We start from the raw sequence: 288,358 nt of genomic DNA, 5'->3' as shown, positions 1-288,358 counted from the left end.
AAATTTCTGTCCCTCTGCTCCCTCCAGAGGAGGATTAAAGGGGAGATAAATGATAATGTGCTTAATTTTTCTTCTGGCAATTTCAGCTTCCATTAAATTTCACTTTTCGAGTTCTTTTAGCTTTCTGAGATTCTTACTGTTAACAGAAACAATAATTGCCATTATGATGATGATGGTAATATAGCAGCTGCACTTTTATACTTCCACCTGGAGAACATCAAAACTTAACGCATTATTATCATTTTAGGTAAGAGAACACATCTGTAGACTAACTCCTCTGGTAACAGTCAGGGTGTGTACCTCTGGGGCCAGTACTTTCAACCACTCAATCCTGCATGCCAATGGGTAGCCCTCAACCACATTAATAATACAGTGGCAGGCAACTTAGAAGCTACTGGGTTACCTGGGTAGCTCAGTCAGTTAAGCATCAAACTCGGGCTCAGGTGATGATCTCGTGGTTTGTGAGTTCAAGCCCCACCTCAGGCTCTGTGCTGACAGCTCAGAGCCTGAAGCCTGCTTTGGATTCTGTGTCTCCCTCTCTCTGCCCCTCCCCTGTTCGCACACACACTCTCTCTCTCAAAAAGAAGTGACAGAAAGAAAGAAAGAGAAAAAGAAGCTACTAAAGAAGAAAATACAGCTTGAAGCAAATTTACAACTTTTTCAATAAGAGATTAAGTCATGCCCATACTGCGTATATTCACGGCAAACCAACACTTTGGCCAGCAATAAGCAGGACACTCTTCTACACATTTCTCACTTTTTTCCAGTTTCCCGTGTCCATCCTGAGGATGGTTTTCTAGACCCAGAGTCTACTTCTTTCCATTCCATCAGGTTCACAAAGAGAAGTTTCTCAATTCCTGTTATTCCTCTTCACTACACCCTTCCTGTGCCTCGTGGTCTTCTAGGGCAAAAATCTTGGCCAATTTTAGTAATGTACTTCACAGAGTCAGCCGCTGGATTTAAAAAAAGAAGGAGAAGAAAAGAAAAAAAGTTTTGGAGGACCAAGCAAAATGAGCTCTTGGTCCAAAATGACTGGTCCAAGTCTAGATGAGGGCAGTCCTTGACAAGAAAAAGATGGGAGGTGAGGCTTAAGTGTAAAGGAACCAAAGGCTATTGACCTTTTCCAACAGCCATATTTCAAGTTCATTCTCATAAGCTTTTACTGAATCCATGCTCCTCGAAGCCTCCTCATCTCTGAGCTCCTCTTATCTCCTGAGAGGCCACTCACTTATGGCTAGCAGATACTTGGGTATCCCTTTTAAAATAATGAAGGTCATTATTTGAAACATGGAATTAAACAGCCACACAAGGGATCCTTCCTCCATCATACTATTTGATCAAAGGTCACATGTCAAAGCCCACTGAAGACAAAATCTATAATCAATGAGTTAAGATAGTACTCTTATAATGAATCAGGTAGGTCCAATAGTCTTCATCATAAATTATTGAAAGTGCATGGAAAAGTATAGAGAAATTGAGTATAAAAATAACTAACTATATTAAATATTTAGAGAATGCTTACTACATATATGCTTGACTCTAAGGATAAAGGTCCCCATCCCTAAGGGACCAGTGGTCTTCCAGGGGGACAGATACACCAACAGTTTACAAAGCATCCACACATAAATAACTGTGTAATAATTTATGTGGGGTCACAATGATAGATTATCCCTGGGAGAGACAGAAGAGAGTTCACAGCAGAAGTACAATATGGAAGGGGGCTTAAAGAATCAGTAGGAGTTGGTTAGGTTTAGCAAAACCAATGGCATTTGAGGACAGAAATGTAGCAACATATCATTTTTTGCTCAGCAATACTTTTCTGGGCAAGTTTTTCATCTTAGTTTCATTTCCCCATCCATAGCACATGGCACCTACCACACACCATCAGGTAATTTTGTTAATAGGTTTAAAATGAAGGTTCCATATTCAGTTAAATGACATGAGATGGGAAGAAAAATGTGCTACACAGGAAAGTCAAATATAGATAGCTTTATTAGATTGCATATAATTGAATAAAATCATTTGATGTGGAAAGGTTCGCCGTCTTTCCCTGATACCTTTTGCCTGATGATTTATTTCTTCTTTCCCTTTTCCTCAAGGAGAAAAAAGATGAAATTTCTGCTAGATGTAGCTTCTTGGGAAGATCACACAGAAGGAAGCACTATAGTCCCTGAGACCTGACTGCACCCAAGTGTCAGGAATATGTCATGGGGCCATAGAGGCATAGATAAGATTTGGTCTTAGAACAAAGATCCAAGCAGGGCCTGGATAGCATGGATGACAAAGTTCTTTGAGGTAGAACAATAAGAGACCTCCAGTTTGGGGGTAAAGGAGAATAGAAGCAAATAGGAGAATTTAAAATAGTTGCCATGAGGGGCACCTGGGTGGCTCAGTTGGTTAAGTGTCCGACTTCAGCTCAGGTCATGATCTCACAGTTGGTGAGTTCAAGCCCCATGTTGGGCTCTGTGCTGACAACATAGAGCCTGGAGCCCACTTCTAGTTCTGTGTCTCTCCCTCTCTCTGCCCCTCCCCTGACCCTGCTCTCTCCCTCTCTCTCTCAAAAATAAACATTAAAAAAAAATAATAAAATAAAATAGTTGCCATGAAATATGTATTTTTATCCTTCTTATTGAGAGAAAAGGACAAGTAAACATTAGAATTTCTGTTGGGGTTTGGCTTGTGTCGATATGACCATGCTCTGACGTTGACCTACATGGGGAATAGCTCCAAAAGTATTTCATATATAAGATATATAATTCTTTAGAGTTAATTATGCTTAGCAATATGGGAAGGAGACCAGGATGGGAATTTACATTTATTAAACACCTGTCATATTTACCATATTTTAAGCATTTTGTTATACATCTTACATATGTCTACATGTTCTACTCATATTGGGTTCCTTCACCTTACTTTCAGAGCTTCCCACTAGTGGGAGCCTCTAGCTGCTAGTAGCTGTTCCTGCTGCACCAGGTTTGTATACTGAGACTCCCAGTGCCAGACTTCCCCTCCACTCAACAATTTTGGGCTACAAGACATATCCGATATTTTTTAAAATCTCTATAAAAATGTACCTACGTGTCAGTTCTCAGTTGGAGAACTGATGTACAATTTACATACTGTTTTCCCACAAGCCACTCCCCACACAGATGTAATATTTGTAAATGTGATTGTACATTAGATTCACCCTACCCATGCAGTGGTTATTTGAGCTTGGTCCCTCCCTACTAACAAATGAGATGTTTTCAAAGACTGAGAAAGTCCACCTCTATGTAGCCAGATGCAGTGGCTTCATGGGGACTTGCCACTGTCTCAGACAGCTTTACAGAGTGCTCTGCCTTTGTTTTAGTTTCCAAGAGCTCCTGTAACAGATTACTACAAACTCGGTGGTTTAAAATAAAACCCAGAGTTTACTTCCTCCTTGTTCTAGAGCCAGAAATCTGAAATCAGAAGTGTGAGGGGAGCCTGGGTGGCTTAGTTTGTTGAGTGTCTGACTCTTGATTTCAGCTCAGGTCATGATCGCATGGTTCATGAGATCAAGTCCCACAATGGGCTCTGTGCTGATAGCGTGGAACCTGCTTGGGATTCTCTCTAAATAAATAAATAAACATTTTTCCAAAATTAGAAAAAAAGGGGGGGGGTGCCTGGGTGACTCAGTCAGTTAAGTATCCAACTTCGGCTCAGGTCATGATCTCATGGTTCGTGGGTTCAAGCCCCACATCAGGCTCTGTGCTGACAGCTCGAACCTGGAGTCTGCTTTGCATTCTGTGTCTCCCTCTCTCTTTCTGACACACACACTCTCTCTCTCTCTCTCTCTCTCAGAAATAAGTAAACATTAAGAAATTTTTTTAATTAAAAAAAAAGAAGTGTGAGCAGGGCCATGCTTGCTCTGAAGTCTCTAGGGAAGGATCCTTGCCTCTTCCAGCTTCTGATGGCTCCTGGCATTCCTTGGTATGCGGATCATAACTCTAATTTCTGTCCGTGTTTTCACATGTCTGGTAAAGGACACCAGCCATTGGATTTAGGGCTCACCTTAAATTCAGGATGCTTTCATCTTGAAATCCTTAACTAATTATGTCTGCCAAGACCATGTTTCTAAATAAGGTCATATTCTGAGGTTCTAGTTAGACGTCAATTTGCAGGGGACCCTATTCAACACTTTAACATCATCAAACCAAGGGGAGAAAACAAACGTCCCCCTGAACCCTCTCAAGACATGGCTCCATGTTTTTCTATCTACCTATCTCATGAGATGGCTTTGCATCAAGGCAGTTGCATCTTGCCCATTTGTTACCCCCTGATGGTCTGCAAAGAAGCTGCCTCCTAATATGCAGCTCAAACATTTTGTCTCCTTATTGCCTTTCATCATCTGTTTCCATGAGTCAATTTTGAAATGTCCATACAACTCAGTATACTCATGGATATTTTAAATTACTTTTCAACCTGTGCCTTCTGCAGGATGACTGATTTGTGAGTTTCTCACATATTGAGAATTGCTCTCTACAATGATTTTCCTCTAGTCCAATCTGCATTTTAATAAACTGGATTCTAGATGTGGCTCAGGTACTACCTGTTGTGTCCATTTTAAACACATTCTTGTATTCTTTGAGCCACTTTTCACTTTATGACAGTTTTCCCACTTCAGCCAATTTGAACTAAGCTTTCCAGGTGAGCATTGGAAAATTGGTAAAATCTATACCACTCTTGCTGCCTGAGTATAAAGTCCATGTTTTTTGAACATGAAGCCAAGACATATGGTCTAAGCTGGATTAATGCACTCACTGGAACTACATATGTGAAATCCAAATTTCTCTGGACAGTCAACTTGTCACAGGAGCCATCAACAAACACGAAGCCACATTTTGTGAAAAACAGCCAACTATAGTGCCCTTGTTTTCTGCAAAGACAAAAATACTTCCATGAAAAGAATATTCTCTCATCTCAGATCTCAAAATTGTCCACCAGATTTAGAATCAAAACTAAGACAGGAAATAGAAAAGGCACCGCAGTTCCAGAATAATTTGTTAGTAAAGCATGATTTGCCTTAATATGTACATACTTAATATTTGTTTTAATGTGTGTAAACATAGCATTATCCCAAGATTTAATATAGGTAACTCTAAAATCAATTGTCTTACCAATGAAGGCTTATACAGATACTTAAGCTTTAATCCATAAAGTGGCAAGGATATTCTAGACAATCAATTTAGTAATGCAATATATGCACATTAACGAACAAAGTAGACAGAAGGTTTCTGACTCATTGCAAAATGCAATATCTTTGCTTTTGTTTTTTAAAGGCATTTTTATAACTTTTCAACTCATAATTTATTTAAACATGTTCACTTTATTTTCTTAGTTAACAAGATATTATTAAATAAGGTAATTAGGCTATCTATTCAAAATATTTAATTTCCTTCTTATAAAAAGAATTTTTTAAAAAATCTGTTTGCCTTCCCTTCATCATTTTACAGTTATCTGAAAATAGCTTCTCATCTCTTTAGCTGCTTTTGGCTGAAAAAAGAAAAACATATTTATCTTTATTCATACTCTATTTCAGGTCAGGGTCCTCCTTCCTGAGTCTGCTAACAGCTCAAATGAAGTCCAGCCATTATCCTTGGGGCACAGTATAAGTAAATAAACACGATTCAAATAAAACAGAATTACCTGCAGGAAATAACCATTCTTTTTTTTTTTTTTTTTAATGTTTATTCATTTTTGAAAGACACAGAGAGACAGATCACAAGCAGGGGTGGGGCAGAGAGAGGGGGACGACACAGAATCTGAAGCAGACTTCAGGCTCTGAGCTGTCAGCACAGAGCCCAATGCGGGACTTGAACCCATGAACCGTAAGATCATAACCTGAGCCAAAGTCGGACACTTAACCGACTGAGCCACCCAGGCGCCCGAGGAAATAACCATTCTAATGCCAGCAATAAACAGCTCATTCTCAAGTTTGTCCAGTCCTCCAATGCTTATATTTGATGTTTCATTCTTAACAAATCTCTATAAATGGATATACGGTTAAGATCTGGCCTCTCTGGGAAAAATCCACATTACTCTTCCCCTATACTCCCTTGTTCTGAACTCAGGCACATATTCAGATGGACACACTCCTGCCTTGCTCTGTTCCTGCTCTCCCATATTCATTCCTCATGACTCCACAGTGCCTCTCATCCATGCCATCCCAGCTCACTCCTGGACAATCCCAGCTGCAAGAGTTGCAAATACAAGTTGAGGGTCTCCTTAAGTCACACCATTGTCTCTGAGGCCTCACTTATGCCAAGCACCTACCTGGTAACAGGCCCCTCTCTAGTCACAGTGCTGGGCACAGTGCTCAGACCCAGGCAGCCATAGTGCTTTGCCCTATGATGACTGCTCTAGTTTGGGCACATGAAATGATCAGCTAAAAATGATCAGAGCATCAGGTAAAAATGAAAACTCTTTTTCCTTCTCTGTTTCCTACTAAAAGGATAGAAGTCCTGAATTCTGTGGCTTTGTTTCCTGACACATTTATAGCAAAAGGGAATGAGAGAAGCAGATGCTAGAGATCAGGAGATAATGCCATGGATCACTCCCATGATCCAGTTGCCCTAGAGGATGCTCTCATTCTCTAGTTGGATACAAAAAACAATACATTCTCTCTTTTAGATTAAATGAGACTTAGTTGGATGTGTGTCTCTTACAATTGAAATAACCCTGTTTTAAAAAGGGTAGGAATCTGGAAACAAAGTTGAGAATAAGCCTTAAGCACACTGTCACCTGGGACCAACCGGAGATTTAACCTTTTTAGGGGAGGTGAAGGTGGTGGTAATAACTGGAGAGGGAAATAGAGCACAAGAATGAGAGAGGTGAAGTCCAAATGGATCCCCAAACTAAGCACATTATTTTAAGTAGAGGTGGGTCAAGTAATCTCCAGAGTTCTATATCTCAGAGAAACCACAAGGTCTGAGATAAATAAGAGATATGCGGCAGCAGATAGCACAGATTTGGTCTTTGGGAGACTGAGATTTTTATCATAAAAAGTACCTGTTTAAAGGACTGAGATACCAGGCAATGACTTGGTACTGGAAAATGAGCCATGAGTAATTAGGAGTTGGTACACCAGAATCCTACTAGGCCAAAACAAAAGACCAGCTTATATAAATTCCTTTAGCCGTTATATGCACTCCACCTAGGGGTTTGATTGACCCCATAATCTGGGATGGAATGAAATAAGTTACAAGGACAGGTCTTTGGAGCCCCAGCTACTGCAGGGAGAACATGGCACTGAGAAAATCCCTTCCCTACCTTGCATCTCTAACAGCCAGTGAAAAGGAAGCACTGGATGTTCTGGTTATCTACTGCTGTATAACAAACCACCCCTAAATCATTTTCCTATATCTCATGATCTTGGGGGTCAAGAATATGGGCAAGTCTCTGCTGAGCAATTCTTCCTCTCACTTGGAGTTTACTGGGATCACTTGTGCCTGGTAGCCTGTTTCTTAAGTCCCAGAAGACTCCAACAGCTTCACTCACATGCCCAAAACCTTAACAAGAATAACGGCAAGCCTGGGCTCAGCTGGGTCCCTCTCTCTCTTCATGCAGTCTCAGAGCCTCTCCCTGTGGTCCCTTCACTAGAGTAGCTGAACTTCTTACGTGGCATCTTAGAATTCCATGAGAGTATCGTAAAAGATACCTGTCTTCTCAAATGCCAGGTCCCAACTGGCACAGCATCATTTCTATCATATTCTATTGGTCAAATTGACAGTGGCCAGCCCAGATTCAAAGGGAGGGGAAATAAACTTTTGCCTTTCCATGCGAAAAGAGTCAAAGAATTTTTAGCCATTTTTAATCTACCGCAGAGTTCCTCCAGGACTCTTAAAAAGGCCACACACTTGTAATGGCTACAACTTTGGGGTGTTGCCTTGTTTTTATGTTCAACCTCTCCCTTCAAACCTCTTATCTATAAATTTCTTCAGGTGAGTTCAATAAACCCTCATTTATTCACTACTCACTAGAAGAGAATAATGTTCCAGAAATAGGGCTAGGCTCTGGGAATATAATGATAAGCAAGGCAGATGGATCATGTCTGCCTTTATGCAGATTACATTCTAATAGAGAGTATAAGAAAGGAAAAGCAATCACTATACTCTCCCGATAAGTTCCATGATGGGGTGTTTGGAGCATGGACCATGCTCCAGAAGAGGTGAAATATAAAGGGTGACCTACAAATGAATAGCGGCTAGCCAGACAAAGAGGGCAAGAGCATCTGAGGCAGAGACAGCAGTGTGCAAAGGTCTGAAGTTTTTATAGACAGCTCATGTCAATATGCTTCTAGAATAAAGTGGAAAAGGCCTGAGGGGTACATAAAGGACAAAGGAGTTGAAAGAGGAGGCTGGAGAAGTAATCAGAAGCCAGATCAAAAAGAGCTTTATAATCATTTTAAGAAACGAGGACTTTATTCTTAATGTGGAAATCCAAGAACACTGGAGAACTGAAGGATTTAATCAGAGAAAAAGGCATGGTTAGACTTGTGTTTTTAGAAGCTCTGCCTGGCTGCACTAGCAGGAATGCTTTGGATGGTGGCAAAGGTAAAAGCAAGAAGAGTGGCTTGTTGTGCAATAATGTAGGTGAAAGATCATGGTAGCCTGAATAGGGTAGTGCAGTCAGTGTAGGAAAAAAAGTGGGTAGTAGTTTTGAAAGCTATTTAGGACACATCAATTGGATTTGGTGACTGGACGCAGACACTGAGGGAGATGAAAAAGGAAAGGCTGCCACCAAGCTTGTGTTTTAAGTTTTTGGGAAGATGATGGTGCTATTCACTGAGGCAGGGAACACAGGAGAAGCCTCGGGTTTAGAGATGAGAGTCTGTATTTTGGAGGCACTGAATTTGAGGTACCAGTGAGATATCCATTGAGATGTCCTGTAAGTAGTGAGAAGAAACCCTTCAAAGGAGGTTTTTAAAAGGCATGGCCAAGGGAGTTAAAGAATAACAGAAAAAGTTAATGCCACAGAAACCAAAGGGAATTGTTGTTCAAGAGTGAATACAGTGATCAGCAGTTTCAAATGCACTCCCTATTCCCGAGGCACTGAGCTAGAAAATGGGGCCCCAAAATTACTAAGACATTCTTCCTGCTCTGGGAAAACTATTGTGCTATTTCCTGTGTCTGCTCCCTAACTTCACTCCTTTGGTGCAGAGATTTTTATCTTTCTCCCCAGAATTCTCCTGCAATCTGGAGTCCTGGCCCAGATTCCAGTCTTTATGGCATGGTACCCATCATGCGAACTCTTACTGCTTCTTACAAAACATCATTGCTGTGGTGCTTGACTTCTCACTGCTAAAAATTGTCTACATTCCTTCTACTTGATTGGGGTCTGTTGCTTCCAGACATCTGTTAGGATCTGGTAAATTTTGTTTCTAATTGAGTGCAAAGACTAACTATTCCTTCCACTGCCCCTACCTGACGTGAGCCACTTGTTCTTATATACAGAATAATTCCAAATGAGATGTTCATAAAATGGAGAACCTGTATTCTTAAGGATAAAAGTTCAAGAGGAGTCTCAAGACTTGTTTTCAGCCAAGAGTTTTCTCCTTGCTCTAATTCTGGCAGCTCTTTTGGATGTCCCTTTAAGTAAGGTACTGTGAAATTTCTTACTTCTTCCAGAGGACATTTATCAGCAGGGTATTGACCCTGCAGTATCTTTGGTCAGGCAGGTTTCATTCAGTACAAGAGTTCTCAGCCATTCCTCCTGTTATATGTTATATATTAGATTCTTTGTGGGATAAGAAAATCAGGGCAGACCATGGAATCATCTGTTCCTTGATACTGCAATATCACCTGGCAGATGGAACCTTATGGCTGGGCTTAGGAGGAAGGCATTCTTTCCTGCCATTGGCAGGAATGTAGGGCAGTTTCTTTCTGGCTCATAAAGTTGTCCTTTGTAAACACTATAATTTTGGCTGTCTAGTCCTTTCTCGATTTTCCATGCTAAAAGAAGCTGAGCCTTGGCATAGATAACGTACAATATACTACTTGGATAATAATTGGGGAACATATTATACTGGATGATTTTTTTTGGTAATAGATGCGATTTTTTTCCATCTATGCTTTGCCTAGACTGGTATTAAATGGGCACACAGCCACTGACAGCAGTTTTATGGAAAGAGGGGAGGGTATTGAATAAAAGCCAGTGTACAATGTTTCAAATTTCTGTTAAAAAATTTACATACAGTTTATGAAGTGCTGATGGTGCTTTTAATGCAACAACACATAAGGGAATTTAATTAAGGTGCAATTCGGCACGTATCAACTATTTCAAAAGAGCGGAGTCACATCATACTGGAAGGTGACCTTCAAAAGGGTATCCCATAAACCCAAATTTGCATATAATCAGAGTTATTTTTAAATGTTATTAAATTTGTACAGTAAATTCTGTCTTTCTGATTAGGGTTTACTTTTATATAAGTAAATGGAATAGATATTGCCTGTTCAGAACAGGCACATTTTCTTTACAGTTAATATAGATCGCTACTCCTCTGGTATTCCAGATCCTCCTCCATACTCAAATTCTCACAGTTGCCTTGTATTTCCAGGTATTGAACAAAAACAGAAGCCTTTTAAGTCTTGGAATAAAGTTAGCCAGGCAACAAACTTGTACAACTTCAGATACACATAAGTTAGCAATCAGTGGAAGAGCAAGAGGACCCAACTATGCCTCATTTCCAGGAGATTCACATGGTCCTTTCTTGTACCTTCTGGATCTCACCAAGCCCTATCTCAGAGCTCCTCACTGGATGGAGGAAAATCATACTTATGCTTATTTGCTTCCAGCTGGCTTGCTGGTCAAGGGATGGCCTGCATGAAGGAATTAGCACAGAAGTCCCAGTTCAATGTTGTGGTAGTACATAGCTGGAAACAACTGGCAGTTAAGTTTACCCCACTCGAACTGAAACATAGCCTATATAATACACAATTCTGTGAAATGATGGCATGGCAAACACAGGGGAACTAAATATGTTATGCATGGTAAAATAAGATACAACATGATTATAGAAGGAGCCAATCTGGATGTTATTCACAACATGAGTGAATTTTAGTTTATCTCTTTACACATCAAAAGGAGCTTGCATCAAATTGATTCCAGGAACAGCCTCAGAAAAATATCTCTAGCATATCTCTGTTGTGCTAGAACACTGAAAACAAAAATATGACACATTTCAAAGAAACTCCTCCTTACTCCAAATCCGCCACTCATCCCAGGGACTACATTTTTATAGGACTGTCTGTCCTTAGTTTATACAATAGTCTTCAAATCTCAGTCCAAAATGCTTCATCTTCAGCTATCTCATTTTCAAATTGAACCTCAGTAGTATTTTCAATCTTTTCACAGATGGAGCCAAATAACGTCCTAGAAGAATTTAATCCATATTTTCGTTTTGTTGTTGTTGCTAGAGGCAGAAAAGCATAGTGGGGAATCGTGGACTTTAATGCAGACAAGTGCAGATGTGAAACCTTGTGCTTTCACTTACTATATATGTGACTGCACAATCCTCTCTGTGACTCTAAGCTCCAGTATTTCCATTTATAAAATGGGGCTAATAAGATCTATTGCATAAGGTTGTTGTGAAGATTATATATATTTTTTTTTTTCAACGTTTATTTATTTTGGGGACAGAGAGAGACACAGCATGAACGGGGGAGGGGCAGAGAGAGAGGGAGACACAGAATCGGAAACAGGCTCCAGGCTCTGAGCCATCAGCCCAGAGCCCGACGCGGGGCTCGAACTCACGGACCGCGAGATCGTGACCCGGCTGAAGTCGGACGCTTAACCGACTGCGCCACCCAGGCGCCCCTGAAGATTATATATTTTAAGTTGCTGATATCAACCAAGCCACTGGTCCTCAAACTTAATTTGCATAAGAATCACTTTAGGACCTTGATGAAAATAGCAGTGCATTCAGAGGCTCTGATTCAAAAGGTCTGGGGAGGAGCCTGAGAATCCCCATCTATTAACAAACACCTCAGATAATTCTGTTTCCAGTGTTCCAAAGAGCTTTTCATGACGAACTCTTAATGGATGTTAATTCCTTTCCTTTCCCTTCCAGTAAGCTATTCCTAGCCAACTACAGGAATTGGATTTTGGAGTCAGACACTGTCCCCAACCAGCCGTTATTTCAGAACTTCTCTAAGGATCTCAAAGCCCAACTCTATTCCACTGTCAATATCTGACCTCTTGCTGCTAATACTCAAAGAAAATAGAAGTCATCAGATGGGAACTGTGCCATTCCTAGAGACTGACCCTTTTTTCATTCATCCAGTTGATGAATATTCATTAAATGCCTGACATATACCAGGCACAATTCCAAGGCAACTGTCAGCAAACTATGGTCCATGAGCCAAATCCTGTCTGCTGCCTATATTTGTAAATAAAGTTTTATTGGCACAGAGCCTTGTTTATTTATTTACACATTGTCAATAGCTGCTTTTGTGATACAAGGCAGAGTTCAAGAGTTTTGATCAAGACTGTACAGCCCTCAAAGTCTAAATTATTTACTGTCTGGCCTTTTCAGAAAATATTTGCAGACTTCTGTTCTAGAGATGGATTTGGGGACATAATTTCCCTTTTTAGTCTGTATTTCTTATTTGATATCCCTAAATGTTTAGCACTCCTCTTCACTTCAAAAAGTCCCATCACTGCAACCTTGCAACTTCCTTTTCTACTTCAGAGTCAACAAAAAGAATATCCTCAAACATAGTGCTTTGAGGGAAAATTACGAAGTTCAACATTTATTTCATTAGGTCATGACTTAAGTAAATATGGAGTCATATCAGTTTAGACCCTTTACACCAAAAACTAACTTTGGCTAATGTAAACACAACCTGGATTTTGTTGGAGGTGTATTTAGTAACTAATATTCTGAATAAGCCAGAATTCCAGAACCAATTCAGGAATAAGGGCAAACCCAAAGCCTTAAGCCCAAAGCCTTAAGGAACTACTTAACCATGGAGTTTAGGTATCAAGGTAATGAATGACTGGATTGGTAAATCCCGTTCACATATCTTTCCGTCAAACTTCAAAGTCCTAGAGGAAAGTGTCTGATTAGCCTGTGTTAGATCCATGTCCATCCCCCAGAGGCGGACAGGGCACCTTGACTTCCTCCCCACCAAGAGTACCTACAATGGCAAGGAGGAAATTCCCCCCAGGAGAGAAAGAAGGGTGCTAGTAGGAAAGAGTCATAATTTTAGTAGATGAGAAAACATCCAATGCCCATTAGCAACCCTTTGAGAAAGAAGACGTGGAAGTTTACATTCTATTTCCAAAATCTATTTCAGGCTTAGATTGAAAAAGTAATAAGATATCTGAAAGGAGGTGTTTTACAGAAAGCTTACCTTTACATCAAAATCACCCCAGATTTCATTTAAAACTTGATTGTTTCATTTTTACCTTTCCAGAACTCCTTCTCACCTACTCCTCACACTCTGCAGTCTATGTAGTGACTCTTAGAGCAGTGCTCTTTACCATGAACCTGTCTCAATGTTCATAATGCTATCTCTCCCTCTCATCCCGCTTGAGTCCTAGAAGACATGGTGATTGCTAATTATTAATGATGTATTTTGCCAAGTGAAATAAGTCAGAGAAAGCCCAATATCAGATGATTTCACTCACACGTGGTATTTAGGAAATGAAACAGATGAACATAGGGGGGAAAAAGAGAGAGGCAAACCACAAAACAGACTCTTAACTACTGAGAACAAACTGAGGGTTGCTGGAGGGAAGGTGGGTGGAGGAACAGGTTAAATGGGTGATGAGTATTAAGGAGGGCACTTGTGATGAGCACTGTGTGTTATATATAGGTGATGAATCACTAAATTCTACTCCCGAAACTAACATTGCACTAGATGTTCCATATAGCAAAGTTGCAGTCCTTCTAATTATCAGTATCTACCTATGCCTAGATGTTAACTAACTGGAATTTAAATAAAAACCTGAAATTAAAAAAGTTAGTAGAGAAGTGGCATAATAAATAAAACATCTACAAAACCAATAACAAAGAAAGAAAGAAAGAAAGAATATATACTGCCTACATTTCTCCTAAGTCCCCTTTTGATCAAGATACAAGATCACTAACTAGGGATATTAATGGAGTCAATAGCTAAGTTTGCTTTTCATTTACTTAACAAACACTTAATTCTTTAATGTGTGTCAAATATTGTCCTAAGCCCTTTACAAATATTAATTCATTAACAACATTGAGAGGTAGGTACTATGGTTAACCCATTTTGTACATGACCAAACTGAGTAAAAGAAATGTTAAGTAACAACATCTACCCTGGGGTCACACGGCTAGTTAAGTGACAGAATCAGTGTTTCAATACAGGTAGTCTGGCTCCAAAATTTTTCTCCCCAAACCATGCCATCACCTGCACATTGCAAAGCTAACTGAACCACAAACAGATTGAAGACATGACGTCGACCCCACTATCAAATAAAGATCATGAACAGTTTAATTCTCTGGAGGTCAGCTTTGTGGAGTTCCATATAGCAAAGTTGCAGTCCTTCTAATTATCAGTATCTACCTATGCCTGACTCAGTTAAGTGATTCTGCACCTTAGTGTTCTTTATTTTTTCATTTATTTACTTATACAACAAGTATATACAGACAGTTCTGTATCCAGGCAGCCCTCAAGGTGTTGGGAATACAAAGAGGCATAAATTTGCGATACTGGAAGACGGGTATCTAATCCAGCCCTGAAGAGGTCAAGGGAATGTTCTTAGAGGAGAGACCCATAAACTTCATGGAAGCTGACCATGTAGGGAAGACAGGATGATTAGGGGAGAACAGACTCCTGGAATGGGGAACTCGTGCCTAGACCCTTAGGCAGGGAACTACAGATTGAGTACAACCATGATTCAGGAAGTGTCTCACACTAGAGTCTAGACCTGAATTGTTTGATTTGGTACCCACTTGTCACAGGTGGCTATTTAAATTAATTCATTTAAATTAATTACAATTAAAATTTAATTTCTCAGTTGCACTAGCCATATTTCAAGTGCTCAATAGTTCCATGTGACTAATGGCTACCATATTGGACAGTACAGATAAGGGAAAATTCCATTTTCACAGGAAGTTATGTTTAGACAGCCCTGGTCTAGACTGTCAGCATGTGATACTGTTTAGAAATGTTAATTTTCAGGGCACCTGGGTGGCTCAGTCGGTTAAGTGTCTGACAACGGCTCAGATCATGATCTTACAGTTAGTGAGTTTGAACCCCACATCGGGCTCTGTGCTGACAGCTCAAAGCCTGGAGCCTGCTTCAGGTTCTGTCTTCCTCTGTCTCTGCCCCTCCCCCACTCATGCTCTGTGTCTCTCTCTCAAAAATGAATAAACATTGAAAAAAATTAAAAATAAAGGAACAAACTTAAAAAAAAAAAGAAATGTTAATTTTCAAGTCAAACCTTGTAACTAATAAAACAAAATACCTGGGGATGGGTCCTGAGAATCTGAATTTTTAACATGTCCCCAGGTAATTCTGACTGGGAGCCAGATGTATAAACTGTAGAAGAGATCCAACAATTGATGGAAGTGGTCAGGGAGGCAGAGTCAGTCTGTTAAAAGCCTTTGAACACTAAACTAAGGGACCAGGATTTAAACCTGAAAACTCAGGGATTGTGTGAGAGGAGAGAAGGCAGAGATACAATTAGATAGCACCCTCCAAATTTTTCTCAGCTCTGCAGCCAGAATGGTCTTCGCAAAACTCAGATCTCCTCTTATCAACAAACTTCATCTGGCCAGCCTTTCTATAGCTTTCAGCTAATAACTAAAAGCTCTAACATGACCTGCAGCCATCGGTCTCTTAAGGTTCTTTTAGATCCTGCCCCTTCCCTCCTCCCAACCACACCATGACCCCCGGGGTGCTGGCACCCTTCTCACACTTGGTCTTCAAAACCCTATTCATTGTTTGCAGCTGTCCATTAAGGACATTCCCCTTGAAGGCAGAGGCCATGTATGGTTAGCGGATCAATGTCTGACCAGCACCCAGTAGAGTGCCTAGCTCATGGGAGGTGTTTCACAAATATTTGTGTGATGAATGGATGAATATTTGAGAAAGCTCATTGGCAGCAGAGTGAAAGATGAATTGGGGTCAGGCTGAGAGTGGCAAGGCATGAAGCAGTAAAGCCAAGCTGGGAGAGTGTTGCAATAGTCCAGGTGAATGGTAACTGTGATCCAAACAGGGGCAGTGGCAATGAGTATGGAGAGATGGGGACAAATTTAAGAAAGAATAAAAAGTTAGAATCAGCAAGAACTGTAGAATCTGCCTCAAGGTGAATCTGCATCGACTATCATTTTCTCTCTTTAATCTTATACTCCCTTAACCCCACCCTTTCTAGATGTCCATGGTTCCTTTGCTTTGATCCACTACCTTTCAGTTATTCTTATTTCCAATAGGCTGTTTTGTCCTCTACTACTTTGGAATAAATGTGTTTCCTCAAATGCTCAGGGCCATTAACCATAGGGATCTGCAGTGAAGTTTTCTCACTGGCTCTCTCAATCTATAAGCCAGAGTTTGATTTTTCTGCCAAAAAGAAGGAGAACAAAACTCAACAGGAAGCTCGTTCGTCCAAAAGCAGAACATCTGACAAACTCTGGGCTTGCTTTTTCTGAAAATGTCAGATCTCTGAAGACAGAGAACTATTGAAAAGGTTGTCCAAATAGCTATCTGCTTTCACCCACTCCTCATTCTGCTACAGCCCAACAGCCTATAAGGAGGTAATGTGACTTATACTATGAACGGCTTTAAGTTCCAAATCCTGTTTTATCTCTATTTTGCCCTGCTTTATCACTCAGGATTTGCATAATCAGTCAACCACATCAGTCACACTCTTCTCTACAATCCTACAGCCAGCACAGAGGAACCATACAATGGTACATTTTGTTACACTACCCTCTGTCACTCTTGGACTACTCCGTGTGTGTGTCTGACCTTCCCACTTAATCAGGGTCTGGAAGTGCCTGCCTCTGTTGTCTCCCCTCCCTCACTCCAAGTAAGTAAGTAAGCAACCTCTCAGTAAATCATTCCCTGATGTTAACAAATTGAATTGCTTTTGTTTTCTCCAGAACACTTCAAAATTTCCTAATCTCTCTGCAAAACAGAATAACCATTCTCTGAAATAGCTGCCATGTTCACTCATTTTGATTTACTCTTTAATTTGAATACACAGCCTCTTTACCATCTCCAAAAATTTCTACATCTTTTCCCATTTTGATGTGCACAAATATATTTCATTCACTCATCCCTACTCACCTAGTTTGGACTCTTCTTTTAGGATGGAGCTTCTTGGAATTCTCATTGCATTTGGTGATGTAGGAGGACCCTAGGCTCACCTTTCCCCACAGACAAATGGAACCTGCAGCAAAATATGAAACAACTTCCTCTGAAAAGAACCTAAAAACTATGTGATCATACCTAATTGGACAAAGGACAGAAGGCCCACATCAAAGCTGGTAGGAGAGGCTGGGACACAGTCTCACCATAGGCCCTACCCCCAGGTGGCTACCACAGTCAGGGGGGGGGATCTCAGAACCTGGAGCTTCTCTCCCTGAGAAGAAAAGGGTTTGAACCCCACATTGGGAAGCCCCAACTTTTAAGACCTGTACCTGAGAGGCAAGCCCTCAAAACATCCAGCTTTAAAAGCCACTGGGGCCCATATCCACCAGGCCCACAAGACTATAGCTCTCTGACAAATAGCTCTTATAGGGGTCACCCGCTGGGATTCACTCTCCCCACAGCTTGGCAAAGAAGCAGCAGATCTAGATGCCCAGACGTTATGTGAAAGAGGCTCATTTGTTAACCTCAAAGTGATGGCCTGAGGAGCAGGCATCTAATTTAGCACTCATCTAGAGGCCTGCCGGCTGGTGGGCAATATCTTCAAGCTCTCCCCTGGCCTCACTCTAGCTAGCAGGCACCCTCTTTATTATTCTATTCCATTCTATTCTATTCTATTCCATTCCATTTAAAATATTTCTTGTTTTTATCCCTGGGCTTCGGCCCCCCCCCCTCCTACTTCCCCCCCCCCCCCCCCCCCAGGAAACATCTATATACTCTCACTCTGCCTCATTTCAGCTGGTGGACTCCAACTTCATGCTTTCCTTCTGCCACACTCCAGAACACTAATATCCTCTGAGGGGAGCTTTTAGACACACCTGGTGCCCTGGTTTTTAACGGCTGCCTCCCAGGGGTCACTAAATGACTGCCTGGCTCTGGGTCCTGTGGGACTATAATCATCGGAGAGTTCTCGGCGGACCCCCAGGGCACTGCGCAATGTATTGAAACACACCCCCTGTCTTATTGTGAAAAAAGCTTACTTGCTTGCTCTGGAGCCTAAGGCTGAGGGGCCAGCTTCCGGTTTGGCACAACTAGAGGCCTACAGGAGCCCGTGCAGGGAACAGAAGGTCAGCCTTCTGTACCTCACTGTAAGTAGGTACAGCTTTTTTAGGTGGGGAGGATTTGATGAGATTTTGAGACAGTTAAAACCTCCACTGGGTCTAGGGCAATCCTCTGGAGAGTTCTCCTAGGGCAACGCCCAAAGCAGCTGGGGGGAGAGGTTCACCACCATTGAGGGAGTTCTGGGTGGAGCAGCTACGACTTCCGCTGTGGCTTAAATTCTCAGTGGGGCAGTGTTCCCTCAAGGGGGTAAATCAGTTCTTGCAGGGTGTGGGAAGGGGAAACCTTCGGCATTACAATGGTTTGTGTCTCTCCAGCCACACTATATAGACAGATGTATAGTAAGTATACCTATGGTATGAAAATTTTATGGGAAGAGAACAATTAGGAAAAAGTGTCTGAAAGGGGCACTTTCAAGGGGCAGACATATAATGAGAAATAAATATGTTGAGAAACACTGCAGTACAGAGTATAAATTATTTGTTCTCTAAAGTCCTATCCACTGATTGCTACATAATTAGTTATACATGTGTTCATATTTATTTTTCTATTCCCTTCAGAGCATACAACAGGAGCATATAATAAATAGCTCTTGTTCCCTATTAGTGGAATTTAAACAGCGATGCAGTCCCAGCAGCTGCCCCAGGTTGTGAGGAAATTCCCACCTGGGTCTTTTTAGCTCCTCCTTGATTAGAAGGTAAGGTTTTCCCCCACATGCCTTTATCTCCAACCAAAGTGTTTAAGTTCAAAACCTTCAGTTCAAGGGCTAAAAATATCCAGTGATAGTAAGGAATCCACCAACTTCATTCATTCTACTCTACTTCCTGGTCTTGAAAGAAGTCTTTCTTCCCCACTTCCTCTGCTTCTTTCTGAGTTTCATTAAGACTTCCTCTTTACCCCCTTTCTACCAGCTTCCAGTGTTGACTAATCTTTCAAATCTGAAAAAAAAAAAAAAAATGGCTCTGCAAACTTGGGCCTACATCTCTCAGCTCCAAACCCATCTTTCCACACTCTGCTTTGCGATGCTGCAGCCAGGACTCTGGACCGTGTCTCACCTGTGCTTGATGGCTCCCAGTCTGGTTCTGGCATAATCAGATGTACTAACTAAGGGGATGCTAGTGACAGGCAGAAGGAGAAGGGACATGCTCCTTCCTGAATGTTTGCTGTTGCTATCAGTGTCATTTCAGCGACATCTTGTCACCTAGGCAGTGGCAGGTGATTCTGGTTTCCAATATTTTCCAGACTCATAACTAACCTCAGTGTACCCTTAAGATACCAGCAGATGGCCCAACACCATCTCCACAGTGGTTTTGGTCTCAGCTCTGTGAGCCCCTTTTCCAAGCACAAGTTCCAACCATTCCCCTTTGATCTTCCCGCAGCTACTACCTCTGTGTCACCTCACTGCTGCTTTTTTGCCTTTCCCATCTTCCGATTCCTTATATTAAATTCTCTCTATTAAAACTACTGGTGTGATTTATGTTTTCCTGACTAGACTCTGGTGTCTGAATATTAATCCATTGCTTTTGGTCCATGAGTTCTATGAGTTCTTCTGATTCCTTGTTTTTGTTTTGTAAAAACTCAGAGAAGATGGGTTATTGGCCTTCAGAGTACCCGAGAAAGAAAGCTGATGAGAAGGGAAATGCACAAAAAAAGAACAGAATCATGCTTTGAGACACTGACCACAGAATTATGCGTAAGTCCCCACCCCTAGCAACTGCGAATGTGATATCATTTAGGAATAGGGTCTTTTTCAGATGTCATCAAGGTCATACTGGATTAGGACAGGCTATAAGCTAATGACAAGTCCTTATAACAAGAAGGAAATTGGGACACAGAGAGAGACATGTGCAGAAATGGCCATAACAGAGACTGGAATGATGCATTTGCAAGCCAAGGAATGTCAAAGATTGCTGATAACCACCGTAAGCTGAGAGAGAGGCAGGAAGAATTCTTGCTTAAAGCCTTCAGAGACAGCATAGCCTTGCTGACCTCTTGATTTCAGACTTTCAGCCTCCAGAACGGAGACAGAATATATTTGTTATTTTCTTTCTTTCTTTCTTTTTCTTTCTTTCTTTTTCTTTTTCTCTTTCTTTCTTTCTTTCTTTCTTTCTTTCTCTTTCTTTCTTTCTCTTTCTTTCTTCTGTCTTTCTTCTGTCTTTCTTTCTTCTTTCCTCTTTTTTTCTTTTTCTTTGTTTTTTGAGAGAGAGAGCACATGCATGAGAGCAAGCGGGGCAGAGGGCAGAAGGAGAGAGAGAATCTCAAGCAGGCTCCACACTCAGTGTGGAGCCTGATGTGGGGCTCGATACCATGACCCTGAAATCAGGACCTGAGCAGAAACCAAGGGTCAGATGCTTAACCAACTGAGCCATCCAAGTGCCCCTATTTCTGTTGTTTTAAGTTACCAGGTCTGTAGTAATTTGTTATCAGCTCTAGGAAATTAATAATTTTTTTTTTTTTTACAAAAAAGCATTTGTTTCTTATGTGTGTGATTCAACATATCTATGCAAATAAGCTCTTTAATTTAGGAAACAATTTTCACTTTCACAAAAATGACAATGAAACTAATATTAATTCCTGCTTGTATCCTGGTTCTGAACGAGCGATTCCTAATCATAACACTTAAAATAGACCTTTTTGGCCTAAACATTATACCTCCTGGCAGCAGGCTTTTATGTAATTCCTTAAGCATCAATACTAAACATGCACTTAACTATTTCTTTATTCACAACCTACAAGGACAATGCAACGTTTTACTTTTACAGGCAGGCAGACACAAATTAGCCATTTTTAGATTTTGCCAATTACTTCTTTTTAAATGAGTTATTAGAAAATTATAATTAATTAGCCAAAGACATCCTGTTAACTTTGTTATTCTCCCCTAACAGGCCCTTTTGGCAACAAAAAGGCAAGAAGGATTTTGACCTTGAAAGAGAGAAACGTGTTCCCAAAGTAGTTTTGCATTGTTAATGAATGGCAAAACTTTGGGAATTTTCTTCCATTTCGATCAAACCAAACTTGAAATAACTAACAGCCAGTAACTGTAATCAGATCCTCAATTATACCAGGATGAAAATATACTTCACTCAGGATACTGAGGCCATTAGGATGTCAGACTCCCAAACCACTTCTTTCCGACTGTAAATCCACGGACTCTGGTTTCCAGCCCATTTTATGAGTTAAATTGCTGAAGCATCATTTCCTTTGTTCTTCTTCTAGCCCCACCGATAATTCTGCCACAATGGTAGAAGACATGAAGACCATGGCAAGTTCTCTTTGTCCTGGGAAATAGCCTAGGAATCATTTTCTTTTAAATAGCTATATTTCTTCCCATATTCTCTTTTCCACTTTCATTGAGGTCTGGCTTTAAGCCATCAAAACATTCAAGTAGAAGTCAAAGCTGACTTGACTCTTTGTCACGCTAGTCCTCCTCTGTCTACACCTTGGGTGTTCTCCAAGCCCCCTAGAAAGGAAGGCAGTTCATCTTTCTTTACATTTCTTCGGGTCACTCCTTTGTTTTATTCTTTCCCGTGTGTGTGTGTGTGTGTGTGTGTGGTGGGGAAGCACCTTAGTGCAGTAGCCAAGCACATAAGCACATAGGCTTTGAAGTAAAAGAAGAGACTTGGGTTCAAATTCTGACTCTGCCAGTTATTAGTTGTGTGTCTTCAAGCAAACCATTTAAATTTCTATGAAACCTATTGTCCTCGCCTATAAAGCAGGACTATCTAAAAAGTAACAGTAGGGGCGCCTGGGTGGCTCAGTCGGTTAAGCGGCAGACTTCAGCTCAGGTCACGATCTCGCAGTCCGTGAGTTCGAGCCCCACGTCAGGCTCTGGGCTGATGGCTCAGAGCCTGGAGCCTGCTTCCGATTCTGTGTCTCCCTCTCTCTCTGCCCCTCCCCCGTTCATGCTCTGTCTCTGTCTCAAAAATAAATAAAACGTTAAAAAAATTTTTTGTTTTTTAATAAAAAAAAAAGTAACAGTAGTCGTAGTACTAAAGTAACAGTACTATCCACTTAGGGTTGTTTTTGAGGATCAGTGAAAAATAGACCTAAAGTGCTTAGCCCTCTTAATATAATAAGTAACCAAAAATAAATAAATAAATAAATTTGGCTCCTGTACTCCTTCGCTTGATATTTAGCCAGAGTCCCAATCAGATTAGACACAAGTAAACTCTTACACATCCTATATTCCAGTGGCACCTAACTACTAAATCTCAGGGCAAATGAAAACTCCAATTTTGTTCCATTGATCATAGCGTATCCATACAAAAGCACTGTCGGTACATGGAAAATGAATGATCATCGACTGCGTGGAACAGTGAATAATTATAGTAGGTTGAATACCAGCTTTTAAAATACACTGTATCTATACAAAAGACACGTGGGAGGGAAAATTAAAAATAAATATATTCAGTGAGATCCATAGCCATTTTCTGTTTATGTGAGTTGTCAGTGTGTTTTGCTTTTGGTGTGTTTTTCCTGTAGAACAGTGAAGCTGTTGAATTTTGCTCTGGAAATTGAACCGAGAGGCAGAATGTGTTCTTTTTCCTCTGAGAAATATTGCAGATTATTGGGTTCCATGAATAGTATAATTATTTCCACAATAACAGAAGACTGAACAGTCACAGGTGTTGGGTTTCGCAGGGCACACTGTGGGTGAGACCATCATCAGAAGCTTTGTTCTCAGTGTCACCAAAAACAGACATTGCTGTGTGCCTCACCGTTGGCAACACTTGAGTGTGTTCAGAGTCAGACTCTCCAAAACATTGTGAAACAACTCCTCCTGGAGGAGGCTACTCATTTAGAATATAACTTTCATCATGGCTTTGTCTCCCTGATCCGCACACCTGATGAAAGCAGCAGATGTCTAAAACTACAGGACTCTTCTTAGAATTCTACTCCTGAAGCCAATATGGCACTGTTTGGTTAAAAAAAAAAAAAAAAAAAAAGTCACACCCAGCCCTGAGTTTTCACTGTCAAACGTCTCCTTGGAACACATACTCTCTGAGGCTTCCTGTGAATTTCCTAAGATGAGATTGGCTCCTTCTCCATCTGTGTATGTCTTCCATCTTCCTCCCCCACGTTAGACATCACGTCCCCTTCGCGATGACCAGAGAGAAGCATAACTGCAATGGTTTTGATCTAGGCAAATGAAGGATGAAATTAGCACTGACTTAGTGAGGAAGAAAGCCTAAGCAGCAGGTTTCAGGAGGAAGGGGAATGAGGGCAGTCAGAGTAGGAGTTTCATTTTTACCATGTTAATGCTTGAAACATCTCTTAGGCATCCACGTGGAAACGTTTCTGGGAGAGGTCAAAGCCATATGTGCATATTAGTCGTCAGTCAGCATGTAGGTGGTATTTGAAGCCATGGGACCAGAGGCAATGACCAAGGGAGTTAGGATAGATGGAAAAGAAAGAAGGGCAAAGAACAATAAGATGGAGAAGGGATAAGCAATTAGTACGTTTTTATTAAATGCATTTGCTTCTCTACGTTAAATTTTCCTGGGCTCTCTAATGCTTTATTGAGACATGTTCGCTCAATCCCAGTACCCTGTTTTAATTTCCTTATGAGAAGTAAATGGAATACAGCAAGCCCTGGAATGAACTGTACAGTCGAAAGAGGGACCAGCAAGTCCCATAATTCAAACCCCAGATTTTTATTATTGCAAGCCATGTTTCATTGTTTTCTTTAAAAAGCAAGTCACTTAAATCCCCTCTTTTCATATCTGAATCTCCACATCATTATTGGCTGAATAGACTTGCTTGCCAGTAAAATGTTTGAAGCAGTCATAAGCGACAGATGAACTTTGTTTAAAATATCAGAAATTTTAGTTACTCTATGGGAGGCTTATTACTTGTTTCTTAATATTAATATTTCTGTTATTCAAGTACCACATGAACAATGTCATTTTTAAATGTAATTAAAACTTTGTTCCTATCTTTACTGAGGTATAATTGACAAATAAAAATTGTATATATTCAAGGTAACATTTTGATATACATACAAATTGTGAAATTTCTTTACAAAGATTATAATCAGGATAATTAACATACCCATTATCTCACATAATTACCATTTGTATATGTATGTGATGAGAACACATAAGATCTACTCTTTTAGCAAATGACTACTATTAACTATAGCTCTCCGGAACTTATTCATCCTACAAAACTGAAACTTTGTGTGTTTTTGAGCAAAACCTCCTCATTTGCCCCGCCCTCCACCCCTGACAACCATTTTCTACCCTCTGTTTTCCTGAGTTCAGTTTTTTTTAGATTCCATATATAAGTGAGATCATATACCTTTATTCCTATGGAAAAAAACATATCCTCTTAAAAGAAAAATGTGATGACACTTAAGATCTACTCTCAGAAACTTTCAAGTAAACAATACTGCATTTTAACTGTAGTACTCTGTAGACATTAGATCCTCAGTGCTTATGCTTAAAACTGTAAGTTTGTACCCTTTGACCTACCTACATCTCTCCATTTCCCACTCCTCCACAATCCCTGGCAACCACCTTTCTATTCTCGTTTCTATGAAATTGCATTTTTTTTTAAGATTTCATATATAAGTGATAACTGTACAGTGTCTGTCTTTCTCGGTTTAGCTTATTTAGCTTAGCATAATGCCCTCTCCGTTCATCCCTGTTGTTGCAAATCAAAGGTATATATACAAAAGAACTGAAATCACGAGATGTCTGCACTCCCATGTTATTGCAGTATTTTTTCATTCTTTTAAGCCATTTGAAATCTTGATTTATTTTTCTCATTAAATGGTCAGTACTAAACAGGATTACAAAAATCCTTTTATTTTTTTTTTTTTCAAGTTTTTAAATTCCAGTTAGTTAACATACAGTGTAATATTAATTTCAGGTACAGAATTTGGTGATTCATCACTTACATACACACCCAGTGCTCATCACAAGTGCCCTCCTTAATACCCATCACCCATTTAACACATCTCCCCACCCGCCTCCCCTCCAGTAACCCTCAGTTTGTTCTCTATAGATAGTTAAGAGTCTGTTTTCTGGTTTGCCTCTATTTTTTTCCCTATGTTCATCTGTTTTGTTTCTTAAAAATTCTTTTAAAGAAGGAAATATCGTACTGATAATTTAAACAACTCTAATCAGATGAATTTAATAGTCTGTAGTTTAATAACTACTAAGACCTCTTCAATTTATAGTGAAAAAGTCACTAAATTATATCAAACAGAAATTGGGGCCTCTTTGAAAAGAAATACTTAAAGGAATGTCTAATATTTTGTAATGTTACCATTATAAAGATTAGGCAATTATTTTCACACACTGTTTATACTGAATTATCTTCAAAATTTTCTTTCATAAGCTGTTGATATCCTCATATAAATTATGGAATAATGTTCCATTAATGCTCTAGTGTCCAGAAAGCACTACCCATATACTCTTAGGTATATGAAGAGAGAAGGAGCACGTGTGTGTCCATCTCTGTTTCTAACAAAATTACTTTGAGATAACTTTCTAATCTTCAGGTAAAAGTCCCTAGTTTCCTATCCCCTTTCCCATGGGTGGTTGCCGTGGCAATCAAAAGCATGAAAAGTTCTCAGTCTTCACAAGTGAGATGTTCTGGGAAAATTCTCCCTAATTCAAGTATTTTGGTAAAGACAATCACATACATTCTCATCGTCCAAATGACACTGAGATGAGTCTTTTATTCAAGTGATGATTTTTTTTTTTTTAATGAAAGGGTAGATATATTTCCCAGACTGCTTCGACACTGGAGGGAAATCAGGTGCCTAAGTGCAGTTACAGGACAGTAATTCTTCTCCCCACAGTTGTGCCAAAGTAACACACTGTCTATTTATGAAGATTCTGTGTGGTTTCTGTACTTTTGATTGTCGGATTCTTACAATCACATATTGAACCTCCCATTTTTCTCTTCTTACTTCTGACCCAGACTCCAGATGTTCGCGTGAGAACTTTCCACCAACTGGCGCCATGCCACCTTTGGATGCTGAAGGTTCAGAAATGAATCCTGCCGAAGCACAGCCTCAGTCCGCTGAAGTCACCAATGCTACTGAGACATCACTGATGTCCTCTGAAGGGTGAGCCTTGTCCTGCTTCTTCACTCCAGGTGGAGGTTGTTTCAATCACTAGTCCAAGCTACTGTGTCCATTCTATATTTGATTATTCAACAGTAGTATTTCCTAATAAAGGATGTCCTCTTCTCCCATCTGAGCTAAAATTTCACATAAGCTATAAAACAAGACTACCTTCAGGTGACGACCTCTTCACAACTAACTGAGATCATTACAAAATAGCTTTTTATTTTCAGGAAATTGTTAATAATTTTTATTTTAAAAATTACTTTTAAATATCTGTTACCATAGTAAAAAATGAAGTTTTTCTTTTACAGTGATAATTCACAACTGAAAATTTTCATAGCCTTTTCATAAGCTGACATATTTTTAAGTGTTTCTTAAAATGGAGTCCAGAATTTTTTTCATTTTTTAGAAGTTTTTATTTAAATTCCAGTTAGTTAACATACAGTGTAATATTTGTTTCAGGTACACAATGTAGTGATTCAACACTTTGTATAACACCCAGTGTTCATCCCAAGTGCCCTCCTTAATCCTCATTACCTATTTAACCCATCCCTCCATCTACCTCCCCTCTGGTAACCATCAGTGTGTTCTCTGTAATCTGTTTCTTGGTTTGGTTTGCCTCTCTCTCTCTCTCTCTCTTTTCCCCTTTGTTCATTTGTTTTGTTTCTTAAATTCCACATATGAGTGAAATCATATGGTATTTGTCTTTCTCTGACTGACTTGTTTCACTTAGTATAATACTGTCTAGCTCCATCCATGTCATTGCAAATGGCAAGATTTCATTCTTTTTGATGGCTGAGTAATATCCCATTATTATATAGTACAATGGAATATTATGCAGCCATAAAAAGAATATTATATACATATCACTTCTTTATCCATTCATCAGTTGATGGACACTTGGGCTCTTTTGATAATTTGGCTATTGTAGATAATGCTGCCATGAACACTGAGGTGCATGTTTCCCATTGAATTAGTATTTTTGTATTCTTTGGGTAAATACATAGCTTTTTAAAAAAATCTCAAAGTCACATTTACTCTAAGACTGAGATCCAAATCTTTGGCAAGGAAGATTTTTGTACCATTTTTAGGTAGGGATGCAATTTTCATGACAGATTCGATATTGTACTCAAATCACTCTTTCCCCTCTAATTCAGAGTACTGTTCTTTTTATGATCTTTTGAGTCTCTGACAGTTTCCTTGAGATGTATGCTGTCCTAGGGGACCCCAGCATCATCTATGCAAGTGGACACCTGGCAAGCCCATTCCTACAGAACTCTGGATGAGGTCAGACATGCTTAAGACCCAAAGAGAACACTAATAAAGCTCCAGGTGGGGCCTCTGGTATCTAAGAAATTATCTTCTAACTTATTTGTTTAAACAACACAAGATATTTACTTTCCCAATGATATGCATCTAGGTGTGTACATATATTTCTGTTGAATTTCACCAACTAAAGTAGGTACACGGTGTGTGTGTTAGAATAATTTCTATATTTATTAAATGTTAAAGGATTGGATTTTAAAATATTACTTAATTAGCTGGGTTTTGCATTTCATATAGCACATTACAGCTTCTTTCTTTCCCTGAATCATGTTTTTATTTATTTTTTATTTTTTTTAACATTTATTTATTTTTGAGACAGAGAGAGACAGAGTATGAATGGGGGAGGGTCAGAGAGAGAGGGAGACACAGAATCCAAAGCAGGCTCCAGGCTCTGAGCTGTCAGCACAGAGCCCGACGCGGGGCTCGAACTCACGGACCGTGAGATCATGACCTGAGCTGGAGTCAGACGCTTAACTGACTGAGCCACCCAGGTGCCCCTGAACCATATTTTTAAATGCAAGAAATAACCTTGAGCTTTCAGCTGAAAGTGTCTTGTTGCTCACAAAGGATAAGTCAGGATGGTTTAATCATGCTGAGACATACTCAGAATTTTCTAGAATTCTGTGTGACTCCATTGACAGTGACAAATGAAGGTGGTCTCCACATACCAGTGGATGGTGCACCATCCTAGCTGGGGCACATTTAGTACTAAGAAAGTAAGGAAGTAACGTGTCCCCATGTTTCTATATTAGGAAGATTTTGGGGTGTTTTTTGTTTTTATTTTTTAAGCTACAAATGATAACAAAGTAGAAGAAAAAAGAGCACATAACCAAGCGCAAATTCTCCAGATTTGAGTGCCATTTGTTCTTTGCGATTTCTTTCCCCTAAAATTGAGTTTTATGCTAATATTAAAGAAAGTTAGACATTGCGGCTCAGAGGGAGTTTCAGGTTATTGGGGAAAATTGTTTCATGGAAGAAAACTGATACCCAAATGGTATTTATGCAGTATTCTGAAATTATTGTGACATTTGAGCAAAGCAGTTAAACATGACCTTCCCCAGGAATCATAAGATTATACTATTTTCAAAAGAAATAAAAGGACATTAATTATATCAAGCCCTCTTTTGGACTGCATTTTCAAATTTTATCTACTGACTAACATTTCAATTTATGAGACAGTTGGACTTTATACTATGAAATGTTGGTCATTTTTCTGTCCAGGTACAGAAATTGTTACAGTGATTCCTTCTACAGACACGAAAATGATAGAATATGACATCCCAAGGAAATGAAAAGCTATTTATGTGATGCATAGCAAGACCATAGGTGAACTAGTATGTACAATTCTACTTTTCTCCTAAGTGACTTGTGGAATCTATAATATGAGACTAACTAAAACTAAATGTGTCTCCTAATTAGGTCCTTCTGGTATTTCAGGAGCTAAACACTCAAGATAAAATCAGATGCAGGGAACACAATGAGGTGGGTAATAGTATAATAGTTCTTAATATTCCTTGCAATGAAAACTTGGTTTCTTCAAAATTACTTTAGGAAATAAAGTTATCCCTCACCTTGTGACATGGAGTACTTAGCACTTTATTTCAGAAACCATTTATAACCTGATGAAACTGTGCATCCAGTGGGAAAAGGCAGCAAGAGGAACAATTTAAGAAACATGGCAACACGGAAAAAATGCTTAGATTAATATGTCTAGTTTATGTCATATTTTAAAACCCAAGTTCAGGACATAATGTTCTAGTCCATTACTTCTGGTATTCTCAAACCCAAATTGCTCTTTTTGACTAAGGCCATTTGCCCCTTAACTATCTGGGTATGTTCCCAAGGACTAAAGAGGAGCTGAGCAATCTAAGCATGTCTAGGGGTCACCAGAGACCATAATCTTAGAGAGAATCAATGTTCTCCCCATCTTGATCAGATTCTGTTTTCTTTTCTCCCTGCCATCGGAGCCAGATTCTGAGAATGTAAATTTCTTGAGCCAGAATGGCAAAAAGGCCACCTGAAAGGATGAAATCACATGATCTGGAGTGAAGAGAGCATCTAGAAAATGGGAGAGCCTCAGCATCACTGTAGACAAGACTCCAACCTCTAGGTACCAAACTCTTCAGTTGCAAGTGACAGAAAACATATCAAATTACCTGAGCACATAACGACCATAGACTCACATAATCAAAAATCAGGAATGGCTTATATGGAAGCAGCTCAAGTGTCCATCAGTAGGTGAATAGATAGAGAAGATACAGTATATATACAATGGAATATTACTAAACCATAAAAAAGAATGAAATCTTTCCATTTGCAACAACATGGATAGGTCTAGAGGGTGTAATGCTAAGCAAAATAAGTCAGTCAGGGAAAGACAAATACCATATGATTTCATTAATATGTGGATTTTAAGAAACAAAATAAACAAAGGAAAAAAGAGACAAACAAAAAAACAGACTCTTTTAAATATAGAGAACAAACTGGTGGTTGCCAGAGGGAAGGCAGGTAGGGGGATGGGTGAAATAGGTGAAGGGGATTAAGAGGGCACTTACCATGATAAGCACTGAGTAAAGAATTCCTGAATGCCTGTTGTGTACACTGAAACAAAAATAACACTATATACGAATTATACTGGAATTAAAATAAAAATCAGCAATAGCTTAATCTTGCAAATATTGTCACCAGGACTGATCTCTGTTTCCATGTTGCCTCTGCTTTTCTCTGTGTTGCTCCCTTTTCAGAGAGGCTTTCTTCATGTTGACAAAATGCCTGTCAGCAACTCCCTGCTTCTATCTTTCCAGGTCTAAGCCCACAGTCAAGAGAATGAGTCAGTAAGTAAAGCAAAAGTTCTGGAATTTTCTCTGATTGGAAAAAAAAAATCACCTTGGCTCAGGTCTTGTGCCATTCATAAACCAATCTCTATAGAAAGGGAGATGTGATTCTCATATCAACCAGTCTTGGATAACCTGCTGTCTCTGGAGCCATGGTAGCATCCATTATGCTAAAAGCACATAGACCAAGGGTAGGTTAGGGGTGGTGTCCTGGGGTAAAGTCACATCACCATCACCAGAAGAAGGAACCATGGATATAAGCAAGCAAAAGTAATAACTGTCCACTAAGCATTATTCCAGTGATTTTCAATCTTGGCACATAAAGCCCACATGGGCTTTATCCCTCAAAAATTCTGAAACATTTGTTCCAGGGTAGGAAATGGATGTACGTGTTGTGAAAAAGCTCTGTAGAGGTTTCAGTAATCAGCCAGGTCTACATCACTAAGTGTTCCCAATTAATTCATTTTTTAGGTGAGTGTGGTAAAAGAATTTAGCAATTCTCAAACTTTCCAGCTGTGAGCCACTTTAACGGTGCTAAGAACATTAGAGCTCACCTACTTACTCACCCACTCATACTTGACTAGCACCAAACACACCTCCCTCATTGATGTTGTTCCGATAGGATACCACTTAAGAAATCTTCTTTTTAAAAAATTCTAAACAGGACTCTAAGCTCTGCCCTACTTACAATAATATGCTTGTCAAGGTTACCAGGTTTCCTTAGGAAAAAAAAATTAAGCATGTGGTTAATGGAAAAATTCAGCTTAAACTAAATATTAGAATATAATAATATGTCCAATTTGACAAACACTTAGCCTCTCCCTTACTTGACCTTCTCACCTAGTCACTCTCTCCCATATTTACACCATAGACCGTGGTATTGAATGAAGTTACACTACCTTTAAAATAATAAAATCACACCCCCCACCCTTAACCATAATCTCCTTTCCTTCTCGTTAGTTTGACCGTTCATTGTCCTCATGGAGCCTCAAGTCTCTATCCATTGGCCTCTACCTGTCTTTATATCCTTCCTTACCCAAATTAGATGCTAGATTCCTCCAGGATCTTCCAAGTGAGTGCATGAATGGCTAACAGCAGACACCCATGGTGCTTCTCCCATCCCCAAGGCCCCAGGCTTTGCCGAGATGCTCGAGGAGGGAGCGAAGCATGTTTCAAGCTGTGGATAGAGACATACCAGCTCACAGGGAGCTTACCCAAGTTAGATTCTACAGTCAGCAAGTTCAATAATGCTATGCTTAATACCTCTTGGTCTCTGTACTTGCCAGCCCAGCTGCAGGACTTCCTCCAAGTTTGCACTCAGGCAGCTGCATGTTGCTGGAGAAAAATCCCAACATGGAACATGCAAGACCTATCACATGCTCCACTCAGAACCCTCCAGTGGCTTCTCATCTCACTCTGATTGAAAGCCAAATTCTTTTCCATATTCTAGAACACTCTGTGATTTGGCCCACACTTTCTATTCTGGCCTTATCTCCTCTTCACAGCACTCCAGCTACTCTGATCTCATTGCTGATATTCCTCCTGCCTCAGGGCATTTGCATTTATCTTTACCTTTATGAGGTCTTCCTTGTCTAAAATTTCTGAGTCCAGATATCTACAAGTCTCACTCCTTTACTTCATTCAGGTCTCTGCTGAAATGTCTCCTTCCCTGACTACCACGTACAACAGATATCCTTCCATAACTATGATTTTTCTGGATAGCATCTGTCACCACCTACCATAACACATATGAGGCACTCCTTTATATAATCTGTGCCTATTTTCCTCTGTGGAAACATAGGTCTCTAATGACATAGAACGGACTTGTTTTGTTTGCCACTATATCCTTAGCACCTAGAATAGTGTTAACACTCAGTAAGTATTCATTTACTTTATTTTAACAATAAACATTCATTATTGAGTAAGTAAATGAAGGAAATATATTTGTACCATTGTAAGTTCATGGTCACCTCAACGGCGGGTCTCAACACCACCTGGTAGTTCCCTGGTTCATCTAGTCAGCTCAGTCTCCTACTCTCCATAATGATTATTTCAAAACTCTTCCACTCTCTTAAAAACTCTGGCCCTTTCTCCAGCGTACCTCATCAACACACACCTACACATACACCCACCATACACACACACATTCACTCATGTATATACCGCCCACAGCCCACAGCTACCCTCACAGCGGGCAATCTCCCTTGCTACTTTACAGAGAAATAGGTGCTCACAGATAAACTCCTGTGTGCCGTTACAAACCTACATACCTTGCCATATGTATACTCATACATTTCTAATTCCTTTTGTTATAAAAGAAAGGATGTACTCATTCCTGTCTGAATCAGTCCCTCCTCTTTTTGGTGGATCCTGTTTTCTCCTACCTTCTCAGGAACTACTCCTTTCTGAATTTTCAAATAGCCTCAAGTCTATCCCATCCTAAAACACAAAATCAAAATACTCCTGTGAAGAGTCGCATGACGCTCCACAACCACTGTAAATCTCACCTCCCCTTCACTGATGAACGTTTTAAAGTAATTTTGTTCCCAAGTGCTTTCTCCTCACTTCCCACCCACTCCTCAGTCCACCCTAATCTGATTATACACCCACCCCTTCACCAGAATGGCTTTTACTAAGGTTACCATTGACTACTTTCACATTGCTAAAAGGCATGGGTATTTTTCAGTCCTCAGGTGAATTGTCAGCAAAATTTTGCCCAATCAACAGCTACTTCTTTAAAAACTCCACCATGGGGCGCCTGGGTGGCGCAGTCGGTTAAGCGTCCGACTTCAGCCAGGTCACGATCTCGCGGTCCGTGGGTTCGAGCCCCGCGTCAGGCTCTGGGCTGATGGCTCGGAGCCTGGAGCCTGTTTCCGATTTTGTGTCTCCCTCTCTCTCTGCCCCTCCCCCGTTCATGCTCTGTCTCTCTCTGTCCCAAAAATAAATAAACGTTGAAAAAAAAATTAAAAAAAATAAAATAAAAATAAAAACTCCACCATGCCTTCTTTAAACAATGTTGCTATCAGACCCTCCCAACTTTCTCCTTACATTTTAGCCAGTCCTCCTCGGCTTCCTTTGTGAGTTTAGCCTCCTCTGGAGGACTCTACGCATTAGCATTCCTCAAAACTCAGCTCCAGCCTCTTCTTACTCCATGCTTTCTTCTCTGGAAATGTCACTACCACCCAAGGCTTTAATGACTACTCACAAACCAGCGACGTTCGGATTTGTACCTATAGCCCTAACCTCTCCTCTGAGCTCCTAGCTTGCCTCCTTAACTTCTGTTATGTATTTTTCCCACTTGAACACCTTAAAGACACCTTAGAATCAACCTATCCCAAACTGAATCCATCTGTTTTCTCTCCAACCTGGTCTTTCACCCCTGTGTCCAGTCTGAAGGAACACAGCATCCTGTATCCAGAAACAAAAGTCAGAAAATGGGGAGTTGTCATGGATGCCACTCTCCTCAATTCTCTCCTACAATCCATCACCAAATTCGACCAGTTCTACTTCTTAAATAATTAATCTGTCCTCTTCTTCTCTGACCTTTCGTCCCAGTCTAAGTTACTACCATCTGTCAACTTTTATTCTACTTGGTCTCCCCATTCTCTCCTTGCCGACTCCAATCTATTCTCCACATGGCAAACAAGGTGAATTTTTTCAAACACATCTCTGCCTAAAATTCTTTATGATTTCCCAGTACACTTAAGATAAAATCTTTGGGGGGGGCGCCTGGGTGGCGCAGTCGGTTGAGTGTCCGACTTCAGCCAGGTCACAATCTCGCGGTCCGTGGGTTCGAGCCCTGCGTCGGGCTCTGGGCTGATGGCTCAGAGCCTGGAGCCTGTTTCCGATTCTGTGTCTCCCTCTCTCTCTGCCCCTCCCCTGTTCATGCTCTGTCTCTCTCTGTCTCAAAAATAAATAAACGTTAAAAAAAAAAAAAAAAAAAAAAAAAAGATAAAATCTTTGGGGCGCCTGGGTGGCGTAGTCGGTTGAGCATCCAGCTCTTGATTTTGGCTCGTCTAACAGAGGTGGCCCCTGCCTCCCTCTACAGGTGTCTGTTACTGAAGAAAGCTCAGTGATGTACTCTGTAAGCATAAGCACAAAATCTCAAGGGGTTGATGCACTAAAAACACAGGCAGAAATAGAATTGAAAGGTATCTTTACTGTGATGACAAAGCCATGAAAAGGCTGAAGTTCAAGTTTGCAATAGGTTCGAAATATCAACAGTTAACACTGATTAAACCACTGAGATTGAGGCCTGGAGAAAAACTTCCGGAGAACCCATTTTTGAGCTGGGAATTACTAGTACTAATGCTCCTTTCACATCACCCCTTGAAAAACAAAGCCCTGCCTTTATGTGGTAAACTAGCACCTCAAAGGGGTCTATAAGTAGGCAACAGAAAGTGAAGCTGTCTGCTGGGAAGATTTGCATTAGAGTCCTTCACCTTTCAAAACATACAATTAAGCGATAGTTGTCCTCTCCAGACTCAACTCCAAACAAATGGAGTTCAGGGACTACTAGGCACTTTTGTCTTTGAGAAAGCACAGATTACTGGATTGCAGCAGTGTTTTATATATTTTTTTAATTTCATTTCATTAAATATTTGTAATTTTTATACCTTATGAGAACCAATTGAACTGTGACTTGTTTCAGAATTTGCCTTACTCATTTTTTTTTTTTTTTCTGGCATTTTTGACAGTCCTATTTACAAACTTTTTCCTCTGGAAGTTGGAGAACATGCCTCCTTCCATATTTCTGCTCTCCTTCACCCAGTCTCTCATGGGTAAACCATCTCTCCAGGGTTGGGGGAGAAAAGCTCTGACTTACAGTGTTTGCCAGTTTTCATGGTATAAATATTCCCACAGTGGCTGATTTCAAGCTTTAACTACTGGCTTGCAAATTCCTGCGTATTTAAAATCAGCTCTTGTGAACCAGTTCCATTCAACTCTCAAATTGCTGCTGGGACTGCATCTTCACTGTATTGTGCTCTCTATCCTATGGCACTTCATCAGGCAGTCTATTGGTTAGGGGAGGAAAAAAAAAAAAAAAATATATATATATATATATATATATATATATATATATATATAAAGTTTGCAACGTAAATGGATATACATAGCATCACTTTGCTGTTCAGTTAGATTCAATTTACTGGGATGGTTGTGTTTGGTGTTGAATCAGGATAGAGGATCCAAATGAGAAGGCTTCTCATATCTGAAGGCATTTATGGCTGTCTGCTCCAACGAGAGAAAGAACAACAAGGAAATATTAGTGGAGCAGTGCTGGTTACACCTGATTGACAAGCCAGCTTTAGTCTGTGAAAGCCTAGATGGGTGCAAGCCTACTTAGGGTTCCTGAAGGTATACGACAGCCATCAAGATCTAAAGAAAGAATATTAGAAATAGAATACAGAAGCACTCTACAGAATTGTTGCATAACTCAAGAAAAGAGATTGATCTCATGGGGCAGAGAAACAGCCCAGAGCTAGCTGTGAGCCATTCAAAAACTGCTGATATCTGAGGATATGACGGGTAAAGACCAGTCCATGGATGGTAAAAAATCAATGCCATGGCAGTTTCTGAAATAAAGTGTCCTGGATGCAGAAGACTCCACCCCAATTAGGGTCCCAGTAATGTTGCAATAACGTTGTTTATCCCTAAAGTTTATATTCACCAAGTGGATCTGATTCACCAACCAGATCTGAGACTTAAACTGGTCATCCATTGGGACAGGAGGATAGAAAACAGGCAAAGGGTCCAAGGGCCATGTGCAACATCTCCCTAGAACCATCTGGCTTTGATTATTTTTGCCACATCTACTGAGAGCTCTTCAGGCCACAAAATACAGGGCAAAATAATTATTCCCTAACTTCCGCAGCTGCTAAGATAGTTCCATCTGGCACCTCTATACCTGCAGCTATCACCCAGAGACTTCTGAATTTCCTTGCATGTTAACAGATGGTGTTAGCTAAGGGATGAAAGGTCTAAAGGCATTTTAGACAGTTCTATACCTCAGCACTTGTTCCTTTGAGCCCCTGTCAGTGTTTTGTTCCTCTTCTGTCTCTAATTATTTATGTCATAGATTTAAAGGATTAGGCTGGACTATTCCCAGAGTCACTAAAAGTTGGTAGAAGGCTTGCTACCTTTTATCTGCTTTCCTGTCCTCTGCACAAGACATGAAGAATGAGGCATAGATCATTTGTCAAATGCTAGTGGGTCAATATATAGCAATAATCATTATCTTACTTTGCAAAAGTTATAGGGGGAGTGGCGATGATAAAAACCCTGTTAGCAGAAACGTTAGAATCAGAAATCCTATGAAACTTAATAACAATTATACAATATGGAAACCCTAAAGCAAGAATGAAATTCAGTTAAGATAGATTTGGTGATTTTTTTCCTCAGCTTGAAGGCAGGCCCACTTAGTCTGCTCCTCTTTTCCAGTTTAGCCTAGCTCACTTCCTATCCTCCCCATCTCCTGCAACTTCTTGACTCCCTCCCTTCTTTTTAATTTCCTTTTCCATTCTCTCCCAAATGCAATCTTCTAGCTTCAGCTCAGAATTTCCTTTGGAGCAAGTCACTTCAAAGCCACTTGGTAACTATGGTTACCACTCCTCAGGATTCCCATGAACAGGGGCAACGTGAAGACTAGATGCCCACAATCTACTCAGGATGTACACCCTGAAGATGTTCCATCCAAAGAGCCCAGTTCTCCCAGGTATCAAGTAAAAATAGCCCCTATTGAAACCAAGTCCTGAGGACAAAATCACAGCCAAAGAAATCTTTTGAAAAAGTTGACCCCAGAGGAAAGCATGGGTAGAACTTACCCCCATAAGCTACTGGTCTATAGTTCCTTAAAGCATAAAGTGAGCAAGTGTTTTTCTAACCCTAAGACTGGCTCTGGATAAAATTTTAAAACAAATCCTGCTCACGTTTTTATTAGTTTCTATTTTTATCAAAGTAGCATGCACAGAATTCACAAATCAAATAACAGAAGCAGTATAGCTTTGTGGGTAACAGCACAGACTTTGAACTAGGCTGCCTTGTTCAAATTATGGTTGAGCCATTTCTAGCTTTGATCATGGGAAAGTTACTTGACTGCTTCATGCCTCCACAGGTAAAATAGGAATAATAATTGCACATATTTCACGGGGTTTTGTAAGACTTCATATAGGCACTAGATTATGTCCCCCCAAAATTCACATGTTCAAGTCCTCACTCTCAGTACCTCAGTACAGAATGTGACTGTATTTGGAGACAGCATTTTTAAAAAGGGTAATTAAGGTAAAATTAGGTCAAATGGGTGAGCCTGAATCTAATATGACTGGTGTCTTTATAAGAAGAGATTAGGACACACACATAGAGGGAGGGCCATGTGAAGACCAGAAGGCCTGAAGGAGATGGCTATCTACAAGCCAACGAGAAAGACCCTCCGAAGAATCCAACCTTGCCAAGCCCTTGATCTTGGACTTCTGGCCTCCATAACTGTGAAAAAATACATTTATGTTGTTTAAACCACCCATTCTGTGGCATTTGTTATAGAAATTAATATAGAGCCACAGCTAGTGTGCAGTAAGTACTCAGTAAGGAGTATTAATATTATAGATATTCTATTATTATTTATTAATATTATATTGATTAAATTAGCAATATTATTAACAGAGCACCAGGTTCAACAGGGCAAGGCTTCAGTCCTTAACTGTCCCCCATGCCCCCCACCTGCTTCAGAAACCAGTCAGAAGCCCAGATTGTCACCTGGGCTTCTGACCTACCGGCTATAGATTGGGAGTTCCAACAACCTCTGCCTTGGACTTTAGATGCCAGTTGATTGCCATTATGTCCACCTGCCCATAAATGAGAATACCCGTCACCCCTTCCTTGGTCCAATTAATTTTCTAGGGTGGCTCACAGGACTCAGAGACACATTTACTTATGAGATCACTGATTTATTGTACATTATATATTATATATAAGATATTGATAAGTTATTATATATAACTCATGGACAGCCAGAGAAGGACAGGGCAAGACATGGGGAAAAGGCTCAGAGTTTCATGCCTTCCCTAGATGCTCTTAGCACTCTCCTAACACTTCCACCTGTTCACCAACCTGGAATCTCCCTGGAATCTCTCTGAACCCAATCCTTCTGGGTTTTTATGAAGGCTTCATTACATAGGCACAACTGATTAAATTAATGGCTGCTGGCCATTGGTTCAACCTGCAGAGGGGCTGAACCTCCCCAGAGGGGGATAGGGAGGATAAGACATAAAGTTCCAACTCTCTAATCACAGGATTGGTTCTCCTGGCCATCAGCTCATTCTTAGGTGGGGTCCAAAAGTCACCAAATTAACATAAGAAGACACCTTTATTCATCCTATCAATTAGGAAATTCCAAGGTTTTAGGAACTCTGTGCCAGAAAGGGGATGAAGAGCAAATACATATTTCTCATTATACATCATAATACCATAGCCTTACCCCCATTAAGATGGCTACTAACAAAACAAAAACCAAAACAAAACAAAACAACAACAAAAACAGAAAATAGCAAGAAATGGCAAGGATCTAGAGAAAAGGGAGCACTTGTACACCGTTGACAGGAATATAAATTGGTGCAGCTACTATGGGAAAACAGGATGGAGGTTCCTCAAAAAAAATAAAAATAGGACTACCATATGATCCAGTAGTTTCACTTCTGGGTAAATATCCAAAAAAAAATGAAAGCAGGATCTCAAAGAGATATTTGCACACCCATGCTCACAGAAAACACTATTTACGGTAGCCAAAAGGTAGAAGCAACCCAAATGTCCATTGATGGATGAGTAAATAAACAAAATGTGGTATACACATACGATGGAACAGTATTCAGCCATAAAAAGGAAGGAAATTCTGTAACATGGTACAACATGGGTGAAGTTTGAGGACATTATTCCAAGTATAATAAGCCAGTTAAAAAAGATAAATACAAATGAGTCCACTTACATGAGATACCTAAAGTCCTCAAATTCACAGAAGCAGAAAGTACAATGGTAGTTACCAGGGGCTTGGAAAAAAGGGGAATTGTTTAATGGATATACAGTTTCAGATTTGCAAGATGAAAATGCTCTGGAGATATGTTTCACAACTACATGGACCCTAGTGAACGCTACACTTAAAAATGGTTAAGATGATAAATTTTGTTATGTGGGGTTTTTAAACAAACAAATAAATAAATAAGACACGTACTCACTTAAAAGAACAACAACAACAACAACAACAAAAACAAATGGAAGGCTCCCTGTAAACAACATGAGCACCAATGAGCCACACAGAAGCACCCTATGCCTGAAAAGTTTAGGAAGGGTGACAAAGGAGGCCTGGAAAGGCCCCTAAATGATTTGTTGTTTGTGGGTGCTGAAGAAACTTTACTCATTTCATGGTTTTGTCTCAAACCAACCCTAAGCCTGGTTTTGCTGCTCTGGTCAGAAGTCAGTACTCTGAGTGGGCACATTCATACATTCTCAGTTCATTCATCCACTGAGCAAACAGTTCCTGAGGCTTGACTACATATCAGGCACTGTGCGGGCCCAAAGAATGCAAAAGGAAGACAAGGTCCAGATTTGAAGAAGCCCTTAGATCAAAGGCTGAACAACATTCCCAGCTAAGAAATGAGGTTGGTCTGCTACGCAATTGATGGACAAAATAAAAATGGTGCTATAATCCAAAAGTGATAAAAATCCAGAAATCTGTTAATTCAGTCCTTCTCTGCTTGCTGCCTTCCCTACTTCTCCAACCCTAAAACAAAATGAACAAGAGTTGCTACATCTATAAACTTTTCAAGAAGCATAAAAGTTCAGAAGCAGCCATTTACAATTGGAATAGAGATACACAGAAAATGGCCCCGGAATTGTGCACAGTTGCTGCACTAAACAAATTCTTGGAAAGTCTCTACAACTGAGGAAACGGGACTTTCTGAAAGCTGTTGCCATGGAGGTTGGTCTTTGCCTACATCCTGGTATTTTCTTTGCAGCTGGTCTGTGCAGGGATGCCCACACCCACCCACACAAGCCACTTTTCCATCAGCACTTCCATACTATAAATGTGACCAAAAGCTATAACTGGGAGATGGAGAAGACCAGCTCTATGAGGCAAATGTATCAGAAACCACTGTTTGAAAAGCAGTGTGGAGTCAACTTTGCTACTGACTAGGTAATCTACAAATCACTGAAAATTTCTGGGTCACATTTATTTGCCTCTTTTGAAAAAATAATTAAAACTTTTGTTCATTGATCTCTGTTGTTCTTAGATTCTATGGTCCTAGAGAAATGATCCATGAGGTTCACTTGGTTAAAACAGTGATGTCAAAGCTCTGTCTCCTTCTAAAGCAGCAGTTCTCAAAATGTGGTCCATAGGTTGGCAGCAGCTGCATGACCTAGGAGCTTGCTAGAAATACACTTCCCCCTGCCCCGAGACTTATGAATCAGAGTTGCTGGAGATGGAGGCCAAGGAATTCATGATTCAACAAGCCCTGCAAGTGATTCTCTGCACACTGAAGTCTGAATAGCCTAGCTCTAAAGCTTCTAAAGTAAAGTAGCATACTTTAAAAACCTTTTTGGGTTTTACACCTCATGGATTGCTGCTTACAAAACATCTTCTCTTGAAAGCCGACCCCAGGTAGAATTAATCACTTTCTCCATTTTACTTACTACACTACTCCTTGTACATGCAACTGTCAGAGAATCTGCTTCATTTTGGAGAATTTATTAATTAATATACCTGTCTCCAGTAGACTGTAAGGACTTTGAGGGCAAGAAATAAGTCATTTTCAGCTTTGGAGCTCTAGGAACTAGGAGAGTGTCTGGAATATAATAAATGCTATGTTGAGAATGGATGGATGGATGCATGGATGGATGGATAGATGGATGGATGAATGGATGGATGGATGGAGTGAGTACATGCATGTATGGAGTGGGTACATGCATGTATAAATACATGCATATAAATTATGTAAAGTCTTATTTGAGTAAAAGGAAGAGTTAATATTGGGCAGCAAGAAATAATGTATTTGCATTTCAGTAATACAGTTCCACTATTCTTGTTCTTGGTCCCAGATCATTTTTTTTTTCCAGCTAATAATTGTGCTGATGAAAGTATTAATTCTGGGTAAACAACTGAGATGTGCTCCTAAGTCATTTAACCATCCTCAGAACAGCCTGGCGGTCACACATTGACTTCCAGTTCTCACATGAACAAGGCAGATAACACCACCTGCCCCATGCCTGTCTCACAGGGACACTGAGAATGCTAATAATGACTATAAATTGCTTTTGAGGTTCTGGGGGATGGCTGCTATGTAGGCATAGAAGATATTAATAAAAAGATCAAACATTTGGCAATATCTAAAATAAACCTCACCAACTTTGCCAAAGTCAGGCAGGAAGCAGAAGGGCTGTATTTCTTCCCCTTACATGGGAATCAAGAATAAGCTGCATTCTGTGTCTGCTTCTTTCATAACACACTTCATGTGTGGGACTCATTATAAATCTTTCCTTTAAAATATGAATGGAAACATAACACTGAGAACCTGAGAGGAATAAGAGAAAAGAAATTAAAACATACAATTAAATTATCAAAATGGAATCTTTCTCTGGCATGATGTGGTAGGAAGAAAAAATAAAATCAAGTGTCCCTCCCCTAGACTTATGACCACTTTTGAAAATAACAAACATAAAACCGGGGCGCCTGGGTGGCTCAGTCGGTTAAGTGTCCCGACTTCGGCTCAGGTCATGATCTCACGGTCTGTGAGTCCTAGCCCCGCGTTGGGCTCTGTGCTGACAGCTCGGAGCCTGGAGCCTGCTTCAGATTCTGTGTTTCCTTCTCTCTCTGCCCCTCCCCCACTCACAGTCTCTCTGTCTCTGTCTCTCTGTCTCTCTCTCAAAAATAAATAAACATTTAAAAAATTCGTTTTCAATTAACATAAAGTTGAACTATACTTAACTATAATTCAGCTTCCTTACCTTACCAGTTTTAAAACTGGCAAAATGAAACACACCTCCTGGGGATGTTGGGATGATAACATGCTATGGCGGCAGGGAGGCTCTTTATCAAACAACACCTCTGGTTTGTATGTTTCACTTGTTGATACTTCTCTGTGATGGAAAACTGTCCTCAGTATGATACTAATAGCCCCTTGGATAGGTAAAACATATTACCGTTTCCTGAAAGCTCTTACAAACATATTCTTGATTAATCTACTCAATAATGCTTTCCAGTGGATACTAGCATTCTCATTTTATATATTAAACAAGTGTCAGAGAAGTTTAATAAGTAGCTCAAGGTCATGATTGTTAAGTGAGAGTTGAGACTTCTGCCCAGAACTTTTGACTGACCTTCAAAGTCAGCTGTTCTTTCTCCACAACGTGGGATGAAGGATAGTACCGACAGAGCGAGCATTTCCTAACACCTCATGAACCTACATTTACCTAGAACCATATTGTCAGGTCTCAGGTTGCGCTCTTCTAAATCTGGGATATTTGGGATATCATTTAAATCCTCATATTCTCACTTTGATATTATTCAGGAAAAACTATGAAAAATAATATTATCTTATTAACTGGGCAGCCCTACGTAAAATCTCATGGAAGATTTCAGAATCCTGGCGTTCTTAAAGCCAGAAGTGATTTGATAATCAGCACGTCCAATTCCCTCATTTTGCAAATGCAGAAAATGAGATTAAATGATGTCAAATGCTTTGCCTAAGGACCTTGTCCATTAAGGGCAGAGTAGGCCTAACATCAAATCTGTGAGTTTTCAGTCTTTTCTTCAATCTATTTTCCTACAGTACCTCTCTCAACCTGTATGCTGGTGGTTTATGAGAGGAAAGAGGATTCGATGATCCAGGAAGTTTATAAAAAGACAGTTACAAATTGTCAAATTACCAAAGCATTAGTATCAAAATCATCAGGTTGGACTGTGTTCCTCTGTACTGGGGAGGAATTACCCCTAATCACATCTGTGTTCTGCATGCTAGGAGTGGGGCTGGAACATGAAAGAGATTTCATCAGAAGAACCCCTTTCCATATTTGAATTTTTGACTTCCAAGAGGGCTGCCATCCTCCAGTACTGGGGGGGCGGGGGGGCAGGACCCACATCACATTTAGAGAATGTGGTGCCTTTGGGTAAAAAAAAAAAAAAAAAAAAAAAGGTATCCCTTCCTTAAGACTCTTTCCTGCCATCTTCTGGAAAACTGTCAAAATAAATATAAAGTCTATGTGCACGATGGGAAAGGCACTCCCTAGATATGCATAATGCCCAGTTTGCACAACCACACACAGTGTCCCCGTGTCCAGGACAGTACTTCTTCCTTAAAGATCAATGATTCTCCTTAGGCTCATCCTATTCAGGAGCTCTTAGCCCTCCTAGTAATCCTAACCTACTCCGTCTAAGAGGTAAATACTTTTTTCATTATGAGGGTGATCTGTGACCTCTCTTCTGGCTCAATCTTACCCACAAGGCCATTGCATCAACGTTTCATCAAAAACATACAGAATTGCATGAAAAGGCTACCATTATTATCAGACAATTCCGGATAGTAAAGAAGCCAAGAGAGTCCAAGCGAGTTAAGTATCGGGTTAAGTTAGGCTTAGTCTTGAGTTTTTTCTCCTCTTTGTAAATTCTCACTGCCTAGGGGATCCCATTTGGTTCCATGGCTTTATTTTTCTTAAGGTATATTTGTTTATTTTGAGAGAGAGAGGGGGAAGGAGGTGCAGAGAGACAGGGAGACAGAGAATCCCAAGCAGCCTCTGGGTTGCCACCACGGAGCCCAATACAGCCCAACACCCACAAACCGGGAGATCATGACCTGAGCCAAAACCAAGAGTCAGACTCTTAACCAACTGAGCCACCCAGGTGCTCCTGGTTCCATGGCTTTAAATACGCACACACAGGCCACCTCCACACTTGTGGGTTCTGGACCAAACACTACACTAAAGCTAGTGTCCTATATATAAGTACCAATTCAAAGTTTCCATATGCATGCACAAAAAGCAACTTAAATTTCTTATGTCCAAAACTAAATGCTCTATTTCCCTCCTGCAAACCTCTTCCTCATACAATCTTTCATTTCTCAGTAAATAAAATTTCAACCTTCTAGTATTTAAGCCAAACAACTAAAGGTCATCTCTGACCCCTCTATTGATTTCCTGCCACATATGCAATTCCTCAGCAAATCCTATCTACTCTGTTTCAAAATATATCTAGAATGTGACCACTTCATGACACTTTTGCCCCTAATACCCCCAGGAGCCAGCCTGTCTCCTCCAGGTTATTACAAGGACTCTCCATCGGTCTTTCTCCATCCACCTTGCTCTCCCCAGTTTATTCTTCACACAGCAGCAAGAGCAATGTTCTTAAAAATGCAAGTCAGATCATGTCACCCCTCTGCTCACCACGTAAACTAGCTCTGCATTTAATCAGAATAGATTCCAAGCCGTTCCCATGGCCTACAAAGGGCTCACCTCTTCGGGCTCCAACACCTCTTTGACATTGTCTTTATCACTCTCCCGTCACTTGAGTTTACTCCATTCATACTGGCCTCCTTGCTGATCCTTGGGGACATCAAAAATGCCCCCTGATCAGGGGTTCTGTATTTAAAGTTCCTTCTGCCAGAATTTCTTTTCTTCTATACAAACACTGGTCTTGCTCCCTTATTTTGACAGGATTTGGCTCCAGTGCACCTTTTCAGGGAGGCCTTCGCTGAACATTTACATAAAAAGGCACCACACCTTCATCTCAGCTCTCCTTCCAACCTCTTACCACGATTTATCTTCCTTCATAGTATTTACAACCACTAGACAATTCTTGCCTATCTGCTTATTGTCTGTTTTCATCCTCCACATTGGCACTATCCAATATTTAAGCCGCTGGCCACATGGCTACATAAATTTATATATAAATTAATTAAAATTAAATAAAATTTAAAAACCAGTCCCTTAGTCATACTACCCCTAGTTTTACTGCTGAATAGCCACAGCAAGCCTTGAGACAGCTTCAACCTTCTCAAACTTTATTTTTTTTTTAAGTTTATTTTTATTTATTTCGAGAGAAAGAAAGCACACTCACAAGTAGGGGAGGGGTGGAGGGAGAAGAAGTTTCCCCATTATCAGTGCAGAGCCCAATATGGGGCTCAATCTCATGAATTGTGAGATCATGACCTGAGCTGAGACAAAGAGTTGGATGCTCCACTGACTGAGCCACCCAGGTGCCCCCTGAGCTACCCAGGCGCCCTAAGCTTCCCAAATTTTGTATGTAGAGTCTCCATGACAGAGGAAAAATAAGAAGTGACAAAAAAGAAACAATGAAAGAATATTTTTATATTCAATTCCAATTAAATGTGCAAGTCCAAAATGTTCAATGAACCCGACGTACAAGAAACATAAAGAAAACTAGACCAAGGCATATCTTAATCAAATTGCTTAAAAACAGTGATAAAAAAGAAATCTTAAAAAGCAGCCAGAGGAAAACAAATACATATTATACACATAGGAATAAAAATGAGAATTACTCCAGATTTTCCATAAGAAAAGCCAGAAAAGGGGTGTCTCGATGACTCCGTTGGTTAAGTGTCCAATTTCAGCTTAGGTCATGATCTCATGGTTTGTGGGTTTGAGCCCCACATCAGGCTCTGTGCTGAATGCTTGCTAGGAGCCTGGAGCCTACTTTAGATTCTGTGTCTCCTTTTGTGTCTGCCCCTCCTCTGCTTGCACTCTGTCTCACTCTGTCTCTCAAAAATAAATAAAGGTAAAACAAAAAACAAAAAACAAAACAAAACAAAACAAAAAACAGAAACCAGTAGAGCAACATCCTAAAGCACAGAAAGAAACAAAACAAAAGCTATCAACCTTGAGCTCAAAAACAAAGGTGAAGGGGCGCCTGGGTGGCTCAGTCAGTTAAGCATCCTACTCTTGATAGTGGCTCAGGTGGTGATCTCAAGGTCCTAAGATTGAGCCCTGAGTTGAGCTCCATGCTTAGCTCAGGCTCCCTCTATCTCTGCCCCTCCCCAGTTCTCTCTCTCTCTCTCCCGTTCAAAATAAATAAATTTAAAAAACAAATAAAGGCAAAAAGAAGAGTTTTTCAGATCCAAAAGCTGAAAGAATTTATCGCCAAAAGGTGTGTATTACAAGAAATGTTAAAGGAAGTCATTCAAAAAGAAAAAAGATGGTTCCAGATGTAAATCTGATCTATGAAATGAATGAAGAACACTGGAAATGGAAACTCCATTGAAAAAGAGAAAAAGATGTTTTTCTATTATTTAAATCTCTTTGAAAAATAATTGTCCATTTATTTTTTTTTTTTTAATTTTTTTTTTTCAACGTTTATTTATTTTTGGGACAGAGAGAGACAGAGCATGAACGGGGGAGGGGCAGAGAGAGAGGGAGACACAGAATCGGAAACAGGCTCCAGGCTCTGAGCCATCAGCCCAGAGCCCGACGCGGGGCTCGAACTCACAGACCGCGAGATCGTGACCTGGCTGAAGTCGGACGCTTAACCGACTGCGCCACCCAGGCGCCCCATAATTGTCCATTTAAAGCATAAATAATAACAATGTGTTGTGGAGCTTATGACATATATGTAAGTGAAATGCCTGCTAACAACAGGAAAACACCTATAAGTAGGGAATGGAAGTATTCTGTTGTAATATCCTCATACTAAATGTAAAATATCACATAAAGGTAAACTGTGATAAGTTGAAGATCTATACTACAAACTGAAACAAAACTAAAATACCCAATACAAAGAGTTACAGTTAATGTACCAATAAAGAAGATAAAGTAGAATCATTACAATTTCTCAGTTAATCAAACAGAAAGCATAGAGAAAAAAATAAAGATGAGATAATAGAAAAGAAATAACAAGATAGTATATTTAAATCCAACCATATCAATAATCACATTAAATGTAAATGAAACTAATTTCCTTCAAGAAAATAAATGCGGAGATTCCTTTTTGCAGGGTTTCTTTGGCTATTCAGGGTCTTTTGTGGTTCCATACAAATTTTATGATTGTTCTAGCTTTGCAAAAATGCCTGGTATTTTGATATGTGTGGATTGCTTTGGGTAGTATAGACATTTTAACAATGTTTTTCTTCCAATCCATGAGCATGGAATGTTTTCCTATTTCTTTGTGTCCTCTTCAATTTCTTTCTTAAGTTTTCTATAATTTTCAGAGTACAGATCTTTTACCTCTTTAGTCAGGTTTATTCCTAGGTATCTGATTGTTTTTGGTGCGATTGCAAATGGGATCGATATTTTTATTTCTTTTTCTGCTTTGTAATTGCACTATTAGGTATTTACCCAAAGGATACAAAAATACAGATTTGAAGGTGTACACGCACCCCAATGTTTATAGCAGCATTATCAACGATAGCCAAACTATGGAGAGAGCCCAAATGTCCATCGACTGATGAATGGATAAAGAAGATGTGGTATATATACACAGTGGAATATTACTTAGCCATCAAAAAGAATGAAATTTTGCCATTTGCAATGATGTAGATGGAACTAGAATTCACTTATTATGTTAAGTGAAATGAGTCAGTCAGAGAAAGATAAATACCATATGATTTCAGTCATATGTGGAAATTAAGAAACAAAACAAGTGAGGGATAACTGGGTGGCTCAAGCAGTTAAGCATCTGACTTTGGTTCAGGTCATAATCTTACGGTTCATGGGTTTGAGCCCCACATCAGGCTCTGCACAGACAGCCCAGAGCCTGAAGCTGGCTTTGGATTGTGTGTGTGTGTCTCTCTCTCTCTGCCCCTCCCCAGCTTGTATTCTCACTCTCTCTCTCTCTCCCCCCCCAAAAATAAACTTAAAAAAATAAATAATAAAAAAATAAAATATACTGAAAAAAATAAATAAAACAGGTAAACATATGGGAAGAGGGGAAAAGAAGAGAGAGGGAAGCAAACCACAAGAGATTCTTAATGATATAGAACAAACTGACAGTTGATGGAGGGAGGCCAGTGAGGATGGGCTAGATGGGTGATGGGTATTAAGGAGGGCACTGTTATGGTGAGCACTGGGTATTGTATGTAAGTAATGAATCACTGAAGTCTACTCCTGAAACCAATATTGCACTGTATGTTGGCTAACTAAAATTTAAATTTAAAAAATTCTTAACAGGGGCACCTGGTTGGCTCAGTTGGACTTCAGCTCAGGTCGTGATCTTGCAGTTGGTGAGTTCAAGCCCTGTGTCAGGCTCTGTGCTGACAGCTTGGAGCCTGGAGCCTGCTTCAGATTTTGTGTCTCCCTCTTTCTTTCTGTTCCCCCACTGCTTGCTCTCTCTCTCTCTCTCTCAAAAATAAAGATTAAAAAAAATTTTTTTTAATAAAAAAATTTTTCTTAAAATGTTATCAACAAAAATCCAATAACATATCAAAAAGATAATATCATGATCAAGTGAAATTTACCCTAGGGATGCAAGTTTGTTTTAACAAATGGAAAATCGGTATAATTTAAAATATTATTAATATATTTTTAAAAATCAAACATATCATTCTAAGAGATGCAGAAAAGTATTTGACAAAAATCTAACATCAATTACTGATAAAAATTCCCAGCATACTAGCAATAAAAGCAAACTTCCTCAACCTGATAAAAGACATTTACAAAGAAATCTACATCCAATATTGTGCTTAATTGTGAAAGACCAAATGCTTTCTCTCTGTAATATTAGGAACAAATTGAGGATGTTTACTGTCACCACTTCTATTCGACAATTTCTATTCCTTTAACCTAGCCAATTCAATGAGGCAATAAAAATAAATAGCTACTCAGATTATAAAAGAAGTAATACTGTTCTTATTTACAGACAACATGATCACCTGTGTAGAAAAGCTTATGAAATCTCAACAAATCTACTAGAGTTCATCAGCAAGTTTGGGGAGGTTCGCAATACACAAAAGCCAACATTATTTCTATGCATTAGCATCAAACAACTTAAAATTGAAAATAAAAAACAATATGGCTTAGTCGGTTAAGTGTTTGACTCCAGCTCAGGTCATGATCTCAGTCTGTGAGTTCAAGCCCCGCATTGGGCTTGGTGCTAACAGCTCAGAGGTAGGAGCCTGCTTCGGATTCTGTGTCTGCCTCTCTCTCTCTGAGCTTCCCCCCGCTCAAGCTCTGTCTCCCTCTTTGTCTCTCAAAAATAAATAAGCATTAAAAAATTTAAAGAAAAGAAAATAAAAACAATATGATTTATAATAGCATCAAAAATACAAAAGACTTAGGGATACATTTGACAAAAGATGTGCAAGTCCTTCAAACTAGAAACTAAGAAATATTGTTAAGAGAAATGTCTTTACAACTTAAAAGATAGAGATATAGCATATTCGTGGATCATAAGACAATATTGTTAAAATGTCAGTCCTCCTTGGGGCGCCTGGGTGGCGCAGTCGGTTAAGCGTCCGACTTCAGCCAGGTCACGATCTCGCGGTCCGGGAGTTCGAGCCCCGCGTCAGGCTCTGGGCTGATGGCTCAGAGCCTGGAGCCTGTTTCCGATTCTGTGTCTCCCTCTCTCTCTCTGCCCCTCCCCCGTTCATGCTCTGTCTCTCTCTGTCCCAAAAATAAATAAACGTTGAAAAAAAAAATTAAAAAAAAAAATGTCAGTTCTCCTTAAGGTGGTCTGTAAATACCATGCAAATACAATTGAAATTTTAAAAGGCCTTTTGTAGAAATTGACAAGCTGATTCTAAAACTTGAATGGAAATGCAAAGAATCTATGAAAGCCGAAACTTAAAAAAAAGAAAGAAAAGGAAAAAGTAAAAGAAAGGAAATTTTAAGGACTTATACAGTCTGATTCCAAGACTTATTATAAAACCACAGCAATAAAGACAATGTGGTATTGGTATCAAAATGGATACACACACAAGTGGAAGAGAATAGAGTGTCCAGAAATAGGCCCTTACATTTATGGTCAATTGATTTTTTTTAATGTGCAAAGATAACTGGAGAAAAAATATTCTTTTTGACAAATGGTATTGACACAACTGGGTATAGAGAGGCAAGTAAAGAAAAAGAACTTGAATCCATATTCATAGCACATACAAAAAATAACTCAAAAAAGATCATAGACCTAAATGAAAAATCTGAACTTGTAAAACTTCTAGAAAATAGGAGGAAATCATTGTAATTTTGAGCTATACAAATATAGCTTAGATACAACACCAAAAGTATGAGTTTGATAAATCAAACTTCACCAAAATTAAGAGTGAAGTTTGCTCACTAAAAGGCATGTCACATATTGGAGAAAATGTATCCAAGGACCTTATATACAGAATATATAAAGAGTTTCTTCTTACAATAATAAGAAAACACATGCATGACTTAATTTTTTAAAGGGAGCAAAAGTTTTAAACAGGCATGTTTCCAAAGAATATATTTAAATGACAAATAAATTCATGAAAAGTTGTTCAAACTCATTATTTATTAGGAAAGTGCAACTTTAAGCCCCAATGAGATACTGCTACCTATCTATTAAAATATCTAAAATTCAAAAAGACTGATAATATCAAGATTTGTTGAGGATGTGTAGCAATTGGAATTCTCACATACTGTCAATGGGAGTGTAAAATGGTACTTACTATTTCGGAAAAACTTTGGAAGTTTCTTAAAAGCTAAATATATCTCCCATGTGATGCAATGATTCCACTTCTAGGTATGTAGTCGTAGTGAAATAAAATGATATGTTTATACAAAGACTTGCTCACAAATGTTCATAGCCACTTCATTATGATCGTCAAAAACTGAAGACAAATGTCCATCGACAGGTGAATGGATAAACTGTGATATATCAGTGGACTATCGTTAAGCAACAAAAGGGAAATGAACTATTGATACAAGTGAATGATTGATACAATATGGATGGATCTCAAAAATATCCTGAGTTAGGGGCACGTGAGTGGCTTAGTCAGTTAAGCATCCGACTTTGACTCAGGTCATGATCTCATGGTTCATGACTTTGAGCCCCACTCAGGCTCTGCGCTGACAGCTCAGAACCTTCATCCTGCCTCAGATTCTATGTCTGCCTCTCTCTCTGCCCCTCCCCTGCTTATGCTCTCTCTTTCTCTCTCTCAGAAATAAATAACCATTTAAAAATATACATCCTGAGTTAAAGAAGCCAGACAAAACTGAGTACATCCTACGCAATTCCTTTATATTAAATTCTAGAAAATATAAAAGTAATCAATACTAACAAGTAGATTCATGGTTGTCTAGGGATGTCAAAGGGCTAGGGGTGGGAGGAAGCAATTACAAAGGGGTGATAGACATGTTTATTATCTTGATTTTGATTATGGATTCATGCGTGTGAAAACTTATCAACTTGCACAATTTAAATATATGAATATTACTGTATACCAACTGTACCTCAAAAAGCTATTACAAAATAAATACAGAGACCATACACAGTATGCAACTATGCCATTGATAGTCTTATCAGACAGTTTTAAGGCAGAGCAATAGAACTATATATAATCACTTCAGGTCACTTCCAATTTCTTGTCTAGATGATCTGTTCCCCTAAGTATTTTGGTGGACAAAAGTGGGTGATTTTCAGGGCTGATGAGATTAGCTGATGAATGCTGTTGAAAGAAGCTTATATATTATTTAAAGTAGGAAATAGCTGAGTCTATGAATAAATGGCAGGATGAAAACCTTCAGTGTACTCATTCGAGATCCTATACCTTATCCTCCATCATGCAAGAGTCAGCCACTGGGCAATGGAATGACCATGGGGTTTTCAATCAGGTCTAGACTAAAATCCCAGTCTGCTACCTACCATCTCTGTGACTTTGGTCAAGTTACCTAAACTCAAATTGTTTACATCCATAAAATGAGGATAATAATAATGTTTACCCGGTAGGATTTTGATAATTAAATAAGATACCAGACATAAAGACTTAGCTCAGTGCTTAACACTCAACGTGTCATTTCCCTTCCTCCTTCCCCACCCACTCCAGCAAGATCCATTTCCTTCCTGTTCTCCAGACAAGCCACACTCATCTCTGTCTCGTTTGTTTATGACCTGATCATAGCTATTCAAACAGGCACATTGTATCTGATTTTAACAGAATACAGGGTACAGATGACCAAATGTATACTTCTGCTAAATTAGGGATGGCTATTCATGTGACAAATTGGTGCTCACTTTACCAAGAAATTGCTTACAAGTTTCCTCAAGATATCCCAAATCCTCAGAGTACTTAAAATGCCACTTGATTAACAAACTTTTATTTATATGGGAAATTAAATCTAATCAATATCTAATTTTCCAGGAATCTCTTCATTTCTTAATCAGAATAATATTTTTAAAAAGCAAAATTTGCCCTATGATATGTTGGAGCAACTAATAATTTGATATTTATAGTGCCCTGAAGATAAACTCCATCATGGGACTCATTTACACTTTGAATGCAGAAAATCTGATCCAATAGGAAAAAATAGTTTTCTCTCTCACTGAATTAAAATAGGAGAGAAAGGGGCGCCTGGGTGGCTCAGTCAGTTGAATGTCTGACTCTTGATTTCAGCTCAGATCATGATCCCAGGGTTATGGGATCAAGCCCCATGTCAGGCTCAGTGCTGAGGGTGGAGCCTGCTTGAGATTCTCTCTCTCTCTCTCTCTCTCTCTCTCTCTTTCTCTCTCTGTGCCCTTCTCCCCAGCTTGCACCCTCTCTCTCTCAAATAAATAAATAAATAAATAAATAAATAAATATTTTTTAAAAAAAATAAGAGAGAAAGATATAGAGACAGGGGCACAGAAGACAGAGACAAACCTCTTAGGTTGGAGAAAAAAGTCCTACGAATTCCATTTAAATCTTAACTATTATCAAATATATTTTATTCTGTAGAATTTTAATAACAGAGAGGTAAACATGATAAAATTTTCTTTTTTCTTTAAAATTTTGCTTAAATACAGTCTTTGTTGCAATGAAAGTTCTGGTTTAAAGTTCACTTTGTGAAGCAATGTTTAGATACATATTTTTACATCTTAAAAATTCATCCAACATAGTGATAAGATAGTGGCAAGATTTTCTGACACTTTGCATTTAGTTTGTTTTTGTTTCATTTTTTAAAATTCTAAAATGGAAAAAATAAAGTACATAAAAGCAATGAAGCTGAAAATGAATTCAGATATTATACAATCACTGATAACTCCTTAAATTCGAGCAGCAAAAGCTAAAACTTTTCTCACGGAATACAGGCTGAGGACTCCTGCATCATAATTTTCTTGGTTCTTATTTAAAATGCTCATTTCTAGACTTACTTCAGATTTCTTGAAGGTAGGTTCTGAGAACCCAGATAGTTACCAAACACCCAATGTGATTCTTCGCACTGGAAATTCTGAGAACTCTTGTTGGACTTCAAATTGGAATGAAGGCCAAGATGTAAGCAGGAAGGAGAAAGAAAAGAATTAAGAGAAAATTTCCTGTCACTAGACAAAAGAAAAATTAGATGAAGTCACATAAAGGACCCTTTTCCACAACTCAGGAGATGCTATACTGAGCCGATTTTAAAGGAGCTATCGCGGGGCGCCTGGGTGGCGCAGTCGGTTAAGCGTCCGACTTCAGCCAGGTCACGATCTCGCGGTCCGGGAGTTCGAGCCCCGCGTCGGGCTCTGGGCTGATGGCTCAGAGCCTGGAGCCTGTTTCCGATTCTGTGTCTCCCTCTCTCTCTGCCCCTCCCCGTTCATGCTCTGTCTCTCTCTGTCCCAAAAATAAATAAACGTTGAAAAAAAAATTTAAAAAAAAAAAAAAAAAAAAAAAGGAGCTATCGAGTTGGCTTTGAAAAAATGTTCCAGCCTGCTGAAAAACAGCCCTCGAACACTATTGTCATTGGATTACTGTCTCTGCCCAGTTGGGTTTATGGTGTTTACTACTGTCCTACAGAAGCAGGATGTCTGAAAGAGCTGCCTCAGTTTCTGGGAGGGATGAGCAGCCTCACAGGGTAAGCCCAGGGTACCTCTGTGTTCACTGCACCCTGAATGGGATGGAGACGAACAGAGGTGGTACAGTGCTACTAGGAACCAATGGAAAGCCATGCAAGGATTACTCTGGATAGAGAAGTGCTAGTAAAGACCTTAGCCAATGGGATAGCCAGATTCTTGGGCCCTAAACTGGCCCTTTTCAGCTAAGTCTAGACCACTTCTTACTCATTCTTGGTTTGGGAACACTAAAAATATTTTCCGTATAAATTAATAGTAATTGCTTCTTTGCTTTACAACATTTTGGCTTACAAAAGATGCCATAGGAATGTTCTAGTTTTGGATAGTGGGGGAAACTTTCTCTCTATTATTTACCTATAATATATAGAGAGTTTCTTTATTTTAAGAAATTGACTCATGTAATTACAAAAACCAACAGGTCCCCAGATCTGCAGGGTAAGTCAGCAAGTTGGAGACCCAGAAGAATCAATGGTATAGTTCCAGCCTGAAGACTGGCTCAGGAAGAGCTAATGTTTCAGTTAAGTCTGAATGCAGGAAAAACCAATGTCCTAGTTCAAAGGCTATCTGGCAGGAAGAATTTCTTTTACTCAGTGGAGAGTCACCCTTTTTGTCCTATGCAGTCCTTCAGCTGATTGGATGAGGTTCACCCACATTAGAAAAGGTAATCTGCTTTACTCAATCTACCACTTTAAATGTTAATCTCATCCAGAAACACCCTCAGAGACACACCCAGAATGTTTCCCCAAATGTCTGGTCACCCCATTCCCCAATTTGACCATAAAGTTAACCGTCACAAGTTTCCACCAGCTTAGGAATTAAAGTGCATTAGTAAGGATCACAACAACCTCACTCTTTAACAGTATGAAATCCTATATCAGGAGGATCTCTGTTCACTGGAATTGTAAGAAAAATAGTTGCCTGACACACCACTGATCCAGAGGTCATAGCCAGGGTGACATTCTTTTAGGAGAATGGATTATTGGTTAAATGGTAAAAGCTTTCCAACTATCATTTAAATGGGAAGATGCACCAATTTCCTTCCTAGAGGTATGTGGAATTGAGGAGTTTTCCTATTAGAATATCTTTCTAACACCAGAGAACTGAGCAGCCTCCAAGGGTAAAGAATGGAGTGATAGGCCCATCTGTCCGTGTAATTCTTACATTCCATGTCTCCTAATTGATTATATTAAACTGGGAGTGTACCTCAGTTCAGGGTTATGGTAGTCCCATAGATGGTTTTGTAGGTGAAAGTCCTCCGGACTTTCCCGTAATGGTCCTCTAGAGGGAATATTGATCTCCATGGGAACACTGTTTGCATCCCGATACATGCTGAATTTATGGCTTTTATTTTTATCAGTATCCCCAGATCCCAAGCCAATCAACCTTCACTATGCAAACAAGACAAATACACTTAAGCTCTTTGACCAATAGCTTTTCCATATCAATCTTGGAGAAAACCCGTCTGGCCTTTATGCAAACTTTCAAAAAAATAGGATCTACTTTCAATGACTAAAAAGTATACACACATGGATCTCAAGTTCCAGGGAAAATGAACAGAGGGAGCCACTCAAGTGCTCCTTGGACCTAGAAAGGTCTAGGTCACTTGGATGACTTTGCCTGCATGTATATCAAGGATGCCAGTACGCTGGGGAGAAAGAGGAATCCCAGGCAGTGATGGCAGTGAAATTGTTTAAAGCCAGCTCTGAGAGCTAAGCTTAAGCTCAAGGAATACTGGAAGGCCTGGATTCTATTGCAGTTGCATAATAAAATGGCAAATTGATTTATTTAAACATTACCTCACCAGTAATAAATACTCTAATATTAAAAACATTATCCTGAAGAATGGCAATAAATTCCCTTCAGAGGGACATGTTGTGGCCTCTTTGTATCCTCAGTAACCATGCCTTTGCTGCTTAATGTAATAACACACACCCAGCCCCCATACACTTCTCCAGCCCCCATACACTTCCCCAGCCCCCATACACTTAAACTGCTTTTGGAGGATCTGAGGAGCTTATCTTCAGAACACTCAGTCGATAAGATTCCACTTTGAGAATCATCAGCATCCAAAAGAGCAGCTCACCCCTATTGATTCAAGTTTTAGATATTTATAGAACAAGACAAAGATTCATTGCTTAGGTAGAGAGCTGTTTTTGGTTAGTTTTTTACCTTTTCCTTTTTACTCATTTAAATGACAAGTAGCCATCCTTTGACAATATACAATTTTGTTTTAATATAACTTAAAAAATAAAGAATTAAGAAGCCACGATGTTTCTCAAGGACATGGAGAAAAGGGAAACTTGTGGACTATTGGTGGGAATGTAAATTGGTACAGCCACTATGGAAAACAAGTTTTCCATATTTTCCTCAAAATATTAAAAATAGAACTACCATATGATCCAGTAATCTCACGTCTGGGAATATATCCAAAGGAAATGAAAACAGTATCTTGAAGAGATATTTGCACCCTATCCAAAGGAAATAAAATCAGTGTCTTGAAGAGGTATCTTCACTCCCATGCTCAGTGCAGCATTATTCACAATAACCAAGGTATGGAAACAACTGAAGTGTCTGTTCTTAGATGAGTGGATAAATAAAATAGATTAATATATATATTAATCTATCTATATATATTATCATGTATATACATATACATATTATATGATAATATACACATTTATATGATAATATACATATTTATATGATATTATATGATAATATACATATATATGAAATATTTTTGTTTGTAAAAAGAAGGAAATCCTGCCATTTGTAACAACATAGATGAACCTAGAGGATATTAGGCTAAGTAAAATACGTTAGAGAAAGATAAATATGTAAATAAGTATAAATATGTAAATAAGTATGATCTTACTCATACGTAGAACAAAAAGAGTAGACCCCATCAAAATGGAAAGCAGAATAGTGGTTGCCAGGGACAGGGTTTGTGGGAAAAGGGAGAATTTTGGTCAAAGAGTACAAACTTTCAGCTATAAGAGAAGTAAATTCTAGGGATTTAATGTATAGCATGGTGACTATAGTTGATAATACTGTATTGGATACTGGGAATTTGCTAAGAGAGTTAATCTTAAATGTTCTCACCACATACACACAAATGTAACTATGTGAGAGGATGGATGTGTTAATTTACCTGATTGTGGTAATCATTGCACAATGTATATGTATATCAAATCATTGCATTATACACCTTAAATATATATAATTTTGTTGATTATATCTCAATAAAGCTAGAGAAAAGGAAACCAAGATGTTTTTAATACTGTTTTGTTATTGGGCATCAGACAAGAAAAAGGAAAACACAGAAGTCTGCAGAATAATGCAGAGAGCTGCATGTGCAGTGAAGATGTGTAGTAAAAGTGTGGGTGTGGAAAGAGGGAGCACAGCAAATGAATTGGCTAGAATATGTCTATGGTGTGGTAGAGAAAGGCAGGGACAGAGCAAAGGTTATAGGGAGGAGAAGGAAGAATTATCTGGAAAAATGAAGTAAAACAACAACAACCAAGAACTCTAGGAAACACACACGCAGTGGTTGCGAAGTAGGGGAAAAAACAAGATTCAGAATGATAAATTAAAGTGATAGTTACTCCTGGAACACCTCTGTTAATAAACATTTACTCAAACACTTAAGTCAAGGTATCTAGTATTTGATCAAATCCATCCAAATATGAAACTGGCTCTAGTTTTTTGTCAAAAACAAATGTAATTTAGAAAAAAAAAAATCTGTCTTTCAGGGATAGTACTCTCCTAGCAATGTTGATCCCCTAAAATTAAAAAAAAAAAATCATCAATAAAACCCAAATTGAAAATGTCATTGGCAATGAAGTCAGTTCAAAAAACATGGGTTGAAAACCACTTAATATTTCTGTTTTAAGAAGGGCTCCTGGGTGGCTTAGTTAGTTAAGCACCAACTTGGGGTCACAATCTCGCAGTTCACGAGTTCGAGTCCGGCTTCAGGCTCTGTGCTGACAGCTCAGAGCCTGAAGCCTGATTTGGGTCCTATGTCTCTTCTCTCTCTGCCCTTCCCCTGCTCACGCTCTCTCTCAAAAATAAACATTAAAAAAATTTTTTTAATAAAAATATTTCTGTTTTAAGAATGTATGCTATACTTAGACATGTTTGGAAAATAAAACCTAAACATGGCTGAGATTTTATATCTCATGTAAACATGAAACAGAAACATATTTCCTCAGCTAGAAGGATTTTTATGTAAATTAAATGTAAACCCCAGGAAGGAGATGAGATGCTCTGAGACGTAGCAAAGACATCCTGAGATCCTCTAGCAATGAAAGACCATCTCCATAATTATTTACCAAGCCCTAATTCTTCTAAAAATTTACACACTTCACTGGGTATGTAATATTTATTTAGTTTAGGTTAACTGTTTTAATGAAGGATTTAATATTTTTTTGGTTGAGACTTCTCATGTTCTACTCATCAATGTAACTCTAATGCAGTATATTATCTGGTGGCCACATACCTAAATCATAGGTTCTGTATTTTGCAGAAATGAGTACATTCATTCCACAAACTGAAGTCATTAAAACAAGTAATAGTAAAGCATGCAAATATCCTAAAAATAAATGTTTGCATAACTGGTCTCATTGTAATGAAGATTTTCTTCTCTGTTTTTTTTTAAAGTTTTATTTTTATTTATTTTGAGACGTGCAAGAGGGGCAGAGAGAAAAGGAGAGTGACAGAATCCCAAGCAGGCCCCATGCAGTCAGCTCAGACCTCGATGCAGGGCTCAACCTCACGAACCGTGAGATCATGACCTGAGCCCAACTCAAGAGACGGACACTTAACTGACTGAGCCACCCAGGAGCCCCAATTTTCTTTTTTCTTTTAATTTGTTTTTAGCTTTATGGTTATATAATTATCAAATACAATGGTAAGATATCTAAAGTGTACAATTTGATGATTTGATATGCACATACATTTGAAAAATTCCCCCTATGGAGTTAATTAACACATCTACCCCCTCACATGTTTACCTTTGTGTGTGTGTGTGTGTGTGTGTGTGTGTGTGCGCGCGCGCGCGTGTATGTGCGTGTGAGAGAGAAAATATTAACTTCTACTTCCTCTTAGCTAATTTTAATTATACAATACAATGTTATTAACTATAGTCACCATGTTATGCATTAGATCCTCAGACCTTATTCATCTTATAACTGAAAGTTTGTACCCTTTTTGCCAACCCCCAACCTCCTAGCAGCCACTTCTCTCCTCTCTGTTTCTATGAGTTCAACTGTTTGTTTCTATTCCACATGTAAGTGATACTGTGCAGTATTTGTCTTTCTCAGTCTGGCTTAGGTCACTTAGCGTGATGCCCTCCAAGTTGTAAGTTTGTGATCCCCTAATCGTAAAAGCATTTTTTTTGTGCTAATGGTTGGATCTCATAACCTTTCAGAAGTTGAGGTTTAACCAAGGATTGAATAAGCAATGCTTTTTACCACTCTGTCCTGATTCATATTGATCCACCAAAAATATAGAGATATTTGTCAACCTGTCTTATAAAACCCATTTCAGTATTATCTTCAAGGCCTCCGGCATCAGCTGAGGTCTATAGCCTGCTGGTTCAAAAGCCATCTAGTTCCTAAATTCCCCTGATTAGAATCATTCCTCTGATACGAAGTATTGGCCACTAAAAGAAAGAGACATGATTCCAATTATTAGACTGAAGACCATTATTATAAGGCACAGATCGGTTTATCACACAAATACAATAGGAAGAGTTGTTAGACTTAAAGCCAAACACCAGACTTTGGATTCTTGCTCTACCGTGCCCTGTGTGACTGGAAGAAAGCCATTTAACTTCATCAGACTTCTGATTCTTCTTCTGTGAAATACATGTAACTACCATCAGAATGCTATACGGATTAAATGAGATGGTATGTTTTAAAGCTTTTATAACAGATTTTATGATGCATTTTAGGGACCAAATTAGTTGTTTTAAGAACAGAGTATTGAGCATTCAGATTTAATGAAGTGTGTGGCAGGTTCTCCTATTTGCTTAACCAATAGTTATTTTCCTCCTTTTTTTTTTTAATTGATCCAATTAAGGAATGACAACAGACCCAGATTAAAATAATCTTATCAGCCATGAGCTACCTTGCTCTGGATGTGAGAAAATAAACCCAGACTCGACCAAGCTAATGCAGTGGAGTTTTCTATTACCTGCAATCAAATGTAGTCCTGACTGAAAGAGAAACAGGAAGCCAAAGGAAGCATCTGGAGTATAAGTTGTTGACTAGAGCATATAGGGTGATTAAGATAGGGTGCAAAAGGGCTAGGAAAAATGTAAAAGGGAAAAGGGAAAAGTTTATTACAAAAAAAGAAAAGTCTTGACTGGGTCCACACTTGTCCCAGACCCAGCCCAACCCTTAGAAGGCCTGATGGCCACTGATCACAATCGGGATTGAAGACAGGCTTGCATAGCAAGGACACTCTGAGCTGCCTTGCCCTGTAGGATAGATTCCTTATTTCTCTACATAAAAGTGTTCCGTGTTGCCATGTTTCTATTTTATTAGGTGCTAACTCATTTAATAACTCTTAAATTAATTTTGAACCATGTATTATATTTATATTTCAGAAGAGCTTTTTTATTGCCAAGCAAGCAGAGGATAATAAAAATGACTGGATTAATTTCAATTCAAGAGCAATGGATTCCTTTTCTTTTTTTTTTTTCTTTTAATACTAAATCGACCCATGCCTGGGTCATAGAACATGAATGGGCTTGGTGTCCATTTTTAAAGAAATTCAATTGATTTTAACTAAATTTCATATATATAAATGTCCTTGATGAGATGGCCAATGCTTAATAGAAACCAAAGCCACAGATCGTTGATTACCATCTTACCATCTCATCTAGGTATATTGGCAGTAAGTTTCTGTCCCGTACCACCTAGAGATACTATTCCCTAAATTCTATGAGCACCCACTGAAGAAACATCAGTTTAGGCTGCTACTGTTTAAATCATATTTTACGACAAAGGGTCAAAACATGAAACCAAGGTAATGCAAGTGAGGCACTCAGCTCAGGCAAAAAATTTAAGGGTGTCAATAAAACTCAGCACTTAGGATAATTTTAAATAATTTCTTGGGGGCGCCTGGGTGGCTCAGTCAGTTAAGTGTCTTACTCTTGATTTTGGCTCAGGACATGATCCCACAGTTCGTAAGATCAAGCCCCACGTCAGGCTTTGTGCTGTCAGCACAGAGCCCGCTTGGGATTCTCTCTCTCCCTCTCTCTCTGCCCCTCTCTCTCTCAAAAAGAAATAATATTTGAAAAGGTCATTAAAGATAATATAAATACATAAATAAATATTTGTATGCAATGCTTTTTAGGAAAGCATTCCCCCAAAATTCCCCCAAATGCATGACAAATAAAATCTAAAACTTTACATAAAAACAAAGTCTGAGTCTGCACTTGCATGATTCACCTTACTTGCTTCATTTTAACCCCAGCCCCAATGTCATGTTACATTGGAAAGTCTTCTTTGGATCAGATCTGATCCTGCCCTGATCCTGTGGGACTGGGCAGTTGCAAAATAGAAGCACAGAGAAAGATGACAACAGCCATTGGGGTAAGACCTTGGGAGGACAATGACTGCTCATGGAGGCTCTGAGGCCCTTCCTGGATCTTGTTAATGAGCTTCCCCAGACAACCAGTGTCTTCCACTCCCATGGCCACATCTCTAGAGCCATGATGATGGCCACTTGGCCCCTGTGTGTTCAAGTATAGCCTGGGAGATTTTCACAATACTGTGCATTCCCTTTGGATGGGGGCATTTGCTCCACTGGAATTGATGTGTCCACATGGATTCTGGCTGGGACTGAATGACACCAAGTGTTCTCTGAGCCAGACTTTGGTCACATCCCATCATGCCTTGTGCTCAAGCCCTCCTGGTTCTGACAGAGTATGGTGAAAAAAACTATCAAGTCAGTAAACAAAAATAAGTTGATATGTTTCTATTTTTCTCTATTTGAAAAAAGTTAAAGTTAACACTAAGTTTTTCCTTTCTATAACCAAGAGTAACAAAGTAATATGACCTTCTGTTAATAGATTCTCCATTCCTCCCTTAGGCGTGGCTAGAACCACCCAGGCTATATTGGTCTTCATTGTGAAGCCCTCATTAGTGCAAATGGCACAGTAAGTAAAAATGGATCTCCACACCCAGGCCTCATTTTAAATATCATTGCCATATGTGCTCATGAGTCATGCATTATGTTTTTAGGCAATTCTGCCAGTAACAATACTTGATTCAGGAAGGTGTCTGACCTGAGGCATTAACTAGAGAAAATAATTTATTCCTTCAATTCTGTCCCAGCAGAGTACTACATTTTGGAAATGGAAACAACTCATGTGGATCACACAGAACAGCATGCATTGCTACAGAAGCAAATGTTTCCAAAAATCTCTCAGACCACATTGGAGATGGTCTTCATTATCTCCTGATAATGGTTCTGAATGACACTATTTGATTGACACTAATGCCATTTGATGCCATTTGATGTAGGCAAAACTAATCCTCCTAGCCCAGGAGAGCCAAAAATATTTGTGAAGTTCCTTTTTTTGGAAGTGAGATGCCATGATTTTACATCAATTCAAGTTGAAATGGACCCTTAATTTGTTGTTTTCCTCCTGTGTCTTTTTATATGAGGTTTCTTGGTGTCAATTATTGAACCATATGCCATATTTATAAGGACTTTGAGCACTTGTTTTGTAGCAGGAAGGGTTTCAGTGTTGGTTTCCTTAATTTTTTATGACACAGTGTCTATTTACTCTTCTCATATTTCAATCATCTTCTTGCCTCTGAAAAATTAGACCAACAGAGATGGATAGGTTCACCTAATCTAGCCCATTCCTCCCTTTTTTCCTTATTCTGCACCAGTCTTGTCTTCTATTAAAGTACTTCAAAGACAGGCTGGCTCTGTGTATACTGTGGACATCAGATGGACAGTGACTCTGTGTATACTGTAATGGTCATTTATTAGCATTGGAGGAGAAGAAAGCAGGCTTTGAGGCTCACTGAGGCATAGGCGCTTTGCTTTTCCATCGAGCACTCCTAGGAACCTGACTGCCCTCAGTGATAGTGTTCCAAGGGCTAGAGGTAGCAAGATCAATCTTGAGTGTGTCTTTGTGGATGAGGGCAAAATCTTTCCTGAAGGAAATTTTGTTGTCTGAGGTCAAGGATACAAAGGAAAGAAGAGTCTTTTGTTTTGCATGGGACCTTGTTCTAATATTTGTTTTTGCCCCAGGTATGCAAGCCACTCAGAAATCTGCCTCATTTTCCATCCCTCCTTCTCCCTCTGTGCCATTTTACTCTTCGTTTCTTCATCTCTCCCCATCTTTATTTCTTCTCTTTATTCTCTCAGTCAATATGGATGGTAGGAGAAAAGGCCAGTACTCTCAGGATCTAAGTGAGATGAGGTGCTGAGGATAAAGCTGGGGTGGGGTTGAAGCAATGCTACAGTTTTCAGCCACTGAATCAGGTTCTGGGATTTGTTGTATGGTGCACTTCTCTGTAACATTTTCAGCAGGAAGCTTGAATACAGAACTTGAACAAACCTCCTGCTTCAGAAAGCAGATCTGGCATCATGATTGTCTGAAACTCTCAGCTCCCTGAGTATGCTCACTGAAGATACACAGGCAGTCATTCAAGGTTTAGCTAAGGTAAACGCCTGCGTTCCACCGCAGTCAGCCTGGCAGAGGCTGATCTCCTCAGCTGGCATGAAACTATCCTCACAGGCGGTGTCTGCTCTCACCATGACCCAACTCTGCGATCCAATATTCCCCTGAAGCCAGCTTCTCATTCTATTCTCTCATTCAACCCTAGGATCCCCACTGATATCAAAGGGTATTCCCACAGGGCACGGTGAAAAAGGCCAGGCTGGCCCCTCTAATTGAGCTAGCAGGACCGCAGGAGTGTGGAAGTTAAGATTCCTTTGAAATGTGTTTGGAACATGAGAGAGAGCAGGGGAGGCAGGAGTCCCAGCAACACAGTCATTTGTGCCTTACCTTTGCCAGTTTCATTCCAGAATTTCGGCTCCAGAGAAGAGATATATAAATAAATTTATTTCATCAGAGTTCGAATAAGGAAGGGCACATAACATCTTTTTAATTTGGTATATCATAGAGTTGTAGGCATTTCCTGGTTTTCTCTCCCCCTTTAATGAAAGCAGCTTATCAATCTAGTCATTTCACATGATTGTCTTGATTAGACAGATCCTGATGCTAATCAGGTCAAAGACTTCATGCCAGAAGGACCAGTTAGTTTCACCTCATTTCAAGGCTTCATTACTCATGAATCCCAAACAGCTTGGAAATGTCTGCCATTGTCACACGAGGGACAAGAAGATGAATAGTTGCACACTTATCTCTCATGGGATCCATACTATCACCTTCACATCTAAGGGACAATGTTGATTTGCTGTTGTTAATGTTGTTGTCATACTGCAGCATTACATGACACTCTACAATGGCCAAGAGAGCCAGCAGCCAGAAGTAGAAAGTATGGCAGACCCAGAAGTCCTCAGTCCATTTTTTCTTCTGCCAATACCTTATTGTGTAACTTTGGATAAGTCACTTTCCCTCAATTTCTTCATCTGTAAAATAAGGATGATACAACTAATTCCTATACTACCTTCCACACAGGACCATTTTGAAGTTCACAATAGATCAAACATTTGAAAGTGCTTTAAACACTAATGTCTTTTAAAAATTACTCAGTAGTTATTTCTGTTCAGCATTCTGAGCTACAATCCCTCCATCAATCATTGGTAAAAGCCAGCTGGGCACATTCTGAGGTACTACACAATAATTTAACTTCACTACTAGGACAATGCCGTCACTGACTTGGAGTGAGGAGAAGGTGGTCTCTCTTATTACTGAGAATCACATGGAGACTAGATTCCAAGAGCCTACTCCCTCCCAAAGCAGGTGAAGCAGATAAAGAAAAAGAAACGGGCTCTCATCAGTGGTGTCAGAGCTAGGAAAAGAACTGATATAAAGAGAAGCATTATTACCAGTAAAGTCTTGGACCTAAGATGAAGGAGTACCCACTGAATTTGTGGCACAGAGAAAAGAAAGAAATACTGACCTGGGACAGACAGGAGTTGAGTAGGATGTTTGTGAGTGGAAAAACTTTTTTCCATCAGCAAACCTTTGTCACAGTACTCCAGAGGCTTTCTTGACTTCTTAGAGGAGCTCAAGCTGTCATCAATAACTTTCATTCTTGCATCACTACAGATACATATCACACTGGACAGGCAGAAGGATTCATGAAAGAGGTGTGAAATGACTGAGACCCTGGGACTCTGAAAAGCTTGTGCTAAAGCGATGATAGGTGAGACAGTGCCTATGCCCCACCAGCACCTCATAGCCTCCGCCATGAGCTGTGAATAGAGCAAATTCAAAACAACGTGTTCAACAGACAACATGGGTCAGTCCCAGGAGTGAATTTGGGGAAGCACAGGTAAATGAGGAACACTGAGAACTTCGGACTTTAGCTTAGAATATTTTTATGTTGTAGGTTTTTGGTCCATAGTGCTAATTCAGTGTGTCTGGAGGGGATACTCAATTTGCCATGCTTCATTAAGTATCTACTTACAACCTTACAAATAATAATTTTCAAATCTTTTACTAAGATATTTGAAAAACAAAACAATTAATCCACTTCTCTCTGGGTAATTTCAAAGCACTTATCTCCATAGTATCCAAGAAGCCAGACAAATACAAATCTAATAACAAGGCAGGAGAAAATATCCTTGGTGTCTCCTACAGAGAAACCAGGTGAATCTGAAACAATGCATGCAGCATTCGAGTACCCTTCTGTTTCCCAAATACAATACTAATACGGTAAGCCAAACACTAGGATATTAAGGTTCTCTATCCCTGGTTTTGGTTGTTTAAATACAATTCTTCTACTGAAAACATTTGCTAACTGAGTTATTTGAATCTGTCGTTAATTAGACTGTCTGAAGTTCACACAGATTGTGGAGTATTTATCTTCCCCACAGCTTACCAAATGGAGGTAACCAGTCAGGTGCAAACATTTTGTATATAGGATAGAGACCTTTTCGTTATTTTCTTTTTTTTTTTTTTTTTTTTTTTTTTTTTGCCTTCCTGTCCCCAACACCAAATCCAGCCATTAATATTAAATTTTATTGAGGCAGTTTTACCTTATGAGTATTTCAGTATGTCTATGACATCAAGATTGTATTAGCTGTACTCTTCAACTCTTAACCAGGTAACGCACCTCACTTATTTGACATTATCACAATGTCAAATGGTGTTTCACATAAATGAATTTCCCAGCTAGCCATAACTTATCCATTAGAGCCTTTGAATATGTTTTATTTAAGCTATTTTATTTGAAAATACTTCTAACATATATTGAATGCTTATCTGCCTCATAAACAGAGGTTGCCTGTCATGATTTTGTCTCTTTATTTTGCTTGACAATTCAGGGTCAACACCATGAACATCCTTTTATCCTGCAGGGTTGTACCACGGAAAGGCTTTCCATCATGAGCGGAGAGGGCCACGTTTCTGTACAAAATGGCTCTGGGCTACTGTGATGTTAGTTTATTTGAAATTCTTGAAACTGCCTTTTCTCATTTCTCTGCATCCTCCATCACAATATGGCCATCATCATGACTTCTTGCTCATTCTAATGAGTTTTCCCTTCTGATATATTGTTTCTAATATATTATGAACTGGGAAACCATACTCCTAAGCTTGTTAAAATTGTGCACGCAGCAAGAGCATACAGAGAACAAAGTGAAGATCAGAGGGACTATATAAATAAACTATATAAATTTAATATATGGGTATTGAGAAATCCATTTTGTTGCTTATAGGCCTTCAAAAGTATTACTTTCTGGCTATTTAATATCAGATAGAATAAGTGACCAATGAGAAAGGGAATGTTGCAGCATTTAGATGTGTGAGATGGCTTTGGGTCATGTTTGTTCATGGCATATTTTTTGTAAAAACATAGTTCACCAACCAACCTGTAATTGTGAGGTTGAGGCAGATGTTGTAAGGGACTTCTGTATTAGAAAAGGTCTCTTAAAGTATGCTAAGTATGCTAAGCATATGCTAAGTATGCTAAGTCTCTAAGTATGCTAAGTCTTTTTTTTTTTAATTTTTATTTATTTTGAGAGACACAGAGAGAGAGAGTTAGTACCCGTGCACACGCACATGCGTGAGATGGGGAGGGGCAGAGAGAGAGGGAGAGAATCCCAAGCAGGCTCCATGCTGTCAGTGTAGGGCCTGACATGGCGCTCGATCTCACAAACTGTAAGATCATGACCTGAGCTGCAATCAGGAGTCAGATGCTTAACCAACTGAGCCACCCAGGTGCCCCTAAGTCTTGGTTTTTATCATTTGACCATTGACAATATTAACTTGGCCATATTTAGCTCCTAGAAGATCATTCCTGATTAGGGAAGGATTACAGTTCAACAAATGTCCAAAGAAGAAAGTGGTTTTGACCATGCCAAGCTTTCTCGTCTCCATGATCTAGATGGAATGACCATGAATGGCCACATGCTCTGCGAAGACAGTATGGGGAGAGGAACTGGAACCCTGAGTCTCTGAGCAGGATTGTCACCAGCAGTCACCTTGAAAAGATGGAAATTTGCCCTGAAATAGGTCAGAAGCAGCTAATTTCAAAGCCGCTAAAGTGCGGGTTTCTGAACTATTAGATAAATATCTCTAAAAACATTATCTTGCCTTTTCTCTTAAACATCTGATACCACAGGAAGCTGGAAATGGGGGAAACTGAGTATAGTCAAAGGACTCTCACAGAGAAACCCAACAGAAAAGGAAGAAATGTCCTTGGCTTAGCTCCCCACCTTCTCTTACTAAATAATTAAGGGGCTCAGACCCCAAAGAGGACATTGTTTTACCTCCAGAACCTGGAAAGGATCCTAGTGAAAATGTTTGCAGTTTAGTCCATTGTATTTGTATTTTTAAGCAGGAACTAAAAACTTTAATAATTATAATTTTTAAAAATGTTCTTCTCAGTCTGTGATAAGTTGACAGGTTGCAAAAGTTTGAAGGGATATCTGAACCACACCCCAGCTCTCCTTTAGCTATTTTGTGGCCATCAGTTCCACAAAAGTCCATTTTGTCATCTGACCATGAGCTTCCATCCTCTCATATTTCTATAAATCAGAAAGAAATTAAAGCTGTAAAGAAGTCCAGGACAGGCCACAGCCCAAGGCATATTTTTGAAACATGGCCTCAGAGACCACAACACATTTCTTTTGATTATAAATAGTTCTTACTTCAGGCCTAAAAAGAGATGTAGTCTTTAAACTATGTCACTGCTCTAGCAAGAAAGGGCTCTCTCATTGGGGGGAGGAGCAGGGGGCAGGGTAGATAACCATTCATCCATTTAGTCAATCAACAAACATTTATTGAGTATCTAATGCCTACTAAGACTGTGCCAGGATTTAGGACCATAATGGGAAGCAAAATAAATCCAAACTAGGGACTTAAAGAGCTTGCATTCCAGTGAGGCAGACAAGCATTAACAAAATATTATACAAATTAGTAATTTAAATATCACTGTGAAAAGGGCCCTGAAGGAGAAGTTCAGGTAATTCTATAACTGGGACCATTTCAAAGGCTGGCAGCCAATACAGGCTTCCTGAGGATGAGACATTTAAGTGGAGTCCTGAGGCTAAGTGGCTGTTGACAGTAACCATGTGCAGAGGGGGAGAATATGCCAGCCACAGAGAAGGACAAATATGGAGCCCTGAGAGGAGCTCTGTTTGTTCACACCAAGCATGTGAATCATAAGTAGACATGTTTAGAATCTGCATGGTCTTTAAGTCCTCTTGAATCTACAGCCTCTGCCTCCTCCCCAATCCCCCCGAGTCCTGGGAGTCTTATCCAATGACCACAGCTCCTTAGATGACTTTCTCCTCTCAAATATTTATCATGTCCTTCAGTTAGTGCTAAGTACTTACTGCCTTAAACTACTTTTTAAAATTATCTTACTTGTATTAGTCTGCTTGGTTATGACCACAGAATACCATAGACTGGGTGGCTTAAACAACAGAAGTTTACTCCTCACAGTTATGGAGGCTGGGAAGTCCAAGATCAAGGTGCTGTCAAGGTAGATTTCATTCAGAGGTCTCTTCTTTTGGCTTGTAGGTGACTGCCACATTGCTGTGTGCTTATTCAACCTCTTCTTTGAGGGCACAGGGGAAAGAGAATGAGAGCAAGAAAGCTCTCTGATGTCTCTTCTTACAAGGGCACTAATACAACCATGAAAGCCTCACCTTCATTACCTCATTGAACACTAATTATGTCCCAAATGTCCCATCTCAAAATACCATCACATTGGGGGTTAGGGACTTCAACATATGCATTTGGAGGGGACATAAACATTCAGTTCATAACATTCCTCTACGCACATATATCTTACCTCTACAACTAGACTAGTTGTTGTTTTTAATGTTTATTTATTTTTGAGAGACAGAGGGAGACACAGTGCAAGCCAGAGAGGGGCAGAGAGAAAGGGAGACACAGAATCCCAAGCAGGCTCCAGGCTCTGAGCTGTCAGCACACAGCCCAACAAGGGGCTCAAACCGAACCATGAGATCATGACCTGAGCTGAAGTCTGATGCCTAACGACTGAATCACCCAGGAACCCCCGAGTAAGAGAGTTTTGTGGACTTGTCCTACATATCCCCAAATTCCCAAAGCCTCTTGTACATATCAATTGCCTATAGCAGCTAAGTGATTGCCAACAAATTCTTTCTGCCCCTATTCAATTAATCAAACACACGGAACTAATTAAATAAACTGAGACTTATTTAAGTAACTCATGTAAGGCTAACTACATGTCAAATGATTCAATATTTGACTACAAACAAACTCTTTCCTTTGGCTTCTTCAGTGTGTGTGTGTGTGTGTGTGTGTGTGTGTGTGTGTGTGTGTTGGGGAGTATGGAGGTTTTTGTTTTTGTTTTTTAATGTTTATCCTTGAGAGAGAGAGAGAGAAAAAGAGAGAATAGGCAGGGGAGGGGCAGAGAGAGAGAGGGAGAGACAGGACCCATAGCAGACTCTGCGCTGACAGCAGAGAGCTCTATGCAGGGCTCAAACTCATAAACCTTGAACCATGAGATCATGAACTGAGCCGAAGTCAGCCACCCAACCAACTGAGCCACCCAGGCATCCTGGGGAGTGCATTTTTTCTACCTGATGTTTTTAGCTGTTACTGGCATATTCTATTCCTTGCTGAAATATTTATTTCCATACCTGGTTAGGATTAGAATAATGAAGAAAAAAACCCCTGCTAAACCAATGAGTGCTGAAGACATAGTTAGAAACAAAACAAAGGTAGGAAACAGGAATGTATAACACTATTCCAACTTTTCTATCTATCTATGTATCTATCTGTCTATCTATCTATAAAAATTAGTCCATAGAGCAGAACGGTAAAGAATGGAACTCAAACCAGAATGCCTGATTTTGAACCTGAACTCCACCGTTCACTAGATATGTGCCTCTAGACAAATTACTTAACCTCTCTTGTTTATATGATGAGCATAATAGTACCTACATCATAAGATTGTTATGAGAATTACTGAGTTAATATTTATAAAGCATGTAGACCAGTGTGTGACACATTGAAATCTTCACATATGCCTTCATACATAAAATGAAATAAACAGAAATACAGCAAAGTGTATGTGTCATAAAAGACGATGAATGTATATGCAAATATGTTGACAGAGGAAATCTCTGATGATAAAGTTATTTGATTAATACTCTCTTTAGGGAGGGAGGGAGGGGTCTGTATTTCCAAATTTTCTATAATAAACATATTTTTGGAGCAAAACCAAGAATAAAAATATATTATTCAAATATGCAATATATGTGTATAAAGGTATACATATATACACACATACATATATATATATATATAATTATTGCACTGCTTACACATCAGTTTCTTTTTACGAAAAACTGGAATAATAATTATCTTACAAGTGTGTTGGAGAAAGGAAATAGTTTCTGTTTGCCTTTCTGCATATACTCCCACCCTTCTGTACCTTGGCCTGTATGGACTATACAGCAAGAGGCTCCCTTGGCCTCTGGCTTCAGGTTGTGTTGGGTCACTATGGAGCCCCAACACAAGGTCATAGGATGAGGAGAATGAGATCACGGCTTGTATTTCCTGAGCCCCTCACATCAAGGTTGCTTCAAAGGCGCAATGCCCTCCAGCTGAGATCAGGTTTGATTCTTACAGCTTTGGATAGGCTTCTCTCATTCTTTCATTCCAGGGGTAATGGCCCCATTCTTACTAGTCCAGGGGTGCTGCATTATTCCTCTGTGGGTTCCCTACACCCTGCCCAAACCTCTGTGCATGTTCTTTTGTTAGACCTTCCATTATTTATTCTAACTGAGCTTGCCATCTATGTCTTGCTGGAGACTGTAACACAGGGCAGACATCACCTGACATAGGGTGACTGTTCAGTAATGCAAAGTTGGGTATTATTGTAGAGGTAAGAAAATAGTGCAAAGGCTAAGTGCCTGGGGCTGAAGCCTAACAATCTGCCAGTAGTACAAGTTCCTTGTCCTTCCCAGAGCCTGATGCCATGTTCCAGAGAATAGAGTGTATATAGAGTGCTGATTGCACACTGGTCAATGGCCTGAGTTAGGTTAGGACCCACCTATGAAATACTTAGTTTATATATGAGAGAACAGTGGTTAAATGTGGTTAATTAACCAGGTTAATTAGGACTAAGTAATGTTTGAAGTGTCTGGCTCCAAAATGTGTGCTCTTAACACAAATTTAAGTGGTTCCCTGAGGCCAGGACATACAAAGCCAGTAGCAACTTCAGCCTTTTGGTGGGCATGCATACAGCAATTTTCCAAGAATACTGGAAGAACCTGAACCCCTCCAGCAGCAACTGGCAAGGGCAATCTTGGTCTGGAAGGGGGGGGGGGCATGGTAAGAACATATTATAGGCCAGGTTTCTTTCCACCATACAGACTGACAGAAGCAGCCCTTTGCTGGTGGAGAAGCGTTATAATTCTTTGTCATTTTCCAAGCCAAGTTGGTCTTACTTTCATAGACTACATAGTATATTTTATGCCTTTATGCTCTCAGCTCTCCAGGGCAGGAAGCGGGCTCTTTGTCTGACATAATCTCATCTATTCTTGATCTGCTTGTTTCATCATGATGCTACGAATAAATAAACTATTCCCATTATTAACATGATTTGTTAATCATGCACCAAGAAGGCTTCCTCCCCACATGTTTTTTTTGGCCTCCCTCTTAACATGCACTATTACCTCCTGAACTAGATAGTTTCCAAATAAAGAGGCAGGTGCTATAACCATCAGAGAGGCAGTTGGTCTATTGATTAGGAACATAAACTCTGAAGCCAGCTATCACTTTACTACGTGTGCCTGTTTCCTTATACGCGTCAAGAGGATAACTCTGGCATATCTCTCAGAGTGCTCGCAAGGATTGAAAAAGTGAATATATATAAAGACCTTACAACAGCCCATGACACATATGTGCACAATAAACTACATTTGACCAGGAACCAGAAAAATGCTTTTAAAACCTTGACAATGCGTAGGGATCAGAGAAGATGGTGGAGCAGCATGGAGACCCTCAGCTTATCTTGTCCCTAAAATGCAGCTAGATCGGTACCAAACCGTTTTTGCACATCTAGAAATTGACCTGAGGATTAACACAATAATCTGCATAACCTGAGCCACAGAACTCAGCAGGTACACAGTGCAGAGAAGTGAACTAGGGTAGAGAAAAGCCACAGAGGGTAGGCAGCTGTTTTTGCTGAGAGAGGACAGAGAAAGGGAGAGAATGTAGCACATCAGGAGAGTGCAGAAAAAACACTCCCCTGCTGGAGAGAAAGAGAAAAGAAGTGCAAACACTCACAGGGGACTGAACAAGAAATCTATTCTCCAAAATCACTGACAGGAAGAAAGGAGAGGGTTTCAGTACCACCAGGATTCTATAAAGGGTGGAGCACAGAGTCTGAAGTTCCAGAGCTCAGTGCCTGGCAGTACTCTGGTGAGGAAGTAGGGCGAATCCCCAGGAGCAGGCAGTGCGGTCAGAGAGGTCCATGTGCCACACAGGGAAAAGCGGTTCCCCTGCTTGGAGAGCATTTGGTAGAGGCCATATGGCCTCCACGCAGGCACAGATCCCAGTGGACCCCGGAGAGCAGCCACATTTGCTGGTATTGGAACAAAGAAGCCAACATCCAGTGAAACCTGGCGCTGGCTGTTTGTTGTGATTTGCCACAATCTCTGAACCTCTGCTGTTGTGCGATCACATGAATGTTTTCTGGGGCAAGCCAGCACCCAACCATTGCTCAGTGAGACCCTCCCCCAGAGAGTTAGAGAAGATCCAAACCACGGGGGTCTCTGAAGTGTGGGATTTTGAAACATAACCCCATCTGAGATAAAACTCTGGATGGAGATGCTGCCTGGAAGGAAGACAGCTTAGACATGGACAGGGTAGAGGTGGGGATTGGATGGAGGCCTGAGACAAAGGAGGGGTGCTTGATCTTGGGTTTGTGAGAGCACAAATTTCTTGTGCCAGAGACTAGGGAGCTGGGTGAAATCATTTCCACCTCTGCCATGCATGCACATGGGCACCACAGTGATCCAGCCCAGTAAGCTAAGGGAGCTTACTTATGAAGGGAGCCATTTCACCAGCCCTCACCCAACTGCACCCTCCAAGCACATCCCCTAGAAGATCAGCACAAGTCCCTCCACCTGCTTAGTGTATGGACTATATAGTGCTTCATAGTTTCAGTTCTAGGGGAAACTGGATGTACCTTCATTCAGGTTTCAGTCTGTTTGACAGTTCATTTATTAGTTCAGTTTTTTTTTTTTTTTTTGCTTCTGTTTTTGTTCAAATTGTTTTTGTTTTTGTTTTCCTTTCTTTTCTTTTTCTTGGATACAAAAAGAGAAAATTTTATTTTTTATTTTCTTTTTTTCATTTTTAAAATTTTTTCTTACTTTATTTCTTTTTAAAATTTTTATTCTATTTCATTTATTTATTTAATTTTATTCTATTTTATTATATATTTTTTTAATTTTTAAATTTTTTCTTACTGTTTTTTTTCTTTTCTTTCTTTCCTTTCCCTTTTTTCTCTATTCTATCAAGTTTCTTTCAACAAACAGACCAAAACACACCTAAGATCTAGCTTTTATTTTTTGTTTTGTTTTTAATTTGTAAAATATTTTTCTTCCTCCAAAATGACAAAAGGAAGGAATTCACTCCAAAAGAAAAATCAGGAAGAAATGACAACCAGGGACTTAATCAACACAGATATAAGCAAGATGTCTGAACTAGAATTTAGAACCATGATAACAAGAATACTAGCTGGGGTTTAAAAAAGCATAGAATCCCTTTCTGCAGATATAAAGGAAGTAAAATCTAGTCAGAAAGAAATTAAAAATGCTATAATTGAGATGCAATCTTGAATGGATACCACGATGGCAAAGTTGGATGAAGAAGAGCAGCAAATCAGTGATACAGATGACAAAATTATGGAGAATAATGAATCAGAAAAAAAGAGGAAAACAAGCACAATACAAGACTGAGAGAACTCAGTGACTTATTAAAAAGGAATAACATCCAAATCATAGGAGTCCCAGAAGATGAAGAGAGAGAAAAAGGGGCATAAAGTTTATGTGAGCAAATTATACCAGAAAACATTCCTAATCTGGGGAAGGACACAGACATCAAAATCCAGGAAGCACAGAGTACTCTCATTATATTCAACAAAAACTGACCATAACAAAGGCATATCATGGTGAAATTCACAAAATACACAGATAAGGAAAGAATTATTAAAGCAGCAAGAAAAAATAAGCTCTTAACCTATAAGGGAAGACAGAGAGATTCGCAGGAGACATATTCACAGAATATTCACAGAAACTTGGCAGGCCAGAAAGAAGTGGCAGGATATGTTCAACGTGCTGAATCAGAAAAATATGCAGCCAAGAATTCTTTATCTAGCAAGGCTGTCATTCAAAACAGAAGGAGAGATAGAGTTTCCCAGACAAACAAAAACTAAAGGAGTTTGTGACCACTAAACCAGCCCTGCAAGAAATTTTAAGGGGGACTCTTTGAGTGGAGAAAAGACAAAATGAAACAAGACCAAAAGCAACAAAGACTAGAAAGGACCAGAGAACATCCCCAGAAACACCAACACTACAGGCAACACAATGGCACTGAATTCATATCTTTCAGTATGTACTCTAAATGTCAATGAACTAAACATTCCAATCAAAAGACATAGGGTATCAGTCAGAGAAAGACAAATGGAATTTGATACAAAATAGATGAACATAAGGAAACAGAAGCAAAAATAACACAAAAACAGAGAGGGAGACAAACCATAAGAGACTCTTAAACACAGAGAACAAACTGAGGGTTGCTGGAGGAGTGTTGGGTGGGGAGATGTGCTAAATGGGTGAGGAGCATTAAGAAGAACACTTGTTTGGGTGAACACTGGGTGTTATATGTAAGTAATATGTAAGTGATGAATCACTAAAATAAATAAATAAATAAATAAATAAATAAATAAATAAGTAAATAGTGTAGTAAAAAAAAAAAAACCTTGACAATGCAGGAAAGGAGGTGTCAGGAAGTGGGAGGCCTAATGACTTTCTTGCTTGTTTTAAAATAAATAAATCCTAAGAGGAATAGAATAACACGGTATCTCAGGCAATTCATTTATCAAATACTTTTGAACACCAAATATGTGCCAAATATTCTTTACTAAGCATTGCAGATATAGCAGCGAAGAAAACAGGAAACAGACAACATGGATGTTATATTCTTGTGGAGAAAGACCAGCAGTAACTATATAAGTTTCACACTGACTATAGTCAGTCAAGGTACTCTGCCAGTCCTCAGGATTAAGACATATAGCCCTTTTTATTAGAGATTTCAACCTCTTGGGGGAGCCTGGGCAGTTACATAAAACAGGCACATACAAAAGGCCAGTGACCGTTACTGATGAGTACTGTTGAGGGTAAGAAATGAAAAGCCTGAGAAGGAGACCTGGATGCCATACACTCACAAGGGCAGGACTCAGCAGAGTCACCCTGCTCCAAGGTGTGGGCTTCACATGGGTAGATTCAGAAGTTCAGTTTATTTATGGTGGCCAGGGATGATCAGAAAGTGGAGAACTTACTCCAAGTAACCATATTCCCAAGAGAGTAATGTATAAATCAGTATATCAAAATATGTATGAGGATATATTCTTTTCCTGTGACAAAACTCAGTTGAATCAGGGAAGGCAGACTTCGAGGACTCAAGATACCTAAAAGGGTGGGAGAAGAAGAAAGGAACCTGAATTCATAATCAGATGTGTAGTTAGTGAGGTAGGATCAAAGAGAAATGAGTTAGACAGTCATAGGTCAATGGAGTTAAATAGTCTCAGGTGAGATTGCCACAGTGTGGGCCACTCCCTTCGAGAACATGCTGGCTTCCTTTCATCCTTCACATTCAAGTTCTCTCTTCCTGGGTTAGATATACTCTCTACTAATTTTAATTCCTTCTTGTCTTTGCTTTATGCAGACCTCTTCTTTTTTATTAAAAGGTTCTTTCTTCATTCCCTTGACTAAGCAGTTTTAGCCTGTTCCTAGGTCTTTTCCCTTTCAGATCTGCTGTGATCCTATCCCTGAAGCTACTGTCTGCTAATAGTTAATACCACCCTTTGGATGATCTTTATAATTCTTTATAAATTCAACATCCAGAAGGGACTCTTAGAATACCATACCATGTAGCCTTCTGTGGACCACCCACCACCAGAGGGTGGGAAGGAGTTGCTGATCACGCCGAGATGAATAGAGAATCTTGCATGCAGGAGGACCACTTGGAGCAAAGGATGGAGTCAGGAAAGAGCATCTAAAGAACGAAGTGAAGCAAACTTCTAGCAGAGATGGGATCATAACAGGAGCATGACTCAGGACGAAAGAGATGGCGAGGACTATGATATGGAGGGCCTTAAGCTCCAAGTCAAGAGTTAGGAATATACTATATAAGCAGAAGGGGATCAACTGAATATTGTTGAACAGGAAGGTTCAAAAAAAGAGTCCTTGGAAAATTAATTTGGCAATAATGCACAGGGAAGAGTAGAGAGGTGTATTTGGAAGGAAGAAAAGGTGGCAGCATATCACTTTTTGGGCCAGTACAAAGAAGAGGACAGGATACCAAACCCTGAGTCCCTTCTTAAGCCGTAGATTCTCATCACCCTAAATAACTGCATTAGGAGGAAGATGAAAATGACAATATCAAAAGTGAGACATCCCAACATCTCCTATCGTTCATTCACCTAGAAATTGTTAAAAGTTATGGAAAACTGGCCAGTGATCAAAATGAGCTAGTCTTCCTATCACCTCATGCTCAATTGTCCTTCTATGAAGTTCCTGTTCCCTGGCTCCTTCCAAAAACACCCAGACATAAACCAACTCTTTTACTCCCAGGTAATTTTATGTGGAATAGACCAAGGTGCCCTGGGGAAAAAAGAGGGTGGGGGGCTCAATGAAGAATCTGGAAACAGGCAAGGAGTTCTGCATACTTTCTCCTAAACTAGCATACCAAACCTAATCAGCATCAGGGCACAAGGCACAGTCAGGAATGTTAGCTCAGTCATCAAGGTTAGGATAGTATTATGACTTTCTGCATCAGTAAGATAAGAGAGTTGAGCTAAAAAGCCTATAAGTCAACTTCTACTGTCTATATTCTAGAGTCTAGATTCCCTTTATTTTAGGAATTCAGGTCAGGCCACACCAGCATAAACTGAGGTCAGGAAAAGAGATTCATTCATCAGGATAAGAAGAAGCCAGTGAGAGGCTAAGAGAAAAATTACCAGGTGTACTCACAACTGCAAAGAAAAGATCTTTCCCTTCCCCCGCCGTTACCAAAACCAGCCAGGGCGCGCCTGGTGGTAGTCTGACATAAAGGCGGGAACCAATCAAGTTCTGCTGAATGGTTTGAAATAAAGGCGGGAACCAATCAAGTTCTGCTGAGCGTTCAAATTTAAATGTCAGCCTATAACAACTCTGTAACCTCAAAAAAATCCCTAACTTGTTTGTGCCGGTCTATAAAAGAAGCTGTAAGATCCTTGCTCAGGGCCTCTTGCGTCACCGGCGACGAGTGCGCGGAGGACCGGGTTCCAACCTGCAATAAACGACCCTTGCCGCTTGGCTTTGGCTCTGGACTCTGGTGGTTTGTTTTCGGGGGTCTCTTGAATCGGGGCATATCACCAGCAATACAAAGAGCAAGGGAAAAAATTTCTTGGCAGAAAGAATAGCATCTCTTAAAGACTAAAAGGAAAACATGCCGGCAAAGAGGAAGACAAATGAGGAGGAAGAGTTAATAATGGTGTATATTTACTAGACACTCTTCACATGCTCTGCTCTAATTGTTTGCATGTATTAGCTCTTTTAGACCTCACAATTTTCCTATAAGGTAGGTGATATTGCCATTCCCATTTTACAGAAGAAGAAACAGAGGCAGAGAAACGAAGTTCTTCACCCAGGATCATAAAGACAGTGGTGGTGGAGCTAGGGGTGGCTCCCTGGATGTCTTGCTTTCATGCCCACACTCCTAACTGCAGTGCTTGGCATATTTATGGAACTGGAAGATGGTAGTGTGGCTGGAGTACAGGGAGCCAGAAGAATGGCATGAGGTGAACTTGGAGGGGTAGGTGGGGGGCCAGCTCATGAAAAAGCTATGATAAATAACTTGACTTAATCCAATGTGTATTGGGAAGTGCTGAGGAGTTCTAAGTAGGAGAGTGACATGACACAATTTAGTTTCTAAAAACCCCTCTCTGATCGCTGGGTATAGATGGCCTTGGATTAACCATATGACCATCACCCAGGAGCTATTAGAGATGCAGAACCGTAGACTCCAACCTAGGCACAGTGAATCACAATCTTCCTTTTAGCAAGTTCCCTGTGTGAGTGTATGCACATTAATTTGAGAAGCACTGGCTTAGAGATTCCACTTTGTAATGGTTGGAGAGTGGAGAGGCCTGTAAATGAGACTGGGGTGGTGTGGCCGTTAAGGAAAGAGAAGGATTGGGAACAGGTAGGGGCGCAGAAGCCAAATGAGGAAAATATTTCAAGAGGAAAGTGTTGTGAGTAGCATCAGTGCTGCTGAGATGGCAAATAAGCTAGACAAGGATCAAGTGGATTTGGCAAGAAGAAGGTCCTTGTGACCGAGAAAGAATAGGTCTAATGGACGGCAGTGATGAAATCAGAAATTTGCCTCTAATCTTGGGCAAAGAAGAACAGGCCTCAGGAAATCAGTCAGGGATGCATACGGCTTGATCCAAAAAGATGTATTAAGGTCAGAGAGAGCAGATGTTTGAGGTGGAGAGAGAGAATCCCATCATGTCAGGGTCAAGATTTAGAAGAGAAGAGGTTGGGGCGCCTGGGTGGCGCAGTCGGTTAAGCCTCCGACTTCAGCCAGGTCACGATCTCGCGGTCCGTGAGTTCGAGCCCCGCGTCGGGCTCTGGGCTGATGGCTCAGAGCCTGGAGCCTGTTTCCGATTCTGTGTCTCCCTCTCTCTCTGCCCCTCCCCCGTTCATGCTCTGTCTCTCTCTGTCCCAAAAATAAATAAAATAAACGTTGAAAAAAAAATTAAAAAAAAAAAAAAAAAAGAGAAGAGGTCAGAGAAACTAACCCCTATCCACGAAAAGATCATTAAAGGGTCTTAAACACCTGCTGCTATATCTACCTCTCTTGACCCATGCAACATACATGACAATGTCAAGCACATGGGAAACACATACACATTCCCAAGGTAGAGTCCAGGTCAGAAAGTCACAATCGCCTTGGGAATGATCCAGAGAATTTACTTATTCAGCTGCTACTTTCCAGGCATTGGTCTAGATGCTGAGGATACAATAGTGAACAAGAGAGACTTATCTGGTTCCTGTTTTCGTGGTCTTATAATGCGGGTGGAGAGAGGAAATGGGGATATCCAGGGACGGATAGCAGAAAAATACACAAATGGATATACAAATTGATGTCAAATAGTAACAGTACCATAAATCAAAGTAAACCAGGCTAAGGATATAGAAAGGCATAATAGGGCCTGGTGTTGTGGATAAAATAATCCATTTTTATGGTGACATTTGAGCATTTGAAGAGAGAAAGAGGATAAATAGCAACCAGATTTATTTTAAAGCACTATATATAGAACCTATACAGATTGTTCTGGAAATTCTGAAAATTATTCAGCAAGCCCTTAGGCAGGGAAGTATCTTCCAAACTGATAATTACTTATAAATAATAAGGACCAAACCTTTAAGAAATTGTAGCAAGCCCCCAGGACAGTGGCTCGAAGCTCTTTCTATTCATGTCTGAGGCAGGGCGAGACCAGTGAAATCTGTGAGGCTCAGGCAGGATGAAGGGGACAAGCTATCAATCATTTCAGTCTAGACAGTGCAGAGTTGTGGGGTTTAGCAAGGCTGCAGGCTCCAGGTCGCTCCTGCTCTCATAAACCTCTTCTTCCTTCCTTCCCTATAATGCATCATTATAGCATTTTCTCCCGGCTGGTTCTCAGAACCACAGTGCTGCTCCAGTACTGTGGTAGTAATTCTCTCAGCAATGGCTTCCTCACTGCTCCACCAACCCTGCAAAAAAACCTTACAAGGCTGAAGAAAGCATGATCCAGCTTCTGTTAAAAGGACAGTCTTTTTCCATCTGTTTGCTCCAATGCAAAAAATTCTTCCACCTGAAACCCACACCTAACTATATAAAACCTCCACTTAGTGGAAGCTGAAATTTTCTTCATGGAATGGCTTTTCCACCATCAGTTTTAGCATACCTGAAAACTCTCTCAGCAACTAGAACTCTAAGTCACTGGGTTCTTTCCTATTATGCCGCAGTGAGATTCTATTACAAGAAAATGCAGGCCCATTTTGTGAATCTTGAAAGCCAGTAAGGGAGTTTGGTTTTCTAAATTACGTACCACTATTTGGGCTTTTTGAAAGCAATTCCTTTCTGGATTATGCCTTATTTTGAACAGGTGGCCTTCTTTATTCAGTTCATTATAACACTATTCCCAAATTGGCTAATAGAGCCCTTGATGCCCTTCTTAGATGTAACTGGCACAAATGTCTGCCTTAATAAAGCTGCATACCTAGAGGTGGGTTATTTTTCCCTTGAAAAATGCCATGTCTATGCTGAGTGCAACACATTTACTCCAAATTTCCTTTTTCAGCCAGCAGAGATTTGTCACATTGTGACATTCTGTACATTTCCTTATAGCATATCAAGACTATCTGGAAGATATATTACTTCAATTAGGTGTGTCAAACCATCTGCCACAGAAAATTCAAAATGCCCTCTCTGCCACCTGATGGAACACAGTTGATTTATTCAGAAGGTGGCTGGGAAGTTGGCAAAGGCTCAGTGCTTCGTGGAGGGAAGAGGTGCTGTCACGAGACACAAAAACAAAACCTCGCTCATTATAAAAAAAAAAAAAAAAAAGGAACACCTGCCGAAGGCACAGTGGAAGGGAACGTAACAGATGCTCTTATTAAATTAGTTTAGTTTATACTATATTGCAGATCCCAGGTTGACTTAATATGAATGAATCTTGACATAATCCTTGGAAGTCGATCAGTTATTTGCAGCTGCTTTGCCACTCCACCTGCGTATTTTTGTGTGCAGATGATATGCAGCTCCTAAAAGCCTCCTCATAAAGGCTGACATGCTAATTGCCACATATGAACAATTTACAATCCCTTGTGTATATGGATTGGGGGTGAATAGGAATATAATGGGAATATGGTATGTCATGAATTTCTCTGGATTTCTTTCCTGCCTGAAAGATTATCAAGAAATGGGAAAGTAAATATTGAATGCCTTACTTTAGAGAATCAGCAGTGAACTGTAACAGTATTAATGTGGTCCCAAGAGGAGAGTTGGGGGCCTTATGTAGTTCTCAGAACAGGAATGTTCTGAATCATACTTTATCACCACCAAACATGACTTTTTTTCACAAATAATGTGGAGTGGATCAGACCCAGTCTTGTGGTTCTTTCTCCCTGTCAGCTGTCTCTGAAACCCTTTACCTTGAAACCTTTAAACACAACATTTCTCAGTCTCAGCACTATTGATATTTTGTACCTGATAATTCTTTGTTATGTGTAGATGTACATGTGGGAGGAGGAGGCGTCTTGTATGTATTGTAGGATATTTAGCCACATTTCTGGCCTCTACCTACCAGATGTCTACAATCCCTCCCCAGTCACAACAATCAAAAATGTCTCCAGACATTTCTAAGTATCTCCTAGGGTGAGAGGGTTAAATCATTCCTGGTTAAGAACCACCCCATTAATGGCTTGGAGGAGAAGAGATGCCAGAGTTCCCCATGGCAAGTCACATGACAATTTCCAACCAATGGCAGATCGTTGGCATGGTCAAGGTGGTAGCTGTCTCAGTGACTAACGAGTGCCCATTGTGTCTTCACGCTAGTAATGGAACTACCAATGGGACCAAATTCTTGGACATATGTGATTTGTGGATATAACACTATTAAAATCCTGTTCCCTAGCAGTCATGATAGAGATAAATATGCCACTTTCATGATCTGGAGTAAATTGTCTGAGGTCATGAAGTATCTTGTGGTTCTTCCAAGGAAACCAAGGCAGGGCAGATCAAGAACTCATAACCTTCATTTCTCATTGTCTAGTTAACCACAACAAAAGCAAAGCACTATTCAGCAGTTTAGACTTCAATTATGCCTCTTGCGTGAGTGTGTCAGGAAACAGTGAGATGGACTTCCCACAAGCCCACAGCCCATAAAGGATGTGGGCTGTAAATACTATGACACTCAGGATAGGAGGAAGTTCACATGGCCAAATGATAATGTAAACTGACATGTGGGAAATGCTTTATGCTTTAAATAAAAAAATAAAGTTTAAAGAAATTGGTATTTTTTTTTTTAATTTTTTTTTTCAACGTTTATTTATTTTTTTGGGACAGAGAGACAGAGCATGAACGGGGGAGGGGCAGAGAGAGAGGGAGACACAGAATCGGAAACAGGCTCCAGGCTCTGAGCCATCAGCCCAGAGCCTGACGCGGGGCTCGAACTCACGGACTGCGAGATCGTGACCTGGCTGAAGTCGGACATTTAACCGACTGCGCCACCCAGGCGCCCCTGGAAATTGGTATTTATTTTTGACAATCTCTTTCTCTCTCTCTCTCTCTCTCTCTCTCACACACACACACACACACACACACACACACACACACACACAGTTGTTCATGGCATATTTTAACCTAAGGTTTGGATTACTTTACTCAACAACGAATATGACCCTGGGCCCTAAATCACTGGTGTTCGTTACCTAGAAGCTGTCCTTTTACTATTATTCATAAAACTGATTAAAGACACTTTAAATACATACATACATACAAACATACATAAAATATTTTCTACAGTTCTACTTCACTCTTTATGAAGTTCCAAACATATTTCTCCAATGCAGAGGCATCCCCTTCTTCCATGCCTATTGGAGCTAAATTTTTATAATACTATTCATATAGCACTTAGCACTTCTCGGCCTATCATCTCAAGTAATCCTTACAAATACAACTGTCCTCATTTGGCAACTGGGAAAACTGAAACTGAAATTATCTTCGAGATCATCTGGGGAAGCGTAGAGTGTAGAGGATTAAACACTGCTCCTCTGGTTTTCATCAAAGACAGCTTTAACCACTTGCATTTGTTGAAATGTAAAAGGGACACACTAGCTGCTAAAATGCCATAAATTTAGATGTTGGCATCTGAATGGTGAATGACAAAATATTTAAAGAAGAAATGGTAATATCACATTCTAGACTGGCTCTTTGAGAAGGTAAAATGCTTGGCGGATCATAGTCTTGAAGTAAAGCGGAACGGGTGGGCAGGTACAATTGCAAGGAGATAGGCATATCACACATGCGTGTTCCTCTTCCTTCATGAATTTACTCAAGTTAAATCAGAGTAACATGAACACCAAAGGTAGCCCTACAGTTAAAGGAAAATCTTAGAAAGATAAGGGAAGATAGGTTATATGACTAGAGAAGGAAACGGTCTCCATTACTGTATCTTGGAGATAAGAGGGTGTGTGGGCAATTGACACCCTGTCACCCCGAGGTCTTTTTCAGTGCTACCTTCTCTTTTCTCTCAAGCCAACTGCCTTTTTAAGTCATGGTCTTTTTAGCTGAAAGCCCAAGCCAGCCCCCACACATCACCCTACCCTCCTCCCAACCACCGATCCATGGCAAGTGTGCTTACCTTGAGATAGTCCTGACAGAGGGAGTAAAAAATTTAAAAATTGCTTCCTAGTTCAGCACTTAGGGAAGAATACGCAACAAGAGTTTCATGGCGCCATACTCTCCTCTTAGGAACTAATTTACTCTAAGCTATGTTTTCACGTTCAGTGGCTTATAGGAAAATTGAGGGTCATCATATGAGCCAGCCTCTCTAAGGTGATATGAATAGCTTATAACAAAACAATTTTGACTCAGCCAGTGTGGAGCACATAGTCATGAAGAATAGGGCCCAGGTGATGGGCACTGTAGAAACCTGAAACAGAACAGATTTAGGCATTAAAGCATTCAGAGCCCATCAGCTGCTCCCCACGTATTAACATGTAGTCCTGCCAAACAGCGTGTTGTCCACACTTGTTGTCCTTTAGCAGTCTCTGTGCACCAATTATCTCTGCAATTCATCCTCATTATCTCTAATTATAATAATGAGAATCTAAATTTTTGTGGAGCCTTAAGTTACTTTCTGATACTAAGGGAGGAACATTAACTCTTTCAAGTCTTTAGGGTGTCATTAAAGGCACAGCAACAAGAGCATGCTAAATGACACCTACTGTCCCAGGAAAAAATCAATCTACCTATTTCAGTGTTTGGCAGAAAACTATAAACTCTGTGCAGACGATAACATAAAATAGTGATACAAATAGTGATCCTAATCTGTGCGTTGAGTTACAATGAAAAATAATCTTGGGAGGCCTACCTGGTACAGTTGATGGAGCATGCAACTCTTGGTCTCAGGGTTATGAGTTCAAGCCCCACGTTGGGTGTAGAGGTTACTTAAAAACATTTTAATTAAAAAAAAGTAGTGTTATTTGTGGGCATCTCCTTGGGTACAGCTACAATTTTAATTTCCCCTAAAATGTTTTCACAGTTCAGTCATAGTCAAGCTGGGACTTTGTTTCTTTTATACTTAATTCCATGACTGTTGCTAAATAATAAAGGCGTGGGCCCAATAAGTCAGAGTCTCTTGAATCTGATAACTCCAGCAAACACATTTTAAACAAGTCCAAGGCCTCCAAGAAGCCTGCCATGGGTCTAGGAACCAGTTTCAGTGAAAAGTTATTAAAGAATCAAAACAACACCCCTGTCCTTCCAACAGGATCACCTGCCTTTTTTTTTTTTTTTTTTTTTTTTTTAACCCCTCTGGCTTTTTCTCAGTGCTGTGGGAATTCTAGTGTCTACATAAACTCGGCTTGTATCAGGGAACATTTGTGTTCAAAACACTTTTCATTGTGCCCAATCCTTTCAACATAGCAGATGTCATTCCAGTTTGTCTAAAAAACCCGGTTAGAGACCATGTATTTGCTCAGGAGACCCTGATATTTTGGCATATACACCATCACTACACTGTTGCTTATTTGTCAGTGAACCAGCCCCCCTCCTGTCCTGAAAGGGGGCGTGTGCTCGTTGTCTCTCAAACTTGACACCTATGTACCAGCTGATAAAATGCAAATAACAGGATGGGAATTTTCAGCTTTTTTTTTTTTTTAATGTTTATTTGCTTTTGAGAGAGACAGAGTATGAGCAGGGGAGGGGCACAGAGCGGGTCGCGGGGCTTGAATTCACGAACCATGAGATCATGACCTGAGCCGAAGTCGGATGCTTAACTGACTAAGCCAGCCGCGCACCAACTGAAATTTTCAGCTTTTTAATTCAGTTTCTGACCATACTTCTAATATAAATGATTATATTCTCATTGTTGGATAAATGAGAATGTTTCTTCAACAAATAATGTCCTCACATAGGTTAGTGGTTTTTTTTATACTATTATTGCAGTATAAAGTTGTATTTCTTCTGAGACCACTTCACATTTCAAATCGAGAAATGCACCTATCATATATACACAGAATAACTTCCATAGCAACTCTCCTGTCCTTTAAATTTTTAGTATTGTCATTTTTAAGTATAAATTTCCTGGTTGTTAGGATGTAAATTCACAGGCCCCGAAAAATTGAAGTCATTAAAAATGGGCATAACATTGTGGACTGATGTCTTTAGAAATGAAAAAATATTCAATAAAAGCCCAGTTTTTCATTGTCATGTAGATGTGTGCTATTCTTTGTCACAGCTTTAACCTCTGTCCTCTTGCCAAGAACAAAGAGACAACAACAAAAATCTACAAGAAAACAGGAGCCAGATGTAACAATTACTTTCAAAGCTGACCCTATCATTGAGGTAGTTAGTTTCCATTCCTTTTACCTTACCTTATTGTAGGAGCTGAAGTGGGCTCTGGAGAGCTTTTCTGAAACTGCTTCCTAATAGATTCTAAGAGAGTTTCAGGTTATTGGAAGAATCCTTGACAGATATTGATGAAGAAAAAACACTCCATGAAACATACCATACACTTCCAATCTGGAGAGGGCCACAGGAACAATTACAATTCTATTTCAAAGTTTATTGGTGTGGAAACCTCACAAAAGAGTTGCACCTCCAAATAACTCTTTTTCCCCATCTCTGCTTTCATCTACCGCCCCTTATCACTCAAACCTTTAGGGAACAAGCCCTCCTAAGGCTTTCTTCCTGGGTGCCCTTGTGTTTCACTTGTCCCTGACCCCACAGGTCATCTGTGAAAGTTCTTTATGCAACATGTGTGTATTTCCCAGCGGCTTCTAAAAAGCCAGATTCAATGATTCTGCAATTCTTAAACCTCTTGTCAAAAAAAATTTTAAGACAAATTAATTTGTCAAATCCTTTCATTCAGGTATCCTGAGATTCAGATAGCAATACATTCCTGCAGAATAAAGCATCATTTCCCAGTAGTGCTCAACATCTTTTTTTCTTGCTCTTCCTTGTCTTTCAATTCATGATTCTGGAAATATTCACAGATAGGAGCAATATTCACAACAGTTGTACTTGGCTGAGGAATCCTTTGCAATATTAAACAATACACTGTTCCCTTAGATCTGTACATCTAGGCATAACATCAAGAAGCAGGATACTGTTTCTTTGCATTGGCAAATAGCTGGAAGATGAACAATATGATTGTAAATACTTTCATAAGAATATTTAGTAAAATAGAATATTTTAAAATATTTTAAAATTTCAGCCTCATTTCTTTTCATTTAAAATGTGGTATTTATTAGCTATAGTATATATTTTGCCTTTAAATTTAATTGATGTGAATTTCTCTTCTAGGCTCTTTGGCTGATCTAATAATTAAATTGACCTAAGGTTGATTAAGAGGAGAAAAAGAAATTTAATTTCATACATATGGGAACTCATAAAATTAGGAGACTCAAGGAAGTGACCACAGCAGGCAGCTTTTATACCTTTTAGACAAAGAAACAATAAATTTGTGAGGAACTGACAAGACAAAGAAGTTTGGGCTTGGAGTAGCAGGTTAATGAAGCAGTAACAAGGTTTGTTTGTACAGCTTTCTTGACCCTGAATTCCCATCTCTGATGCCTTTTGCCCTCCAGGTGCAAGGAGGGTAGCCTTCACATGGGAAATTTATTTTCTGCTTTCAGGGGGACAGAGGAGGGTCAGAGTGTCCTTATTGCACTGGCCATTTCTTAAGTAACTTTAATTCAAAATAATCAGCATTCCCAAATGGCATATTTTGAGATGCCCTGCCCTGCCCCTATCATGGTACCATTTCAAGATAGGAAGATAAAACAAGTTTAACCGTTTGTCAACTGATTTATAACTTACAAATTCCCAGGCCACATAAATGTTAGGGGCAGGCCTGTTTGCCTTTTCTCAAGAATTCCCAACTTTGTGTTCAGTTTCACTTTACCTGGATGGCATCTCACCAGGCTCTTCTCTGCAAACTACTCTTCTAGAGGTTTCTTGAATTCTCAGGTGGACATACAGATGACGCTTCTCCAGCTGCCACCCAGGATTTTATCTTCCATGTTCTCCCCTTTCTTTCAGCACTCATCAATACACAAACGCATGATCTCAAGGCTTAGGGGAATGAACGCCATCCAATTCTGAGCAGAAAGTTGGGGAACTACTCCCAAGTCTATCCCAGAAAATGTGTCCAAATGAAAAGAGTTTCCTTCCTCCCCTTCATCTTATGACTTTGTGACCCATTCCAAAGCCATAAAAGATTTATTCACATCAAGTATGCAATGTATATTCTGTGAGTAAAGCAAAATTTTCTGATCAGTGAGTCATTCTCTCAAAAAGAAAAATTACTCATGTGGGCTACAATCATTTGGTGAAAGTTTCTGGAACATTACTTTTTAACACTCCTCCTATTTTTAGATCTTTGCCTTATGGTCTAAATTTAAGAAGTTCAACACTTTTTGAACTTTATTTGGAATAAACTACTCTTATATCATTACTTTAGGAATGTCCAGGATCTAGCTAATGCAAGGAGGACACTTCACAATCGATGCTCTAAAGTCTGCAGGGATCTGTCTCTCAAGATGTAATACATGTGTAAGCTGCTATTAATAATAATTTGTCGTGATTAGAGAAAAAATTAGGTAGTCCTTGACTGTCAGGCTGTTATCCTAATGAAAAGCTGTCAAGATAATTTTATTTTACTCTGAAATGTCTCCATCAATTAACTTTAGCTGATTGCCAGAAGATTAACCTTGATTTGCCTTTCAGATCTGCTGTTCCCAGAATGCTATGTAAATAAAGATATGGTATCAAATATGTCACTGTTTAAAGTTGATTTGTTGGATTTTTTCTATGCTATATAAATAAAATCGAACGTCCTAATCATGAAAATGCATTAAGTATTTTCCTGGGATTAAGAAAATAGGGGCGCCTGGGTGGCTCAGTCGGTTAAGTGTCCGACTCTTGATTTTGGCTCAGGTCATAATCTCACAGTCGTGAGATGGAGTCCAGCAGTATGCTCTGCACTGGGTGTGGAGCTTGCTTGAGACTTAAGATTCTCTCTCTCTCTCTCTCTCTCTCTCTCTCTCCCTCTGTCCTCCTTCCCCCTGGACACACATGCACATGTGCTCTCTAGAGAGGAAAGAAGGAAGGAAGGAAGGAAGGAAAGAAGGAAGGAAGGAAGGAAGGAAAGAAAAGACAAAAGAAAAGAAAAGAAAAGAAAAGAATACCTAAATGTGTCAAGTGAACTCTAAATCTTATTGCAGGTGCAGGTACTCTGTGGGTTTTTCAATGTTCATAGAACTATTTTATGCTCATATGATCTGTAAAATAATGACCCCATGAGTGATACCCATTGTTATGATTAGTACTGGAAGTGACATGTATAAGATCTCCTTTACAATTTTGGTGATAGCAGGTTCAGCCAGAAGGGTATACTCAGGGTTCACAAAAGAGAAGCAGGTTCAGATGACAGGAGAGAACAGAACATATCAGCATTTTAATGGCCCCAACAAATCAGAATTTAAGCCAGTGGTAATATCCTTAGAACCCCCATATCCACCCCAGTTCTGTTCTTCAGTCCACCCAGTTGTTCCTGAGTCCCCTTCTAGTGGAGCTCTGTTGTCTCCAGGAAAAAAAAAGGGGGGGGGGTCTTGGTATAGAGAGTAATGATTCACAGGTCTCTTGATACAGTGCTGAGTTCTTAATTCCTCCAACTGCATTTGAGGAAAGCACAGGCATACTGCATTATACACAATACTGAACTCCTCAACCATTCAGCAAAATTTTACCTTAAGTAGTCTTTTTTTTTTTTTTTTTTTTTTAATTTTTTTTTTCAACGTTTATTTATTTTTGGGACAGAGAGAGACAGAGCATGAACGGGGGAGGGGCAGAGAGAGAGAGAGGGAGACACAGAATCGGAAACAGGCTCCAGGCTCTGAGCCATCAGCCCAGAGCCCGACGCGGGGCTCGAACTCACGGACCGCGAGATCGTGACCTGGCTGAAGTCGGACGCTTAACCGACTGCGCCACCCAGGCGCCCCTACCTTAAGTAGTCTTTATGCACTTCCTCCTGTACTTGATTGCAAGCTCATCAAGGACGGGAATAACATACAGGGCATTAACTGCCTCCCTCAAATATCCAGCACGGTAGTAGATGTTCATAGATGTTCAAATATTGTTTGTTGATTGAGAGAAAAAATGAATGGACTTCTGTTTCTGATCAAATGTTTGGTCAGGTATCCAACTGAAAACAACTATGAAGACCGAAGAAAATATTTGTTAAGCTTTATTAATTGCACTGAAGACCTTGCAAGATTGTGGGGATTTTTCAGGCCAAATTCTATCCATAGGATAAAACATAGAAGTTTTTCCTACTAGGAAGCAAACTACAAGAAAAAACTATGGGTTGCTGGAAAGAAGTAGGTGGGAGATGAGCTAGATGGGTAATGGGCACTAAGGAGGGCACTTGTGATGAGTCCTGGGTGTTGGATGTAAGTAATGAATTACTGAATTCTACTCCTGAAACCAATACTACACTGTAGTTAACTAACTAAAATGTATATTAAAAAAAAAAAAAAAGGCTTTCCTTATAAGAAGAAATCACTTTTCTTCTGAGAAAACGCTGAGAGCGTTTGCTAAACCTGGCAAACTTAAACTTCAGTTTGCACAGCCTCACTGGTACAGGAACAGAAGCCATACTCAGAACCTGCCAGATGGGGACTTTAATCAGAGGACACTTCAAAGAAAGTTGCTTTGGTGCTGAACAAAGATGGGGAAAATATCCCTAAAAAGTTATAAACAAAAGCTGGCCATTATGAGAATCTACAAGCTAAATTTAAATTCACTAAGGAGGGGTAACAAATGTACCACACAGGTGCAGGGTGTAGATAGTCGGGAGGTTGCGTGTGGTGGGAGAGGGGATATGCTGGGAACTCTACTTATCATTCAGTTTTGCTGTGAACTTCAAAATGCTGTAAAAAATAAAGTCTACTAATTAAAAACATTATCTAGGGGAGTCCTCAAAAATATGAAACAGGCTTTATTTTAAAAAGGTTCCAGACTCAATGCTTCATGCTTCTCTCTTCAAGTCCTCTCTGAAAGAATTCTCTCTGAAAATTCCCACAGATACTTTTGTAAGGGTCATGCACATAGTCAAAACCCCAAAAATGCCCAAGGAAATAATTCTTCATAGTAAAATTCAACAGAAATGGAGTTCTTAAAATTTCAAGTGATGAAATAAGAAGACTCGTGATTTAAAATAAATCAGAGGCACCTGGGTGGCTCAATCAGTTGAGAGTCTGACTTTTGATTTCAGTTTAGGTCATGATCCTAGGGTGGTGGGACTGGGCCCTGTGTCAGGTTCCATGCTGAGAGTGTGGAGCCTGCTTGGGAGTCTCTCTTTCTCTCTCCCTCTGCCCCTCTCTCCTGCTCATGTGCTCTCTCACTATCTCTATAAAATAATAAAAAATCCAATAAATCAAATCAAACACAAGCTTGAGAATATTCTCAGGAAATAAGAAATATAAAGTATGATATATTGGGAATGCAAGCTGGTGCAACCACTCTGGAAAACAATATGGAGGTTACTCAAAAAACTAAAAATAGGACTACCCTACAACCCAGCAATTGCACTACTAGGCATTTATCCAAGGGATACAGGTGTGCTATTTTGAAGGGACACATGCACCCCAATGTTTATAGCAGCACTATCGACAATAGCCAAAGTATGGAAAGAGCCCAAATGGCCATCAATGGATGAATGGATAAAGAAGAGGTGGTCTATATACACAGTGGAGTATTACTCGGCAATCAAAAAGAATGAAATCTTGCCGTTTGCAACTACATGGATGGAACTGGAGGGTATTATGCTAAGTGAAATTGGTCAGTCAGAGAAAGACAAAAATCATATGACCTCACTCATATGAGGACTTGAAGAGACAAAACAGATGAACATAAGGGAAGGGAAACAAAAATCATATAAAAACAGGGAGGGGGACAAAATACAAGAGATTCATAAATATGGAGAACAAACTAAAGGTTACTGGAGGGGTGGTGTGAGGAGGGATGGGCTAAATGGGTAAAGGGCACTAAGGAATCTACTCCTGAAATCACTGTTGCACTATATGCTAACTAATTTGGATGTAAATCTAAAAAAATAAAAAATAAAACAAGTTATAAGCATAAATAAAAGATAATTTAAGAGAGTTAATTTGAAGCCCAAGATAAATCAACAACGCAATTTTGCTGCTGAGAAAACAAATTCTATCCTAGGGTACGTTACTAGAATATAATGCCTGAGAAAAATGAGTGGACAGATTGTAGTTTCTGCAAGTCCATCAAACCATACCAGAAATATTGTGTTTAATTCCAGGTATGGCTTTTTGATATGGCCATTGACAACCTAGAAATGTTCCTATGTTGAACAGGGCTAGGGAAGAGTTCAATTTACTGTAACTGTTATTTGTAAGAGGGGGCTATGATGCACCCTCTGCCCTGTTCACCTACCTCTGCCCATGGATAGATAAGTAGGGAAATACGATAGATCTCTTAGAGTCAAACCATAAAAGCCAGCACAAACTGGATGAGAAGAGAGAGATCCTAGGCTTCATGAAACAGTATATAAAGTGCTACTTACATAGTATTAATATGCATTAAACAAGTCTGAGGAAGCAAGCATCTATTAGCGAGGTAAGAACACGGGAAAAATGAGTCATCGAAGAAACCATGAGGTATGCCTAGCCAAGCCCAGTCCAAGACAGAAGGGGTCTAAAGTTATGGAGTTTTGCAGACAGTCAAGGGCATTTCTATTGTGACTGAAGAACACAACCAGCTCTCATAGTTTGATGCCATTAAACATTCAAATCATCTAAAATAAATAAATAAAATAAAATATGATGTAAGAGATTTGAACAACAATGAGAGAGCACCTTCAGAAATGATAAATCTAATTATTGCAATAAACAATTTAATAAATGGATTTATCAGCAGATTAGATACATGTGAACAAAGTCACTGTAAACTGGAAAAGAGGTCAAACAAAACATTTCAATATGTAGCACACACAAAAGAGAGGCAGAGTATGAACGAGCAACTATGGGGCAGAGAAGATGAAGTAGGAAGTGTAACCTACATATAACTAGAGGTGCAGAAAGAGGACAAGAAGGAAGAGACTGGGGCAAGATTTGAAGAGATAATGGCTGGCGTTTTCTACAACCAAAAAAGGACACTGATTCATGGATATTGGAATCTTAAGGAATCCCAGGCAGGATAGTAAATACAAAGAAATTCATATCTAGTCATACCATAGAGACACTGCCCAACAACAAAGACCAATGAGAGATTCAAGGTCAGAGAGAAAAAGATGAATACCATCAAAGGAGGCACATTTTGACTACCAGAGACCATGGAAGCTATAGGAGAGTGGAATGATATCTTCAACATGCAGAGAAAATGCTTGACAACCAAGATAAGGGAGAAATTAGTTTATTTTCAGAAAAGAAGAAAAAAAATGTTTGCCAACAGACTTTCACAGAAGGAAATTCTCAAGGAAGAAGGAAAGTGATCACATATCTATGATGCAAGAAGGCATAGAAAGCATAGAAACTGAGAAGTGTAAGCACACAGAAGTGAACATATTTAAGCATATGTAAGTGATAATAGAAATGTAAGCACATCCTGTTCAGACTACATAGATATTTTGACACTTCTCGCCACTTCCATCGCCACCACCCTAAGCTAAACCAACATCATCTTTTGCTTGGATTGTTGCGATAAGCTTTCTAAAATGTCTTTCTGCTTCTTCCCTCAGCCAGACTGATTGGTTTAAAATGTAAATCAGTTGATGACGCTTCTCTGCTCAAAACTCTCCAATTGCTCTTATATCAGTCAGAATAAAACACAAAGTCCCAATAGACCTGCAAGGCTCACATGATCGAGCCCCACGTAATTGAGCTCCCGACTTTGTCTCTGGCTTTATTTCATGATGCTCTTTCTCTGTATCTTTATTCCAGTGCAACTGGACTCCCACTGTCCTTGAACACACCAGAGTTGCTGCTGCCTCAAGCCTTTAAAGGTTCTCTGCCTCTGCCTAGAATGCTCTTGCCTTAGAAATACATAGCTCTCTCCTTCACCTCCTATGGGTCATTACTCAAAAGGTACCTTTTCAGTGAAACATGATGGGACAAGGCACTCAGAGGGCATGAACTGGTAATGTTATATTCCTTGTATTACTTGGGTCCTTGATTTATAAGCATTCTTAAAAGTCATTACATGTGTTTTATACACTCCTCTGTGTATTTCAACATTTTAGAAATGAAAAAGATGGGTGCCTGAGTGGCTCAGTTGGTTGGCATCCAACTCCTGATTTTGGCTCAGGTCGTGATCTCACGGTTTATGAGTTTGAGCCCCACATCAAGCTCTGCACTGACAGTGCGGAACCTGCTTGGGATTCTCTCTCTCTCTGCCCCTCCTCTGTCCTCTCTGTCTCTCAAAGTAAATGAATAAAAATTTAAAAATAAAAAAAATAAAAATTTAAAAATAAAAATTTAAAAATGTAAAAGAATATTCAATGAGTAAATGAACAAACAAATGAACAGCCTTTTCTAGGAGAGCTCTTAACTTGGGCTTCCTATGACATTGCTGCTCACATTTTGGGAAAGTTAGTGGAACCAGACTCCTATCAACCCTCTTGAAATTGCTATCAGTCTCATGCTTCTTAAAAGAACACAAAGTTTTTCTTTTAAAAAATAACAATGGCCATCCTTAGAAACTCATTCAATAGCATTTTTAAACAATCATGTGCCCCTTTTTAAAAGCTTTTTATCTTCAAAGTCATTGCTAAAGCTTTGGACTTTGTTTGCTTTTTCTTCCTAAGCCAGGCAATCTGCATAACAACAGTATTTCATTTGAAACTCCCATGCAGTGTTTAGAAACCAGCTGCCTGACCACTATTTGTGACTTGTTATTGGTACAGCTGAGGATTAGCCAGCTAAGGTGATAGTTTTAATTATTTAGAGTATATGAACTCCTACTCCTTTCTCAAGCTTATGGCAGGCTTTGGAACTAAACATGTCTAGGGTCAAATTCTATCTTTGCCATTTACTAACCAGTCTTGAGCAATTCCATGAACTTTTCTGAGCCTCTGCTTCTTCAAGTTTGTAGGATTGATGAAAAAATATGAAATAAGGTAAGTAGGACATCTCCCACCAATATCTGATGCATAACAGACGCCTACTAAATGGAAATAATTATTACACCAGCGTACATTTAGCCAATCCAAAGGTGAGGAATATGAGAATGGGGGTAGAGGAAGAGTCTAGGAGAGAGACCAAAATCCATTTCTTTCTACAAATGCTTTATTCAAAATGGAGGTTGGATTTAGGTCATTAGCCAGTTTTCATAGGGAACAGAGATTCATCTGTGATCACAGGTACACAGGAGCTAAGATAAGAACGCAAGGTTCCTGAGGGATCATCAGGCAAACAATCTTTCAAATAAAGCTCAGTGCCTCTAGAAAATCTAGCTATATTCTAGAGCTCTCCTGAAAAAGTGTGTTGTGTTTTATCTCCGTCCGAACCTGCAGCTGTGTCTGCAGCTGTGTCTAAGTGCCAGATCCCCCATATTCCCCAGGCCTGTCCATTGGCTCTGTCTTTAAGCCTAGTTCTCTTTCCGACTCCAACAGAACTTTATGGTCAAAGTTTCCCAGGGAACCCCAAATATCCCTTCAAATGAATAGCCATAGTTCTCTCAGCTGCTAGAAGTTCCTCATTTTTTGGTCTTCTATTAGTCTTTTATTCTGTCACATACCTGTGAAGTTACATATTGATACTGGCCATCTCCTCCCTTGTATTAATTTAACCTCAGAACTAGTCCAGGTTTCTCTGCAAGATCGTGCTCATAATTTTTCTTTGACCTTAGTTTTGTCTATTTTTGAAAAATCTAATTTTTACATTTTCCAGAAGAAATAGGGCCATGAGCTGTGTTTCACAAATTATATAGTGCTTATATGTCCTATGATGCTTTGTTACTCCAACAGCTTCTTTCCAAAAGTTCCCTTCCCCACCCTTCGTGCTCTGTTTTCTGTCCTTTCTTCATGCAATACTTGCTCTGCTGTTATGAAGGAATGGGCGTATTGTGACATGAGTAGGTATGAATAGGGCAGTAGTTTCTCTCTTTCTCCAAATATTCTGCTTACCTAGAATAGGACCCTGATACAAACTTAGTTCTGCAAATTTTTACAAGGAAAGAGAAGATGGAATAATGACATAAAAGCGTGGAGAAGCAAAAGGAAGATCCTTCTGCAACAAAAAGAGTAAATGACTTATGTCTGGAATTGCCTAAACTGAAGTAACTAATATTTAATTCATATTTAATATTAAATTATTATTTAATTTTCTCTACCCTACCATATACAAATTTTTTTTTTCCCTGGTGCCTGGGTGACTCAGTAGGTTGAGCAACCAACTCTTGATTTCAGCTCAGGTCATGATCTCATGGTTCATGGGATTGAGTCCTGTGTTGGGCCCTGTGCTGACAGCACTGAGCCTGCTTGGGATTCTCTCTCTCTCTCTCTCTCTCTCTCTCTCTCTCTCTTTCTCTCTGTGTGTTTCTAAATAAATAAATAAATAAATAAATAAACATTAAACAAACAAACATTTTTCCCATATAGATCTGAAACAGTGATCTCCTCTCCTGGCCCTTTCTATTTCCCCACTCCAAACAGATTTTGTTTTCATTCCAACCTATAAGAGGGGGATATTGTGTATGCTTTTTTTTTTTTTTTTTTTTTTTAAATTTTTTTTTTTCAACGTTTATTTATTTTTGGGACAGAGAGAGACAGAGCATGAACGGGGGAGGGGCAGAGAGAGAGGGAGACACAGAATCGGAAACAGGCTCCAGGCTCTGAGCCATCAGCCCAGAGCCCGACGCGGGGCTCGAACTCACGGACCGCGAGATCGTGACCTGGCTGAAGTCGGACGCTTAACCGACTGCGCCACCCAGGCGCCCCTGTGTATGCTTTTAATAGTGCTATAGGGGACTTAACATAATTTTTATTGTATTTATGTCATTTCCCTAGCAGAACTCCAGCAGAACAGATTTATAAGTGAACACAAAATTTAAGAATATACAATTATTCTAAACAACAGGAGAAAGTACTCAATAATTTGAGGCAAAAAAAAAAAATCACTTATCTATCTATGCCTTTAAGAAACTCATTACATTACTGGAATAAGAAATAAACATGAATGAGGATTTAGCAGAGAAAGAGATAACCCACTTTACTGAAGAGACACCATTGAGCTAGACCTTGAAGGATAGGCAGGATTTAAACATGTAGAAAGACATTCCAGAGAGGAAGAGAGAGAACAGTATGAGCAAAAGTTAATTTAAGTGGAAAGGGATCAAGACCATATGAGTACCAGTACGGTGTTAGTTGTTCTGCTCTCTCATCAACTACTCAACAAATGCTAACACAATCCTTATTTCCAAAAGAATTTTCATTTCCCAAAGATTTACTTAAAACATCGAAGCCATATCACATTAGGAAATTGTCATGTAAGCTAAAATTATGAATGCCATTTCGATCAAGTACTAAAAAAAAACAAAAAAAAACCCAAAAAACAAAAACTTTTTCAATTATTTCAATACATTTTTTCTACCATTTACTCATATCTTTCTTGATAAAGTAGTGAAGAAAGAGGTAGCAACACAGCTTAATTTCCTTTGCAGGTATTTCTGATTATCTGAACACTCCAGTGACCGAGAGTGCCTCATGCAGCCTGTAACAACATCAGGTTCTGTACTGTGGGAGGTGGGGATGGATTTGGAAGGAATCAAGTTGGCTGTTGAGGGTCTTGACTATCTGGGATGCAGGTTCCTTGGTCTAGCTGAACAGTTTCATGATATTAGAGACTGTGTCTGTCCTATTCACTGAATGTTTCCAGTTTCTAGCATAATGTTTGGCCTATTTGTTGAAAACATAAAATGTTTACTGGCCAGGTGGTCTCTTGAAGTTTGGTTTCTATGGTTTAAAATGAGGAACTGAAGACAGAATCAGGTATGATCTTCTCTTAACGTTCTCTTTTGATGGTATACTCTAAGGTTAGAGTTCACACAGTGACCCACAGACAGGCTTTGTTTGATCTGTACAATGATCAACAATTTTAAATTAAATACCCCAAATCTAAAGATCCACATATCAAATATACTTGAAAAAGCAAATGACATTATATTATTGTGCCAAGAAATTGGCTTGCCTAATGCCAGTTAGCTTGTTTAAGCTGGGCCTGATCTCTCTAATGTGCTACACTCCCCATCACTCCCTATTACTTACTCATTACCCTATTACTATAGCTCATTTTATCCATTTCCTTTAACTCTCTAGTCCCTGTAGACATTTGACTTTGTAATCTTTTAAATCTTTCATAAAATATTTTTCCCACTTAATACATGGGAATATAGACACACAAAAAATTGCATAATTACATTCAGGTCCCCATTAAGTATCAAAACCTGAAAATGGCAGTCAAATCTAGTGAGATTTGCATCCAAGCCATTACATACTTCTAGCTTTGAAATTCTCCTCACTGCCAAGGCTTTGCTCTCTCTCTAATGTAAAAAGCTTTCTCAAGACTCACTTGGAAAAGAAAAAAATGTAACACTATATAATTGTACACTAGTTTTTGTAGAAACTGTAGGAGCATCTATATTTTACAATTCTGAATCTGTAATTTTAAAGATTAATTTTATACTTACTCATGCTACTAAATTAATTTCCTTCTCCCTGACGCTAGATTGTTTTTTTTGTTTGGAATGACCACTGTTAAGAGTCTGAGAGGCTTTCTAGTCCATTGTCAAAGTCATCTTCTACTGTGTATAGGGAGCTTGCTTTTAGAGGATAGTGGATGTCTCTGTTTTAATTAAGAAAAGAGGAAAACAGGCTTCCAAGATTTGGGCACATGTTAATGGTCACAGAGCAGGTAAGTTATGGACAAAACCAGAAGGGGAACTTACTATATCCCTTAGCCTCCATTTGAACTGTTTCATTATATCATGCTTCCTGCACCTCCCCTCTTCCGTTTTCAATGCTACAGGGAGAACTGTTACTTTCCAGAACAATGGTGGTAATAAGTCTAATCAGGGCCCATTCTACCAAGCACAGAGATGTCAACACACTTGTGGAATTTCACAGTTTGCATAGCTCTCTGTTTATTTCTCTAGAATCCTTCCTATCTAAAAATTTAACTGTCACTCCTTGAAAAAAACACTGGTTAAAAATGGAATTTCACTGGAAAATTCCACTGCTTTAATGTTGTCCAAAGCTAAACTTCAGTCTATATTGGAGAATGGTCAAATTGTCTCAGAAGCTAATCATTCTGTTATCAGTCTATTGACCAATTAAGATTGATCACCACATTATGGACCCTGATTGTGTTGGCCGGGGGGAGGGGGGGGAGAGCATTATAGGGTCTCTAAAAGAAAAACAAGGCCTAGGGAAAAATTATTTTCTGTGTGAGACTAATTGAAAATACCGTAGGAATTCAGTAATGAGACTAGTAGAGTGCTCTGTATTAAACTGAGCAGGCTACTTGAAAGATATGGGACTGTATCTGGGCCTTAGATGGGACTGTATCTGGGTCTTAATCTGGAGTAGATTACAGGTAAATGAAAAGGAAGAGAGGTAGTGAAAATGCATGATAGGGGTGCCTGGGTGGCTTGGTCGGTTAAGCGTCCGACTTCGGCTCAGGTCATGATCTCACTGTCAGTGAGTTCGAGCCCCACATCGGGCTCTGTGCTGACCGCTCAGAGCCTGGAGCCTGTTTCAGATTCTGTGTCTCCCTCTCTCTCTGCCCCTCCCCTGTTCATGGTCTGTCTCTCTCTGTCTCAAAAATAAATAAACGTTAAAAAAATTAAAAAAAAAAAAGAAAATGCATGATAATTTATACCAAAACAGGGGCAAGCGTAGAGTGTCTATAGACTGCAAACAAGTGGCTCCTTAATTACTATAGGAGTCTGTGGGAAGTAACAGAGAAAAAAGTCATAGGTAGGGTAGGACAAGACACTGTATTTAGGACTGAATGATTTTCAAGGATGTGTCTGAGTATTTAAATCTACAAATAACCAAATCAAAAATAAAAATAAAATAGAATAGGAGAAGATATTTGCAAATGACATATCAGATAAAGGGTTAGTATCCAAAATCTACAAAGAACTTAATAAACCCAACACCCAAAAACCAAATAACCCAGTGAAGAAATGGACAGAAGACACGAGCAGACACTTTTCCAAAGAAGACATCCAGATGGCTAAGACACATATGAAAAAATGCTCAAGGGGCGCCTGGGTGGCGCAGTCGGTTAAGCGTCCGACTTCAGCCAGGTCACGATCTCGCAGTCCGTGAGTTCGAGCCCCGCGTCAGGCTCTGGGCTGATGGCTCAGAGCCTGGAGCCTGTTTCCAATTCTGTGTCTCCCTCTCTCTCTGCCCCTCCCCCGTTCATGCTCTGTCTCTCTCTGTCCCAAAAATAAATAAACGTTGAAAAAATGCTCAATAACACTTATTCCATTCTAGGATAACCACTCCCACCATCCCACCATGCCTACATGTTGTATTTGTCATTACAAACCTCAGTAGTGCTCACCTAAAAGAAGCTGTTTCCTATAGTAATTTGTTTACTTTCCAGGCTTTGAAATACAAGATCCAGGGATTTAACCTGAGAACTGAATTTCACTCTTAAATTCTTTCATGACATTTTGTGTCTTTCTGTAGACTGGGCAATGGTGAAATGGACCTTTACCCCATTTCAAGTAAATCACCTGCAACTTGCAGACTTGTTTTTAGGGCAAGTTCCCTTATTTGGTTTATTTTTAAAGGCTTATGATTTATGTTTATCAGTATTGACATTTTCAGGAAGGAAGAAACAACAAATTCTATATTTAAGAAGGAGAGGAAAGGTGAGAGGGATAAGTAGATAACCAGCTCTTTTTCCCTGTTTTCCTTCCTCTCTTTCTTTCTGGCTTTTTTCCTTATCTATCTATCTACCTACCTACCTATGCGTTACCTTATATTTGCTATTTAAACCATAATTGATTATAGTGGCTCTATTGACCCTTAGGGGAGAAGATGGCTTTTTGCTTGGTCAAATACCTTGATCAACTAGTTTGGGAATAAAACATGAGGTCCCCAGATAACAATCTGGAAGGAAACAGATAGGTAAAGAGAGAACCAAACTGTTCCACAAACCCAAAATAAAAAGGAATTTGAAGATAGAGCAAAAAATGGGGATGGGAGGGGAATGAAGGGAAGAAGGAGCTGATCATCACAATGGTAGGAGGGACCTCCAGAGCAATACCACGTACAGAGAGACTTCTGGGGGCAGGGATAGCCAGATGACCATTAAATATTGCTAAACATCTCTTCTCTGTCATCCCAAACTTAAGGTTAATCTTTACACACAAAAATTACTTATGTGTGTGGAGATATGGGGAAATTAAGGAAAGCAAGCTGTATTCCATGAATGTACCAACAGAAGAGAACAGCAGGTGAATATGAGGCATGAGTGAAACGAAGAGCTCAGAAGGAACAAGAAATTACAGCAAGAGCTGACCATGAGAATGTAAACCCCCTGGAATTTGAAGAAACCTTGGAGAGTACATCAGCATTTCCATTTGATGAGAATAGGGGCTTAAAGCAAAGTTAATGAAACTCTCAGGATAAGGTAGTGTCATTGGACATATAGGAGGTATCTAACACTCAGCTATATGTCCACATCTATATCTTTATCCAAAGATAGATACACCATCTCCTTGTGTATGTTCCTTGTAAGTTAGATCATGGTTTTATATACTTGTCACAAAATTTAAGTTATTAATATATTAATCGTCTCAGAGCTATTTACCTTGCAACTTTATTTAATTCTATGTTTTTAAATACCTAGAGGTCATCTCTACCTTGGCAAATATAATATCCCATAATTCTCCCCTCTTCCTTCCTTCCATATTTTGGTCTCTGGTTATATCATTCTTCCAGTCTAATTAACAGATTGAGGACTTTCTCTAGCTCCTCCTTTTTCTGCACATTCCTCAAGCAAGCCTTTGGGTATTTCCTTTATAATATATTCTCTATGAGTGTACTAGTGTTAATATTCTTATTTACTAATAATTATATGTTCCAATTACTTTTATTCTAATGGTTAAAATATGTTAACTAGTCTCACCACCTTGAGTCTCCCTTCTTCAACAACCATCTCTGGTTCCAGACCATCTGTGTCAAGTTTCTATTTAGCTAAACTGGAAGTATATTTCCCATAATTTCTTTCCCTGCATGCTTCTGGGTTAGCAACAAGAGAAATTTGTGTGAGGCTGGGAAAATGAAAGTGAGGCAGCTGACATTACATTCTGAAAGCTGGTGTATAATATGAGGTACGTTGTAGCTTGTGAAGTTGTCACTGATCTGCTGGTTCACACTGCAGTGTGGAGAAGTGGCCAGGCCTCCAGGGGCTGCTGGATTTCCTCTCTTAAGTTTTGAGTCCTGGACCAGATGTATTTGTAGCTCCACAATGACAGGTGTAAGCTTCTTCTGCAGGCCAATGATATTATCAGATTGGAAATGGTAAGAGACAGGTGCAGATTCCACTTCGTCCTCATAGTTGCCAGTTTGTCCTTTCCCTTTGTTGTTTAATGTCCAGATGGTCTTGATTACTGACTCTGCTGACCTACAGTGACTCCACACTCATTACCAGATGCAGGGGTAACAGTCTTCTATAGGATTCCTCACCAGCTCCCCGTTGTTCCCATTCTAATTCCTATAATAAATTCTTTATTCCTTATCACTCAATATGGCTCTGCTCCCCTAATTGACACAGAAATTGGTACCAGAAGTAGTTCTAGGAGAATAGAACTATAAGGATGGGTTTTCTAAATTAGTTCTGGCAAATCTGGAAATGGTTTTTTGATTTGATTACGCTTAAAGACATTAATGGTTGTGTTTTCCAGAGGAAAAGGGAACACTGATGGTACATGGCAGGCAATAGCAGAACAGTCATTCAAACGATCACTCTTAGACACCTATAATTGAGTGCTTATAGAAAGTAAGGCATGGGGTGACCAAATGATGCAGTGATAGTGATTTGCGCTACATTGCCATTCAACTTATTTGGCTTGTGCAGACAACAGATAGATCTTGGAGAAAGACAACAGATTATCTTAATCAGATGGTGACTCCAATTGTAGCTGTTGTTCCAGATGTGGTTTTGTTGCGGGAGTAAATCAATACAACCTCTGGCACCTGGAGTGCAACTACTGATCGGACAAATGCTTTTTCGTCTGTATCTTTGAATAAAGATCATCTGAAGCAGGGTTTTTGTTGTTGCTGTTGTTTTATTTTTTTAGTTCACAGAGCTCACAATAGATCTTCCCTTTCTCACCTCAGAGAAACTATCAATTCTCCAGTCCTATATTATAATATAGTCTGTAGTGACCTTGATTACCTCTCCATTGAATAGGACATCACACTGGACCATTGCATTGACGATAATGTCTGATTGAATCTGATTCAGATACCTTGGTAAGCTGTATGTGTGCCAGAGGGTAGGGAATAAATTCCCCAAACATTCAGGGACCTGCCACCTTGGTGAAATTTATACAGCTCCAGTTATCAGGGGTTTGTCAAGATATTTCTTCCAAAGTGATAGACAAGGTGGCATCTGGTCCATCCCACCACTAGAAAAGGGGCACCACACACACACATAAATCTCTGGATTTCTGAGGCAACATATAACTAATTTGGGCATGCTCCTCATACCTGTTTACCAAGTAACCCAAAAATTTGCCAGTTTTCAGTGGGGGCCAGAATAAAAATGCTTTGTAGCTTGCCCTGGGTGCTATGCAAGCTGCTATGCTGCTTGAGTTACATGACAAAGATTCAGTGGCGTTTGATGCAATGGTAACAGATGAGCATACTGTATGGTACCTTTTGCAGGCTCCTTCTCTGTAAGCCAATAACAGTACAAACCTTTAGGGTTTCGGAACAAGCTTCCCATCCTCTGCACAACTCCAGAGGATGAGAAAGCCTTTTTTGGAAAAATAGTTTCTGGCTTTCTAAAGGCCCTAGTAGAGGCTGAGTACTCGACCGTGAGCACCAAGTTACCAAGGGACCTGATCTATGACCAAAACTGGCTCTGGATTAGCAACAAAAGAATTTTCCATGCAATTTGGAAGCAGAAATGTAGCAAAAGTTATAGACATTGCTACTGATCTGTTGACTCAGTTGTTGGTATGATCCATGGCCAGGACTGAAGCTTTTGTAGGTTTTGTTCCATGTTGTCATTCAGCTTCTTCAAGTCCTGAATCAGGTGTGTATGTCACTCCAGGGTGAAGGAGGTTGGCTTCTCCAGGCCACACTTGTGCTCAAAGTTGGAGGAGAAATGCAAACAAGGGTTCTAGTTTATCTGCTTGAATTCCATGTTGTCCTCATTTTCCCCAGCTTCACATTCAGCTTTTCTTCCCAAACGCCTGCCCTGCTAGCCTACTTTAGGCCACCACAAGACAGAGAGGTAACGTCTTTTCAGAAAATTCTACCTTAACTCCCACATTAACTATATAAATTTTAATTCCTATGGAAGTCTTATTCCTTTTTTCTCCTAGTGGTTCTGCTTCACTGAATAAACCCTAATTGGAAACACTACCATTTTACTTTCAAACTTTATATAATCTTTTTAAAAAAACTTATTTAATTCAAGTACAATCAACAGACACTGTTATATTATTTATAGGTGTACAATATAATGATTCAACAATTTTATGTGTTACTTAGTGCTCATCACCATAAGTGTACTCTTACCCATTTAAGAGTGTACCCCTTTACCCATTTCACCATCTGCCCACCTGCCTCTCCTGTGGCAACCACCATTTGGTTCTCAATGTTTAAGAATCTGGGTCTTTTTTATATCTTTTTTTCTTTTTTTCATTCATTTTGTTTCTTAAATTCCACATGAATGAAATCATACGGTATTTGTATTTCTCTGACTTATTTTGCTTAGCATTATACCCTCTAGATCCATCCATATTGTTGCAAATAGCAAGATTTCATTCTATTTTTATGGCTAAGTAGTATCCCATATATATATTTATATAAATATTATATATATAAATCTGCCCTTCAAACAATATGAATTGGACTTGCTAAATGGGAAGTTGAACAGTGAAGCCATTTACTACTGAGACCACTCCTGCTTTTGAAACCTGACTGGATTGAATGGAAGCCTACAAACTTGAATGGCCTAGCTCTGGGAGACATTTTCATATGATACAGTGCTAAGCTGAAGAACCAACCACGTCGTTAGAGGGTTGCCAGACCCCTGGGGAGGGGAAGAGGGCTGGAGGTCAAAGTAATTGCCAATGGCCAAGGATTTAATCTATATAATGAAGCCTCCATAAACACCCCAAAAGAATAGGGTATGTAGAGCCTCTGGGGTTGGTGAACACTTGGCGATGCTGGGAGAGTGGTGTACCTCAAGAAGGCATGGAAGCTCATTCCCCGTATTCCATGTGTCTTTTCCTTCTGGTTGCTCTTGAGGTATATCCTTTTATAATAAACTGGTTATCTAGTAAATAAACGATTTCTCTGAGTTCTGTGAGCTGCTCTAGCAAACTAATTGAACCCAACGAGGGGGATCTTGGGAACCTCTGATTTACAGCCAGTCAGAAGTACTGGTAGAAGTTTGGGTTTGTGATTGGTATCTGACGTAGGAGGGTGGAAGCAGCAGTTTTGAAGCAACCTTTAACCTGTACAATCTAATGTTATGTCCAGAAAGATAGTGTCAGAACTGAGATGAATCGAGTTGAATTCTTTGTGTTGTGTGGGAACCCCTTCCCTATCCCGCCCCCCCCGCCCCCCACCCCGCCGCACGGGCACACACACACACACACACACACACACACACACACACACACACGGTGGAACTGGGTCCCGGACCCTAATACATTGGTTTTTTTGTTTGTTTGTTTTTTTTAAAGAATTCACTCTCCAATTTATTCTTCCCTTTTTAACGTTTATTTATTTTTGAGACAGAGAGAGACAGAGCATGAACGGGGGAGGGTCAGAGAGAGAGAGGGAGACACAGAATCTGAAACAGGCTCCAGGCTCTGTCAGCACAGAGCCTGACGCGGGGCTTGAACTCACGGCCCGCGAGATCATGCCCTGAGCTGAAGTCGGACGTTCAACCAACTGAGCCACCCAGGTGCCCCTATTCTTCCTCTTTTAAAAATAATTTGTCATTTGTTCCTCAGGTTGCTTTTAAGATTTCTCTGTCTTTGACGTTTAGTGACTGGCTGCTCATATGCCTGGGTTTTTTTTTTTGTTTTTAATCCTGTTAGGTTCAGTGGACCTTCTTTAAACCTGTAGTTTAAGTACTTCTGACCCTCTTGGGATAGTCTCGACCAATATCTTGACCATTAAAACTTTAGCCCCATTCTCTCTCTTCAACCTTTTTCAGATATTAGATCTTTTTACTGTGTTTCATAGGTCTCTTATACACTTTTTAGTATCTTTCTTATCTTTTTATTCCTTCTCTGCTGCAGTCTAGATACTTTATCTTGTTCTATCTTCCAGTTTACTGATCTTCTCTTTCACCTTCTTGATGAGGGAGCATAAGGCAAGCTGACAGGTCACAAACACCCCCCTTCCTCCAGGTGGGATTTGTGTGATACTCCTTGGGCACTCCTGGCTGCCCAAGAACAAAGAAAAGGGGAAAAACAAATGGTTAACTGATAAGGATCATAGTCCTGCAGGACCTAAGTTTCCATCACCCTTCCATAGGGAAGTGGGAAACAAAGGCAGGAGGAAATGGCAGATAAAACTCAATTTCCTTATAACCTGCAGCCCATTGACAAATACTTGAGGCTGGCAGAGTAAAATGTTTCTTCTGAAACCCTTTACTGTCTTAATGCTAATGCTTTGCTAGAGGGAAAAACAACCTTAACTTGACGATAGCCAGGCCTCCAGTATCCTGGGAGTCTTCTTTAGCATATGAAAACCTCACCGGAAACTTACCCTGGACTCTACCTCCCTCCCCCCATAAAACCAGTCTCCTCATGGTCCCAGGGCAGTTCTTCCTGCCCGTGCTTTAATAAAATCACCTTTTGCACCAAAGACGGCTTCAAGAATTCTTTCTTGGCCATCAGCTCTGGACCCTATGAGCCCCACTATCACCCCCCCAAAACCTCATCATGTTCATCTGTTCTTACACTCATCTATTTAATTCTTAATTTTAATTCATAAATGTTAGAATTTCTCTGGTTAAATTCTCAATCTCATCGTCTACTTTTCTGAATATATTAATCTTTTTTTAAGCCTGTGTCCAACGATTCCAACATCTGGATTACCTGTCTGTTAAAACTTGTGGCAATAAGGTCACGATCTCGCGGTCCGTGAGTTCGAGCCCCGCGTCAGGCTCTGGGCTGATGGCTCAGAGCCTGGAGCCTGTTTCCGATTCTGTGTCTCCCTCTCTCTCTGCCCCTCCCCCGTTCATGCTCTGTCTCTCTGTCCCAAAAAAAAAAAAAAAAAAAAAAAAAAAAACTTGTGGCAATAATTTGAGGCTCTTTCTGAGGTCCTCTTGAGAGCAGTTTTTTCTTTCTGCTGAATAGTCAGATCACCTTATTTCACTCAGGAACTGAAATGTTTTGAAGATGGGTTTTTGTCCTTACAAAGGCTTGTTTATTTCTCATCCATTCTTACTTCTTAGGTATAGCCCTTCTGGGGAACTAATTGGAATTTTAAGGTATTTACTGGTGATGAGGGAGCCAAAGGCAAGATGAGGGCAAAGCACAAGGCAACAACACCCCTTCCCCCAGGTGGGATGTGTGTGTCATTCCTCAGACACTCCCCAGCTGCCCAAGAACAAAGGAAATGGAAAAACCAATGGTTTACTGATAGAGATCACAGTCAAGCTGGACAGGAGTCTCCATCAGTTTACAAATGTCTTAGTAAATTACAAAAAAAAAAAAAAAAAGGCAATCTTATCAATAGCCTAATCTCCGGAAACCATAGACATTTTCTGAAGCCCTAACATCACCTTCCCCTCCATGATGATGTGGGGAACAAAAGCAAAACAAAACAAAACAAAACAAAAAAACCCCAAAAAGCATAGATAAAAGTAAGTGTCTTTATAAGCAGCAGCCCATGGACCAACACTTGAGGCTGGCAGAGTAAAACATTCCTCTAGGAACTCCCTACTGTCTTAATGTTAATGCTTTGCTAGAGGGAAAAGTAACTTTACTTCAACAGTAGCCTCCAGTAGCTTATGAGTCTTCTTTAGCATATGAAAGTCCTTTTGGAAACTTTCCCTTGCTTTTACGCCCCCACCTCCAACTCCCAAGCATATCATCAGTCACTCTTCATAACCCCAGTGCAGCTTTCTGACCACATGTCCTGTCCCCATGCTTTAATAAAATCACTTTTTTTTTTTGCACCAAAGACGTCTCAAGAATTCTTCCTTGCCCATCCTGTTGTCTTGGGACCCCATCACTCCAAACCGCATCACTAGGACTTTTCCTCTTCAGCTGGCCCTGATTTCTAATTTTTGGCTCTCCAACTTGATGAGGCACTGTTAGCTCTTCAAAGCTTTTCAGACTCCTAGGCTGTCATTTTATATTTACTTTCTCAGTGCTTTGGACCCACAAATCTTATAAATTAGCAAATACCTCAAAGGGGAAAATGCCATGGAATGTCAAAGCTTACGAATGTTAGGACTAACTGCACTGTACTGCTTTTTTGCTCCAGAAAATTATGGTGCATTGTATACTCTTTGATAACCTCAGCATTTTTTTTTGTTTGGCAGTGGTGGTGGTGGGGCGGTGAGGGTGTTTTATTCAGCTTTCCTGGTTGCCTTCTGTGGCCAGTTTTATCTATGGCAATCTATACCATCATTACTAGAAGAAGAATGTTCCTTGCTTGCTTTTTAAAAGAGTAATTTTTTCATTTTACCTTCAAAAGAGGTCTCATTTTTGCTTTTTCATTGTTTGCTTCACAGAAGTATGTGGACTCAGAATGCACATAATTACCGAGGGTGCAATGCTGCTTTTTGATCAGTTTTAATTACAAGGCCAGAACAAATTCTCAGTGAGTACTTTTACATTTTTAAATCAACAGGTGTCCTTGGTGATAAATGCAAACTGATGAGAGACCATCATGCAAATTTACATTCAACTTTAATGGCTTAATTGTTCAACATTTTAAATTGCCATTTAATTTCAATGCCAGTAATTCTTGATTTCATATGCTATACCTGGCCAGGAAGAGAATAGATCATTGAAGACCACAGATAATCCAGTATCTCTTTTTTGGCCACTGATTTTAAACTTTCTCTCCAAACTCAATTTTCTTACACAAAGAGTTTATTGTACATAAATATTTTTCGTGTTCCAGAGGACACATAAACACATAAGAAAATTTCCACAGACAAAAGAGAGCCCAAAGAGAAAAGCAGGGGTTATAAAAAAAAAAAATCTAAAAATGAAAAATGAAGGGGAAATTTTTGAGTGGCTACTATGCACCAGGCACTTAAAATATATTTTTAATACCAACAACAGCCCTGTGAAGAAGATATGTCCATTTACATAGTAGAAAACAAGACTCAACGAAATTAAGAAACTTGTTCAGAGACATCCAATGGGTGACATTCCTAGATAAAACAACGTAAATCACTACTTCCTATTATTAATAGGATGATAACAACTTTTTCTTTATTCTGAATGGAAAAAAATACAGAACATTCACCAAGGTTTTGAGCAAATTAAAAAGGCAGTTTTTGAACATTTAGTTATTTTTGCACTTATTTTTTCTTTGAAATTTTTACTGAGATGATTTTAATTTCTCATTCAGTTTGAATAAATAATATCGAGACATCCAAGTCCCTGGTACATGTTTTCCTCCAATGACCTCCTCTTACAAAACCGTCTTACAATATTGCATCCAGGCTAATGACAATGCAATCCATCAATCTTATTCGCATTTCTCCAGTTTTACTTGTGCTCATTTGTGTATGGGTGTTTGTGTATATTTGGTTCTATATCATTTTATCAGATGTGTCATAGTCCGTAGAGCCACCACCACAGGTAAAATACAGTTCCATCACCACCTGGACCCCTCAAGTGATCCTGTTATGACCATACCCACCTCCTTTCCACTCTTCCTCCTAGGTCCCTAAGCCTTGGTAACTTCTATTCTGTTCTACATTCCTAAAATTGCATCATTTCAAGTATGTTACAGAAGGGAAATGATATAGTATACAATCTTTTGGTATTGACTTTTCATTCAGCATAATTTCCTGGAGATACACCCTAGCTGTCACGTGTTCATTCCTTTTTAATGCTAAGTAGTATTCCATATTTGGGATTTGCCAGCTTGTTTTACCATTCACCCACTGAAGGACATCTTAGCTGGTTCCGGTTTTTGGCTTTTATGAATAAAACTTATAGACATTCATGTATGGGTTTTTGTATGAACATAAGTTTTTAATTTTCTGGGATAAATGCCCAACAGTATTTGCTAGGCCATATGGTAATTGCATGTTTAGTTTTAAAAGAAACTGCCCAACTGTTTTCCGGAATGGCTATATTATTTTACATTCCCAACAACAACGTAGGACTGGTTTAGTATGTCCACATCCTTGGCATTTGGTGTTGTCACTGGTTTTTATTGTAGTTATTCTGATACATGTGTAGTGGTACCTCATTGCGTTTCAATTTGCATTCCCCTGATGGCTAATGATGTTGATTGTCTTTTCATGCTTTTTGCACTTGTTTTAATTAAGCACTGAGATCTGCATTATTGGTGATTGGAAGAATAAAAGAAAACAATTTTTAAAAATCCATCCTCATATTGTCTCCTCCATTGAGACTCCAGTTCCTCTTGATTAAATTTCTCGTCCAAAATCCAAGAGACCATCACTAAATCTCCTTATTCAGAACTGTAGTTATTATAGGGGCGCCTGGGTGGCTCTGTCGGTTAAGTGTCCGACTTCGGCTCAGGTCACGATCTCGCGGTCCATGAGTTCAAGCCCCGTGCCTGGAGCCTGCTTTTCGATTCTGTGTCTCCCTCTCTCCCTGACCCTCCCCCATTCATGCTCTCTGTCTCAAAAATAAATAAACATTAAAAAAATTTTTTTTTAAAAAGAACTGTAGTTATTATAAAGATACTGAAATGGATATTCATTTATATACTTCCTTTGAAAGCCTTTTTAATATGAAAAATTCCATATAATTAAGTGAATAGTATAATGAATTCTCATGTACCCATCATGCTCAGCTTCAGTAATTGCCAAAATTTTGCCATCTATCATCTCTTTCCCAATTTTTATCATTTTTGCCAGAGTATTTTATTTTAATTAAAAAAATTTTTTTTTATTAGAGGGAGTGAGTGAGTGCACCTGAGTGGGGGAGGAGCAGAGGGAGAGAGACTCTCAAGCAGGGTCCGTGTTCAGTGTGGAGCTTGACCCCATGACCCCAGGATCATGACTTAAGTCAAAATAAAACTCAGACGCAGGGTGCCTGGGTGGCTCAGTCAGGTGTGTCTGACTCTTGATTTCAGATTGGGTTATGATCTCACGGTCATGGGACTGAGGCCTGCGTGGAGCCCCACGTCGTGCTCATAGCCCAGAGCCTGCTTGGGATTCTCTCTCTCCCTCTCTCACTGCCCCTACCCCTGCTTGCAAGCACTCTCTCTCTCTCTCCAAATAAATATTTAAAAATAAAAATAAAAGTGAAACCAAAAAAAAAAAAAAAAAAAAGGTTTGGATACTCAACTGGCTGAGCCACTAAGGTGCTGCTTACCAGAGTATTTTAAACCAAATCCCTGCCATATAACTCCACCCATGAATTAATACTTTTCCTCATGAGGTCAAGTCATAAGATTGTTTAAGCTAGAGAACATAAGTAGAATATGGGGCAAAGGTTCACATGCTTTCTTCTTGCACTGATGAAAAAAAAAAATCTGTGCTTTCAGAACATGATCAATCAGGCAGGTATATTTCTTGGAAAGTCTCACTGAGTTATTTTTAATATAGTTACTCTTTTTCTAGACTATACAACCCTGTTCTATATATCTAGGTAGATTAACCTTTTTACTATGGTCTTGATAAAATGAAAAAGATGTTTCCTTATTAAATGGAAAATCATAAGAGATAAACATATGCATCTACTCTATGTATAGGGCTCTGACTTTAAACCCTCATTTTTTTTCCTCCCATAAAAAATGACTTTTAAGTTTATGCCTGAGTTAACTTTTGTAAAGATGTCCACTTCTACCACAAGCTCAGCTGTTCTTGGAACATTTCTGCTTCTCTGTGATACTATAGATGACAATGAGGTCATTTCACAATTGCTTCTTTTCTGGAGAACACAGCTGGTTCAGTCTGGTCAGCAAGATTCTCGTTGCTGCATTTACTGAGTCACCACAGTATTTCAATTGACCCCTTTTCAGAACATATTACATCCATGTCATATCCTTCCACAATAAAACATCTATAATCAAATGACTACAGTAGCTATTGAGTGGTATGCCCTTTACTCTGGTCCAGAATTGTTTTGGTTCTAACTTTTTTTTTTCTTTAAAAAAAAAATTTTTTTTTTACATTTATTTATTTTTGAGAGACAGAGAAACAGAGCATACGTGGGGAGGGGCAGAGAGAGGAGATAAAATCCAAAGCACAGAGCCCAATGAGGGGCTCGAACTCACAAACCGTGAGATCATGACCTGAGCTAAAGTCGGATGCTTACCCAGCTGAGCCACCCAGGCGCCCCAGTTCATAACTTTTCAATAAATATTATCACACTGAAATTTTAAACTCAGATTTTCTTAAACCAAGCATAAGCAATGACTGGTTTTTGTCTTCCAGCTGCTCCTTACCAAGAGTACTGCATTATTTGTGGCAGAATTCCTTCTGATTTTGTACAGATCATACCAATTTATGCGTTACTTTAGCTCTCTGTTTTTTGTGGAGTTTGTTTTGGTTTTGATTGTTAAGAGTCACTTTAGCTTCTTTTTTCCAAACACGTTTACACATTTTATTGAACAATCTGTGGTATATTTTAGGATGTGCTGAACAGAGGCAGGCAAGTATGAAATCTAATTTCGAGATCCCTCTAAACAGTCTCCCATGGTACACATACTTTTCCTCCACAGAAAAGGGAAACTCGGCACAATTATAAATTTACTCTTAAGTGTGATTATTTGATTAAGAGCTATTTCTCTACATTCATTGCTCTATCCCTAGAACCTACTGCACTGCTGGCTCTCAGCGGGTACTTATGTCAGTTATGAATTTATTGCCTTTCAGCTCCAAATTCACCCGTCATTGTCTTCTCCAAGATAATGGGAGCGGGCCCTGCAAATAGTATTCCTTTGCCAACTAGGATGACGTTAAGCTTTGTCAATACAAAGTCTGTAAGAGACACTTGAAGAGGAAGAGGTTTTTCCTCCTGGTATGATGTACTTCTCTTGTCAGCGCCCTGCAGCTCACTCTTTTCCCACTGTCCAGGCTCCTGCAGTAAACAAAGCTTCTCCAGAATCCAAAAACTGTGATACAACTGGCTTACCTAGTTCCTGACGCCTGCAGTGTGGGGTGGCCAGTGGGGCCAGTGCCTGCAGCTTCCCCCAGCACTACTTCAGGGAGTGACACAGGACACTTCCCTGTGAACAACATCCCTGTCATCTCTTCAGGTGGCTTTGTGGCAACTTCTGAAGGGTGGCATTCCCCTTAAGGACAGCTTCCTCTGGCTCCCCAAAGGCAGATTTCTAGCAAGTTCTGCTGGCATGGCACCAGAGCAACTTCTCTGCCATCTGTGAGCCATAGCTGTGCACTTTCCCACAAGGTCTGGATCTCAGTCCTGTAAGCCTCTTCCTCAGAGGTTCCATCTCAAACCCAGGGTTATGGCTGTTCCTTAAATCCACTATTCACATGTTGTAGAGACTTCTCTTTTCTTCCAACTAGCTAATTCCTCAATTCTCAAATTCCCTGTTACAGTTAATAATTCTTTACGTTAGAATTTCTCTGTTCAATTTACCATGTATTGGACCCTACCTGATAAAGTGCTCAAAACCACCTATTGAAAGAAGAACAGAAAAAAAAAAAAAAAATTAAAAGGAGGGAGAGCATAAGAAATTTAAAAGACCCTCAAATTATTACTGTCATATCCCCAAACCAGTTGTATATTTATTTGCTATTATTTGGAGTTAGAAATGTATGATCCTGTGTCATTGGAAAAATTATTTTCCAATAATTCATCCACTCTGTGTACTCCATCACTAAAAATTTATTGAGCAACTAGTTTGCTGAGCATATGCCAATACATTTCTTGGGATAATGAGAGAGTTGGTAAGTCTACAAAGAGAATCCAGACTATAAAACCCACAGAAATTTCCTTGAATATCAAGATTTCAGGAAACTAGATTTAAGACTGCCTTTAAATCAGACTACACAATATTTCCTCTGTTCTCTCCCTCCAACTCCCACCAATAAATAAATGAATGGGCAAATAATATGGTAAGTAATTTAATTCCTGTTCTTTAAAATCTCACTGTCAGGAAATGTGGTTAATGTCTAAATTAAATTCCTCGCCCCTCCTTTTCTTCTCCTTTCCTTGACCTAGGGCATCCTTCACCAGTTATACACAGTACTTAAGTTATTAAATAACTCCTTGAGCTTCTGTAGTTCAAGTTAAATATTCCATGTACTTTATTTTTTCCCCATAGTTTGAGTCTTTTTAAATTGTCTTCCTGAGCACTTTCCATGTTGATCACATGTGTCTTAGTTCAGGCTGCTATAACAAATACCACAGACTGGGTGGCTTAAACATGAAACATTTATTTTTCACAGTACTGGAGGCTGGAAAGTCCAAGATCAAGTTGCTGGCAGATTCTGTGTCTGGTGAGGGCCCTTCTCATCATTTGAAGATGGCTGGCTTCTTGCATCCTCATATGGCAGAGAGAAAATGGGCTCTTGTGTTTCCCCTTTCTTAAAAAGGCACTCATCCCACCATGAAGGATCCACCTGCCTAACTTCCTCTAAACCTAATTACTTTTCAAAGGCCCTATAATGGGGTTTGAGGTTTCAACATATGAATTTTGGCTGGGGAGGGGGGACAGAAACATTTATTCTATAGCAATTTCATCTTAAATGCCATTGTTCTCTCTTTGGCAATCTCATATAGAGTTTGATACTATGGACTTAAGTGACTCCTCAAATACTTTGGTCTTCTACATGTGTGTATCTGGGTAACTGTTATAAATTAAATGCCTTTAATTACAATAATAAAAACATTTCACATCTAGAGTAAACTTATGTTTACTTAAGACAGAAATTATGTTTATGGAAAGGATAAGAGTTGGGGGGGGGGGCAGGGGAGGATAGAAAGACAGAGAGAGTTACCTGGAAGGCAAATCATGACTGAAAGATTACATAATAAGCACTTAGACTGCTTCGAAGAACTGTTTTAAACACCATTTACACATGCACTAATATAATCACCAACTCTTTCCTATCCATAAAGCAGACATTATGCTCACTGAGAAAGGCCTTAGGCAACCCCTTCCAATTCACTGCTTCTAAAATGAAGGATTTCCCACACTTTAACATCTTTGAAATTGGAATGCATTTCACAAACGACAGTATCCTACCATTGCCTTGGCTCCTTCAGCTTTTGGTAGCCCAACTGCTCTGGAAGAAGCTGAGGCAGGCACCTCAGCTCCCTCTCATCCTTCTTCTGACCTGACTCAACACCCCAACCTGTCCCCTGGACAATCCAAACCCTTATCAGTAAGAAGCACCTAGACTGTAAATACACAAACTTCAAGGCAGGTGGATTTCCTTGGGCCGTTAACTGCTCATGATGTCTATCAGCTGAATAAAGCCTCCATTAACAGCCCTTCTGTTTTCTAAATACAAAAAGGAAATACTAGGCAAACTTATCTGAGACTAAAGTCTAAAAATTCTTAATACGTATACAATAACATTTTATAAACGATAAAAAGCAATCATAGTGCTGTTTAAAATTGATGGTGTTCGTGCTCTCTCTGGAGCGTCTGGGTGGCTCAGTTAGGTGTCTGACTCTTTATCTCAGCTCAGGTCATGATCTCAAGGTTCATGAGTTCGAGCCTCACATTGAGCTCTGCACGGACAGTGTGGAGCCTGCTTGGGATTCTCTCTCTCTGCCCCTCCCCTGTGTGCACTCTCTCTCTCAAAAATAAATAAACATTTAAAAAAATAAAATGAAATAGAATAGATGTTGCCTTCGGATATTTAGACCAACAGAATATAATAGCCCAGAAATAAATCCATGCAAATATAGTCAACTGATCTTCAACAGGGGTGCCAGGAATACACAATGGAGAAAGGACAGTCTCACTCAACAAATGGTGTTGGGAAAACTCGATATCCATATGCAAAAGAACAAAATTGGACCCGTATCTCACACCATACACAAAGATCAGCTCCATTCAAGATTTAAACCCATAAATCTATAAAACTAGTTTTATGAATCTATAAAACTCCTAGAAGAAAACATAGGGGAAGATCTTCTGAACAATGGTTATGGCAATGACTTTTTAGATATGACACCAAGAGCACAAGTAACAAAAGCAAAAATTGACCAGTGGGGCTGCATATTATAAGGAACTCCACAACTCGATAGTAAAAATTCAAATAACTCAAATAAAAAATAGGCAAAGTACTGAAATAGACATTTTTCCAAAGAAAAGATACAAATTGCCAACAGGTATATGAAAAGATGCGCATCATCACTACTCAAGGAAATGCAAATCAAAATCATAATAAAGCATCACCTCAATAATAGCTTAATAAGATAACTACTATTAAAAAAAAGAACAAGTGTTGATGAGGATGTGAATATATTAGAACCCCCTTGTATATTGCTGGTGGGAATGTAAAATGTTGCAGCTGCTATGAAAAGCAGTATGGAGGCTCCTCAAAAAAATTAAAAATAACCTATGATCCAGCACCTAAATGTCCACTGACAGATAAACTGATAAAGGGAATATGTTATACACATACAATGAAATACTATTCAGCCATAAAAAGAAGGAAACCCTGCCATATGCAACAAAATAGATAAATCTAGAGGACATTATGCTAAGTGAAATAAGCTAGTCACAGAACAAATATTGCACGATTACATTTAGATGAAGTATCTAAAACAGTCAAACTCATAGCAACAGAGTAGAATGGTGGCTGTCAGGGACTGGGGCAAGGGGGACACGAGTTGCTGTTTAACGGGTATTAAGTGTCAATTACGTAAGATGAGTAAGTTTAGAGATCTGCTGTATTACACTGCACTATAGTTAACAATAATTTGTTAAGAGGGTAGATCTCATGGTAAATATTCTTACTACAATAAAAAAAATTGATGGTATCTTATATTCTAAGAAACAAGATAGTAACAAATGTTCTCATACTGTATGTGTCTTGATGGCCCTAATGCTTTCCTATCCCTATACCCCCCAAAACTCCACAGGCTCCAGTACTGTGACCAGTTTTCTTCTCATGGACCCTTTCTTCCCCAGTGAATGGCACTAGATCTCACTGAGCGATGCTCTCTCCGTGTCACCAATAATATTTATTTTCAGGTTGCCAATGTCAACCTTATTCCTGGAGTTCAGCTGAATGGGTCTGAGCCACAACTCTGACTTTGAACATGGGTTAGGTTAATATAAAGGAAACCAAATTTCAAAAAGGAGTTTAGTCACAGAAATGAAGCAATGCCCATCAGCCCCTCCTGTTGATGTCAGTTGAGCATTCTTACCTGCAGTTGCCTACACAAAGCCTTTCAGATGAGCAAACTCAGTAATTTCAAGTCTTCCACAGGGACATTTTGCCTGGTGGGTGCCATTATCCTTTTTATTTTGGCAACTACCCATTTCCTCTCAAACTGGGTTGTACACAAGAGCTGTGTGGACAGGGGAACAAAGCTTCAAGATCTGTCCCATTAGGTTTAAAGGTTTTGTACTCTGTTTTATCGCTTACCAGAGAGCAACAAATCTAGTTCTATTCAGAGGATTTAATTCACATCTCATTAACTACCTTGGCAAAACCCAACATTAGCTTTGAAAGGCTAATTTGATTAAAGAATTGATGGACATTACTTCTCTCTGACTAATGAAGTTAATTTTAATGGAGGTAATAATGTCTCCCTGGAAGATTACTGGGAGAATAAAAGAAGCCAGCTAGCATATTCTAGGTGTTTTGTAAATTATGAAATGCTAAACAGATGTAGATGATTATCACAGGTCTCTGTATTCCTTTGTTGCAGTTTTTAGATTCTACCTCTTGTACCTTTCCCTTTCTTTCTCTAACTCTTCCTTAGAAGACTTGCTTAATTATTTAGCTGAGGGAAATCCTCAAGCCTGCAGGACTACCACCTCAGGTTTTCAACCAGTAAATTGGTTTAATGTCGTATTTGGAGGCCTACCATGGACAAGTTGTTATACAAATATATAAGGCGTTAAACACATACATGATACATACTACGTTCCAGTGAGGCCATTATACACACATTATGAAGCAGTATCTGGCTTAGAACCAGTTAGACAACTCTTAAACCCTTACCCACATTGAGCACCTACAAGGGTTGGAAACTGGAGATTAGAGGAATATTTATGGAGAAAATCTGGAAGGAGCCGTTGGGGCACTCTAACTCCAAGAAGGCTAGGTGGGAGATGCTACCTCCTGTCCCCAGATCAAGAGAGAAGGGCTTCAAGTGGAACATCACAGTGTGTGTGTGTGTGTGTGTGTGTGTGTGTGTGTGTGTGTGAATCTCTGTATCTATAACTGTATCTATATCTGTATCAGACTGGTGTCTGATTTCTTCTTGAAAATTTTAAAGGGTAAGAGACAGAATGCCTAGGAATGAGCCAAAGAAAGAAAATGACTGTGTTGGGTCCTGCAGTTTGTCAGGGGAAATGGGAGGGTTTCTTAGGGACCCATGGTGGGTTATGCTACAGAAGGGCCAGGAAAATTGCCTGAGGTAATTTCCAAGTGGCCATCTGGAGTGGCACCTCATTAAAGGTAATAATGACCATGATAATCAAGCACATTTAACCTCTAAAACCAAATATATTTTTTGTTTATGGTTTTGAGGGAAGGAGCTGTCTCATCCATCAGTTACCTGGATTGGTATAGGTATCACTCTCATGGGACTTGCTACAGGGTCCATAAAGGGTGTCTTTGGATGATTTTACACAGACGTGTCTAACATAATGGAAGTAAGAGAATTCAAGTGTATGCCATACAGACATGCATTCAGATCACGTGACACTTAGTGATATTTATGTTTAAACCTACTTTGATATTTAGTACAGTCTTAGGTGGGAAAGCAGTGTAGATATTAAAAAATAAAAGGATGGGAACAATTCTGTCCCAAGGTAATATTATGACATGGCATTTAAAAATGATCTGTCAGTATTTTGGCAACATTTTTCAATGTATTGATTTATACACTGTTATGTGTTCATTTTACAGATATATTAACTAACTATGCCTTATAGAACCATGCTGAAAAACAGTACATTCTGCTTATTTTAAAGATGGGAAAACCTGAAAGTAAGTTTAAGAAACTGAAGATCATACTCTGGTTGGAAAAGATTAGTACTAAGAAACCCATCCACTGAATAAATCTCTGCTTATATTTCCATTGGAATAATTTTCAAAGCTATGTTGAATATACTGACATTGTCAGAAAAAGAACCTCTACCCACAACCTTCCCACCCACTGGTAATACCTATAAATGCTCTTATATGTGTTCTCTGGGACCAGCTGCAGCAGTTTTACTCATATTCTGCATAACTTCTGTAGGAGACCAGATCCCTCCCAAGATTCATGAATACAAAAGCTGTTTGAGTTCACACTTTGGTTGCAGATGAAAAGACCCACAAAGACCCAGCCAAGGGAAATGGGAGACTTGTGGGCTCATGTACAAGCACGGCTGGAGGGAAGGTAGCCTTAGGCACATCGAGAACCAAGAACGCAAATACCACTAGGAAGCTCCTTACTTACAGCTCAGTGTGCTTGTGTTTCAGCTTGTTTTGTCCAACTGGAACTCAGCTGCTAGGGTGTGCATGTGTGTAAGTCTGTATGTGTGTGTGAGTGAAGGGGGAAAATGGGGTGTTGGTGCCAGACTCACATTCTTATGGCTTAGTGACCAGAAAGGAATAGGAAAATTAGCTTCTCTTTCATTTCCAGTTTTTAAACATGGGAGAAATGACCTTACTGGTATATCCTGGCTCATAGCACCCCCCCCCCCGACGCAGTGTATGAACACCGTGGACAAAGAAGAGCTATCAAAACAGGCATATTCTAGGGGCGCCTGGGTGGCGCAGTCGGTTAAGCGTCCGACTTCAGCCAGGTCACGATCTCGCGGTCCGGGAGTTCGAGCCCCGCGTCAGGCTCTGGGCTGATGGCTCAGAGCCTGGAGCCTGTTTCCGATTCTGTGTCTCCCTCTCTCTCTGCCCCTCCCCCGTTCATGCTCTGTCTCTCTCTGTCCCAAAAATAAATAAACGTTGAAAAAAAAAAATTAAAAAAAAACAAACAAACAAAAAAAAAAACCAGGCATATTCTGGGCACACACCCAACCCCTTGGCCAGGGCATGAGTCTGTTACCAGAGGAACAACACAGATGCTGGGCAGACTATACTAGAGCCACTTCAAAATGCAAGCAAACTCAACACGCCACTGGGAAGCTAATTAATTAATTAATTAATTCATTCATTCATTCATTAATATATGTCCTAAAAGAATGTAAGATAAAAGCAAAAAAAAATACATATTAATACATGAAGGCTGGTAATCAATATTTATAGATAAATGACTGGTTCTGACAAGGAGTAAAATCAGAATTCATTTAGGTAAAAATTTCATTTGTTCTTTCATAAAAAACAGTATTTGCTCTTTGGTAAGATAGAAAGAAAAGCAACAACTTGATTAGAAGCCATAAAGTATATAAACTATTTATTGTTGGTCTTTCCACCAATCTCTAGTGTATTATTCCCATGATTGGTCACACCATTCCCAAACAAGAAAGAAGACAATCACACTGATTTAGATCAATTCAGGATATTTACTGTATTTCTTATTGTGTTTTTATCCATGGCACCCTTTAATCAAGAATATAAAGTCATCTACTTAGGTTTTACCATTCAAAGTTGGGGACACTCTTAGAATCACATTATCTTAAAGTAATGAAATAGAATAATAAGCAACTAAGTCTGCAAATATAGCAACTGTCAATAACATACATCTTACCAAATTATAATTCTAAGATATGTATTATTCTCTGGACCTCACAAATTCCAAGAAGAGGCCTTTTTACCAGTATTGGGACAGTATGCTTTCAATCCCGCAGCCAGCAAGACTCTTTTAGATAGAAAGTGATACAAAAAAAAAGCCTCTCTCCTCTAATACCATACATGACACAATTGTAGTTGTACCTAAACAGAAAGGGAGCTTTGATGCTAACTATCACCTAAAAATACGCATCAATTCCTATATATATCTGGTGCCAGAGGAATGATATATTGCACTGTACTATGCCTACATCTGCCTGGAGAACAGCTGTCTGACCTGTCTTCAGGGTACCCGGTCTATTTCTCCCATTTGATACCTAGGAGGCCTGGGATGCCCACAGGGTGACTATTTGGTAGGGAGGATACTTCTGAGGAAAAGTTCCTTACAAAACCCACTCCACCATGTTTCTTTTCTTTTCTTACGTTTATTTGAGAGGGAGAGAGAGAGGGAGGGAGAGAGAGAGAGAGCGAGCATGCATGCGCACAGACACACATATGTGATCAGGAGAGGGGCAGAGAGAGACGAGAGAGATTCCTAAGCAGGTTCCATGCTGTCAGCACAGAGCCCCATGTGGGGCTTGATCTGATGAACTGCGAGATCAAGACCTGAGCTGAAATCTAGAGTCAGATGCTTAACTGACTGAGCCACCCAGGCACCCCTACCATGTTTATTTTCTAACACTAAAAGTTCCCTGCTCTTCAAATCCTAGATTTACTTATCAGTATTTCCTTTATTTGGATAAAGCTGAATTAAAAGTAGTTTGTTCAAGGAAGTAGCCTTGGCAGAAGAAAGAATAGTGCTCTGTAGAAAAAGGCATTCAATATTTAGAAACTTTTCTGAACAGGGGTGCCTGGGTGGCTCAGTCAATTGAGCATCCGAATTTGGCTCAGGTCATGATCTCACGGTTCGTGAGCTCGAGCTTCACGTCAGGCTCTGTGATGAGAGCTCAGAGCCTGGAGCTGCTTTGGATTCTGTGTCTCCCTCTCTCTGCCCCTCCTCTGCTTGTGCTCTCTCTCTCTCTCTCTCAGAAATAAACATTAAAAATTTTTTTTAAAAAAATAAGTTTTTCTGAACAAAAATAAGAGATCCTGAAAAGAAAGAAAAAAATATTTTAAACTCTGTTGTCACTGTGACAGGATTCATGATGAATTATCCCATAGCCCCTTGTGGCTTAAAAGGAAGTCTTGAAGGAGTAGCCCACTGTACCTCAATCACATAGAGAAAGCCTCTTAAGGACCCCTCTGGATACACAGAAATACTGCATTATTTTAAAATGAGAAAACTGACTAGATCAGTTAGGTTTATAGCCCTCTTCTCATAATAAACCTTCGTCTTTGGCAAAGCACAAGTGGTTGCTTGGTTTATAAAGGCAACTTGTTGGTGAGACGTCAGCACCAGCAGACCCTACACACTCTGGTCTCTCCCATGAACCAGTTACTTCTCCCACACAGAGATGTTCCTGTTTGCCTTACTGAACATCGATTTAGTTGTAGAAAGTGTGGGAGGAGAAGGGATGCTTTAGGGAAACAAGATGCAATCACAAAATCAGAGGCTCTAAAAGAAAAGTCAGAGGAGGCCAAAAGAAAAACATAATCATTAAGACAGCATTTCTCCTACTCAAAATTCACACAGATGTTATCATTCAGCACTAGTGCAATGCTGCCTTGGGTATACTCTGGGTGGAGTTCTTTATCTCCCTCATTCTTTTTTTCTATACGTCATGATTTAGTTGGGAGGGACAGCACATCAGTGAAAGTCTTCCTAAGGGCCCGTCTTGGTACAATTTTGTGTACATATCACAAAAGGTAAAGATAAATCCAATGTGAGCACCAATTGTAAAGATAAGCCTTCAAAGCAATCATAAAACAAGATAATCATTTATATTATATATATATATATATATATTTGTCTTTCATTAAAACTTTATAGCACACTAGAGAGAATAAAGACTACATGGCTGCTACAGTGTAAAATGCTGGAAGAAAACTAGTCAAAACTGCTTCTTAGATATACAATTATGATTACTGATGTCCTTTCAATGAAATCCTATGTGGTTAAAATGAGAAACACACAACCTGGGAGAAATGTCTATTCCACATTTCAAGTTGTGATCTGCTGCATTGGTATGAGTTTTGGTGAAACCTGGTAAAAGAAAGAGAAGAAAAAATGACCAAATTGTACAAAACCTCATGGCATCAACATCTCTTTTCTGAATTTCCAAACCTGAATAATGTTGGCAACAAACAGCCTTCCCACAGACATCACCTAGAGCTTCCTCATTATCTTCCATTCTAAACCAACGAGACAGAAAACTCTTTCCTGTTTACGTTGTGGGTACATAGTTCTCAACCTTCTTGCACGTTACAGTTCCTAAATTAAGCATCAGTAAGACTGGCAACAGCAAGAGGGTGGAGGAACAGACAGAGACAATAAAGGGTCCAGAAAACCAAGCTCTCGGAATGGATCACTGAGCTCTGAGATTGATGCCTCTGAGAGTACTCAAAACAGAGACACAGAGTAAGGCACAAGTCTCAAAATCCTCAAAATAAGTCTAGTCAATTCCCAATTTCATTGACACAATGTAGTCTTTGGATTAACTGGGCCCATATTAATGAAGAGATACATGATCGATGTTGAATTTTATCAGAAATATCATAATCAGAATGGAAATGATATGAAGGTAGTAAAAAGATTCCAAGTTATTTTTAAAAAGGAGGTAATAGCATTAAAAATATTAAATGTTGGGGCGCCTGGGTGGCGCAGTCGGTTAAGCGTCCGACTTCAGCCAGGTCACGATCTCACGGTCCGTGAGTTCGAGCCCCGCGTCGGGCTCTGGGCTGATGGCTCAGAGCCTGGAGCCTGTTTCCGATTCTGTGTCTCCCTCTCTCTCTGTCCCTCCCCCGTTCATGCTCTGTCTCTTTCTGTCCCAAAAATAAATAAACGTTGAAAAAAAAATTAAAAAAAAAAAAATTAAATGTTGGCTAGGTTTATGTTCAATATACAGAACAATACATGCATTCCTAGAAGACTTGAAGCAGAGAAAAATAAGGACAGGTCTACATTTAATGGTAGAGCTGGTGGAAGAATAAAGTTAAATGTAAGTGATTTGGCTTAATTTTGACTGATCTTTCAAGGCAATGTCAGGTACAGATGTCTTCATTCAGTCTGGCAAATATCCATGGAGTCCTATTAAGTAACAGTCCCCATGGAAAGCACAGTGGGGGCATATTAAAACCTAGATGATTTTTGAGCTCTTCAAGAATGAAGCGATTGAAGTGGGCCTAGCCTTCCAGAATAAACAGTTAATATTTTGTTAAATTAATGAAAAAATGAATGAATAAATGGATTAAATAAGCCTTAAAGAATTAGAAGAAAGGTTTTAATAGAGGTTAAAACAGTATTAACAATAGGAGTAGACAATTATTTGGCTTTGATGAGGTTAAATATTTTTAGTTCATTTATAAATTGTTTCTGTATTAGCTCTTCACAATGTCAAGAGCTAATGCCCCCTTTTCCATTTTTCTACTAAAAGAATGACACGATCAGAGTAAAAAGGATCGGTATGGCTTGGTATACAGCTTAAAATAAATGACAGCTCATTCAGACCTGCCAGTTCCAAGAGCAGATATATAATAATAGACAAAATAATAGACATATAATAAATAGTCAAAAATCACAGCCCACATGTGCATAGATCTTCAACTCTACTGAAAAGAACAAAAGACATATGGGCTCTGAGTATTTAGAAAGTGTGTCTCACAAACAACCCATTTTCTTTTTTTAAACAACAGAGCATCTGTAGAAATAATTTAGTGAAATGAAACTCTATTTTTCGGGAAACAGATCATTTCCAATAGATGCTTTATAGCATTTCCTTTAAAAGGAAACTGGACACCTTAATTTTATAACCTAAACATCTGATCACTGTCCTTGGCATACTGACCCTATTTTGAGCTCTTAATGTCATTTATATCCTCAATGTGGACTCTGACTTATATGAAGAAAGAAAGAGATGAAGCTTTACGTAGACTGACTTGGCCCGCCTATTTTTGTAATGAAAAACACCTACTAAATCACCATTTTTCATCCTGTTCTTGCTCAGTCTCATCAACATTTTAAGCCCATGCAGGCTGAAGCAGATCATCCTGCCAAGGTGATCTACAGGTAACACAAGACTATATGATTTAGGTGTAGAATATAAGCCAACAATTTGTTTTCCCAGTCCATTGAAATCCCAATGGTATACAATTTAATTCTGGTATAATGCCAGTTCATAATAGATACGGAGTATAAATTTATTCAACTTAGCAAAGAATATGTACACCTGGCTTCTTCCAAATTTCACTGCAAACATATAAATAAGCTGTATTCTTACTTAATTTTTGCCAATGGTGGTTTAGATGTATTCCTGCCTGTAGAATAAGACCAAGACCTTGGGAGTAGGAACTACACCAATTTGTTCTATTTTATTCACATTTCATAGCTCAATGTGGGACACAAATGGGCGTTCAATAAATAATCATGGTTGACTGGAAGTTTATTTTACCTCTGGAAGTTTATTTTACCATGTGATTTTCAAATATGGATTCAATTTTTTTTAAATCTAATTAAAAAATAAAAACAGAAGGAAATAATGTTGTTTCAAAAAAGGTCCACAGACATATATGGTAAAGAAAAAAATACTTTATGTAACACAAGCATGCATTAGAAAAGAGAGAAATGAATAACCATTTGAATTAACTACTCAGTGGAAAAAGAGACTTCGGAGATAATGCAATTTAAGTGATGGCATATCACTTTTCCCTTTTCTTTCTACTTTGGCCCATCAAGTAACTGGCAGGAACACACTGAGTGAAATACAGGAATCTGACATTTTCATTAGCTTGTCACAGCTTTAATAGGAGAAAATGTTAGCCAACACATTTTCAAAATTACTCAGACCTAGGTTTTCACCCTTTTTTCTTTATTATGCAACAACCTGGTTGTCTAACTATTCCCTTCTAAAATGTTTATTTCCAGGTATACATTGAAGACTGAGTGGGCCTTTTCTCAAAAAGGAATTTTGACTAACTTGTATAAAGTTATATAGAGAGTAAAATGGTACCTATCCATTAATAACCACATGGAATATCTTCTAAATTATGATGTGAAACACTTTATTTGAATTATCAAATTTGAATTTGAATTATTTAATTATTAATTTAATTTGAATGATCAAATAAAGAAATGTTACCCTCAATATAATTTTATTATTGTATGTATTTTATTGATAACCCAGCTATTACACAGAACATATTAATTAGAGCATTCTAGTCCCTAGCATTACAGAAAAACAATCTGCTACATGTGATTTCACCCATCAGGATCTAAAGAGATGACAATGATCATCAGATCCTCAAAAGCTAGCTCTTTTGTTGGGATGGTTCAGCTGATACTACACCTTTTCATTTTCACAACAACACTAATATGCAAATTCACATCTTACCTCAATAGCCTAATTTGGAGGAAATAAGATTACATGTCAATGTCAAAAGAGAAAGAGGGTGATATGGTGTTAAATAAGAAACCACAGAGATATTTTTCAGTGCATCAACACAGGGAAACTAGCACTTAAAAACAAAAAGCAAAAAGCAAAAACAAAAAGCAAAAACACTAAAACACCTTTTTCATCCTGATTTAACTACATAAATGGAAAAAAAAAAAAAGCAGATAACAACAAGGGTCCTTTCTTTGTATATCCTCTTTCGTGGCAAAGAAATGAAAATCATGTGGATTCGAAAATATTACCTGATGAAGAAGAGGTTAACTTACCCACAATGGGGAAAAATACAAAGAACAGCTGATAGGTAAGAAGAATTATTTGCTTTTACCACTGAAGTAAGGGATTCTAAACAGTGAAAAGTATAAACAGATCTCATTTATTCTCCCTAAGGTTACTAAAAAGCTAATTAAAGATGTGGGTATTTTTTTTGTTGTTGTTTTTTGTTTTTTTTGTGCTAGGTATTGCTGACAGACTTCTTTTTTCCAAAGGGAAATTCAAAAAAGGTTAATAGACAAAGACCCTCAGACAGTACCATAAACAGTTACATGTGGATAATGAATTATGCAGCAAAATTGTTTTTATAGAAATTTGTTATGCATTAACAGGTACCAGCCAAGCATGTAGTACCTAAGGAAGAAGTGTATGAAATATATGCCTGATTTATCAAATAGGTTTTGTTAAATTACTTTCTCCAGGATGGGTAGCTGCAACATTTCTTCCCCATTATAACTGTATTTCATTTTAACTAGTAAATCCCTTCTTAAAATGTATGTGAAAAGAAAATTCTTTTCCTTCAGCTTTTCAGAAACATTTCTCCTTTATTTTGATTAACTTCAAACAGACTGAACCATCCTCTCGACCCCCATTAGATGGGTGATCAGTGATTTATAAACAAGCACTTACATTAAAGGGTAACCATATTATAATATTATTATTTTTGTTTTGAAAAGTGATTTGGGGATTTCTTTAATTATACTTCTCTGGTGTATTATGTGCTTTGTAAGTCTGAGTTTTTATGCACTACGTTTTTCTTTAAATGCAGGGTATACCTATTTTGTGACTGTAACTCAGTGTCAGAGCTCAAAGTTCCAACATGTTCAATGGATGGAATAATCAAGCATCGAAGTTAATAAAAGAGAAAGCCCTAAGTCATAGGTGGATTAAAAAATAAGGGAGCATCATTTCTCCATGTGTGGCTCACATCTTGGAGTTAACGTAGTCTAGCCACAGCTCTGATAGGTAACCCAAGAACAGAAGATTTGCAAGGGACTTTACAGAAAGTAGCTTTGTGTTCAAGCTCCACCTTCTGTTTCCAGCAGCCCCTGGTGGTTCCTCCCCCTCCTGCTTCTGACTCCTGAGCCAAAGGGTGGCCGTGAGTCAGAGCCCGTTCCTGCTCCCACCTGCTCTCATCTGGAGGCACCCTTCCCTTCACTCCTGTTCTCTGTAAAGGTCAACTCCAAAAATGATCACAAATTAATGGTTCATGTCCTGTAAACACCCATTAATCAAGCTCATGATATAGGACAAGTGGCTGGATTTATTCACAGAAACACTTACTGCAAAATCACACCCAGTGCTCTTTTTGATGTCATCCACGGTCAGGCCTTCCCAGAGTTCAATCAGAGTCAGTCCTTTCTTGTTGTCCACGTCAAACACAGCCTGTCGGAATCAAGAAAACGACAATGACAATTTCCATCACAGTAATTATTTTACAACACAAAACAGAAACAACCTCTCAAGTTCTTAAAGGAGAGACAAAACCGAGGACAAAAGACTCTGAAAATCAGCAATGAGAAAATGTCAACTCTAATGGTTATATTTTGGTGAGAATAAATGCCAGCTCTCTAATCGGCAATTAGTTGTGGAGCACTGTTGATGTCAGAAGATAAATGAATGTTGACTACTGATGGCACATGCTACTACTGTAACCAGTTTTGGGTTTTTGTTTGTTTTGTTTTGTTTTGTTTTGTTTAACTACTTTCCTTTAGTTAGGTCTAACACTTCTGGTCAAAATTTCAGTTAGAAGAATAATGATGATTTGAAGGAAAAAAGGAATGAAGAAAGGGAGGGAGGGAGAAGATATTTGGAAGGTGAATGTACAAGGATGGTGGGGGAGAGCTGATCAATGCTGCTAGGTAAAGAGTTACAGGAAATAAAAGAAAGCACTTCGAAGTGGTTATGAGTAATTACAAAGGGATAGCTGTCCTGATCCTGAAAGACCCCCCCCCCCAGGTAAATATTACAACTTTCCCTTTTAAGTCCTGCAAAGACACACAGGTCCAAGAGGACAGCATGAGAATCTCCCCCTTGGTATGAAAATCAAATGAAGATGCTCGTGTTTAGGACAAGCATGAGAAGGCTAACCTCACCTTAATGTTCCTTTACAACATTGTGGTTGGTAATGCCAGGTGATGGTAATGCCCATTGGTACAGCATGACCTCAGCACGAAGACTCAACTTGTTGTACCTGCCTTAGGATACCTGCCATTTGTTACACTTAGCAATATGACAACCTGAGTGGAAGGGACTGACAAAGTCATTTAATATAACCTCCCGCTCAGGAATTCTTCCATTCTGAGATGGTCGGCTCTGCTGAGAGGCTTCCGATGCCAGGAGGCTCACTTGTCTCAAGGCAGATTAGATGGTCTATGGATGGGCAGCTCTAACTATAAGAGCCCAAAACCGCTTCCCTCTTTCACTTGCTGGATCTACAAGCAAAAGGCACTGTTCCCTCTCTTGGCTTTCACTACTAGTTTCCTCTCTCTCTGACTTAAAAATTATGCTCCTCATATCCTTCCCCTCTTCCAGGCTTACCTTACATTCAACTATTATTCACAAGCTGATCTTTATTTTCAGCTAGTTTGGAAATCAAACCCAAAATTTCCATTTTAAACACTCTTATGGATAGGAGGCTAATATGAAGACACAGCAACCTGTAGAGGAAAGAACCCTGGCTTTCGAGCTGGACTGGAATTTCGGCTCTGCCACACACTAGCTAAGTGATCTTTGGTGAACCTGCCTTTGCATGTGTACATGGATATCAAAAAACCCTACTTCCCAAGATTGTTATACAGGACAAATACAACGAACATTATCTGGGCACCTGGCATCATGCCTGAGGCATAACAGGGGCACCATATACATGCATGTTCTTTCTCCTTAATAGCTTAACTTACTGTCATTTGTGTGTGAACTCAAATCAAAGCCCTAAAACGGTTATTAGTCTCCCGTTAACTGATTTTTCCCCCTTGAGCAAAACATTAAGAGGACATGATACCTGATTTCTATGTTTATGTTTGATGAATTTACAGATTACCTGGTTGATTTTACTGGAAAAGATGATTTAAATTTTAGAGGAAATGTTCCAGAAAACTTCCTTTTTGTTTGCACATTTTTATGTTCCTAAAAAATAAAAAAACCTGTTTTTTCAGTAAAAATATGTGTTTTGAGAAGGAAGAAAATGGTCATTTAGGAATGTCTGTATGCTACATTAGCTTATTTAATTCCAAAATGACAATTAAAAAAATTTTTTTAATGGACACTTTTGCTTTGTAGAAAATGTGTCTGGAGCATTATTCATACTGATTTTCTTTTCCCTGCATTATGAACAACTGTAAATTTATCAAAATAAAACAAATTAAAAAAAAAGAGTCTCTAGATTATATTATTAAGAACAGGAAGGGAAGGGATTTGGGGAAAAGATAACTGTAGTGTCATGAATATAAGCCTTCAGTGATCAGGGAGAGAAAATCTATGGCAAATCTACTTACTGCTTTTAGAAAACTTTTAACACCTTTATCAAACTCTAATTAGCTCTCAAGGTCATATACTGGAAAGCCAAGCATCTATTATTAAAATGAAGGAAATTTGCTTTTGAAATATTTAGGAAGATTTCCATTTAGCAGTATAAAGTATAAACAAAACCTTGATAAAAATGGAGACCACATTATAGATAAAGCAGTTAATCATAGCCCAGCTGCTGGGGAAGAAAGCATCTTTCATAACCTCATTCTAGCAGTACAAAACTAGGAAATCAGGGTCAAAAATCTCCAAAGCCTCTTTCAAAAGGCAAACTAATGGAATTTCTTTAGAAGTTGAAAATGGAATTCTAGGGGCATATCTGCAATGGCAGGCTGAACACATTTATTGCCCTAATGGCACCACATTCTCATTCAGTCATTCAACAAATATGCATTAGAGCACCTACTATGTACAGAGCCACAGGGGTAAATGTGCACCGTTCCCTTCCTTGGGGTTCCCACAGCTGTCTTTCCCTTTGCCCATTTTTATCTATCCAATGTCATCTACACTAAAGGCTTCAATTATCCTTTACTAGGTTAATGACTTCCACAAGTTTGGTCCAATACTGACTTTCCTTCTGAGCTCCACATCCACATCTCTGTTTATCAGAAATCTGACTGGACGTTCAGGATGTTAACATGTTCAAGAATATCAAACTGGGTGTGTCAAAGCTGAACCCAATCTTTTACTGCCTCCCACCGCTCCTCCCTGTCTCTTCCTACCGTCTGGGCTTCATTAGGAAATCTTAGGAAGCACCTCTGTCTTAGCAGCCTTGTCCAATTCATCATCTAGCTAGGTTGAGTCCATCTGGGTCTCTCGAATCTCTCCTTCTAACCTGTGGTTTAGAACCGTGATGCTTCTGGCCTAAATCACTGAACAAATCTTCTAACTGAACTCTGTCTCATCTTTTCTCCCCCTACTCTGCATAAAAGCTACAGCATTCTTTCTAACATGCAAATCTAATCCATCTAAAATCATTGAAGGGCTTCTACAAGCAACATAATGGCAATAAATTCATATCTTTCAGTACTCACTCTAAATGTCAATGGACTAAATGCTCCAATCAAAAGACATAGGGTAACAGAATGGATAAGAAAACAAGATCCATCTATATGCTGTTTACAAGAGACCCACTTTAGACCTAAAGACACCTTCAGATTGAAAGTAAGGGGATGGAGAACCGTCTATCATGCTAATGGTCAACAAAAGAAACCCAGAGTAGCCATACTTATATCAGACAATCTAGACTTTAAAATAAAGACTGTATCAAGAGATGAAGCAGGGCATTATATCATAATTAACGGGTCTATCCACCAAGAAGAACTAATAATTGTAAACATTTATGCACCAAATGTGAGAGCACCCAAATATAGAAATCAATTAATCCCAAACATAAAGAAACTCATTGATAGTAATAGTATAATAGTAGGAGACTTCAACTCCCCACTCACAGCAATGGACAGATGATCTAATAAAAAAATCAACAAGGAAACAATGGCTTTGAATGACACACTGGACCAGATGGATTTAACAGATATATTCGGAACATTTCATCCTAAAGCAGCAGAATATACATTCTACTCCAGTGCACATCGAACAGTCTCCAGAATAGACCACATACTGGGACACAAATCAGCCCTCAGCAAGTACAAAAAGATCGAGATCATACCATGCATATTTTCAGACCACAATGTTATGAAACCTGAAATCAACCACATGAAAAAATTTGGAAAGGTAACACATACTTGGAGAGTAAAGAACATCCTACTAAGGAATGAATGGGCCAACCAAGAAGTTAAAGAAGAAATTAAGAAGTATACGGAAGCCAATGAAAATGATAACACCACAATCTAAAACCTCTGGGACGTAGCAAAGGCAGTCATAAGAGGAAAGTATATGGCAATCCAGGCCTTCCTAAAGAAGGAAGAAAAGATCTCAGATACACAACCTAACCTTACACCTTAAGGAGCTGGAAAAAGAACATCAAATAAAAACCAAAACCAGCAGAAGACAGGAGATAATAAAGATTAGAGAAGAAATTAATGCTATCGAAACCAAAAAAAACAGTAGAATAGATCAATGAAACCAGAAACTGGTTCTTTGAAAGAATTAACAAAATTGATAAACCACTAGCAAGTTTGATCAAAAAGAAAAAGGAAAGGATCTAAATAAATAAAATCAAGAATGAGAGAGGAGAGATCACAACCAATACAGCAGAAATACAAACAATAAGAGAATATTATGAGCAATTATACGCCAATAAAATGGGCAATCTGAAAGAAATGGACAAATTCCTAGAAATGTATACACTACCAAAACTGAAACAGGAAGAAAGAGAAAATTTGAACAGACCCATAACAGTCAAGAAATTGAATTAGTAATCAAAAATCTCCCCCAAACAAGATGGCCTTCCAGGGGAATTCTACTAAACATTTAAGGAAGAGTTAACACCTATCCTCTTGAAGCTGTTCCAAAAAACAGAAATGGAAGGAAAACTTCCAAACTCTTCCTATGAGGTCAGCATTACCTTGATTCAAAAACCAGAGACTCCACTAAAAAGGAGAACTATAGACCAATTTCTCTGATGAACATGGATGCAAAAATCCTCAACAAGATATTAGCCAACCGGCTCCAACAATACATTAAAAAAATTATACACCATGACCAAGTGGGATTTATACCTGGGATGCAGGGCTGGTTCAATATCCACAAAACAATTAATGTGATTCATCACATCAATAAAAGAAAAGACAAGAACCATATGATCCTCTCAACAGACACAGAGAAAGCATTTGACAAAATACAGCATCCTTTCTTAATAAAAACCCTCAAGAAAGTAGGGCATAGAAGGTTCATACCTCGAGATCATAAAAGCCATATATGAACGACCCAATGTTAATATCATCCTCAATGGGGAAAAACTGAGAGCTTTCCCCCTAAGGTCAGGAACAAGACAGGGATGTCCACTTTCGCCACTGTTATTCAACTTAATATTGGAAGTCTTACTCTCTGCAATCAGACAACACAAAGAAATAAAAGGCAACCAAATCGGCCAGGAGGAGGTCAAACTTTCACTCTTCAAAGGTGACATGATACTCTATATGGAAAACCCAAAAGGTTCCACCAAAAAACTGCTAGAACTGATTCATGAATTCAGCAAAGTTGCAGGATATAAAATCAATGCACAGAAATCGGCTGCATTCCTATTCACCAACAATGAAGCAACAGAAAGAGAAATCAAGGACTCGATCCCATTTACAGTTGCACCAAAAACCATAAAATACCTAGGAATAAATCTAACCAAAGAGGTGAAAAATCTATACGCTGAAAACTACAGACAGCTTATGAAAGAAATTGAAGAAGACCAAAAAAAAAAAAAAAAAAAAAGGACAAAGATTCCATGCTCCTGGATAGGAAGAACAAATATTGTTAAAATGTCGACACTACCCAAAGCAATCTACATAGTCAACGCAATCCCTATCAAAATAACACCAGCATTCTTCACAGAGCTAGAACAAACAATCCTAAAATTTTATGGAACCAAAAAGACCCCGAATAGCCAAAGCAATCTTGAAAAAGAAAACCAAAGCAGGAGGCATCACAATCCCAGACTTCAAGCTATATTACAAAGCTATAATCATCAAGACAGTATGGTACTGGCACAAGAACAGACACTCAGATCAATGGAACAGAATAGAGAACCCAGACATGGACCCACAAACGTATGGCCAACTCATCTTTGACAAAGCAAGAATGAATATCCAATGGAATAAAGACAGTCTCTTCAGCAAGTGGTGCTGGGAAAACTGGACAGTGACATGCAGAAGAATGAACCTGGACCACTTGCTTACACCATACACAAAAATAAACTCAAAATGGATGAAGGACCTCAATGTAAGACAGGAAGCCATCAAAATCCTCGAGGAGAAAGCAGGCTAAAACCTCTTTTTCTTGCCCTCAGCAACTTCTTACTCAACACGTCTCTGGAGGCAAGGGAAACAAAACCAAAAATGAACTACTGGGACCTCATCAAAATAAAAATCTTCTGCACAGCGAAGGAAACAATCAGCAAAACTAAAAGGCAACTGACAGAATGGGAAAAGATATTTGCAAATGACATATCTGATAAAGGGTTAGTATCCAAAATCTATAAAGAACTTATCAAACTCAACACCCAAAAAACAACTAATCCAGTGAAGAAATGGGCAAAAGACATGAATAGACACTTCTCCAAAGAAGACATCCAGATGGCCAACTGACACATGAAAAAATGCACAACATCATTCATCATCAGGGAAATACAAATCAAAACCACAATGAGATACCACCTTACACCTGTCAGAATGGCTAACCTTACCAACTCAGGCAACAACAGATGTTGGCGAGGATGTGGAGAAAGAGGATCTCTTTTACATTGTTGGTGGCAATGCAAGCTGGTGCAGCCACTCTGGAACACAGTATGGAGGTTCCTCAAAAAATTAAAAATAGAACTACCCTATGACCCAGCAATTACACTACTAGGTATTTATGCAAGGGATACAGGTGTGCTGTTTCGAAAGGGTACATGCACCCCCATGTTTCTAGCAGCACTATCAAACAATAGGCAAAGTTTGGAAAGAGCCCAAATGGCCATCGATGGATGAATGGGTAAAGAAGATGTGGTATATATACACAATGGAGTATTACTTGGCAATCAAAAAGAATGAAATCTTGCCATTTGCAACTACGTGGATGGAACTGGAGGGTACTATGCTAAGCGAAATTAGTCAGAGAAAGACAAATATCATATGATTTCACTCATATGAGGACTTTAAGAGACAAAACAGATGAACATAAAGGGAAGGGAAAGAAAAATAATATAAAAACCAGGAGGGGGACAAAACATAAGAGGCTCTTAAATTTGGAGAACAAACAGAGGGTTACTGGAGGGGTTGTGGGTGGGGGGATGTGGTAAATGGGTAAGGGGAATTAAGGAATGTACTCCTGAAATCATTGTTGCACTATATGCTAACTAATTTGGATGTAAATTAAAAAAAATAAAATTAAAAGAAAGTCTAAAAATAAAAAATAAAATCATTGAAGGGCTCCCAACTGCCTTCCAGATAAAACTCAAATTTCTTAACAAGGTGTTCACATTCCTTTACAATTTAGCCCTTCACTGTCTTTTCAACTGTAACCTTCAGAGTCCAGTCCTGCCCTCACTCTACATTGCTCCGCTGGCAGGTCCTTGCGTTGGCTGTTTATTCTTAATAGCTGCACAACTCTGCCTATTTCCTTTCCTTAGCCCAGAAGGGCCTCTTTGGTCTTATTCTAACTTGTAAAACTCCTACTTACCTTTCAAGACTCATCACTGAATCTATCAATTTTCTCCATCAAGAGAAGTGTACTACATTTATTCAACAAGCATTCGCTGCGTATGAGCAAACATCATGCAAAGTACTGGAAAAACATTGACGAGTGAGACAGGCAGAGCTGAGAGGTTATTTCAATACAGTGGTCAGTGCTGAATTAGGGTACGTACTAGGATTCAGGGAAGCACCCAGAAGACTTGTGGAGAGAAAGGAAAGACTTGCCAAAGAAAGAAACATACAGTTGAGACATAAAAAAAATGAGCAGGAATTAGCTAGATGGGAAGGGTGAGAAGAACATTCTAGGTAGGGAAACAAGATGTGCAGAGTCCCAGAAGAACATGGAGGGTAGGGAAGGTAACACCATTCACAGCATTTTAACAGATGAAGTGGGGAGAATTTAAAAGTGGAAAGAGAGAAACTGAGATTGGGGGAGAAAAGGTAGAGTCTGTGAAATGCTTTGCAAAACCCATTACAAGTCTGTATTTGATACCATTTGAACCTCTCCTGACACTCTCCCCAGGTTGTTAGGCAGACTTCTTCTCTCCTGTGTTCCTAACTCCTCATCTGGCATGGCTCTTCTCACATTTATTACCCTAGCCTCGGGTACTGCCAGATGCACGCTGTCCAGCCCTCCTGAATGTGCTCCCTGGGGGTGGAGACTGATCTCTTTTCTGTAGCACACTACTGGTAATACTCTAGTTCAGACAAGATGCTCGCAAAATCCTTATTAAATGAATAAATGTATAAGATAACAATGTGAACGGGGAGGAAGGATAGATACAAGTTTTTATAAATGGCAGTAAAGTTAAATAATAGTCTGTTATATCATAAGGAAATGTAGGTATGAGATGACAGGTGTCCAAATGAATGGTGCACGACTGAGGATGAGGCACAGGCAGGAGTGCGACGATGGCCAGAAACCTCTTCGTGATCAAGAGGAAAATTGCATGAGGCCTAAAGGATGGATAGGATTTGGGGAGGCAGAGTCGAGTGGAACGTATTGCAGCTAAGAGCAGTGAACTGGTAAGAACAAGGCCAGAGAGCACATGTAGTGGGGATGGGGGAGAGGGCTTACTTAGGAGAAGAGGAAGATCAATGGGAAAATGTTGGTGGAATTATCCTTAGAAGGTCTACCACTTCATTAAAGAAAACAGGATTGAGGACTGCTTTGTCGTTATTTTCAAAGTAATAGGATCTTTTCAGTAAGTCCTGTCACCACAATTTTGTAGGGGTTCAAGAAGCGGTAAGACTCAGGGAATGAATGGTGAAATAAAATATTCTGTAGTTTTATCCAATTTCTATTCTCTACAAGTCATCTTTATGGAACTCCACATAAACAGTCCTAGGGGAAGGCAACATTTACAACACAATGCTCTTTAAAATGTGGGGGCCCCTAGGTGGCTCAGTTGGTTAAACATCTGACTCTTGATTTCGGCTCAGGTCATGATCTTACGGTTCATGAGACTGAGCCCTGCGTCAGGCTCTGCACTGACAGCGTGGAGCCTGCTTGGGATCCTCTCTCTCTCCACATCTCTCTCTGCCCCTCCCCCGCTTATGCATTTGCTCTCTTTCCCTCTCTCCAAATAAACATTTTAAAAAATGTTTAAAAAGTAAAATGTGGATCTGTCAAGTACTATGAACCTCTGAACCTACTTCAAAGGGCTGCGTTAGGGTGCTTCTTACCACACTTTAGTGAGAGGCAGCAAACCAGATTAATGCCAAGATGCTGTCCCTGTAGCTCTTGCAAAAAGAACAGCATCCAAACAAACCAACCCTGATACAGATAATTTTGTTTTTTGGTTTCATCAAGACACTGAATCAAGAAAACGGCACCCTCCTAGCTCACTTAGGAGAATTATGTCATTCCAACATTCTAGGTTCAAGTCTGGGTCAGAAAGATGACTGTAGACAACTGCCAGTGAGGCTTCTCTCAGATGTGAGCAGCTTTCAGTCACACCATTACCAACATTTTCCATCTAAGAAGAAAAAATCTAGAAAAGCAGTAAAATGGCTCGTGTGTTCTGAAGTTCTTTTTATAAAAGAGCTGAAAGCATGCAAGAACCACAGAATAGATTTCTTGGCTCACTGTGGGGCCTTTGAACCCAAATGATGAAAACCCCAATTTTGAAAGAGTTTCCTAAAATGAAATCAAACAATTTGTCCTTGTGAGTTGGGAAAGCAAAGAAGAAAGGTAGGAATGATTAATATATTCTTAACTTTATATACATCATCCATCTTAGACATGTTAATCGTCCAAGTAAAAGGATGAATAAAACTTCTCTTTGATATACTGTCAAAGTTACCAAGGACAGTAGTGCAATTGTGTATATTCTGCATGGTATACACACCAGAGAGGTGCATGTCAAGGATTCTACATTTAGAAACATTAAATTGACGAATTTTCCTATTCTGTCTACCCACGGATTAACTTAATCCTATGACTACCAACATACCCTTTTAGAGGGTGATGAAAAAAAATCTAAGAATTCTTATAAATAAAAAAAAAAAGTGCTGGCTGACATTAGAGGAAATGAAAAGAGGCACTGTACCTTTTCAGTAATGATGCGGTTGACGCACTGCTTTCCAGTCAGTGGCAATGTACATTTCTCCATGATTTTATGTGTATTTCCCTGTTTTAAAAAGAAGGAATATCAAAAGAGTAGTTAGGGACCAATTCTTACTTAGAAGTGGAATAATGATAGGACACACAGGAACTATCAGAGAAAGCATCTCCTAAGTACAGGCTGTTTCAAAATCTTTGCACAGTCACGCTTTTGCTTTCTTTCTGGGGATAGCTTCTGTTCCTAACATAATTTAGGGAGAATACCAAATGGATAGCAAAAGCCAGAAATGATTTAGTTGGGAAACACCTTGTCATAAATTTAAACTCTCAAGTCTCAGTCCTTATATATAACGTAAGAGAAATTTTACTTCTAGTATCCTGCTTCCTTTTCCTTTTCAGGGAATAGTCTCCTCGACAAACACGAACTATTATTCACCGAGGATAAGAAGCATGTACGAGATGCGAATGTGTAATACCCTTCTTAAAATTAATTTTGTTAGAAAAGTAAAACATACATGAAAACACCAATGCCTAGCCTCCTTTACTTACTTTTGGACCTGCTCTCAACAGGAATCAATTTTTTTTCTAGCATTTTCTTTTGTATCTACACATTTTCCTATTACCTCTTCTTTTTTACAAACTGGGTTCTTGATTAATTGATTTTAGACACTATGTACTAACTTCTTATTGTGGTACATGAAGACTTAACTCTCTTATAAAACCCTGTCCTCCACTGTCATCTGCACTTCTTCATTAGAGCTAGGCTGCAAACTGTAGTTAACTCAATGGTTAGAATTTACACCATTCTGCCTCAATGACCATGTAAAACTGTTCATCGCTGAGCCAGGCAGTATAGTATACCATGGTTTTATTTACTTTCTCATACCGCTGTTTGCTGTTCCTGGAGTTTGTCTGAGCCTCAGTTTGCTCGTAAGTAAAATGTATGAGCTGTCCTAAATCTGTATTTTTTCTTTTAACTACTGTACCCTTTCTTCAAACATAAAATAAAAAGGGAGTAAGAATAGAAAGCGGAGTATTTATACAAAGAAAACAAAACCACGAATTCAGAGGGATGTATGAACCCCTATGTTTACTGTAGCCTTATTTACAAGATATGGAAGCAACCTAAATGTTCATCAATAGATGAATGGATAAGGAAGATGTGGGCGCGCACACACACACACACACACACACACACACACACAGGAATATTATGCAGCCATAAAAATAATGAGATCATCCCATTTGAGACAACACAGATGGACCTAGAGAGTATTATGCTAAGTGAAATAAGTCAGACTGAGAAAGACAAACAGCATATTTTACTCATTTTACTCATAAGTGGAATACAAAAAACAAACAAACCTGAATAAACAAACAGAAAACAGAACGAGACCTATAAATACAGAGAAAACTGATGATTGCCAGAGGGGAGGGGGTGGTGTGCTGGGCAAGGCTGGTGAAACAGAGACAGAGATAGATGCTTCCAGTTATGGAATGAGTAAGTCGTGGGAATAAGAGACACAGCACAAGGAATATCGTCAATGATATTGTAACAGTGATGTATTGGGTCAGATAGCAGCTACCCCTCTGGGGATAACAGCATCATGTACAAATCTGCTGAATCGCTATGCTAAACACCTAAAACTAATATAACACTGTGTGTCAACTATACTCAAAAAAAGAATGGAAAGCAGGTTTTCACCCATTATACCCCTTCCTCCAGCCTACATCCCAATGTAGACATGGCCTCTGGGCACCTGTACGGAAACACAATTGAAACATTAGCTCTGATGATCTGATTATAATTATCATTAAGCTCCTTTCTAAGTATCAAGCAACAGGAGCCTAATTTAGTATTTCCCTTGAGGATGAAAGCTACTTCATCATATTCTAGATCTTCTACTAAAAAATGGAAAAATGCTTCTATTGATTCTTTTTGGGGCCTAAAGCCACCATACATGGTGGCTCAGTTGGTTAAGCATCCAACTCTTGATTTCAGCTTGGGTTGTGATCTCACAGTCATGACATGGAGCCCTGCTTAAGATTCTCTCTCTCTCTCTGCCCTTCTCCCCGGCTCATGCTCTTACCAAAAATAAACGAATAAATCAATAAATAAATCAATAAAAATAATAATAAATTAAAACACCACACATGATGTCATAATCATCTTTAGTCATCTTACTGTTTTACCGCTAAAATAAGCACCTGCTATCTGGCTTATATCTCTCTCAAATTTCTGTCAGATCTACTGTACAGTCATAGGCAAGGAATTTCAGATAACTAGGTTTAATTAAAAAGATTTTGTTCCTCGCAATAAACTTTCAACTCTCCAATGCACCAGTAATTAAAAGGCTTTAGTGTACTTCACCCAGTGCATGGCACAAAAAGTATTATTTTTTGAATAAATGAATGGGAGGAAAATGAAAGGTCTACTGGAAATTCCAGATGGATTTCAAAAAAAGACAAACCCTACTATTTTAATTTAATCATAATGAGTGCCAAATACATATAAAATGGATACACATTACGCCTTTAATAACAAGTTATATGCTTCTGGATCTTACTGTATAAGAAAATTTATAATTGTAGAAATAAAACCTCATTTTCACTTCATTTTTAATGCTTTACTTTCCTTCCCAGTTTCAAAGGAAGTTTGCACGTGTCACAGAAGCTTAATTAAGGAGCTGAAATTAATGATGAATATTCAAGCTTGTACAGTTGTCAGGTCTCCTTACATTGAATATAACTCAAATAAGGCATGTCACAGTGAATTCCAGGCCTGCCTGGGTACAAAGGGAGCAATCTGTGGGCCTCTGAAGAACATTTTTTGCAGGGAGCTCTTACTTTGTTCTCATTATTTGAGCAAGATCCACATTTGGTGTGAGCAAAACTACTTGGATTTTAATGAACAACGAACTCCATTTTAGGAGGAATCAGGAATTTCAACTGACAGGACTAACAGAGACCTTTCATGGACTATCTGCCATATAAACAGGATAGTGTATGGTTAAGAGTGTGGGCTGGAGCCAAAGGGCCTGAGGGTAAAGTCTGGCTCTGCTCCTCCCGGGCTCTGCAAAGTTCCTGGGCCTGGGCTGCCCCAGCAGCCCTCCCCCCATGGGGCTTCCGCAATGGTTCAATGAGATCCAAGTGTCCAGCATTTTGCAAGCGCTCAATAAATGTTAGCTACCATTGTTTACACAAAACCTATTTGACAATTCCACAGTCTACCAGGGAATTCTTTAGCTCTTATGTTCCTATAAGAAGTTAGACATGTGATTATGCAGAAAATGGCCTAAACCCAATTGCTGAGACCCACAAAACTAATGAAACCACAAGACGTTTTTGGGGACACACCATACGGCTGGCCTAGGAAACTGGCACCGGGTGTATTCTTGCAGTGAGAACAATGTAGCTAGATGACTCCATTCACATTTAGCTCTAGCACATAACACAGATAAAGGAAAAAGAGAAAATGAGAGGCAAGAGATTAAAGAATGTCACAATTTCAGTATTCAACAATAGGTTAGCTATGAAGCCAACATATAACTAACTCCCACTTCAGGGCTCTATTCTAACCGTGCCCGGCTGAGCCTTCCAATGTGGCATGGCGGCTGCATAGATTAACGATTCACAAAGGAGGAACAATTGCTGAGTTTTCAGCATTTAAAATTAAATCCTAAAAAAGAGAGGCAGTGTAGTGTGTGTGGCAGCAAAGAACACTGTACGAAGAGTCTAAAGAGCCATTTTTTTCATCTTATTATCTGCCATTTAATGGTCATTTGATGCCTTCAATTCTTTGCGCTGTAGTTTTCTGTATGGTTGCCTTGTCTTCCTCACCTGGTCACCGTAGGAATCACACAAAATGTTCTGAAAGTGTCATAAACTAGGAGAGGTAGAATCTACACACAAATATTTAGGGTCTGTGAGGTCTGCTTCATCCTTACCATTCTGCTTCTTTCTTTCTCCCCAAGAAGAAATGCCAGAAAAGGCAGAGGAACAGATACCAAGTACAGCATTAAAAACGCTTTGACTAGTCCCGAGGGCTCCTGATTTCACTCGGTCCTTATTTGTGAACTTCATCAAAACCTTGATGAATCGCTAAATCTCTTCCTCTACCTGCCTCTCCACTTTTTCTCTTCTCCCCACCCCCCCCCGCCTTGATCACTTACAGGCCTCATGGCAACACCGAGGAATTTACCTTTTTCTTTTGAAATGACTTAGGGCCATAGTACTTTGTATTACTTGCTTCGTGGTGATCTCTCTTTAATTCTTTTGATATTTGTGTAAAATCCTGGACCTAAATTCTTCAGTAACGAGTCTGGTTAAGTGATAATAAATCCCCCTGGTTATCACTACAGTAAGCTTCATGTTATCACAATAAACTTAATCCCAAATAACAAGCTCTCTGTTTCACAACATGATGATTTTTGCATTTGATGTCAGCATTTATTCACCTGAGGCAACAGAGCGTGCATGTAATTAGATTTTGCTTTACATAAAACGCTATTGCTCATCTTTTCTGTTAAGTGCTTATTTTAAATGTGGCTGCAACATATTTCTTCTTTTAGGAAACTTTTTTGGGGAAAGCCCTAATGACCAAGTACAAGAGAAAGCAAATTCTAGAAGTTGGTTGTTCCTTAAAGGACCAAGTCTTTAAGCCTTCATTCACGCTACCCAAAATACACACCACCACACAAGCACCACATTCAAATGGCAACACTCTCCCTGTTCTTCAGGACTTGCTGTCTGAATATTATAATTCTAACTGAAGGAACTCCGACAGAGCTAGAGCTGTAAAATACCATGTGACTGAGTATCTAAGGACCACTACAGGCTGCTTTCTAGTCCCAAGATATGTACTTACACATTCCCAACATCGGTGAGCTCACTAGGAGAAGCACAGCGAGCAGAAGTATGTGAAGGGACTTACAAGACTTTGGGGAGATAAATAAAGGCAGGATCAAAGGGAGAAGCAAGACATCTCAAGACTGCAGAATGAAACACACACATTTATAAGTCAGGAGAGAAGCAGAGTGAATTATGCCTGCTCCCTCTTAAAGCTTCAGGGCTTCCAGTAACTTGCTGAAAAGATGGGCTACGTAGGCTGAACTTTGTAAGAGAATATTCAGTACTTTGGAAGCACAATGAAACCTGACAGATCTCTCTTTGGGCTTTTGCCAAAACATCATAAAAGCCTGAATGTCACTGCCACTTGCCTTTTCTTCTTCCCACTGGTCTCAATTCTTAAACCAGGTGAAAAAGCTTCTATACACACACACACACACACACACACACACACACACACACTCCACACACACCACAAATACAAACTATTCAGGAATGCTGTATCACAAAACACATGACTGTCCAATCACCATTATGACTGGTGAGGTATACAGAAAAGAAAAATGGGACTGGCTAATGAAAGACAATCGAGGTATGAAGGGTAAAAGGACAAGATGATATTACTCACACTGAATTCATAATCATGGGATATTTTGGCCTCTACACAGCACCTATTTGCTAGGGATTCCAACAATCCTTAAAGGACTCGAACAGAAAGACTCAGCTAGCTCTGAGAACAGTTGCTATTACAAATGGTTTTTCTATGTGGATGTAATAACTGTTTGTGGCTACAGGCACATTCTCAAGGGGAAGACTAACCAAATGAGATGATACATATAGCAAGGCATTTTTTCTGAAAACAGCCTTCGGGGCTTTGAGATCTTAGAATACAAGGCCATTTTTCTGAAATATAATATAAAAATCTTTATCATAGCCTTTTATTTTCTCTACAAAGACTGCATCCTATGATCTCCAGCCTAAGGATGGCATAGCCCAGGTATGAACAGGAATGATTTTCTCTTTCCATTCATGAATTGTTGTGGTACCTCAGAAAGCTTCTCTGTGAGTCAGTTTTCCTTTGAAGAGCCACGGACAAAGTCTCAGAATTTAAAGTTATTAGCTTAATTAAATTCTTTTTTTTTTTTTTTTTTTAATTTTTTTTTTCAACGTTTATTTATTTTTGGGACAGAGAGAGACAGAGCATGAACGGGGGAGGGGCAGAGAGAGAGGGAGACACAGAATCGGAAACAGGCTCCAGGCTCTGAGCCATCAGCCCAGAGCCCGACGCGGGGCTGGAACTCACGGACCGCGAGATCGTGACCTGGCTGAAGTCGGACACTTAACCGACTGCGCCACCCAGGCGCCCCTAGCTTAACTAAATTCTATAAGACATTTTAAAGAGCTTTAGTTGGACTGTGTTCTGCTTTTTTCCTCCCATTATAACATTTTTTTTGGCAGGCATTTCTATCATTAATGAAGAAATAAAAAGGCAAAACCATGTAAGCATTTCTATATTTTTAAGGTAAATTTTTTTTCTAAACAGATCCTAGCCACAAAATAGTCTCATTAGCAAGTTATAAAATATTGACAAGCTTTTATAAATGAAAAAATATTACACCAGCTGAAACTGTGTTAATTATAAATTATCCCAACAAAGAAATACTTTATTTACCTTGGGATACTTTTCAATGCTGTTGAAAAGTATTCTAAGAATGTTTCCCAGGGAAGAATTTTTTGTTTAAAAAAATCTTTCACATTTGTTGGCTTTTGGTAACACATTGGGTATAAAAGAAATAGGACTAAGAAATCTCATTTACTTTTTATAATTCCTCCCCACAAAAAATAAAGACAATGTAAAACTACATTCAAGATTTCTATATGATACCTTTGCTATCAGATATAGATTAGACGTTATCGAAAGATATTCACAAAGATTTATTCCCAATGTCATAACAAGGACGATTCCCTTTTTCCCTTCAGAATCCAGACCTCCTACTGTCGTAAAAATAAAATCTAAACCTCTTTTAGAAATAGAGCTTTCGTTTATGTTCTCTAAAATAGGTACCCAAGCTTTGCTTGTTTCCAATAAATGACAACTATGACCAAATTTCCCTGCTTTTGTGCTTTGAAAGTTTTACCCTTAGGAAATATATCCAGTACACAATATTGAGAACAAAGTACTTTCTTTTATGTTGTTAGTGGTGATGGTACCTGCCAGACAAAAAAGGTTATTAAAAAAAAAAAACCCAAAAAAACAAAAACGGAGGCCCAAAGGCAGGATACATGGGTTCTTGGCTTGCTTTTGCTCCAAATTTTCAACTTGACTTTTATCAGAATATTTAACCTCTAGGAAATTGTTTGTTTTTCTTTGCAAGGGAAACAATGAGACCTACCTCACAAGAGTATCATAATGATAAAATGTGGAGGCAGTAATCTTGCAACTGCTTTGAAAAACTTAAAGGTGCTCTACATGTTCAAAGTATTATTATTTGAAGAATTAATAAATTCAACAAGTATTTACTGAGTCCTAATGGGCATCAGACATGATTCTCTTCACCTGTTATAACTGATGGAATCCCTGCCCTCATGGAACTTACATTCCAGTGAAAAGGGGGATGAAGGTCAGGAGAGGGGGGACTTCTGTTTTATAGAACAGTCAGGGAAATGCTTCTGTGATATTGAGCAGAGACGTGCGTGAACTGAGGGAGCAAGCCATGCAGGTATCAGTGGAAGAGCATTTCAGGCATAAAGAATAACACGTATTTTGCTTTGACTCACCAAAGCAGGGAGAGCCTCAGGGAAAATTGAAAAAGGGAGAGTGATCCTTGTGCAACCTGAAGCTTTCAGAAAAGGGCTGGTTTTAAATCCTGGTGCAGAGATGGCTCTGGTGAGGATGCGGTGCGGTGTGGTGTGATGAACACATGAACTGAGCGAGACTCCGAACTCTATCATACACCTGGACAAGTTTCTTAACCTGCCCACATCCCAGTGAATACTGAAAAGGGTCCCTGAGAAGCTAGCGACATGAAGTATGTACAATGCCAAGCACAGGGCCTGGTAGCTAATAAGGACTCATACTGCTACTACTTTCCTTCATTTTCTTGCCATTCTTAGAGGGCAGAAGAAGGCCACGTCAAGAGATGAAGAGAAGCCTAAGAACAAAGGTAGTCAGACACCAAGAAAACTTTGCCTAGAAAGAAGAAAACAGGAAAAATATCTGCTTCTATAAAAAGCTTTAGTTAGGGATTTCTAATGAAAAGTTTAAAGGATAATTTCTTTTCCTCTTTCAGAAATTTTGGCTGAGACAAAAGACTTTGGAAAAACAAAAAGAGAGAGAAAAAGAGTTTGTTAAATACAGCCTAACACTTTGAAAACAAATGCATGAAAAAAATCTAAAATGAGTCGGACTTCAGCATCTGTGCACCAACATTAAAGTAATAACAAAAGGGAAGTCAGAAATGTCTATTTATCCAAATAGACATTATGTTCCAGAAAAGACGTGGATTTGATTTGCATGCTTGGCATCCTTTTGCCTCTGAAACAAACTATTTTGGATGCTTTCACAAGGCATCTCTCAGAAGTCACCTGTGTGGGTTTCATTTCTATTGTTCCGTATTTATGCTCTACTGCCTAGTTTCCACTGTTTACAAACCAATTTAGGATATTTTCATATTTATTACACTTTTCACAACAGAACAATTTCATGGCACACATCACTCTGTAACAGAACTCCCTCATGGGAAGCAAGCTCCGTGCTCTCCCAAGATGCTGATGCTGCATCTCTAAATTAAAACAGGGCAGATGAACTACCACTTCCATTCAAATTAACAGGTCTCAAGGTGAGAACAGGTAGATTTTGTTTTAAAGCTAAGAATCAGGGGCACCTGGGTGGCTCCGTCAGTTAAACATCTGACTCTTGATTTCAGCTCAGGTCATGATCTCATGGTTCGTGAGTTCAAGTCCTGCGCTGGGCTCCATGCAAACAGTGCAGACCACTTGGGATTCTCTCTCTCCCTCTATCTCTTCTGCCCCTCTCCTGCTCACTCACATGCTCTCCCTCTCTCTCAAGGTAAATAAATAAACATTGAAAAAAAAAGCCTAAGAATTATTAAAAAAAAAAAAAAAAAAAGGAGAATGAACAAAGGGCATAGATAATGAAGGGAGTACCACCCAGGATCAATTTTGCAAATCATCAGAAACCCACGGACTCAGCTTAGGAAAGCAATTAAGCTCAGTTAGTTTAAAGACACTGAGCTGGGAACAAGGAACAAAGTTGTACTGATTGCTCTATAGTTAGAACACTAGGCTTTGGAATCATAGATACCCAGTTCTAATCTCGGTGCCACTAGTTTAGTGACCTCAGGCAAGTTACTTAACCTCTCTGAAGCTGTTTTTGAAACCATAAGAAAATACCTGGATCAAGTTCATAAGCTTATACATGCAAATACACAGAGAGGGCTTAATATACTGTCGGAACACAGGAAGCTCGAAAAATGGTAGTTATCATTATTGTAGGATGATGATATATCATCATCATCACCACGACCACCACCACCAAATGTAAGCTCCACGAGGTCAATGATCTTTGAGTAGTTTTGGTCATTGCCAAATTATAGAAGTATCTAACATTATAATCAGCACTCAGCAAATATTCAATATCAAAATATTCAAATATCAAAATAAAGGTATCATACTTTACAGAATAAGGATACTCTTTATCACCAAGTTCACCACTTTCTAACCCTTCCCAAAATGGCATCTCACAGCTTTGGTAAGAGACCACACCATGCATTTGAAAATAACTGTTGTTAAAAGACCACATTCTATTGTATTTTTCATTTTGCAAGCACAGAGCAACCACTATAATCATCTTTAAACCTAAATCAAAACATCTGCCCTGACATATTTTCACTGAGTTTGAAGACTTTCTGGCTTTAACTTTTATTGTGTAAGCAAAGTAAATAAAGATCCCCCCCCCCGTTTGTTTCACTCGAAGTTAAAGAACTGTCTAGCTGAATGACAGTAAGTAACTACTTTTATTTGCAGCCTTTCTCTCTAAAATATAAATGCTATCAATTTGAATGATCCTGAGAAAACAATAAAAAAACATGATTGCATGACCTGGAGTATGTACAGGATCTTGGCATACTGTGAATTTCCAAAAGCAGCACACATTACCTTTGCAGAATGCTCCATGGTGACCACCACTTTGGTCTTAGCACTGGACACGAGATCCATAGCCCCTCCCATTCCTTTCACCATCTTCCCCTACAAAACAGAAGTGGGAAATAAGATGTAATTCTCTTTCAATCCTTTAGTATGTGGCAGAAAAAAATTAACTGGTAAGAATAAGTCACTGGAATAAATGAGCGAGAAAACCTCACTGATCTTTACTGCTTAGTACTAGAAGCTTTACAATATTAATATTCTGTTACTGTATTATTCTGTGATTGAGAGATAACTTCAGGACAAATATTATGATGTCAGTTTTATTACATTGTGGCTAACATTATTTTGTTGATGATATATTAGCAATAAGACAATCAGTGGATGAGAAAAATATTAAGAATCTTTTCAGAATTCTGGCACTTTATTATGATTATAGTAATAGGAGACTGAAATCCACATACCCCTGACATCCACTTTCTTTTTTTTTTTTTTTTAATTTTTTTTTTTTAACGTTTATTTATTTTTGAGACAGAGAGAGACAGAGCATGAACGGGGGAGGGGCAGAGAGAGGGAGACACAAAATCTGAAACAGGCTCCAGGCTCTGAGCTGTCAGCACAGAGCCCGACGCGGGGCTCGAACTCACGGATCGCGAGATCATGACCTGAGCCGAAGTCGGCCGCTTAACCGACTGAGCCACCCAGGCGCCCCTCCACTTTCTTTTTAAACACAAAATCGGCACCACTGAATCTTCAATTACAAACACTTTCTAAAGCACTCTCTTGGATTTCCTGCAGATTAAAATGCCATTACGTAGTAGGTTAAGACACTCATGGTGTTTCCCTGGTAATGATTAATATGAAAAGGTGGGTCTGTCTTTCTAAACTTGGCATTTATCTCACTCTTAGAAAAATAAGCCAAACAAAACAAAAAATATATTGCTGTCAAGCAAAAACAAAACAGAAGCAGAGTTCAGGGCCTCTCTCTGTTCCCATTCTATTTTTGTTCACCTGTCCATCTCCTCATTCATTAAACATTTACCAGCCACCTTCTGCACGCCGTACACTCTGAATATTTCCCACTGTCTGTTCTGTCTCCTGGTTACAGAGTTTGGGAAAAAGCAGGTGTTTCCAGAGATGATGAAATAAATTCTTCCTCAAGTACATGGAAGAGAAATGTCATCTAACATCAAAACCTCCTTAAAATTTTATTTTTAATCCGAGTACTCTTGCTGATTTGACGGTAAACTCTTAGCTCCTTCCCCAAAATTTCATAGCTACAAGGAGATTAGGCAATGTACTCATACCTGGCTTTAAAACATAGAGGGCTCAAATCCTCTGATATCAAGAGCATTTTAGAGGTCAGTGCAACACTGCACGAACATGAATTCGATGTGCATTATGTAAAGGAAAGGATCAAATGGTCAGGATGTCTTCGTGATTTGGAGCCTGCCACTAAATGAGATGGGTAGCAGCTGGCAATGGCTGGAGGGTGGCAGCGGGGAGCGGAGATGGAGAGCAGGAAAGACGCAGAAGGTACAAAGTCAGTCCGTCTTCAGACATGTAAGTTTGAAGTGAAACAATATCTACGTGGAAATGTGTAATATTATACTTCAATGAGCCATGCCATCATCCTTAGTTAGCTGCAGTTTTAATAAATTAGGTATATTATTTTCATAATACTTCTGTAGAGAACACCAATACCTTACGGGATGAAATATGAATAACATTTCTGTAGAGAAATATATTTTCTCTACTATTATGGGATGAAGTATGAGTAATTTGGAGACAGAAGCAATGAATGTCTATCATTAACTCCAACACTAAGGATGCTTGAGATTTTTAGAGCATCAAAAGACACTAAAGCAAGTCCATTACAAAATGCATTAATCTGTTGTGATAAGAACATCCAGCAAGTCTCAGCTTCCAGATAGTGTCCTTAGGAAGACTGTAAGGGTATAAGTGTTAGTAGAATGAAGAAGGCAAAGAAAACCAGAAACCAAGCTAGCATGTTAAAAACTTCTTGAATTAAAAAAAAAAAAAAAAAAAAAGAATCCTTGAACTAGAATATACCAGAGGCAAAATTTTCTCACCTGTGGCACAATGATTATAGGTAAAAGCTTATGCCAGTCTGTTACAAAAAGCTTGTCCAATTCAGGTGAATCTGATTTAGACATTTTTAATCACTGTCAATTATTTAAGAAATATTTATAGAGCACCTACTGAGTACAAAACACTGTGCTGGCAGGGATATGAAGAGCTATAGAACATGGTAGAAGAACCGTCTCTTTGTCTTAAAAAGAACATTTCTTGGGATCTCATCAATATAAAAAGCTTCTGCTGTCCAACTTCGGGTCAGGTCATGATCTCACGGTTTGTGAGTTCGAGCCCTGCATCAGGCTCTGTGCTGACAGCTCAGAGCCTGGAGCCTGCTTTGGATTCTGTGTCTCCCTCTCTCTCTGCCCCTCCCCCGCTCACGCTCTGTCTCTCAAAAATAAATAAATGTTAAAAAAAATTAAAAAAAAAAAGATAAAAAACTTCTGCCCAGTAAAGGAAACAATCAGCAAAACTAAAAAGCCACCAACAGAATGGGAGAAGATATTTGCAAATGACATCAGATAAAGGGTTAGTATCCAAAATCTATAAAGAACTTATCAAATAATCCAGTGAAGAAATGGGCAAAAGACATGAATACATGCTTCTCCAAAGAAGACATCCAGATGGCGAACAGACACATGAAAAAATGCTCAACATCATTCACCATCAGGAAATACAAAGCAAAACCACAATGAGATACCACCTCACACCTGTCAGAATGGCTAAAATTAACAATTCAGGCAACAACAACAGATGTTGGTGAGGATGTAGAGAAAGAGGATCTCTTCTGCATTGCTCATGGGAATGCAAACTGCTGCAGCCACTCTGGAAAACAGTATGGAGCTTCCTCAAAAAGTTAAAAATAGAACTACCCTATGACCCAGCAATTGCACTACTAGGTATTTATTCAAGGGATACAGGTGTGCTGTTTTGAAGGGACACATGCACCCTAATGTTTACAGCAGTGCTATCGACAATAGCCAAAGTATGGAAAGGGCCCAAATGTCCATCAACAGATGAATGGATAAAGAAGACATGGCGTATGTATGTGTGTGTGTACACACACACACACACACACACACACACACACACACACACACACACACAATGGAGTATTACTCGGCAATCAAAAAGAATGAAATCTTGCCATTTGCAACAACGAGGATGGAACTAGAGGGTATTTATGCTAAGCGAAATTAGTCAGAGAAAGACAAATATCATATGACTTCACTCATGTGTGGAATTTAAGATACAAACAGATGAACATAAGAGAAGGGAAGCAAAAATAATATAAAAACAAGGAGGAGGACAAAACATAAGAGACTCTTAAATATAGACAACAAACTGAGGGTTAATGGAGGGGTTGTGGGTGACGGAATGGGCTAAATGGGTAAGGAGAATTAAGGAGGGCACTTGTTGGGGGGCACCGCCTGGGTGGCTCAGTCGGTTGAGCGTCTGACTTCAGCTCAGGTCATGATCTCGCGGTTTGTGAGTTCAAGCCCCGCATGAGGCTCTGTGCTGACAGCTCAGAGCCTGGAGCCTGCTTCAGATTCTGTGTCTCCTCCTTTCTCAGCCCCTCCCATGCTCATGCTCTATCTCTCTCTGTGTCTCTCAATAATAAATAAACGTTAAGAAAAAAAAATTTTTTTTTTTTTAAAAAGGAGGGCACTTGTTGGGATGAGCACTGGGTGTTATACATAGGGGATGAATCACTGGAATCTACTCCTGAAATTGTTACTGTACTATATGGTAACTAACTTGGATGTAAATTTAAAAAAATTAATAAATGGGTGTGGGTGAAGGGGGAACAGAAGGAAGGTGGTCAAAAGGGCAAACTTCCAATTATAAGATAAATAAGTACTAGAGATGTAAGGCACACATGATGACTATAACTAATACTGCTGTATGATATATAGGAAAGTTGTTAAGAGTGTAAATCCTGAGTGTTCTTATCACAACGTTTTTTTTTTCCTTTTCTCCTTTCTTTATTGTGTCTATAAATGATGGATGTTAGTCTGAAAGTACTGTGGTACTCATTTCACAATATATGTACATCAAATCATTGTGCTATATGCCTTATACAGTGATGTATGTCAACTATTTCTCAATAAAACTGGAAAAAAAGAAACTTAAAAAAGAAACAGTCTTGTGGACTCAATGTAAAGGAGTAGCCTTTATCACTCAATGAGATTCTGATGTTTTATCTTCAAACCAGCACATGCTACAAATTTCAAAGCACTATTTTGATACTGAAATATCTGTTTCCAAGAGTGAAGAATACACCAGATTCGGCGCAGAATACCTAAGATCTATTCTATTAACCCACTGTACAACATTGGCAAATTCTCTCGAATTGTCTCTGAATCCATTATCTATAAACCAAGACTAAGAATATCCATCCACCCAATCATAAAGCTGTTATGAGGAGTGCATGAGATAATGCATGGAAAATTATGGAGTAAATAAAATTTACAAATTCATTGACTTATCTCGTCATCTAGTCTATTCGGTTTACTGAGTGTCTAGTATGAGCCTGGCACTGTTCTGGGTACCGGAGTTAGAGATTATCATAACAGGCCTTTTTCCTCATAAATTTCATCATCTGAGGGAGGAAGAGCATTGGGAGTGATTATGGGGACTTGGACCAAACTTCCTTCCTCTACAAGAAGCAGTACCACGGTTCCCTCATCCCCAAGAGCCTAGTGCTAATCTCTTCCCTGCATCCTTGCTATCTAGTATATAATTGTATCAGTGAATTTCAACCTTTTTTTCATTATAGGTGCTTGGGTAGTGAGGAGCGAATGGGTTAAACTAACATGGGCATGTTCAGGTCCTAGCAGAGCACTCGAGGATGCAAGTGCTAACTGTGCCTGGCTGGGGAAGCAGAGGCGGGAAGAGGCAGGCAGCTCAGGGGGATTTCACAGAAGAGATGTTTCACAACAGCAGTCTTACCACATGGCAAAAGAACAGCAGCGTCGCCTAATAGAAAGCATTTCTAGCAAGTTAACAGGTAAACCTTCAAATATTTGGCTTTCCTATTTTTTAAAGTAAGTTCATTGTATTGGAAAAAGAAAATAACATATTTCCTTCCATTTCAACTCCCAGATGATTTCTGAGACAGAGTCAATTACTAAATGAAAACAATTCGTTCTATCTATACCGGCAGAAAGAAACAGGGTTATATGAGACATGCTCTCCAATGCAAGTGGGAAATTCATCACTGTCCTTCAACCCACCTTAGCAGCCACTCTTTTGGGACTCAGTTACTTGCGTTTCCTGGTTCTGTACTGCAGGGAGGGGTGGCCATGTGCCTGAGCTCTAGACAGTGGAAGGAGGGAGACGATATCTGTGGTTTCCAGCCTCTGGCCCGTAAACACTTCTCACATGAAATCCCTCATGCCCTTTTGCCTTCTGGAATCTGGACACTGGCATCCAAGGCGACCTTGGAAGATGCTAAGCTTCCTTCAGGGTCCTTCAATGACTGCGTGCAGCAGAGCCCACTTACCCAGAAACACGCTGCACCGTTCAATATAAGTGAAAAATAAATGCAAAGGGTGCTAAGCCACTGAATTTGGGAGCCCTATTTGTTACAGCAGCTCGTGTGACTAATATAATGATGTGGTGACCAAATGAATTCTATAGAGGGGATAGAACTGAGTGTAGAATTAGAACTGTTTCACAGCATGGAGGTTCCTCAAAAAATTAAAAATAGAACTACCCTATGACCCAGAAATAGCACTACTGGGAATTTATCTGAAAGATATAGGAGTGCTGATGAATAGGGGTACATGTACCCCCAATGTTTATAGCAGGGCTCTCAACAATAGCCAAATCATGGAAAGAGCCTAAATGTCCATCAACTGATGAATGGATAAAGATGTGGTTTATACCACAATGAGATACCACCTTATACCTCTCAGAATGGCTAACATTACCAACTTAGGCAATAACAGATGTTGGTGAGGATGTGGAGAAAGTGGATCTCTTTTGCACTGCTAGTGGGAATGCAAGCTGGTGCAGCCACTCTGGAAAACAGTATGGAGGTTCCTCAAAAAGTTAAAAATAGAACTACCCTATGACCCAGTAATTGCACTACTAGGTATTTATGCAAGGGTACGCTGTTTCGAAGGGGCACATGCACCCCAATGTTTATTAGCAGCACTATCAACAATAGCCAAAGTATGGAAAGAGCCCAAATGTCCATCGATGGATGAATGGATAAAGAAGATGTGATATATATACATACATATAGGTATGTATGTATATATATGTACACACACACACACACACACACACACACACACAATGGAGTATTACTTGGCAATCAAAAAGAATGAAATCTTGCCATTTGCAACTATGTGGATGGAACTAGAGGGTATTATGCTAAGCGAAATTAGTCAGAGAAAGACAAGTATCATATGACTTCACTCATATGAGGACTTAAAGATACAGAACAGATGAACATAAGGGAAGGGAAGCAAAAATAATATAAAAACCAAGAGGGGGACAAAAAATAAGAGGCTCTTAAATATGGAGAACATACAAGAAGGTTACTGGAGGGGTTGTGGGAGGAGGGATGGGCTAAATGGGTAAGGGGTACTAAGGAATCTACTCCTGAAATTATTGTTGCACTATATGGTAACTAATTTGGATGTAAATTTAAAAAATTAAAAAAAAAATTTTTTTTAAAGAATAAAAAAAAAGATGTGGTTTATATATACAATGGAATACTACTTGGCAATGAGAAAGAATGAAATCCTGCCATTTGCAACAACATGGATGGAACTGGAGGGTATTATGCTAAGTGAAATAAGTCAGTCAAAGAAAAGACAGATACCATGTTTTTACTCATATGTGCAACTTGAGAAACTTAACAGAAGGCCATGGGGAAGGGAAGGGGGAAAAAATAGTTTCAAACAGAGAGGGAGGCAAACCATAAGAGACTCTTAAATACAGAGATCAGACTGAGAGTTGATGGGGGCAGAGGAAAGGAGGAAAGGGGCGATGGGAATTGAGGAGGGCACTTGTTGGGATGAGCACTGGGTGTTGTATGTAAGCGATGAATCATGGGAATCTACCTCCAAAACCAAGAGCACACTGTATACACTATATGTTAGCCAACTTGACTAATATAATTTAATAAATTATATTTTTTTAAAAAAGAGCTAACTGATTCAGCTACACAACAGAGGAGGGAGCAGGCCTTTGAGGGGGACGTTTTACCACTGCTCCTTGAAGGAGGGGACTAGGCAAGATACTGAAATTTACTTCTGTATCCAAATGTCCAACACAAGCTTGCCATTTTACAGAGATGAGATACAGACCTCACTGCCATCTCTAGCTCCCTCCCCCAAATCCAACATCCTATTCGACATACAAAACAAGAAGCTGCTAAGCAATGAAGTTATGAAGCTAAAAATGTACCTTTAAATAAATCACAAGAGGGAAAGTGATTCTCCGAGAAAAACAGGCCTATGCTGAAGAAGAGACTCTGGGCATGATTGAAGCACGGGGCCAGGGTGACACAAAGTACGGCTTTCTTAAAAATCTCATCAGCAAACATACATTTCTTGAATGGTGCAACTGTAGTTCTGAAATGTATTCTGGCTATCATAATGGAGAGATGATTGCTGGATACTCATTTCATGGCCGACTCATCTTTGTGCAGTTGAAGACTGGCTCCGGTATCAAGTATGCGAAGAACACAGCAGTATGATGACTTAGAAATGCTGCATGCTATATTATGACACACTTACAGAACTTTTCTGAAAAGACACTAGCTCAAGTATTATCCTCAATTCATGAATATTTGCTCAAAATCTATTATAAACTGGGTACCAAAATAGGAATTAAGAATAGAAGAAGAATGAATATGGTTATCTACCTTTTTTCTAGAAAATAGATTTAAACTGAAAGCAATATTTTAAATATATTTTACTTACTTTAATCCTATTCCCTAACATGAGAATTTGAAAGAAAGTAAAAGAAATGTTAATAATATAACATTAAAAAATAAACCTCAATGCAACAAAGTACAAATATTAAATTGCACTCCCAAAAATACAGTAATTCAAGTTCTACATGTGACATTTGGGGATGTTTTAAGGTTTTTACAAAAAGGTAAAATGAATACAGTGAACAGTTGTGTGAAATGCTGTTTAAAACACAATATAAAACATACTGAAAATGATTCTTGCCACCTTTACCATTAGCATGTGTGTGTGTGTGTGTGTGTGTGTGTGTGTGTGTGTGTATACACATATATACGTAGTAATGGCTGATTTGCAGATTTGTTGCCTATATTCTGTTCTTAAGTGAGAAACAAATGTACAATATACAGAAACAATTTTTAAAACCTTTTAAATTAATGCTATGTGCCTCACTGGAAAATGTTAATTGACTGGAAGAAAAGGGAAAGATAACTGTAGAGTGATTTATTAATAAAACTAGGGCTTGCTGCTCAATATTAAACACCAGAACATTAAGTACGCACCTCAATCCAAATGTAAGCCTCTTTATTTCTGTCTCACTTCCCCATTATTAAAAAAAAATGTTCTAAGAAAGAAAAGGACCTCTAAAAATGCTCCTTGCTAAAGAGTATAGTAGTGAGGGAAAATAAATATAATATCAGTATTTGTTTAAACATAAAGGAGAGGTTATAACTCGGTTTTAGAGAAAATAAAAGATACATAATTTGTCTTAGTTTTGCCTACTTATAACAAAGTTACAGTAGTAATATTTCTCTTTTCTGTACTATACTTTGTATTCAAAACCAAGAAAAATGTGATTTTCCTTTCAAGGATTAATTGTATTTCCCAGGACGGGTGGAATGATCATGTAAACCAGCTAATATGGAGCTAGAAATATAATTACAGTCTCTATTGCCAGGTAAAGTAACAAAATTGCTCCTAACAAATATCAGTTATCAATCATTGTATGGGCTAAAAAGAAGAGCATGTCAAAAAGCAGCACTTGGACAAACTCAAAACTTCATTTTAGTAAGCTCTCTTATTCCTGTTCTCTCGGGGACTTTGTTTCATCAACTACCCCCTTGCTCTGATTTTTCCATCCCCAGCCCTTCTCTAGCTCCTCTCTGTTGATACCTCAATGCACTAAAATCTGGTTTCTGCCTTGACGATGCCTTTGAAATGAGAATTACTCAATCAGGTCTCTAACATTTAACCATCTGATGCCTTGTGGGTTTACTTTACTATATTCCTGGACCTGTCGACTACATTTTACACTATTTTTCACCAACTTCTTGAAATGCTCTACTCATGGGTTTCCATGATACAATATTTCCCTGGTCCTCCTACTTCAGGGTTTGTCAAGCTCCTTTTTAGCATCCTTTTTCCCATCCCAGCTTGGTGTGTTGGCCAACTTAAAAGCTCTGTCCTTGGCCTACTGCACTTGTCATTTTCTCTGAGAGTGACTTCATCTGCTCTTATGATATAAACTGCCCCAATTTCTGATGACTCCTAAAGCATTTTCAGCTCAAATCCTTCCTCTGAGTCTCAGACTTCAATATCCAAAAGTTTCCCAGTCATCATGTGGCACAATCTGTCAGCTGATCCCCCAAATAATTTCCTCTTGTTCCTGGGCTCAGTTAGGCTACTTTTTCCAGCCTTCCTTGAGGTTAGGGTTGGTCATGTGAATAGGTTCTGGCCAACAGAAAGTGGGTGAAAGTGACAAATAATAATTCCAGAGTCGGACTATAAATGCTTGTAAGAATTTGGGTGCCTGGGTGGCTCAGCTGGTTAAGTGTTTGACTCTGGCTCAGTCATGATCTCACTGGGCTCTAGGCTGTAAGCACACAACACTCTTCAGATCCTTTCTCTCTCTTTCTCTTTCTCTCTCTCAAAATTTCCAAGAACTATGGTCCATGTTCTTCCCCTTTCTGCAAACTATCTGTTGAAAATAGTAGAGCCACAGATGGAAGGAATGTCAGTCCCCAAATTACTGCATAGAAGAGCTTCTTGCCAATCAGAGATACTAATCTTGATTCTGTGTTAGTAAGAAACAAAAACTTCTTTATGTTAATTATTACATACCTCAGCTCAGTATGGTCCATGTTAAATTAAGTATTTTTATCAAAGCAAATCTTATTTACCTACTAAGCCCTGATCTCAGTTACTGGCCAACCATCCACATCAAGGTCCAACCAGAAACTTCCTTATCTCCTGCCTGTCCTTCGTTATCTATGTGCAATCAGCCATTCAATTACAAAGAACTCCAATTTTTCCAGTATTTCTTGAACTTGAACTTTTCTCACCCAAGATTCTTGTGATTTCTCCCCGAGTATTGCAATAACATCTCTACAGCCAGCCTATGTCCAGCCTTATCCCTCCCAAACCTTTCCAACCCACATGAAAATAATCTCTCTCAAATGAACGTTTTATGTTACTCCTCTGCTAAAACCTTTCACTAGTTCCCCAGTGTGCCAGGATGGAGTCCAAGCACTTCAGTTGGGATACAAGGCCTGTGACAACCTGGCCTCAACCCTCACTCATTTCCTCACACTCTAGTATCCTGTTTCTGTGCCAGGAATAGTGAGTTGCTTGTGCACAGCACATGGCTTCATGCTATGCCATAAGGTCCCACCCTCCTTCTATAAAGTGTACACCAGCTTACTCTTTGTGTGTCAAATCACGACTACTTCTTCGAGGAAGTATCCACATGCCTCTACCCTAGCCCACCAACTAGGTGTGATCAGGGACCTCTCCTGGGTGCTCTCACAGCATCCTTTCTTATCCCTATTGTAGAATCTGCCAAGTGATCTGCATTAAGATCAGGGTTGGTGTTCCACTGGCAGGTAGTAGCCGGGCCATACAGGTAGTTATAACTTAAATTCTTCCCTATGAGAGGCATGCTATCCCCTTTCTGAGCAAGCTCTCCCCAACTCCACCACCATCTAGCAACTGAAAATACAACAGCGGGCCTCCAAGACCCTATCTGGCTATGACTACCTGCTGTTCTGATTGAGCACATCTATGCAGATTAATCAGTGCCTATAACACTAAAGAAATCAATTAAACTCAAATAGAAAAAGTGAGTTCTGTTTCTAGCTATTAACTACTCTGAATTTCCCATTTTGTAAAAATATAAATACCACTCAGTAGGGTCTCCATAGTTCACTTATGAAACCTTATCACTCCAAGTGAAGAAATAAATCGCAAGCATATAAAATTGATTGCAAGTCGTTAACTCCACCCCTATATAGGAGATTAGTAAGCATTTATTAGGTGAATAGTTAGATTCTATTAGAATAGTTAGATTCTATTCACTATTAGGTGAATAGTTAGATTCCTATTTTCTTTTCCTAAGTTATAAGAAATGTGTGACTAGGTTTCTTCTGATTATAAATGAGGCACTTTGGATAGGTTAACTTCTTTGTACAAGATCAGATAGACTAACAGTCCATTCTATTTTTTGGATTAATAAAATGGATTGGAGAAAAACTGTGTTATTCTTAGCTCTGCTTTGAAGCTATAATTTCAGTTTTCACAGAGTCAATTGATAATTCTACAGAGATGAAAACATCAAACAACCTGGTTAAGTGAGTTCACCTTGTTTTATCAGGCCTCCTACAGAAGACATCGATGGAAAGAACTTGAGCAAGTGCTCTAGGATACATATAAGGGAATTTGCTTTTACTTAACGTGATAAAGGATTATTACATATAAATAAGTTATTTAATTGAATTTATTAAATACAACTAAGTACTGGAGCTTCTTGTCTTGTACATTATCCAGAAACAGAATAAGTGCAATATTTAAAATCCAAGGATAAATTATTTTCTGCATTAACAATTCTTCCTTCCCTTGGGTCACTGACAGAATGGTTTTAGAATCACATGAAATTGCCACATGTGACCCTGTGTCACCTACAAACACAGGAATTTCATATGGTTGGTTCAAACTAATGTTATAATGATGGGAAAACAGATTTCATTTACTATCAAACAGAATTTATTTCAAAGGCTTATATTATTTTTAGGAGATCTCTAGACAATCACAACAAATATGTCTGCTAAAATACAAATTAAAAGGTAACCATCATTTTTATTTACCTTCAAGGGATGAAGTATGTCAATTCCTTCATAACTCATTCACATGGACTACAAAACTATTACTATTTCTTTGGGAAATAGAAAATGGGTATTCTCAGAAATTTGATTTTCTGATTCTTGAAACGGGACGTGGGTTAGTTGGGATGAAGGGGAAGGTGTGCGAACAAGAACCGTGGGGTGAAGCATGCTTGCTCGATCACCTCCTCCCACCATCTGCAAGCTGTAAGGCATAGAGTTACAGAGTTATTGTAATTACACTGCCATCTCTCACAGCTGGATGGAACTCCCAGAGAGACATATAGTGACTGAAGGAACATTATTAAGGAATATATCAAAATAATTACCGTGGTTTTAATCCACAGTAGCAAAGATAAAAAAAAATTATGTAAAAGAACATTTAAAAGTAAAAAACAAAACAAAAAACCACTTAAGAGCACTTGTGAAAGAGTATGCTATGTATATTAAATGTGGATGCCCTATTAAGCAAGCATTAGAGGGTTAGATGGAAGAACATAAGACCATTTTGACTCTATTAATAAGTACTCTGTTTATCCCCAAGATGTCCTCCACATTCAGCTGATGACCCAGTTCAATGACTGCCACATACCTCCTGGGAGCTAACAGCTATGAACATTCATAGCGAACTGATAACCCTTTGGTCATTAGTGAAGAGTCTTTTAAGTTTTTTCCTCCTGGGCAAGACCTGATCTGTAACATGGGGACCAGATGCCTCTGACATGTGAAGGAAAGACTCACCTCTGGTTTTCTCAGAAAGCATACTCCACCTCAGGACTAAGGTAACCATGGGCAACATCATTCCACAGAGATTTCAATCCTAGAACCAGTATGAGGTCTGACCCGGAGAGGGAGAAGCACAGCATCTTTGTGAGAATGACCCCCCTCTAGGGATAGAGAAAGCTAAGGAGCCATGTCCCTGTGTGGCTGGGTGGGGAGAGTGGTCCTAATATCTTAGGCATCAGAAATCAAAAGCACAATTTTTCCTTTGAGGACCCTAGATCTGAAAGTACATAAAAGGTGAATTGGCTCCCCCTTGAACTGGGGAGAATCAGGTGGAAACAAAACACTTTTTCAAACTCTAAAATAGGTCAAGAGAGCTACTTCAAGGAATTTGCCCAAAGTTAGTATTCTTGAAAGATCTACAAAAGGTGATATTACAGGAGCATTAATTTCTACCTTCTATCTTTTCAAGCCAACTATGCCAGAGCCAGCTCTTAGATGACTAAAAAAAGAGAGAGAGAAAGAGGGATGACAGATGAAAAATAATGCTGAGAATAAAAATGAAAAGTGAGGGGCGCCTGGGTGGCTCAGTCAGTTAAGCATCTGACATGGGCCCAGATCATGATCTCACGGTTTGTGAGTTTGAGCCCTGCATCAGGTTCTCTGCTGACAGCTCAGAGCCTGGAGATTCCCTTGGATTCTGTGTCTCCCTCTTTCTCTGCCCCTCTCCTGCTCCTGCTCTGTCTCTCAGTCTCTCAAAAATAAATATATGTTAAAAAAAAATTTTTTTTAATGAAAAGTGAAGTGTTTTAAAGACAAGTAACAAAAAAAACTTTTTGGGGAAGATAGTGGTAATGTAGAAATCAAAATACTGAGAATCAAATAAAAAATAAAAAACTATTCTTTTGAAGTACAATACAGAGAAAGAGCAGAAGAGGTAGAAATAGAAACAAATAAACTGTAACTCATTTCTTGATATGCCAGTGTTTTAACTCCCTAAACTGCATAAGTTGATGTTGCGGTAACTACTTGTCCATAAGACTAGAGGTGATATTACATACATGACAAAACAGTATTAAAAACCAACGTGTGAGTAAGAAAACTTGATTATTTCAGATACACTTTATATGGAGCCTCAGTTGAGGGGTGTTTTAAATCTAGTACATTCTCTGGAGAGTAGCAAGAGCCACAGTAAGTGAGAAGAATTTCATTGCTTTTATGGTTACAACACCCAGTGGCAGACATGACTTCATTCACATTCACCTGGAACTCACGCGTGGCAAACACTTGGAGCTGGGGTCTACTTGCTAAAAATTATTTTTATTCCCAAGAATGCTGTTTCTTAGGCCCAGTATTTAGAAGGAAATAGTCTCTTGATAATCACCTTGACACAGAGCTATTCAGGAAGGAGTTGCTTTTTTCCTCTAACCTCAGGGAAGCAGTTTATCTTTATTATTCAAAACTGTGTGAGTATGGTTAGTACAAGCATACCTCATTTTACTGCACTTTTCACATGCTGTGTTTTTTACATAGTGAAGGTGCGTGTCAGGCCTGCATTGAACAAATCTACCGGAGCCATTTTCCAACAGCATTCTCAGCTTGTGTCTGTTTTACATTTTGGTAATTCTTGCAATACTTCAAACTTTTGCATTATTGTTATGGTGATCTGTAATCTTTGATGTTACTGTTGTAACTGTTTTTGAGGTGCCATGAGTCCTACCCACATGAGATAATGACCTTATTTAATGCTGTAGGTGTTCTGACCATTCCACCAGCTAGCCATTCCCCCATCTCTCTTCCTCTCCTTAGGTCTCCCTATTCCGAGACACCACAATATTGAAACGAAGACAATTAATAACTCCACAATGGCCTCTAAGTGATCAAGTGAAGACAAGAGTCACACATCTCTCACTCTAACTCAAAAGCTAGAAATGATTAAGCTTAGTGAGGAAAGTATGTTGAAAGCTGAGACAGGACAAAAGCTAGGCCTCTTGTGCCAGTTAGCCAAGATGTGAATGCAAAGAAAAAGTTCTTGAAGGAAATTAAAGTGCTAGTCCAGTGAACACACAAATATGAAAGTAAAACAGCCTTACTGCTGATATGGACAATGTTTTAGTGGTCTGGATAAAAGATCAAACCAGCCACAACATTCCTCTTAAGCGAAAACCTAACCCAGAATAAGGCCCTATCTCTCTTCCATTCTATGAAGGCTGGGAGAGGTGATAAACCTGCAGGAGAAAAGTTCGATGCTAACAAAGGTTGGTTCATGAGACTTAAGGAAAGAAGCTGTCTTCGTAACATCAAAGTGCAAGGTGAAGCAGCAAGTGCTGATGTAGAAGCTGCAACAATCCAGATCTAGCTAAAGATAAAAAATGGAAGTGGCTACACTAAACAACAGATTTTCAATGTAGACGAAACAGCCTTCTCTTGGAAGAAGATGCCATCTAGTACTTTCATAGCTAGAGAGAAAAAGCCAATGCCTGGCTTTACAGCTTCAAAGGACAGACTGACTCTCTTGTTAGGGGCTAACACAGCTGGTGAATTTAAGTTGAAGCCAATGCTCATTTACCAATTTCAAAAATCCTAGGGCCCTTAAGAATTATGCTAAATCTATTCTGCCCGTGTTCTATAAATGGAGCAACACAGCCTGGATGATAACACATCTGTTTGCAACATGGCTTACTATGTATTTTAAGCCTACTTTTAAGACCTACTACACAGAAGAGAAAAAAGAAAGAAAGAAAAAGGTTCCTTTTAAAATATCACTGCTCACTGACAATGCACCTGGTCACCCAGGAGTTCTGATGGAGATGTGTAAGACAAGACTGGGGCACATTCTACAGGACATCTGGCCAATACTTCTCAAAACTATCAAAGTCATGAAAAACAAGGAAAGACAGAAAACTTCACAGAGAAGTCTTTCTCTCAGAAGAAACTGTCTTCTCCCAGAGGAGACTAGGGAAATGGGACAATTAAATGTAATGTGGTACACTGAATTGTATCCTAGAAAAGAGAACGCTAATAAAAAAATTGATAGTAATGTACCTGAAAGATTTATACACTGCAAACTATAAAACATTGATGATGAAACAAATTAAAGACACAAATAAATGGAAAGGCATGCCCTGTTCATGAATTGGAAGTCCCAAAGCAATCTTGAGAAAGAACAAAGCTGAATTTGTTCTCCTGAAATCCCTCCCTGATTTCAAAATATATTACAAAACTATAGTAACTAAGACAGTATGATATTGGCATTAAAAACAGAGAGGGCAATGGAACAGCGTAGAGAGCACCAAATAAATCCAACTGATTTGTACAGCCAACTGATCTTCAGCATGGGTGCCAAGAATACACAACAAGGAAAAGGCAGACTCTTCAGTGAATGGTATTGGAAAAACTGGATTTTCCACATGGAAAAGAATAAAATTGGAATCTTATAAAGTGTAACAAAAGGGGACAAAAGCAAAAATAGACAAGTGGGGCTACATTAAACAAGAAAGTTTCTTTGCAGCAAAGGAAACAACAAAATGAAAAAGCAACCTAAGGAATGAGAGGAAATATTTGCAAACCATACATCTAATAGGGAGTTCATGCCCAAAATATGTAACTCCTACAATAGCAAAAATTCAAATAACCCAACTAACAAATGGACAAAGGACTTGAAAAGATATTTTCTCCAAAGAAGACACACAAATGACCAACAATGGTATGAAATGATGCTCAATATCACTAGTCATCAAAAAATGCAAATCAAAACCACAATGAAGTATCACCTCATACCTATTATCCAAAAACAAACAAACAAACAAACAAACAAAAAAACCACAAAAACCAAAAAGATGAGTGTTGACAAGGATGTAAACAAACTGGAACCTTGTACACTACGGTGGGAATGTAAAATGGTATAGCTGCTCATAAAAAATAGTAGGGTAGTTTTCCCCAAATTTAAAAATATTACCACCATGTCATTTAGCTATCCCACTCCTGAGTATATATCCAGAAAAACTGAAATCAGGATATCAAAGGGATATCTGCATTCCCATGTTCACTGAAGCATTATTCACAACAGCCAAGATAGAAGACATCATAAATGTCCATTGACGAATGAATAAAGACAATGTGGTATGTACACACAACAGAAAATTATTCAGCCTTTAAAAAGAAGGAAAGCCTGCCATATACTACAACATGGACAAACCTAGAAGATACTACACTAAGTACAATAAGCCAGTCACAGAAGAACAAATACTCCATGATTCCACTTACATGAGATGTCCAAATAGTCAAACTCATAATAGCAGAGAGTAGAACCATGGTTGCCAGGGACTAGGGAGAGTGGGAAATGCAGAGCTGAGTATAGTTCAATGAGTACAGAGTTTGAGTTATACAGGACGAAAAAATTCTAGAGTAGAGATCTGCTGCACAACACTGTGCCTACAGTTAATAATATTGTATTGTGCAGCTAAAATTTTAAGAGGGTAGATCTCATGTTAAGTGTTCTTACCACAATTAACAACAACAACAAAAAAGACAAATACCCCCCCACCCCAAAACAGTAACATATCAACGTGTGTTTCTTAGTTTTGACAAATGTACCAAGGTAGCAGATGATTGTAATAATGAGGGAACTTGGGTGAGGGAATAGGAGAACTCTTTGTGCTGTCTCAGAAACTTTTCTGTAAATCTAGTTATTCCAAAACACAGTTGCTGTTTTTTTTAAATCTCAGTATGTGGTTCGTTCCTGTGGTTTTTATTTCTTCATCAAAATAAAAACAAAACAGAGATTAAGTTCTCAGATTTCCCCCTGTGAGGGCCTCTCCTAATAGCTCTTCCAGCTTATTGCTAAAAAAAACTGCAGATACTAACTCCCTAAAAACAAGTAAATTTATGAGAGTTAAATGAATCTGTGCTTTGTTTCTGGCTACAATCTGTTTTCCTGTTGTAAGTGAACGTTATTTCTTTGCAGAACCCAACATTTAACCAATACAGAGTATACTAGCATAAAGAAAGTCACATTAGTACCTGGATAAAGATTAAGATGGTTCTGAGAACTGCATATGTGGGCTTTTCCTGTTGTTGTTGCTGTTACTGTTTTTTTAATTTTACTTTTTATTTTTACCTTTTGACCCTCCTCACCCATTTCTCATAGTCCCATCAACCACCTCTGGCAACCACCAATCTGTTCTTTGCATCTATTAGATTGCTTTTTGTTTCTCTCTCTCCCTTTCCCTTCCTTCCTTCCTTCCTCCCTCCCTCCCTCCCTCCCTCCCTCCCTCCCTCCAATCCTCCCTCTTTCTTTCTTTCAGTTCCACATATAAGAAAGATTATACAGTATCTGTGTTTTTCCTGTCTCACTTATTTCATTTAGCATAATGCCCTCAAGGTCCACCCATGTTATCACAAACAGCAAGATTTCATATTTTATGGCTGAATAATATTGTATCTATACCACAATTTCTTTACCCATTCATCCATCGATTGACACTTAGGTTGTTTCCATATCTTAGCCACTGTAAATAAAGTTGGAGTGAACATGGGGGTACATATATCTTTTTGAGTTAGTGTTTTTGTTTTCTTCATTTAAATACACAGAGAGATCTGCTCATTTATATGGTAGTTCCATTTTTAATGTTTTGAGGAATCTCCATACTGTTTTCTATAGTGGCTGCACCAGTTTGCATTCCCAACAACAGTGCACAAGGGCTCCTTTTCCTCCACATCCTTGCCAACACTTGTTATTTCTTGTCCTTTTGATAGCAGTCATAGTAACAAATATGAGGCAGTATCTCACCGTGGTTTTGATTTGCATTTCCCTGATGATTACTGATGTTGAGCATCTTTTCACATGCGTGTTGGCCACTTGTATGTCTTCTTTGGAAAAATATCTATTCAAACTTCTGCCAATTTGTAATCAGACATTTATGTATGTATGTATGTATGTATGTATGTATGTATGTATGTATTTGCTATTGAGTTGTAGAGGTTGTTTATATATTTTGGCTATTAACCCCCTATCAGATACATAATTTACAAATACTTTCTCCCACTTTGTAGACTGCCTTTTCATTTTGTTAACAGTTTCCCTTGATATATTTTATTTTTCCCAATAAAAAGACTTTACTATCCAAGTTATCATTTTGATTAGCTTGTCCTACTGATAGCTTAGATTTCTGAGAAAGTACTTTTTTAAAAAAATCAAACATAGTAATGGAAACCTTTTAATACAATGTTCTGCAACCACATTATTACAAGTTTGTAAAAATTAAGAATACAGACTGGACCTTTGTTATATAAGCTATCATTTCTATCTTTTGCTATTGTTATTTCATTTTTCTCATTATGGTTTAATTTTTCCATACTGAGCATCTTTTCATAAATACAATTTTATGAAGATAATTCCTCATTACCTAAACAGTACTTGCAGAAAGTAAGGAGATAAAATTCAAGCTTTCCTTTCCAAAGAGAGAAAGACCAACAAGAAAAAGTTAAATAAATTACCTAAAGTTATAGAACAAGTCAGAAAAAGAACTGGATAAAATCTTTCCCTAGTTTCCAGAAAGAGGTAATTGAATCCCCATAGAAGATGTTTTCTATTTAAAAATATCCATTATGTTGAATTTATTGCACTATTTTTCTTTCTTATTGTTCCTAATGTGCTGGATGGTGTTAATAGATTTAGTTAAGAAGCAGACAGCAAGCCCTATGTAGCTTCAGTTTAAACAACTTTTAAAAATACAGTCAGATCCTTTAGGATTGAAATTACAAAACTTTCTAAATGTGCTTCTAAACAAAATGTGTATCTTTTTAGCAACCTGAAAGCTATGATTTAAAAAATTAAATTTCCTAAAAACTACATGATTATGAGAAGTTACATTCAAGATGGAAATATGATAACCAATAAAGTTTCTCAGTGCCAAAGTAATACATTTATTTTTCATAAAGTTCTGAGAGTAAGAAAAGTGATTTTTTTAAAGGAGCTATTCCTATTTTATTTGTGGATTAGCTTTTTGGGGTCTGATTATTTAGATGATATGCTATTTGTTTTCATGCTAATGTGCATTTATTTGCCCCTTAGTATTTGATAATAAGCACATGATCTTTACCAAAACAAAAGACCTAAATCATAGTAATGACACACCAACCAGAAATTCCTTATCCAATACTAATATTAAAGAGGTTATAACTATAATCCCAAAAAATGCAAAACAGATAACAAATGGCTAAAACATGTCAAATCTCATATCCCTGGTTTAGAGATTATGAGTCTCCCTCAAAGAATTCTGTACCAGGCCTTCGTGCAAAACATATTTACCCAACTATAAAAAAGTCAGTAATCTGTTTTCCATCCAATTTTTGTTGAATTTATTGGGTACAATAAAGTTAAAAAACACTACCTGTCTTTTACTTAGGGAAATGCAATTATATTGACTGAGGAGGATAAAGAAAGGAGAAGGAAAACTCCATGTAAAATGCCGCTAATTTTGCCTGGCATTCTATTTAGATAGGGGAGGTATAAAAAGAGGATAAGATGTGAGATGGGAAACTGATATTCACTCAGTCTCAACTCCATGTGCCTTTCACAATGTGAATTTACCAAGGTAACTAACTCTAGGGTTTAAAGATATGTTGTTATATCTTATGACCTCCAATTAGAAGCCAACTGCTTTATCTAGTTCTTATAGTTCTTATAGTTCTCTATCAGATCAATAGCCATGATCTGATCTGGCACTGTTCCTGAGGGTCTTATCAATACACATGCCAGAGCTAATATGATCAAAAGCTGGAAGTCTTTCTAAAAAATTATAGAATCATGGGGCATCTGGGTGGCTCAGTTGGTTAAACGTTCAACTGCACAGGATGTAGTTTATCCAAACCTGCATAGAATGTCTAAGAGAATTCTAAAAAATATATATACTAATAAGAGAATTTTAAAAGTGAATAAATACAAGATAAATATACAAAAGCCAATAGTTTTCCTTTGTATTAGCAAGACCACTTAGAAACTGAAATGAAATACCCAGCTTGAAACATTGGCAGAAACTAAAATATAATTAGGAATAAGTATAATGAAAGAGGTAAAATGAGACTTGAATAAATGATAAAATCTGCCATAATCCTGGACCAGAATTACAATAGTTAAGTTACCAGACTTACAATAGGTAAGTCTATTAAGTATTCTTAAGTCAACATATTTAATGTTTAGTGTACAGAAGGGTTTGCACAGTACCATCATTCACCCCTATTTTTACCATATTCACTACAGAAAAAAGATTATTCAAAAGGAGGAAGACTGTACTGAGTTTGTTCACCACTCTACTCACAGTGACTAATATGCCTAATACCAAAAACAAACAAACAAAAAACTCCTAATGAATTTGTTGAATAAAACCCATCTCATTCACCACACCTTAAAAATAAAGAGCTGAGGTCTAGAAAGGTTAAGACACTTCACAGAGACAAAAGGATGCATCAAAGTGTATTTGAAAGAAAAATGGAAGGTTCTTTATATTTGGATGTTGTATTTCAAAAGTAAACTTTTCCTCATGTCATGGAAACAATTATTAGACTATAAGACAGGAGAGACAAGCTCCAGGATTGGCTTAGTTACTAATTTTACGACCTGAGTAAGGTCACTTCATTTTTCTGGATTCAAGTTCTCCATCAGTAAAATGAGGGTGCTGTATAGCTGGATGTTAAAATTATATTCTTAATTCCTTACCATTAATGAGATAACAGATTTGTGGTTCATAAAAGGAATCCTTACCTGTTAGTGATAATACTAAAATATCAGGGTATAGAATAATATAGGTGGGATTTGCCTCAAAATAATCTGAGGCAAAGAGGAAAGTGAATAGGAGTATACATGAAACAAGATTGGCCACAAATGGATAATTGTATAAACTGGATATGTGCATTTTACTATTCTATATTTGTATATATTTTGATATTTTCTCTAATAAAAATTTTTTTGTTAATAAAAGTGCCGACCAAAAATTATTTCTAAACCAAAAGAGTAAAGTAAGAAGTAAAGATTTCATCAACTAGAAATGCCAAATCCAGTTATTTAGTAAAATTTAGTCTTCGAGATTCATTTGCCTTTGGTGGCAGGGTCATATTGTCTCCAGCCTTTTAGCTTTATTCCCTGCTAAGTTATATCAGCAGCACCACTATTTATGAAATTACTAATAATGGGTTTCTAAGAGACATCATCTATCATTTTTAATGTTTTATCCCTTTCTTTTAAGTGGGCTGTTTAATGAGAAGGGGCTGTTGAGTCATACAAATACATCACTAGCCAAAGGGATAATAATTGAAAATATCAAACTTATTCATTGCTCATTCTCTCTGTAAAGAGGAGAGAGGAGGAGGAGGAGGAGGAGGAGAAGATGACAACCAAACTCCCATTCTATGCATATTAATCCGCTTTTTGACACCAAAGAATATGGAGGGTATATGGTCAAATTCTTACAAGAGCTGCTGGGAGGCTCGGTAGCAACATGGCTCAGAATCAGTCAGATGTTTAGCTCATCTTCTTTTCAGTCTCTGGTTTGAATACATAGAGGAGTTCCAGTACACAAAGTTCTTAGGACTAAGCAGTTGTTCACAAACACATCATATGCATCATAGCAAGGAGGGAAATATTTCCTTCCTCCAGAGCCAAAAAAGACTCAGACAGCAATAAAAAGACAAAATATATTTAAGATCCCTGAGAACTGGTATTTCCAAAAAGAAAAATCTATTTCACATTCTCATATCTCTTTGCCTACTTACAGGATTGACACTGGGGGCTGGGACCTAGGCTGAGTTAGCTGATTTGCCAATGAATTTGCTATTGCTCCTTTCTGATCTTAATTTTTCTTAATTTCTATTTAGGATTTCTGTTTGCAATGATTCCAATGTTTCTACAGTTATGTTTCAACTTTTCCATTTAAGAAATATTAAAACTAAAACTATAAAAATCCTAGTAGAAAACCTGGACTCTTCCAAAGGACTCCTCAGTTGGTACGTTATAAAAAACAAAATGGTAAATAAAATGGATAAAATACTTCATACGTGAGATTTATATTATTTATATGTGACTAGGTAGTGGAGACTTTAGAGATTGAGTGAGAGCTTAAAAAAATGATAATATGCAGAAAACAGAACATGCAAATGCTCAATGCAGCACCTTTCAAAACCCCAGCTTGAATTAATATCATATATACAACATGCATCCTTCCTGTTGCAATAGGTTTTATCCCACACAATGAAACAATAATTTCTTTATCAAGTTTACATAAATGCTGTAAGGATATTTATTTACTTCGCAGGTAGTTTTATTTCCATCATGAAAGGCATTAGTTAATGCACTTCCCAAATGAACCTTGTGGTAGAATACATAATACATAGATCAAAGGAAACTATGATCAAATCCCCACTTTGTAACTTGGTTACAGATGTAAACTTGAATAGTTAACTCCTGATCTGTCTCTTTATCTATAATAACATATATTTAATTGTCAATATTCTATAAGGATTAAATTACAATAAATATACAAATAAATGGTACCTGGCCAATGGCATGTACTTAATAGCTATTAGTTCCTTCCTTCTAAAAATGTTAGATTTATAATTTAGCTGTGGCTTTTAAACTTTAATCATAGCTTTTAACCACCAACAATATCCTCCAAGTAAGAGGAAAATTCCTTATAAAACTAATGTATCAAATAGGTTAGTCTATAAATATATTTTTAGTCTGAAAAATACTGGATGTAAACAACAAAACTAGGGATTAATTTTCAACATGTTTTCCACATAGTCACAGATAAAAAGTATTTTTAAATAACTAAATATAGTACCCAAGTAAAGAGCAATAATAAACAGCTTATGTTTCTAATAAATTTCACTAATATTAACTAATATTCACTAATATTTTAAAATGTATGCTCATTTATTAAATTGCTGTACCAGAAGGAATCATTCTTTGCTCTTGGAAATTCTGCAAGCATTAAATGGGTCTTTAAATTGGCATGGGAAGTAAAGGTCCATCCGCTGGGTCAGAGTAGTTTTGTTTTGTTTTTTGTTTTGAACACTCCTCTCTCCCCCTTCCACTTCCTCTTCTTCTCCCCACCCCTTGCCAACGAGGGGTCAGTGCAGTTTTTATTCCCCAGTTAGAATAAACAGAGCTTGGCTAGGTTCTTCCATGGTCCTCTCTTCTGTCTAGGGCAGCTGGGAAACAGAGTAAGCTGGAGGACCACCTTAATGTACACGATGGAAGAAATCCCTGCATGTATGAAGGCTTAGCTGAATATGAGCTCAGAGGAAGGAAACTATGGTAGTAACCAAATATTAAACTGGGACTTCTTTTATCTTGTTTGGATGGATATACAAGTGTTACAGTTAGGAGATACCAGCATGTAAGATAGATCTCAGAAGCAGAATTTACAGAGAAAACGGTCAATAACAAATTCCAAGATTCTTGGGATGCCTGGAAAGATCATGGGGTACAGCAGGCCATAGCAGAGAACTGTGTGTGAAGGACTTCGAAGAAAAGCACGGTGTGGTCCCACTCCCTCTGCCCCAGCAACCAAGGACAGGGTCAGGTGTATACCTGCCCCTCATTCAACTGACCACATAGCTTGTATGACAACTTCAGAGCACCTTGCCTCCAGGAGAAGAGTCAGGACACAACTAGGGAATGGCACACCTAACTTCTACTAGAGAAAGTTGAAGTGACTGTTTGGGGGAAGTAACTACATGACTACCACCGAAAGTGGACAAGAAATGAGTGAGAGCTTCCCAGGTGTGGGTCATAAGAAGGCCAGACTAAAGATGCTTTAACACTTTCTCAACAGGATGCTACGCAAGGGAGGATGTGTGAAATAGACCACAGGAAAACCAGGAGCTGCAAGGGAAGCATCCAGCCACTGTTCTTCAGGATGGATGCTGACCCAGAAAGGGGTCTCCAAAGACCACCCCCTCCACACACACAGAAAAAGGAATCAGCTTTGTCTGCAAGGACCAGAGAGCAGGGAACCAGCTCATAGCATTACTAGCCACTTAAGACCTTTCCCACCCTATTTCCTCTTTTTCCCATTCTCCTGAATTTCTACCTAGGTAGGTGCCAAACAGTGAACTGGGGGAGGAGACGAGTGAAGAAAGAAGCCGAAGAACACCACACAACCTTTCCCAAAGGCAGGTAGCCAGTCCTGTCTATAGTTGGAGAGCCAGAGAAAGAGAAGATGTACTGGTTTTAAATGTATCTTAAAGCAATGGTCACTATTTTTAACTGGACTGTAATTCTAGAATCAAAACAGAATTGGTGAATTAAACTGAGCCAGTGACAGTTATTATATTATTGGAGAATGAGCTGAAATATCATTTCAGAAGGAAAGCTTCCCTAACTAAATAAAGTTAAAGACACCACAGGAGATAAAAATAGCTCTGTTTTTATTTCATCCCACATGTAGAGCTTGTTCAACATATTGGATACAGAAAACACACACACACACACACACACACACACACACACATCTCACAGCTGGTCTGTTAAGACACATTCACAAACACTGAGAACAGCCACCATCAATGTGATCTTTAAAATTAGCAAAGATAGCAGCATTGGAACAATATTTGATAAGAGATAATAACTGCTAAAAGCCAAAAGGAAGGCCTCCAGAACAAAAGAGAGGAGGAGTAAGGGCTCCTTCAGAGGAGTAAGGTTCTGCTGGCTCTTTAAACAGTCGCAGATGGCAGTTTTTAAAGAAATGAAAAATGAAACAATAGAAAAAAAATACCAGCTTTGGTAAGAGAATGAAAACAGTATGAGTGTGAATTTGGATAGTTTTTCTGGACCATAATTCATTAAACATCAAAACCCTAAAAAGTTGGCCAAGGTATTCTACTTCTGGGGATTTATACTAAGAAAATCATCCAAGAAATATATAAACACATAAGTTCAAAAATATTATTAATGGTATTAAACAATACAGGAAAAAGTAGCTTTCAGATATTAGCAAAAAGGCAGTACAGGACTGTTATCTCTGACAGAAGGAAAGCCAATGAGGTGGGCCAATAATTGCCCCAGCTGACTGCCTGGAGAGAGGAACCCAGTGCAGGGAGAGAGACTCAGGTGGGATCCTGTATTCCTGCTGGGTTCAGAGAGACCAAGTCAACTAGAATTTGACTATGTATCTCAAAATACCAGAACAGAGGTTGCTACACAGAGAAAGAGCTCACAGATTTGCAGAAAGGATTCATCTCAAGCCTTTGGTAGAGTACTGATGTGTGTATATAGGAGAAGAAATTAGTCAAGGCCTGGAAAAGAACCACTAGGAAATATTAAGCAAAAAATGTCCAGAACTCATGAAGGTTTGGGAACAATTCACATTCCTACTAGCCAGAGGGGAAAGGCCTCATAATACATGGTAGAGCCCTCAAAAGGAAATAACTTTAGTAGTGGGGCTAATTACACTGAAACTAGAGGCCTCTCTCAACTAAATTTAACAAAGTTGAAAAGTAAATATTGAAAGAATCAACTGGAGTGACATCCTTAAGATTTGCACTGTAAGAAACATCAAAGGATGTCCTTTAAGGGGGAGGAAAACAACATCAGATGGCAATTTGGATCAATGTAATGGAAAAGTGCAGGAAAGAGCAATATGTGGGGAAATATGCAAAATATATCTTTTATATATAAATTATATTATATAATAAAAATATAAAAAAACACTTTTTTTTTCTTATTTTCAATCTCTTTAAAAGAGAATTGGCTATTTGGAATAAAAATAATAACAAAATATCATGAGGTTTAAAACACACGCAGAATAAAATATATGACCAACAGCAGCAAATAGGATAAGGGCAGAGAATAAAAGTTTACAGTTGTATGGTTCTTACATTATATGTAAAGTGATAATAAGATAATACTTAAAGTAGACTGTGATAAATAAAAGATGTGTATTGTAAATCCTTGAGGACCCACTGGGGAAAAAAAAGAAATCAACAGTGAAGATAAAATGGAATCATAAAAAATACTTAGCTGATCTAAAAGAATGGAGAAATAAAAACTCAGATGGACAAATGAGGAGAAAAAAAAATTGTGCTGACAGATTTAAGCCCAACCAGGTTGATAATCACATAAATGTAAATGGCCTAAATCTCGAATTAAAGGTCACAGATTATAAAACTGGATAAAAGAACAAAACCTAACTATATTAACTACAAAACTTACTTAAAGACATTAATAGGTTGCAGGTAGAAAATTGGAAAATAAACCATGCAGAGTGAATATATTAACGTCACACAATAGACTTCAGAATATGAAATATTACGATAGAAGTTAATTTGTTAAAAGAGCATAACAATTTTAACTGTGTACTAATACAATAATGGAGCTCTAAAATCTACAAGCAAAAGGTGACACAACTGAGTTGGAAATTAACAAATGCACAATTATAGCTCAATATTACATTACTCCTCTCTCAGTAACTGACAGGACATAGAAAACATGAATGCTATCTACCAACTTGACCTTACTGACTTACAGGACACTCTCCCCAACAAGAGCAGAATACACATTCTTTTCTAATACAGCTGGAACAGTCCCTAAGTCTATCACTAAGATAGACTATATTTTAGGCCATAAATAAATCTCAAATTCAAAAGGATGGAAACTATATAAAGTATGTCTTCTGACCTCAAGATAATTAAACTAGAGATCAACACAAAGTTTTGTGTTGATGGATCATCACATACCTGAAATTAAATGACATACTTCCAAATAACCATTAAGTCACAGAAAAAAAAAAAAATCACATGAGAGATTAGTAAATATTTTGAAGAGAAAATGAAAATGAAAACACTATATATAAACATTTGTGGATCTCACTAATAGTGTTTAGAAATTTATGGCATCACATGCTTATATTAGAAAAGAAAGGTTTCAAACCAATGATCTAAGGCAGGAGTTGGCAAACTCTTCCATAAAGTGTGAAATGGTAAATGTTTTAGACTGACAGGCAGACAGTCTCTGTTGCAACTACTCAACTCTGCTGTTGCAGCATGAAAGCATCTACAGGTAATACATAAATCAACAGATGTGGCTGTGTTCCTGTAAAACTTCATTTCAAAAAGAGCCAGTGGGCCAGATTTGGCACATGGGCCATATGTGCTGACCCCCACTAGAACATCAGCTACCTGAACACAGAGAATTTCATCTGTTCTGTTAACTGCTGCATTTTTAAGACGCAAGAACAGTCATGCCCCTTAATACGTGCCTAACAAATATTTGTTGAATGAACTAATTTAATCCCCATCACAAGCATATGAGTTAAACATTATCATTTTATAAAAGAGTATACCAAGATAAAATGATCTGCCATACCACCAGTAAGTGACAGAACCAGTATTTAATTAAGCATAGATCTAATTCCAAAGTTCTGTATACCTTTCACCTCATTACACTGATATGGGAAAAACATTACTGAATAATTATAAAAGCATAATGCCACACATACATATTTTCTCCACCATTTTCCTTACCCATAGTTTGTAGTTTCCTGAGCCTTAGGGCCAAATAAATAAGACAAATATACGTTAAATCCATATCTATATCTGTAAGTTTATATCTTTATTCTTACTTTAATCTTTATATTTTTATATCTGTATCTATGGATTTAATATTTGGACTACACTTGATGCAATTAAACCACCAGATTGAATCCTTTTTTTAACTTTTAAACTTTTTCCCAGCTGTAATGAGATATAATTGACATAACATTGTTTAAATCTCGAACACAAAATGCCTTAGTTGTACAAGTCAGAAGACTAGAGAGTTAGCTTATTTAAAAAAGACACAACTAGAATTATGAAACCAATTTTATGCACTCAGACATGTAGCATACATGAGTACACCCATTTGTATTTCTTCTTTTAAAATGCATAAATAAAGTTAAAAATGTGAGGGAAAAACAAACATAAAACATCCTGTTCTCCTTTGCCCTAAGAATCCCTCATTAAAAAAAAAAAAAGAAAAAAATCCCTCATTTCACTTCTCCCCACACAGAAGCAACAAGCCCTCGGCTGTCGTTTCGCTCACACACAGCAGCGCTGTCCGGCAAGCCCCTGTTGCAGGCTTTCAACAACCAGCTCCCATCGCTGCTCGTACACACCTGCTTCCCTTCACAAGTCAATAATCTATGGCAGCTGTTTTCTAAAAATAGGCACTAGGAAAGCCAGAGAGGTTCTGAATGCAGATTCAACGGGCTGCACATCTGTCCACATTTTCGTAGCTTGCCTGGGGTTTTACCATCATCACGATAATCAGGGAACTCGAAGGAGCCAACTACTATTCTGTCGCATTTTTTCTCTTCTGATGCTCAGGGCAGAATTTTTCAAAATCTGTGTACAGGAGATCAACACTGCATACTAAGAAGCTATTAAAGGATAAGACAAATAGCATCCATACAATTTGCCTGCCTTAAAAGCTTAATGTTTATTGTAATCTGACATCGTGATGATGGATGGGGATGCCATGATGCAGAGAATCTCAACGCTTTACAACCATTGAAAGATTATTCAACTCACTAAAAAGATAAAAGCAAATGAAAAATGATACAATAAAGCTGAACTTTTCAGCTTAACTGCCAGATCTTGCAATAAAAATATATCTAAATTTTAATAATCAACATAAATCTTTGAGACAAATAAAAATAGATTGCTCCCTGAAACTATAAGAAGGATAGACTGTACCTTATCCATAACCAATAAGAGCCAGAAATATGTCCTCAAAGGGCTTAATTTTGGGCACTTGAACATGAACTGAGGATAAGCAGGTAGTACTAGTTACTGTAAAATATAGTCTTGCTTACATCAGTGTAATTTAAGGCAAATATTCCCTCTTTAATGTTAAGCAATAGAGGAATGAAAGAGATAACAGTAATAGCCACTATTTAGTGGAATTCTTTTAGTGGCCACTTTAATTTTCTTCTCAGTTAATCCTAACAAAAATATGTACTCCAAATTGTATTTGTTAGAGGGAGAACTAAAATTCAAATCAAATTTATTACAAACTAAAATTCATGGTCTTGACTCTTAAACTCTTCTGCATTCAAAAGAATCAAAAACATACACTATGCATCACATATAAAGAATCCAAGAAGTGATTATGAGTTATTAAAGGAAAAAAAGAAAAGCTCGTCAGAAATGACATTACCATCTTCTATTACCAAATGAGTGGAACCAGACACAAGAACATTTTTTATGCTTAGTTTCTGTTCCTTCAGAACTCCAGAGTTCTCCATCACTGCCCCACTAGGTCCAGTCATTTGGAAATGCATGAGCTCCAATTGTATTAAGACTATTTATAAAGTAACAAACACTGATATTTTTTAATCACTCACAGGAATCTTCACAGGATATATAAAAACGTGATACGTGTTGAAAAATCTTTCCTACAAATGACAACTACATAAGGTATACTCTGTGCAAGCTTCCAGCTTCACTGGGTGCCAAACCATAATATAAACAAGACATACACTGATTTTTTAAAGATGCCTATGTTCCTTAAAGACAATATGTTGAACATATTTCTGCTCCATACTCGGGACCACTGTGCAAATTGATTTCAAACTTGTTAAATTTTGTTTCAAACTTGTTATCTCTAGACTTAGAGATACAGACATATTTAAAACTCTATTGTTTCTGTTCATAGTAACTAATTCTATTCCCTTCTCTGCCAGGTACCTCCAACTTTTCCTTCTTGTCAAATAATAACAACCCATTTATTTAGCTTGTACTATGTTGTCAAGCTCTATGATATGTACTTTGTATATACTATATCATTTATTCCTTTATATAATCCTATAGAGTAGGTAGTATTATATCCTTCTCATTTTACAGATGAAGAAAAAGTAGGCAACTGCCTCAGTTACACTGCTAGCAAATGACAAAAACTGGATTTCGACGCAGGTCTATCTCACTCCGAGGCCCTTGCTCTCATCCATGGAGCTAGGAGAGCCCAATAAGACACCAGAAATTAGCTAATCTCAATTCTTCATTTTATAGATAGGGATGCTTTAACCCAAAGAGTTTAAGTGACATGTTCAAGGTCACACCTTAATTACTGGGTAGAGTCAGGGCTAGAACCCAGAGCTTACTTTTTTATGCTCCTTCTAACTATCCCATGTGGCCTTTTTCTAAAAATTTGAGAACAGAAATGTATTTTGATTTTCTACACAAGTAAGTATTCCCATAAACTGTCAATCTGATTCACTGTACAATATTCAGGAGATCCTCCCTGATTTCTCTGAAGCCTCCAAAAGCTGCCAACTCTTATAACCATGGCTGATTTAGAATGATGAACATTTTTAAGCTAAAATAACAATATACTCCCTAATATCAGTAGTTCAATGATGTTTCTCCCTTACATATTATTTTTTAATTACTTTTAATTATTTTTTATCACTTTAAGTAAACGCTATTCCCCAACGTGGGGCTCAAACTCACAACCCCAAGATCAAGAGTCACATGCTCAGGGGCGCCTGGGTGGTTCAGTTGGTTAAGCGTCTGACTTCGGCTCAGGTCGTGATCTCGCAGTCCGTGAGTTCGAGCCCCACATCAGGCTCTGTGCTGACAGCTCAGAGCCTGGAGCCTGTTTCAGATTCTGTGTCTCCCTCTCTCTGACCCTCCCCCGTTCATGGTTTGTCTCTCTCTGTCTCAAAAATAAATAAAGGTTAAAAAAAAAAAAAAGAAAAAGAGTCACATGCTCTACCGAATGAGCCAGCTCGGTGCCTCTCTCCCTTACAGTCTAACTGTGATTTACGATCATTCTTTAATATGCTGGTTCGCAAACCTGGCTACAGATGGTAATCATCAAAGTTGCTTTTAAAATGCCCAGTGCCTGGGCTACATCCCCCATTAATTAAACTGAAACCTCTGGGAGTGGGATCCAGGCATCGATAGTTTTTAAAATACTCAGGTGATTTTAATATGCAACCAAGTTTGAGAACCAGGGTCTTAATTATTCAAACCTTAAAATAATATTTCACAGTATATTAGATCAAAAGAGCTAAAGACAATCTCTAACACTATCATCAACTATATTAATCCACCTTCCTCAAAAGAGTACTAAAGGAAAATATCTAAGTGATTTCAGAAAAACTCTCAAATCATAGAGAAAACTCTCTAGAGTTTTCTATACAGAAACCTCTAGAGAATTTTCTATACAGAAAAACTCTCAAATCATTGTTTCCACAAACACATCACAAAGCAACAACCTGGTATGTAACAAACCACACTCATAAATTAAGTCAACTGATTATAGTCCTTTTTCCAAAGCTAATTCTATGCTTTCTTCCCTGATTTAGGTGATTAGTAAATAAAACTTTGCATTTCAAATACATGTTTAAATATCACAAGTTTTGAATTCCATAAGAGAAGACAATGTGACTGATTACCTATGAGGTCACATGACCAATTGAGGTTTTTTTTTTTAATCACTATGAATGAGAAAATACAGAATTAACATAAAATTAATAAATTTATTTTTGTTCTTTCTAGTTATAAAAACTTAGCTATAATATTTGCATTTCTTATTTTTATCAGAATTAGCCCATTTATTTTTAATCTTCCCCAATTCTCTGTTCCTCATGGAAAATTGTGTTTTAGCCCTGATCCTGCCTTTTTAGTCCTCTAGCAAACAGGCAAAGCCAAATAGTTCTCAGTAGCTGTTTTACCAAAATTTGACCAAAATATTAAATGTTATGAAAATGTTTCATTTTTGTAATAATTATATTGTGCTCTCATAGCAATTCAACAAGACTTTTCTTAGTATTTCAAAAATAACTACTCTGACCCAAGCGTAAGTCAGAAGAAAAATGTGTACTTACAGGTATCATCCAGTTAGCCAGGTCACCATATTTGGAAACCTGCATTGCTCCTAGCATTGTTAGATTCACATGGCCCCTGAGAGAGAAAAAAGGAAATATAAAGCAAACTTTGTAAGCTTTATGTCCCATTTGCTTGAAACTGCCAGCAATTAAAATAATTCTATAGCCACCAAAATAAATTTGCTTTCTCCTACCCAACACCTGATTTCAAAATCAACCAGCTCAAGCTGATATAGAGAAATAACCATTAAGAGTTCTTTTTAAAAAATTATAGCCTATATTGTCTCCAAAAACAAATAAAAAACAGGTGTACACAGTGAGTCTGTTTCCTTCAGTAAGGGAGAATGTGGCTTGATTTGAAGGCAAACGCTAGCTAGAAAATGAAAACAATTTTGTAGAAAATGTTAGGATCCTTAGAAAGAACTTTAAAAATATTTACTTTGGTATACTCAGCACACAGATATAAATTCCATTTGGGGGGGAGGGGGTTCTTTTAATAACTGTGAGCTGAATGTTCCAATTCCCAACATTCAATGTGAATAATTTCACATCTTGGTGTAACTGAACGAGCCCATGAACATTTGCTGGCTGGGAGACGTGGCTATGTTTCGTAGTCTTACTAACACGCTCAGAGGATGACTCAGTTCATTCCACGCCATGTGAAACACGAGGGGCTCCGTTGTTACATACCCTCTAATCATTGCAAATGATTCATCGCTGGAGAAGTAAGAGGCTCCTGGAAGAACAGTAACTGTTTCCTTGCCTAAACACACATACACAAGAAAGGAAACAAAGAAAAGAAAAGGCTATTAGATTTCTAAGAGTGGAAATCATGTAGAGAGAGGTCTATACTTTCTCTGTTTCCTAAAGAACTAAGACCTCTTTAACCAAATAGCAGTGGCAGTGGGGTTGTGGGAGATCCACTGGGAACTGTCACCCTGTGAAGAGGAGTATTTTGTCACAAGTATTGTTCAGATTTGCCCTTGCATGGTGACAATAGAAAAACCAACTTTGAATTTTCTTATTGTTTTTGTGATTCTCTACAAAGCACCCCCTATCACCTCTAACCATTTCTGCCTCTCCCGAACCCCCACTCCCTCCACAAGCCCCTGCTAAATGCTGATGACCGTGAGGGAAAAAGGAGCCCCTGGGATGCATCTAGCAACACTCTAAGTCACTGGAGCAAAGAGATTGTGTGCAAAGATATGCAACTTGGAAGGAAATGACACAAGAGTAGCTCCTCAGATATTTCTTAAAAAAAAAAAAAAAAAACAATAAATAATGTAGAAAGTAAGGTTCCCCCCACATAATTCCTTAACATCATCAGGCCTGAATCTCTTCTTTTAATCTCTGCCTCATATTTCAACTCTCTTGCTCCTCTAAGTTTCTGTTAAAATCATAGGACTTTGATGAGATCAGGGAATAACATCCTAATACTGGCTCATGTATTTAATGGTAACTTTTTTTTTTTAAGGGTAACTTCTAAGAGGTCCTCTTGGAAAGATCTTAACCAAAATGTACACCTCATAATTAAAGAGCTGAAAAGGATCTTCAAGTTCATCCTGTCCTCACACAACCAACAGTATCACCTGACTTGTATTTCAGCTGCTTTCTTTTTGTGATCTATTTCCTGTGAGTACAGTGCTCAGGAGAAGAATCTGGCCTCAACCAGAAAAGGACTCACATGCCATTTTGCCAAATAGAAGTCAACTGTATGAGAACACCTCATGCATTATCCCAGTGTAATAAAGCAGGTTGGAAAAGAGAAAAGCTCCCAGACACAACAGGACTAGGGTGGTCAGATCATGCCCAGCTGTGCAACACAGCTGTACCCTCAGCTTCTCAAGCCTTGCCTGAAAGTTAAATTCTCCATCAATATCCCTCTCCATTTGAGCTCGAGTAGAGAGAAACAGTCTATTTATATCGTGCTGAAATATTTATTCCCAAAAGGAGTCTGATTCTAAACAAGGGAAACATTTTCACATCTTTCAAAATACTGTAAGATGAAAATCTTTGGAGAATACTTTCTGGTGTGGTCAGGAGGGGCTTTTTGGTTTAGGATTTGGAGGATTAAATGAAATAAGGTATGCAAAGTCCTTACCTGGCACAGAGAAAGGACTCCATAAACACAAGCTTCATTATTGTCACTATTATTATATTCCTCACTCCGAACCTACTTGTAAAAGAGATAATGCCATCGCCCCTCTAGGGATAAATGCTACTCAGCAACTGGCTTATGTGGCAGAGTCATGCCGCCAGCCTGGGAACTCTAAGCTTCAGGATAGGCATGATACAACTAAACTTGATCCTAACACAACTTCCATATCCAGTATATTTGGTTCCTGACCAGTCCTATGAGGTGCAAGGGGCAAGAATGTATAGGACGAAAAAGCAGAAAAACATAAAAATCTCAATTCTTTGTTCTTCACTTGCTAAATCACAATGACTTCCAAAGGGCAATCTCCACCAGCTGACAGTACGTAGAAGGCATTATTTATCGCTCACGGGAAAGTTGGAGATCAGTGAGAGAGTCTTGGCTCTCCCCATGTGATTTATGAAGCATAGTTTTATTTAAGAGCCCAGAAAACAATTCTCATAAAATATAGTTATTGTCAGGCACCTGCTAATACATTCTGCAATCTTATAAATTACATTCTCTGGAAGCCAAGTTAGTTGTCAGAATTTTTAAATATCTAATATCTAAGTAAAAATAGATATCCTAAAGTTGAATGCATGCTTTCCAAATACAATGTCCAAATTTGGTCAATAAGTAACTGTTATCAACAATACAATCAATATTTTAAAGGAAAAGAACTTTCTTATTTGCCTATTCCTTATTGACTTCTGTTTCCTCCAGTTTTTCTCTGCATTTGTCTAGATCCTTTCGTAATATTTGGGCAAACACAGTTATTCAATTTCACAGTTACTGAGTCCTTGGGCTCATGATTTAACGTGTTGTTTATTCAATATCAAGTAAAATGTCTGCTATGTGCCTTGAACGGTGTTACAAACCAAAACACAGACGTCGTAAGCTAATGGTTCTCAAACTTTAACACCAATTAGAATCACGTGGAAGGCAGATCTCTGAGCTAAATTCCCAGAGTTTATAATTCAGTGGGCTTGTGATGAGTCCTGAGAATCTGTTTCTAACAAGTCTCTGGTGATGCTGATGCTGTAGGTCTGGGGACCACACTTCGAGAACCACCACTCAAAGCAAAAGGAATATACTATTCAGCTAGAGAGACAAATATACACGAATAATTACAAGGCAAAATGAAAGACACTAGATGTGTTACAGGTTCAAAGCAGGGGCATTTCTGAGGATTTGGAGAGGACAAATGAACTGGAGCTTGAAGGACAAGTGTAACACATTTCAATAGGAAATTACTGATAAGGAGATGGGGATGCAGAAAGAAGGGGACAGAACAAATGAATCTGATGATGCATGCAGGAACAGCAAAGGCATGGAGAAGGGAAAGCATGAGGCATGATGAGAATAGACCACTTGGGGGCGCCTGGGTGGCTCAGTCGGTTAAGCATCCGACTTCAGCTCAGGTCTCGATCTTGCAGTTCATGAGTTCAAGCCCTGCGTTGGGCTCTGTGCTAACAGCTCAGAGCCTGGAGCCTGCTTCAGATTCTGTATCTCCCTCTCCCTCTACCCCTCCCCTGCTCATGCTCTGTCTCTGTCTGTCTCTCAAAAATAAATAAATGTTAAAAAAAAAATTAAAAAAAAAAAAAAAAAAGAATAGACCCAGTAGTCCAGTATGGGTGGACACAGAAGTCCTTGAAGGGTGTAGTGGAAGATGAAGCTGGAGAGGGCAGTCCCAGCCATTAGATACATCTTGAACGCTGTACTATTCGTTCCTTAGTCTGCAGGCCTATGATTCTTCAGCTATGGCACGAGGACCTCAAGAGAAGGCACTATTGACATCTGGAACTGGGTAACTCTTTGAGGGGAGCTGTTACATTATTGTAGGATAATTAATAGCATTCCTGGCCTCTACTGCTTGCCAATAACACTGGCAATCAAAAATGTCTTCAGACATTGTCAATGTCCCCAGGGGAATAAAATCCCCCACTTGCTCATTCAGAACCACTGCCCTAGAAGCACATGACAGGGGCCAAGGATATTTATAGGCCATGAGGTTAACATGGTGGTTCTTTCTAAAGGAGTTTTAATCAAAGGTAAGTCATTTAAAACATTATCTGATACTAAAATAAGAAAACCTGGGGTGCCTGGGTGGCTCAGTCAGTTAAGTGTCTGACTGTTGGTTTTGGCTCAGATCCTGATTTCACAGTTTTGCAGGTTCAAGCCCTTCACGGAGCCTGTGTGGGATTCTCTCTCTCCCTCTCTCTCTGACCCTCCCCCTACTCATGCTGTCTCTCTCTCAAAAAGTAAACTTAATAAAGGAAAATTTTTACATTAATTAAAATAAGAAAACAATTAAGAAGTAGAGAAGAATGTGAAATGTACATTAATACGAAAGCTAAGGGGCACCTGGGTGGCTCCATCGGTTAAGCATCTGACTTCTGCTCAGGTCATGATCTCATGGTCTGTGGGTTCGAGCTCCACATTGGGTTCTATACTGACAGCTCAAAGCCTGGAGACAGCTTCAGATTCTGTGTCTCCCTCTTTCTCTCTGCCCCTCCCCCACTCATGCTCTGTCTCTCTCAAAAATAAATGTTAAACTTTTTTTAATTAAAAAAAAAAGAAAGCTAAAACATGAGACTGATTGAAAGTTGCACAATTGCATTGGAATATTGCAAATCTTAACAGGACCTCTGAAATGCTGCTGTCAGCACTGCCTTCTGAACCTTTGTAAAACTCAGGTTAGGAGTGGGTTCAACTCAATGTGTAGAGGAAAAGGCCAGGGGCCAGGACAGCAGGCTGTGTGTGAGTCCAGTCCCTAGCAATGGGATCTTGAACACATCACATCACTTTTCTGTGCCCCTGTTTCCCAATCTGTACAATAAGTTTTTACTTAAGGCTCAAATGGTATATAACACGTGTGAGAAAGTATGCCACAAACCAAACAGCGCTATGCAAGTGGCAATCCATTTTTACATAACCCATGAAGTCATTATTTAGAAAAAGGGATCCTTAGAAATAGTTATCTAAAAATTTTAATACACTGATTACACCCAGAAATGTAACTCTTGGTATTCATTCCAAAGGATTTCTGTAAAAATCCTTTCAAATTAACACAAACAATGGCTCTTGCAGGTAACTTCCAAATCTGAAGAGTTGAGGAGACCACAAATATATATTCTGGGTTCTTTAGCTCAAACTATTTCCTCCCTAAATTAGGCAGCTCCAAAATCAAAAGCAACATAAATCCCAAAAAGAACTTCGATGAAGGAGCTGAAATATTATTAAACTGATTTGCAGCTTCGCTTCCCAAAAGCAATGAATTATTGTTTTACAAAGCAGTCAAAGATTATACAATGTATTTCAGAAGTTAAATAATAAAACTAGTGGCTTCATTAGGGTTGAGCTACTCTTAAGCTCATGGAATCAGAAATAGGGCTACTGTCCAATAGTCACTGAAAAGATTAACTACTTTTCCAAGGGAAGTGGGTTTTATGAACTAAGGCCTAAAATTTGGAAAATGGGAGTTATTCATTTTGCAAATAACTCACTAACATCATAAATTAATTAAACCAAGCAGCAAATATTTTCACAGATCAATGAGCTATTGCTAAAGGGTACAGTACAATTAAATTACAGCCTTAGTTAAATGTCATTGCTTTATCACAGTGGGCCTTTCAGGGTTGAGTCGTGTTAGCTAATTCAACTATTCAACCAGAAGCAGTTTTACTTCCAAAAATTCTAAGTATCAAACATCAATTCTGCTTGGCAGCTGGCCTTTATGTTCAGCTAATACTGCTTCTCTTCTGAGATTTACATGTACTATTTTTGAATGTGAAATAATACTTTTGTGGGGGTAGAGTGAATAAGAGTAAAAGGGCAAAGAAAATCATGCTAGGATATAAAAATCAGCTTCTTATGAGCAGCCCCAATCTAAGGATAATCTTCAGCCCCAACAGGGTGGCAGTGTTACCTCAAGCATGGGCAGTGACAATGACCAGATGGTCTGGCTTGTTTTTTCTCCTCTAGGCTGCTACCACATGCAACTCTATGTCACAGTCAAATTAAAAAAAAAAAAAAAAAAAAAGGCAAAGCATATGCATGTGGGAATAAAGACAGGTTGAGTCCCAGTTCAAAAAAACTCCATTACTCACATCACTGGGTCACACTGAGTGGCAGAGTACATCATTCAGCACCCTTGAACTCTTGAAGAATGCTCTCCTACTCCAATGACAACTAGGGGGACAGTAAATATTGCTCAGAACAAAAACCCCAGTGTGCCAGATCTTTCCTTTTGCCTAGATGGATCCACTTGTCATCCCATCATAAAAAGGCAGACATATTTCAACCTAGGATTGGCCAATGGAAGGCACAAGCAGGAGATCCAGCAGAAGAGCCCCCATCCCTCACCCAGATTTCTGCAAGATGGCTGTTTCTCTATCCAAGACCATTGCTCCTATTAGGTGGCCCTCTCCCACTACTGTCCCTTAAGGCCTTGGGGTGACAATAACTCCCTGTGGTGCTTCACCATCCTTTCCTGGTTTCCCTCAGTCTTGTTCATACCCTTGTAAACTGTTCTTTCCTTTAATTCTATTCGTTACCCTATTTGGGAGTGCTCTATACGTATAGCCAGGACCCTGACTGATCTACCCACCAAAGCTCTTGCCACTATATGTAACCCCACCTACAATTTCTCCCTTATCTTATTCTTCCCTAAACAAGAGACGATAAGCACACCAGACAAAGAAAAGATTAGGAAGTCCTCTCTCCCCTCCTCAGTGAAAAACACAGTGGAGCACTCTCCAAGAAAAGATAAAGAATCAAGCCCAACTCCTTACTCTTATTTGCCAAAAAAACCCTAAATTAACAGCATTGGAAAATCACGTAATGAAGGAGTTTACCTGCATTGATTAGATCTGCATCAACTTCATTTTGTAGCGGATATGGACCCTGTCAAAGCACAAGTTCAATTAGTAAAAGAAGTTCTTCACTGAATCATACACTAAAATTGTAATATAAATGACTTCTCTAAAAATGTTGGGAAATTACTATCAAAAGACTCGAGGTGAACCTTTTAAAAATAATTCCAATGTTTTCATGGCTGTTTCTTCTATTGATTAGTCTTTCCTACACTAATAACTGTGATAAACAAAAACTATTTCCTAAAAATCACCAAAGTTTGAAAGAAATGTTAAGCTATTAGAAATATAGGTGAGTAAAACAAAAAGTAATTATTTAGTACCTATAATGCAACCAATGTTATCCATAAATCTTCCTGGTAGTAACCAGTGACTATAAACAAAATGGCTGCCTACTGGACTGGAAGGATCTGGAGAGGCAAAGTTTCATATTTTTTGGTATACAGCATCTAACAACCCGAATTTGGAGTCCTAACCTTAGCTCTCACAACACTTAAGTTGTGAAGCTTTTATTTTTCCTTTGCCTGATTACTCTCAATTTTGCTTTTTAATTTTGTATGTATTTTTACAAGGCACCTCTACATTACTTCAATCGGGTGAGTAGTTTCATAACATAATATACAGTAAACAAAAGATGAGGAAATAGAAATAGGGGAAAAAAGGCACAAGACAGAACCAAAAATGAGGAAATTCTAACATACTTCCAAAAAGAGGGACCAAACATGTATCATTTAAATAAACTGAAGTGGCAACTAATGTTTTAGGACTACGTAAATTTTCCTTCAAACATTGACTATGGGTAAGATACACCTTGTCTTCAAAATGAGGGAACTGGTCACTCTATAAATAATCACATTTTGAAGATATGTGAGTCTTTGATGGTAATATGAATCTGCTTTTATTCAGACTCATATAAGTTTTGTGCTTTTGAAATTGGTCAAGATTACTGCCTCAATCATGTCAACCATATGCTCATGATCATTATTCATGTATTAAAGACTGGATATACATCTTACATATGGACAGTTTTTATTGCACTAACAGTTAAGATCTACTGAGAACAGAAGATTAAAAATCTTATAAATTGGCCAAACTATAAATAACCTCTGCCACAGTTAATATTATTTAAAAAAAAAATGTCATCCAGGAAGCAAAAGTATTTCTTAATATAATATTGAATAAAAAGTATGCACGAATTCTATGAGAATATTGAGCTCATCTGGAAGATTAATCTTGAGGAAGAGAAAAATTCTTCCCTTTCGAACAACCTGACCTTGAAATGACAATTAGGTGAGAGGAATTTTTGAAATTCATCAACTGTCAAAAAATGTCCCTGTTCCTCAAGTAAAAACCTTACTTTTCAGTTACTCATCCAGAATCTTATTGATCATTATAATAATACAGAATTTTTAATGACCTTCGTTATCTTGTCCAACCACACAAAAGTTAGAAATAGTTATCTAAACCGGACACTGTGAGGTCTCTCTGAGGCAGGTACACTAGGGGAGGTAGACAATGACAAGCTAACATAAGAGGAGCAGTCAGAAAGCTCACATAGTCAGGGAACTACCATCTCCTACATGAAATACAACACTACATGCTCACAATTACCACTGTTTTAGGGGGGGAAATATTTTGTTATGATGTTAAAAATATAAAAAATAAGGTGGGAAACTTTAAGCTAACAACTCTCAGAAGATTTCATTGTATAGACTACTTCACTCTCCATCGAGACTGGATAAAGAAAACTTTAATTTTGGTCTTACCAAACCCAGGACTCCATTTTCACTTTGCAGATGAACTGTGATATTTGGGCTGATAAAGTTGCTGGCCAGAAGTGGGATTCCTATGCCCAAATTAGCTGGGGAAAAAAGATGTTAAGGTCCACTGCAAAACAGGTAAAGAGATTATGCCATAAATCTCCTACATATATAAATCTGAACTTCTCAATTCTAAAGGCACTTGCTCTGAATATAATCACTGACTACATTCTCCTATCATCCTTGAGGCACTATTTTCTAATTTTATTTTTTTTACGTTTATTCATTTTTGAGACAGAGAGAGACAGAGCATGAATCAGGGAAGGTCAGAGAGAGAGGGAGACACAGAATCCGAAACAGGCTCCAGGCTCTGAGCTGTCAGCACAGAGCGCGACGCGGGGCTCGAACTCACGGACCACGAGATCATGACCTGAGCCGAAGTCGGACGCCCAACCGACTGAGCCACCCAGGCACCCCTCTAATTTTTTAAAAAAAGAAAATTTCTAATTTCAATAACATTAATATGCTTTCCCATAAAGATAACAAAGTAGTGGCTTCAGAAGACTAGCCAAGAGGTCATTTTTATTGTAAGGCATATTTTATATTCATTAATGTGCTTAGCAAACTTGAACTGATGTTATTACTACTTATTATGACTGATATATTATTAAACATGGCTTGACCTTTGTTTAAAAGCAATTTTCACTATTTAAAACTCCAACTAAAAATAATGATTTAATACTCTCAAAAAAGGCTATCATTTTTAAACTAAAAAGAAGTTTTCTGACAATACCAATGTCTGCCCAAAACTGTAACGATTCCTTTGGGTCACTGAGATAACATTCATTGGTAAGTGTATCTTCTCTAGGACATAAAAGAAGGGGGAGGCGTGTAAGTTTTAGCGAATATAATTGAGACCATATAAAGAGTAGCTGAGTGTTGAATCTTCTTCCTCAAATGACCAAAACTGGGTCCCGATTTGTATGTGATGGTGTAGATTTAATCTTGCCTCTCAACACAAGCAGGCTCCTCAGATCAGAGATACACACACTCTGCCTGGAACTGCTGTCCATGCTCTCCTCGACCACCACACGCAAGCCAGAATTAGGGGGGCATGAACCAGGTCACTGCTCACAGACACAGGAACTCGATGAAGCTATGACAATAGCTACTTAACTCATCTACAAATCACAAGCTAGCATAGTTTGTACTTTATTTCTCACAGTGATGTACAGACCACATTGAGATATTATTTCCATTAGGAGTGAGTATTTTCAGATAAGGGCAACCTACATTACAATGCTTCTACGTAAATGCTTTCATTGTATTCTATAATTTTTTCAGGACGTGACACAGGAGGAGTATTCTTCAATACTTTTTAGTGGGTCAAATGCCAGGGGTAAAGAGGTCTATGTACTCTGGGTTGAGAAAGAGCAGGTGATATGGGAAGACCACTTATATGAACTGACTTGCAAATATTTTTCATAGGTAATAGAGTAACGGTGAATAAAGAACACCTAGAAGCCATTAGTATCTAAAATTAGTGTTATCATACAGTAAGTATTTAAATATCAATGGGTAACCAAATGGCTGGAGGGGAGAAGAAATCCCAGGGCCTATGGGGCGCCTGGGTGGCTTGGTCGGTTAAGCTCAGGTCATGATCTCACAGTCCATGAGTTCGAGCCCCGCGTCGGGCTCTGTGCTGACCGCTCAGAGCCTGCAGCCTGTTTCAGATTCTGTGTCTCCCTCTCTCTCTGCCCCTCCCCTGTTCATGCTCTGTCTCTCTCTGTCTCAAAAATAAATAAACGTTAAAAAAAAAAAAAATTAGAAAAAAAAAAAAAAGAAAGAAATCCCAGGGCCTAGCTTTTACCTGATAAGTTAACTTGGTTGGCTCTATATCCTGCTGATAGAGGAGCTGAAAAGGAGGCACTATTATATTCCACTCTCCTATGTGAACTCTCACCATAACACTGGGCATAAACTGGAAAACAGAGAAAAATGAGGTGGTGGGGGTAAAAAGAAAGTTTTCCCAGTCAGTATCAGTCTGAAAGATGATATTCATGGACAGGGAAGCTCGCAGAATGTAGACTCTTGTCATGTTTCTAGTTCCTCCTGTCCTAGGCCTTTAAATAAGGCCATTCAACAAATACTAATTTTATCAAACACTATTTGTATTTATATGCATTACTTGTTATATGAATTATACAGTTCAATGTTTGATGTACTGAAAACTAGCAAAATGGTGAAGAGGCTCTCACATCCAAAATATGAATAATAAGGGACACCTGGGTGGCTCAATCAGTTGAGTATCCAACTTCAGCTCAGGTCATGATCTTGTGGTTCGTGGATTCAAGCCCCATGTAGGGCTCTGTGCTGACAGCTCAAAGCCTGAAATCTGCTTCGGATTCTGTGTCTTCCTCTCTCTCTGCCCCTCCCCTGCTTGCACTCTCGCGCGCTCTCTCTCTCTCTCAAAAATAAACATTAAGAGAATTTTTTTTAATCTGAATCATAATTGTACTACATTATCTCAACCTATCTCTTTTTTTGACAAAGTATCTAAAGCAGAATTTGTACTGTCCATTGAATACCCTTACAAAGCATTAGACATAAAAGGGTACGCTCATGGGATCTTTGCAAAGGAAACAAGCGGTTGTTAAGAAGTTGAATCTTATGTTTCAATGAGTATGCAAATGTCAGAACACAGGAAAGGTAAATAGCACTGTTATAACTAGTACTTCAGAGATTTGAAACCTTCATCTTGGGTAATCTCTTTTCCCAATAACCTTTAGCCAAATGCCAAATTGTACTGAAATCCATTGTATATTAGAAAAAAGCTAAGCAAATTTTAGTTGCCATTTTGCTTTAAGAAGGCAAACAGATCATAATTCTAATTTCATATACCTTGATATCTTTAGGTTATCTGCCACATTTTGTAAAAATTTATCCATTGTTTTAAAAATTACAATGGACTAGAAAAGAATCACTATGCAGGAGGCCTAGGCACCTGATGAATACAGAAAAAGTGAGGGAGGTGCTCCTGAGTGGATCAGTTGGTTAAAGGTCTGACTCTTGGTTTCAGCTCAGGTCATGATCTCATGGTTCGTGGGTTCCAGCCCCACCTTGGGCTCTGTGCTAACAGCACTGAGCCTACTTGGGATTTTCTCTCTCCCTCTCTCCATCCCTCCCCTGCACACGTGCACTCTCTCTCTCTCCCTTTATTTCAAAATAAAAAAATAAACATTAAAAGCAATTTTAAAAAAAGACAAGAAAAAGTGAAGGCTAGGTCTCTGCCCAGTCCCAGAAAGATAAAGGATACCATACATGCCATCTTCAAATTCAAGAGCTGCCCGCTTGATGATACGTTCCCTTATATTATCTCCAGGTTTACCGGATTTGGCTTTTACATCTTCCTCTTTCCGGACTGATAAACGCTTTAAAATAAACAGAAATTATTCATGATTGAGGTATACCCTGTATTTTATCACTGCCGAAATCTAAAATTTTATTGGAAAAAAACGTAAGTCTCTCCTCTCCCTTTACTAAAACTATGAGGCAAATCTACAATATAACAGAGTTGGTTTTTTTTTTTTTTTAAAGAATACCATGGGTGGTATTTGATGACAGAAATAATTTTTTAAGAAGTGAAAGAGGCCAGATCTGTTTGAAGAGAAAGATGTATCTGTTCTGTCTTTTTGAAGCAAGTAATCCCTCTGTTGCTGTCACACTGACTGCTATTACTATTAGTCTTAAGACTTCTACAACTGAATTCTTCTCAGGTGCTCAAGGATTGAGCCAGAGCAAAGAACAAGGAACAGACCTTGGGACTCTGTTTTTGCCGGGCTGTCAGAATGTGTTCACCAGGTGTCGCTATTGCCAATTGCGTATTTCCACCTGAAGAGTCTGGACTGGTTTTGCTACAAGCGCATCACAGAAATCATAAAAATATCCAAAAACCAGCCAGGAAACTATTTCCATTACTAAATCTTCTTGACATAGACTCTGGTTGCTATTTGCAAATGTCCCACATCCTCTCTTCTTAGTCCCCTGAACTTAGTTTTAGATTGCAAAATGTCTTTCTGTTTGATGCAAGGTAGAGGGTATCTCTGATTCCCCAGTATCTCCCACTGCATGTCTATTCTGTTGCTGAACCCTAGATAATTATGAATTTTGATACCGCTTTTGGTCCAGCTGAGCATTCTTCATGCTCTCAGTAGCCTTAGAACATCTCCAATGCCCCTGATGGCTACCCCTTGCCTACACCTTGCCATGATCTCATATCCACCCAGCTGCCCAGAGCCCAACACTGAGGGGAATGACTTTCTGGACTTTGTATACTGCAAAGCAACTTTAAGATTGATAGACATTTCTGAATAATCAAACACTAAGAGTCCAGCAGGGCTAAAGCCTTCCCTACCCTGTAGAACAGCCAGCCAAAACTATGCAGTGTAATAAATTAGGACAGTTACAGAAGCCTGGAAGACACAGCCTAGAGAATCATGTACCTTGGTGATACACGGTTTCGTAAACACAAGGCACTAATGGGCTGGACAATAACATAGATGATCATGTCCCCTTAGGATGGACACATGAGAAGCTCCTACTAAGATCCAAAGCAGGACTTTCCATTCAGCTTTAATTTCCTATCATCTGGAATGGCCCCAGGGGCACATAATCTCTGATAATCAGATTCATAAATTCTAACAAAGAAACTAAGTCAATTACCTCAATCCTTTTCTCATATTTTTCTCCCTTTATAAGGCGATGTACATAAATCTTAGGAATATGGATGTCTTCTGGGGCAAATGATCCAATATCCACAATTTCTTCCACCTAGGCCAAGAGAAAATAAATTAATTAGTGAGAGCTTAAACTGAAAAATTTTCCATTTTGAAAAAAGTCCATGCATCTTTATCTCCAACTTAGGTTGGATATACAATGTAAAATACACATACACACACGCATATGTGTATGTATGTAGGTGTGTGTGCATATATGTGTGTATGTATGTAAAAAAGAACATATATGTATAAACATACATATATATGCATGTATACAAAAGAGAGAGAATACACTACACACACACTTCTGGACCCACAAAAAAGAAGAAATTCAAATACACGTGTCTGAACATAAAATACAGAACATAAAGCTCCAGAACTTAGTCTCTGCCTAAAAGAGCCTCAGTTACAAAGTTGTCAAATGGTTTCCCAGTACAGCTGCTTGAACTTTCACAAATTGCAGCTCAACTATGGAAAACTTGAAAGCACATCCCTTAAACCCTGATTTTCAAAATTAATGGGAGATTTATCATATCAAAGACAAAAATCTGTAACAACATCTGCTTGGTCAATTGAAAAGCTTTTTAAATATAGATACAAATGCTATCTGTAACAGTTTTTAATTATTTGTTATTAGCATCCTAGGATCGTGATAGAACTGCAATTGCTGAAATAATTTTACTTAAAGACAGATCATTAATTTCAATATGGAAATTCAAAAAGGAAAATATTAACTAATGACTAGAAATGCTCAATGTGATTAGAATTAAAGTCATTTACAGAGCAAAAGGGCATTATATAGCAGCATGAAATGCTCCTAGTTAGTCTGCTATTTTATAATTCATTTTAAAAAGGACAAATGAAGGGCACATTGTATACACTGTATATTAACTAATTTGACAATAAATTGTATTTAGAAAAAATAAAAATAAATAAACATTAAAAAAAATAGATGTCAGCTGGGGGAAAAAAAGGACAAATGAAACAGTATCTTTATGTCAACATAAAAAGAACCTCAGAATAACCACGATCAAGAAAAACTAAGGTCAAACTAAGGTCAATGTTGTTGGGGTCAAAGAACTATCTTTCTGGTGCCAAGAAAAAATATTACCTTGAAGACTGTTGGGTGCTCAGCTTAGTAGATGTCATATCCAAAGCAAAGAACGATTTCCTTAAATGAACTAACTTGCGCAAAGTGACCTGTATGAAACGTGCCTCCTGAACTAAGAACTGAACTCTCCAGAGGTCTTTGAGGTCAAGTAGCACTCTTTATGCTATTCTACCCTGTATGCCCACGCCACACTCCTCCTCCAATGAAAGCATACCAGGAATCACAAGAATCATTTTGGTTATTATGCACTGCTCCCAAATAGCTGAGAAAAACAGAACGTGGTAGATAAAAGCTATCTTTAATGATAATTAGAAGGATCTTAATGAAAATCAAACAAAAACTCCAAGGAGGAGTCAGTAAACATATGGGCATCCAAGCTGAAATAATGGGTAGAGATGCACAACTGCATTCATCTGAAAATGAGTTAGAGGGAGGCTAGGGGACTCCCCATCACTGTTATCTGTACCTTCCCTCAAAAACTTCTCTATGCTCCAGTAGTTCCCACTCAGGGTGGTGACCAGGTAAAGAGGAGTAGATACCAGAAATGCAGAGCAGCTAAGCATTATGCTGCTTCTTCAGGTACTTGGAACTTTTAGCCGTTAGGGCTAATTCACATCTTTATACTTATTCAATTCAAGCCTTCAAAGAGTTTCGGGACTTAACCAATTTTTTTAATACATTAACCCATTAACCCTGAGGATATATATGAAGACTTAGTATTCAATAAAATATTGGCCATACCACTTGTTACAATAAGAATGAGCTGGAAACAACCTAAATCGTCAACAACAGGGTAACGGTAAAATATATAGGGTACATCCACATGATATATCAATATTATGCTTTCATAATACTTAATGACATGTCATAAGTTAATGTTTCATAAAAAGTAAGATTTTGTATAAATAACTATTTATAGATATGCTCTTTGGCATAATTGTCTCTCTACCCACAAAAAACAGAAAGGAAATACACAGAAATGTTAATAATTATTATCTGAGTAACAGTACAAGTTATTTCTTTTCATTTTATTTTGATAATCAAGGGGTGAAAAACTTAGTTTTTTAAAGATACAATGGACACTAAGTAATTAGTTTCCCAAACCAGAGAATACATAAATGGAGGATGTCATAAATTCCTTAGTTAGACATGTACCAAAAGGACACATTAAAAAAAAAAAACAAAAACAAAAACAAAAACCAGGGAGCCTCAAAAAACAAAAACAAAACAAAACTGTGATTTCTAAACTCTAAAAGCACTTACAACTTTATGAAATGAATTAAGGAAACTCTTTTGTCTACTTTTTTAAAGATAATGCCAATTATTCTCCACGGCTAATGCTGTTCCAAAAGTCCAGACCCTCATATCTTGTGCTTGAATTATTGTAGCAGCTTCCTAATTGGTCTCCCAGCCTTTATCCTTCAGCAGGAACAAGAAACATAAAGGAAAATAATAACACTTATCACTTAAGCTAGAAATGCTCATGGGAACCAGTCACTTTTCTTCTGATTCCAATAAAGAAAGTTTTGACAAAAAACATCAAGGTAAGACAAAGTTTCTTTACCAAGGGTGACGACATCATGACTTTCACAACAAATAGGATGAAAGAACGTGTTCTGGTAAAACAACTGACGAAAAGCAGGAATCTGGTTGAGTGTCATCAGTTCTACGCTTTGTCATCCTGACAGAAGTGATTTTCATATCGTAGACAATGCAAGTATAGCATTTGTCAAAACAACATCAACACTCCACAGTACTGAAAATTTCTATACAAAACTCAAAGCTTTCTTAGAGTTGGTTAGCAGAGTAGCAAAGGAAGAAAATATTTGAAGTACAAACCAAAAGAAGAAAACATATGTTTTCAGACAATCTGTGAAAAGAGTTTTAAAAAACTGAAGAGGCAGAACTATCTTAATGCTAGCTATCGAAGGGACTGAAGCCTTCTGTGCAGGCTTTGTGTGATTTTGACAAAGAACAGTAAGGAGGAACCAAAGTGGGGGAAACAAGTCCAGTGAGATCAGGTGATAACATAAGAGCGAAAAGAAATCTGAAAAGAAAGAGATGAATAAAATGAGGCTGTAAGGAAAAAAAGTAAAAAGCTCACAAGAACGCTCACTAACAATGGCAGAAATGTTCCTCCGGAAATCAGAAGTGGGGAAGACAGAAAATAAAGAACAAAGAAAAAGTCTCAGTGCAAAGCAGTGAGCATATTTAAGTTTAAATATGCTCAAGATGGAGGAAAGGTAGTTAAGAACAACCCAGACCTCTGGCTGGCGCTAAGCAAAGTTCTTAGGCAGCACCATCTGGTTCATCTAGAAACCCAGACACTTGAGGCTTCTCTAATTAGTACATGTCTTCAGTCATTAGCAGGAAAATAGAGGCTAGGAAATGTTAATTATTATTGATTTGAACTTTGTTTTAAAAGGTTGCTTTCTCTGCCCTATACCCTTTCTACTTTATAATTCTGAAAACTTTTATTTTAAAGCTCAGACAAGGATAAGAACTCATCCTTGGGTGACAATGTCTTTGTTTTCACTTGGCAAACATTACTTATATCTCAGGTAAGGGAACAGAGGAGCTACAAGGAAATAACTTTCTCATGTATTTATTTTATTTTAGTGGCAACCTGAATCTGTGATAGCCACAAAAAAATTGGGCCCTACGCTGCAAACCTCATAGTGATACTAGGTGAGGGCTGAAGGGGAGGGATCACACTGAAGGTGTTTTTCTGGAGTCATTTTAACTTTCAAAACAGGTTAGGATGAATTTCTTCTGGCAAGAAAGAAAAAAAGCCAACAACAACAAGCATTAATGTCTAGAATCATGAAAAACATGAAGTGATCCCAAATTAAGAAAACCTGTGGAAAACTAGAAAAATGGAAGAGGGAGGCAATGAGCCATAAGAGAAAACATTACAAGTTAGATGCAGAGGTGCTCTGGATGTCTCTGGGTCAGATGAAGAGAAAATGTGGAGAAAAAGGGAGGTCAGCATGCAGGGCATACTTCCCAAGAATCCAAAGGAGCAAATCAAACAAACAAACAAAAACAATTAAAAAAAAACAATTAAAAAATCCAAAGGAGCAAGAAGGTGCATATTGTATTAAGCTTCATGCTAAGAGATGATAAGATTAGTACAAAAAATATACGATAAAATGGCATGGAAGCTAAAAGGACCTGGAACAAATTACAAATGGTCTTAGATATCTATATATAAATGCACAGACTAAAAAGATGAGTAGCTAGGCTATTAATGAATTTTCAACCTTAACGACAGTGGTAAATATGATTGTGTAGCCATGACTGAAACCTTGTTGACTGGATCTCATACCAATAGATACTCTACAATGCCCAGTGAAAATAAGCTCACAGAACATGTTATGTCAAGAAAAATATGCACATGCCTGGGAAGCCACAGACCTAGTGATGAAATGTGGTATATTTACTGTGAGTTTAAAAAGATATAGAATATCGCACTGATGGCCATATAATCACAGTGTTCTCCAAACTAAAGATGTAGAGGATGTATTTTTAGTAGGAATGTCAAAACTGGCTCAGAAATAAGACAGTCATATCATGAGAGACACTAATTATTTGAATATCTCTGAGCATCACATTCCTCTGAAAATTTCTATAATGCCTTCTGACAAGTTCTGTATTTTAGAATGAACAAGTGAGAGAAATCATGATTCTGGACCTCTACCAGATAAGGGTAACCAATAAGGATAAGCTTGGTAAAGTAGAAATGATGGAATCCCTGAGAGAAAGTGACAATGTAAAATTGGAATTTGCGGTGGCCTGGGAAGTGAATCCTGGACATAAGCAGAAATGTGTCCTGGTCTTTGAAGAAAAGCAGACCAGGAAAAGTTGAGAGGAAGAAAAAAGCAGAATCAAGTGGTCAGAAACTCTAGAAGACAAAGAGACTTATGAGGCTTTTGAAACCCCCATTCTGATAATATAAAAACGGATCGCCTTGATAATGAAGAGAATAGCATATAAAGAAGAGTGTAAGAGGTATAACATGGCTAGATATGTGTTTCCTCATATCTTACAAGGGCTCATACAAAAGAGAGACCAGCGTGGTCTAGAGCAAATGGGAGTCACCTGAAACTTTGAGAGGTGTGTCAAAAGGTACAAATCGGAATGAAACGAGTCATGTCCAAAATGTTACAGATGATGAAAATGGTTTCTGGGATGATTTTGCTGTTACTGATGGAGAATTCAGAAATGATAATCACCACTGCTTGAGAGACAACAGAAAAAAAAGTGCCGTAGTTCAATTCTATTTTGCTCCTGACTTCCGCACTAAGGAGAAGGAAAGGGCAGTACTAACAGGGCTAAGGAGGAATTGAATTCCAAGAAGAGATAGATAGATAGATTCTCTGAACTAATACTAGGCTGCAGACCCACAAAAATTATAACCCAGGATTCTTAAAGGGCCTGAAACTATGGTCAGAGAATTACAGCCAAGCGAAAAAGGTAGCAGTGTCAGCAGATGGAGAGAAGCATATAGACTTCTTTCCGAAAGAGGGGCTCAATTCACAACAGTATTCCAAAATGGATTATTGCACAGACAGTCTGTAAGGTCATTAAACAGAGAAAAGACTATTGTGAGACAGCAGTACAAGTTCCCCCCAGACCACACCATGCAGAATGAACTTCATTAACTTGCAGATCAGGCTAGCACACTGGAGAGGAGAAAAGCAGAGTGTGATTTCACAAAGAACCTAACCAAGTTCATCACAAAAGTTTTATAGACTCAGCAGGGAAATAGGACTTGGATACATTCACTTAAAATCAACAAATACGAATTAAGCACATACTAGATACAGCAATGAAGAAAACAGATAGGAAGCCTGCTTTGATGTGCAAATAGTAGAGAAGTACTTGAAGAATCACAGAAGTATTTGCCAGCCTGAGAAATCCTTAGACATCTCTAATGCTGTAGTTTTAACTCTGGGGGAAATGCGTAGTTCTTTATGAATCCAATGAAAACCACACAAACTACAAAATCCTTCATGAGATTTCAGGTGTTTGGTCCATAAACACCGCCCCCCCAGCCCCTGCTCCTACTCTTCAGTGTCAGCTAGACCCCAGATCAGAAGAGAAGCCCTAATCTAATGGGCTGAGGTCTTTGGTCCTATCCTGTTTAACATCTTTATCAAGGCCTTCAATGAAGACAGGGAGCACATTCTTTTTTTTTTTTTTTTCAACGTTTATTTATTTTTGGGACAGAGAGAGACAGAGCATGAACGGGGGAGGGGCAGAGAGAGAGGGAGACACAGAATCGGAAACAGGCTCCAGGCTCTGAGCCATCAGCCCAGAGCCCGACGCGGGGCTCGAACTCACGGACCGCGAGATCGTGACCTGGCTGAAGTCGGACGCTTAACCGACTGCGCCACCCAGGCGCCCCAGGGAGCACATTCTGAGTCCACTGTAGTAAGAGGAAAGGGTGTGGGTGCAACAGGCAATTCTGAACAGATACAATTCCATCTCTGTAAGAGAAGACAATCTCAGGCTTAGGACTTCCAAGTATGTTGCAAAAGTCTGGGTGAGAAAAACAATATTCAAGGGGTCCAAACATTCTTTTTTTTAAATTTATTTAATGTTTATTTACTTTTGAGAGGCAGAGCATGAGCAGGGGAGGGGCAGAGAAAGAGTTCAGACACAGAATCTGAAGCAGGCTCCAGGTTCTGAGATGTCAGTACAGAGCCCGATGCGGGGCTCGAACTCACAAACGAGGAGATCATGGCCTGAGCTGAAGTCAGACGCTTAACCAACTGAGCCACCCAGGCACCCCATTTTTTGTGGGTTTTTTTGTTTTTTTGTTTTTTTTTAATGTTCAAGGGGGTCCAAACATTCTTAATGCTCCAAGAAGAGTCCGCCCCTGGGGCAAACCAATAGCTTTACACCATAGTTACAAAGAGTCAGTTTCTCCCTCTTACAATCAAATGAGTTCTTTCTTGCAATTAAAACACAATGCCTAAGATAAAATTCTGTCTAGTTTTCATAGCAAGAATAGTTGTATCTGATTAGTTTCTTTTATATGGTATGTACTATATTTTTACTTGACATCTTGTACTCATTCATGTTTGCCATGACAGTATGATTTTTCAGTCCATTTCCACCTCCATTTTAAAGCCCTACCATTGCTTTTCTTTCTTCTTATAGCTGTGCTTTTTTGTTGTTGTTTTGTTTTTTTTTTAACGTAGGCTCCACATCCAGTTGGAGCCCAACCCGGGGCTTGAACTCACAACCCTGAGATCAAAACCTAAAGTGAGATCAAGAGTCACATGCTTAGTTGACTGAGCCACCCAGGTGCCCCTAGCACCTTTTTAATTGATGTTATGTTTGTATATATTCTGTGTCTTCTAAGCTACTTTATTATCATTTCTAGAACACAATGGGTAAAAATTAAACAGTGCACTGATCAAATTGGGGAATGATACAAGGCCAGAAAAAAGAGCTGATACTATTAAGATAGAAAATGGTCTCTACTGGTTAGGAAAATAAAAAATGATATTCAGCAGGGTACAAATGTTGCAAAAGAATACCTGGTCTAATAATTGTTTGAAGAGGAAATATAAAAGGGCTTACCTAAGCACAGGCACAAAGACTATACCCAAAAAACCCAGAAGAATCTTTCTTTCTCCCCTTGCTGTCCAACCTCAGAGCTCATAACCACCTTCAACCTGATGTCCCTCATTGCAAAACAAAAACAATCCTTCCTCTCTATGACGTCTCATTTGAAACATGGGATGAGGAGGAAAACAGGTGTAGCAGCTTGAACTTTTTAGAAGAAGAAGAACTTTTTAGAAGAAGATTAATTTACTAAAACTATGATTAGCAGCAAAATATGCCATATTGATCCAAAAAAAGTAGGAATATTACTTTCTTCATGAACTATCCCAATAGTTTTTGAAATGGAGAAGACTATTTTTTTAAAAATTTATTATTTTTTTTAAAGGTTTATTTATTTTTGAGAGAGAATGTGAATGGGGAAGGGGCAGAGAGAGATGGAGACAGAGGATCTGGAGCGCGCTCTGCGCTGACAGCAGAGACCCAATGTGGGGCTCGAAACCCACAAGCCGCAAGATCATGATCTGAGCGGAAGTTGGACGCTTCACCGACTGAGCCACCCAGACGCCCCTCAAAAGACAAATTTAAAAGCAGTTTATGGTAAGTATTATTTTCATTTCCACTGACTCTAATACTATATCCAAACAGTCTAGTCTGTGCTGGTATTTTGCTAGCATTTTTTTTTTATTTGACCAAAAATGTCAATCTTCACTAAGTATGTGATTTAATAACATTCAGGCAGTATTACAAATATCCAAATTTTATTTGTCATGTCTTCTTCTGAAAGGAAATTTTATTAGGGCTGTAGCAAATCCAGAGAAGTAATTAAAAGGAGTACATCTACCCAAAGGAATTAAAACACTTCTAACACGTTCATTCAAAGCACCAGTCTTATCTATAACACTAAGGAAAAAAAATTACACCATTATCACATACCCCAAGGAAAACAGGGAGACATGATATAATTAAAAGAATTAAACTAGGAACATTTTTCAATGAAGAGAGTTATGGAGAAACAGGAAGAGAAAGAAAGTCTGTGTTGGGTTTTTACAGCCACCAAAAAACTGCCTATTAGTGACACCAACTAGAACTTTGAAAGGTTACTCTTTTAAGACTGTTTCCTTTAATTTCGAGCTGTTAATCGTCCTTGGAGCTTTTCATAATGTAAGAATCCAGTATTTAACACATAAACTGCTAACTAGAATTGGGTTAATCTCTAGCATTTCCAGAACACAGCTAATGGCTGCTGAATCTAACAGAAATTCCTAAATTTAAAACCCTTCACCATGTGGGACAGAACAAGAGCTTTCTTTCTTCATTTTACCTTTTAAATGTTCTCTGTACATTTCATTTCTATAAAGCAGTAACCGATGTGGAATCTTATTAATTTCATTAAGAACATTAAAATGCCATGTTTCTTTTTCCTGATTTAGTATAAGGTAGACATACAATGCAAAAATAAACTTCAAAACAAGATGCCCTTCCCACCGCTCATAGTACAATTTCCGAAACTAGATCTTTACGTCCTAAAGAAATTCAAACATATTCAAACATTCTCAGCTGTGATGTTAACAGTAAGAGCAAACGGCTGCTCCCTTCATACAAATAGCAGGTACACACGAACGGTTTTGTGGCTGGCATCACTTGGCTCCAGTTTTTCCCCACAAACTGAATTTCAGTCTCTGGTCATCACTAGGAAAGCAGGTCGGTCCAGACTCTGAGGTCATCATTCACAGCAATGACCGAAAAACCTACGGTGAATGAAGCTGAAGTCTTACATCTAAAACGTCTTTTATGGCATATACAGCTCATCCCTAAAACTTAATGCCATATTTGAAAAATGAAGAATGACAATTAAAAGACGCACCCTGGTCTTTTAGAATTTCCCCCATTAAAGACAAGTGGCTATGGGCGATGGAAAACAGTAATTTGTTGATGCTAGTACTTTGTAAGGGAGCAACTTTGCCATTTGACTCCAATGCCATGTATTTCACCTATGCTTAAAAAACTGAGACAACAGAGTATAATACAGAGCACTGGATTTGGGGTCAGAAGATGTGGATTCTGGTTTTAACCCTAATGTCATCTAACACTGTGTTCTTATGTGTACCATTTAAGCTCATTTCATCTCTAAAATGTGAAAGTTGAGTTTTAAATAATGCCTAGTATTCCTTCCAGCCCTTACAGGTTGTAAGTCTACATTTGTTCCTCAATGTGCTATAAAAAGACCTTAAAGTATGCAAATTAATGTATCTTTTTAATTACTCTAGCTTATTGAACACTACATCATTCCCCTCTTATGCAACACATGATTTTAATTCCATACCTTCAATACTCTTCTGTACTTGCATATTTGCTATGCCAGTTCTTGCCTGAGTCAACAGGCCATTGCTTTTTACAAGGCCAGTTTATTTGCCACCATTTGATAACCCTCTGCATATCTAGTTAACTACCATATGGCTTCTTCTGCTTTAACTGCGTAATAAAAGCCTATTGAAAGAAACACACGATCTATTCCAGCCAGCATTAAAAGGCACACCTTGAGATAAAATGATCCCAGGGAAGTCAGAGGAAGCTAGTCACAGTAATAAGGAAAGGAATTATAGAACAGCTGGCAGCAGATTATCAAGTCTCTCAATTCAGGGTCTGACAAAGGCCTCAAATATAAAGCTGTCAGGAAGAACCACTGAGTATAAGACATTTTTGCTTCCTTAGACCACGGCAGGATAATGACGCCAATCAAGTAGAATGGGCAGAACATTTCTAAAACTGCAAAGCGATGCTTAGATTTTAAAATTGCTGGCTCAGTGAATCAAAGAGCATTTAATGATCATCTATTATGTGCCAGGCATTGTGCCAGATGCTGGGGATACAAAGATGAGTAGGACAAGGTCCCACGAAGTGCTCCCAATCTAATGGAGGAGATAGGCAAACAGCTAATCATAGTACCACGTGGTGATAAATGCTGTAACAGAGGAAAAGCTCCCCTCAGAAGGCAGAAACAAAAAAAAAGGATGGGGAGGGCATTCCGGGCAGAAGAAATGGTAAGGGCAAAGTGGAGTCAGGAGATATTGTGGTCTGGGGGGATGTGGCAAGAGGGTACTTGTGAAGAGATTTAGGGCATGCAGGAATGGGAGCGGCGGAAAGAAGTCTGAGAATTTTACTTCATGAAATGAGGAACGTCACTTTGGAAAAGCTATCAGAAATGGCAACAGCTATCCTGAACCAAAAAGAAATGCGATTTCCTTCATATTTCAAGAAACTCACAGGAGAGTTCACCTGAACTAATGCTGCTAGGGCAGTTTTTGATTACTGTGGCTTCTCTCTAGAAAAGAAAATTTTAACAACTTCGCGATTACATTCTCTCACCGTTACTAATTTTTGGTTGTGCACCTGGATTTTCTAGGGGCCTAGTAAAGGCCACTGGGAAATTTGAATATATTCTAATTTTAGAAGGGTGCCATATGCTATGTGCTAAAACTATAATAATGATACATGCTGACATGTGTTCATAAGAAATATATACAGTAACACAAAAGGGGTCAATGAGTAATGTTTATCACTTTTCCTCTCACACATTTCTTACTTAAATCATTTATGTAAGTTATGACTTTAAAATGCCTTCTTTCTAAAGCTATATTCTTGAACAAGAAAGATTTGGAGAGTTAACGCCTTTAAAAAAAAAAGCAGCTAATTTTTAAAATGAAACAATCTTGCATAAGCCCTAATTATCACTTCAGTATTTGTAGACTAGATCTATATTTGAAGTGGAAAAAATAACATTTTTTGACAAGGTCTCTGGAAGGAGTGAGGAAAGCCACTCTTATTTTAATAGGAGTGACTTTAAAATCACAAGCTAAATTCTTAACACCAACACAGAATAAATCAATAAGTGGGTCAAAAGATGTTAGGTAAACTAAAGGAGAAAGTAAAATTAGTAAAAGGGATCTTTGTCCTTTTTTTGCAATGAGATAGTTTTGTAAGAGAGTATCCCGTTGATTTATGTTAGTCATACCATGGCTTACTATTCGGTAGCCTTCAGGACAGAATATCATAGGTAAAGATTCCCAAACCATCATATTATGTTAGAAATTCCCCCTGGCCTTTTCTTACCTTCTCTTTCTCAACAGAATATATGCCCTCATTTGCAATGAGACGCTTTTGTGGGAAATCACAGGCATAAGTTTTAGAGAGCTGTCTCAAAACAGTGAATCAACAGAGCACTTGACTCACACCTTATTTTAGGGATGGGTTCTGTGGGTATAGCTGCCAGTCACGGCTACGTCTGAGAGCCTTATCCATCTTTACTTCCATAATTAAGTCACTGCTATGGGTTCAAGATTCTCTTCCTTTTCTGGTCTACTAGCTAGAGCCAATCAAGTTTTCCCCCAAGGTGGGGCAGCTAGGAAGATCCTCCCAGAAAGCTGGGTTCAAACCCATAGAGCCCAGCTCCAGAGTACACATCAGCTTCTCTCTTTTACAATTCTTCATCTAAGTGGGAGATTCAAGAACACCTAGGAATGAAATGCTAGAGACATTCCCATTAAAATAACGATAGTATTACCTACAACAACACATAAAATCACAAAGGAAATATAAATAGCCAATAAAGGGGCGCCTGGGTGGCTCAGTCAGTTGGGCGGCCGACTTCGGCTCAGGTCACGATCTCGCGGTCCGTGAGTTTGAGCCCCGCGTTGGGCTCTGGGATGATGGCTCAGAGCCTGGAGCCTGCTTCCAATTCTGTGTCTCCCTCTCTCTCTGCCCCTCCCCCGTTCATGCTCTGTCTCTCTCTGTCTCAAAAATGAATAAAACGTTAAAAAAAAAATTAAAAAAAATAAATAGCCAATAAATATTCAACTTCCCTTGTCATCCAAGATACACAAATTAAAACCACAGGACAGCATTTTTCACCTAGCAAATTATCAAAAAAATATTAAGTATAATATTCATGTTGTCGAGAATGGTTCAAAGCCATGCTTTTACATATCACTATGGGATTATAATTGAAATTAGCTTCCTAGAGAACAATTTAGCAGTATTTATACATAATTCTAGGAATTTTGTCAAAGAAAATAACCAGATATGCACAAAAACAAGGATGCTCATTAAAGCACTATTGACAATAGTGAAAGGTGGAAAACACCATAAAAACCCAACAATAAAGAGCTATTAATACATATTTGAGTATAACTATGGAAATAGCCTTCTGGGGGGAGGGGATATTAATGACCTGCAAAAACACCCTTATTGTTTTGTGTGATGAAAAACATATATAATATGGTCATAATCTTACAATATATATGAACAGGAATTTAGGAAATCAAGCCAAGAGACATCCAATTCCCTCGTTCCTTCAAGGCCCTTGGTTCCATGTAGGAAGGGTCTCCACATCCAATTTTGGCCCATTCACACCTTAGACTGTGAGCCAAGAGTGACAATCCACCATATACAAATATCTGCAGAAACTAGTCCAACAAACAGAAAGAGGTCCTGTGGGGTCAGAGGCACAACCCCACAGCCCACAACAGCAGGCAGGATCCCACAGCAATTACTATCTTGATCGTTAAATTTAGAACTCACTGGTCTAAATATCTAGGTGAGCCCTATCTCATCAACTAGATTGTGAGACAGTCTAAGATAATCACTGTGTCTTATGTGGCAGACATAAGTGAAGCATTGTTTTTATCCACTTAAGTGAAGCACTGTTTTTATCTCTACATGGTCACACATCCAGCAGCAACTTCTTCAAAGAATAAAACTTATATTTCCTTATGAAAGTCTGCACACAGGACCAGAAAAGCAGTGCTTGGATATTTGGGACACATACAGGAAACCAAGTATCAAATTCAACAATGGCTCACATTGACCACGTAAACAAGCCCACTATACATTCTATAAGGAAACAAACAAAAACAGGCAATTTATGACTCTTTCAGGAAGAGTTCCAACCAGTAGAATGGGTTAGCGTCCAGAGCGCAATTGTAAGAGGATGTTCAGTTTTGTTAGAAACTGACAAACTGTCTTTGAGAGCAGCTGCTTGACTGATGTTAAACAGCTACTCCAGGGTTAGGTTGATTAGTGTTGGCATAGTCATAGGTTTTCTTTCACTACCCTTTTACTTTTAGTCTATCTGCATCTTATATTAAAAATGTTTTTTTTCAGAGGTAGAATGCTGGATGGGAAAAATGAAAGATTTTAGTCAAAGTGTACAAAATTCCAGTTATAAGTTGCACAAGTTCTGGAAATTTAATGCTTATCACGGTGATTTATAGTAAACGATATTGTATTATATACGTGAAAGTTGCTAAGAGAGTAAATCTTCAATGTTCTCATCATAAAAAACAAATGTAATTATATGAGGTGATCACAGTATTAGCTAATGCTACAGCAGCAATCATTTTATAATATATAAGTGGATCAAATCAACAGGTTGTATACCTTAAATTTATGCAATGTTATGTCAATTATATCTCAAAAAAGCTGGAAAAAAATAAAAGTGGGTTTCCCATAGATGACATATATTTGGGTCTTGTATAATCCACTCTTGAGAGTCTTTTAATTAGCATATTTAGACCACTAACTTTTATTATTGTTTTAACAGTGCAAACAACAATCTTTTTTTAATCTCAAGTTTTAATTTACATTCTAGTTAACATATATGGTAAAATTGGTGTCATGTATAGAATTTAGTGAATCATCACTTACATATAACACCCAGTGCTCATCACAAGTGCCTTCGTTAGTGCCCATCACCCATTTAGCCCTTCCCCACCCACCTCCCTCCATCAACCCTGTTCTCTATAAAGAGTCTCTTATGGTTTGCTTCCCTCTGTTTTATCCCTGCCCTTCCCCTATGTTCATCTGTTTTGTTTCTTAAATTCCATATGAATGAAATAATACAGTATTGTCTTTCTCTGACTTACTTCACTTAGCTTAATATAATCTAGCTCCATCTATGTCATAGCAAATGGCCAGATTTCATTCTTTTTCATGGCTAAGTAATATTCCACTGCATGTATATGTGTGTGTGTGTGTACATATGTATAAATATACATATATGTGAAAAACATAAATACATATACATACATACATACATACATACATACACACACATACCACATCCTCTTTATCCACTCATCAATTGATGGGCACTTGGGATCTTTTCACAGAACTCTTTTCATAGTTTGGTTCTTGTTGATAAGGCTGCTATAAAATAAACATTGGAGTGCATGTATCCTTTCAAAATCAGTATTTCTGTATCCTTTGGGTAAATACCTAGTAGTGCAATTACTGGATCATAGGGCAGGTCTATTTTTAGAACCTCCATACTGTTTTCCAGAGTGGCTGCAACAATCTGCGTTCCCACCAATAGTGTAAGAGGGTTCTTTCTCCACATCTTTGCCAACATCTGTTGTTTCCTATATTGTTAATTTTAGCCATTCTGACGTGAGGTGGGATCTCATCGTGGTTTGGGTTTGTATTTCCCTCACGATCAGTGATGTGGAGCATCTTTTCATGTGTCTGTTAGCCATCTGTATCTCTTCTGTAGAAAAGAGTTCATATCTTCTGCCCATTTCTTAACTGGGTTATTTATTTTGGGGGTGCTGAGTTTGGTAAGTTATTTCAAGATTTTGGGTATTAACCCTATATCAAATGTGTCATTTGCAAATACCTCCTCCCATTCCATAGGTTGTCTTTTAGTTTTGTTGATTGTTTCCTCCACTGTGCAGAAGCTTTTTATTTTAATGAAGTCCCAATAGTTCATTTTTGCTTTTGTTTCCGTTGCCTCTGGAGACATTACATCACTAACTTTTAAAGTGATTATCTGGGGCGCCTGGGTGGCGCAGTCGGTTAAGCGTCCGACTTCAGCCAGGTCACGATCTCGCGGTCCGTGAGTTCGAGCCCCGCGTCGGGCTCTGGGCTGATGGCTCAGAGCCTGGAGCCTGTTTCCGATTCTGTGTCTCCCTCTCTCTCTGCCCCTCCCCCGTTCATGCTCTGTCTCTCTCTGTCCCAAAAATAAATAAACGTTGAAAAAAAAAATTAAAGTGATTATTGATATAGTTGGATTAATATCTACCACAGTTGTTACATTTTCTATTTCTTGCCCTTGTTCTTTCTTTTTTCGTGTTCTACTCTTTTTCTGCCTTCTCTGGCTTTAATTAAGCTATCTGATTCCATTTTTTTTCTCCTTTCTTAGTGTATCAATTATATCCTCTCTTTTTCTAGTGATTGTGCCTGAATTTGTAATATACGTTTACAACTAAGCCAAGTCTTCTTTCAAATAACACTATACCACTTCACAGCAGCGTAAGTACCTTTTAACAGAGTATTCCCACCTCTCCGTTCTGTCCCTTGTACATTGCTATCATTTACTTACCCACAAACTATAACTATGGGTCACATTAATGTTAGTATTATTGTGAACAAATGATTATCTATTAAGAAAAACAAAAGATCTTATTTTACTTTCACTTATTCCTTCTCTCATATTTTTCCTTCCTTACTATTGACCTAAGTTTCTGACCTATATCATTTTCCTTCTTCCTGAAGAATTTTTTACAACACTTCTTGCCAGGCAGGTCTATACTGGCAACAATTTCCTCAATTTCTGTTACTCTGAGAAAGTCTTTTTCCTTCACTTTTGAAGGATAATTTCACTGGATACAGAATTCTGGGTTGGTCACCTTTTGTCTTCAACCCTTTAAGTATTTAACTCCACTCTTTCCTTGCTTGCTTGGTTCTGAAGAGATATCTGATGTAATTCTTATTCTTGCTCCTCTATACAGAGGGTGTTTTACTCCCCTGGCTTCTTTCAAGACTTTGTCTTGGATTTTCTGCAGTTTGAATAGGATATGCCTAGGTGTAATTTTTTTTTGTACTTATGCTGCTTAGTGTTCTCTGAGATTTCTGGATCTGTGGTTTGGGGTTGATCATTAATCTGGGGAAGCAGTCATTATTGCTTCAAATATTTCTTCTATTCCTTTCTCTTTTCCTTCTCCATCCAGCAGTCCCACTATACAAGTTACAACTTTTATAATTGACCCAGTTCTTGGATATTCTGTTCTATTTTATTCTTTTTTTGTCTATGCATTTCAGTTTTGGAAGTCTCTCTTGACATTTCTTCAAGCTCACTAATTCTTTCCTTGGCTGTATCTACTCTATTAATGAGCCCATCAAAGGTATTTTTCATTTCTGTCACAGTGTTTTTGATTTCCAGCATTTCCTTGTGAGTCTCTTAGAGTTTCCATCTCCCAGCTTAATATTACCCATAAGCTCTTGCACACATTGCCCTCTTTTTCCATTAACATTCTTATTAGTCATAGTTGTTCTAAGTTCCCATTCTGATAATTCCAACATCTGTACCATATCTGAGGCTGGTTCTAATTGCTTGCTTTCTCTCTTCCAACTGTGTCGTTTGCCTTTTATATGCCTTTAATTTTTGTTGAAAGCCAGACACATGTATAGAGTAAGACAAATTAAGGTAAATAGGCCCTTAATGTGAGGTTTTATGCTCATCTGGCTGGGATTTAGGCTGTGCTTACTGTTTGCCGTAGCTACAGGTATCAGAGGCTAAATTTTTCTGTGGTGTCCTTGTTTTTGTCTCCTCTGTCATCTTTGGATTTCCCTAGAGACTTTTTAAATAAGGTGCAAGACAAGATCTCTCAGCTGTGTTTCCCAATTATGATACGGGAACTCTACTGTGTGGTGGTCGTTGTGAAGGTGGAGAGGACAGGGAAGCATCCACAGTTTTATGATTAGGTCTGTCTTCTAGTGAGCCTTCCCCTACCCCACCCACTATCGTGACTTTCACTAGTACTTCTCAGTTTTGTTGTCTCCCCACTTAAGTGAGACAGGAAGAGGAGAGGAGGGCAGGGCTGGATATTCTCCTTCCCCCACCTGAAAGGCTAGAGAGCTGGAGTCGGGTATTTATTTTTCCCCAGGTCAGTTTGGCTCTGGTGAAAAGGTTTCTCTTGAAGGCAGACCCTGTTAAGAAGAAGAGAATGAGAATGCTCTGGGTGTATTTCAAAATGGCTACTTTCCCCTCCTCCTGTCAGAAGCGCAAGGAGATTTCTCTCTAATCTTCCTTGAGAGAATCTGGTAGAGATCCTGGCAGTAAAACCCATGAAAGTATGCCCCCCACCTACCCAAGATGGGGCCACCCCAAAGTTTTTCACTCTCAAGCTTGCCCACACTGAGCTTCCCGCAATTCACCAATGAGTTTAGGGTTTCCTACTCCAGTGTTGGTTCCCACAGAGATTTCTGCTCCTGGGCTTGTTCTCCAGTATGCTGTGATTCTCTGGATCAGCCTATCTGTCTGCCTAATTTTGGAGGCAATGGTTTCCCTCACAACCTCAATTCCCTGATAGTTCTCTAAGAAGCACTGTTGATTTTCAGTTTGTTCAGTTTTTTCTTATTGTGAGGACAGGCTTGGTGACTTCTAGGCTCCTTAGATGCCAGACCAGAAACTGGAAGTGCCCACAGTCGTCCCTTCTTATCCATGAGGGATATGTTTTAAGACCCCCGGTGGATACCTGAAACTGACAATAGCACCAAACCGAATATACACTATGTTTTTTTCTATACATGCTTACCTATGAAAAAGTTTAATTTATAAATTAGGCATAGTAAGAGATTAATACCAATAATCAAACAGCATTATAACAAAATACTGTAATAGAGGTTATGTGAATGTGGTCTGTCTCTTAAAATATCTTAATGTACTGTACTCACCCTTCTAGTGAAATGAATGATGTAGGCATTTTGAAGTAGCATTAGGCTACTACTGACCATCAGAAGGTGGGTCATCCACTTCTGAACTACAACTGACTACAGGTAACTGAAACCGTGCAAAGTGAAACCGTGGATGGGGGGAGGAGGAACTTCTGTACTCTTCAATCACTGCCAATATTTATTACATAGAGTCCTAAAATTTCTCAGAATCAAACTACTATATAACATGTTTCACCTCATTTTTAATTGGAGAAAAACCATTCTAGCTTCCCAAGTGTGAAGGCTCTCATTTTATAGCTTTTAGGGGGTTATCTTATTTTATAAGCTTTAAGAGGTTAATGTTACTGAATGATTTCTAATTTTGTGTTCATGGACGTATTACCTCTGTCCTACAGCTACATTTAGTTAACTGAAAAATTCAATTTGCTAAATAAAGATCTAAGATTCTGCCAGTATGGAGGTAGTAAATTATAAAAGTGGTAATACTGCAAAGTATAAAGCAAACACACCTTAAAATACACCTTCTATCCTTTGCTTCTGGTTAAGTATATACGCTCTGGAGGCAGAAAGAAATTTGTTTAGATCTTAACTATCCCCCTTACTGGCTTTGTCATCATAAAGTTTTTCCCTATCCTCATTTTCTCCCTCTATAAAATAAGGATAATAAAACTTAATTCATTGGATAATTACAATGGGTGACGTAAAGTGCTTTGCACTTAAGTGCATAGTATAAATAGTACTTGCTTCTGGTGTCATTGCTATTTTTATTATTACAAGGCTACAACTCCTTCACCTGCTATTGTCATTGTTGAAAATATTTCAGTTATAGAGTCTACTGCACTCTGTGTAGGGCATACTTTAGCTGTATTCATTGTACTTAGACCATTATACTGTCCCTTCTACTTCCTAGGAATAAATTTCTTGAAGAAAAGTTTTCCATTCTATTTTCCTATATCCTTATAAAACCTAGCTCTCATCAATCTACTTGTAAAATGCTATTTTGTACATTAAAAATAGGAACCAACAGGGGCGCCTGGGTGTCTTGTCAGTTAAGCGTCCAACTCTTGGTTTCAACTCAGGTTATGATCTCATAGTTTGTGGGACTGAGCCCCATGGAGGGCTCCATGCCCACAGCACAGAGCCTACTTGGGATTCTCTCCCTCTCTCCCCTGCTCTCTCACACACACACACACACACACACTCTCTCTCTCTCTCTCTCTCTCTCTCTCTCAAAATGAATAAATAAACTTTAAAAAAATATATGAAACAAGAAGAAAAATAAACAAAACCTTTTGGGTAAAAACATAATGCCAAAAGCATTGGGAAAAAAAATCTATTAATAAACCAGCAGCTAAAATACTTTTTATAGCAAGTGTTGATTTATGGAATTGCTTTTAAAATTCTATTTCATACTTCCTATATTTCTAAAGGTCTAGTTCCACTTCTGAGATGCCAATTCTCAAAATGAATGAAGGTTGTAAATTCCTCAAACTGAGAGAAATTTAAATTAGACCAAAACTTCCAAGTTCAACAGCCTTTAATCCTGTAGCTTTTTATAGTCAACCTGTATTTGTCTGAGTTTGGTAATGATGAATTTTTCTTCCCTGAGTTTTGTCTATGCCAGCTGAGCTTTTCCAAAAGTTAAAATGAAATTCTAAACTGAAAAGAACTTATCACAATACAAGGCAAAACTTGTATCCTTTCCCCCCAATTATTAAAGAAACTAAAATAGCTTCTTTAAATGAATAACACAGCTCCTTTTCACAGGAAAGCACATAAAAGGTCCTAGGTTCGTCACATTCCTGTTTAACTTCCCTCCCATGGGATTTGGATTTAATACTCTCTTCAAAGCAATGAAATGTGGACTTAGTTATTCAGTGACAGAACCCCTAGTGTCCTAATGTCAAGTTTCAGAAGCTGAGTGGAAGAAGTGACCTATATTCTTGGGCATGAGTGGTCCTGGTTTCTTCATGGAATGCACCTCAGAGTAGAAAACCACTACTTTCTAATAGTTCAATCATTCTTGTTTTCTAATCTTTCATGATTCCTCCCAAATTAACCAACTGTTTCAAACCTTTTCATCTAAAAACAAGCAAAATAAAGCATACTTTTTTCACGAGTTTGTGAAAATTCAGTAAGGCAGAGCTTTCACAAGGAAGCAGCAAAAACATACCTGCAGCCTAATTTATTTACATGTAACAGTGTGCTCCATCCTAAGGAATATGGAAAAAATCTACTTTGAACATTTTGTCCCTCTAACGTTTGCAGGCAGTGGTGTGTCCATGGTTGAACATAAATCATCCATGAATATCTGAGTCCCTCTTTATTCATTTTGTTTCTCTTGCTCCCAAAAGAATAACAAATGTTACTTTCATTCAAAAGAAGTCAAGATGGAGAGTCAGCACAAGCAAGTTTCCTCAGGGAACAAACTTCAGTTTTCAACCCAAACCAAAATATCTGAATCTTCTGAACAAAAGTACAACAAGATAAGTAGGTCATTAACTAGTGATCCATTTAAAACACGACAGCTAAGAGAGGTCATCAATATTTGAGTATATGCAACTTAAGCTAATGAAATGACAGATTCGTAAGAACCTTCCTTTCTTCAAGGTGTCCATGGTGGGTGTTCCTCTTAAAAGTCATCATAGTTTTTGAATGAAAGGATCAACATATTTAGATTGACTTTAATGAACCTTAAATATCAGGCAATTTACTGATGATTAAAGCTAACAATATATTTGAAGCATAGTTTAGGTTAGTTTTTTTTTTGTTAACTAAGATTTTAGAAATTGGGAGTGTTACGGAATTTTCATTCCCTTGCAACTCAAGAATTTTGGAAGACATGGAAAGGGTAAGGAGGGTGAGCCATGCCAGGTGTCACCCACTGCATAGAGTTCTAAAGCCATCATCCCTGGGTCAATGAGAACAACGGCAGTCATCTGAGGTTTATTAACTAAAGCAGCAGGAGGGATCAAGGTGAGAACATAGCACTTGAGAGCTTTACAAAACATATTCAAATGCCCTGTCCCACTGGTGATCAAAATAGACCCATGAAGTGGGCAGACAGGAGATATTATAAAGAAGCTGGGATTCTTTTCTTTTTCTTTTTTTAAACGTTTATTTATTATCGAGAGACAGAGAGAGACAGAGCATGAATATGGGAGGGGCAGAGAGAGGACAAGACACGGAATCCAAAGCAGGCCCCAGGCGCTGAGCTGTCAGCACAGAGCCCAATGCGGGGCTCAAACTCAGAAATTGCGAGATCATGACCTGAGACAAAATCAGAGGCTTAACCGACTGAGCCACCCAGGCACCCCAAGAAGCTGGGATTCTAAAGTAATTTGTCCAAGGTCACAATGCTAGTGAGAAACAAAGATACAATTCTTAATCTCAGAGTCCGTTTATAAAAAAAAAAAAAAAAAAAAAAAAAAAAAAGATAAAGAAATATAGTGAGACTCCTAAGGGCTTAGTCCCAGGGCTGCTTTCCCTAAATGGCCTTTTCTATTCCATGACTGATTTATCAAATATATGTAGATTATTCCCAATAGTAAAACTCCCTTCCAGAGGATACTCGATACAACATTGCTCGAGTCAGGCTAAGGAGTTAATCTCTGCCTTTGCTCTAACCAGCACACCACATCCAATGCATCAGCAAGTCTGAAAGATTCCTCTTCCAAAATACTGTTTACCTCGATTCTATCAGCCTTCCCCACCTATACTCCACCATTACCTCATGCATGGATCAATGCAACTGTCTCCTTACTGGTCACCCTGTCTCCCTTTATGCCATCGTAAAATCCATTTTACACACAGTACCCAAGCTACAAGCATGACCCTTTCATTTGCACTTAAGTCCAACCTTCTGTAAAATCCCACATATCTACCTACCTACGTTTTCAATTTTACAGTTCTTCTTATTGATGAGCATCTCAAAAATAAAGCCTTAGTACTGTTATGTCTTGCCAGAGGCAGATGGAGCATGCAAAGTCAGGACCAAACCTTCCAAGTGTCCTTTCCATTAAGACCATTCAACTTCCTAGTGATCTACTCCCAGGAACCTACTCATGTCTCAGTTTTCTCATTTGTAACATTATAATAAAACTGCTTCTTCTCCTATGTCAGTTGGTGATTAAGAGGATCAAATGGGTTAATATATGTGGAAGTGCCTTGAAAAAGCATTATACAAACAAAAAGGGATATAAAATGCATGCTACTGCAGAAATGGTGCTTAAGTACACAGTTTAGCTTCTGCTTACGAGAAAGAAGAGTTAAGAAAATCTAGCTAAAATAATTGACTTTCGCCTCTTGTCACTAAAATACATTAGGCTGGTTCCAGCCTTTTCTTTTGCTTCAGAGGACTCGTGCTATACAAGAAAGCACATGGCTTCCTGATTTCCATTACCTTACCAACAAATAAGGAATAACCAGATAAATCTCTTTCTGACTGAAAACAGGAAGTTTAAAAGCCACAGTTCAGAAGGCTGAGAAAATCAGGCTCATCAGGCCCAAAGCCTCCCTGCTCCTCTCCTTCTCCTCCCTCTCTGCAGGATGCGGAGGGTATAGCTCCAGAGGAGAGCTATAGGGCCCCTCCAAATGACAGGAACACAGAACAACTGCAACTCCAGACCACTTCCACAGCTCCCGGAAACCGCAGCTCCTGCCAGCCAGCAGGAGCTGTACCCGCATGGGAGACATGGCTCAGGTGGCAGAAGTCCTGAGGTACCGACATTCACCTGGCTGTGCATCTGTGTACCCAAGAAACTAGTCCTCAAGTAGGAAAACAAGTGAAACAGGCAGGAAGAGGCAAGATGCTTCTAATAAAATCAGTCCATCAATTCATGCTACTATTAAAGTCAGATTTACTGACAAAGGCACTGGGATTTTAAAGAAATGGTACCAACCGTGGATGGATACACAAGTTGTTGTATCTGATCTTCCTTTCTTTATGGTTGCTCCCCAAAGGGTCTGCCAAATTGCACATTCATTTCATTACTACACAAATTCTTGTGATTTAATTTTTTTATTGATTCTTCTCAAACCACTTGCTATTGTTTCAGTTCCATTTGAGCTCATTGGTCTTTTAAGAAATAACAGAGTGACATTTAATATATTTGGACTACAAAAATAGAAATTATACTGTAAATTAAGGGTCTGCAAACTTTTTCTGTGAAGTCCAGTTAATATTGTAGGCTTTGTGGACTCTGTCACATATTCTTTTTTTAAATAGCCCTTTAAAAATATAAAAACATTCTTGGGGCACCTGGCTGGCTCAGCCAATAGAGCATGTGACTCTTGATCTCAGGGTTGTACGCTTGAGCCCCACAATGGGTGTGGAAATTACTTAAAAAATAAATTAAAAAAAAATAAATTAAATAAATAAAAATATAAAAACATTCTTAACTTTATGTGGTACAAAAATAGGCCATGGGCTATAGTTTTGCAATCCTTTTAAATAATTACTGTGAACTAATATAATAGTATATAGAACATATATGGCTACACACAACGTAAATCAGCCTTTCATTTAAAATGAATCATTTAAAATGAATTCCACAGATTTCCTTTTCCTGAAGCAGGTACTAAACTAGGAATTTTTTACATTAGAGAAGGATGAGGAATATACTCTGATGATTTTTCATGAGGCAAAAAATTCTGCCCAGATAGTTTTTTCTCCCCTCCTTAGGTGGTCATGGATAAAAGATGCTCACCAAGAATTAATGAAGCTTCCCTTATAATGTACATACCTTTATAATAAATGTAAAAGCCTAAGTTTATACAGTTGATACACATTGACAAAATGCAAATTTGTGAAGCCTCAAAAATTATAAATAGATACAAACTCAAAAACCTAAAAATAGAATAAAATTCACCAGCCCATCAAAAAAAAAAAAAAAAAGGGAATGTGTTATTAAATGACTTTCAGGATCTCTGCACTGACAATAAAAAACAGCACCTAAATTTTGTAAGGATAATGGCACACAAATCACTTGCTGTAATTGGTACTGCTACCCCACAATGCAGTGAAGTCCATTGTACCCGAGATAATGGAACTCTCTCACATAGCTGCTGCATTGTTACCAAGCAACAAGAAATAAAATGTCAGGATTAGCACTTGATTTAATATATTTTTATCATCAATAAACCATGTTTCTATTCTGCTATTCTTCTGGATGTAAATGGTCATTAGTCTAAGAATTATATTTAGTAATCTATAAGAGTGTGCAAAAAAAAAAAAGTGAAGTTAACACCAGGCATTCATCAAGTCCATACTTTAATATTTACTGTTTCCTTGGTAGAAACAGCAGATATTAATGTAATAGTAATTCTACTACTGAGAAGGTTATTTTGCCAAAATACTCAACTCGTCTTCATTAATACAATTTGTCTTCATTAAATACATCTTTATTAGCATTCAAATATTTTCAAACCAATGTAGTATTTCATGAAAATTCAATGGCCTTTAATAGCCACGAATGATCTTTAAATACTTTAATACTCTGAAATAAGTAAAGTCAATCACTTCAGTTAGTTTAGTGGTGTGAGGAAATTATCTGTCAAAGCACTGTTTATCTGGCTGAATTTGTAGCATAAGAAACTTACAGATACCTCTTTCAGAGTGATTTAGTAATAATTATAAAATGAAATATAAAGCATGAATAAAATCTTGTCACTAAAAACCTGTAAGAAAAAGAAATGTAAAATAAAAGATATAAATTAACAGGTCTAACAACAAAAATCAATGTAAATGATATCCATTGCTTACCACATCCATCCCGAAAGTTAACACGTGGGCAAGTGACTGCATTCTGCCTTAGGATCAAGGGTCACCAGGGTTCATGGGGGGGTTGGAGGAAAGAAGGTATTTGTTCTTTTTGTATTGTATCAAACAGCTTTCTTACCTCCTCTCACCTTTTAAAAAGAATTTGTGTCGAATGTTCAACTCAACTGGCCCATGTAGATGAAGTAAGGAGGACTGGAATAGTTTCTTGCTGTCCTCATTCTAGTTAACTAACTGAACCAGGGCTTTACCAGGTAAATACTTAAGGGCAGTGAAAAATACTTAGCATATTATGCATCACACAGTGACTGTCAAATTTGACATTCTAGCCAAGTTCTCATAAATATCACGTTTCCATAGGTCAATCAGAGAATTGTGTGTGTGAATGAATTCCATACAGGCATGACCAGTAGTTGCCTGGGTATGGATGTGTGTGCTTGAAACTGAATCTGTCTAATGAGGTCTCTTAACTGATTAGAAGTGCTTGTCTTATGTGGAGAGAAGTTTTAATTTTTTCTATTTATACCCATGTTTTTTCTTTTTACTATTTCTTGTAAAAATTGTGAGTTTCACTGCTTTAGAAGCTGTAATATCATAAGGCATTTGCAATGTCAAGATTAAGAAGAAAAGACACTTAGGAGGAAAGGACTTATGTTTATCCCTGGGGCATTTCTGTGTTCTCTAAAGCAGGAAGGAAGATAACCAAAGTCTCTAAACCACGGATACATTAATTGGCCTGCTTGGTGGAGATTAAATGTTCACAGAATCCACTGAAGTGATTAAGTCATGTCATTAAAATCCACTGTGTTCCCACCTTCTATTGTAAAGTAAAACAACAACCAGTTTGATCACTTCTGCTAAGATAATTCACAGGGTGTTATCAATGCAAAGTTCTGCAAACAGGGCCAGAGAGTCATAAGAGCCAAGAGGTTCCAATCACAAAATCATCTTCCATTCATCTCAGAGTTTTGTGTTTTTTTTTTTAACGTTTATTTATTTTTGAGACAGGGAGAGACAGAGCATGAACAGGGGAGGGTCAGAGAGAGGGAGACACAGAATCTGAAACAGGCTCCAGGCTCTGAGCTGTCAGCACAGAGCCCGACGCGGGGCTCGAACTCACGGACCACGAGATCCTGACCTGAGCCGAAGTCAGATGCTTAACTGACTGAGCCACCCAGGCGCCCCCATCTCAGAGTTTTAAGGTCAGATTTAGGCCTAATCATCTCTTGGGGACTATTATGAAACGAACTAAATATACAAATCCTATTTCACATAGCCTCTGAAGGAGACTGCTGTTGCTCTCAAGAAAGCTGCCCTCATACAAGGCTCCTTGGGCTGCCTGCCGTCCAGCACTGAACAAGAGAGAGTAGGTCTTCCCTGGTCTTCAAACCCACCAGGAATGTGCTCCCCCTACCGCCTAGACGGCTCTTCCTCACAGGGCTGCCGAGCTGGTGCCCTGACTTCCTGGGGAGTCTCTACTCAGGAGTCAGCTCACTGTGGCCTTTTACTGCCCACCTTCTCTAAAACTTCAGTTTCGTCTGTCTCCTGGCGTTTCAGGTTTCTTTTCATGCTTTTTGGTTGTCTTTTCTCCTTAACGTTTATCAATAGATAGCACACTGCTTGTTTCCCTTGGGTATTGCCTGTCACGTCTTAAGCATCAGAACGTAAGCTCTGTGAGGGCAGGGGTTTTTTGGTTTTGTTCACTGCTGTGCTTCCAGAACCTAGAAAAGTGCCTGGCACCCTAGGATTTAGGAACTTTTTTGAACTCTCTTTAGAATGTGGTTGAGGTATAAAATCTGGTGGTTCTTCCCAGATAAGAAAGGAGGAGAAAAGGGGAGATGGGGATGTAGAGGAGGCAAGCATGAGCATCACTGCAGCTGAGGGATGAGCTTGGGAGTGGGGGGGCTTCACTATACTCTCCTGTTTACTGCTGTATATATGTTCATTGTCCTTCATAATAAACATCAAAAACAAACATTTTTTAATATCCTTTATACTGCAATCACTCTCTGCCCTTCCTCACCCACCAGTGTGTCTGCTGGGCAGGATGGCAGATGTGCCTCTAATCTTTTTCTCTAGTTAATCTCCTAAGGAGAGATGGCACGTGCCAGCCATTAGGACAGAACGCAGAAGTCACAGTTCCCAAAGCCTGCCTCTTCTGACACAAGTCTTAGGATAGCACTTTGGGAAATAAGTTTCAATATGTCCATACCTTATGACTTAGAACATTTTTTTTTAAAGCAAGGAACTGATAAACACAATATCCCTGACAACGGTTATGGCCGCAGTGGATGTAGGCAGACGAAAAGGAATATGAGCAATCCGCTAATTCTTACCTTGGGTGGGTTCACAGGTATTCAATTTATTATTATACTTCATAACCCACACAGGCTACACATCTACAATATTTGTACGCATCAAGTATTCTAGAATATAAGCAATTCTTTCATAAGCAAATATAGAAATACGCCACGATGTGAACAAAATAAAAATAATTTTATTCAAGTCGTGATAATAAATATACTATTTTCACTAAAAGCTGAAATGAGCTAAAATAGAAGAGGCCATGTATAAACCTAACACCAGCCATGGCACAACCCTGATGAAACCAGCTGAGCTATTTTGGTCTCAGGCAGCTTGAACAGCCTTCGGTGGCTGAGTCAGACGACCTTTTCTGACAGAGCAGGCACGCCAGGCTGCTCGCAGGAGACAAAAGCTTACCAGTCTCCTGAGTGAAGCACTCCAAACGCTCCCCCTGAGTTTTCTATTATAAGCTGCTTTTGAAAAAAAATGCAGAGACAGGTCACTTCCAAGAAAAAAACGCGGGTGGTGGGCTAAGCACCGGGGAGATTGGCAGAGGGATCACAGGGAATTGAGGGGATAGCAAGACCCTTCCAAAAGCCAAATGAGTTCCCTCAGGAAGACGCGACAGTCCTCACTTCTCCTATTACACACGCAGAATGTAACACCAAGAGTCATTCCCTGGCTGGTTTTGCACTTAAACGTGTGAAGTTTATCAGGGAAGACGACTTCACCCACTCAAAGAGAAGGAGGTCCAGAAATAACACTGTCTGGGCCCAAAAGAGAAACATCTTTCTGGCATGTGTGCCAATATGTGCACCCACGTGCACTATTTTTCCCAGTAGCTACCCAGTTCCTTACAGGGGTGAGGGGGAGGGACACAGCCAGCATTCACTATATCACAACTTGGTGGTGAAGTATGCAAGTGGTTACAGGTTTTAAGAAATATGAATGCAATATTCGTATGGATTGTAGTAAAGGGGAAAATGACCTACTTGGTCACCTCACTGGCTTTATATAACTCACAAGCTTCTGCAGAACACACGTGAAAGGGGAAACTTTTCTGAAAAAGAGGACTACTCCCCTTTTAGAGAAAGTAGAAAGAATTCATATTGAGGGCAAATTTGATACTCTCTTTAACTCGAGATAAACACACTGGTTTGCTTCTTCACATAAAATATTTACTGTAAATTAATGAAAGAAGAAACAAACAAACAAACAAAAAGCAAGAAGACCACCCTGCTTCTAAGTCCAAAAAACAATTTTGAGCGGTCTAAGGGAACCATCATTAATATTATAGACAGTTATAGTTCTGCCCTCCTTAAAACTCAAGTTACAGGATGGAAACAGGGATAAAGGCTGCAGAGATGCAGCCATGTGGAGCAACACGGAGCTTCAGAAGAGAGGCTCTAACCCAGATGCTGCTGCTGAAGAGTCCTCAATTTCCTCCTCCATAAGAGACAGGACACGAGCTGAGAGCTCTAAGAAATAGCTTTTGACTATCTGCAAGTACCAGAACAGACATTCAATCACCATATTTAGGGAAATCTGTGAAAAGTTGCAAGGTTCAAAGAGGCTACAAAATAGAATGAACTGAGTCTAAGAGAAAGACTGAATGGACCCCATACAGCTACTGACCACAGGGTGAGGCTTTTCTAAAGCCAGCTCCAAGGTATATGGTAGTGGAGGAAAAAAGGACCACGATCAGAATAACTGGCAAGGAAGAACAGAATAGAGGAAGAAATTAGCCAAAACACTCTGCTCGATTCTAAGAGTTAACATTGAAATGGTCTACTTCCAGAGATTCAGCATCTTTCACAAGTCTGAAAAACCATCCATTTATGACAGTGTGAGAGTATTTCATAAAATAATGGAAAAGAGCAGACACCCTGGAATCAATATCTCTATTGATCTGTTCTAGCTCTACCTAGCTGTGTGACATCAGGTCGCACACTTAACCTGTCTGTGCTTTAAAGTCCTCATCTGTAAAATAAGGATAAAAATGGTTCCTACCTTATAGGACTATTTTGAGGATTACAAAAATAATAATGTAAAGAGTACAGCAGTGACTAATACATAATAAATATTTGATTAACAGTAGCTATTATTGTTGTTAATAACTAGTAGGCAAGAGAAAATATGGGTAATTTATGATCTCTGAGGATTCCTGTTAAATACAGCACTTCAGTGACCCATCCCACTATGATCACCATAAAATAAAGTAGGACAGGACTAGAGAAGAATTACAGAATCCTGGAGGTCAGTGCAAGTGAACAGAGTATACAGAACTCTGAGGAGCTGGAGCTGGAGGCCAGGGTACTCACTAGACTCAGAACAATACAAAAATCACAAAATCAAAATGGACTTTTCATATCAGAAAATACCCAATCTACTCACCATCCCCAAGTCCAAATTATTTTCCTCTTTCGAGAACACAGTTCTTCCAATTCAACTTATGAGCATGTGGACTTCTACTAGTGAGCATGCCGAGGAAATAGGCTTATAATAATCCATTATCTACAAGCTGTTTTGCTTAACGAGAAAGAATGAAATACGGCCTTTTGTAGCAACACGGATGGAACTGGAGAGTGTTATGCTAAGTGAAATAAGTCATACAGAGAAGGACAGATTCCATATGTTTTCACTCCTATGTGGATCCTGAGAAACTTAACAGAAGACCATGGGGGAGGGAAAGGAGAAAAAAATGGTTAGAGAGGGAGGGAGCCAAAACATAAGAGACTCCTAAAAACTGGGAACAAACTGAGGGTTTACGGGGGGTGGGAGGGAGGGGAGGGTGGGTGATGGGTATTGAGGAGGGCACCTGTTGGGATGAGCACTGGGTGTTGTATGGAAACCAATTTGACAATAAATTTCGTATTAAAAATAAATAAATAAAAGCTGTTTTGCTTAGATTCCTAAACTAGAAGGACAAATTAGATTTCATCTTGATCATTATAAATAACCCTGTGCAATAAAACTTTTCACAGATTATCTATGTTGATCAAAACAGTAGTTGCTAGTTATATGCAGCTACCAAAGAGAAAATGAATTTTTATCTTGTTTAATCTTAGTTAATTTAAATTTTAAATGTCACATATGGCTAGTGGCCACCATGTTGGTCATTGCAGGTAGAATCAATTGGGAGTGGCTGTCTACAGCACGTTATTGAATAGTATCCCAATGTGAGTCTGAGTCTAGCAGAAATGTGTGCAGTGATAGATCAGAGACGTCTGTTCCCAGGCAAGGGAGGCTAGCATTTATCATATTTTCAGGATCAGTTAAAGGATTTTATCTCCCTTTTCCTTATGCCAAAAACAAAACAGAACAAAACCAAAAAAAAAACCTCTCTTTTCTAATATTTACAGTGATTCTCAGACACTAGAGGGTCATTTTCTGTTCTTAGAAGAAGACTGGCTGAAAAGAACCAGATTATAAAGGAAGAAAAAAAAAGAAAAAGAACTTCACCCAGGACAATGTATTATATCTCCTGGTATTCAGAGAAGGAATACTGTTGCAGGAAGTTTTATAGAAATATATAAAATGAAGAGAGGCTAAACTACCAATTATTTTAAGCTATGTTATATATAGGCTTTTATTCAGTAATATTATGTATCTCTGTCACAGACAGATCATTAAGATGATTCCATAAATAAAAAACCAGATTACACAGAGTCAACCACATTGTCCGTTTTAAATGCAGAATATATACTGAAGTCATTGCAAAGAAACCACCAGGCCTGGGTTGAAGGTACCACATCCTCCAGAACTTTAAAAATAAAAATAATACACTTCACTTTCCAAGAGATGAACTGAATTCTAACATTTGATTTTTTAAAAATACCACTGTACTGATTCCATGAAATACCATCTTGGCCAAATGTATGCAGAAGTCAAAAGATGCCACATACAACACTACCATCATGAGAAAAACCCAGAACATATATTCTCATTTCCAGATCCCATGATGGATTCCTATAAAGCTCTCCCAAGGAAAAACTACCTCAAACTTTTGTGAAAATTTGGTTCCAAGGTGATTCTCAAAGCCTCAAGTTAAGAATCATTACAAAGTCTCCTCTCAGGTTCAAATACATGTAAATAAAATGGGTCATTATACCCAACAAAATGGGTGTAAGTACCTATTTCTGTCACAGAGCGTTAACGCTAGCAACGGTCTCCCACACCTTGAGATGTCCAAAGAAGAGTCAGTCAGTTCCCTAATTCAACTGTTCCAAACAGAGCCACGACAAAACAATTATTTGTACTACCCCCTCTTTCTTCCTTAAAGAATTCACAGTATCTAAGATAATGGACTTCTGACACAACTTACTATATTTTTGGGATTCTGTATATAAAAATTCATCTTGCAATTTTACCCAACATGGTCTATTTCACTCAAGTACCAAAGGACTTTTATAAGCTGGTCAGTCTCATAGCTTGATCTCAAAGAGAGCATTCTAGTGAGACCCTAGCTAACCAGAAAGTTGATGTTACAGTAAAATTTCAACTACTATACATTGAAATAGAATTCTTCGATATCCAAAATTTAAAACTTGTCATTGTTTATCCTCCAGAAAACAAATGAACTGCTGTACATTTTCTGAACTAATACATAACATCAAGTTTAAAAAGTAACCTCTGGAAAGCAGAAAAAACCTCTTCTCTTACCTCCACCACTGTGGTTTCTGCCGCTTTGCACATCGGCAAGTTGAAATTCCTTGCACTTTTCCTATATTAGGAGTGGGGGAAAGCGGGGAAAGAAGACCAAAAATAAGAAGAGCCTCTCTCAGCTTTCATTATAAATTAAAATAATTTCTATAAACTAAAACTCTGTGAATTTTTTAAAAGAATTTATCAGATTTTCCATAAGTATTAAAACTATTTTATAAATAAAAACAATTTAATGGCCACTTCATTCAGTTATATAGCTTATATGGAGTTGAGGAGAAGAGGGACTATTTTTCATGTTCAACATATGATCATACGCAGAAAGATAAAATAGATATTAATAAATCTACTCTATTTCAAACTATTTGCCTGAATCTTTTAACTGAGATGCCACTTTGTTTCTATAGTTATGGATTTCACTAAACTTGGTCTTGTTAAAATATTAAGAAAAGTAGCAAGTGCTTTATATGAGAAGGTATAGTAATTATATTCTCTATTAAAGAGAAACTTACTGCTGAATTTAAATGAAACATTCACTGGTAATGTGTGAATCATCTATAAAGATCATTCCGGGGAACCAATTTCTAATGAAATTTTTGAAGTACAACACCCACATCAGACCCTGAGGTGTAAAAACTTCAAGAAAGTGCCAATTTTGCTGACGGTTTTGCATTCCCAAGTTTTTTTTTTTTTTTTTTTTTTTTTTTTTTAATTTTTTTTTCAACGTTTATTTATTTTGGGGACAGAGAGAGACAGAGCATGAACGGGGGAGGGGCAGAGAGAGAGGGAGACACAGAATCGGAAACAGGCTCCAGGCTCTGAGCCATCAGCCCAGAGCCCGACGTGGGGCTCGAACTCACGGACCGCGAGATCGTGACCTGGCTGAAGTCGGACGCTTAACCGACTGCGCCACCCAGGCGCCCCCATTCCCAAGTTTTTAACTTAATGCACCACCACTATCCATAAAAAATTTAATGTATTTTTTGTTTCTGAGAAGGTAAGTTGGTAGAAAAACTCATTTCATAAAGGGAAATGAGTTACAGCTCTCTTTTACTAGCTCTTTTAGGCCACCAATGTTTATCTCACTGGGATTCAAGGATAAATATAAACTCAGGCATGTCCCAGAGAGAGAGGTCCTTGGGTACTTCCACAAGTTGCTGTGTTGGATTTCACTAGATGTCCAAACAGCATTGAAAGCTCCAAGAGCAGTGTGGCCAGAGGCAAAGGCATGCAGGGCTGTTCTACCAATGGCCTAGACAGACCTCTTACCAGTTGTCCCACTAAACAAGAGGGTCATCCTGGAAGCCAGTATCCTAAGAATCTAAGTCACTTGACTATTACTGATAGGCCGTCTCATCCCATATCAAATCTCAAGAGCCACAGGCATAAATAAATGCTCAGAACAGCCCTTGTGCAGTCTTTAAGATAGTAGAGCCAGGCAGTGAATCACAGGACAAACGCATGGAAATATTTTAAATCATTCATTTCCATTTGCTTCTATACAATTTCATTAATATCTTCTTTAATTTTTTTAAAGTTTATTTGTTTTGAGAGAAAGAGAGAGAGAAAGCACAAAAGAGAGGGGGTGAGAGAGGGAGAATCCCAACTAGGCTCTGCACTGACAGCGCATGGGGCCAGAACTCACAGACTCTGAGATCATGACCTGCGGCGAAATCAAGAGTCGGATACTTAACCGACTGAGCCCCCTAGATGCCCCAATTTCATTAATCTTTTTAAAAAAGCAACTAAACTTTGCAAACATTTTACCAAGGTGTCAAATAAGATAGGATGCAAAATGTATAACTTCCAAAATTAACTGGTTGAATTCAAGAAATCAAATATATGGGAATACAAGCTGGTGCAGCCACTCTGGAAAACAGTATGGAAGTTCCTCAAAAAACTAAAAATAGAACTACCCTACAACCCAGCAATTGCACTACTAGGCATTTATGCACGGGACACAGGTGTGCTGTTTTGAAGGGACACATACATCTCCATGTTCATAGCAGCACTATCCACAATAGCCAAAGTATGGAAAGAGCCCAAATGTCCATTGATGGATGAATGGATAAAGAAGATGTGGTATATATATACAATGGAGGATTACTCGGCAATCAAAAAGAGTGAAATCCTGGGGCGCCTGGGTGGCGCAGTCGGTTAGGCGTCCGACTTCAGCCAGGTCACGATCTCGCGGTCCGTGAGTTCGAGCCCCGCATCAGGCTCTGGGCTGATGGCTCAGAGCCTGGAGCCTGTTTCCGATTCTGTGTCTCCCTCTCTCTCTGCCCCTCCCCCGTTCATGCTCTGTCTCTCTCTGTCCCAAAAATGAATAAATGTTGAAAAAAAAAATTAAAAAAAAAAAAAAAAAAGTGAAATCTTGCCATTTGCAACTACGTGGATGGAACTGGAGGGTATGATGCTAAGAGAAATTAGTCAGAGAAAGACAAATGTCATATGACTTCACTCATATGAGGACTTTAAAAGACAAAACAGATGAACATAAAAGGAAGGGAAACAAAAATAATATAAAAACAGGGAGGGGGACAAAACAGAAGAGACTCATAAATATGGAGAACAAACAGCATTACTGGAGGGGTGTTGGGGGGGGGGATGGGCTAAATGAATAAGGGGCACTAAGGAATCTACTCCTGAAATCATTGTTGCACTATACGCTAATTTGGATGTAAATTTTAAAAAATAAAAAATAAAACAAGTTATAAAAAAAATCAAATATGGTATTAATATAAGGTCTTCAGAAATCAACAAAAATGACATGAGAGTGGTCACTGAGAATTTAATTGTGATCACACCAATGTTGCATTTGGTAAAGATAAAAAACCGCTAGAACAGTAAATGACCATATTATAAAAAAGAAAACTATTTCTGTAACCTAACAAGTGAAGTCTTCAAGACCACACATTTTGGAAAATTTGCTTATGTATATTCAAAGGTGGCACAATTTTCAAAATACAACCATATAATGTATAAATCCAAAATACTAAATACTTGGTATTTAGTATGCTTAGGGCAATCAAAAGATCTTGAAATCTATTAAGCCTGTGGCTTAATATCTGTGGCTATCCAGATAACAAGAATGCAAGTTCAGGATTATCAAGATTAATCAACTTTTCATTAGAACCTACATACGTATTTCCTAGTAGACACCAACAGGACTGGAAAAGAACTGATCTAAATGGTTAGTAGCAGTATCTTTCCAGAATATCAAAATCACATAGGCCCTTTAAGACAATGCATATCAATAACAACATCAAAATTAAATACAATTGTGTGTTTTTGTCACATTTGCTAAGCATGTCTCAACACTGTACCTTTCCTGGCAACTAAAACACACATGGAAAAATCGTTTGTATGTAACTATATACAAGGGTATATAGATTCAAATGCCTTTCAATGTGGGCACCAGCCAATCAGAACAGATTCCCAGAAGCACACCACACCTCAGCAAGAGCAGCTGCCTTGCGCACGCGCGCGCACACACACTCACACGTGTGTGTGTGTGTGTGTGTGTGTGTGTGTGTATGTATACTGACCTGTGGGTTGGTTTGATTGTAAGCCACTTTTTAAATGAATTTTTAAACACCAAACACACCAAGATATCTATTTTGCAAACATAATTTAGGAAATGTAAAGTTGCTGAAATGCAACTTTGCATTAATTGCATTGCTTTGCGTAAAACCATCATACTACCTGAAAATCACATTTCCTGCTTGGTCTGCCTTCCAGGCTTTCACCAAAGCAAAATCTCCCGTAATTGCTTCCTCCAAAATAAAATGCTGGCCATTAAACTCCCTCACCTGCAGGAGACAAAGAGGGCACTGTCAGATATTTGCGGAAGTCTTGTTTGGCTGTGGTATGTGCTCTGATAGAAGCAGATAATAAGGATACGCGCCTAGTCAGGGAAGGTTTCTCAGAGGGAGGACAATCTGAACTGAGGACTCAAGGGTGAGGAGTGGTAGGCAATTAGATTTGATCAAAGTGGTGGAAGGGGAACTGGGAACAGCATGTGCAGAGACTCAGTAGCAAGAGAGAGCTTAGTAAACTGGAGGAACTGCAAGTTCTATATGCCAAAGGCACAGACTGTGTTAGCACACATTATTTATGTGCATAAGTTATATACATTGAACATTTCCTCCACCCCAGGAAAAAAAACTATATAAGCCTCATAAAATCGTCAATGTATTTTGTACATAAAATAGTTATAAAAATCTATTCATCTCTAATTAATCTATAACCATCTGTTGAGATATTAATTGGAATTCCTAGAACCTGTAGATGACATTGGAGAACTGACGTGCCACATCTTTCCACCTGTGAGTTAAATACACGCCTATATTTTTTGAAATCTCCTTTTACTTGTTTGAATTGCTTGGTAATTCTTCCCCCAAAAAAACTTTGTATACGTTTTTTAGGTTTATTCATAGGTACTTCATGGTGTTTTTATGCTACTATGAAAGTTCTATGTTATTCTATTACACCTCCATTTCTATTGTTACTGTTTAATGGAATGCTATTGACTTCTGTATTGTATTGCCTTTTAATTCTACTGCACATGGAAAGGGGAGCGGGAAGAAGCAGCATAAAGTAAAACTATGCCATGGCATTTTGTTCCTTTTTTCTTCTTGGGGGTTTAGCTCTGGGAATTGAAACAAAGAAAAGAAGAAACAACGTCAATGCTGTGCCCCATCCTACACGGTATTGGAGCCATAGGAAGGCAGAGCTCCATTCTCGCTCATACTACACCCTCTAGTGGACAAACTGCATGCATATCACAGAAAACTTCAGGAGAAAGTTCTGTATAGTTACTTTTCTTTATGGTTTAAAGCAGAAATCCCTTCTTAATCAACAGCTTCTTTAAAGGCTTTATCCCACTTTCTGCTAGAAAATATTAATGAATTTAGGGGATCACTGATGGAGGATCTTATTGATATGAAACTTAGATAAGTCATACAAAAGCTATTTATAAACTGCACATCAACATACAGCTTTTTCAAGAGCCTTGTATATTTTAAAGTCATTACTGTAAACACTAATGATAATAGATGAGAGTATGTTGCATACAGATCTGGAAACCTACATACAGATCTAAATATATGCTAACCCAGGGCAATGTGAAAAAACTGACTTTTTTTGCCCTATTCTAATTATACAATTTCCTGATGGGTCTACAAACCAGCAGTTACTGAGTGCTGACATTCTAAAATTTTAAAACAGGGGAGGGATTGGTTTTGCCATACTAACTATTACACTCACTTGAAAGAGTTCTGTGTGCCCTGGTCGCCACTTCCTCTTTTTTCAGCCCTTTCTCAAATCCACTCTGATCAAATTTCTATCATTCCAGAAAAATCCTCCCTTCCAGAAAAATCTTTTTTTTTTCTTTTCAAGTTTGTTTGTTTATTTAAGTAATCTTTACACCTAATGTAGGAACTCATGACTCCGAGATCAAGAGTCACATGCTCTTCTGACTAAGCCAGCCAGGCACCCCTAGAAAAATCATTCTTTAAGGTCACCAGGGCTCAATGCCCCCTCCTGTTACGCCACCTCTTCTCAATGGGACAGTGCTGATCACTCCCCACTTTGTAAGATCTCCCGTATCTTTCAAGTTGCCACACACCCCTTGATTTTCTCTTCACAGACTAGATACTTTCCCCTTCTTTGCTTCTCTTTTCACTCTTCCCACCCTTCAAATGCAAAAGAGGTTTTCTCTACCTGCACTCCAGCCCTAGACACTCATCCAGTTCCACAGATTTAACTACTACACACTGATGGCTCCAATCCCCTATCCCAGCTCTAAACCCTCCCCAAGCTAGAGACTACCGAGCAGCTTCTGCCGGAACCTAAAGGACAGGTCAAACGCACCCAGTCCCAGACAGGGCTCTTTGATCACCCCCATACTTCACCCATCTCAAAAAGCAGCAGGCTTGGTTCTTGTCTTTCCTCATAGCCCACAACCAATCCATTGGTAAATCCTACTAGCTCTGCCATCAACGTATGTCTAGATTCCAACCCCTTCCCCACAAGTTCCACCGTTTCACCTCAGTCTAAACAACTTCCACTCCCACCTGGATGGATACAACAGTCTCTTAAGCTCTCTCACTGCTTCTGCTCTTGTACCCCTACCAGAAAACTACCCAGCAGCCACAGTGATGCTTCCAAAATGGAACTTGGACTACATTACTCTCCCACTTCGGAACCTCTCATTGCACTCAGTAAAACCCAAACTCACGATCTGGCTGCAGCCTCGTTTCAGCCTCCCATCCTACCACTCTCTGCCTCATTTATGCTGTTCCGGTCTCACTGTCCTGCTGGTTCCACAAACTGGGCTATCCTGCCACAGGACCTTGTCTTCTCTCCTCCTTCTGACCAAAGCACAACCCTATAATCCTCACCCGACTCATTCTCTTGTTTTATTTCTGTATCTACCAACTGTCACTTCCTCAGAGAGGTTTCCCTGGACCCAATCTGGAACACAACCTCCCTGGCCACTGACCATTCTCTCTGCCCTTACACTACGGGATTTTTCTTCACAGCACTTTCATCACTGACATTACGTGTTTGTTAATTCATTCCTTGTCAGTTCTTCCACTAGAGGGGGCCTGGGTCTAGATCATCGCCTTTTCTACCATACTTAGGCTAGTGCCTGGCAAAGAGTAGGACCTTAATAAATGTCACTGAATTAAGGCATTTACTCACCTCCTCTTTCTACCACAAGTAGGGGAAGTAAAGAGCTAACAAGAATCATTTCAAGAAATTATTTGTCACATTCCTAGGTAATTGAGACAAAAGTACAAAACTATTAGGTTTGTGCACCTGACTCCAGGCAACAATGAACCCAGGCATTCAGGACAGACTCTAGTCTATCCTATGTTTTCCCAAGGCGAGTTAATGCTGTAACTTCTAGCAAACTCTCAAACTCTCAAAGTATTAACCCAATTTTTCTGAGCATCATTATCTACATCACTAAGCTCCATTTTAATAATTAGACTCCTGTCTTACTTTGTCAAAAACTTTTTAAACCTAATTAGGTAGTAAAGGAGCAAGATAGAATATAAAAAAAAATGTTAATCAAAGCTTTGAGTCAATATAGGTCATTCTAAGCAGAAAGGCAAAGCTCCAGATGGAGGACACTGCTAGAGACAAACAGTGAACAGCAAGAGGCATGTTCAATGACCTTTTATCTTCTCTCAAAATATGGAGGTGCAGAGCTAACATCCCTATAAGCAAAAAAAAAAAAAAATGTTTATAAAAATCGCCGTAAGTGATAAGAGGTCCCTTGATTTACTAAGTTGTTACTTCCTTAGAGCTAAGCTGAGCATTTCTGCAAACCTGTGTTACTGCTCTTGAGCCATGTGGCCAGAGAGAAGCAAGAGGCACTGAAAATACAGTAATGGAATACCGGCCTGTGTAATTTTTAAAACTGGCTCAAATATAAGTATCTCAAATTTCTGTATCTAGAGTTCCATTCTTTTCTAGTATGTGAGTGAAGCTACCTAGCGTACTCCATCCTACCCAGCACTGTAAATATAACTGAAGTACTCCATCAGCTCTGTATGTCCACTATACAAAATGAAGGATAAAGGAGACGGTATAAATGTTCTATTATGTAATTACAACTGTCCCCTACTTTTCAATATTGCATGCAAACATACGATGTCTTTTTTTTTTTCTTTTTAATTCCTTCATCCACATTCAGTAGGGGCTTGAGCATGAAGAGTTTGCTATGATATATATCACACATCTACTCTATCTTCCACATAAGCATAGTCAGAAGTTATAAATGCTCTTACATTTGTTAAAACTTATCAGAAAACTAATCTTGGCTCACACATCTTATATAGATTACAGTTTCTTTTCTTCTCATTTATTTATTCGAGTTTCTCTATGTGATTTTAATTTTTTTTTTTTCAACGTTTATTTATTTTTGGGACAGAGAGAGACAGAGCATGAACGGGGGAGGGGCAGAGAGAGAGGGAGACACAGAATCGGAAACAGGCTCCAGGCTCCGAGCCATCAGCCCAGAGGCTGACGCGGGGCTCGAACTCACGGACCGCGAGATCGTGACCTGGCTGAAGTCGGACGCTTAACCGACTGCGCCACCCAGGGGCCCCAATGTGATTTTAATTACTAGAGGATGCTCAGTTTTAGCTAGAAATGTTACCTAGCATATTCACATAAATGAAGGACAGTGTCTTCTCACACTGAAGTGATTTAATCCTTATGTACTCACTAAGTCCGGTTGGAATCCTACACTGAAAGAGAGTCCCAGCGCTACCTGGACCAGAGTCCTTCTTACCTCTCTTGGCTTACTGGCAATGGCAATGCTGCCATCCTTGTTGTATTTGATCGGTGACCCTCCTTGTTGCACCAGGGTCCCGTACCCGGTGCTGGTGTAAAATGCAGGAACTCCAGCCCCACCTGCACGAATCCGCTCCGCAAGCGTGCCCTACGAGTGAGCAATCGGCACACCATAAAAAGTTCATTAAGCACACTTCTGTATGTGGATACAGAAACACGTACAGACATGGTTCCTCTCTCTAGAAGTTTATCATTCTAAATCAGACCGAGCATTGTATATTGCTGTATTTCACGAACACCGTATGCTATATTAATTTAAAACAAGTACTGCACCTCTAGACAACAATTTCTCAATTCTTTTTTTTTAACGTTTATTCATTTTTGAGAGACAGCGTGAGTGGGGGAGGGGCAGAGAGAGAGGGAGACAAAATCTGCAGCAGGCTCCAGGCTCTGAGCTGTCAGCACAAAGCCCGACGCGGGGCTTGAACTCACGGATGGCGAGATCATGACCTGAGCTGAAGTCAGACACTCAACCAACTGAGCCACCCAGGTGCCCCAACAATCTCTCAATTCTTAACCCACATTCAAATGTAACTGCTTGTTTGTATAATCAGGATCTCAGCTTTCTGGCGCCCACTGCTCTCCTGACATCATAATCTACATCAATCTATCTGTAATGTGTTAAAATCAATTTTTAAGCCTGAAGTATATAATTTACATTTATTGAAAAACATGTATTTAAATGTTGTGTTTTACTGTGTGCCATATGTAGGTATAGCCTGAATCTTATCATTGATAACAATGCCATTATTATATAATAATATGTTCACTTTGTTTTATTCCAAAACATTCTTTTTTTTTTTTTTTAATTTTTTTTTTTTAACATTTATTTATTTTTGAGACAGAGAGAGACAGAGCATGTACGGGGGAGGGTCAGAGAGAGAGGGAGACACAGAATCGGAAACAGGCTCCAGGTTCTGAGCAGTCAGCACAGAGCCCGACGCAGGGCTCGAACCCACATACCGGGAGATCGTGACCTGAGCCGAAGTCGGACGCCTAACCGACTGAGCCACCCAGGCGCCCCTTCCAAAACATTCTTATAAGCATTTCATCTAACACATTATCTAATGAAGAAAAAATCCGAAGTTAAGCAAAGATTATACAACATATAGGTAATTTGTTGGTTTTTCTGTTTGTTTGTTTGTTTATTTATTTTTGAGAGAGAAAGAGGGAGACAGCAAGCAGGGGAGGGGCAGAGAGAGAGGAAAATGGAGGATCTGAAATGAGTTCTGTGCTGACAACACAGAGACCAATGTGGGGCTTGAAATCATGAACTATGAGATCATGACCTGAGCCCAAGTCGGACACTTAACTGAGCCACCCACATGCCCTAGTAATTTGGTTTTTAAAAGCTAAGAGTACTTTAAATTCTATCTCCGGGTAGAAACAGCTGTATGCAAAGTTTCTTGTACCCTCTTTTGATCATCTTTATCACATTCCTAGGTACCAGAGATTTAAACCTGATTTCCCTAGCTCCCTCCTTCCCCCAACTACTTTTCCACCCAATTTTCCCCACAGGGGAACAACTCTGGCCCTGAATATTTCCTGATACCCTCCCTAACACTGAAACCTATTGTTATGGTCTAGCTACATCATATTCATGCTAGATAATCGGCTGGCCATTCAGTAGTAAGAATTGATTTAGGTATTGACAATATGTTAATACAGAAAACAAATTTCTACTTTATCTGTGAAAACAATTTCTACTTTAGCTGGGGCCTTCAAATACTAAACTCAAAGCAGGGACTAAAAGTTGGGACTTCAGACATTGAGTCATTGAAGTAGGTGGGATAATCTGGGGAAGGTAGGATATGAGGCATAACTGAAAATCTTCCAGATAACTGTTTCTCTATTCCATTTAATGGACAGAGATAACTCCATTTTGTTTTAAGTTAATAACATTCACAAAATTAAACCATCAAAACAACCATAATAACAGCCCCTACCATAAAATATTTTTTATGCCCACCCTTCTTGAATACCTTTATTCCTTCTCTCTGTCCATCTGGGCAAGAGCCTAAAAGTGGACAATTTCTACATACAGGCTCTCTGCAGGTACCACCAGCCCCCTGCATCCAAACCCCAAAGGGAGTCCTCACCCCTACCATTTTATCAATGCTTCTCTGGCTCACAGGCTGCAAAACAAGGTGCCAGAGACGATGTCTGTGTACCTGGCACAAAGTGGGCAGAGAGACACCGACCTCTTTCAGCTTAAAGAATATAAAAGAAATACTAAGGAACACCCATGTACATGACCTCTGACAAAATAAGGGGTAATGCAAAAGATAAAAGTAGTAATTGAAATTATTTTCAAGGGCTCCACAACCCAGAGGAAAAGGGATCTCAACCTACAACGTGAAGAGGAAAAGTATACGCTATCGACTGAATTGTGTCCCCCGCAAATGCATATGTTGAAGCCCTAACCCCCATGTGACTGTATCTGGAGACACAGCCTTTATGGAAGTCATTAAGGTTAAATGAAGTCATAAGGATAGGGCCCTGACCCAATAGTATTAGTGTCTTTATAATAAGAGAGCCCAGAGTCCTCATTTGCAAGTGCGCGTCCTCTGTCTCTCCCCGCCCTCCTCCCCTCTACCAAGAATCACATCAGCCTGTACCTTGATCTTGTACTTCCCACCTGCCAGAACAATGAGAAATCACTTTCTCTTGCGTGAGCCACCTAGTTTGTTACGGCAGTGCAAGCAGACTAAGACAGGATACCTTTTGTTATTTTCATTTTAAAGGAAAACCAGATAAATGCCAGGCACAGTGGGAGGCTGTGACAAACACCACTCCCAACAACACTGCAGAGTGACTGACCGTGACCCGCGTAATGTTGTATAGCCTCAGGTACAAGACGGTTCTCCCCTGCATTGCTGTCTCTAGACAAGCATATACTGAGAGTTAATTATTGATTTTTTTAATTCTGCTAAATCACATCATTACCAATGTAGTGAAGTTAGCGGTAATAATGATTCTGTTGACAAAAATAAAGCAGAGTGGTGGGTTCAATTTCAGAGATGAAGGCAGATGATGTCAAATTAGAAGACAAGTGCCTAGGGGCACCTGGGTGGCTCAGTCGGTTAAGTGTCCAACTTTGGCTCAGGTCATGATCTTGAGGTTTGTGGGTTTGAGCCCCACATTGAGCTCTGTGCTGATGCTGCAGAGCCTGCTTGGGACTCTCTCTCTCTCTCCCTCTATCTGCCCCTCCCTGACCCATGCTTTGTCTCTCAAAATAAATAAATAAACTTAAAAAAAAAAAAAGATGACAAATGCACATGTAACCTGTAGAGCCCTGTTTTACCCAAATGACTTCAAAAATTTCCTCTATGACAAACTCTTCAAGCAGTTAAGACGTAGTGTAAGAAGTGAGTGGAGACTTGCTAGATTAACTGCAGTAACTGACTTGTTTGGTAATTGACATCAATTCCCTGGAGACCCGGGCCCTGATTCCAGCACTTATTCTGGGACACACCCAGTTCTATCCTCCATGGGCTCCACTTTCCTGATGTCTCAGCAAGAACATATTCCTCACAGATTTCTAATTCTATGATTCACAGGAACGGACTCTCAGGACAATCCCCCAGCATCTCAGCAAGTCCTACTGCAGGCTTCCAGCACAATGTATATCATAGTGCTGAACTGAAAAATTTATCCTGGAGCCTAGATATTTTTACTAGAAATACCTCCCTTTTTTTTTTTTTTTTTTTTTTTCCATGCACAGCAACAGAAAATAATAGTCTAGACATCAACAGGTGTGACCCACAAACAAATTTCCTTGGTCTGGCAAAACTGAATCCTCTCTGCCTTACCTCTCTTGCAAAGGAAAATTCCCAAAGGGGAAAAGGTAAATTTTAAAATAAGTTACTGCTGTGTAAGAGAAGCAGAGAAATTTTCTTACCTGAGGTGTCAGCTCTACTTCTAATTCACCACTCAAGTACTGTCGTTCAAACTCTGCATTTTCCCCAACGTACGAAGACACCATGCGTTTTATCTGCTTGGATTGGAGTAAAAGGCCCAAGCCAAAGTTGTCAACCCTAGAAGAAAAATGCAAGCAGCTTGCAATCAAAGGAATATCAGAGACAACACTAATATCCCAGACTTCACAAACATGAAATGTTATTAATTTAAAGGATTCCCTCCTGCCGGGCATTTCACGCATATTCTCTCAGTCCCCCACCACCCAAAGAACCTTGCAAGGTAACTATTCTTCCCTTATTTTACAGCTGAGGAAACTAAAGCTCTAAACCTTTAAGTGATTTCTGGCAAGATCTTGGGTGACACAGCCAGTATCCAAAGCCACACCAATCCTACAAGTCTACCCTGCACCTTTCATTCTTTCCACTGCTCCAAAGTGATGCCAGGGTAGAAGACAAGCAGAGATGAATTGGATCTTGCCTTACACTTTGAAGGCAAATGTAAAAGCAAAAACAATGCCACGCTCCTGATCTGCACTAGCTCCAAATGGAGAAATTCATTCTGTCCCAAAAAGCGAGCAAGGCATTCTCATATTTAAAAGAAAGAAGAGGGGCGCCTGGGTGGCACAGTCAGTTAAGCGCCCGACTTCAGCCAGGTCACGATCTCGCGGTCCGTGAGTTCGAGCCCCGCGTCGGGCTCTGGGCTGATGGCTCAGAGCCTGGAGCCTGTTTCCGATTCTGTGTCTCCCTCTCTCTCTGCCCCTCCCCTGTTCATGCTCTGTCTCTCTCTGTCCCAAAAATAAATAAACGTTGAAAAAAAAAAAAAATTAAAAAAAAAAAAAAAAAAAGAAAGAAGAACAGCATACTCTTGAAATTTGGACCCAAACTATAAATAACTATGAACATTTTCCCTATATCACAGATATTTAGGTCAAGAAGATTTAAACACTTAAACATTTTTAATAGCAATAACAAAAAAATCAGGAAATTAATCACAAACCAGTGAAAAGATTATAGGCAGCAAGAATAATGCTGTTATCCGTTATCTAGTAAGTTTTATATAATATGGTTTAATATTTCTATTAAGGTTAGAGTTCAGGGGTGTCTGGGTGGCTCCGTGGCTTAAGCGTCTGACTTTGGCTCAGGTCATGATTTCACAGTTCGCAAGTTGGAGCCCTGCATTGGGCTCTCTGCTGTCAGCACAGACCCCGCTTCAGATCCTCTGTCCCCCTCTCTCTCTGCCCCTCCCCTGCTCATTCTCTCTCTCTCAAAATAAATAAATAAACTAAAAAAATATATTTCTAAGGTTGGAGTTCAATTTATTCTCTTTTAAATTTTATTTAAGACTTTATCTTTTTTAGCGCAGTATTAGGTTTATAACTACACTGAGAGGAAAGTACAGAGATTTCCCAAATACCCTTGACCCCACACATGCATAGCCTACCCTATTATGAACATCACTCACCAGAGTGGTACATTTAGTTACCACATATGAGCCTATAACTGACACTGGAGTACAATTTCTTCTTAGAAATGGTGCGTATAGTATTGGCTTTTTCATTAAGTGAAGGTTTCTAAGTTTGTGCCTTTCTTATTTATGTCTATTCTTTTTCAAAGCAAAATACACCTAGAATTTCAAGCAAAGTCAATGTGACAAGACAGATTAATAACCGAATGAATACTTTCCTGTTTTTAGTCACTTTATCCCTCTCTTTAAGTGTTTCAAAACTGCTCTAACCACTAGATAAACATTTCTAAGATAATGAAGAGTGCTTAAACTTAAGCTATAAAACTATTTTTATAAGAACTATGGTAAAAACCACAATGAGAACCACTGTAAACATGAAAGAATGGCTAAATTTAAAACAAGGAAATACCAAGTGTTGGAAAGAATGTGAAACACCCAGAACTCTCACATATGAGGAGGGGAATGTAAACTGATCCAACCACTTTTTTTTTTTTTAAGTTGATTTATTTATTTTGAGAGAGAGAAAGAGAAAGATATTGCAGGCAGGGAAGGGGCAGAGAGAGGGAGAGAGAGAATCCCAAGCAGGCTCCATGCTGTTAGTACAGAGCCCGACATAGGGCTTGACCTCACAAACCGGGAGATCATGACCTGAACAGAGATCAAGTGTCGGGCGCTTAACCAACTGAGCTACTCAGGCGTCCCCCAACCGCTTTTGAAAAATTATTAGCAGTTTCTATTAATGTTGGACATAGGGATATGCTATGTCAGCAATTCCCCCCCTGGGTCTATATCCAACAGCAATGCACACTTACGTTCATCAAACAACAAAAACAGTAGCACTGTTCCTGATGGCCAAAAAACTGGAGCCTCCTCAATATTACCCAACAGCAGAATAGACAAACTGTGGTATCGCCACATGTTGGAATGCCACAGAGCAAGGAGAATGAATCATCCACAACCCCTGGCAACAATGGATGACTCTCACAGATAGACAAAATGTCAAGCAAAAGAACCACAAAAGAGTACTTACTGAATTATTCCTTCTATATGAAGTTCAAAGTCAGACAAAACTAATGTATAAGATCAGAAGTACGATAACGGTTAAGTTCAGTGGTGGGAAAGGAAAAGTGACTAGAAGCAGCATGAGGAGGGCTTTCTGGTATACTGGTCATGTTCCATTTAAAGAAGCTGGGGGTTGGTTACATGGGTCTGCAGCCTATAAAAATTTTTCAAACTTTACACCTGTGATATAAGCACTTTTCTACGTTACTCTGTATTATGCTACAATAAAGCCACTTTAAAGGACGAATATCGTGATAAAGCCAGAGTTCCTCCCAGAAACAGAAGACTTCATTCATGATCTCTCCCTCCTAATCCCCTTAGTGCTCCGATGGCCTCTCTCCTGTGGAGCGTGGGCTTCTACGTGGCTCACTCATCCAACAGTCATTTACCAAGTTGTTCCTGCACCCCAGGGCTATGTGGGTCCTAGGCCAGGGGAAACTCTAAGATATCAAGAAATAAACAAGGAACCCTATGATTACAATAGAGGGAGAGATATGCTAAGAGAGGTCTACATCAAGTGTGATGAGAACACTGAAGGTCACCCAACAGAGAGGAGTAAGAGGTCAGAATAAGCTTACGGAAAGTGACACTGGAACAACAGACTTGAAGAAAAAAGTCTTTGAGAGAGGAGTAGAGGTGTGGAAGTGATGAGCCAAAGAGGCAGATGGGCAGCTTTGCAAAGGTGCACAGTGGTGTGACTGGCTGCATGCTGAACGCGACCACAGTATGGATCGAAAGCAGAAGTGAGCAAGACAGGTGCATGGCAGGCCAGCTTGTCACCTGTCACATGAGTCACACCAAGGAATTAGGATTGCATCCTGAAGGACATGGGAGACCTTGTGAATAATTTTCAGTGGAAAATGACAGGGTATACAATCAGAGAGGTTCAGTGATTTAAAAAAAAAAAAAAAAAAAAAAAAGGCAGGGAGATCAGTTAAAAGGCTCGAAATAATCCAAACAAGCAAAGACGGGGTTCTGAACTAAGTAGCAACAACAGAAGTGGAGAAAAAGAGACAAATCAAGGGATAATTAGGGTAAAATCACTCACAGACTTGGTGTAGATACAGACCCACCCCAGAATTCTGACTCTGGCAATGGAACATAGTGGGAGAATGGACTGGTGTAAAATTAGTCTACTGATCCCTAGTGACATCCCCTTGTTTGACTAGGACAGGGATAAGTACGTACAGTTCCTTGTGTGACAAACCACTGACGTTTCTTCTAACAACCTCCTTTTCTCCCACCTCCACTTCACTCACCCATCCCCCCACTCCTCATGCTCACAAGTGCCCATCCTGCTCAGCTGACTCCTAATTCTCAGCATGTTGCATTTCCAAGCCTCTAACCTCCACCAGGCAGCCCAGACACACTGAATTCCTCAAAGCAGTCCAAGTAACCATTTGCTAAACGTGTTTACAGTTCTAGCCTCCAGTAATGAATCTGATAACATTTCCGATGCACCAGGAGCATAAAAGAATAGTTACGTGATTTATCCTCGCTTGATTCAAAAGAAAACTAAAGCCTAAAGAAGTATTTTCAAGAGTGTACTTTTGAGATACGGAGCCAATCCCCTCAAGACTAATAATGCGATTGGCACTAGGGGGCGCCAATCACCTCAGATTCCCTGTCTCTTGGAAAGGTAGTTCTTCCCCACACTCCCACACAATGCATTCTCCCTGTTTGCCCCTAATACCTAACCGGGCCTTCACTTCTTCAGGTTAATAATTCCATTCCCCTACATTCAGTTCCACCTGCAGCCTGCCCCATCCTAACAGATCTTCTGTACAAAAGTAATGACCTGTCACTTCTCTTTCATACTCTACATCAACTATATTGGAAAATCCTGACTCTACTTTCAAATCCCATCCAGGATCCAAGCATTTCCCACTTCCTCCTCCACGACCTGCACCATCTGCTGTCTCAATCCTGCAGCAACCTTCCCTGCTTCTACCCCCGCACCCTGTAATCCACTCACAAAATGGTGGCCAAAAACATAACTATAAAAACAAAGTATGTCAGATCACATTACTGCTCCGTCTTAAATGCTGCAATGGCATTCATGTATTTATGTGAAAGCAGAGATCTCTAGAGTGGCCTGCAAGGCCTCGTAAGATGGGATGCCCTTTAGTCTCAGACCTCATTCCACCCATTTCCTTCTTGCTCCCTTTTCTTCTGCTGACCTCCTCACTATCCCTCAAAACCCGAGGCATACTGCCCAAGGCCTTTGTGCTGGCCTTTCCCTGACTCACAAACTCCTCCCCAGGTAACACAAGGTTCCCCCCTCACTTCTTTCAAGTCTCTGGTCAACTGTCACCTCAATGAGTCCCTCCCTCGTTTTTTTTTTTTTTTTTTTTTTTTTTTAATTTTTAAATGTTTATTTATTTTGAGAGAAAGAAAAGGGAGAGGGTGAGCGGGGAAGGAGCAGTGAAATGGGGAGAGAGAGAGAATCCCAAGCAGCCTCTGCATTATCAACACGGAGCCAGAAATGGGACTCAAACTCGGAGCCCAAACCAAGAGTCTGATGACATTAAACCAATTTAATCAGTTTAACCGACACAACCACCCAGGTGCTGCTGATTGCCTGATTTTATACTGAAAACTGCGGATCAATTTTCACGCTCCCAGTCCCCCTTTCTTGCTCTTTCTTTTTTTTTCCACAGCACTATAACCTTCCAACATACTGGAAAATTTGCTTGTTTGTTATGTTTCCTATTTATTGTCTGCCCCTCCCCATTGGCATGTAAGGTCCACAAATGCAGGGAACTTGGTGTCTCATTCACTGTTGTACTCCCAAGCACCTGAAAGCCAATGCAACACACAGAAGGTACTACATAAACACAGAATGTTTATTGAATAAATTTATTGCTTGATTTCACTTTCCCCCTCCTTACTAGCTCATCTCTAATAAAAATGAAAATCACCAAGTCCTTATGCTGGATATTTTCTATATGCCTGTCCAGACCCATTCTCTGATCTCCTGCCTTCCCTGTGCCAGGATGGCTGACTCTAGACTGAATCAGGGGGCTCCCCTGCCCTCTGGCTTCTGACCAGGTAAGAAGAGAAGGATATCGGGATTTATATTACCCCGACTCTCTCCCTGGCAAGCTGCAGCACATTGGATAGCCGTCTCCATAAAGCTTTCTCCCAGGTCCTGGCAGCCCCTTCCCCTCATTCTTCAGACCTAAGGCTGGTGGTAACAGTTCTTCTGTTATTAACTCCAGGGAAATTCAATACTCATGTCGCTTTCCCTCAACCTTAACCTCTCCTTTAGAGAGAGTCCCTTTGGTAAACTCTCTTCAATTACCCAGTATCAGAGCACCATCGATATCCCCTGGAGCCCTCTCTAAATAAAGTTGTAACAATAAAATAATCCATGAAGGTGAATATAGTCCATTTGCTTTCTGTAGTTTTAAATACCCAAAATTCCCTTCAACTATATAGGTCCATATGATAAACTAGAATGTACTTGCCCAATTCACTGACTTCGGAAATTTTTCTAGCCACTCTCTCATGGCTCTCTGTTTGGCTTTTCAACCCATTGCACATTTGAACTTGGCTCTGTCTGGAGATGAATTCTCTGTATTTGTTGATCTTGGCTCTGGGAACTATGTATATTTGGCCTTTGCTTTCTTCCTGGATTAACAACCTGGCATGGCATCAAAGCATAAACTGAGCATAAAATGCTCAGCCCAGGCTACCCCTGACCAGGTATAGAGTTAGTGCATATACCTCAAAAAATGCTGTTAGATAGCTTATAGTAAGAGTGTCTTCCTTCCACGTACTTTCTAACTCCCCAATTCAGCAAACATACATCCCTTCTTCCTGTGTATCAGACACTGACAATATAAAAATGAAAAAGGCAAGACCTTTACAATATAAAGAGAAAAGAAATACACATGTTGTCTTTTGCAAATGAGAAATATACCATTCCTAGTAGAGAAACATGTGTATTAAGACACCTCGCAGCTCTCTGATATTAAAGGTCATTTTGATGGAATTTAAAAGAGATTATCTTGCTTGCCTTTAGAACCCAACATTTTTCTAGCATACCTAAGGAGACAAAGATTTGACCTTCCTCCTATAGTACAACAAACTCAGGTTTCAAACATTTCAGTGGTTAAAAAAAAAGTCTAAAACCAAGAATTCAGTAGATACATTCATGTGTTTCATGGAAGACATAAATGTTCCAAAAGTATTTTTCATTCTTTGAATCTAAAATTTTGGGGCGCCTGGGTGGCGCAGTCGGTTAAGCGTCCGACTTCAGCCAGGTCACGATCTCGCGGTCCGGGAGTTCGAGCCCCGCGTCGGGCTCTGGGCTGATGGCTCAGAACCTGGAGCCTGTTTCCGATTCTGTGTCTCCCTCTCTCTCTGCCCCTCCCTCGTTCATGCTCTGTCTCTCTCTGTCCCAAAAATGAATAAACATTGAAAAAAAAAAAATTAAAAAAAATAAATAAATAAAATTTCATTTTCTGTGGGCGCCTGGGTGGCTCAGTCGGTTAAGCGTCCGACTTCGGCCCAGGTCACGATCTCATGGTCCGTGAGTTCGAGCCCCGCGTCGGGCTCTGTGCGGACAGCTGAGAGCCTGGAGCCTGCTTCGGATTCTGTGTCTCCCTCTCTCTCTCTGCTCCTCCCCCGTTCATGCTCTGTCTCCCTCTGTCTCAAAAATAAATAAACATTTAAAAAAAAAATTTCATTTTCTGAATTTTAATTTTCTGAAATCTCATTAATTGGAAATTCTTGCCAAAACAAAACTCTAATAAAAATGAATTTGCAACCATTTACCAAGCTGTATTTCTCTTCTTTGCTCTCATTTTAGGCATACTTAAATCTCAATTACAGTTTTTACTTTGATAGTATAAAGAATATCAAAAGAGAAGACAATGCTATATTTGGACAAAACATTAGTTTATGACACAGTTATATGGAACAAGTGAACATTCCCTTCCATGAGCTAAGCAGAGAAGTTCAAGTATACATCCCAGGAAGTGGTTAGCCCTTCCCAGACAAAATAATCAAATCTTAGAGGAATGCTTATAATCAGACAAGATGGCACATTCTCTCTCCATTGAGCCCTACAAAGCTGCAGCTGCCTCAACAAATAATAAAGTGGCCACTGTGAAGGAGCCACCTGCCTTTACTTTCTGGTTCAAAATCACTGGTGCAGAAACAGAAATTTTATTTAGAGTGATAAACTGCTCATTGGGCCCTCACAGAGTTCCTATACCTGACTACTATAATACCACATATAAGCAACAGTATTATAACCACAAGCACAGGGGCATATCTATCTTCAGATAGTATTTACTCGGCTTCTGCACGTAAGCTGGACTGTCCTTGGAGTTGTCTAAATTCCCACCCGCGAGAAGCGTAATCTAAAATAATCGTCATGGGGCACCTGGGTGGCTCAGTTAAGCATCCCACTGTTTTTTTTAATATATGAAATTTATTGTCAAATTGGTTTCCATACAACACCCAGTGCTCATCCCAAAAGATGCCCTCTTCAATGCCCATCACCTACCCTCCCCTCCCTCCCACCCCCCATCAACCCTCAGTTTGTTCTGAGTTTTTAAGAATCTCTTATGCTTTGGCTCTCTCCCACTCTAACCTCTTTTTTTTTTTTTTTTTCTTCCCCTCCCCTATGGGTTTCTGTTAAGTTTCTCAGGATCCACATAAGAGTGAAAACATATGGTATCTTTCTTTCTCTGTATGGCTTATTTCACTTTGCATCACACTCTCCAGTTCCATCTACGTTGCTACAAAGGGCCATATTTCATTCAAGCATCCCACTCTTGATTTTGGCTCAGGTCACCATCTCACAAGGCTGCTTGGGATTCTGTCTCTGTCTGTGTCTCTCTGTTCCCTCCACTCATGCTCGTGCACATGCCCTCCTTCTCTCTATCTCTCAGAATAAACTTAAAAAAAAAAATAATAAAATAATCTTGTCGTGAGGAAATGAGTGTGATTAATATAACACACCTAATCTTCCCTTACTTTTGAATTGGTTGATATATAGTTTATTGTAAAACTTTTTGCTCATACAGGCTTGTAATGCATATATCAAAGTCTTTTAAAAAATAATGAAAAGCATGTTTTCAATTTTTCCTACCTTCCTAATCAATCCATATCAAAGTACTGATTCATCTAAGTGATCCTGAGGGGGAAAGTTTATCTCATCAAGACTAACAGTTAATGCTACATACCAAGGGAGGTAAGTGGTACCTCATGGCAACAGGTCTCTTTCATAACTAAAAACAAAATAAAAATAATCAGGAGTCCTGACCTTTGAAAGACTTCCAATGTGGGCAGATCCTTCCATAAAAAGCCTTTATCTTTTTTTTTTTTTTTTTTAATTTTTTTTTTTTCAACGTTTATTTATTTCTGGGACAGAGAGAGACAGAGCATGAACGGGGGAGGGGCAGAGAGAGAGGGAGACACAGAATCGGAAACAGGCTCCAGGCTCTGAGCCATCAGCCCAGAGCCTGACGCGGGGCTCGAACTCCCGGACCGCGAGATCGTGACCTGGCTGAAGTCGGACGCTTAACCGACTGCGCCACCCAGGCGCCCCTAAAAAGCCTTTTTCTAAATGAGAGAGAAGTTATTACTTCTAAGTTCTCTCCATTTACTCAACGTTTCAAACTATCTTTGGTTCTCCAACAGAGCAATGCTAAGTTTTCCTTATTTGTCTGACTCTAACGGCCAAAACAAAGCCCTCGTTGCCATAGGCCTCTAGGATTTAAACCCACCTAATTGAGAGAATCAACTGCCAATGAGGATATGCATCGTGCCTTCTTCTTGTTCAAGATTTGTGTGGTTATCAGTACTTACTCTGCATCAAGAATTTACACTGATTTATACCATTTCTTGTAAGCACTGAGCTAGCTGGAACACCCAACAAAGTACTGATAGTCAAAAGTATTTTTAATAAGTACAAAGTAAGTTCACAGGGCATGGGACGGGTTTAAGAAATATCAAGTGATCATGAACAAGTCACTTCCCTATTTACAAATGAGTTTCCTCTGTTAAATGAGGGAACTAGAACAGATAACCTCTACAAACCCATCCAGTTCCAGCACTTAGTGACTCTGTGCCTCAGGCTCAGCATAGTATGGAAGAAAAAACTACTTTAAGCAAAAGGATCAGTCTGTAATATACCTCAGGGAATGAATACAATTCAGTATACAAAGAAATGCTAGAAGTCTCCAAAGGAACCCAGAAAGGGGCAAAATCAGTAAGTCTAGAGAAGTTCTTTAATTGGATAAGGTTTCTTTGAGGATGTATAACCTGAGTTGGATCCTGAAAAATGGGAAAGATGTGGATATGCAGAGAAAAGGTGGGAGAACCTTCTAGATGAAAACAACAGCATAAATAAACTCAGCAAAGAAAACATGAGCACAAATGTAGGATCCGTTTCCTGTCTTAAACAATTGGTACAATTTATTCTAAATTGCATTTATGGTACTAGGCTAAACTGCAAATTTAGTTAATTTTTCAGTTTTTTTCTTCCAAGTCTTTCACTGTTGAAAGAAAACTGATAACTTATTGATTTATATAAAAATATTTTTCTTCATAACATATCTTAATGTGCATGCCGTTATTAAAATGTGATGGCTTACTGTTGACCACTTTGATTGAGATCCTACTGCCTTAAGTGCTGGCTGCGTATCCTCCTCCTTCTACCAAGACCAGCAACATTTTTAATGATTAATGATAACCTTACGTATCATCTAGAATATGGTATAACCAAAGGAAAGACTTGAAACATATTTCAAACCGTTTGAAATCTCCCTCTATACAGAATGATCTATAATAACAAAATATAAAGGGACATCTCTGAATTATAAAATGAAAGATTCAATTTGAAAATACATATCTTAACCTTAGTAATATATCTGAAATTTAGAAAAATAAAAGCACATCAGATTAAGAGACACATTTATGCAAGTCTGCTTTACTTACGATTATGAAGAATGGTACCAAAAATATTTGAAGAAATGTAACCTCTAACTCTTGAGCTTGTTAAAAACTATCTTTTGATACTTGAGCATGTTGCTCATAAAATGAGGAAAATTTTCATTTCATTCTTAAACTTTGTATAAATATTATAGAGAACTGTCATTTGTTTCAAGCCAATTGTTTTAAAAATGCACACTTACCCTGCATTGTTGCTGACTGCAGTCAGCCCTTTTACTCCAGTCTTTAGTAAAGCTCCTATAAGGTTCTCTGGAATCCCACATAACCCAAAACCTATAGTAAGTGAAAAAGACAAATTTGTAAAAAGGATAATGTTCTTTCAGGGAAATCTACATGTTACTCTTTTCCCTTAAAAAAGAAAAAAATGCAAAGCACATTATTAGATCTACTAAGTGAAATATAGACATATCTCAGCAACTCAATAAATGGCTACACAGCTGTATCCAAATATTCTGGACCATTGTGTAGCACCAGACATCACTGTCAAATCTTTGAACCTTAAGAATAAAGACAAGTGCAACCTGTTAATATGGTTACACGATGGTTACACATTGCATATCTTATACTTTACTGCATATCTAGAGTTTCGAATTCAACCTTTATGTAGCTACTTATTCAAGCATGTTTGTTTTATATGCCTCAGTAGAGTTTTGCAGAATCAGAAGCCTAGACTAATGACTTTTACTTCTTTGTATCTTCCACAATTTGTCAAATAGTATTAGGTTTAAAATGGACATTCAATGACTGATCAGTTGAATGGATGAATGAATGAAGAGCAGCCCTAAAAATAAGGCTAGCCTACAACCAAGGCCTAGAAATTAAAAAAAAAAAAAAAAAAAAAATCACAAGAATCAGGCAGCAAGTTTAATGAGTGTGAGACCATGGTTCTAAAAGACATTCCAAGCAAGGTGAAGCAATAGAACTCAGAGGCCTCAATAATAGATAGGTGCATTTATGCTTTCTATCTCCTAAAATGAGGAATAACCAAAGGAGTGGCTAGCTAAGGGATGATGAGATCAATGCAGATGTTTTAAGTTAAAAAGAATTCCAACGGATCTAGGAATGTTTTCAAAGCTACTAATAAGACATCCATTTTAAGCTTCAGCTTTTCAAAATAATAGAAAAAGAAACACAAAAAGAAATAAAACGTACAACATTAAGTACTATACCTTAATAAACCTTTAACTAATAATTACATAACATGCTGAATTTATTATGAATAAAAATAAAATAATGAATTAATAATAAAATTGGCATTTTTAATCTACATAGCTTTGCCACTTTGATTTCCCTGCTTTGCTAAAAACTTAAGAATGTTACCATCCCAAAAAGGAAAACAATATTATTACTCACCACCAACCAGAATCGTTGCACCATCAGGGATGTCTTTTACAGCTTCCACTGGATCTGTATAAAATTTGGTATGGCGATGTGTACTGGTTGAAAAGTAGCCAACACATCCCTAAAATATTTTTAAAGATTTTTAAGTGAATAATCATTTAGACATATCTTTGCATATACATTCACTTTTTATATATGCAATGATAATTTCACTATCTGCTCTTTGAAAGAAAGAGTGGGGCTGCAAATAATTCACTGTAAGAGTAGAAAGGACATACCCTATCCACACACTATCAACGGACTTCCCTTGTGATCATGATGGATGCATCCCATTATATAAAGGAAAATTCTGTGTCATTTGTGGCCACCCAAAACACTGAAAGTTGATAGCCCATACCCTGGGACTCAGATTCACAATAATGATGTCATCAAGCATCAGTTTCTGATAGTGAGCTAACCTTCCATTCGGTCAACAAATATTCATTGAGAGCTTACTATGTGCCAACTACTATGGTGCTTACTTCCATCCAGTAAATGCTAAGACATGACTGCTGCCCTGAAGATCAGGTATGGTATAACCCATATACAAATACGTAGTTGGGCCCTGACCCAGTCTTAGGTCAGTGAATGCCTCCTAAGAGGACAAGTAATGACCAGCACACAAAAAGATCCATCCTCCTATGGTGCTTGGAGTTTATAGATGCTGCAAAAAATAAGAGACTATGACCTATGAGGGAGGCGTGCCTAGTCTTACCACAGTGATCTATTCGGTGCAAAACGGGTTATCTAGTGAATATTCACAATCACTTTTAAATGGTTTCTCTCTTTATGCTTCATACACAGTATGGACAGGAGAAAATCAGAGTTTACTGTGTTGTAATCATTCATAATCAATGTCATTTATCCTTTATTTCTTATTATACATTCAACCTAAAAAGAGAAGGAGTAAAGAGCATGGCTCTTGACTCCTCATATGCTGCCATGTTAAAAGGTCCATAAGTGTTATAAACTCACAAACACTGCCTTACCAGTCTTTGACAGACGACCTATGGGGTCAAGGTAATGGCATTAGTAAGTTTCTAGCATTCTTTTCTTCCTCTATAAACTTTCATAAAAAGTGCCAATTACTACAAAAGCCTATTGCCTTTAAGAGAACTATACTGAAAGCCAAATAAGATCTGCAAAGGTTACACAGATGACTTTTGTCCCTTTAAATTCAACCTTCAGCCAGGTCAGGCAAACACAGGGGGTACAACCTGGCACACCACCCAAATGCTAAAAATAAAAGGAGGCAGAGCTAGAAAGGAAATAGGCTGAGCTGCAGACAGCTTACTTCTCTGTCCCATCCTCAGTAGCAAGGATTTATTGGATTCTATTTGAACACCGAATATTTTTTTTAAATCCTGGAAATTAAAAGTTCAATCGCCTCAATAAAGAGGCCAACAGATGAATCACAAAATAAAGTTAAGAATGTCTCCTTGAAAATAGAAAAAAGAAAAATACACAGGTATTCTAATCCCACCAATTCTATTTACAGGTCAAGTTTCTGAAGCTGAGTAAGATTTTGTAATTGTAATGTACCCAACACTGTGTTACAGCAAGACCAGATCCCAGGTTTTGGCCTTCATCACAGAGTCCTTCTACCACAATATGCTCCTTTCCCTGTTTTTTAAAAGCCCTAATCTTACTCTATTTCATTATTTTTTTTTTTAATTTTTTTTTTTTCCACGTTTTTATTTATTTTTGGGACAGAGACAGAGCATGAACGGGGGAGGGGCAGAGAGAGAGGGAGACACAGAATCAGAAACAGGCTCCAGGCTCTGAGCCATCAGCCCAGAGCCCGACGCGGGGCTCGAACTCACGCACCGCGAGATCGTGACCTGGCTGAAGCCGGGCGCTTAACCGACTGCGCCACCCAGGCGCCCCACTCTATTTCATTATTTAGAGACAACAAATCATTATGAATACCCTATTTTTTCACGAGGAACTCTACTGTCATTATCTTCACTAAACAGTGAAGGACAAGTCAAGTCATTGCTCTGTACACCTTAAACTTAGTGTTGTTTGTCCATTATATCTCAGTAAAATTGGGGAAAAAGTGTAAAAACATGAAATATATAAATTAATGCTAATCCTATCTCTTACCAAAAAAAAAAAAAAGTGGGGGTGCTGGTGAAGAGTCAGGGCCTCAGCAGGAGGAGGAGAAAGAAAATAAAAGAATTCATCTACACCTAAGCAGTCTAGGGGAGAGGTCACCCTGAACTACTTATCTATAGACTAAGAAACATGAATCCTATAGAGAGGAAGTCAAAAGAAAAGTCATTTCTCCTACAGATCCAGGACACTTTTGGGGTTCACAAAGAGAAACAAAAGCATAAACAGACTTGACAGGTCTTCTGTTCCTCTGTTTCAGCTGAAAACTAGTATCTTCATTAGTCAGAAATTATTGAAACACTTGCCCCACACCTTGAAAAAAAAATACCTCAGAAGTATTTTAGAAAAGACTCAAGTGTCTCACATTTATCCAGATAATGAAAAGCTAAACACAAATAGATGCTCAATGTTTGCAGGGAATGGGAGAATGGCTCAATATACTTAAGAATTTATGTCCAACTTTGTTTTTTTCATTTTTCACACATTCAGTGAATGTTTGTTGACTTTTGCTATCTGTTATATTGACAGTTGATATCTACTTGCTGAGAAATCAATAGCGTGGCTTAATGGGCCACACTCCAGTAATCCCGGGGTCAAAAATACCCTTGTTTCAAATTCCAGTTCAACCACAATTGCATGACACTGAGAAAATTGCAAAATCCGGGGGGGGGGGGGGGGGGGGGGGCGGGTAGGGATTTTATATTTACAAAAGGATGACAGTTGTTTCTCAAGGATACAGTGAGGATTAAGTAATGGTACAGCAGAAACACTCAGCCCTGGCCTCAGTCCTGGGCTTGGACTACAGAAGATACCCTGGGGACGTTTGCTTCTTTTGGAGAAGATTAACTTGTCATTGATTGGAGTTTAGTTCTCATTTAAAAAAATTTTTTTAAGTGTATCTATTTTTGAAAGAGAGATGGGGGGGGGGGGAGCCAGGGGGACAGAGACAGAGAGGGAAACACAGAATCCGAAGCAGGCTCCAGGCTCTGAGCTGTCAGCACAGAGCCCGACGCAGGGCTCGAACTCATGAACCGTCATGAGATCATGACCTGAGCTGAAGTCAGACGCTTAGCCGACTGAGCCACCCAGGCACCCCAGTTTTCATTTTTAACCTCCCTGCTGTACCCTACTCATACACACATGTATGTACATATTACTGATTTGACAAAGAATTTTTTTAGCATGACCCATGCTAGAGCAAATTAATCCACACCATTTTTGTTGAGGGTTTGAAAAATGGGTCCTAGCTTTAAGATTACTTGAACACATTTATTTTATTTGTAGTCAAATTTGCCATTCTAAGTATTCAAAGATTACCAGGCAAGCTAGAAGCATGCATGCAGGTAGGGAGGCAAAGAGGAAGCATGGTGTCTGAAACCAGTTGCACCAGAATGTTTCCTGTGTATCTTTAAGGCTTCAAGTCTTGGGGGGGGGGGGGGGGGGGGGGGCAGCATCCTAGGAAAAGCCTCTGGGTTTGTTTTCTGAACAGGCTTTCTCCCTGCCCACATTCTCTCCCATACCCCCAGCCTTTGGGAGTCAAGGAGCATCACTGCTAACACCCTCTAAGACTAAGCAGGAGAGGTGCCTTTTTTCTTAGGTAACTGAATTCAACGTGAAACTCTATGCTGCTCATAAATTGACATGTCTTCTAAAATGCTAGAACAATGAGGTAAAAAGACCCAAGTACAATCTGCTAATAGCCTTCAAATTTGCAGAGGTTACGAAAAGAACAAAGAGCGATGAACTGTTCAGCTTCAACATCTATTTATTCTGAGGATGATTTTTTTCACCAAGGTCTTCCTTTATATTCACCTAGTGTATTTCATTTTGCTTTTCCACTCTCCCACCTTCTGCAAAATTTCACTTTATGTTGCCACTAGTTTCTGCTATTGCTACTGGAGGAAGGAAATAAAAATGACTGTACCGCAAAAGATCAAAGTACTGAAGTGCAAGAAATAATCAAAATTCTTACACTACAAATTTTTTTCTATTTAATCTATTTGTCTTTTTAAAATCCTCTCCATCTTCACTCTTTGTCCTCTGGTTCAAATTCTTGCATTTAGAATCTGAAAACGGATTTCACAGTTGAGCCTAAATTTCATCTCATGACTTCCCAACTCAGAATCTCCTTCCTTTCTTACCACTTCTACCAATACTTCTTGTGCCTAAATTTCTTTTTTTCTTGTCATTCAATGCTCCAGAACTTCAAAAAAAATGCACTTCATTTTGAAGTCCTTTAAGGGAAACTCAACACAGCATATTGCTTTTTTATCTTTAAACTATCTTATCTTAATGATATGGAACTGTACACCCAGGTGATACTGACCTTGTCACCTTACAGTTAAATAAATCAGACACAGGAAGACTGATACTGCCCACTTCAGTATGAAAGTTTGATCCACAGAAGCGGGGAACAGAAGTCATATGGAGAGAGATGAAGAGGACCCTCTTGGGAGGAAAAGACAGTAATACGTGGGTGGCTAAACACACACACTTGGCAAGGAGCATAGAGTACCATGGCCAAGCAGAGGTGATGACGTGTTGAAATGCTTTAGTGCATTTAGTGTGAAATGCTTTGATGATGGTCCATTATGGGACAAGTATCTGTCAAAAGGTAGAATGTTCACCTTAAACTAAACACTACCAGTTACACACTTATAACATGAATAAATAACTTGCAAGGAGCTCACAGGGAATTACTGACACTAGGCAATTCTCTAAAGCAGGAGCATACTGTTTCTGAGGGAACATACATGTTCTATCCCAATGATGGATTGATGCCCAGCACTTTAAAGGAGCACAGGTGAAGGAGTGATGCATTCTGCCTGGTATATCAGAAAGCACAAGGAGCTTGCCAAGAGTTAAAATACTAATGAGGATGGGGAATCCAGAAAGAGAAGAAGCAGGAGTAAAGGCATGGAGATATAAGGCTCTCACTGTGTTTGCTCCAGGACATGTGGGATCAGGTCCCATGGAGAGAAGCTTGTGAAGATAAGGCTAGAAAAGGAGACTGAGACAGGTTGTGGAAGGCTTTAAGGACCATACTAGAATTTTAACTTCATCCTTCAATGAGGAAGGGACAGCAAAGCTTTTGAAACAGAGATGTCACAACTCCTATGAAAGCCTGAGACATGAAAGTGGCAGAGGAAATCATTCTTTCATTCACCCATTTGATCAAAAAGATATCCATTTTGCATCAAACATACTAAATACTGGAATACAGGATTAAACAGAAAACTACTCAGGGGGCACCTGGGTGGCTCAGTTGGGTAAGCACCTGGCTCTTGGTTTTGGCTCAGGTCATTATCTCATGGTTCATGGGTTTAAGCCCCACATTGGGCTCTGAGATGACAGTATGGAGCCTGCTTGGGACTGTCTCTCTCTCTCCGTCTCTCTGCCCCTCCCCCATGCTCTCTCTTTCTCTCAAAATAAATAAATCTTAAAAAAAAAAAAAAGAAAAAGAAAAAGAAAATACTCTGGCATAGTCCCTGCACGGATGAAACTTATAAATTACTCAGGCTAATAGTCATTAAATAATTACAAAAACTTAAATACAACTGTAATATCCGATCAGGGAGCCGTAAGGAATAGATGGTTGCTGGGAAAGAGTACCAAGGACAGACCCGCAGAAATTTCAGGAAAGGTACACACATGGCATTGCTTATCAACTGGAGGTGGAGGGAAGAGGGGAGGAAAGAAGGATCCCAAGACTTCTAGCTTACACACTGGATGGATACTGGTACAGTTAGCCATAATGAAAACAAAACAAAACAAGGGAGGAAAAAGCCACTTTGTGGCTGGGTCATTTTGGGTCAGAAAGAGCTTGAAGCACTAAGTGACATCCAGGTGGAGTTGACCAGTAAGTTGTACCAGGACTGCAGCTCAGGGGAGAATGGAATGGAATGAATGGAATTGAATGGGAAAAAATAAGTTCAAGAAAGAAAGGTAAATAAAGTATTAATGGTAGTTTGAGGACCTTTTTCTAGTAATAATTTTCCCCAGTAAATGGAAAATAGTATTAAATGCTCCCTCTAAAATAGTAATGGAGAAGAAAGATAACTTCAGATAGTCTATTCAAATCTAAGTCCATGCCAATGGCTCTGAAATGTAGTCCTCAGACCCAAAGCATCAACATCACCTGGGAACTCATTTATGCAAAGTGTGCTTCAAGCCCCACCCACCCGGCTGGACCCTGCAACCTCTCTGATAAAGCCTCCAGGCAATTCTGAGGCTCACTCAAGTTTGAGACACTTGCCAAACACACACACAACACACACACCATCTCATTTGGGCTGTTGGTTATGTTTAGCAAAAAAGTTCTCAAGGTTACTATTTCTGTTTGTCCACAGAAATATATTAAATAAATATATTTGTCCACATCCATATATTAAACATGTATTGAGTGTCTATACTATGCCTGATAGTATGTAATGTTGAAAGGGATGGAGGGTGCCTGTGTGGTCATATCAGGTGAGCTACTGACTTCAACTCAGGTCATGATCTTGCGTTGGTGGGTTCAAGCCCCACATCGGGCCTCCCTGCTGTCATTGCAGAGGTCACTTTGGATCCTCTGTCTCCCTCTTCTGCCCTTCCCTGCTCATGCTCTCTCTTTCTCTCTCTCAAAAATAAATAAACATATAAAAATTTTTTTAAAAAGTGTTGGAGAATAAGGTATATGATATTGTTCCTGACAACCAGAAACTTTCATCTTGTTAAGCAGTCAACGTATACATTTGAAAAGTTAGGGGCGCCTGGGTGGCGCAGTCGGTTAAGCGTCCGACTTCAGCCAGGTCACGATCTCGCGGTCTGTGAGTTCGAGCCCCGCGTCGGGCTCTGGGCTGATGGCTCGGAGCCTGGAGCCTGCTTCCGATTCTGTGTCTCCCTCTCTCTCTGCCCCTCCCCCGTTCATGCTCTGTCGCTCTCTGTCCCAAAAACAAATAAACGTTGAAAAAAAAAAAATGAAAAAAAAAAAAAAATGAAAAGTTAAACAAGCACCCAAGTGTTAAAGTTTAAGGGAAGTTAGAGATGAGAATTCAAGGACTAAATAATCGTAATGCCAAGTGCCAAGCCTGAAGAAACACGTGCATGCAGGCACTTGGATCTATGACAATCAAACTGGAAAGGAAGAAACTTTGGACCCTCATATGAATTTTTAATGAGGTACAGCCTCTAATTTTTTTTTTTTTAATGTTGGTTTATTTATTTTGAGAGAGAGAGAGCCTGAGAAAGAGCAGGGGGAAAGGCACAGAGAATTCCAAGCAAGCTCTGATTTGTCAGCACGGAGCCCAAGGGAAGGGGAGGGGCAATCCTGATACCATGACACTGAGCTAAAATCAAGAGACAAGAGAGGCACCTGGGTGGCTCAGTTGGTTGAGTGTCTGACTTCTGCTCAGGTCATGATCTCATGGTCCATGAGTTCAAGCCCCACATGGGGCTCTGTGCGGATAGCTCAGAGCCTGGATCCTGCTCTGGATTATGTGTCTCCCTCTCCTCCAACTGCTCATGCTCTGTCTCTGTCTCAAAAATAAATAAACGTTAAAATTTAAAATAAAATCAAGAGACAAGAGTAGGAGGCTTAACTGCCTTAGCCACCCAGGCGCCCCACAAAGCCTCTAATTTGTAACTGCCACCTGAGAAGAGGTTTGCTGGGCTTCAGAAGTGGTTTAATGCTATAACTAAATATGGAAAGTGAGTAAATTACACTTAGGCAAATAAGTAACTGGCAAAAGAGCAAATGTTTTTAACCTCCAGGCAGGGTATCAAAGTGTCCTGGCATGCATTAGTTTCAAAAGCACCTGCAGCAATGTGACTGAAGGTTACTCAAGTGCCCTTCTAATAATGCTTTATAAACCCAAAGCTACCTGCAATTACCAAAAAGCTTCCTTTCCTAAGAGGCATTTATGAGTAAAATGTTCCAGTTCTACATCACCCCCTAGCATTTACCTAAGAGGCTTAGTGGTCCCTGAGTTCACTGTTGTCAAGAGACTGGATTCGGGAAACAGTTATGGGGCGGGGCAGTCTGTGAGTACACCGTGTGCAAGGTATGTTTTTCAAGTACAAAACTATCATTTAATACGCTTCTAAGTTAAAAAGGTCCCTTTTCGTTGTTGTTCTCTTGCAAGGAAGAGGTTCCGCGTTACGATGGTAGCGGAGATGCGCTACACTCCACTCACTTCTGGGCCAGAACTGGCCTCAGGGAACTCGGAACACGAATTCCACCTGAGCTTGGGCTACATTTAGGGACAGAGCAAGGCAAAAAAAAAAAAAACCTATCAACTAACAATCGCCGCGAAGAGTGTCTCAGGATACCACTTGTTGGCGAATTGGCAGTAAGGGCGGAACAAGATTTTCTAAGGGTTTGAAAACGGAAATCCTCCAACGCGGATGCCGGCGCCCCAAGACCGCGCGCGAGCCACGGCGGGCCGGAGCGCTACAGGCTTCTCCGCTGGATGGAAGATGCCCAGGCATGCGCTCCAGTCCGGGTTCCCTTTCCCACCGCCGCGGTGCTGTGCGGAGCAGCCAAAAAAGGAAAGACAGGGAGGGGACGGCATTCCACCTCCAAGGCACCCGGCATCCGCCCCCTCCGCGGCCAACTCGTGCCGTTCCGTGGCTAACCAGCCCTGGGTTCTGGGCCTCTAGAGGCCCCCCAGCCCTCAAATCCCAGTGCGGGGTGCAAACCTGCCCCCTGCTGCCGTCACCCCTACCCCGCCGTAAACACGCGCGCCCTCCCGGTGCCCCCCTGAGGACGCGATTGTGCCCCGAAGGGCGTCTCGCCGCTGCCAAACGCCGTCCCGCCCGCCTGCAGCCCCTTGGCGCGCCTCTACGCCTGGTCTCGCCTGGCTCGGGGAATCGGCTGCAGAACCGCGCAAAGGCAGCCACCCGAAGGAGCAGCGAGGCAAGGCAGGCGTCGGTGCATCTCGGTGCCTCTGGACCCGGCGCCACGGAGGCTAACTTGTAGGTTGGACAGCGTGGGTGCGGGCAGGGGAGAGGACACGGGCACACGCGGGGTTTCGTCTGCTCTCTGGCGGAGCGTGGCCTTCTTCGCTTGCACTTTACCTTGGACCAGACGCCGCCGGAGCGGCAGGTGGAGGCGCAGAGCCAGGGCCAGGCGGAGAGGCGTTTGAGAGCCGCCATGTTCGGGGCTGGGCTGGGAGGAGACGGCGAGCTGCAGAGCGCGCGTGAATGTGTCGGAGCGCTACCGGACCGTCGCCGCGTCAACGGAAAGGGAGCGAGAGGCAGGCGCGCGAAGGGCGGGCTGGAGGCTCGACAGCGCGTCGCTGACGTCCTCCTGCCTCCCGTGCCCTCTGAGGCTGCAAGTTTATAGAGACGCGAGGCTGGGAGGGGCCGGGCCGGGAGCGTAAGCCTGCGTTGCTAGCGCGGGTCGCGGGGGAAGTACCCCAGTCCTTCGGCCCCGGAGTCTTTTCCCAGCGCCCGCGGGTTCCGGGCAGTTGTGCCCCAGGCACGCACTTGCCTAAGGCAGCCCCTTGCCGGCCTGTTAGCTTTGAGGGGGCGTGGGAGTCGGCCTTCGCCAAAGTCTTTGGTAATTGTTGGCCTAGCATTGGGGCAGCGCAGGGTCTCTCTCGGAGCCTGTTGCTTTTCCAAGTCAGTGTCCGGCACGTGTGTGGGCGGCACGTGTGTGGGCTACCCCCTCGAGGACCCCTACATCTGTTCCCCCTCCCGGACAGCTTTCATTTCGTCCATGTATCAGTCCCCTCTCTCCACCCTTGGCCCTGACTTGAGTAGAGCAGGTTTGCAGTAAGAATCTGTCACAAGGCAAATGCCATTAGGTGTTACCAGGAAGGCCTGGTCAAGATTGCCCGTGGACAAGAGACAAGGTTAGGACTGGGCCTCTAGGGCCTTCTCTTCCTTCTTTCCCTTCTCCCATCATCCAAGTCTGTATTTTGCAAGATCTTTCTGGCACTGGAGTCCCAGAAACTCCAGAGATTACTCAACAGATGCAAACATTCAGGTGTATATCCTTTTGACTGTCCTTAGGTTACATAACTTATCTAGACCTAAGTGTCCTTATCTGAAAATCTTAAATGTCAGAATTGCCATAAGGTTTACATGAGATTAATCATTCAAAACTTCTGGCCCCGTTATAAACACGGAACAAGTAAATGTTAGGCATTATTCAAGTTGCAGTTGTGGATTGGTATGGTACATACATTCTCTTAAAGCCTTATCTTTTGACCAACCCCTTGAGGACATGAGCCAAGTCGGATTTCTTTTTTTTTGTTTTGTTTTAATTTTTTTAAATGTTTATTTTTGACAGAGACAGAGTATGAGCAGGGGAGTGGTTAGAGAGAGAGAGGGAGACACAGAACCCAAAGCAGGCTCCAGGCTCTGAGCTGTCACCACAGAGCCCAACGCAGGGCTCGAACTCACAGGCTGCTACATCATGACCTGAGCCGGAGTCGGACGCTCAACTGACTGAGCCACCCAGGCGCCCCAAGATTTCTGCAGAACCATCTATGCATTTAGCAGACTGGAAGGACCAAGTGGAAACTCTGTAAACGTTTTAAGTGCTGACCAGATCCTGGGCTTATGGCTCTTTGAACCAAAGCAAAGCACACAAGGAAATTAAATGAGACCTTAGCTTCTTTAACAAGCACACTTAATGCAATCAACCATCCAGTTTCAAGTCCGTCCATAAAAGCATTTGCCCTTTCATGGTATTCTTTTAACTCCTTTTTTCCTTATGAATATTATTATTTTAATCAAAATCAGTGAGAGAACAGGATGCCAAGTTAGACTATCCAATTACATTAGGAGAAATTACCTTAGTAATGCTCTATGTTTTCAACATATTTTAAGAAGTTGAATAGAGGGGAAATTCAGGTATTAGAACTTAAGTCCCATTACTAGTCCTAATCAACATATAGCAGCTGTCCTGTAGCTTATTGAACGTGGAAAAGCTAACATTCACAATTGGGTCTGCTTTTCCACTTTTGCCCTTCTAGAGGACATATGAAATGGAAAACAACTTTGGCAACTTTGTCTAACTGTGGTCATATGACTCACTCTTCTTGGCTGGTCTCACTCTGTTGCTTCTGACTGAAGAGAAGACACACATTTCAGGCTTGTACTCCATGTGACTTTAATTCTTGTGGGAAAAAAAATCAGCCTATGGTCAAGACACTGTATGGTCAAGACACTGTACTATTTTTTTCACACCTCTATGGCTGTGTTTTATCCTTTTAAAAAATGAGTTTTTTGAATTTTCACACCAAGACAAATCTATGGTCAAGACACTGTACTATTTTTTTCACACCTCTATGGCTGTGTTTTATCCTTTTAAAAAATGAGTTTTTTGAATTTGAACAAATTATAGAAAAGTTCTATACAGATTTCCCTCCTGGTTCCAAAGTCATTTCAGTTTTAGTCTGTGTAAAACCCAATTTTTTGTTTAATATCTGAATTTTTCTGAATTATGAGAATAGTTCCCTCTTGTTTTGGAGGACAGTTTGTGGCTAATATATTCTGGAAACTATTCTTTGTGTAATATTGTACAGCTTAATTTACACATTCTCGAAAGTTGAGATTTTTTTTTTTAATGTTTAGTTTTTGAGAGAGAGGGAGCTAGTGCACACAGTGGGGAGGGGCAGAGAAAGGGAGACAGAGAATCCGGAGCAGCCTTCACGCTGTCAACGTAAAGCCAGACACGGGACTCAAACTCACAGAACTGGGAGACCATGACCTGAGCTGAAGTCTGACATTTAACCAGCTGAGCCTCCCAGGTGCCCCAAAAGTTGAGAGAATTGAATTGAATTCAAAGCTTTTGTTTTTTATTTTATTTTATTTTATTTAACGCTTATTTATTATTGAGAGACAGACACAGAGCGTGAGCAGGGGAGGGGCAGAGAGAGGCGAAGACACAGAATCTGAAGTGGGCTCCAGTCTCTGAGCTGTCAGCACAGAGCCCGACACAGGGCTTGAACCGACAAACTGTGAGATCGTGACCTGAGCTGAAGTCAGTCGCCCAATGAACTGAGCCACCCAGGTGCCCCATTTTCTGAATTCAAAGCTTTTAAACAAAAGGTCTGATTCCAGAGAGGCAATAGGAAAGTTTCTTTTGTATCATGTTATTTTATGTATGTGTGTATGTATGTATATCATATGTTATGTTTTATATATATGTGCATACATACATTCATTTGTGTGTATGTTTACATACATATATATACTGCATATCTCCTTTCTATCAAATGAATGCAATTTGTCAAAGTTAGATTGTAAACTTTCTAAATTGTCATTCTCTGCTTGAGGGATTTTTAAATATTTTTTTTGAAGTTTATTTATTTAATTTGAGAGACAGAGAGAGAGAGAATCCCAAGCAGCTCCGTGCCCTCAGTCCAGAGCCCAGTGCGGGGCTGGATCCCCCAAACTGTGATATTATGACTGAGTCAAAATCAAGAGTTGGACACTTAACAAACAAGCCACCCAGGCATCCCTGCTTGAGGGATTTTTGCTTAAATTATCCTAAAATACTGTTTATTAGTATCATCTCTCATTACTGAGATATAGGACATCCTGCCCTCACAGCTGATAGAGTATTCATTTACTCCTCCACATTGATAAACAGGGGCATCTGGAAACTTGTTTTTCAAAGGTTGTTTGACTGGTTTAACTAGTAATAGTTCTTAACTAGATCATTTGAATCAGTAAAAAAATGTATGCATGCTCCATTTTATACAATGGTTTATTAATATATGAGAAACAAATTCCTTCAGATATTTTCCTCTAATGTATTTGAAAGACATAAATTTGAAATTTTACATAAATATGTAAATGTATTATTTTATAATGCAAAGTATCTCTTAATTTACTTCTTTTATGTGTTATTTTCATAGATTTTTGGAAACAGTGCATTGTATTAACTAATGTGCTCCTAATATTTATTTGATGGGGGCGCCTGGGTGGCTCAGTCGGTTGAGCGTCCGACTTCAGCTCAGGTCATGATCTCACAGTCTGTGGGTTCGAGCCCCGCGTCAGGCTCTGTGCTGACAGCTCAGAGCCTGGAGCCTGTTTCCAATCCTGTGTCTCCCTCTCTCTCTGCCCCTCCCCCACTCTCACTTTGTCTCACTCTGTCTTTCAAAAATAAATACAAAAAAAAATTTTTAATATTTATTTGATGGATAAAAAATGAATTAAATTTTACTTACAGTGTAGAGTGGGTGGCAGTAAAGTAAATGCACAAGATGTTTGGAGAAAGTTCAATTCCGGAAATGGAAAAGAAAAATATGTTCAGGTGCTAAAGAAATTTAAAGAAGCAAAACACCAGAGCAATTTTGTATCATTTCAAGTCTGGATGTATTACTTCTGCTTAAACCCTCTCAGTGGTGTGGGGTGCTGGGGTGACTCAGTCTGTTAAGCAGTCAGTTCTTGGTTTCAGATCAGGTCATGTTCTCATGGTTTGTGGGTTTGAGCCCTACGTCAGGCTCTGTACTGGCAGTAAGTAGCCTGCTTGGCTCTCTCTCTGACCCTCCCACTCTTTCTCAAAAGAAAAAAAAAACAAAAAAAAACCTCTCCATGTTTTTAAGATACAAAGTTCAAGCGTTTTAACCTGGCATACAAGGAAGATTATCTCTTTTGGTTTTCCTTTCTCCCAGCACAATACCTTTATATTTCAATCTATTTGGTATTTGCCTCTTCACTTCCACAGGATGAATTCACACAACCTCAGAATCAAATGTTGATAGCAAATGGTAAAGAACATGGACCCTGTATGTAGCTAGGCTGCCTGGGTTCAGATCTCAGCTCTGCTATTCTCTAACCATGGGGGCTCCTGTGGTTAATAGTTTAAAAAGAGGCACAGAATAGCAAGATGGAAGATCATGTCCAGACCAGATTCTGTTTGCAGTTTTCAGTATCTGTTTGCTAGAGGATTATACTTTGTGATGCTCTCTGTATTTTCATAAACTAGAATACATCAGGCAGGATTCAAACCCTGGACTAGATGGTAGTATAGATTGCTTTTATCTTTATGCTTCCCTGTTTTATAAACTGTCTTTGACCCTGACACCCAAGTTTCACTCATTCTGCCCAAGCTCAGGACTTCAGTGTCCATTTCTCTCATCTGTTTGATTGGAGTTGCTTCCTAAATGAATTTCCTTTCTCCCTCAGAGTTCACCACCTCTTAAATGATCATGTCAAATACACATCCGGTCTTTGCACAAGCTCTCCTAAACTTCAAGAATCCTCATAGACTGCAGGTTCAAGTTCAAGTTCTTATAGCCAAGATCTCTCTAATCAAGGCTTAGAAAACCATATAACCTTAACGGCTTCACTGAAGTACTTCAGAGGTTCCACAAACATTATATATATTTTTTAAGTTTATTTATTTTTTGAGAGAGAGAGCACACGAGTGAGCATGAGCGGGGGAGGGCCAGAGAGCGAAGAAGACAGAATCTGAAGCAGGCTCCAGATTTTGATATTAAATCTTAAATTATAGTTGAACTACCCTATCAATTCTAACAAAGCAATTGCATGTACACTCAATTGTGATGTTTCTCTGATTTTAACATACTGAAGGTTACCAGATTATGCAATTGGGAATAATGTTTCTTTCTCTTCTGAATGCCTGTGTTTCAATTTGCAGAATAAATCAGTGATTAAGGTTGAAGGGCATGTGGGTGGGTCATGTGGTTAGCAGCAGGCTTTGATTTCCAGCTCAGGTCTTGGTCTCTGGCTCAGGGCTTGATCTCAGGGTCTTGAGATCAAGCCCCACCTCGGGCTCTCTGCTGAGCATGGAGCCTGCTTAAGATTCTCTGCCTTCTGCCCCTCTCCTGCTCGCTCTCTCTCTTAAAAAAAAAAAAAAAAAAAAAAAAAGAGGCTCTGTACTTATCTTTTTTATCATTTTCACTCACTTCTGCATGTTAAATCACTTAAACTTGTATAGCTGTATAATAATTGGATGCCCTGCTTGGATGGATCTACTGCCTAGCATTATTTCTCATTACAGCATAGTAGTTGTTCAACAAGAGCACCGAAAACACTTCATGGTAATGTATGATAGACAGCATTTGAAGTTGTTTTCAATTTTGGTTACTTCATGTCTGATATTTGTATGTATAAACAAAAGCAATCAATATTATTAGTGACTGACTATTGAAGCAAACACTTTCTGCTACTTTTCTTTCAAGCTTCTGATATTTTTTTTAAGTTTATTTATTGGGGGGAGGGGGGATGGACAGAGAGAGAGGGAGACAGAGAATCCTGACTCAGAGCTTGATCTCAGCAACCCTGCCATCATGACCTGAGCCAGAATCCAGTCAGATGCCTAACCAACTAAGCCACCTAGGCACCTCTGATCTACTTTAATGGAAGCAGATTTTAGGGATTTTAGGGCAAGCTGCAATACAAATCAGAATTTTCTTAGTATTGTGCACCCAAATAGAAAAAAAAAAAAAAATAAGAAAACAATCAGACATTAATCCATGGTTGCAAACTTTTTGTTCATCAAAAGAGCCTTATTATCATCATTGATTTCATTTATAACAGAAAAATATTAATGCAACTAAAATGAAAAAAAATACATTTAAATTATAAAGTACCACTTATCTATTTTATATTATTTGGGTTATAAATGCAATTTTATTTGAAAGTAAAAATTTACTAATTATGTTTGGAAACTATGGCTTTGACTATCTCAGCCCACCTTCTGCTCCACATGCATATCAAGGGCCTTCTGACATGGAGTCTTTGTTCATGCCTTCTTTCCTATTATTAAAATAAAATGCAAACTGGAGACCAAACTTGAAAATTCCCTAAGGAAACAAAATCATTTAAGCCCTGTAAACAAAACTAAATCTTATTTCATGAACATTAGTGAAATTTAGGTTATTTCTTATAAATGCCTCTGATAATCATAAAATACACAAGTCATCTTCCTAAAATGGTGTAAGATAATCACTTAAATTTTTTTATGAAGATATAATTGACATATAACATTAGTTTCAGTTATAGAACATAATGATTTGATATCTGTATATTGCAAGATGATCACCACAATATATCTAGTTAACAGCCATCACCACACATAGCTACAATTTTTTCTTGTGATGATATCTTAAAAGTTATATACAATACAGTATTATTAGCTATAGTCACCATGCTGTGCATTACATCCCGCGATTTATTTATTTTATAACTGGAAGCATGTACTTTTTGACCCCATAGCCCATTTGCCTACTCCTTACCCCCTCTGACAAGCAGCATTCTGTTCTCTATGAGTTTGGAGATTTTTGTATGTTTTTCATTTTTAGATTCTACATGTAAGTGAGATGATATGGTATTTGTCTTTCTCTGACTTATTTCACTTAGCATAATGTCCTCAAGTTCCCTCCATGTTGTAAATGGCAACAATGTCTTTTTAATGACTGAATTTTATATACATATAATTATATATATAATTATATACAATATATAATTATGTAACACATATAATTATATATAATCATGTAATATATAATATATAATACATATAATTATATATAACTACATGATTATATAGTTATAATATGAAACACATTTTCTTTTTTTCTTTTTTTTAATGTTTATTTATTTTTGAGAGAGACACAGAGTGCAAGTGGGGGAGGGGCAGAGAGAGAAGGAGACACAGAATCTGAAGCAGGCTCCAGGCTCTGAGCTTTCAGGACGGAGACGAACACAGGGCTCAAACCCATGAACCATGAGATCATGACCTGAGCCAAAGTCAGGCACTTAACCGACTAAGCCACCCAGGCACCCCATACAGACATATTTTCTTTATCCATTCACTCATTGATGGACACAGGTTGCTTCCTTGCCTTGGTATCGTAAATAATGCTGCAGTGAATATACAGATACATATATCTTTTTGATTTAGTGTTTCCATTTCCTTTGGATAAATACCCAGAAGTAGAATTGCCAGATCATATGATATTTCAATTTTTAATTCTTTGAGGACCTTTCATCCTGTTTCCCACAGTGGCTACACCAATTTGTATTCCTACCAACAATACACAAGTGTCCCCTCTTGTCCACATCCTCATCAACACTTACTATTTTTTGTCTTTTAGATTCTAGCCATTTTGACAAGTATGAGGTGATAGCTCATTGTGGTTTTGATTTGCGTTTCCCTGATGATTAGTGATATTGAGCACCTTTTCAGATACCTGTTGATTGGGTGATTTTTTTTGCAGCACAATCCTGCTAATTGTGCTCTAAGACAACTATTAATGCCTGCAATAATATATTTGGAAAAAATGCTGCCGAGAGACTGTGACACCCTTTAATTATTTTCATATCATGTTCCAAGTTCATTATTTTAGCTGCTCAGTAGAGCACAAGTCAGGGTCACTTATCCAGCCATAGGGAACCAACTCATTACATTATAGTACATCATGTTTTGTTTTTGTTTTATTTAATGTTTATTTTTGAGGGGCGCCTGGGTGGCTCAGTCTGTTAAGTGTCCGACTTCTGCTCAGGTCATGATCTCACAGTCCGTGAGTTTGAGCCTGCGTCGGGCTCTGTGCTGACAGCTCAGAGCCTGGAGCCTGCTTCAGATTCTGTGTCTCTCTCTCTCTCTCTCTGCCCCTCCCCTGCGCATGCTCTGTCTCTCTCTGTCTCAAAAATAAATAAAAACATTAAGAAAATAAAATAAAATAAAATAAAAATAATGTTTATTTTTGAGAGAGAGAGAGTGGGGAGTGGGGCAGAGAGAGAGTGAGACACAGAATCCAAAGCAAGCTCCACGCTCTGAGCTGTCAGCCCAGAGCCCAACACGAGGCTTGTACTCAAGAACTGCAAGATCATGACCTGAACAGAAGTCGGACACTTAACCAACTGAGCCACCCAGGTGACCCTATAGTACATCTTTTTGAAAAACTATTATGCTACCACTAAAAAGTAAGACTTTTAAGTATGTGTGGAAATGTTTAGAATAATCATAAAAGGGGGCGCCTGGGTGGCTTGGTCGGTTAAGCATCGGACTTCAGCTCAGGTCATGATCTCACGGTCTGTGAGTTCAAGCCCTGCATCGGGCTCTGTGCTGACAGTTCAGAGCCTGGAGCCTGTTTCAGATTCTGTGTCTCCCTCTCTCTCTGCCCCTCCCCTGTTCATGCTCTGTCTCTCTCTGTCTCAAAAAAAAATAAATAAACATTAAAAAAAATTAAAAAAAAATAATCATAAAAGGCAGAATTCAAACTGTATTCTATAATGATCACAGCTGTGTGTTATATAGTTTCACATAAGGCCAAAACTGAAAAAGACCACTGAAAAATGAGGAAAAAAAATACATACAATGAAAGCAGGACTTTAGGTATTTTCTGTCATTGCTTAAAATATTGTATAACTTTTAATTAACTTTTAAAAGCACTGTACGTATAGTTTCATTGTGAGTTTAAAATATCCGTTTCAGGATTTCGAAGAGGTATTTGCACTCCCATATTCATTGCACCATTATTCACAATAGCCAAGATGTGGAAGCAACCTAGATGTCCATTCACAGATGAATGGGTAAAGAAAATGCAGTATATACATACCTTACAAAAGAAGGCTATCTTGCCATATGTGACAACATGAATGAACTTGGAGGACATTATGTTAAATAAAGTCAGCCCCAGAAATACAAATACTGTATGATTCCACTTGTATCAGGTATCTAAAAGAGTCAAATTCATAGAAGCAGAGTAGAATGGTGATTTCCAGGGGCTCAGGGAAGGGGAAATGGGGAGTTGCTATTCATAATGGGTATGAAGTATATATAATATACCTTTATATTCATAATGGGTATGAAGTTTCGGGTGTACACAATGAGTAAGTTCTAGAGATCTGTACCACACTGTATGTAGTTAATAATACCGTATTGTGCAATTAAAAATGTGTTAAGAGGGTCTATCTCATGTTAAGTGTTCTTAACACAATATATATATTTCCAGTGTGTTATATTTAAGTATATTTCATATATATGTATATTTATACAGATATGTATTTCCAATTCAGTTACCAACTTTGCCTTCTCCAGTCTCAACCTGGGAATCCAGGGGAGTGTTTTAGGAGACTAGATGTTGTATTTCATATCACACACGAATCATTCCTGTGGCAGCCCCCAGTGGAATAGCAATGATACATCTTCTAATATGTACTTTTCTATAGATGAATTAGGGTGGCGGCCTTCAGTGAAATAAAGCTATTTGGTTGGAAAATAAATAAATTAACCAGATAAACATTTCCCCACTTATAAATCCTAAATGGACACCAGCCAGTTCCCAGTGGTCTTGAGCTGTGACTTGAAACATTGCTACTCTTCAGTCATATCTACACTGTGAGTTTTCTGCCTACCTCAGGGTACCCTGCGGTGCCTGTAATGCATCAGTTCCATTTACTGATGTCTAACAAAACACTTCCAAATGCTGAAAGGATAGAATGGACTAATATATTGAGTAATCCTAGAGTATAATCAGTCTAATAGCATTGAAGTGCTGTTCACTGGAATGCAGTTGGGAAAGTGGTGGGAGGAAAGAAAGGGTGACAGAATTTAGAGATAGCTTTTAGTGACCAGATGTAGAAGGAAGGGAAAGTAGATTTCAACAGGCAGGCTTTATTTCCCATTTTGTATAAGAACCTGGAAGAAAAATTGGTTTTATATAAATATCTTGTAGTAATTAATGATTTTTCACTGTCTTTTAAAAATTTTTTTAAATGTTTATTTTTGAGAGAGAGACAGAGAGACAGAGCATGAGCAGGGAGGGGCAGAGAGAGAGGGAGACACAGAATCCGAAGCAGGCTCCAGGCACAGAGCTGTCAGCGTGGAGCCGGACGAAGGGGCTCCAACCCACGAACCACCAGATCATGATCTGAGCCGAAGTTGGATGCTTAACCGACTGAGCCATTTTAGAAGGCAAAACATAACATTTTAAATATCCATCCCCTTCAATATATTATATCTTTACCAGGAGAAACACTACACAGCAATTAAAAACAATGAGAGAGATCTACATGTACTTACAGGAAAACTTCACCAGAATATATTGTTAAGTAAAGAAATCATGTTGCAGTGTAGTGTGTATGATGTGATTCCACTTATGTAAAAAAGAATAAACCAAAATTATACATTTGTGGTATTTGTATAGAAATTCATAGAAAAATATCTGAAAGGAAACTAAACTGTTAACGGTGGTTATTCTAGAATATTAGAGAGAGTAGGAGTCCAAAGTAAAGGGGGCTTTTTAATTTTCCATCCTATATGCATTGCCTTGCTTTAATTTTTACTGTATGTAATTACATACTATTTGTATAAATTTTTTTTTAATTAAGAATCAACAGGAGTGCCTAGGTGGCTCAGTTGGTTGAGTGTCTGACTTCAGCTGAGGTTATGATCTCACAGTTCATGAGCTTAAGCCCCGCGTCTGGCTCTGTGCTGACAGGTCAGAGCCTGGAGCCTGCTTCCGATTCTGTCTCTCTCTCTCCCTCTGCCCCTCCCTACTTCACACTCTTTCTCTCTCTCTGTCTCTCTGTCTCTGTCTCTCTCTCAAAAATAAATAAGCATTAAAAAAATCAAAAATTATCCAGTAATTTATTAAACTTTTAATTGTGTAGGCCCTGCAATATTAAAAAGAATGACACATTTCAGTATCTTCAAGACATTGACAAGTCAAAAAATCAGGTTAAAGCCCAATGACAGTATGATTCTATGGTAAAATTTGCTTTTGTTTATGCATAGATGCCTGGAAGAATATTTATAGAAAATTCAATAGTAGTTCATTCTTTTTCAGGTGATTTTTACTTTATTCCTTATGCTCTTATAATTAATACTCATTTTTATTTCATTGTGGATAGAAAGGCATATCACCTCCACCTTCTTTTTTAAATATCTGTGTAGATATCTGTTCCCGAAGAGGTGATAAAAACATTCTAAAATTTCAAATCATCAGACATTTATTCTACAGCAAGCTCTCTTCTATACAGGAGAAGTATAAGAAGGAATGAGATATATTCTCTTCTTTCAAGGGACTAGAAGTATAGTGTTTGTAAGAAATATTTTTTGGACTTTGCCTAAAAAAGGTTGTTAGAATCTAATGATTTGGAAACAAGAGAGTCACATTATTGCTGTTCAAAACAATATAATGGATAGAATATAAAATAACATCTTTTGTGTTTTAGAATAAGTAATCTGTGGCTCTCCTTTCTGATAATAATTGAATAGCTATGCCAATTATCTATTAGAAGTCAATCATTGGGGCACCTGGGTGGCTCAGTCAGTTGGGCATCTGACTTCAGCTCAGGTCATGATCTCACGGTCCATTAGTTCAAGCTCTGCATCGGGCTCTGTGCTGACAACTCAGAGCCTGGAGTCTGCTTTGGATTCTGTCTCCCTCTCTCTCTTCCCCTCCCCTGCTCACACTCTGTGTCTCTCAGAAATAAATAAACATTAAAAATTTTAAAAAAATAAAAAATAAAAGTCAATACTATTAATAATAAAACTAGACTCTCTGCATGTAAGAGAAGGCTTATTTTTACATCCTTTTCAGTTGAGAGGTGGAGGAAAAGGAACAGAGGTATTGCCCATAGCCAGATCATTCATAAGTGTACCCATCAAATCACGATAAAATGAAAATCCATTAGGAAGATATTACAATTATAAATATGTATGCATCTAGCATCAAAGCATCAAATACATGGAGTAAAATACAGAAATGAAGGGAGAAATAGAGACTTCAATATTCAACTTTAAATAATGGATAGAATAACTAGATCAACAAACATACCAACTGATTTCCAACAAGGGTGCCAAGTCTATTCAATGGGCAAGAAATAGTGTTTCCAAGAAATAATGTGGAGACAACTGGATATCCACATGCAAAGTATGCAAAGGAATAAAGTTGGATCCTTTCCTCACACCATATGCAAAAATTAACACAAAATGGATCAAAGACCTAAGTAAATGTGCCAAACTATAAAACTCTTAGAAGACACAGAAATAAATTTCATGATCTCAGATTTGGTGGGGGATTTTTAGATATGACACAAAAAGCATGAGCAGCAAAAGAAAAAGGACACCACTAAGAAGGTGAAAAATGATGGGGCACCTGGGTGGCTCACTTGGTTCGGCTGCCGGCTTCAGCTCAGCTCATGATCTCGTGGTTTGCAGGTTCAAGCCCTGCATCCTGTCAGCATGGAGCCCACTTCAGATCCTCTGTCGTCCTCTCTCTCTGCCCCTCCCCTGCTTGTTCTCTCTCTCTCTCTCCTCTCTCTCTCTCTCTCAAAAATAAATGAACATTTTAAAAAAAGAAAGTGAAAAATGACATATGGAATAGGAAATATTTGCAAACCATACATCTCATAAGGGATTTATATCTAGAATATATAAAGAACTCTCGCAAGTCAATAATAAAAATGATAATAGCTCATTTTAAAAATGCACAAAGGATCTGGATAGACATTTTTTCCAAGGACATACAACTGGCCAATAAACCCATGAAAAGATGCTCAATGCCATTATTCATTAGGGAAATCCACATCAAAAATTCAATTCAATACCATTTACACCAGGTAGGCTAGAATCAAAAAGTGAAATAACAAATGTTGGTGAGAATGTGAAGAAAATGGAACCCTTATGTACTAGTGGGAAAGGAAAATTGGAAACAATTTGGCAGCTGGTCAAATATTAATTAAACATAGAGTCGCCATGTGACAGCCATTCATTTCTTACCCTAAAAAAATGAAAATATATGGTCACACAAAAACTTGCATAGAAATATTTATAGCAATACTAATTGCCAAAGCTGAAAACAACCCAAATTCATGTCAACTGATGAACAGATAAACAAAATGTGGTAAATCCAAACAATGGAATCTTATTTGGTAATAAAAAGGAATGAAGTACTGATATATGCTCCAAAAATTGATGAACCTTGAAGATGTTGTGCTAAGTGAAAGAAGCTAGCCACAGAATACCATATATTATATGATTCAATTTCTATGAAATACAGCATGAGTATAGACCATATCCATTATCACAGAAAGTTCTATTGGGCAGCTCTGGTCTGTACAATAGTAATAGAAAAGTTGGTGGTTCTTTAGGCATGAATAATTTCTAACAAGTCTTTTTTATTAGCATTATTTATTTTTGAGAGAGAGACAGAATGCGAGTCGGTTAGGGGCAGAGAGAGAGGGAGACACAGAATCGGAAGCAGGCTCCAGGCTCTGAGCTGTCAGCACAGAGCTTGACGCAGGGCTCGAACTCAAGAGCAGTGAGATCATGACCCAAGCCGAAGTCAGACGCTCAACCGACTGAGCCACACAGGTGCCCCTGTAACAAGAAGTCTTTTAAGAGTTGGCAGCAAACAAAAGATGGATTCTTAGCAAGAATGGGATGTAAGGAGATTCGACTTTAGAAAGAAGGTGATGTGATAAAAGCACAAAAAGATTTGAATCTGCCACATTACTAGCTCTGAAGACAGATGAAGGGGCCATGAGTTAAGGAATATAAAAAATACAATTCTAGAAGCTGGAGAAAAACAGGAAATAGATTCTTCCCTAGAGCTTCCAAAGGGCATATGGCTCTGTTGACACATGTTGAAACTGGTTTTGGAATTATAAATGTGTGTTGTTTTAAGCCACTGATTTGGTGGCAATCTGTGACAAATTAATATAAACCTAATGGAGGCTTTAGGGGAGAATCAGTTTCCTTGCCTTTTACAGCTTCTGGAGGTTACCCATATTCCTTCTCATAAGCCCCTTTCTCCCTCTCCAAAGTTGGCAAAGGCAAGTCAAATCCTTCTCATATGGCCTCCCTCTGCCTTCTGCCTCCCTCTTCCAATTTTGGCCCTTGTGATTACAGTGAGCTCACTCAGATAATCTCTATTTTAAATTTGGTTGATTAGCAATCTCAATTCCATCTGCAACCTTAATTTTCCTTTGCCATGTAACATTCGCAGGTTCCAGAAATTAGGATGTGGATATCTTTGTGGGGCCATTGCTCTACCTACCACAATGGGTCAATCATCCTCTTAATAAAATTGAAGATATTAATCAGAACTTTGGCTTGGAGAGTTGCTCACCTCTACCTGGAAATGGAAAAGTGGTAAAATATTCAGAATTTTGTGTCTGATGGGATGAGATTGGAATGGAGTGAGTAATAGGATTCAAGGATGATTCCAAGATAAGAACTGAGGGATCACAGAAAGGATAGGAAATGATGATTCCAGGTTTGGACATTTAAAATTTTAAACGTCTATGGCATTTGCACTTGAAAATGCCCAGTAAGCAGTTTCATATATGAGTATATGGAAGTATGAAGCTCCGTGAAGGTGTTTAGGTTGGAGATAGGTTTAGGTGTCATTGTATACATTGTATACATGGTAGCCAAAGTCATGAGAGTGAGAAATGTTAAACAGGGCCGAAAGGATGTGAGAAGTAAGAAGATGAAATGGTATTTGAACCCAGGTCTCTCATACATAGTCCGAAGGTGCAGTTGGTAACTAGTATAATATAGAGCATCCCCCAGAAGGGCCAGTGGTAAAGAAGTTTTGGAAAGTGGAAAGATGGGGAAGAAGACGAGGGTGGTAGCACACATGTGGAATGATCAGAGATCTAGGGGCCAAGAGGAAGGAGGTTCAGATCTCCAATCTGCCACTAGCTCGTTGTGCTAACTTAAGTAAGTCATGTAACTTTTTCTGAGCTTCAGGTTTTTACCTGTGAAATGTGGAAAATAATACTTACATCTATTTGTTTCACAGAGTTGTTGAGATTTAGGTAAGGTGCAAGAATTATCTGGGAAGTTAAAAGTGCTACACAAATATAATTTATTTGAACAGTAAAGTAGTTCTTATCTGATCCCACCACCATTCTGACTTACTATGTGAGCTAAAAGTCATGCTGTATGGACCAAAATGGTTTTTTTTTTTTTTTTTTTTTTTCAAAATGTGTTTTTGCCTTACAGAATCTGAATTAGAAAAAAAATAGATGATATGTTATATTAACATCATACACACTCATAAAATATTTTATGCAGGATATATGAGTGGGTATGGAAGAGGGGTTTTGGTATGACTGCAGAAACCAGCAGAGACTATCTGCATAATACCACTGGTATTAAAGTATAAAATGTGGTCAGATTAACTAGACAAATGTGTATTAGCCCTTTGGATAATTTTCTGTTGGGGACTTGAAGAATCTGAAGTTTTTAATCTCCTGTATCCACTTAGAACTGGTTAAAACTCATTGACTGGGAATAAGAGTAGTAGATTAATAAAGACCATGAGGACTAGGTAGTGTTGCATCCACGCGACTCCTGAAACAGAATGCTACGGGCACCAGTGACAGTTGCAACAAAGTTTATTACAATGAGAGGCAAGGCCGACCGATCGGGGACCAACACTCTTGATAAGAGTGTGGCCCCGAACAGCCGGGGTGAAGAGTTTTTAAAGCCGATCACATCGTTTTATCATTATCTGGGAACAGAACAGATAAACAGTTCCCAGATGAGTTAGAAACAGTTGCCAGATGAGTCAGAAACAGTTATCGAATGAGGTGATTATTTTAGACTTTCTGCCGCTAAGTTGCAACCAGTGGATCTCCTTGACCTTGTCTCTGATGCTCTTTTTTGAGCTTTTGTTTCCTTCATTGGTAAAGCCTAATTCACAAGAGTATGAAGTATGATTTACAAGAGTAAAAGCAAGGCTGTTATCTTTTGACCTTTAGTGTCAGAACAAAGTTGTTATCTTTCAAGCTAAGCGTCAGCCCTATAGTACAATTTAACCCTTACAAAAGCCAGACAGAAGACGTTGTTTAAGACCGTTTTATGGCATCATCTAGACTTCCTGTGCATGCGTTGCTTGTGAAAGGGCAAGATTTTCTTTCTAGCAGTGGTCTGAATCTCTCTGCTTTTCAGCCATTGTGGGCATGGCTGTCTGTAGTGTACATTTGCATTTTTGCTACTTGGCAGCCTCCAGCCACTCTTTTCCTAGTACTGACAGTTTCTAAAATAAAACTCCCTTTCTCTGTTTTCAGGTCTCATAGTTTGGGGGAGGGGAGGGCAGTGAGTGGACCCACCTGCTCCAAGGGACAGTCATGCCCTGGGGAGAGTAATGGGCTCAAGGATGAACACCTGATCAAATTCAGGTGCGTGAGGACCAGGCTCTTAGATTTGGTTCTGGTTTTTAAGAGAAGATACTGCTCTTCTTTTTGATGGGTTTCTAATGTGAGGTTGGGAACCCAATGTTGCTGCCAGCCTTTGGTACCACCTGTTTGAGAATGGAGCCAACAGAGAGACAAGGGGGATAGGCAGTTTGTGAGAGACCTGGTTCTAATGATTTTATTTTGGCCTCTGTTTTTCAGTTACACCAGTCAATAAATTATATATATATATATATATACACACATATATATGTGTATATATATATATATATATATATACATATATATGTGTATATATATATATACATATACACACATGTATTTATAAATTATATGTATTTATATTTATAAATTATATATATATGTATATATATATATGTATATTAGCTTATGCCATTATTTTAGGTCTAATTTCTTATTGGTTACAACCAAAAAAGCCCCAGTTGATTGTGGTCCCAGTGTTGGAAAATATCCATTCTCCTTTCCTTCCAGAGTAATAGAACTATGGCAACCAACTGTTCAGCATTGAAAATCCTGTGTCTCATAAAAATCTAGTCTCACTGGTTACCCTAGAAGCCATATGGGCTGCTGGGAACAAAGCCTACATTTTCTAGTTTCTTCTAGTCTGGTATGGCCATATGACTAAGTTCTGGCTAGTAGGATGTAAGTGGAAATGGGCAGTGCAGCTTCCAAGAAATGCCCTTTAAAGGAAGGAACATGATCTGCCTTTATTCCTTTCTGTTGGCTGGAATATGATTACAAAGGGTAGACTTCCACAAACCACCTCAGATCAAGAGGAAACCTTAGAAAGGAAACACTTGTGACAGAGCAATAAGATGGAAGAAATCTTGCACCCTGACACCATGAAGTCCTTCTATAACTCTGGACTAAACATTCCCAGACTTCTTGAATCTGAGAGAAAAATGAGCATCTATCTTAAGCTTCTGTGGTTTTGTTTATAACTCATGATTAATCTAATTCTAATTCACTAATGCAATGTCTAATTGAAAAAAAACTCTCTGTAATGTGTGTCTACCGCTCCAAACATTACACTGCCTATAAACTCACTTACCAAACTCGACTCTCTAAGATGGTCACAATTTCAACATGAGAAAATTCTCATCATTATAAATATAAGTCACCATTTTTGGCATTCCCAAAGAGATCACAGAGGTAATGGGACTTATTTATGATCCATGCCACTAGTGGATGTTTTTGCTTGCCTAGTTGACATTCACTCCTTTTTCTCCTCATAGAATCCTAATTTTGTACAGGTTTGCATTTCTACCCTTCTTCAACACACTCCTCACAAGTTCAGAAATGGAACTTGTGATAGTTTTATGTGTCAAACTAGGTAGGCTAGAGTATTCAGTTACCTAATCAGGTAGTAATCTAGGTGTTGCTGTGAAGTATTTTTCCCCCCAAATGTTTATTTATTTATTTTGAGAGAGACAGAGAGAGACAGAGGGGGAGAGAGAGGGGGAGGGCAGAGAGAGGGAGGGAGAAGATCCGAAGCAGGCTCCACACTGTCAGGACCGAGCCAATTCAGGCCTCAAACTCCTGAACCGTGAGATCATGACCTCAAACAAGATGATGACCTGAGCAGATATCAAAAGTTGGAAGCTTCTTAACTGCCGATCCACCCAGGTGCCCTGTGGTAAAGTATTTTGTAGGTGTGATTAGCATCTAATCAGTTGACTTTAAAGAGATTATCTTTGTGGTAGATATGTAGATGTAGATATAGATTACCCTTTCCCTCATTGATTCAGTTTCTCTGGAGAACCCTGACTGATACAGACCTAGTCAGTATAAGAGTAATTTTAACCTTGTGTTTGCAATTGGTTCTAGACCAGACATGTGACCAGATTGCACCAATGAAATATGAGGAAATGTTTGATTTGAATTCTGGGGAAGTTCTTCTTTTTATAATTCTGTGAAAGCTTCTAGCAGCAGCTGCCTCTGTCTTCCTTTGACTTCCTTTGACAGTAGTTTCCTTAGATATGAGGCCTACAAGGGCTGCGGCCTTTTCGAGGTCAGGCTGAGGATAAAGCCAGCACACAAAAAACGGCAGAGCCAGGAGACTTGCAGAGAAATGGAGCTAGGCTGTTGGTTGAAGTCAGCACTGAAGCCTGTCCTACCTCTGGGATTTTCCAAACCATATTATTTACTTATTGTTTAGGTTGTAATTGAGTTTTCTGAGAACTGTAGTCAAAATTATTCTACCTAATATAATGCTTTTCCTTAAGGTAAATACTTTAGGATATTAAGAAGCTAGTGTGGCTGATTTGTCAGTTGAAATCCATGTTTCGTGTGGGTATGGTTTAAACATGTTTAATTATTAGGGATTAAAAACTAGTAATATAAATCAAGTATAGTTTTTAATAGATTATTTGCAAGTTGAATAGCAATTATTTGTAAGGTTTCAATGTGTTCTATTACTTTGTTTTAAGAGTATTAAGAGTCTCAAGATTCCAGTGAACTTCTAATAATATACTTTATCTTTAAATGTCATGTCCCTGAAAAAAAACATAGAACTTGGAAATTACCTGACATTGCAGCAGTAGCGCATACTTATTAGCATTAGTTTATCTGGCAGATACATTTTTCAAGTAATATGAATATCATCAAGATACTAAAGGAAATAGTAAAACAGGCTGCCCATGAAATATGGAAAATGATTAATTACCTTGGGGAGTGGAGGAGGATAAGTAATTTCTATTAAGATAAAATGAGACCTAAAACCCAAATGATGCAACATTTAATGACAGAACATTCCATTCTGTTTCAGGACCATTTATTCTAGAGCTTAAACTGTATAAAGTTCTTATTCAGGATGTCTCTAATTATCATGTCCTAAGTTCTTTCACATAGAGCAGCTTAGTTAACATTATACCTATAGGGGAGTTTTCTCTCCCCCCCCTTTTTTTTTTTGTCTTTCTCTCTCGGCAGATGTAAAACTCAAGACTGAATTGCCAGGGGCTCCTGGCTGCTGAGTCAGTTGAGCATGTGACCCTTGATCCTGGGGTTATGAATTCAAGCCCCATGTTGGGTTAGAGATTACTAAGTAAGTATTTTTTTTTTAAATGTTTATTTATTTAAGACAGAAAGAGAGTGTGTGTGTGTGTGTGTGTGAGCAGGAGATGGGCAGAGAGAGAGAGAATCCCAAGCAGGCTTTGCACTGTCAGTGCAGAGCCCAGTGCAGGGCTCAAACTCACAAACCATGAGATCATGACCTGAGCCAAAATCAAGAGTTGGACGTTCAACCATCTGAGCTACCCAGGTGCCCCTTCAATTTTTTTTTTTTTAAACAGCTCAGTGTGGAGCTGTGGGAGATGCAGTGAGAGAAGCATCAAAGGAAAAGACTTCAAAAGGGAAAGGCTGGAGAAGGTGCAAGGCCTTAGGACATGGTTACATAGCTGAACACAGCTGTGGCTACTAAGGAACGCCTTGAGCCATTAACATTGTCCAGGGCCAGATTCTCCTTCACACCTGACCCTTCCTAGTATCATAAAAAACAATTATCCCAAAATTCAACCTTGAAAAGCAAAATCATTAAGTTGATTACTTCACTTGCTTAGTTGACTTTATGCACTTAGTCTTTAGCAATTATCCTAATAAAGAGAGGCTTCATTCTGGAGTTGGGGCCTCATTCCCACTGAATGTGAGGACCTTCACTTAACTGCACTTTGTTTGCAGGCTCATCTTTTGCGACTCTGGCCATACTCCCTGCAACATGGAGCCTGATTATGATTCTGTCTCTCTCTCTCTCTCTCTCTCCCTCCCCCTCCCTCCCCCTCCCCCTCCTCTCCCCATCCCCCCCTGCTCCTCTCCCCTACTCTGTGTCTCTCTTCTCTCTCTCAAATTAAAAAAAAAAAAAACTAAATAAAAATTAAAAGGAAAAAATTGGATTGCCAGTTAGATGAATGTAAAAAGTTACATTAGATAAAAGTTTTATTCAGCTTGGGTTTACATAAAGACCTCTAGAAATCAAGAAGACTGAATTCTTGCTCTCCTTCACCGATCTGCTCCTCCTTCAGATTCATCTGAATCAGTAAATGTCACTGCTTGGCAAAAACCTGGACCCATCCTTGATATCTTTCCCCTGCACCTCTCATGTCCAATCCCTTCCCCAAATCCTACTGATTCTACTTCTATAGTGTATCCAATTGAATCACTGCTTTCCATTTCCACTGTCCCTATTCTAGTATGAATTACTTTATTTCTCATCCAGAGAACTAAATGGTCTCCCAGGTGAACTACCCACTTCTCTTTCACACTCTGTCATTCCATTCTCTTCACAGCAGCCAGAGTAAGGTCCTTAAAATACAATCTGATAATATCACTTCCTTGCTTGTAAGCAAGCTTCAATAGCTTCTTGTCCCACGTAAGATAAAGTCTACAATCTTTAACGTGGTACCAGAAGCCCTGTCTGACATGCCCCTACCAACCTATACCCATTCTGTATTATTGTTTGTTGATTTCAGACAACAGGAACTGGCACTAATTAGTTTCAGGATAAAGATGCTGGAAACTATCGAGGAAACGTTGAGCAACCAAGACTTAGGGAGATAAACCAAGTCCTTCCCCAGGAAACTGCACAGCAGCAGAATTCTCTCTGGACTGCTGACATTAATATGATTAGTCTTGTCTCTGTGCTTCTCTCTTCAGTATTTCAAATTACCAGGGGAGAGAATTTGATTGGCTTGGCTTCTGTTAAATTTATACCCCTGGATCTATCTATTATCCCCAATTTGATCTATCTCCACAAAGGCTACTCTGTCTTATTTATTACCATACACCTATGCCTGGCATCCAGTAGGTGTTCATTAAACATTGAATTAATGACTACATAGTTGAATAAATAATTTGGTCATGGCCAGAAGACAAAGTCAGTTAATATAGACATGGCCAGTGGGAGCTTACTCCAGGTTTTGGAGTTCATTTCCATGGTTGTGAGTGAGGCATCCACTTCAAGAGATAACCTCCACCTGTGCTATTAATCCTCACCTTGTTTCACTGCCCCCCCCCCCCATACTAGGAACCTTTGGCCTCCTTCCATTCCTCCAAGCTGTCAAGCAATTTCCAAACTCAGAGTCATTGCATGTGCTATTCACTGTGCCAGATATATTCTTCTCCACTGTGCTGGTTATAGATTTATTGCTCCTTAGCTCTAAATTTATGCTTTTTGCCATTTTTATGAAAAATATATGGGCCCTTTAAATGTTTTTTTTTTTTTTTTTGTAAACTGATACAATGTTAAATATTGTCAATAGAGGGAACTAGAGAGACATTGAAGAAAGCACAAGGTCTTCCTGTTTGTAAATTTAATTTAATTTATTTCTTCTCAGTTAATTGGATTTTACCCAATTATATATAAGTGATGAGGACAATGGTACAAATAGATCAATTATTTATTTTAGAAGATATTTTTTGGTAGATTCATGATGACTTACTAATTTCTCTGAAAAGTTTTTTAAATCTAGCATTATATTTTTATTATATTTATGTGAGTTTTTAAAGTAAAAATAACAAACTGTAAAATTGGAGAAAATTACTCACATTTTTTTTAAGGCAGGGTTTCTCTGGCTTTAAGCACTTTCTTCAGTGCCTTTCTTGGTGAGGGCTGGCTGTCTCTGTTTACCATGAGACAGTCTTCTTCAGGTGCTTACTTTGGTATAGTCTTGGACAAATCACAGAATCATGTACTCTAGGGTTTGGAGCAGTTCATAGACAAATTCTGTCCAGTTTCTTCATCTGGATATGAAGGGTTGTACTATGTGCTCTCAAATCCCAAATCTCTCTGAAGACATGCACACATGACTATCAGTTGAGCAAATAATTTCCAGTTTCAACTATGCTTCCTACTGAAAGTCCATGGTTGTTTAATGAATTACTGAAATTGTAAATTTTATTTAAAATATACACTGAGTAAGGTTTGCTTTTTTGAGGTGTGAAATGCTTATTAGAGTTTCAATTTTTTTTTCCAAAGCTTATTTATTTTGAGAGAGAGAGAGTTCACATGTGTGTAAGCATGAGAGGTGCAGAGAGGAACAGAGAATCCCAAGCAGGCTCCACACTGTCAGCACAGAACCCAAAGTGGGGCTTGAACTCAGACTCATGACCCGTGAGATCATGACCTGAGCCAAAATCAAGAGTTGGACACTTAACCAACTGAGCCACCAAGGTACCCTTAGAATTTTGATTCTTTAGCCCACATTGATCATATGATGCAAACTTCTTGGCCTTTAGCTTCCTGATTAGAAAGTAATATAATGAGAAGATAACGTGGGATTTTTGTTTAACTAATAAGCACTTTCTGAATACTTATAATGTGCCAGGCACTATAGAAGGCACTGAGGAAACAAAATTAATATGTAATTCCTGTCTGTCCTCTATATTTAGGGTGACTTGGAGGAAGAAACTGTTGTTATAAAGGTCAGCTGGGAAGCCTTTGTGGTCCATCGCTTATAAATTACAACACACTATTTCCCTATTCTTAATGTTTCCTATTAGATATAAAACTATCTTTCATAAAAAGTAAGATAGGATGGAGATCATTCAAGATGTGCTGTGTCAAACTGAAAAAAACTTGAGTTAAGATTTGATAAGAGGCAAGAATATAGGGAATGCAAAGTAGAAATTAGACTTGTTGACGAAGTACTTTGAAACTCACACATGAGAGGGTGAACTTCACACACTATGAGCACTTTGAGGGTGTTGAGGTGTATGGCAATAGAACTTCTTGTAAATGCAAAATTTTGGTACCACTGGACGCGAGATGGTTAAAGTACATTAATACGGGCTAGCCAAAGCAGATCAGAAAGAAATAAAACAAACTCAGGAGCTAAAATTAAGATTTGGAAAAGCGTCACTCCAACACCTAGACTAGAAACACACAGTAGCGCTGGGAGCTCCCCTCCCAGATGCACAATAACCTCTCCTCTCAAAGACTTAGATGTGCTACAAGGGGGCTGTCAGGCTTTACCATTTCTGACTAGGAGATTATAGTCATTTGATTTTAGGCAACGCTCTCGCTACAAAGGCCAAAATCGGACAGGGGCCAGAAACACAAGAGCAAGGCCAGGCAACCACCACCAGCCAGTCGCTGCCACGCTCTCCTCCCAGCGCCCCCTCAGAGAAAGCTGGCTTCCTATTGGACCAACCTGAGGGTGTGGGCCGCTCCCGATTGGTTTAGAGGAGGGGGCGGGAGAGAGGCGTGCCCTGATGTCATGCCAGCCCCTAAAATATCCCTACCGCTCAGGATTGTGGGAAGGAGAGGAAGCAACCGGAGACGAAAAAAATATAAACCGCAGCAACCTTTAGGGGCCTGGACCGGCCCTGTTGCCGAGCTGGGGTTCCCTCCCACCAACCGGGTGAGCTCCGCCCTTACGCCCCGCCCAAGCCGGGGAATCAGGTGACCGCGGTCCGGCAAAGTCACGTGGCTGGGGCGCGCCCGCCCGTCGTGGCCATGGCGGCCGCAGGTTCCAGTGTGGTAAGGCGAGTGGAAGAGCTCGGGGACCTGGCTCAGGCTCACATACAGCAGCTTAGCGAAGCCGCCGGCGAAGATGGTGAGGGAGCGGAGGAGAGTGGGGCGGGCGGGCTGGCCGTAGTTCATAGCTGGCACTCGACCGCGGTACGGGCTGGAGGCTGCGGCCTGTGCTCGGTGTAGATCCCAGGCCAGAGCTACCGAAGGTGTTGCACTTGTGACCCTCGCTGCACCGTCGATTGTCCACCTCCAGAAACTCACGTTGCCTTAAGCCAAGACATTTGCGTCTACACTGCGTTTTTCATAACCCATGAAAACCGCTTACATCTCAGTCAAATCAGTGCTGCTCGTCTTTATGCCTATAGCGATTGGGAAAAGAGTAGAATCTGGATAAAAGTACAAAAGTTTAAATGAGTAGTTAAAGCTGACTGATAGTACGCTGATAAGTAGTAATTGGGGTGCAGTAAAGATAGCTAGGCATGTGTAACAGTTAAACTTTTTAATTGCTGCCTTATAAATTTTCGTCTTCTGTTTTGGATTCTAAATCCAACTGTAAACAATACAGAAGAGCTTTGCATTGGTATAGTTGGGACGATTCTTTTCTATACATCGCCTCAGTTCTCACCACGGCTCTGTTAGTGTTAGAACACTTGTTTGGAAAGGTCCAAGTGTTTTCCTTAGGAAAGACTGGCTTAGAGAATAACTGCGACTTTTAAGTTTAATTGTCTTATTACATCTCAGCTCCCTATAGGTTCTACATTATTTTATTTTTGAGTTTTGAGCATTTAGTAATACAGATAGGCTTTTAAATTCTGGTGGTCTGACTCATTGTCATCAGACTTATAGGAAAATAGTAGTGGAACATTTTGCCAGATTATTGATTGTTGGTGAATTTATTGAATAGGGTCCACAATGAAATGGCTCAAGTTCAATAAAGATTATTTGCTTGATTATCTTTTCTTAGAGTATGTTTTTCAAAATCCGCAGACCACCCTGAAGCTGACTTCTTTTTTGGTTTGTGGTAAGTGAATCCCAGGATTCACATGAATAGTTTATCCACCGTAGTGGCTATTACCTGGAAGTGTATCCAGATTACCTCTAAATAAGCTATACAGTGATCTTCACCCCACACCAGCTCCACTTAAACCAGACTAAAGAGATCAAAGAATGTTTTTTATTCACTTATCACTGAGCCCAAAAGTCATTCTCATTTTTCCATGGAAGAGTTCTTTACTCCAGACTAGAATAAGGGGTGGAAGTAAAAGTAAAGTGGTGGGGCACAGAAGTGGCTCAGCTGGTTAATCATCCTACTTTGGCTCAGGTCATGATCTCATGGTTGGTGGGTTCCAGACACCATTGGGCTCTCCACTCTCAGCAAGGGGCACGCTTCAGATCCTTTGTCTCCCTTTCTCTCTCTGCTCCCTCCCCTGGTCACTCTCTCTTTCTCAAAAATAAATAAACATCAAAAAAAATTTAAAAAGTAAAGTGATGTATGCCCTTGTTGAGAGACATTATTTGATTTTTTAATTTTTAAAGATTTTAGTTTTAAGTAATCTCTGCACCCAGCATGCGGCTCAAATTTACAATCCCAAGATAAAGAGTCATATGCTCTACCCACTGAACTAGCCAGGCACCCCTTTTTGGGAGACTTTAAAGTTGTGAAGGTTTACTAAAAGTAAAATAATAGTGATCTTCGTTATGAGCTATTAATGAGTATTAATGGCAACATTTTCTTATTTTTGAAGTTAAATTAAAACATGGTTGCAGATGTTTGAACTGAACTTGGCATTCTTTTCCACACAACAAAAATAATATTCACTCAAAATGTGTCCTTTCCTGTAACAGCTACATATTTGTATTTACATTATAGGAATTGATAGTTTTCTGTTTTCTACTTCAAATGAGATGAGATGCAACTACACATTATTCTAAGATTGCTCTCCTTTTTATTTCTGGTCAATTTTTGTTCTTTATTTCTCATTGTACAAGCACAATATGTTCAGTATATAGAAATATGCCATGAGAGGGACTTTTTCCAGAGGTTATGTAAGAGTCACTTGTCTTTGCCTTGCCAGTTGTCACTTTGAATGGTTCTAGTAAAAATGTTATATTTTATAAAAGTTTGCTAAAATGTGAGCCATTATCCCCTCTCCCCTGTACTCAGGAATTCATGTGAGATACTCCTTCAGCCATGGTTTGGTGAATTCAGTACAAGTCTTTACATTTAAAATAATCTTGCAAATTAAGAAGAAAATGTCAACTCAGTTTCTAAAGCACATATAGAGTGCCATGTTCCATTCACAGTGGAATTTTTTTTTCCCCCCAGTTTGGGAGATGCTACTTCTGGGCTGAGAGATTGGAAGGTAGTGCTAAAGAAGTAGCTTTCAAAGCAAAAAAATAGTGGATCTTAAATCAATCAGAATCTGGTTTAGATACAGGCTAGTCCTCACTTGGAAAAACTTAAGGTCATCGTATGGTTGCCAACAGACATAATGAAGCTGGTGTTGCTTTCACTCCAATACTAAACAACTTACTATTTGTATAAGTGCTAAAGCTG

At 39.0% G+C, this 288,358-nt stretch overlaps 2 protein-coding genes across 2 annotated transcripts in view; one reads left to right on the top strand and one right to left on the bottom strand.

Annotated features, from left to right (window-relative positions):
- Window positions 1-124,019: 124,019 nt before the first annotated feature.
- OXCT1 (3-oxoacid CoA-transferase 1) lies at window positions 124,020-261,513 on the bottom strand. Its single transcript, XM_045439252.1, has 17 exons — window positions 261,249-261,513; window positions 252,051-252,159; window positions 250,880-250,970; window positions 240,181-240,316; window positions 236,218-236,367; window positions 231,615-231,721; window positions 227,910-227,970; window positions 195,692-195,799; window positions 194,286-194,400; window positions 190,976-191,070; window positions 189,192-189,240; window positions 182,892-182,964; window positions 182,202-182,277; window positions 149,442-149,531; window positions 139,402-139,482; window positions 129,258-129,359; window positions 124,020-124,300 (listed from the first exon to the last, which is right to left on the bottom strand). Exons 1-17 carry the CDS (start codon window positions 261,324-261,326, stop codon window positions 124,259-124,261), a joined length of 1,563 nt encoding a protein of 520 aa, XP_045295208.1. The 5' UTR covers window positions 261,327-261,513; the 3' UTR covers window positions 124,020-124,258.
- Window positions 261,514-285,485: 23,972 nt separating this feature from the next.
- The window catches only part of RIMOC1 (RAB7A interacting MON1-CCZ1 complex subunit 1), a 23,677-nt gene continuing 20,804 nt past the window's right edge, over window positions 285,486-288,358 (top strand). The window contains exon 1 of the mRNA XM_045439266.1: window positions 285,486-285,883. Within this exon, the coding sequence (XP_045295222.1) occupies window positions 285,784-285,883 (100 nt within the window). The 5' untranslated portion in view covers window positions 285,486-285,783. The remainder of the gene's footprint in view (window positions 285,884-288,358) is intronic.

Source organism: Leopardus geoffroyi, chromosome A1, assembly GCF_018350155.1.
Source record: "Leopardus geoffroyi isolate Oge1 chromosome A1, O.geoffroyi_Oge1_pat1.0, whole genome shotgun sequence".
NCBI lineage: Eukaryota > Metazoa > Chordata > Mammalia > Carnivora > Felidae > Leopardus > Leopardus geoffroyi.
Note: the sequence above shows the minus strand (reverse complement) of the source record. Positions and strands in the feature narration are given on the sequence as shown.

Bases quoted from the DNA above. Each gene is read 5' to 3' on its own strand.
- OXCT1 (XM_045439252.1), bottom strand. From the start codon at position 261,326: ATGGCGGCTCTCAAACGCCTCTCCGCCTGGCCCTGGCTCTGCGCCTCC. The intron at 194,401-195,691 runs GTAATTGACTTA...TTTATTTTAAAG, and splicing joins AATATGAGAAAAGGATTGAG to CGTTTATCAGTCCGGAAAGA. The intron at 189,241-190,975 runs GTAAGACCAAAA...GTGCTTTGACAG, and splicing joins AAAATGGAGTCCTGGGTTTG to GGTCCATATCCGCTACAAAA.